At 42.9% G+C, this 243,793-nt stretch overlaps 2 protein-coding genes, 3 long non-coding RNA genes and 1 pseudogene across 13 annotated transcripts; 2 read left to right on the top strand and 4 right to left on the bottom strand.

The window, feature by feature from the left end:
• Nucleotides 1–489: 489 nt before the first annotated feature.
• On the bottom strand, nt 490–106,118 carry RYK (receptor like tyrosine kinase). Of its 3 annotated transcripts, XM_081574144.1 has the most exons (16): nt 105,680–106,118; nt 80,608–80,729; nt 69,259–69,358; nt 67,339–67,473; nt 64,004–64,057; nt 60,373–60,517; nt 54,093–54,199; nt 52,529–52,531; nt 49,711–49,836; nt 48,369–48,455; nt 41,518–41,587; nt 31,042–31,174; nt 30,005–30,114; nt 29,682–29,841; nt 2,662–2,798; nt 490–1,171 (listed from the first exon to the last, which is right to left on the bottom strand). In XM_081574144.1, exons 1-16 carry the CDS (start codon nt 105,909–105,911, stop codon nt 1,060–1,062), a joined length of 1,833 nt encoding a protein of 610 aa, XP_081430270.1. In that variant the 5' UTR covers nt 105,912–106,118; the 3' UTR covers nt 490–1,059. The 3 variants fall into 3 exon arrangements, with proteins under 3 accessions (XP_081430270.1, XP_081430267.1, XP_081430268.1); XM_081574141.1 differs by lacking the exon at nt 52,529–52,531 and having other exon boundaries at nt 49,711–49,845; nt 54,099–54,199; XM_081574142.1 differs by lacking the exon at nt 52,529–52,531 and having other exon boundaries at nt 54,099–54,199.
• Nucleotides 18,840–21,299, top strand: LOC145538328 (geranylgeranyl transferase type-1 subunit beta-like; annotated as a pseudogene).
• Nucleotides 106,119–162,120: 56,002 nt separating the features above from the next.
• LOC145538168 (uncharacterized) lies at nt 162,121–167,592 on the bottom strand. The gene is made up of 3 exons (XR_014076686.1): nt 166,727–167,592; nt 164,773–165,050; nt 162,121–164,485 (listed from the first exon to the last, which is right to left on the bottom strand). It is a non-coding gene; the product is annotated as an uncharacterized LOC145538168 (long non-coding RNA).
• A 24-nt stretch (nt 167,593–167,616) lies between these two features.
• LOC145538165 (uncharacterized) lies at nt 167,617–193,333 on the top strand. The gene is made up of 5 exons (XR_014076684.1): nt 167,617–167,699; nt 168,503–168,584; nt 190,776–190,949; nt 191,251–191,390; nt 191,926–193,333. It is a non-coding gene; the product is annotated as an uncharacterized LOC145538165 (long non-coding RNA).
• Nucleotides 187,894–190,057, bottom strand: LOC145538166 (uncharacterized). The gene is made up of 2 exons (XR_014076685.1): nt 189,879–190,057; nt 187,894–188,157 (listed from the first exon to the last, which is right to left on the bottom strand). It is a non-coding gene; the product is annotated as an uncharacterized LOC145538166 (long non-coding RNA).
• Nucleotides 193,334–207,474: 14,141 nt separating the features above from the next.
• AMOTL2 (angiomotin like 2) lies at nt 207,475–225,384 on the bottom strand. 7 transcript variants are annotated; one of them, XM_081569761.1, is made up of 10 exons: nt 225,107–225,384; nt 221,553–222,350; nt 218,616–218,925; nt 217,398–217,542; nt 216,930–217,022; nt 212,829–213,124; nt 211,783–212,090; nt 210,595–210,812; nt 209,910–210,071; nt 207,475–209,199 (listed from the first exon to the last, which is right to left on the bottom strand). In XM_081569761.1, the coding sequence occupies exons 2-10, from the start codon at nt 222,287–222,289 to the stop codon at nt 209,141–209,143; spliced, it is 2,328 nt and encodes a 775-aa protein (XP_081425887.1). In that variant the 5' UTR covers nt 222,290–222,350; nt 225,107–225,384; the 3' UTR covers nt 207,475–209,140. The 7 variants fall into 7 exon arrangements, with proteins under 7 accessions (XP_081425887.1, XP_081425890.1, XP_081425892.1 ...); XM_081569764.1 differs by having other exon boundaries at nt 209,910–210,068; nt 225,107–225,379; XM_081569766.1 differs by having other exon boundaries at nt 209,910–210,068; nt 211,783–212,084; nt 225,107–225,372.
• Nucleotides 225,385–243,793: the final 18,409 nt, after the last annotated feature.

The raw sequence follows: 243,793 nt of genomic DNA, 5'->3' as shown, positions 1-243,793 counted from the left end.
AAGACTTACCAGACACAAACAATCATTCATTATGAAGAATATTTTCAATACTGTCATAATATAAAACAAATCTTTTAATTTTTCAAGTGTTTTTTTTAAAAAAAACATTTTATACTTAAGTCAGCCTTGAAAATAAGCACAAAATCTATCAGTTTACATTTTTTAACTCACAACAACTCAAGCACCCATTCTGTGCATAGCACTATTCTAGGTGCGAGAAAAGGGAGTCTTAACTATAAAAACAGGATTTCACTTTCTGGAGTTCTGTTATCTCCTTTTCCAAAGAGCAAAAATAAATAAAATCACCATTGTTTACTGTTGACCTGCCCCCAAGACTACTCCTGGCTCTCAGAAATGTTCTGCAAAATTTAAGATGTTCCAACGAACTCAGTTCCTACTTCCCCCAAAATAAGAAAGCAGAACTCTTTTTCATTAAAAAAAATAAGAAACAATTTTCCATGAAAGGGCAGTTTCTATTTCTAGTAAGTATTTTTCTTTTTTCCTCTCTAGCTTTTCTTTAAGTTTTCTTCCTCCAACATTAGCTTTTCCTGTACAAGGCAAACCAACATCTTTTTCTGTTTTTCTTTTCCTAAGAAAAAGTACTGCATCTTGAAGACAAACCATTCCCAAGACTGGTGATATTAAAACAAACAAAAAACTTTAAAGGTGAATCACCTACATTGATGAAGTAAAAAAATAAAAAGCAGTTGGAACTAAGATAGCTATTCCAAATATCCATGTTTAAACAATTTTAAAAACTGTTTATTTATTTTGTAACAATGTACCCTAGTCCAAAGTTAACTATGTTTAAAAAAAATTTTGGCCAAAACATTTACACAAACATTTTCAGTTCAACCTAATAAAAGTGATATCTAGAAAATATTCTGCATCATTAAGTCTGTCTTATAAAGTTCAAATTCTAAAGCATTCTAAGGCACGGTGTTCTGGAAGACAAATGTGCTTCTGTGACGCTGTGTGACGTATGTGGCATCCAAGACTGGCTCCAAGCAGGCCCGGCAGGCACGTTCCTCCTGACGCTGTGGGACTGTGACAGCAGAGTCAGACATAGGCCCCCAGGGCTGCATGGAACTCTGTGAGACACTGGACCAGCTGCTGGAACTTGGGCCTCTCCTCCGGATCTAAGGCCCAGCAACAAGCCATCACAGCAAATCTGCAGTGACAAAACCAGAAAATTTGCCCATTGACGATATACTGGGTTGGCCAAAAGTTTGTTTGGGTTTTTCCACAAGATGTTACTCTTAACCTTTTGATCAATATGGTACCAGCTACGTTTTCAGTCTAAACGTGGGTGTGGAGAGGAAGACATATTAAAAATCAATCTCTTCGCAGAGCAAAAATGAGTTATTTGGACGTTACATGTGGATTTCAATTCTGAAACATGTCAAAATATACCAGCAAGTAGAGATTTTATATAACTATTTAAAACACAGTCAAAATAATAATCTGCGTTATCCTGTAGTTGATTCTTGAAGAACACAGGGGTGAGGGGAGCTGACCCTCTGCACAAGATAAAAATCTGCATATAACTTATAGTCAGTCATTCATATCCCCAGTTCCTCCATATCCATAGACTCAACCAGCCACAGGCTGTGTGATACTGCAACATTTATCACTGAAAAAAAAATCTACAGAGAAGTGGACCTGCAGAGCTCAAACCCACACTGTCCAAGGGTCAACTGTATGTAAGTTGTGAGAGAAAAAACTTGGAGGAAGAGGAAGCTGTAACTAAGCTGTAAGAATCCTGGATCTATAGTAAAATCTGTACAAAGCTGCCCCCTCACCACAGTATAAAAATCTCAGGGAATTCTGAAACTGAGACTTAATCACTGTGCACTCCATCACCCCTGAAGAGCGGCCTGCCCACTCTGATCCCATTATATGGGAAGACTAGCTATGTGGTAAAAGCAGGACACAGGAGATATTTCACTCACTAGACCAGAACATCTTCCTTATATGTATATCAATTCACACCAGCTGGCAAGGCCAGATGGCAAAGAGAAAGGCTCTATATAGAAGCAGAAGAGGGCATCAGAGGATGAGATGGTGGGATGGCATCACCAATGCAACAGACATGAACTTGGGCAAACTTCGGGAGATGGTGAGGGACAAAGAGGTCTGGCGTGCTACAGTCCATGGGGTTGCAAAGAGTTGGACATGACTGGGTGACTGAATAACTAACAGTGTGTTTAGTGTTTTCTCACTATGCAAATGAGTATCTTGGATTAATCACTACAAATATGAGACAAAAAAGTCCTAACGTCAAATGCATTAAAGAGTGAATGAGTCTGGCTGACTTTGCGGTTTCTCTGTGTGCATGTTCACTCAGTCACGTCCGACTCTTTGTGACCCTTCGGACTGTAGCCCACCAGGTTCCTCTGTCTACGGGATTTTTCAGGCAAGAATACTCCTCTTCCTGATCGCAGGATTGAACCTGTATCTCCTGCATTGCAGATAGATTCTTTACCACTGAGCCATCAGGGAAGCTTACGGTTTCTCTACAGGAGTATAATTCAAGTCCAAAGAGGCATGATTCTCAAAAGAGTAGTCTCTGTATTAGTATGGATACCTGTTCTTATTTCTTTCATCCAATCATTGTAAATGGAACCAAATCCGTGTCTTCAAGCTCAGAAAGAAACTTACAGTTCATCAGGACAGTTGATTGGCTGGGCTATTCGGTAACCGTCTTTCAAGTACGCGGCCATCTCAAACGGGTCGATGTCCACATAGGGTGTCTGGCCCAGAGTCATGAGCTCCCACAGCGTCACTCCAAAGGCCCACTGAGAAGAAGAGTAGCAACACCATGAGGGGATATTTAACACAGTTGTCAGAATGCTATTTGTGGCCAGGTACGGATCAAAAATACCAAATCAATCAACTCTTGACATATCCAGTTAGATTCTCTTGTTGAACAGAAAAGAACACTTCAATGAATGCATCCTTTAATGTGAATATTATTATTGTATATTCTAAAGTAATTAGAGCCACTGGAAAGAATTATTATTGATTACAAGCCCCACCACTCAAAATTGTTAATTATTTCTAAAATTTTCCAAATATTTAAATGTGTTACTTTAAATAGCATGGCTAGCCTGCATAGTTGAGAAGTGGAAAATGTAAATCATGTAAAATACAATGTCATGGATTTTTACTATATTCAAATAATTTAAATTAACAGAAATGCAGCAAATTTCAGTATCCTGAAAGAATATTTTTCAACCTTGCTTGAGTAAAAGATCAGATTTATTTAAAATCAACACGTAAACTATTGGTAGGGGCAGAAATCATAAGCAGTGGCAACAGTGCTTCTTCATGGTCCAACCAGGGCTCCTCAGTTCAGCTGCGGCTTCTGGGGAGTACGTGGTTGGCAGGAATGTGTCTATACGCGGCTGCTGCCATGAGGCAGGGAAGGACTCAGACTGGGTTACCCACTCATCTGCTGCCACGTGTGAGCCTTGAGGTCAGGAGAGCTGAAGGAGGATGAGGAGGAAGATATCTGTGTACCATGCTATCATGTTTATGAATCCCTTCAAGTTCTAGACTTTTTTTTTTCCACTTTTTCTCATTTTTTTCATTTTTCCTTCACAACGAACCTATAAGCATCATTGGTAGCCTGATATTACAGATGAGGAAACAGGCTCAAAGAAATAACTTGCCCCAAAATACAGTTTTTATAAATGATGGGGGGAAAAAAGGAAAGGAAAAAAGACGGGAGGAAAACACAAGAACTGGTCTGTTTAAAACATTTAAGCACAATGCATTAAATTTTAAGTTATTTTTTAATAATAATAAAATCTAGAAATATTATCTAAAGTATACAGATTTTTAAAAGATGTATTAGTGAATAGTAGCTTTATTTCTTATTATAATCTAGACAAATAAGAAAACAACAGAATGGTATCTTTTAAAGCATTTTTTAAATTGGCAATGAAGAATTCTCCACTAAGCAAAAATACACTTGAAAAATGAAGACGAAATACAGGTTTTCAAACAAAAGCTCAGAGAATATGTCACTGGCAGACCTACACTGTGAGACACATGAGAACAGTTCCTCATGTGGAAAAAAAAAACACTGATGGGCATTTGGATCTAGTCAAAGCATGAAGAATGCTGAAAACACATGAACTAGGTATTTTTTCCTCATTTAAAAACCTCCTTAACAGACTGTTTAAAGCAAAATTCCATGTGCTGTGGGGTTTATAAGTGGAAGTACTAGGTTGGTGCAAAAGTAACTGCGGTTTTTGCATTGTTGAAATTAACTGTTTGATATTGGAATACACCGTTAAATAAATGTGGTTATGTTATACATCATTTTAATGTGCATTTATTTATTTTGCTAATGACTTATTAATAGCTATTTTATATTTATTTTAGACTAGGGAAATGATGTTACTGCTGCTAAGTCGCTTCAGTCGTGTCCGACTCTGTGCGACCCCACAGACGGCAGCCCACCAGGCTCCGCCGTCCCTGGGTTCTCCAGGCAAGAGTACCAGAGTGGGGTGCCATTTCCTTCTCCAATGCATGAAAGTGAAAAGTGAAAGTGAAGTCGCTCAGTCGTGTCCGACTCTTAGCAACCCCATGGACTGCAGCCCACCAAGCTCCTGCGTCCATGGGATTTTCCAGGCAAGAGCACTGGAGTAGGGTGCCATTGCCTTCTCCGAAATGATGTTAGATAAAAAGCAAATTCGAGCAGTTTTCTTATTCAAGTTCAAAATGGGTTGTAAAGCAGCAGAGATAACTCGCAACATCAACAACACAATTGGCCCAGGAACTGCTAACAAATGTACAGTGCAGTAGTGGTTCAAGAAGTTTTGCAAAGGAGACGAGAGGCTTGAAAATGAGGAGCGTAGTGGCCGGCCATTGTCAGTTGACAACAACCAACTGAGAGCCAGCAAGGAAGCTGATCCTCTTACAACTATCTGAGAAGCTGCTGAAGAACTCAACATGGACCATTTTACAGTCACTTGGCATTTGAAGCAAACTGCAAAGGTGGAAAGCTTGGTAAGTGGGTACCTCATGAGCTGACTGAAAATCAAAATAATAGTCATTTTGAAGTGTCATCTTCTCTTACTCTGTGCAACAATGAACCATTTTTTGATTGGATTGTGACATGCAATAAAAAGTGGATTTTATACAACAACCACTGACAATCAACTCAGTGGTTGGACTAAGAAGCTCCAAAGCACTTCCCAAAGCCAAACTTGCACCAAAAGGTCACAGTCATTGTTTGGTGGTCTGCTGCCCATCTGATCTACTACCGCTTTCTGAATCCCAGCAACACCATCACATCTAAGAAGCACGCTCACCAAATCAATGAGATGCACCAAAAACTGCAATGCCTGCAGCTTGCACTGGTCAACACAAAGGGCCCAATTCTTCTCCATGACAATGCCTCACATCACACAATCAATGCTTCAAAAGTTGAACGAATTGGGCTACGAAGTTTTGCTTCATCTGCCATATTCACCTCTCACCAACTGACTACCACTTCTTCAAGCATCTCTACAACTTTTTGCAGGGAAAATGCTTTCCAAGAGTTTGTTGAATCCCAAAGAATGGATTTTTACATTAGAGGAATAAGCAAACTTATTTCTCATTGGCAAAAATGTGTTGACTGTAATGCTTCCTATTTTGATTAATAAAGATGTGTTTGAGTCTAGATTTAAAATTCACGGTCCGAAACCATAATTATGTTTGCATCAACCTAATAAAGTGTATGTCCAGAACAGCATAAAGGATGGGTAGGGATGAGTGGAAACAATGTATTGTAAGCTGCTTATATTAAATATGAAGTGGCATAATATTTGAAAGCAGGATGTGTGCATTGTAAACCCTAGAATAGGTTTCTTAACCTCAGCACTACTGACATTATGGAGTGACTGAATTTCTGTTGCAAGAGGCTGCCTTGTGCATAGCAGGATATTTAGTTCAGCAGCATCCCTGGCCTTCAGCCGCTAGATGCCCCAAGTAGTGATAACTGAAAATGCCTCCAGATACTGTCAAATGCCCAAACCCCCATGACAGAGGGTACAAAATTGCCCGCAAGTGAGGAAACCCTAAGCTAGACTGATCAAAGATAAAAAGATACAACCAAAATGAGGAATAAAAAAGGAAACATCATTACAGACCCTATAGGTGTCAAAAACTGTTACAAGTAGCTCAACTTTATGCCAATTCAATAAGTTAGATGAAATGAACAAATTCCTTGATATACATAAATTACCAAAACAGACACACAAAAAAGAAAATTTATATAGCTCAGTAATTTTTAGAGAAATTGTATTCACAATTTAAAATGTTTCCACCAAGAAAACTCTAGATCCAAACAATTTCACCAGGTGAGTTCTATAAAGCTTGAAAGAAAAGAATAATACAAGCCTGTTATTAGTTTGCTAGGGATGCCATAAGAAAGCACCATAAACCAGGTGACTTAAACAATGGTATTTATTTCACGGCTCTGGAAGCTAGAAGTCCAAAATCAGGGTGTCAGCAGGGCTATTCTCCCTCTGAAGCCTGTAGGGGCAAATCCTTCCTTGCCTCTTCCTATCATCTGGTGGTTTGCCAGCAATCCTAAGTGTTCCTAAGTTTGCAGCTGTAGTACTTCAATTTCTACCTCTATTTCACATATCATTCTCCCCTTGCAGGCCAGTGTCTCTTCTTATAATGACATCAGTCATACTGGATTAAGGTTTACCTTAATTATGACTTCATCTCAACATTATATCTTTAACAATCCCGCTTCCAAATAAAGTCACATTTTGAGGTATGGGGGTTAAGAGCTTCAACCTATCTTTTGGGGGAACACAACTGAAACCACAGCATCATCATACACAAACTCTTTCAGAAAACAGTGGGGGATGAAACACTTCTCAATTCTTTTGTAGACCCAAGTTATCCTAAATAACCAAACCAAAGAGTTGAACTTTTTGGAACTTAATATCTTTTTCATTAATTGTTACCACTAGGTAGCGCAATGGCCATCCTTGAGGTCTATGTTTTGGGAAGAGGGACGAGAACAGGATCAGATGCAGATGGGTGTGTATTTTTAAAATCTCCATAGAGACAGAGTCTATTGAAATTTCAGTAAACTTACCAGTTTAAGAGGAATATTCTATTCTGCTTAAAAATGGAAAAATGATTTCAAATTAACAAAGTTAAAAGAAAGTGACTGCTTACATACAGGTATTTATCTACCTTTAAATTTTATATAAACTCTTAATAATGACACTAATTAGTCAATGCAATGATTAATTTTTAAACTAGTGTGCTATTTCCACACAGGGAAGGTAGTTCACTACACAGATGGAGCAGAGCCTTTACAAGATGAAACAGATCTGTTATTCACTCATTGGGGCAGCAGCTGTGGGGAAGGAATAATCAATCCAAACAATCTTGGAGGAAGAAACAATGAGAATTGGTAAGAACTGGATGCTGCCACTTCAGTAACCCCATCCACTGACAAGAGAAGTTCTAACAACTTCTGACTGTAAGATAGTAATGCTGGTGGTATCTGTGACCTGGAGTGTACACAGGTATCATAACAGTATAACACATATAAGCTAACTATAAAAAGTACTTCTTTCACATTGTTTTGTCCACATTATCACTAAGCACCACCTAAAGTTCTTGTATTAAAATTGCAGCACTAATAAAAACCAAAAAAGAACAATAAAGCCAAATGGAAAGTTGCAGTTTCATTTCCTTAGAAGCTAACAACAAAAAAAGTGATTACATGTTGGCTCAACAACCCCCTTTAAAAAAAAAAAAAAAATCAAGACCAAATAGCACAAGGATGATTTGTGGAAAACTTGCTCTCTAAAGTCTTCTGATAACTGAACTATTTTATATTTAGATAGACATTCTATAATTTCCACTTGTTTGATGTTGTTGGAAAGGGGGCAATAAGAAGGTCAGGCTCTTTTTTCCAGACTTTTATGTAGAATGTATTGCTATGTCCATTTAAGGAACATGTAGAGTAACAATGTTCTTCTATTTCTCTTACTCCTCTTCTCCAACTTGTGTTACTTTATAGCTTAATATACAAAAGATATAAAATACCTTTTTTCACTAACAACATACACTGATGTGACTTGTCAACAGGTATATAAATAAAATTCTTTTTTACTCTTTGGTGGAATGTTCACTAATGTTGGGACTATTCAGAGATTTTCATTTTGTTACTTCAGGTATTTATAATGCAGATCTGATCTCAATATATTGTACATAATGAGAAAAAAATTTTGTCCAATTCTAAATGATCTCATCTGACCACTGTAGAGCATCATCAAGTGTTCTATGGATAAAAACCTGTTAACACTAGAAACTTAACATCCTGTTTTCATATATGGAAATAGGTTCAGATGACCAAAGTAGAATTAATTTAATCTGGGACAAGTGCTTTCCAAGCTTGAATAATAAGAAGAATCACCTGGAGTGTTTGTTAAAAATACAGATTCCCCAGCCCCATCTTAATAGTTTGGAGGCCTGTAAGTCAACATTTTTAACAGATATTTAGACCTACCTGTCTTTAGACCTAGCTGGGTCTAAAGATCTTGCAAATTTAGGACACAGTATTAGATGAGTTGGCAATGATGGTCAGACAGCAAAAACAGAAGAGTTTTTATTTATTTTTACTGTTGTATGGCCAACATATAATAAACTGATTTGATATATTCTCACACATGTATATACCTCCAAAACAAGTCCCATAATCAAGACAATAAACATATTCATCACTTCCAAAAGATTCTTACAGCTCTAATCCTTTTCCCCTAGTCCTCTCTACCACCACCCCTACTATTTCCAAATAACCATTAATCTGCTGTCATTAACATTAGTTTGCATTTTCTATTGCGTGCATGCTAAGTAGCTTAAGTAGTGTCCAATTCTTTGCAACCCTATGGACTGTAGCCTGCCAGGCTCCTCTGTCCATGGGATTCTTCAGGCAAGAATACTGGAGTTGGTTGTCATGCCCTCCTCCAGGTGATCTTTCTGACACAAGGACTATAGAATTTTACATAAATGGAATTATTCAAACTGTACATCTTTCCTAGCTTCTTTCACTCAGAATAACAATTCTGAGATTCATTCATGATGTAGCATGTATCAACTTTTCATTGTTGAATAGGATATGAATAAAGCAGTTTTTACCTGTTGATAGACATTTGGATTATTTCCTGGTTTAGCTACAAAAACAAAGCTGCTATGGACATCTATGTACAAGTATTGGTAACGACACATGCTTTCATTTACCTAGGAGCAAAATGACTAGATGTGGTATGTATGTTTAACTTGTTAAGTAACTGCCAAACTGCTTTCCAAAGTGAATGGACCATATTACATTCCCATCAGCAGTGTAAGAGAGCTACCATTTTTCCATATCCTTGCAAACACTTTGGTCTTCAATTCTAGCCACAGTAACGGGTGTGTAATAGTATTTCATCATGATTTTAGTTTCCATTTTCCTAATGACTAATGATGTTAATCATATTTTCATATGCTTATTTGCCATCTATGTATCTTCACCGGTGAAGCATCTGTTCAGATATTTTGCCCTTTTTTTTTTAACATTGAGTTGCTTTTTTTTCCTTTTATATTTACTTATTTGGCCTTCCACCCAGAATGTGGGATCTTAGTTCCCCAATCAGGGATCAAACCCAAAACCCCTGCATTGGAAGCACGGAATCGTAACCTCTGGACTGCCAGGGAAGTCCCTTGGGTTGCTTTTTTATTACAAGTTTCCCCTGCTATCTGAAAGTAGAGTATTCCTATGAAACAGTTTATAAACTGAAATGGTATAAAGTGAGGCAGTAATTACTTTAGGACCAGTTTACTAATACATGCACAATATAAATCAAGATAAATCACAGATGCTCACAAACAGTTAAAAGCTATGGTGGCTTGATGCTGATATGCTAAGTGTAGTGCCTGGGTAAGGAGCTTGGCAAGGCCACTCTTGGTTAGGGTGGTTAGGGTGAGAGATGCCTCTATAATTGCTGCTGCAAAACAAACACTTGAAAGCTATTTTTGCTTTTTACCTTTTTTTTGTAAAACCAAAATCCTCTTTGGATTTCTCTTGGTTTGTGAAAATCAGTATACTAACATAGTTCTTTTGTAAAAGCAAAGTCACATAAAGCGAACTTCTGAAAAGTGGGGAATGCCTGTACTGAATTTCTAGAGTTCTTCATATATTCTGCAAATTTGTCCTTTACCACAGATATACTATTTGCAAACATATTCTGAGTGTGACTTGTCTTCTCATTCTCTCAACACAATTTCAAAGAGAACAAGTTTCAAATTTTGATAAAGTCTAATTTGTTCTTTTACAGATCTTTACTTGTTGTCTTATCTAAGAAATCTTTGCTTAATGCAAAGCCCCAAAGATTTTCTTTTACTGTTCTCTTCTAGGAGTTTTATAGTTTTAGGTCATGCACTTAGGTCTGTGATTTACTTTGGCGTAACTTTTGTACATGGAACAAGTTATGAATTGAAGGTCATTTTTTTCCCTCCCAGGTAGCTGGATATCCAGTTGCTCCAGGACTATTTACTTAAAAGATAATCCTTTCTCCACTGACTTGCCTTAGCACTTCTGTTGCAAATTAGCTGTCCATACATATGTAGGTCAAGTTTTAGACACTCTATTCTACTCCACTGAACTACCTATCTTAGTGCCAATACCACAACTGTTTTGATTACTGTAATTTGAAATCAAACCCATAATGTCCTTTTTTTGAAGTGTTTTGTGAAAAGTTACTTTTTCATATTAATCTTACCAACTTCTACAGAAAACATTTCAAGTCTGCAAATATTTTCTTTGAAAATGTGTTGAATCTATAGATCAACTTGGAGGACATCTCAATATTGAGTTTTCTGGCCAAAAAACCAGGTACAGCACTCCATTTATGTAGGGTGTTAATTTCTCTCAACAATGTTTTCTAGCGTTCATTATAAAAATCTTCCCCAATTTTTGTCATATTTCTAAGAATTTCATACTTTATGCTTTTTCAAAAAACTCTAGTATCTAATTTTTATTACTATATAGAAATACAACTGATTTTTGAACACTGATCTTAGATTCTGTAATTTTTCTAAACTCATTTACTCCATTTTCTTCATAGACAATCAAGTTGTCCACAAATAAAGTTACTTTTTCTATCCAATCTTTTCTTGTCTTTCGCTTCCTTTTCTTGCCTCAGTACACCGGCTAGAATCTTGAGAACAATACTGACTCAAGTAGGTGTCCTTGTTACTATTATTAGGTAAAACGAATTCAGCCTTTAAGCATTAAGCACAGTAATAGCTATAGTGTTTTGTTTTGTGTAGATGCTCTTTACCAGACTGAGGAATTTCCTTGTCTATTCCTAGACTGCTAGGAATTTTTATTAGAAATGAATTTTGGATTTTTTTCTAATACTTTTTCTGCATCTACTGAGATGATCATGTGGTTTTTCTTTTTTAGTATGTTAATATAGTATATTGCACTGCTTGATTTTTCAAATGATAAAAAAGCTTGTATTCTTGGGATAAAGTTTATGTGGTCATAATATTATTTTAAAATATATTTATGGAGTCTAAACTTTCAATTTTTACATTTGTGACCATGATAATGATACGTAGTCTTCTTCCGTGGTGTTTCAAGGTACTGCTGACCTCATAGAATGAGTTATTAGTGTTAGTCGCTCAGCTGTGTCCAACTCTTTGCGACCTTATGGGCTATACAGTCCATGGAATTCTCCAGACCAGAATACTGCAGTGGGTAGCCTTTCCCTTCTCCAGGGGATCTTCCCAACCCAGGGATCGAACTCGGTCTCCCGCAATGCAGATGGATTCTTTACCAGCTGAGCCACAAGGGAAGCCCCAAAATGAATTATTAATAGAAAGTATTCTCTCAACTTTCTGAAGGAAATTGTATAGAATTTGTATTATTTCTTCCTTAAACGTTTAAAGGCATTCACCAGTGCCCCAGTTTAATACAGACCTTAAGTTTTCTTTTGGGGCAGGCTTTTAACTAAAAATTAAATTTTGGGGAAATTCCCTGGCAATCCAGTGGGTAGGATTCTGAGCTTTCGCTGTTGAGCGCCTAGGTTCAAGACAGTGCAAGCCACACGGAGTAGCCAAAAAAAAAAAAAATTCAACTTTTAAATAGATATAGGGTATTCAGATTATCATCTTATAGGATTTTAAATAGCTCTGCTGGAATTCCATCACCTCCACTGGCAGTGGGGGAACTCTGTCTTAATTATTTTCCTTTAGCAGGTGTTTCCATATTTACAGAATTGAAGTTGATAACGTGTGTTTGTGCACACACATGGGCATGTGCCTTTGGGGGCATTTATTTTAAGATCACTCACACCCAGCAGTGTTAGTCTTACCCTTGGAGAGCTGCATAGTTGACTAATATGAAAGGATCTCAGAGGGCCTCACACTGTCCTCTTCTACCCTCTATTTCATGTTGAATCTTCGTATTTCTCTTTGTCCCACTCCCACTTCAGAGTGGGACTTCCCTTCAGAGATCCCATCTGCTCCCTCGACTACAGTTTTTATGTATGAGTAAATGATTTATTAACTGACCTTTATGGCCTAAGGTGTCCCTCTTAACTATTAGATACATTGCATAGATATCTACTGTGCTTTTGTACCCAGGGGCCCATGTTTCTGAAAATGTCAGTATAATCTTTGCACTGTGAAGATGCAACACAATTGAGGACAACAAGCAGACTGTCTGGTTTGGGGGGAAAACATGACTGATTTGCTATGGGGCCTGTTGAGTTCAAGATATTGATGGGTGGAATGTAGGTCTGGACTTCTAGAAAGACACAGAAGCAGGATATTATAAACTGGATATTAGCTTCATGAAAGTGGTGATTGAATAAACAGCTTATGGTTCTCAGAGGTATAAAGAAGCAAATATAAAAAGAAAGCCAAGAGAAGAACACAGGGAAGTTTACTTTTAGTTAGTGAGAAAGGAAAGATGAACAGTGAAATAAAGCAGAAAAGTAAGAAGAGAATCCAGAGAATGCTGTGTCTCAGAAACCAAGGAAGGAAATAATTTCAAGGAGATTCTAGTCTCTAAACATACTTGCAGTGGTCACAAAGGATGAAGAAATCATTGGGGGCTTTTAAACAAGCAGGTTTAGTAAATCAATAAAGACAGATACGATTGTCATGGCCTTGTGGGAGATGAGAAAGTAGAGACAATAAGTAGATTACACTTTGAAGAAGTTCAGTTACGAGGAGTGGAAGGATTGTACCTTAATGGGCTGGTAAGAGCAAGAGAGGTTTTACTGTTTTATTTTATTGAGTTTGTTTGGTTTTTAGGCAAGGAAGCAATAGGGTCAAAGAAATTGGACATATGATTACTGGAAGAGAGGTCCAAGCCATGATAGGTGAATGGGCCCAGAAGTCCAGGTAAAGGTATATAGTTTGGCATAGGAGGAGGTACTCCTCGTCTGAGATGGGAGTAGAGCAAGAGAAAGGAGAGAGAAGATGCAGAAAATTCTTAAAGAAGGAGCTCTCATTGACCTGTGCGACAACTTCAGGTTGCTGAATATATTTGTACCTGGGGTCCTCAAAAACATGCAGTGGAGATATGGGGCAGGGGACAGTGGACAGAAAGAATGATGAAGAAATAGCAACTGAAATGTTTCCAAATTTGATTAAAATTATAAAGCAACAGATCTAAGAGCTCAACAAACCTCAAACACTATAAGCATGAAGAAATTTACAGAATATAATCAAATTGTTCAAAACCAGTGATAAAGAGAAAATCTTAAAAGCTGCCCAAAAAAGAATGTTAATAGACAGAGGAACCAGGACATTTTCTCACTGGAAGCCATTCAGGGGGAAGACAGTGAAGCAACATCTTTAAATATCTTCAACATCTACTGTATGAAAAACACCCAGCTAAAACATCTTTCAAAAACTGAAGGAGAAATAAAGACTTTTCCAGAAATAAAAAAGCTGAAAGAATTTATCGCAAGTAGATACACACTATAAGAAATGGTAAAGGAAGTCCGATAGGAACCAATAATGTCAAATGGAAATATGGCTCTAACAGAGGAACAAAGACATGGTAACTGCATGGGTAAATATGTACTTTTTTTTCATTGCTTAAATCCTTTAAAAAGATCATTGAACATATTGCCATGCCCTTTTTGCAGTAATTAATAAAACAGAAAATCAGTAAGGATATACATTTGAAAGACAGTATCAACTATCTTGATCTAATTAACAATTATAGAACATTCCATCCAACAACAACAGAATGTGTATTTTCAGGTATACATGGAATACTTACTACTAAGGTGGACCATATCCTTGACCATGATGAAGTCAATAAATTTAAAGGACTTAATTTATGCAAAGTAGGGTTTTGTGAACACAATGGAATTAAATTTAGAAATCAAAAAAAGAAATCTAGAAAATCCTCAAATATTTAGAAACTAAATAATACATGTCATCCAAATAGCTCATGTGTCAAAGAAGTAATCAAAAGGAAAATTAGAGTACTTAGAATTGAATGAAAATAAAAACACATTTCAAAATTTGTAGGATGCTGCATGTATACTATTAAACATCAATATTAGAAAAGAAGAAAAGTCTTAAATTAGTGACTTTCATTTTCACCTTAACAAACTAGAACAAGAGCAAATTAAACCCCAAGTAAGTAGGTGAAAGGAAATAATGAAGATTAGATGGAAGTCAATGAAACATGAAACAGAAAAATCAGTGAAAACAATGCTTAACTCTGAGAATATCATTAATGATAAATCTTTTGCCAGATTAAAGGAAATAAATATTATAAATTAACAATATAATGAATGAGAAAGTGATATCATTAAAGGTTCTTACAGATATTAAGTAGTAAGAGAATATTATGAACAACTTTTTCTCAACAAGTTTAGACACTCAGATGAAATGGACAAATTCTTTGGAAGATAAGAATTCTCAAAGCTCAGTTAAGAAGTAGATAATGTGAATGTTGTTCAGCCACCAAGTCATGTCCAACTCTTCATGACCCCATAGACTGCAGCACGCCAGGCTTCCTTGTCCCTCACCATCTCATGGAATCTGCCCAAGTTCATGTCCATTGCATTGGTGATGCCATCCAGCCATCTCATCCACTGTCGCCTTCTTCTCCTGCCTTCAATCTTTCCCAGCATAAGGGTCTTTTCCAATGAGTCAGCTCTTCGCATCAGGCGGCCAAAGTATTGGAGCTTCAGCTTCAGCATCAGTCCTTCTAATGAGTATTCAGGGCTGATTTCCTTTAGGATTGACTGGTTTGATCTCCTTGCAGTTCAAGGGACTCTCAAGAGTCTTCTCCTGTACCACAGTTTGAAAGCATCAATTCTTCGGTGCTCAGCCTTCTTTATGGTCCAGCTCTCACAACTGTACGTGACTACTGGAAAGACCAGAGCCTTGCCTATATGGATGTTGTTGGCAAAGTGATGTCTCTGCTTTTTAACATGCTGTCTAGGCTTGTCATAGCTTTCCTGCCAAGAATCAGTCATCGTCTAATGTCATGACTGCAGTCACCATATGTGGGAGATCCAGGTTTGATCCCTGGGTTGAGAAGATTCCCTGGAGAAGGAAATAGCAACCCACTTCAGTATTCTTGCCTGGAAAATCCCATGGACAGAGGAGCCTGGCAAGCTACAGTCCATGGGGTCGCCAACAGTCAGACAAGACTGAACAACTTCACTTCACTTCAGTCACCATATGCAGTGATTTTAAAGCCCAAGAAGAGGAAATCTGTAACTGCTTCTGCCTTTTCCCCCTTCTATTTGTTATGAAGTGATGGGACTGGATGCCATGATCCTTAGATTTTTAATATTGAGGTTTAAGCCAGCTCTTTCACTCTCCTTTCACTTTTATCAGGAGGCTCTTCAGACCCTCTTTGCTTTCTATGATTAGAATCCACATATCTGAGGTTGTTGGTATTTCTCCTGGCAAACTTGATTCCAGCTTGTAACTCATCCAGTCTGGCGTTTCTCATGATGTGCTCTGTGTACAAGTTAAATAAACATGGTGACAATAAACAGCCTTTCGTACTCCTTTCTCAATCCTAAACCAGTCAGTTGTTCCATAGGAGGTTCTAACTGTTGCTTCTTGTCTGGCATACAGGTTTCTCAGGAGAAACGTAAGATGATCTGGTATTCCCATCTCTTTAAGAGTTTTCTACAGTTTGCTATGATCCACACAGTCAAAGGCTTTTTAGCATAGTTGATGAAACAAGAGGTAGATGTTATTCAAGAATTCCCTTGCTTTCTCAATGATCCAGCCAACGTAGGCAATCTTGACATCTGGTTCTTCTGCCTTATCTAAACCCAACTTGACATCTGGAAGTTCTCAGTTCACATAATGCTGAAGCCTAGCATGCAGCATTTTGAGCATAACCTCACTAGCGTGGGAAATGAGTGAAACTGTCCGGAGGTATAAACATTCTTTAGTACTGCCCTTCTTGGGAACTGGGATGAGGATTGACCTTTTCAGTCCTGTGGCCACTACTGGGTTTTCCAAATTTGGAAAGCCTTCCAAAGGAGGCTTTACAAATAGCTGAAGAAAGGAGAGAATTGAAAGCAAGGAAGAAAGGGTAAGGTATACAAAACTAAATGCAGAGTTCCAGAGAACAACGAGGAGAGTGAAGAAGGCCTTCTTCAGTGAACAATGCAAAGAAATAGAGGAAAACAACAGATCTCTTCAGGAAAATTGGAAATATCAAAGGAACATTTCATCCAAAGATGGGCACAATAAAGGACAGAAATAGTAAAGACCTAAGAGAAGCAGAAGAGATCAAAAAGAGAAGGAAACAATACACAGAAGTACTGTACAAAGAAGATCAATATGCCAGCAGATTTGGAAAACTCAGCAGTGACAACCTGGAAAAGCTCAGTTTTCACTCCAATCCCAAAGAAGGACAATGTCAAAGAATGTTCAAACTTCCACATTATAGGGCTCATTTCATAGGCTAGCAAGGTAATGCTCAAAATCATTCAAGCCAGACTTCATCAGTACATGAACTGAGACCTTCCAGACGTACAAGCTGGATTTAGAAAAGGCAGAAGAACCAGAAATCAAATTGCCAACATCCATTGGATCATAGAAAAAGCAAGGGAATTCCAGAAAAATATCTACTTCCGCTTCATTGACTACGCTAACAACTTTGTGTGGATCACAAAAACCTGTGGAAAATTCTAAACAGATGGGAATACCAGATCACCTGACCTACCTCCTGAGAAACCTGTATGCAAGTCAAGAAGCAACAGTTAGAACCAGACATGGAACAACAGACTGGTTCCAAACTGGGAAAGGAGTATGTCAAGGCTATATAATGTCACCCTGCTTATTTAAATTATATGCAGAGTACATCATGAGAAATGCCAAGCTAGATGAATCACAAGCTGGAATCAAGATTTCCAGGAGAAATATCAATAACCTCAGATATGCTGGGCTTCCCTGGTGGCTCAGATGGTAAAGGGGGAAGAATTCACCTGTGATGTGGGAGACCTGGTTTCAATCCCTGGGTTGAGAAGATCCCCTGGAGAAGGGAATGGCTACCAACACCAGTATTCTGGCCTGGAGAATTCCATGGACAGAGGAGACAGGCAGGCTACAGTCCATGCGGTCACACACGACTGAGCAACTTTCACTTCACCTTCAGATATGCAGATGATACCACCCTAACGGCAGAAAGTGAAGAGGAACTAAAGAGCCTCTTGATAAGGGTGAAAGAGCAGAGTGGAGAAGCTGGCTTAAAACTCGACATTCAAAAAATGAAAATCATGGCCTCTGGTCCCATCACTTCATGGCAAATAGATAGGGAAAAAATAGAAACAGTGACAGACTTTACTTTCTTGGGCTCCGAAATCACTGTGGATGGTGACTGCAGCCATGAAATTAAAAGACGCTTGCTCCTGGGAAGAAAAAGTACAACAAACCTAAACAGCGCATTTAAAACCAGAGATATCACTTTGCCAACAAAGGTGCATATAGTCAAAGCTACGGTTTTTCTAGTAGTCATGTATAGATGTGAGACTTGGACCATAAAGAAGGCTGAGTGCCGAAGAATTGATGCTTTCAAACTGTGGTGCTGGAGAAGACTCTTGAGTCCCTTGGACTGTAAGGAGATCAAACCAGTCAATCCTAAAGAAGATCAACCCTGAATATTCATTGGAAGGACTGATGCTGAAGCTGAAACTTCAATACTATGACCACCTGATGCAAAGAGCAGACTCACTGGCAAAGACCTTGATGCTGGTGAATACTGAGGGCAGAAGGAGAAGGGGGTGACAGAGGATGAGATGACTGCATGGCATCATCGACTCAACAGACACAAGTTTGAGCAAACTCTGAGAGATAGAGGACAGGGAAGCCTGGCATGCTGCAATTCACAGGGTTACAAAGAGTGGGACATGACTGGGGGACTGAACAACAATAGCTAAAACAAGATGAGGGACAGGAAGTTCTGAGAACCAAGGGGAAGGAGTTTGGATCTCTCTTTACCAGTTCCTTTAATTAAGAGTTCACTCTGAAGATCAAAATATCATGAAGTAACATTCCTGGCAGTGAAGGCTTGAGTTAACTCAATTTTCATTGACATTAGCTAAACAATTTTCTCAAGTTTCCAAAACTAACACTATGCTGTATTCAAGGTATAGGTTTTATTAATATATACCCCTTTTTGAATATCCAATTTTTGAAGCTATAATATTCTGCCAAGTTTAATTTTTCAGACACATATTTCGACCCCTTTCCAACTAACCACAGCTGAAACATGTATCTATAGACTTATGTTACTTTAAAAAAGCTTTACTGGCAGCAGCATGGCAGCCACGGAGGATGAGCGGCTGGATCTCCTATGGGACCAACATGTGCAGTTCTTCCAGCACTGCTTGCAGGAGGTAACTGATGGCCACAGTGAGTGTGTGACATAGGCTGGTCCTGTGGAAAGGCGCTGTGGAGTCGGGCAGCACCCTCGGGGTGGGGGTGGGGGGGCTGCAGAGCCACCCACCTGGCACTATCTCCACTTCCTGCCAGCCTGTGGTCACCCTCGCTCCCATGAGCTAAGGTGCAAGGGCTGGGGTGAGCAACTGACTATTGCATTTTTTGCACTCTCCATGCTTGATATGTTGGACTCCTTGGATGTGGTGAACAGAGATGATATAATTGACTGGATTTACTCCCTGAAGGTCTTTCCCACAGAAGACAGATCAAATCTAAATCACTGCGGTTTCTGAGGCTCTTCATACCTGGGTATTCATTCAATCCATCAAAGAATTCTTGAACAGTTCACCCTTATGATAGTGGCCACACAGCAATGACCTACATTAGCCTTTTATTTCTAGTTATTCTTGGAGATTGACTTAAGCCAATAAAGACGCTTGCTTAGCAGGTTAGAGAACCCTTCAGCTAGAAGATGAAAGTTTTTGTGCATACTTGAAGGCAGTAAAAATGACATGTAATTTGTATACCCAGGCTTCAACAATACGTGAACCGAGAACTTCTAAGTGTTCAAGCCAGATTTAGAAAAGGCAGAGGAACCAGAGATCAAATTGCCAACATCTGTTGGATCACAGAAAAAGCAAGACAGTTCCAGAAAAACATCTACATCTGCTTCATTGACTACACCAAAGCCTCTGACTGTGTGGATCACCACGAACTGTGGAAAATTATTAAAGAGAAGGGAATACCAGACCACCTTACCCGCCTCCTGAGAAATCTGTATGCAGGTCAAGCAACAGTTAGAACCAGACAGGGAACAATGGACTAGTTCAAAATTGTGAAAGGAGTACATCAAGGCTGAATATTGTCATCCTGTTTACTTAACTTATATGCAGAATACACCATGCAAAATGCCAGGCTTGATGAAGCAGAAGCTGGAATCAAGATTGGCGGAAGAAATATCAATAACCTCAGATATGCAGATGACGCCACACTAATGGCATAAAGTGAAGAGGAACTAAAAAGCCTCTTGACGAAAGTGAAAAAGGAGTGTGAAAAAGCTGGCTTAGAACTCAACGTTCAAAAAACTAAAATCATGGTTTCTGGTCCCATCACTTCATGGCAAACAGATGGGGAAACAATGCAGTGACAGACTTTATTTTCTTGGGCTCCAAAATCACTGCAGATGATGCCTGCAGCCATGAAATTAAAAGACACTTGTTCCTTGGAAGAAAAGGTATGAAAAACCTAGACAGTATATTGAAAAGCAGATAGATTTCTTTGCTGACAAAGGTCTGTATAGTCAAAGGTATGGTTTTTCCAGTAGTTATGTACAGATGTGAGAGCTGGACTATAAAGAAAGCTGAGTACCGAAGCATTGATGCTTTTGGACTGTGATGTTGGAGAAGGCTCTTGCAAGTCTCTTGGACTGCAAGGAGATCAAAGGAGTCAATCCTAAAAGAAATCAAACCTTAATATTCATTGGAAGAACTGATGCTGAAGCTGAAGCTCCATTACTTTGGCCACCTGATACAAAGAACTGACTCACTGGAAAAGACTCTGATGCTGGGAAAGATTGAAGGCAGGAAAAGAAGGGGACAACAGAGCATGAGATGGATGGAATCACTGACTCGATGGACGTTGAGTTTGAGCAAACTCCAGGAGATGGTGATGGACAGGGAGGCCTGGTGTGCTGTAGTCCATGGGGTCACAAAGTGTCGGACACAACTGAGTGACTGAACTTAACTGTGCTTCTTGTATTTGCCATATACTCAACAACTGGTCTGGCACGGATATGAAAAAAGCCATCAACTATACTGGAAGTATGTCCTATGCAATGAGTTCGCACAGGGAGCTGGACTTAAATCTCATGGAGGGTCAACTTTTCGTGGCATTGCATCACTATGCCTGATGGGTAAACTAGAAGAAGCTTTCCCAGAAATAGCACTGAACAGGATGAAGAGGTGGTGTATAATGAGACAACAAAATGGTTATCATGAAAGACCTAATAAGCCAAAAGATACCTATTATTTTTTTTTGGGGTGGGAGCAACTCTAAATTTCCAATATACTAACTTTGAGGTGAACAAAAATTACATCTCATCAACTCAAGATTGACTCATAGGGGGATATGTCAAGTGGTCAAACAGTCATTTAGATGCTTTGTGTGTACACTTTGGAATCTGTGGCCTGTCACTAATGGAGGAAAGTGGCATTCATAAAGTTCATCCTGGCCTGAATGTAAGCACACAGACTTTCTGAGCACCTTTGAGATCTCCATCAGAGCTAGAAAACCAAGAACTGTCTGAACAGTGCTCAGAGAATGTACACATCTCTTCATGACTAACTTCGACTGGGAGGATGGGAAGGATTTGTAGCATAACTGTAGCTCAAGGCTAAAAGCCATGCATAACCAAGTGTAGGGCTTCCTTGGTGGCTCAGTGGTAAGGAATCCACCTCAGTTCCTAGGTTGAGCAGATCTCTTGGAGAAGGAAATGATAACCCACTCCAGTGTTCTTACCTGGGAAATCCCATGGACAGAGGAGCCTGGTGGGCAACAGTCCAAAGGGTCACAGAAGAGCTGGACATGACTTAGCAACTAAATAACAACAGTATAACCAAGTGTGCTCGTTTTTAAAGAAGTAGAGTCTTAACAACAGAATCTTGTGCTGATGTCACTTTGGAATATGGTCTTGAGCCAGTAATCTCTGTACTAGGTTCAAGAAAATCTCCATTCAAGTTTGAACCACAGTGGACTCTGTTGTGGCTCTTAAATGTTTATACTGTATCTCTAAGTTCTGTGAGGCAAATTAACTATATGTACTGTAGGTTATCTTTTTAAAAAAATTCTTCAGTACAAAACTGTATCATATTATAAAATGCACACAAATCTTTAAAAGAAGTTAACAGTTTATATACCGCATTGATAAACTTCAGGTGAATACTTAGTGATCACTTAAAAAGCTTAACTGCTTATGGTAGAACACTGATTTAATGAACAAAGTATCTGGGATTGTTCTTTGTAAATGGATGATCCCATAATTTTTAAAAAGAAGAATGACTTACTTTGCCTTATTCTTAAGTAAAATGTGCCAATTAAACTTCTGTGGCCTATACAAATGAAACTAACTTCACAGCAAGAATAAACAGCTTAACTAATACAATAATTTTCTAAAGGGAGATTTTTGTGCTGTGTGGTTCATGTATTTTAGATGCTGCTGGGGTAAATAATAGTTATATTTGATTATAATTGCAAATCATTAGTTGCTTTTTCTCCTTTCTGCAGAGAAAACAGTCTTATCTAGAAGGAAAGACATTTAGTGGTTTTGTTTCTTTTACTGAGATAAGTGATTGTACTTTTATAACTGAGTTATTTTTAGCCATTTGATTTTTTTTTATAGTTTGTTGCCCCTTTGTGTTAACTGCTCTAATTTCAAACTGATGGTTCTTTAATTTTTTCTAATTAAATAAGTAAACATTTAAGTAAGAAAACAACTAACACCACTCAAGTAAATTTAAAGGTATAGCTCCATATACAGTCATTCATATATTTGTACTTTCAGGTAAGCTGGAAGGAAATGTATCATTTAGGGGTTAAGGACTTGGGATTTGCTTTGCTTTGTTTTCTTCATTCTGTGACCTACCTGAATTGTAAGGAAGTTAGTGCAAAACTTACTTTTATTAGTAATCAGTTTATCAGTAAATCACATCCATCATTGTTAAAACAAAACAAAAAATAAAAAAAAAGCTTTACTGGATGCACAGTGGTGGCATGTTGAACAGAGAGAAGCAAAGGACAAAGGCAGGGATCTGATTAATAAATTTATACAAGTGAGCTTTAAAGGGGTCTTTTTAATAACTCTTCAGTGTAAACTATCACCTAAAAAATCTTAATCTATATATTTATGCCACAATATTTTATATTGTGGCAATATTATTCTACTACAGTTAAAAAAAATGTCCCCAAGTGTACAAAGACTGTATATAAAATGCACTGACAAAAAATATGCACTGACTGCAACAGGTATCAAATTTAGTACATGTTGTTAACTCAACTTCAAAAATCAGCAATCTTTGGGCAGAGTGTCACACTTGCCTGAAAAGAGATCAGTTCTACCATAAATCTGTCGTCAGATCTAATTTTGGATGCCTACCAAGCCATCACACATATCTGCTATATACGGTATTTTTCTCCATGGTATCAGATGCTTAGACATTGCACCATCAGAACAATGGGGCCATTTGAAGGGAATATTAAATAGAATGATAAGGATAAGGCAGGAAAGAAAAGGAAAGAGACGTTCACAAGATCTCTTAAGGAAAATATCTATTCTTAAGGAGAGCCAAATATAAAAAATGTATCAAGGGCAACTACTTGATCACAAGACTCTGAAAATACATTAACTCTTCCCAAAGTAAGTCCACTTATTCCTCATTCTTAGGAAATATTAGGACTATTTCATAAAACTAAACAATATTTTCTTAATGTTAATATTAAACTTTAAATCTTTATTTCCTAATGTCTCAATGATCTTTTCATTTCTCCAGCTTTTTCCTAACATCTTTTAACCAATTCATCTTAATATAAATTTAATATTTAAATAATAAGTCCAGGATTTCCCTGGTGGTACAGTGGTTAAGAATCCACCTGCCAATTCAGAGGACACAGGTTCCATCCCTGGTCTGGAATGATTTCACATACCACAGAGCAACTAAGCTCATGCGCCACAACTACTGAGCCCGTGTGCTGTAACTGCTAAAGACCAAGCATCCTAGAACCTGTGCTCTGCAACAAGAAAAGCCACCTCAATGAGAAGCTTGCACACTGTGACTAGAGAATAGCCCCCGCGCACTGCAACTAAAGAAAACCTGTGCAAAGCAACGAAGACCCGGGGCAACCAAAATAAATAAAAAATAAGTCTTTAAGATTGGTGATGTATAAAGTGTCAACCATAATGGAAGCAAAATAAGTAATGGGACTCTTCAGTATTATTTGAAAATTAATAATGAAGGAATAGCATAAAATGGAACATTTTCTGTTCTTTTAAAAATAATAAGCCTTCTCTGAAAAGCATAGCTCTCCCTCTGATACAACAGTATCACAGCAGTTCAGAAGACCACTCTTCCTGGGCATATTATGAACATGAGTTTCTCTTGCTTGAGTCTGTTCAGGATCGTGGCAGTGACTTTCAATGGCACTGGGCAAATAGGAGTAAGAAGCACTCTGCACCAGACAGAATATCTGGAAAACTTACAGATTTCTCTCCTTCTTCTAGAAATAATCTCTAATGTTCACCAAAAAAACTGTCAAGGAATACATTTTCATGTGTAAAAAGTGAAAGTGTTAGTCACTCAGTCGTGTCCGACTCTTTGCGACCCCATGGGCTGTAGTCTGCCAGGCTCCTCTGGTCATGGGATTTTCCTGGCAAGAATACAGTAGGGGGTTGCCATTCCCTTCTCCAGGGGATCTTCCCAACCCAGGGATCAAGGTCGGGTCTCTCATATTGCAGGCAGATTCTTTACCATCTGAGCCACCAGGGAAGCCCACTTTTCATATGCCCTGCACCCTAAAAACTGATCAAATACCTTAAAGGATCTCATCATTGCCACAAACCACAATGATAAGACTAGCATGAAAATCACTTCCTTGATTTGTTTTTCCCAAGAAAATGGTTTTTAAACACTATGTAATACCACAAAGACAAGAAAACCACCATGAAAAACTCTTAATTGTGCATTCTGGATTGCATTTGTCTCTTAATAGAAGGTAGCCTCTTCACAGAATTATGTTAGCTACTATAATTACCTAAATAATTCAAAGAAGATATAAATCAAGAGATCTGTTTTCAAATAAAGGAAAAGAAAGTCACCCAAAAAAAAAAAAAATCTATGGCAGTACCACATCTGATGAAAACAGAATAAAAACAATATCCAGAAATTCTTAAGAATGGTTAGGATGACATCATATCTTAGAATAATATTAGAGATTTATAACTAGTCAAATCTAATTGTGCATATTTCCTACGTTCAACAGTTAAAAGCTTATATTAACATTATAAGAATCTCAACATAGTGAAATATTGAATCCTTCCAGTAAAAACTGTTAAAACACAAGCCAGAAATGCAATGTATTATTTTTAAGATGGAAAACATTAATGCATTTCCAAGGAGAACTTTTAAATATAAAGGAATGCAAAAATATTAAGGGTCTTTTAAAGGGCAGAGCAAATGTCACTTCCAAGGCAGTAATATCATTTGTTAGATGTTACATTAATAGCTAAAATAGGTATTTCACAAGCATAGATATTCTGGTGGGAATGGGGTTACATTACTCATTTTGAATTTGACTCTGAATGAAGTTTTACAGCCCAAAAGTAGACTGTTAAATGTAGTTTTTTAAAATCCCAACTCCAGGAGAATGGACACATGTATATGTATGGCTGAGTCCTTTTGCTGTCCACCTGAAACTATCACAACATTATTAAACGGCTATATGCCAATACAAAATAAAAAATTTCAAAATTAAAAAAAAAAAACCAACTCCATCCATAAAGGAAAAGTGGGATCAGAATACATGATTATACATTTTCAATACCAAGTTAAAAGGCAATTTAACATGTGTGCTTTAACGTAAGAATTCAAAAAATATTCAATCTCACAAAACTGAAAGGCTGGATTTTTACACTAAATAGTCCCATCAGAGTCATAGGAAACAGAAAGTTATTCCCATTCCTTTCAATCTCAATTATCCAAGACAAAAGATATTTAAGGGAAAAATATATCTATCTTAAAAGAAATGACATGATAAGAATCTAGAGAAGAAAAATCTGAAACTTTTAGGATCTGACCATATTAAATGTAAATTGACGGGTAAGCTCACTATCATATTCTAAATACTGCTCCGAAGAACTTGGGTCACATAGACATTTCAAGTTTATACTAAGACACGCTAAAAGTAGAGACGATTTTAAAGTAATTTTCCTGTTAAGCTTCTTACCAGTAAGACTGTGGTGATTTTTAAAAATAAAGCCATCAAGTGATCAAGTAACAGGGTATTTGGTATGACTGTATCTTGATGGAAGGCAAGTTCTTATATAAGAACTCTTGTAAAATTTGTAGAATATCATAACAGTAAGAATAACTGATCCTAAGTTCAGTTCAGTTCAGTCACTCAGTCGTGTCTGACTCTTTGCGACCCCATGAACCTCAGCACACCAGGCCTCCCTGTCCATCACCAACTCCCAGAGTCCACCCAAACCCATGTCCATTGATTGAGTCAGTGATGCCATCCAACCATCTCATCCTCTGTCGTCCCCTTCTCCTCCTGCCCTCAATCTTTCCCAGCATCAGGGTCTTTTCCAATGAGTCAGCTCTTTGCATCAGGTGGCCAAAGTACTGGAGTTTCGGCTTCAACATCAGTCCTTCCAATGAACACCCAGGACTGATCTCCTTTAGGATGGACTGGTTGGATCTCCTTTCAGTCCAAGGGACTCTCGAGAGTCTTCTCCAACATGATTTTGAAATATTTGCTTAACTAAGTGATGTATGCTCTACATGGACTTTACCAGCTAATACAGCACAGTGTACCGAGCTGAAGAGATGCAGATCACATTGCTTAGAAATGTATTACTAACTGAAACCTCATTAGTTGAAGTGTATCATCTAATTTTTACTCTGGAGTTCCTGTGAAATATGCGATAAGTGTTACTAAAAATATCTCCTTAAAAAATTTCCTATTATGGCTTAAATATACAATGGAATACTTACACATAAATAAGCATATACATTAAGTTAAGCATGCATATTTGGGGGTTTCCACTGTGCAAGCAAACAGTACCATCGTGCATACCCCCCTGGAAATTTTTCTAAGAGAATAATGAAACAATCCCAATCTCTTGAAGTTACATGGTATTCCTGAAGACTGTAATCTCAGAAATATCTTCGGTTTTCCTGCCTGTTAGACTAGTTTTGAGTTCACCATGACTACCACCTCATTTCTGCTAAGGCAACTGTGCTATATTTCAATGAGCAATAAAATCATAAAATTTTAAAATCGATCATTGAAAAGAATATTAACATCCAAAAGAGATGAATGAATTAATCTTTTAAATCAACTATGGAATGATATTTTCAAAGAAAATGTGAGGAAAGTTTCTTTCACTTTTCTGCATTCAGAAGTGTTCACATATAGGCTTTTCTACTACAGGGGTGAATCTGAAAACCATACAGCTCTAATTTAACTGATACTGTGTTTTAGAGTTATGTTCTAATACCAAAGTTAAACTCAATTTTCTCCCCATGAAAACAGCTTTGCTTAGTGTGGAAACTGGTATTTCATCTGCTATTCAGAACTTCTGAACATAGGTTTGGCAACCTGAAAAACAAGCACTTGAATATAACTGGTCCTTACTGTCATTCAATACAGCAGCTGTGTGCTGGCCTAACTTCTGCCTTCCTTTTTTAAAATATCGTTTGAGAAACATAAACATAAAAAACAAAAAAGCGACCCCTCCTTCCCTGCAAAGAAGTCCAGGTTCTCTTTACATAACTATGGAATTATGTAAGCTGCTTTGTGTATCTGTACTGCTTTACTTGGAATTTTAACTTTGTGACATTAATGTTAGAGAAGTTTTATTATCATAGCTCTGGAAGAACAGACTAGACCTAGTTCCCCACTGCATACAAGCTGAACCCTCAGGGCTCCGTATCTAAGAATCAGCATTTATTTCTCCCACTTCCACCCATTCTCCAGCAGAACCCATGCCTCTGGCTGGGAAAGACTGGCAACATGAAGTTAGTTTCTATCCACTATTAACCTCTGCAGCTGCTCCATGAAGCAGAAAACATCCTTCTTATCATCATCCATATTTTTTTTAATATTTATTTTATTTGGCTGCACTGGGTCTTAGTTGCATCATGCAGGATCTTGAGTTGTAGCCTGCGAACTGTTAGTTTCGCCATGTGGGATCAGTTTCCTGACCAGGGATCGAACCTGGGCCCCTGCACTGGGAGCACAGAGTCTTAGCCACTGGACAATCAGGGAAGTCCCCATCATCCACATTTACTCTGCCCATCTGACAAGTGTCAGATAAGTTGTTTTGCTTTTTTTTTCCAGAGAGTAGCTGACTTTAAGTTAAAAAAGCATTTTGTAGATATGCATAATGAAAGACCTTTGTTTACAGGAAAAAAAAAACCTTTAAAAACCACTTATGTAAATTGTTCATTAACATCAAGTGAGCACATTTTATCAAGATACTTGGTTTGCAGAAAAGCACAATATATCAAATAGCCAACCTAACTTCTGAAAAAGAAAAAACAAATTTTAAGTAAAAGATTATAATAACAAGAGAGGGTTTCTCCCAAAATAAATTATTCTCATTTCAAAGGTTTTAAACTGGAATACCTGGTTTTCAACAAGGAAATATTAAATAACTTCAATTACTGAGGGGTGGATTGAATGGTGGCAGCAAAGATATGTCCACATTCTAATCCCTGAAACCTGTAAATATCACCTTATATGACAAAAGATGTGATTAAATTAAGGACCTTGAGAGTAGTAACTTCTGGATTTTGAGGTGAGTCCTAAATCCAATCATACATATCACTGTGAGAGAGGTACCGGGAGTTTTGAGAGACAGATAAGATGATATGAACATGGAGCAGAGAGATGCAATCACAAGCCAAGGAATGCCAACAGCCACCAGAAGCTGGAAGAGGCAAGGAAAGTTTCTCCCTTAGGGGCTCTGGAGGGAGCATGGTCCTGCCTACATCCTGATTTCAAACATGTGACTTCCAGAATTCAGTTGTGAGAGAATAAATCTCCGCTGTTTTACCACCAAGGGTGTAACAACAGCAGTCACAGGACACTAATACACTGAAAAAAAGTGTGTATTAAATGAGAAGTCCTTAAACGACACGAACTTAGTAAAAGGGTAACCCTATGTTATAAATAAAATAAATTGCTGAGACCCAGGATACAATGATATGGTAAGTCTGATTTTTACAGCTGAAACTTTGAAGCAAATTACCCTTCAAAATTTTACATGCAACACTAACAGATCCCAGTTGATACAGGGGACTTGTAAGCAGAAGTTTTACCTAATCTCTAAATATTCAGCTATAATAATAAAATGCAGTAAGCAAGAGACAGAAAAATAATTTTCCAAATCAAACTAAAAAGTGACATAAATTAAAAATAATTAAAATATCTGCAAAATACACACCAATAAATGTGGCTCCTGAAACTATACATCGCTAAGTTTAAAGGATCCCACTATATGATCTCCTTGAAAGAGCAGAACCACCTAGACACTAACAAAAGGGAAGAGAGTGACATCTGGGGAACTATAAATTATACAGGCCATAAAACTTGGAAGAGGTCATTTGAAAAAAAAGAAAACAATAAATCTTTACTATGTGACAGCCACTTGGTCACTCTGAGACTTAAATAGCCTATCTTCAATATCATTACCTTTAAAACTGGGATGCTGTCTACCTTTCTCTCACAGGTTATTGTGAGGATGGAATGAGATTACACACAGTGATGGTCCATGGTTTGGGTCGGAGCTCGTCTCCACAAATCAGCTGACAGGGAGCTACCTACACTTGCTTTCTGAATAAAAAATTTAGGGGAACAGATAGTAGATTAAAAAAATTGGAAAACACTCTAAAAGCATTTGGAGCCTCTTCTACATTTCGTTGCTATGTGGGCGTCTCAGCACTTACCACGTCACTAGCGCTGGAGAACTCATTATTAACCAGACTTTCAAGAGCCATCCACCGAACCGGCCTGTTTTCATTATCTCCCAAACAATGATAGTCCATGGGGAACAAGTCTCTAGAGAGGGCATTGTCTGTGATCTTAACTTGAAGTGTGTCATCAATGCTGAAAAGTAAAGACATGAACATCAAATACAATCAGAATATTGAAAAAATAAGGAGCACAGTCACTCTTAAATACAACACAATTCCCACTGTGACTCCTCGGGAGAACCCCAAATACAGGCAGCACTAAACATCAAACCACAGTGACAAGTCATGGCACCTACACGCAGTTCCTAGCAGCCAGGTCTTTGTGGATGACTTCCCTTCTGGCCAGATAGCTCATTCCACAGGCAATCTGAATGGCCATGTGGACCAGGTCTTGTTGAGAAATCGCCTGAGGTAACAGAAAATGATAATGCTGTGGTTAGCACAAAAACACTGATGGTAGTTGTTTATTTTATCCCACATCTTACTCCATCCCCAAATACTTTCTTTATACCTGCACGCTGAGTTTTAAAAAGCTACTTCCTGACTAAGAATATGTTCCCATAGCTTCTTATACTTATATCTACTATAGGACTATATACACTATATCATTCTGTACTGTAATTGACCATTTAGTTTACTACCTCTCATCTGTTAGGCATATCACCCCAACTTCCAGAAAATACAACAGTGACTCAATAAACATCTGATCAATGAACGCTGAGTTCTCACGGTAATATTTCTAATGTTTATAATTCAATCACTTGTTATTTTATAGGAGGTTATCCTCCAGGGACCATTTTCAAACTAATGCAAGTTTACAGCTAACTCTGATGTGCTCTTTAAAGCCAGTGTGCCTGTATTGTGGGTTAGGAATGAAATTCTTCCCCAGACGATGCTGATGGACATAGCCTCCAACAACTTGTTGGAAATCCTGGTTATCAAATTATTCCCCACAATGTATACCTCCGGCTATCACCAGTTTTGGGGGGGAGTACAACCTCTGTAAGGTCACTTTTCATTTCTAGAAGGAAGATCTAGTACAAGTGCCTTCAAAGAATTATCAGGAAAATGACTGAGATGGTGTTACAGAGGGTCTGAGGTGATTATGAATAACACACAACGGTTACACAGGGAAAACCTTCAGCACCAGCCTCAAGACAGGAATCACAAACCATCTTCCTCTACATCAACAGTTTAGCAACACCTTCTGGTTCAGTATGAATTTCTTTTTGCAGACCTCTAAACAATTTGTATTCAAGAATGTTAACATCCACTTTCAAAGATATTTAGAAGCTACTGGCAAATAATTGGTATTTGGGCAAATTTTTCTCACCTGCGGATTATTGGCCTCTACTAATTTGCACTGCCGTAAAAACAATTTAAGATTCCCCCAATTCATGTAAGGCAATATCACCATGGGCTTTTCTCCTTCTTCTATACACACATTGGTAATAGGAAGAAGATTTCTATAAAATAATAAGAAATCAGGAGAACACAAGTGAAATCTGAAACTTCAGGGGGCTATTTTTTAATTAAAAGTAGTAAAATAAAGATAACCTAGAAGAAAACAAGAAAATCTCAAACTTATTTAAATACATATAACCATTTAAAATGTAAAATTATAAAGCTCTTTTAGAATAGACTTTAATGGTTCCCATGTATCCACTGTCTTGATAGGGAAAAATCTCAAAAGCTGTTTCCTGTGGACTAGATTCTTCTAAAAGATACTACTCTAGCCACACTAAATCATTACTCTAAAGGGTAATCAGAGAGACCTAAAAAAATGACTTGATCATGAGCATATGATAATAGCTTATTTGGTTCATTATCAACACTTAAAAAAAAAAAGGGCCCCAATGCAGTCTACAGAAAAGAATATGATAATCAAGAGCCTGAAACTATCTCACAAGGCCAAGGAGTTCTTAGCAGTTCATATGAGATTTCTAAATCCTAAATTTACCATTTACTGTCTGTGTGACCATCTTTCTTGGCCTTAGTTTCCACACCTCTAACATAGGGACACCCCCAACCATACAATGTTGCTGTGATATGCAAAAAGCCAAGCATGTAATTAAAAAAAAAAATCCTGTTCCTTTTAAAATCTCCAGGGCAGACATAAATACATACATCCCATGCCTAGCGACATCTCTTCCACTGGTACCTGGAAATAATTTTTCCCAAAGTTATATAACTTTTTACATAATTATTAATATCTCATTTCCCCCAATAAGCTGAAAATTCCTAGATGGCAAAAACTAAAGTGAACTTTTTTTAATACCCAATGCTTTGTATTCTGTGCCACAGAAATAAGCACTTAATAAATATCTGAAAAATAACACCAAATGACAACCTTAGAAACACATCTCCCCCTTAACTTAGAAAATTGTCTCTAAGCACATTAATAAGCAAACATTATTTAACATAAAGCTATATGAACAAGGATAGTTAACACAGTATTATTAGTAAAAAGTTGCAAACAACATGACTGTCCAAAAGTAAGGAAGTACAGCCAAATAATAAGCTAGTACACAAAACAAATAGTCACAAAGAGATGCTATGAGAATATGAGTAAAAGCTTACATTATAGGAAAGCAAGATACAAAATTCACACGTTTGCAGGATACTTACAAATATAGTAGAAAAATAATACAACTCTGCACAGAAATGTGCCAAGAGTTATTGTCCGAGTTATGAGACTTTAGATCATTCCTACCTTGCTTTTCTGTATTTCCTAAGTTGTTTCAATTGAGTATATATATATTAAAACCACAGCCACACAATTTTGGCCTAACAGTGCACAAGTGAAAGCTATGGGCCCCGCTTCTGCTGTACAGGAGTTACTAAGCGGGAAAGCACTGATCCTGAGGAGCCGGGAAAACGAAGACTAGATCAGTAAACTTGTATGTGGTAACCTCTCTGTAAGGCTTCTGCTTGTATTACAGCCTAGGAGTGGTAGTGATGATTAGCTCCACTTCACAGGGGAGGTAATCCATGCAGGGGTAAGTGATAAGGTTATCTGCCAAGAACAACAGCAAGCACATGGAGGAAAAAATCAAGCCTTCATCTGATTCTAAAACCCTGTTTTCCCCTGTATCACTGGATATTCCCTACCAGGGGAGCAAGACACCTTCTTTTCACACCAAGTCCCACACATCCTAAAATGACTGCAGCAGGAGGTTTGGAGGGAGGTGGTCAAAAGGTACAGACTTCTCATTGTAAGTACTAGGGAGGTAATATACAACCTGATGACTACAGCTCACACTGCTGTAGAATGTTCAGGAAAGTGGTTAACAGAGTCAATCCTAAGAGCTCTTATCACAAGGAGGAAACTTTTTTTCTTTAGTCTTTCTTTCCCTTTTATTATATCTATATAAGAAGATAATGTTAGCTGAACCTACTGCAGTAATTATTTTGCAACACATATAAATCAAACCTTCATGCTGTATGTTTTAAACTTACACAGTGAGATGTCAATTATTTCTCAATAAAAGTGGAAAAAATGATGAACAGGTGTGCACTCAGGTTTAAGTGAACCTACTATGATTTCAGAGGTATGTGAAGAGCTGCCCAATCTCTTTAACTTTCAAAATTATTTTTCTGTTCATTTCCTCATGACTGAAATTCACTGAGCATAGATAAAGGAATCTGATTCAAGCACAGTAAGTTTGCTGGATGAGATCAAAGCATTTATTCTTTATTTTAAAGCCCTCCAGGAGAAATAACAAGCTGCACAAAAACGTTTCAAAGAACAGATGGCTGCTCTTCATTTTATCCAGTTTATAAAGGGAAGGATGATAAAGAGGAAGGTCTGGGATCTATAAAAAGAGTGGATGGGAGCAGAAGCAGGTGTATAAAGGAAAGGTAGGTTCCGGGGGCAGTTGAGACAAGAACTAGTACAATTCTCCGTCTTGCCGAGTGGGCCTGCAGAGTGAGAGCCGTGAGGCATCCAGCCAAGTGCCTACCATCAGGCACTCTTGGGTCAATGGAGAGTCAAACCACAAGAAAAATAGCTTAAGTGCTATTTATGAAGCAGTCCTAATGGAATTTAAGTAAACTGATAGCTATCTTTTATTTATATAGCTATTTTGACTTATAATAAAAATTATTCTCAAAAATTCCACTGGAAAAAGGAGTGAAAAGAATTTCAAAATGCTTTAAAATATTTCAGTACAACTCTTAATCATAGAAGGTAAAAAATGAAGTAAACATGATGAATTACATACCAAACCTAGTTTGTTAAAAAAGGGAAAATCAGAAACCAGGCGTCATTTGTTGCGAGTATACTGAGTTTGCTTGATAAATTCTATAATCTGATTACTGAAGATCATTATCTCATTTTTAACCCTCATGCCTGGGAGTGTTCCAAGTACAAAATGGGCACTTAATAAAGGAGATCAAAACAATGAATAAACAAATGCATACACATAGCCATGAGCAGTCTAGACAGTTCAGTCCAGTCGCTCAGTTGTGTCTGACCCTTTGCGACCCTATGGACTGCAGCACACCCAGAGTCCCTGTCATCACCAACTCCTGGAGTGCTCAAACTCACGTCCATCAAGTTGGTGATGCCATCCAACCATCTCACCCTCTGCTGTCCTCTTTTCCTCCTGCCTTCAATCTTTCCCAGCATTAGGGTCTTTTCCAATGAGTCAGTTCTTCATGTTGGTTGGCCAAAGTTTTGGAGCTTCAGCCTCAGCATCAGTCCTTCCAATAAATTCAGTTCAGTTCAGATGCTCAGTTGTGTCCGACTCTTTGCGACCCCATGAACTGCAGCACGCCAGGCCTCCCTGTCCATCACCAATTCCTGGAGTCCACCCAAACCCATGTCCATCGAGTCGGTGATGCCATCCAACCATCGCATCCTCTGTCGTCCCCTTCTCCTCCTGCCTTCAATCTTTCCTAACGTAAGGGTCTTTTAAAATGAGTCAGCTGTTCGCATCAGGTGGCCAAAGTACTGGAGTTTCAGCTTCACCATCAGTCCTTCCGATAAATATTCAGGACTGATTTCCTTTAGGATGGATTGGTTGCATCTCCTTGCAGTCCAAGGGACTCTCAAGAGTCTTCTCCAACACGACAGTTCAAAAGCATCAATTCTTCAGCGCTCAGCTTTCTTTATAGTCCAACTCTCACATCCATACATGAGCACTGGAAAAACCATAGCCTTGACTAGACAGACCTTTGTTGACAAAGTAATGTCTCTGCTTTTCAATATGCTGTCTAGGTTGGTCATAACTTTCCTTCCAAGGAGTAAGTGTCTTTTAATTCCATGGCTGCAATCACCAATTTGCAGCAATTTTGGAGCCCAGAAAAATAAAGTCTGACACTGTTTCCACTGTGTCCCCATATATTTGCCTTGAAGTGATGGGACCGGATGCCATGATCTTAGTTTTCTGAATGCTGAACTTTAAGCCAACTTTTTCACTCTACTCTTTCACTTTCATCAAGAAGCTCTTTAGTTCTTCTTCACTTGCCATAAGGGTGGTGTCATCTGCATATCTGAGGTTATTGGTATTTCTCCCGGCAATCTTGATTCCAGCTTGTGCTTCCTCCAGCCCAGCGTTTCTCATGATGTACTCTGCATATAAGTTAAATAAGCAGGGTGACAAAATACAGCCTTGACGTACTCCTTTTCCTATGTGGGACCAGTCTGTTGTTCCATGTCTAGTTCTAACTGTTGCTTCCTGACCTGCATACAGGTTTCTCAAGGGGCAGGTCAGGTGGTCTGGTATTTCCATCTCTTTCAGAATAGCCCATGTCCAAGGTAAGAGAAACCCAAGTAAGACGGGAGGCACTGAGAGAGGCCATCAGAGGGCAGACAGACTGAAACCACAGTCACAGACAAGAAGCCAATCTGATCACACGGACAACAGCCAACTCAATGAAACTAAGCCATGCCGTGTGGGGCCACCCAAGACGGACGGGTCATAGTGGAGAAGTCTGACAGAATGTGGTCCATGAGAAGGGAATGGCAAACCACTTCAGCATTCTTGCCTTGAGAACCCCATAAACAGTATGAAAGGCAAAAAGATAGGACACTGAAAGATGAACTCCCCAGGTCGGTAGGTGCTCAATATGCTACTGGAGATCAGTGGAGAAATAACTCCAGAAAGAATGAAGGGATGGAGCCAAAGCAAAAACAACACCCAGTTGTGGATGGGACTGGTGATAGAAGCAAGGTTCGATGCTGTAAAGAGCAATACTGCATAGGAACCTGGAATGTTAGGTCCATGAATTAAGGCAAATTGGAAGTGGTCAAACAGGGGATGACAAGAGTGAACATCGACATTGAGGAATCAGTGAACTAAGATGGACTGGAATGGGTGAATTTAACTCAGATGACCATTATACCTACTACTGTGGGCAGGAATCCCTTAGAAGAAATGGAGTAGCCATCATGGTCAACACGAGTCCGAAATGCAGTACTTGGATGCAATCTCAAAAACGACAGAATGATCTCTGTTCATTTCCAAGGGAAACCATTCAATATCATGGTAATCCAAGACTATGCTCCAAACAGTAATGCTGAAGAAGCTGAAGTTGAACGGTTCTATGAAGACCTACAAGACCTTCTAGAACTAACACCCAAAAAAGATGCCCTTTTCATTATAAGGGACTGGAATGCAAAAGTAGGAAGTCAAGAAACACCTAAAGTAACAGGCAAATTTGGCCTTGGAACACAGAATGAAGCAGGGCAAAAGCTAATAGAGTTCTGCCAAGAGAACACACTGGTCATAGAAAACACCCTCTTCCAACAACACAAGAGAAGACTCTACACATGGACATCACCAGATGGTCAACACCGAAATCAGATTGATTATATTCTTTGTAGCCAAAGATGGAGAAGCTCTATACAGTCAGCAAAACCAAGACCGGGAGAGGACTGTGGCTCAGATCATGAACTCCTTATTGCCAAATTCAGACCGAAATTGAAGAAAGTGGAGAAAACCACTATACCATTCAGGTATGACCTAAATCAAATCCCTTACGACTACACAGTGGAAGTGAGAAATAGATTTAAGGGACTAGATCTGACAGAGTGCGTGAAGAACTATGGATGGAGGTTCGTGACACTGTACAGGAGACAGGAATCAAGACCATCCCCAAGAAAAAGAAATGCAAAAAAGCAAAATGGCTGTCTGAGGAGGCCTTACAAAGAGCTGTGAAAAGAAGGGAAGCAAAAAGCAAAGGAGAAAAGGGAAGGTATGTCCATTTGAATGCAGAGTTCCAAAGAATAGCAAGGAGAGATAAGAAAGACTTCCTTAGCAATCAATGCAAAGAAATAAAAGAAAACAATAGAATGGGAAAGACTAGAGATCTCTTCAAGAAAATTAGAGATACCAAGGGAACATTTCATGCAAAGATGGGCACAATAAAGGACAGAAATGTCATGGACCTAACAGAAGCAAAAGATATTAAGAAGAAGTGGCAAGAATACACAGAAGAACTGTACAAAAAAGATCTTCACGACCCAGATAATCAAGATGGTGTGATCACTCACCTAGAGCCAGACATCTTGGAATGTGAACTCAAATGGGCCTTAGGAAGCATCACTATGAACAAAGCTAGTGGAGGTGATGGAATTCCAGTTGAGCTATTTCAAATCCTAAAAGATGATGTTGTGAAAGTGCTGCACTCAATATGCCAGCAAATTTGGAAAACTCAGCAGTGGCCACAGGACTGGAAAAGGTCAGTTTTCATTCCAATCCCAAAGAAAGGCAATGCCAAAGAATGTTCAAACTACCGCACAACTGCACTCATTTCACACGCTAAAAAAGTAATGCTTAAAATTCCAATGAATATTCAGGACTGATTTCCTTTAGGATCAACTGGTTTGATCTTCTTGCAGTCCAAGGGACTCTCAAGAGTCTTCTACAACACCATAGTTCAAAAGTAACAATTCTTCGATGCTTGGCTTTCTTTATAGTCCAAGTCTCACATCCATACATGACTGCTGGAAATCCCATAGCTTCGCTAGACTGACCTTTGTCAGAAAGGTAATGTCTCTGCTTTTTAATATGCTGTCTAGGTTGGTCATAGCTTTTCTCCCAAGGAGCAAGTCTTAATTTCATGGCGGCAGTCACCATCTGCAGTGGTTTTGGAGCCCAAGAAAATAAAGCCTGTCACTGTTTCCATTGTTTCCCCATCTATTTGCCATGAAGTGATGGGACCAGATGCCATGATCTTAGTTTTTTGAATGTTGAGTTTCAAGCCAGCTTTTTCACTCTCCTCTTTCATTTTCATCAAGAGGCTCTTGATTTCTTCTTCACTTTCTGCCATAAGGGTGGTGCCATCTGCATGTCTGAGGTTATTGATATTTCTCCCAGCAATCTTGATTCCAGCTTGTGCTTCATCCAGCCCGGTATTTCGCATGATGTACTCTGTGTATAAGTTAAATAAGCAGGGTGACAATATACAGCCCTGATGTACTCTTTTCCCAATTTGGAACCAGTCTGTTGTTCCATGTCCACTTCTAACTGTTGCTTCTTGACCTGTACACAGATTTCTCAGGAGGCAGGTCAGGTGGTCTTGTATTTCCATCTCTTGAAGAATTTTTCCAAGTTTGTTGTGATCTACATAGTCAAAGGCTTTGGTGTAATCAATGAAGCAGAAGCAGATGTTTTTCTGGGACTCTCTTGCTTTTTTGATGATCCAGTGGATCTTGGCAATTTGATCTCTGGTTCCTCTGCCTTTTCTAAACCCAGCCTGAACATCTGGAAGTTCACGGTTCATGTACTGTTGACGCCTGGCTTGGAGAATTTTGAGCATCACTTTGCTAGCATGTGAGATGAGTGCAATCGTGCAGTAGTTTGAACATTCTTTGGCATTGCCCTTCTTTGTGATTGGAATGAAAACTGACCATTTCCAGTCCTGTGGCCACTGCTGAGTTTTCCAGTTTTGCTGGCATATTGAGTGCAGCACTTTCACAACATCATCTTTTAGGATTTGGAATGGCTCAACTGAAATTCCATCACCTCCACTAGCTTTGTTTGCAGTGATGCTTCCTAAAGCCCATTTGACTTCGCATTCCAAGACGTCTGGCTCTAGGTGAGTGATCACACCATCATGGTTATCTACGTCACGAAGATCTTTTTTGTATAGTTCTTCTGTGTATTCTTGCCACCTCATCTTAATATTTTCTGCTTCTGTTAGGTCCATGACATTTCTGTCCTTTATTGTGCCCATCTTTGCATGAAATGTTCCCTTGGCATTTCTAATTTTCTTACAGACTAGACATCAGGGGTCAAAAAGAAATGTATTGTAGACCCTAGTCCCCTTATAAATGAAATAAATTCCTACAATAAGTAGAAAGAACCATATACGTTCTACATATTAACAATGTGTTTTGCTAATTTAAAACCTAGGAGTCCTGGTATTACTTTATGACTGGAAAGAACAATTAATCAGGATAAAATCATAACCTATCTTTAGAAGACTTCCCCTAATCACTGAACATGCAGTAACAAATAACCCTAATTCAGTAAGTCATCCCATTCCACCATCTAAGGGTATCTTGGGGCTACTAATTCATCCTAGCTGGTTGCTGGAAAATCCTGTAGCTTAAAGCTGCCTGAGAAAATGCTACAAATGCTTGCTCTGAACATTTTTCAGCCAAAGCATCTTTGGGCTACCATGGTATAAAACTGCTTCGTGAGAAAATTCTGGCTTTGTCTATTTTTATCCCTGACACCCACTTTTGTGCTGATGTGGTGCAGATCTTTCATCAGGGTAGGAATACTAGCTAAGCACCTAAGTATTAGGTTAATATTATATACTAGTATTTAACATTTTGGTTCTTCCCCCGAGGGTCAGCATGATAAATGAAGTACTCCCAACACTGTCAACAAGAACATTTCCCAGTTCATCATTACCCAGTTCTTATCTTGTTACTCAGAGGAAATAAAATGTAGCTTTTTTCAGAAAATATAATCTAAGGAATGAGGTATCTACTTGAAGAGGAATGAGTTCTATTCTTGGACTAAATCAGCGAATCAGGCCAATGGAAGGTAATATTCTTAAAAGTACACGACTTTAATCCTTCAAAAGGACATTTTTAGTCCCTCATTACTGTGAGGTCAATTTTTTTCAAAAGTCTCTGGCTGGTTTATTTTCAATGAAACTAAAAAGTATATTTGTTCATTAACTTAATCAATGTCCCAAATATATGATATACCTAATGAGACATCTGTCTCAGAGTATGAAGCCAGGAAATCTTTTCTCCACCAGGAAACATGTACATTTCCTTCTCTTCTAATACTGAGATTTAACAAATTTTAATACTCCCTTCAGCCTTGCTTGCCCAGAAGCTAAGAGTTGCTTTGTTTCCTTATTGTTGGCTTTTCCAGCATCACAATGCCAAAAAACTGAGTTTTGTTTTCATTACCATTTTTTTGATCTTACTATAGCTGCCTTTTTTGGTCCTCAAATTCTTTTGAATATTGAACTGAAGTATAAATAAAATTCAAAAATAAAACTGCATAGTCATTTTTTGGCAGAACTCAAGTAACTGCTCAAAGTACACAGAAATTACAATGTATAATGCCTTTCGCACACATTACTTTCTTTTTTCCTAGAAGTCTATAAATATCTTCCAATAAGGATGGCCACCCTCCCATTTTTCAAACATATGTGACCAAATTTCCAGTAGGCACACAAATTAAACTGAGTCTGTACAGTGCTTTAAAACAACAACAAACACCTTGCCCAAACACTGATACCGCTATATAATGTGATACTATAATTATGCCCTTTTTGGCTCAGAAGTTAGAATTATCTTGTTATAGCTCTGGAAAAGGACTGCTATCAAGCTTTTAAAAAAATTTCTTCATATAATAGAACTATGTGTATCTTTAAAAAAATCGTACTGAAAACTAATGATAAGAGACTGGTTAAATAAAATTAGATGCATCCATTTAATGAACTACAAGTAGTCTTTTTAAATACGGATATGAATCTATAGTTACTTATATGAAAAGTTAGATACACTGTTTTGCTATATCAAGAAGGATGCTAACCTTATTAAAGATAATAGTATTGTGATTTTGTAGGAAAATATTCTCAACATTTTGGAAAAATGCATGCTGGAAATGCATTGAAAGTGCTGAGATATCCAATTTAGTTTAAAATATTTCCACAATCACAAATACCTATCTATCTATATCTATCTAAATAGATGAATGATACATACACATGCACAGCACAAATGGCAAAATGTAAACTATCAATGAATTTAGGCTGTGGGCTTATTGGTGTTTATATTCTGCTCTTTGGTACTGTACATTGGCAGTCCCCAATCTGTTTGGCACCAGGGACTGGATTTGTGGAAGATAATTTATCCACAGACGTGGCGGGGGCCGGGGGATTCAGGTGGTAAAGCGAGTAATGGGGAGCAGGAGATGAAGCTTTGCTAGATCACCCGCCATTCACTTTCTGCTGTGCAGCGCAGTTCCTAACAGGCCTGGGGACCCCTGCTCTATATGCGCAAAATTTCCTAACAAATATTTTTTTAGCATACGTACACCATTATCCTACTTTTTAAAGGAAAATATGCACATAAATATAAGCCCTTTCCTGAAAGCTCAGCTATGACTATGTAGATGTGGGCTTATATACTCTTCTTTACATTTTACTATGTGTTTAAATTTTGTGCAATGAGCATGCATTTCATTTTTATATTCAGGAAAAAAGTTAAGCTATTCCAAAAAGGCTTTCAATTAAGAACATATTACAACATTTTAAAAAACGTAGCATACTATGTTACCATATATTAAGTGTATTTAACACTTAAATGCTGAGTGGTTTCTCCTCTCACCTGTGATGAAGACCTCGGAGCTTACAACTTTCGGTGAGCATCATTGTCACCTGAATTTCAGAAGCCTGATCTGTATATAAAAAAAAATATATTGTCATATATAGTATGATAATATTACATTTATGACACCAATATTTTCTGATATTAGTAAGGAACTATCTCAAAGAAGGCTGAGAGCCAAAGAACTGATGCTTTTGAATTGTGGTGCTGAAGAAGACTCTTGAGAGTCCTTTGGACTGTAAGGAGATCAAACTAGTCAATCCTAAAGGAAATTAACTCTGAATAACTGGAAGGACTGTTGCTGAAGCTGAGGCTCCAATACTTTGGCCACCTGATGCGAAGAGCTGACTCACTGGAAAAGACCCTGATGCTGGGAAAGATTAAAGGCAAGAGAAGAAGGGGACTACAAAGGATGAGATGGTTGGATGGCATCACTGACCCAATGGACATGAGTTTGAGCAAACTCTGGGAGATAATGAAGGACAGGGAAGCCTGGCACGCTGCAGTTCATGGTGTCGCAGAGTGTCAGACACAGCTGAGTAATTGAACTGAATCTGTTCCGTTGATCTTAAGTCTATATAACACTTTCTTGATTACTCTAGCTTTCTAGTATATCTGAAAATCAAGCATAATATAAATTCTCCAAATTTGTTCTCTTTCAAGATTATTCTGGCTATTTTTTATCTTTAACATTTCCACATTAATTTTAGCATCAGTTTTTCCATTTCTATGAGAAAAACCTGCTGGAACCTGATCGAGATGAATTTGAGCCAACTCCAGGAGATAGTGGTACACAGAGGAGCCTGGTGCACTATAGTCCATGGGGTCACAGAAAGTCAGACATGACTTAGTGACTAAGTAACAGACTATATGGTAAATTTTCATTAAAAGTTTCAGGTAAATCTAAACAGGTCTAGCCTAAAATTCTATTGTAGTACACAGAATCTCACTGACAAGGTCAATATTTACAAACGCCAGTAAGGATAAGCTTGACTACATAAAGTTGAAATTAAATAAGGTTTCAGAAACAAAGTAGAAAAAGTAATAGACTGGATAAATATCTGCAACACATAAGGCATATAAAGGGCTAATTTTCCCCCTCTTAGAGCTCATACAACAGGAAAAAAAATTTGAAAAAGAGGCAAAGGATATAAACAGTTTACTTAAAAAAGAAGCATAAACAGCAAAATTAAAAAAGGATTTTCTAACTCATTCCTAAATAAAGAAATGCAAATTAAACCGTGAAAGTCGCTCAGTTGTGTCTGACTCTTTGTGATCCCACAGACTATAGCCCACCAGGCTCCTCTGTCCATGGAACTTCTCAAGGCAAGAATTCTCCAGGGAATGCCATTCCCTTCTCCAGGGGATCTGCCCAACCTAGGGATCGAACTCAGGTCTCCTACATTGCAGGGGGATTCTTTACTGTCTGAGTCACCGGCAAATTAAACTAGGAGATGCCATTTTCCTCTTAAGACTGGAAGAGACAAAGAAGTCCTGCCAGTTTGGGTAAGAGTGTAAGGAAACAGGCTCTTGAACAGCATCTTGGGTAGGTAGAGGAAGCAACATCTAACAAAATTTTTAAATACATATACCATGTACCATCATCAATCCCACTGCTAGAAGTGTACTCACAAAAACTCTTCTATATAGAACTTAACAAGAATACTGTTCAACTCTAACAGCAAAAAGCTCAAAACAACCAAAGACCAAAGTGCCCATCAACAGAGAATTAGTTAAATTTTAGCATGCAAGAACATTATGCAGATATCTTATTTTAAAAAGTCAGATTTATATTCACTGACAGAGGAATATTTACAAGAGAAATTCAGTTTTAAGAGCAAGGTAAAAAACTGTTTATGTGATCAGCTATATTTCAAAATCAAATTTATTTGGATGTCCATCAACAGAGGAATGGATAAAGAAGGTGTGGTACATATATACATGAAATATTACTCAGCCATAAAAAAAGTATGAAATAACACCATTTGCAGCAATAAAGATGGACCTAGAGATTGTCATACTGAGTGAATTAAGTCAGACAGAGAAAGGCAAATATCACATGATAAAGTCATATGTGGAATCTAAAAAAATCATACAAATAAACCTCTTTACAAAACAGAAACAGAGTCACAGATGTAGAAAACAAACTTATGGTTACTAAGGGGGGACAAGAAAGAGGGATACACCAGGAGATTGACTTGCACACACTACTATATATAAAATAACTAACAAGAACTTACTGTATAGCACAGGGAACTCAAATCAGTGCTGTGTAATGACCTACATATATGGGAAAAGAATCTGAAACAGTGGACATATGTGCATGTATAACTAATTCACTCTGCTACACAGTAGAAACTAACACAACTCTATGAATCAACTATACTCCAATAAAAATTATTTTAAAAAATTGATTTTGAAAATTAGATATATTTGGATGTTTTTTCTTCTTACTGGTAAAGAGTCATAAGAAATTGCTTAGGTTGGTTACTTTTAGAGGTGGGAAAGCTACATTTTGTACTTTTCTGTCCTGTTTAAATTTTCTAACTTTACAAACATACGACTAGAAAAGAATGACCACAGGAGACTGTGGTGCATTTTATTGTTTCCTTCTTATCTCTATGTAGCTAAACAAACAAAAAGAACTACCACTACATTAGTAGAAAAAGATTTAATTTTCATATAACAGTCAAAATTAGTATGATTATTCCATTTTATTTTTAGCCTCTGAACTGATGGTTTTCTGTCCAGGTAACAAACAGAACTAAAATTGGCTTTTAGTTCAATGTTTTTGAAATAAAACATGATAATGCAATTTATTAATATCTTTAGTCTACACCTTTAAAAGAATCCAAAGCCATCAAATATTTGTACAGATCTATAAGGATTCCTCCATCTTAATAGAATAGAGGATTTTCTTTCCTGTTTGAGAAGAACATTTCCATTCAGTGAATAGCATATTTTCATTATATAACTGAAAATTAGTTTTAATTTTTAAAAATGGCTTTTAGATATCAAAAACAAAATCAAGAGTATATCTTTAAAAATACTTTCAAAGAAACCAATAATGTATGTCAACAGTAAAAAAAAAATAGTAATAATAATTTATACATCTTATGATCAATACAGTAGGAGGGAGAAGAAGATACAAAGACTACAAAAGCCAACATCCAGCTTCCAGTCCTACCTAGGAAAATGTTGAACCATCTATAAAATCCAGACCACTAAACACAAGCACCATGATTACATACTCATTCCTTAAAAGTGGACCTGTCAAAGCTGAGAAATTATTAATTTCACTTACTTCCAAGACTAACCCATGGAATCACTCCAGATGGCTTCACTTAAAACTTTTGTAGGAATACAAAATGGGTAGACACAAACCCAAGGACTTGAAACACTTGCTACTTTGGAAAAAGCACTTTACCCCAATGTCTGTTGAAATAAATTTTAGTTGTTTAGAAACTGTTTAAAATTTAGGATTATTCAGTAAATGGCAGGATATGTCTTTTTTACTCTTTCTGTAATATAAATAATTTTTAATCAAATTATGGTCAGAACTATCAGTATTTGGGGGCTGGAAGGATTTTTTAGAACTTAAAACTAGTAATAGTTGGAGGTCTGCACCTAACTGGTAAGAGTTTATCTTCCTGGCAGCTAGTACAGAGATCCAAGTAAAATAAGAGGTAATTTCATTTTTTGCATAATTTTTGAAGTTCTTAATTTTGATAAGCATGTTCTGTTAAGCAAGGGACACGGAGCTAAGAAAACTTTGGGGGGAAACAATTTTATACATTTAGTAAGGAAAAATCATTTTCCTGGATTCTTTACCCAGTTTGGCCCTAGCCTTTTAATTTTAAATACTGAAAGGTCTAACTTCAAAATGTTTGTATTTGAAAAGAATACTATACAATAATTTACATTCTAAAAGTTTCAAGAAAGAACAAAATGATTTTTAAAAAACCTACTTATTTCTAATTTGTAAAAAATTAGAAGTTACAAAAGAAAATAAGAACTTAATACCAATAACCTCAAATTAATTCATTTATTTTATGGAATTCAATTTCACAATATTCACTGTGTGAAATTCAGATTCCTAATTTCAATCTCTGGAAATTTATATTGGCATATCCATTAAGTTTCTGTGAAAAATTATTAACTTTTTAAGAAGCCAAACTCCAATTTTGTGCTTATGCCTAAAGGAAAGGTCACTGATCTTTTAAAAACTTATTTTTGTACTTTTAGCTGTACTTCTAATTGTACAGCATGTAACAAAGCACATAGATTTGTGAGAGAACTTTGTCAGCTCTATGTGGCTTCAATTAAAAAATAAAAATAACATTCCAAAAGAATAAATCTCAGCGATACTCAATCATGTGGAGCTATCTAACAATTTGAAAACAAATACTGTGGTCAGTACACTTCCTTCGTGTTTCCCATACAAACCATGACCGTATCTCGGCTAAGGACTCACTGTGCTTTCTCTGGTTTCCGTATAACTCAGAGAGAACATTATAATCACAGTGGTAAGATAGAGAAACAAGCAAGTGACTACAATGCAAATGTATACAGACAGAGAAATCTTATCTTGTGAAACAGTCCCAGGATTTGCATTGTGTTTTCTTATCACTATTATTTCCTTTCTCCCCCTATTCTAATCCTAAATCAACCCAATTCTGTATAGAAACCTCTTTAGTTAATTCTACATTTATTCAGAACAAATTAATAATAGCTCAGTTCTAAATTATCCATAGAATATTTACAAACCTCAGAAGAAATATTAGCATTAAGAGGAAATGTTTCCTTTAACAAGTGGAGAAAGGGTAACAAAAGACAGATGTTATTAAAATTAGGGCTCAAATTTTACATTTACAAAGAGTAATATGTAAAGTATCCTTCAAAACTAGTCAGAAAACCTAGTGGGACCAAACTTAAATATCAATTTTTTAAAGTGGTTTACAGTTAGGAGAAGTGAATGAATAGATATTGAACACAGTAAGTTAAACCATTTGTTTAGAAGAGAAACGTGTAAGTTTGTGCTTGTAGCATCCTTCAACAATTTTGCTAAATCAAAAGAAAGTAAATCCCTAAGATTTTTTTGGTTAGATTAGTACAATTCAACTTTTTAGAAATGATAAACATAAGCCCTTCATACTTTCCAAGAATTCCCTTAAGTAAATCTAGAAACATAAGTTCTTATAAATTAACATTAAACATAAGTTCTTATAAGTTAACGATGTGAACTTCATAAAATTGTCACCTCCTACTCATAAAACTGAATTTTGTTTCGCCCTCAATTTCTGCATTTGAAATGCTAAATCTGTTTTTCCAAAATATTATAGTTACCTCACCTTACATCAGACATTTTCAGGCATTAAGCACTCTTTAAATTACCACATTTTTTATTTCTCTTAAAATAAGCAAATAGACTCAACTAAGAATTATTTCAGTTCAGTTCAGTTCAGTTAGTTGCTCAGTCGTGTCCGACTCTTTGCTACCCCATGGACTGCAGCATGCCAGGCCTCTCTGTCCATCACCAACTCCTAGAGTTTACTCAAACTCATGTCCATCAAGTCGGTGATGCCATCCAACCATGTCATCCTCTGTCGTCCCCTTCTCCTCCTGCCCTCAATCTTTCCCAGCATCAGCGTCTTTTCAAATGAGTCAGCTCTTCGCATCAGGTGGCCAAAGTTTTGGAGTTTCAGCTTCAACATCAGTCCTTCCAATGAACACTCAGGACATCAATCCTTCCAATGAACACTCAGGACTGATATCCTTTAGGATGGACTGGCTGGATCTCCTTGCAGTCCAAGGGACTTTTAAGCTTTTACAAATACCAATCATAAATCATTAAAATTTTAATATCATAAAAAGGTTTGCTAATTTACCAGTATTAGGCAATAAACCATATTAAAAAATATTCTAGTATATTTTTATAGGGAATCTCTAACTGAAAATTTTATATAAATCACTAAGTGAAAATCTAAGCAATACATTTCTCCAAAAGGAGAATATGTGAAAACAGGTATTCTGTTCATGAAAATATAAACTAAGCACTACCTTTTAGAAAACAATCTGGCAACAACTATCAAAATTTTCAATGTAAATACCTCGTGGGGCAGCAATTCTAACTATGGCTATTTCTGCAAAACTCTACCAAGAAAGAACACACACAAACGGATACTTTCTGCAAATTATATATAATAGCAAAAAAAGGGGGTACCAGGAGTGAGAGGAAGGCAAATAACAGCTATTCACATAAGGTACAGTGGTTCATCTTTTTCTTTACAATTCCTCAGTACTGGGGGTAGGGGGTGCTGAGATGTTTTTTAAGAAGGAAAAACCAAATAATTGAAACCTAGGAAAAACATAATATTAGATAAAGGAAAAAAGAAGTTAAGTGGATGCAATTTAACTGGAAGCCTGAGTACTATCTGGGGCTTCCCTTGTGGCTCAGCTGGTCAAGAATCTGCCTGCAATGCAGGAGACCTGGGTTAGGTCCCTGGGTTGGGAAGATCCCCTGGAGAAGGCAAAGGCTACCCACTCCAGTATTCTGGCCTGGAGAATTGCATGGACTCTATAGTCTATGGGGTCTCAAAGAGTCGGACATGACTGAGTAACTTTCACTTTTGAGTACTATCTAACAAATGCGTAATATCTTAACTATTAGGTTCTATTTTCTATACCTTAATGAGAGCAACACAAATTTCCTAAAAGTTAGTCTGTATGAGATAAATTAACATGGACTGATTGAAAGGTCTGTCACACTTTGAAAATCTGAAACAATTTCACTGGCATAAGCCACCTTAGACAGAAAAGCATTATGGAGACAGGATGGGAACAAATCCTACCTTTAACTGTTTTCACAAATGCTTGTTTTTCTTTATTTGGATCTTTTTCATCTACTAAAATCCCATGGAAAATACGCCCAAAAGTACCTAAAAGGAAAAACAATAACTACTGAGACCACATGATAATGCTCATAAAATTGTAAGTACAAAACTTTCTGGCACAATACAACTTAAACATAACAAGGCTAAATGTGATCAACATTACTCCAGCCCTAGTGTAAAAAGACTCAAATCTTTATTTTTGTTCTTTTTAACTACAAAACATCTTAACTTGCTTTTAGAAAAGACGTATTTAACCTGTCTATGAGAATTCATTCTGAAATAGCCTAAACAAACTAACTATATAGCTAGGAGTGCTGGAGCTCAGTAATGGGCTATCCATAGAGACATTTATGAGTTTCTAGACTTAGCCTCAGAGCAATGACAAAGGAGAAAAATGGACTCTCCTTATACATTCAAAAACGCCAAAAAAGAATCTGCTTCCGTTAATGACTATTTGCCTCTGGGACAGTTCAAGCCCCTCCCTTAGCTGTGACTGACAGACAAGCATCTCTAACTGATAGATGTATTCAGAATGACTCACATGCATCCAAAACACTTCAAACTGAGTTATGGAAGGGGGGTAAGTTACTATTTAACAACTTGAAGAGTTCAGTAAAGTATTTTATTATTAATTTCTGTCCTCTTCTTTCAGCACTGTCCCCAGTCAATACCCTGAAACTCCAAAAAGCAAGCAAGGACCAGCAAACAAGGAAGGTCAGGGTCTTATCTCTCAAACAACGTATCATGTGTTAGTTCACTTAATGTACATCAGTTCATCTAATCTTCATGTCTAAGAGTAGAAAACATAAGCCCATATTTACAGACAAGGAAACTGGCTATGAAAGACAGGAAGTGATTTCTCTAAGGTCATGTAGGTAATAAATTGTGGGACTGAGACTGGAATTTGGGCATAACTCCAATACCGATGCATCTCCTTCTGCTGGAACCCCTACACTTTCCATCACAGAGAAAATTACTTAGAATGTTTCAAAAAGGCCTGTGAGCAAGTGATCATCTTTGGACAAGAATTAAACAGGAAATATCCTTTTAATGATGACAAACACTAATAATCATGCTTTAATAATATACTTGAATATCAAAATCGTACCAAAGCTTAATAAGGAAAGTTAAAAATCTAAAGAAAGGGAAAATAAAGATCAGTTTTATAGAGGAAATAAGTTGTGCACTGCTTTCTATCTTTAGGGATGAAATGAGATGAAATTCTTAAAACCTGAAACAAAAAAATGTTTATACTAACAGTAAATCTTCCTTGAAAACCTGATTTTGAGAGAACAGATACCTTCTTGGAGTACATCTTTTAGAGTTATCCTCTCCCTGGATATCGCGATATCCTTCACCTTAGCTTTCGCCTCCGAAAGAGTGACACTTCTCAGGTCGTTCTTCTCTATCCGCAAGGTAGGGTAACCTGAGGAGCCAACAAAGCCAGACCAAGAGACATAAACACCTTCTTACAGCAGCAGGACCAACTAGCTCAGTGAGAGCCCAGCAGGCAAGCCACAGGGACAAATGAAGGCAAGACCCAAAGAGGAAAAAGGCACACACGGGGAGAGTTACTTATGAAGGTCATACTGAATTTTAAAGAAACACTTTCCCACCTACCCCGAAACCTTAAAATGCAGAATTAAAACAAGAAACACTAAAAATAATATTTTACTACTACCACTTCAATTGCTTTTCTGCCAAATAAAACAAACTTTGACTCACGGAATTAATCTAATCCCTTGAATGAACTGCTTTTTTCTCCAAAGATTTTCTAATATAGTCTCCTAACAAAAAAACTTTTCAAATGAAGAGATGTTTGTAAATATATCTTTTCTTATATATATGCACATATATATATATATAAAATTGGTTTAATCATTCTAGCATCCATACAGCCTAGTCATACCATTGTGAGATCCATATTCGTTTTCAGTTCCCTTAATTCATATTCATTCTTAATATGATGATAGCAAAACAAAATTTCTGGCCATAAATTAAAATTCTCATTGCAATAAAAAAAGTTAGAATAAAAGGACGATCTAGTGTCATTAGCAAGCAGAAATTGGAATGGTATTTTAGGGAAGAAAAATCCCTAAAGAAAGGGTGGAGTCAGACAATGATTATCAGTGGCTGCTGGAAGAACTCCATGAAAAGCTTTGAAAAACTTTATTATAAAAGGATGGATTAGGATGACAAAACCTGATCCCACTGATCAGCAATTTGACCATGATACATCTAGGGGTGTGTGTGTGTATGTCTAGTATACATGAGTGTTTAATCCTTCCTGGAGTTCTCTGAGTTTCTTCCATCTGTACACTATTGTGTTTTGTTATTTTTGAAAACTCTTGGCTCCTTTATCTTCAAGTATTTTTTTCTGCTCCTTTCTCTTTTTTTATTTACAGGCAAATATATTTCTGTTGGTTTTTTTAAAAAACACTATTTATTTTGTATCATACATAAGAAATGAAATATTTATCTCCTTAAGGTAATGTCTACAAAAACAAGTAAACTTATTGGTGGTAAATTTAAAAATCTGTCAAAAATTAATTATACTTCCACTGACTTTTTAAAATGCATTTTGCTTTTAGCACATATAATAATTTGCTTATCTATCTCTTTAAGGTTATATCTATAATCAATAAATGACTCTAATGAGCAAAGCTAAACATTAAAAGCAATGATGTGTTTCTTAGGAATAGTTTGAACTACCCTCACATCTATCATTATATATCCTGAGGAACATATATCTTTCTTTCCTTGGTGGAGATGTTAACTGCTGTTATGATTTCTCTTAGATTTCTTTTAAGCTACAATGCCCCTTCTTTCCCCTTTTGTTTTTCTTGCCACATCTTACTAAAGAAACTAGATCAACTATCCTGGAGAAAGTCCAGCATCTGACTCTTCTAGTGTCATCTAACTCATTCTTCTATCCCTGTAAACTGCAAGTCAGTGTTAAAGCCTTGATTAGCTCCAGGTTAACTCTCTGCGGGGGAAAGAAGACAAGAATATCACACCTGGGAATACAAACTAGCTAGCTATCCTACTTTTAATGATGCTAAGTTTCAGTAGCGGATTCAGGCAGTAATGCTCTGATCCCTCAAATGATAAAGCTCCCTACCTCCCTTTGTTCGTATAGTTTAAAACATCAACAATCTCTTCCTGAACTAAGTATTTTATTAGGGGATACAAGTATGATTTTCTGATTCTATCATTCCTTCTGCATTTATTAGCTGGGATTCTTCTGTAAAAAAAACATGTTCCCTTCATAAGCCAGCACTATCTGGTTACTGCAAAACAGTTCATGCTCAGCTGTCAGAGGTGCCTCAGTTAACTCCCATAATGAACTTTTTTTTAAAAAGTATCACTACAAATTTGTGGATTTTTACACATTTCTACATTTCACATTTATATCACTTCAATTCATTGCAGTTATTATTCTTTTTGATGCTCAGTGGTTCCATTTTGGAAAGCTCTTGTCTTTAGTAGTTTCCTTGATTTCTGGCTCAGCAAATGTCCCAGGTTATCTTACTTATTCCTGACCCAGTCCTGAGATCATCCATTTCTCCAAAGAATTCTGATTCTTCTTTATGAGAAACAGTACCAAAAGACCATAGGAGGGCACTGGGTGAAGAACAGATATTCTTATTTTTTAAATAATGCTGTTTATCATTTTTTTTAACTGACTTTACATTTTGCATTCACTCCTAGGATCATCTGTTTATTTGGGGGCTGTGCTGGGTCTTGATTGCTGTGCCTGGCCTTGTCTCTAGTTGTGGTGGGTGGGAGCTGCTCTCTAGATGCAGTGCATGGCTTCTCACTGTGGTGGCTTCTCTGGCTGCGGAGCATAGGCTCTAAGGCACACAGGCTTCAGTATTTTGCAGTATGCAGGCTCAGTAGTTGTGGTCCACAGGCTTAGTTGTTTTGCAGCCTGTAGGATCTTACCAGTCCAGGGATCAAACCTGTGTTCCCTGTACTAGCAGGCAGATTCTTAACCACTGAACCACCAGGGAAGTCCAAGAACAGATACTCTTAATTTTAGTTTCAGTTCAGTTCAGTTGCGTCCGACTCTTTGTGACCCCATAAATCGCAGCACGCCAGGCCTCCCTGTCCAACACCAACTTCTGGAGTCCACCCAAACTCGTGTCCATCGAGTCGGTGATGCCATCCAGCCATCTCATCCTCTGTCGTCCCCTTTTCCTTCTGCCCCTAATCCTTCCCAGCATCAGGGTCTTTTCCAATGAGTCAACTCTTCACATCAGGTGGCCAAAGTATTGGAGTTTCAGCTTCAACATCAGGACTGATCTCCTGATCTCCTTTAGGATGGACTGGTTGGATCTCCTTGCAGTCCAAGGCACTCTCAAGAGTCTTCTCCAACACCACAGTTCAAAAGCATCAATTCTTCGACACTCAGCTTTCTTCACCGTCCAACTCTCACATCCATACATGACCACTGGAAAAACCATAGCCTTGACTAGACGGACCTTTGTTGACAAAGTAATGTCTCTGCTCTTTAATATGCTATCTAGTTTGGTCATAACTTTCCAAGGAGTAAGTGTCTTTTAATTTCATGGCTGCAGTCACCATCTGTAGTGATTTTGGAGCCCCCAAAAAATAAAGTCTGACACTGTTTCCACTGTTTCCCCATCTATTTCCCAGGAAGTGATGGGAAATTTAAGATGGGAAAATTAAGATGCCATGATCTTAATTTTCTGAATGTTGAGTTTAAGCCAACTTTTTCACTCTTCTCTTTCACTTTCATCAAGAAGCTTTTTAGTTCCTCTTCATTTTCTGCCATAATGGTGGTGTCATCTGCATACCTGAGGTTATTGATATTTCTCCCGGCAATCTTGATTCTAGCTTGTGCTTCTTCCAGCCCAGCATTTCTCATGATGTAGGCTGCATATAAGTTAAATAAGCAGAGTGACAATACCAGCCTTGACGTACTCCTTTTCCTATTTAGAACCAGTCTGTTGTTCCATGTCCAGTTCTAACTAGAAAGTAAATGTCAGTCCAAGGGAGATAAAGGTAACTTGCCTACAAGAACCTAATTAATCAATGGCACCAGTGAGTTGAGTCCTGATTTGTGGCCCACTGTCTATCCTGAGGATTGTGTTGTTTCTTGTTTGGTGAATGACATTTCTCAATGCTCATTATGTCTAAATTATACTCCAAGAATGATAATTTTCCCCTGAACAGCTACAGTATAAAAACTTTCATTAAAATCCTGTTCAGAAAAAGGAAATTAGATCGCCAGTGGCAGCTGGTTTCCCATCATGATCAGAAAACAATGTAAAGTCCTTACCACAGCCCATGAGACCATCAAATAATTCATTAAAATCCAAGTCTCTGTCTTCATACAGCTCAGTGGCTTATTCTAACTACTTGAAAGTCCTCCTTTTGAATTTGTACAGAAGTGATTCAGTAGCCCTTTTAACATAATCTATAGAAACCTCCCTAAAACTAATTCTAACAACTAAATCTAAAATTTTAATACTCTAATTTTGGAATGTTTCATTCAATGTCCCAGAAAACAAAAGTTTAAGCCTAATTCTGTACATGTTAGATTCTATGAATGTAGCATGGCATATGTCCCACAAGTAATTAACCACACAGGACCAAGGACAGAGAGACCATAAACAACTTTAGTAAATTGTCTTTAACTTTTAGAATTAAATTAACTCTTACTGGTAATAGGAGTTGCATTGTTGGGTGTGTCGGCTCTCAGATACTGAGTCGTCTGGGTAGATGGCTGAGACAGCCCTTGGGAACTACTGCTGGCACTGATGCTGCAAATAATTTTTAAAGAGAAATACTTGGCAAGTCAGCTTCAATGAGAAATTTCCTTTTTCAATACATACAAAATGTATAGAGCCATTATAACCAGCTTAAAACCTTAACAGAGATCACAATAATGCATGGATCTCCATCACAAATGTTTCATACTGAAATTTTACTCTACCTCATAATGCAGAGCTCTATTCTTTTTCTTTCCTTTCTATCTCCACAATCATCAGGCGATTCATTACATCAAAGTCATTCACAAATGTAGTATTCTTCAAATACCACAGATAGCAGTCTTGAACCTCATACAATATGTTAGGGAACTGTGGACCAACACTTAGTAAAGAGCTCATGCCACTCAATTTAGATCATTTTTAAGAAAAGGAGTATAAAGATAGGATTCTTTAAATGATGGTCCATAATCAAATGGCTTAAAGATGATGGCATATGAAAGCAAATCAAACATGCTCAAAGCTTGGGAAGGGATATCCTACCTGGTTCAAGTCTGTTTAATCAAATACATTTTGCTTCTTCTACTTCCCTAATCCCACCTTTTTGGAATTTATAGAAGTTATTAGAAATCTTTAGCACTTGAAGCATTTTATTGTGTCATATTTTTTAAGTAATCAAGAGACCCAGAAGATGGCAGGCTCAAATAACTTCATTCTCAAGATTACTACAAATCAATGTCCTTTCATCTTGCCAGTGTACAACCACCTTAACCCAGGTCACCCTCGACCACATTCTAATTACACTGCCTCAGTCTTGTAATTCTGCAGCAGTGGAGAAGTAAAGCATAGAAATTCAGCATGAAGTGTGAAATCAAAGGCAAGATGTCATACCCTCAAGAAGGAAGGGCTACCTTCCATGTCTCCCTTAGCTGCAGGATCAGCAGAGTCCAATTAGAGACTCCGATCTTTCCTAAATATGAAAATCTTTTAAATGATCACACCCCACACAATAGTTCTGTATTTTCAAAGCCCAATGATTAAAAATACACATAATGACAAAAAGCTGCTACTCAAAAATTGATCTATATAGGTCTACATGTATAGTCGGTACACGATAGCACAGTGAAGAGATGGAAAGTATAACCTTGAAATCAAAACTGCCAGCACCGCCATTTATTAACTAGCTGTATGACCTTAGGCAAAATAGTGCTTTTGGAGCCTCAAATTCCTGATGGATAAAATGACTATAATACTACCTCCTGAAAAGGTTGCTTAAAGAATTACATGAAAAATATAATCCTTTTAGGTCAGTGCCCTGCCCTCAAATATACATTTATAAATTATTATTACTATTTACGTTCATTACTAATATTACCATCCCTAATCCTTAGAACCACAGGGCACCCGTTTTTGGAGTTTTGAGCACGACTCAAAGATCACATCAGAAATTAAAACTGTAGAAGTCCAGGATTCAATAATGGGGAGGGAAGAGAAGCATTATCATTCCCAAAGATGGAAGAAATGATAGAATACAAATACTTACCCATAAAATGGGATTAAGAAAACCCACATCCCAGGATCTAGGGCAGGCTCAAGTTACATAATATATGTGAAAGTACAATTTAAATATTACCTGCAACCAACACTGATGACTGAACAAATATGCACAGATCCCAAAGTATTTACTAGTTACTGTGTTTCTCTTCAGCAATTCAACAGTAGGTGGCACTCTTGTACCACCTCAAATTTCTTGAAAAGCCTGGGCATGCAACGATGTTATGAGCATGTACATATTTAGTGGTCCCTACAATCAGCAAAGCACTATTTCAAGCAGCCAGAACAAACCTTTGAAATCCCAGATTTATGAGAGAAGGATGGAGCATTTGAGGATCAACCCTTGTTACCTATTAAAATCAGTATTTACATAGCTACAGCACATGAAGTAAAAAGTGAGATAAAAATGTATACTTGCTTGCACTTAATAGTTTAATACCAGTCTAAATATCTCATTTAACTTTCACAAGCAAGTTAAAATTAGCAGATATAACTCTGCTATAGAGTTAAAGTTAGAATTTAGGGCAAAGATCATCATTTTCCTTCAGAGCACTTGTTATAATTTATACTTGTATATATAACTCATTTATTCATTCAACACTATTTACTAAGTGTATATTATATGCCAGATACTGTGCCAAGTGCTGGCGATACAGTAGTGAACACAATAAACAAAGATCCCTACTTTCATGAAACCTACATTCTAGCAGGGATTTCTGGTTTAATATCTGTTATAGGAGACTGTATACAAACTCCATGAAAGCACTCCATGTTTGTTCACTCCTCCCTCTCCAACACTAAAGCCAGGGCCTGGTCCAACAGGCCTCAAGTGGGCCCAACTGAGCCTTAGTGAGAGCTCAATTAACACTTATTGGATCAATCAATAAAAAAACAGAGAAAAACACACTTTCTTCATATAGAAAGCTATAAAGCACACAGAATGGTTGCTTCTGATATGAGCTATTGATATGTGTCAAAAGAGGCCAAGAATTACTGCTCTAACAGAATGGATTCCTGCCTCTCTCCACTCATTCCTCATTCAACAAATTCTTCATGCAATATTCATTCAATGATAACTATTAGAGACCAGACACAGAAAGGAATAAAGGGAAATAAAAGGGCCTCGTCACCAGTAATGAGATAATGGAAAATGAAGATGCTGCCAAACAACAAGTTCAAGCACCCCACAAAGAAGTGAGTTCTCCTATATTCAAGAGCCAACAGGGAAAGACTATGGGGTAGATCGGGCAGAGGCCAGTCCCTCTGTGCAAAGACTTCACAGAAGCTCTGCTTCTCCAGAACACACTCCCCTGGCGCAGCAGAGACGGAAAAGATGGGCTTGTACTGTCAGGAGAGGCCAAGTCACACACATGGGCTCCAACTGCCCCTGGCATGAGCACCCCTTAGGCAGTTTTGGTCTCTGCCTCTAAATAAGCTGTGTAGAACAGGACTCTGGCTCCTGAGTGTCAGGAACAAACGGAAGAATTCTCTACCATCCCTGTGCAAGGAATTCCGTGGAGCCATGGGTTCCATCAAACCTCACAGAGCTGTTGTCAACGCTAAGGGAATTAATGGATATAAAGCACGTGGAACAGTGCCTGGCATATAACAAGTGAAGAAAGAAGTGAAAGTGTTAGTTGCTCAGTTGTGTCTGACCCTTTGTGATCCCATGGACTGTAGCCTGCCAGGCTCCTCTGTTCATGCAATTCTCCAGGCAAGAATACTGGAATGGGTAGCCATTCCCTTCTCCAGGGGATCTTCCCAACCCGGGGATTGAACCCGGATCTCCTGCATTGCAGGCAGTTTCTTTACCGTCTGAGCCATTAGGAAAACCAAATATAAGTGCTTTATACAATTACAATACTGAGTTATCACAATACAGCTAATACAACAATTGGCCCTCCCTGATGGCTCAGACAGTAAAGAATATGCCTGCAGTGCAGGAGACCAAAGTTTGATCCCCAGGTTGGGAAGATCCCCTGGAGGAAGAAATGGCAACTCACTCCAGTATTCTTGCCTGGAGAATTCCATGGACAGAAGAGCCTGGTGGGCTACAGTCCATGGGGTCGCAAAGACTCAGACATGACTGAGCGACTAACACTTTCACTACAACAACAACAACGAGTCCTTCCTGTTGCTCTGCTCTGGTTCTAGCAGCGCAACCCTGAAAAAGTTATTTAATCTCTTCAAGCCTGTTTCTTCATCTTTAAAACAAGGACAGCATCATACCTATAAGTGGCTGTGAGCATCAAATAAAATACTACACATATAGAGCCTGGTATAGTACTAGCAGACCACACTTAATGAAGTGGTAGTCATTGTTATCTCAAAGGCCCCAATGCAAACAGAAGAAGCAAGTGCCTCAAATACTATTAGATTACTACATGGGAACTTTCTAGTCACCACTATTAGCTAGCTTGCTATCAAGTAATAAGTAACAGCTAGTAGGACAGGCTGTTGAAGAAGAAATCAATCCATTACTACCAGTACACTGCAACTTTCTAAAAAGAAAAAGCCTAATAATGGCACTTACCATATGCAGGGCTTGTTCTAAGAGCTTACAGTTTTATTTCACTAGAACTTAACAACATGCTTACTAAGTATGTGCCATGATCATCTCTGCTTTAGAGATAAGAAGAACTGAGACATAAAGAAGCTACAAAACTTCCTCTGCCTGGGCCACAAAGTTAGCAAGGAGCACAACCAGCATTCAGAGGTGTGCTGGCTCCAGTCCATGCTCTTAACCACTAGGCTGCACCCTGAAAACAAATGATGATGAAAGACGCTTCTCGTCAGGCATCATCTGGAAATATTTGTCAAAAAACTAGACAGAACTGGAACACCAATTAATGGGCGGTAATGAATTATTTCAGTGGCAAAGGAATAAGCCCCACAGATTCTTAAGTTCTTGTACAACTCTGACCTGGTTGTACATGGTTCAGAGCCCTCACACACAAGCAAACCCACAAGAAGAATGCGTTTATCAAGACTAACTCTGAAATGCTATGCCTCCCAGTGACCTTTAACCCTGCCATATCCTCGTTCAAGAGTCCCATCAAAATGTTCCTGTTACCTCACGACCCCCTTAGCTCTTTCTCTACAAAACCCAAATCTAATGAACACAATCATACACACAAAACATATTCTTAAACACCTCACCCATGAGTTTCTTTTCTTACTCTGACCTCCTTTCTCTTCTTCCTCTGCTCAGATAAAAAAAGTCTAACAGAGGGGACAGAGAGTACGTAGGGGCAGGAATTAATCCAGCCTCCCCCATTCCCTTGTGCTGTTTCTGCCGGACATATGCTTACCCACTCTATGTATGACACCACATAGGACTGGGGAGTCAGCACTAACATGCAATGTTTCCTACCTGGAAAAAGCTTACATCTGAGCAGGAAAGACAAGTACATAAGGAAAAGGTACAGTAATTGCTACCAAACAGAGAGAAAAAGAGAAACAGGGAAGGAAAGAGAGACAAAAAGAGAGAGAAACTGATGGCTGGGGGGGCTTAAAAAAGAGTTCATGAAAGAGATGGCAATGGAGTTGAGATGTGAAGAATGGAGAGGGTTTGAATCCACAGCAACTACAGGGAACAAAAGAAGGCATGAACAAAAGTCCTGGAGGGCAAAGAGTAGAGCAAAGGTGCAACTACAGGGAACAAAAGAAGGCATGAACAAAAGTCCTGGAGGGCAAAGAGTAGAGCAAAGGTGAGGAACAAGTAATTATTTGACTGGAGCATGAGAGGCAACTTCAAAGAGGAACGGATGCTTATCTCTACACTTTAAAGGAGGACACCTTGAAAGCCAAGTCAGGAAGCTGAGAATGTCTTCAGTCAGCAAGCGGGAATCACTGAGGGAAACGAGAACGGTGGACAAGGAAATCTATCATTTCATCTTTACCTCTCACCCTATCCTGTCTACAATGTACTTCTAGTCATCCTGACTCACCCAGGCTGGAACAAGCTGCTATATTTCCACACTATAACACATACCATCAAATTTATCAACTTTTGTAAACATGGTTAATGTCAAAGACTAAATACATGAAGCCATGATAGTACATCATTATTTTTTTATTCCTAGCACTTAGCATAATATCTACCACAGTGTATCTCAAAGGCTACACATTAGAGTCACCAGGGAAGCTTTAATTAAAAAAAAAAAAATACTGAATGCTCAACCACCACTCTAGACCAGTAACATCAGAACTTTTGGAAGAGGTGTTGATATATTTTAAAAGTTTACCCATGACTCTAATAGGCAACCAGGTTGAGAACTAATGATTTAAATCATAGCAGGTTCTCAATAAATGTTAATAAACTGGATGGATGAATGGACAGATAATGATGGAGGGATGGGCGAGGAGGAAAAAGCAGGGCTATTTCAAAAAGGCACTAGAAGTCTAGAAGACGGTCATGTCAAAGGGGATAGAAAAAAAATTGATCTCTACTTTTTCACCAACTAATAAGCTGTAATTTCTGACTTCACACATTTTTAAAAATAAAACTACAGAGAAACACAAAGATGGTATTTTTCCTTTGGCCTGGGCTTAATCACCCTCCCTTCTTTCCCTGCACCACTGTGCACCACTGAGCACTGGTGTGTGTAGGCTCCCATGTAAATGCAAATAACTGCTTTTATTTTTTTCCTTTCCCCAAAGATGTACGATACCTGTCATCCAGTTCAATCCTTTTCATACTATGAAGGTGCAAAACAGCTAATATTATTGCTACAAGAAATATTACTGCACAGCAAACCCCTACGCTGATATAAAACACACGCGTAGAAGTGGTTGGAGCTGCATGTACAGGATCATCTGAAATAAAAATGAATAGCACATTAAGCTTTTGAAACAAATGTCATCAATTGCTTTGTGATCCAATATACACAATGAGCATCCTGTTCAGAGATCTTCATTTCACATGTCCATTTTTTGATAAGATCGGTTACCAGTAGTATGTTACTATAAATTCATACAATTTAAAAAGTATTTTTGTTGTAGTTTTAAAAAGGGTTTTTAAATGGGAACTTTTGGTTAATTAGTACAATTCACAAGTGGCATACACATAATAAACCATCTAAAGTCTTTGCAGCATGCCATGCAGTCCAGTAGCCACTGGCCACCTGTGGCCATTAAGCACTTGAAATGTAGCTAGTACAATGAAAGAACTGAAGTTTTAATTCTATTTCATTTTCATTAATTTAAAGTTAAACAGTCACATATGGCTAGTAAATACCATACTGGACAGCAAGCTCTACACACCCTTCCTCAACAGTGGCGTCTGCTGTGAGAGATGAGACATCTTTTTCGCCAGTGACCACTAACTCAAAGGAGAAGGAATATACAGCAGAGCAACCCATGAGGTAAAACAAACAAACTTTTCTCATCTTTTTCTCTTGAGAGTAAAAAGAAATTATTTTGCTTATCTGTCTTTAAAAATAAAAGCAGGAAAACAAGACTCTACTCATGAAATAATATTCATCTTAATGTTATTCAAAAAGAAAAGCCTCAGCAACAGAGGAAATACTTTAAAGACACCGAGATACATGTGCACACATACACACAGGAGCAACAGAGAAAGACACAGAAACAGAGATCCACATGATAAGAGCAAGCAGAATGGAAGACGGAGAAATAGAAATGATGTAACTGGAACTGGTATAACTGAAGACTAATGAGTACGCACATCAGCATTCTACTGAAGAATCTGAGTTTTATCCTAAATGATACGGGAAGTCACTGCAAGTCTTCAAGCAAAGGAATGACACACATAACGATACTTGGAAAAAAAAAAACAAAGATGACTCTGCATGCTATATAAAGAGTACTGTGGGGAGGAGCAAGAGCAGAAGCAAGAACACGCCAAGAAAGAAACAGTCATGGCTTGGATAAGGATGTTATGGGGAAGGTAAGAAGTTCATGGATTGGGAAGCAGGGTCAACAGAGTTTGCTAAAGGGATTATGCCAGGATAGAAAGAAAAAGAGGAATCAAAGCTTTGGCTTAAAGAATTAGGTGGATAAAGTACCTTTGGAAGGTACTTTAAAAGAAGCAGATTGGGGAAAGAGAGAATTAAGAGTTTTGTTTTGTCCAAGAGCACCTGTACACGTCTGTGTGGAGATGTCAAACTGACAGATATACAAATGCCGAGTTATGGGAATATGTCAGGACAAAAGATACAAAAGCGACAGCTTTCAAAAACTTAATTTTAAGATTGTTTTCTAAAATTTAAACTTTGAATCAACAAATAATAAACCAGCACCGATTGATGCAGAGAGACCAGATGGCTTCTAGAACAGCTATACTTGACCTGCAGCCGAATGAAAGCAGGACTTTCCTTAAGAATGCCAGGGGCCATTCAATTTTGAAGGGCTGGGTAAGGAAGGTCCCAAAGGTTCATGTTGGCAGCATCCATCTCAGCACATTCCAGGGCAGAGGAGAGGACACCGCTCTGCTGGGCACATGCCCAAATGCACCCTGCCTGATTACCTTTAATTCCAGACTAGTGTATGCACTGTTCCCATTCCCTCATTGACATGTCACCTGCTACCACCTGGTCACCCTTCAGGTCTCAAATGAGACGCCACTTTCCTCAGGAAGCTGCCCCGCATTTCCTCACAGGAGGTTACATAACCTTCTCCTCAGGGTCCCAAAGCACCTTGTGTTTGCCATGCCACAGCTTGCCACAGGATATTGTTATCACTGCTTATTGCCTATCCATTTCCTCTGGTGCATTAGAAGCCCCAGGGGGCTTACAAAGTCGGTTTAATCCTCTGCCTCAATCATACCACCTGGCGTGTCATAGTGTCTTGGTAAATGTTAGGCAGATGAAAACAAAGAAAGGGAAGGGAGGAGAGAGGGAGCAAGGAAGAGACCAAGGATATACAACACTCTATTCTTGGTCAGAAATAATAATCCTAACCATAAAAGGAATGGATAAAATCACCAGAATTTTAAAAGTAAGCTTGGAGAGCAGTGATATTTTAAAAAAATACTTTTAATTTCTTATCAAAGACAAATCCAAATGAAATATTTTTAAAAGGCAGATAAATCTCATATTATTTTCTCTTTAAAAATGGTATATATTGAAATATCCAGAACTATTCAATTTAACCAAGTACAAAATCTAACTACCAGTTTAGAAGAGAGAAAAACATGTTAAATGTCACCATTAAAATGCAGATGTGGAAAATTCTGAGACAAATGAGTCAATTTCTTCAACAAATAAATGACAGTGAAGGGAAAGGGGTGGTTTCTGGTTAACATAATACATGTCAACCACATACAGTGTAAGTAGGCTTCATTTGGATCCTGATTCAGGGAAGAAACTATACACAGGCAGCTTTGAGACAATCAGGTTAATGGGAACATGGATTAGCTATTAGAAGACATTAAGCAGTTAATTTTGTTACGTGTGATAAATCAAATACAAGTAAAGAGGTGTTGGATGATTGTGGCTTGTTTACTGATGGCTTTTAAAAAGTTCTTTACATGGAAACATTTATAGGTAAAACGGCATGATGCCCAGGATGTGCTTTAAAAAACTCTACCCTTCCCTACCTACCCACCCATCTGAAAGAGGAAGGAATCAACAGTACAGGACTGGCAAATGTTGATGATTACTAAGGAGGGTGATGGTCACATGGGGGTTTATCAAAACATTCCCTTGACTTCTCTATTTTTGAATTTCTCTTCCCCAATTTTTTTTATTTTACTTCCATAAAGAGAATCTAGTAACATTTTAAGATACTGCTATTAAAACGGCTTCAGGAAGATTAAGACTTAATGATGCATCCATATTAGAAAAGGAAAAAGAAGTCTAAGTTATACAATCTTACAGAACCATTACCAAAAAATAAAAACCTACGTTGAGTTTCTGCTCTGTAGGTTTAAACAACGTGGATCTTTCAGCTTGTATTTTCACCTGGGTGAAACTAGCTGAGAGTTGCATCCAGGCCATGAATTAGATTTTCTAACTTTCTGTTAAACAGATGAAGATCTTACACATATTTCACATTCATACTTTAATTATGGTCATTTGAAATGATATAAATTCTTGCTTATAAAAGATTTTTAGATCACTTATAATGTATGAATTTTACTTTACAAAATTTTCAATATTCAAATAGTTCCATCTAAATATACCATTCTACAAAACATCAGTTAAATAAGTAGCATGGCATCACTTAATCTTTTGGCAAATTGGAAACCACAAAACCTCCAAGCTTCATGAAATCAAATCTATTTGCAATCAATTATTTTTCATCCCTAATGATGGAAAAAGATAATACAGTAACACTTACAAATAGTTCTGCTAGTGTTTTTGTCCAAGGCTGAAGTTTTTACTTCTTCAAGTTCTGAATTTAAAAGGAGATAAAAGATGCTTTAGGAATTCTTTTCCATGAAAATCCTTATATATTGTAATTAAATTTTCTGAATTTTTTCTAACAGTTTTATATTCTAAAAGAACACTCCGTGAACTAAGTAACAAGGTATTTGTTGCAAAATGATAAATGCTACATTACTATGCTGATGCTGCTGCTAAGTTGTTTCAGTCGTGTCTGACTCGGTGCGGTCCCACAGACGGCAGCCCACCGGGCTCCGCTGTCCCTGTGATTTTCCAGGCAAGAACACTGGAGTGGGGTTGCCGTTTCCTTCTCGTATTCTGATAATCATCACTATATTCATCACTCAACAATCTAAGCCTGTATTAGCCAATTATAGCTACTCAATGAAAAAGGGTTTCTGTGGTCAAGAAGTCTGGGAAAACCTACATACTACAACCTCTGTGGAAGCTAACAGTGCACATTAGCAGAGTGTAAAGGCACTGAGGAGTTTTAGAGTAATGAAACTTGTCTGAACCAATAGTTTCCATTCTCGTAATGATGAAGGAAACTTTTCTTGCCAGTATCACCAATTAACATTCAATACCGTACATGCATGTTTTCTGTTGCAAACGCTTTTGAAACAGTACTAAGTTGGAAAACCATATAAATAAATATATTAAGATCACATACTAAAGTAAGAATCATGAATGTGAACTGGAAGATTAGGGTGGCCAGAAGTACAACCACCAAACAAAAAGGCGGGTTCAACATTAAGCTTAAGTCTAAAACAGAACAGAAAACTACATCAACTGTTAGTTTTCATGTACATACTAAAGAAAATGGAGAGGGTATGAGATCATTCTGAATATCAGCTGAGCATTAAACCTCAGTGGGTACTAGTACTGGTGTGCTCCACAGACTCCACCACACTCGGCCATCATTCTGCCTTTAAGCACTAACAGCTGAAGCGCCGTTGTACAGGCAGCGCCACCTCCCCAGGGGCCAGGAACCACCTGTTCTGCCCTCCTCACTGACTGACTGGCTGAGCAAGCTCAGACAGCCATTCCAGGGCCCAGTCTCCTCATATCAATTATATAACGACTAGGTTGAACTCGAGTATCTAAAGTCCATTTTGGCTTTAAAATTACATGAAAGTAAGTGCATAACTGGATACGTAAGAACTGACAAATGTACCAGAACACCTTAGCTAAAATGGGGCTAACTTTTCATTATAAAAATGTCTATTCTGGATAAAGAAGTGATGAAAATACACACACATACACACACACACTAAAATAAAAAATAAGAAAATCCTACCATTTGCAACAACACAGGCAGACTTTGAGGGCATTATGCTAAGTGAAATAAGTCAGACAAAGAAAGACTATGAGATACTGTATGATCTCACTTACATTTTCAGAATCCAAGAATTAAATTTTTTTTAATCATAAGAGAAGAGATTAGATTTGCTATTATCAGAGGCCTGGTGTGAGGAAAGAGGAGGACCTAGAGGAGGTAGTCAAATGGTACAAACTTCCAGTTACAAGACAATTACTACAGATATAATGTTTGCATGGCATACATTATGTGTTTGCATACATTATGTGTTATTCAACACTATATGTTAACTGTATGATTATGCGAGAGTTGTTGAGAGAGTAAATCCTAATTTACTAAATTCTCATCACACAGAAAAACTGTTTTTCTCTTTTTGCTTTCTCTTTCTATTGTAACTGCATGAAATGATGAAGTGAAGTCGCTCAGTCATGTCTGCAGCCCCATGGACTGTAGCCTGCCAGGCTCCTCTGTCCATGGGATTTTCCAAGCAAGGATACTAGAGTGGGTTGCCATTTCCCTCTCCAGGGGATCTTCCCGACCCAGGGATCGAACCCAGGTCTCCTGTATTGCAGGCAGATTCTTTACCATTTGAGCTATCGGGGAAGCCCACATGAGATGATGGCTGCTAAGTAAACTTATTGTGATAATCATTTCACAATGTATGAAAATCAAACCATTATGCTGTCACCTTAAACTTATACGGTGATATATGTCAATTATATCTCAATAAAACTAGAGAAAATATATAGAGAGAGCAATTGTTTACTCTTGATTAAAGGATTAAATGAGAGCTAAAAAAAAAAATGCCCATTCTAATGCAGTACCAATTTTTGCTGGCATATATCTGGACATTAGCCATTTTAACTCTGGCTAATGAACACCTGCTGGCCTCAGGTGTTCTCATAACACTCAGCACTAACTCTGACTAGGAAATGTGTTAAGAGACAATTTGACTACAAAGCAAAAGCACAGGTTTGCAACCCAGCTCCACTACTTAGTTATCTGGCTTTGGCAAGTTGGTTGGACTCTCTGAGTCTCACCTCCCTCCTCAGAAACTGGAGATAATGAGAGAAGCTACTGCCACAGGCTGCTATAAGCATTAAATGGGTTTAATGTGTCTGTAAAGCACTTGGAAAATGGTTGGCACTCAGCAAAACCCAAACTCAGCAAGCTTTCTTTAGTATTTTTTTTTTCTACCTTAGATACTAACCAGCTCCACCACTGTGATGGGTAAATTCAGGTCACTTTAATCTCAATGGAACTTAAAATGAGTGGGTTGGATTAGATAACCTTTAAGAATTCTAAAATTCTTGCTCTATGAACTCATGTGCTGAAGCTTTCATATCTGCTGCAATTTCTTGAGTAACAGATTATTCAAAGCCAAAAACTACCAACAATTAGTAGGTACCACATATAATATTTTAAGTTTCATGATAGTAGATTAAAATCAACCCACCTACCTCTTGAAACAGGTTATTATGCCATTTTACAGATGAAAAAAAAAAAAAAAACACACCTGAAACTTAGGTTAATAAAAGGAAACCTATTCCAAAACCCCACCAAGGGCCGAGTTGTAATTCTAACACATTTTTCTGGGCCCAGGGCAATGTTTCTACATAAAAGTAATTCATAAAGGAAACATAGTTAACACCCCATTTCTCAGGGGCCTCTATCTAAAGTCTGTGATTTCTTTACCTCTTTGGCCATTAGCGCTATTTCACATTCCTAAAGGAAAACATTCTTACCAATTCTGACAAAAATTTTGAGAACGCAGGGACTGAGTGGGGCCTAAATGGGATTCCTAGCTAGAAGTTATCATGGTGATTATTTCAGAATTTCATCAGTTAGTGCTCTCTTTCTTACTTGCAACCATAGTCAAGATTGGAACACAAATCTGTAAAAAGACGACAAAACCTGTTTTTGATCTTCTCACATCTATATAAAATACATACTTTGGTAAATAAATTTCTTACTTTTATAGCACATTTTCCTTCGTTTAAAATTTAAGACTGTAAAGTTTTTTGAAGAATTTACTGTCAAGTTGAGCTGCATGAGTATCATAACCTCAGAATCTACTTTGCCAGTACAGGAAAGCTCGACCCGAAACACTGTTAAAAAAAAATAAATAAGAAAAAATATTTAAATTTTCTAAAAATCAAAATTAATGTCCCATAATTTAGAATTTATTTCTGTTGCAATAAAACTAAAAAATAATACATTTACATAAAATACTAAGCAAAAACTTTCAGAGAATTTATCTTCAGACTACACAGCTTTGAATATAAAGTACTATAAAGGTTAGCATTAAAGAACAAATCAAGACAAAGGAAGAGAATTATTTTCAAATTTGCTCATAAATTTTAATACACCAATTTGTCTCCTAAATTCTCTTATTACCATATAGTAAAGATACAAAATCATAAGGCAAACTCCACTATCTTACCAGTCACAATCAACAACAACAAAAATTACTTGATAAAATGGAAATACAATTTCACCACCAAAATGCAATTATGTATTATTCTTAAGGAAGAGATTAAATATAAAGTTGTAAATGAAACTGACAAATTCTCACCCATAAATTAAAAAAAAAACCTTTCTAAGCAGAAACTGCTTTAATCAATTACCACAGCAATGAGATAGCAGACTTTGGTGCATTTTTTTTTTTCAATCTTTCAGTTTAAGACTCTTTCTACAAATTTAGAATGCATCATTCTACCATCTGTGTCAGCGTATGAACAATATGGGCATTTCTGAATTTCTTTACTAGCCCATAAAAATTAATCAGCCTTCTCATACTTTCTTAAAGCTTAGATTAACGTATGCTACTAGTAACAGTGAGTAAGAAATCTTCATAACACTGGGGCTTATACTTTCAAGTTTTAAAACTTTTCATTTTCTTTAAATCTCATATCTTCAGGAGCCCTTCTCAAAAGACTGGCTCAAAACAAACTGGTGTAAACATGATGCCTATCATTTACTCAGACGTGTCCTGAGAGCCTATCCTGTTCAGATGTTACACTAGGCACCAAGGGCAGACAGCTGAAAAAGACAGCTCCTGCCCTCAGGTGGCCAGAGGCTAGCAGGCATAGACAAAGACAGAGAATTACAAAATAATGTGATCAATTTTAAACAGTTAAATACAAGATCTTACAGGGCAGGAAGAATACAAAGAGTTAACAAATGGAGGGAGAGGAGGCAGAAAAAAAAGAGTAAAGACATTGAGTCTTGCCGAATATTTAATATGAACAGAAATTCAGATGCAGGAAAGATGAAAAGATGGTTCCAAACACAGAGATCAGCATGGGCAAAGGCTTGGCTCTGAGAATTTGCATGCAGCCTGGCACTGCTGGAGCACTGGGGCAGGTCCAGCAACAGGCTAGACAGACAGGCAGGGGCAGATGCTAAACACAGCACACCAGCTGGAGAATCTGGAAGGTACTCAACAGACGAGGGTGGGGCACTGAGGAAGTGGTTATCCAAGCTGCAGTGTGGGAACTAATGGAAGAAAAACAGTATCAGACAAAGGGACGTGGGTCAGGGCCAACAACGCATAAAAGGAGACAGAGAAGAGCTGAGTGCACATGGTTCTAGAGAGGATGGAAAAGAAGAAACTGCTTAAAAAGTCCAAATAATCCTTATTTACAAAAATCACTTGTTAAAGAACTTACGCTTCTTACACCAATGTTCTTTGACGGTATGGGTGTGTGCGTATGTGCTAGGCTGCTTCAGTCGTATCCAATTCTTGTGCGACCCCATGGACTGTAGCCCGCTAGGCTCCTCTGTTCATGACATTCTCCAAGCAAGAATGCTGGAGTGGGTTGCCACACCCTTCTCCAGGTATAGGGGATACAGTTAAAAACAGCATGTCAAATTCTGTCACTGAGACTCACCTGATAAAGTGCGTGGAACTTCCCCCTGAGCAGAAATGTTGACCTGGGGCATGTCCATAGCCACAAAATTGTCTACTTGGAATCCCAGCTTATATTCAACCTATAATATGGAGAAATAAACAAACTGGACCTGTGATAACAGAAAGGGCTTAGTATAGCTTGACCACACTGATTTAGGTCTTTAATGAATAATCTAGCTATTTTTTTTTTAAGTACATATTGTCAGAAACAGTCTTAGGAATGTTCCTTTATTTTAACAGTCAAAGACACCAAGCCAGGGAAGTTTAATATACGCAAAGCAGCCAGAGTGAGAATCCAGATCTGCTGAGTCTAAGATGTTTCCCCACCAGACTGTGCTGCCTCTTACATGAGTCATTAGATTACTGCCTTGGGGGTATGTTTTATTTATTTCTTCCAGTTTTATTCAGATATAATTGACATATATCACTGTATAAAATGGTTTCAGCATAATGATTTGACTTACATACATGATGAAATGCTTATCACAATAGGTTTAGTGAACATCTATCATCTCATATAGATACAAAATTAAATAGAAAAAAATTTTTCCTTGTGATGAGAACTCAGGATTTACTCTCTTAACAACATTCATACATTAGCATACAGCAGTTGAGTATATTTATCAGGTTGTCCATTACATCCCTATCTTATAACTGGAAGTCTGTAGTACCTTTTCATTGTTTTCATTCAATTCCCATCCTGTCCCCCTCCTCTGGCAACCAAATCTGATCTGATCTCTTTTTCTGTGAGTTTGTTTGTACGTTTGTTTGTTTTTGAAGTATAACTGACCTACAACACTATGTTAGTTCCTGTTATGCAACAGTGATTTTTTTCCAATACATTTCAAAATGATCACCATAATAAGTAGTTATGATACGTTACCACAAAGATAATATTATTTAGTTATTGATTATACCCTCCACACTGTAAATTTCGTACCCTTGACTCTCTAATTTTGCAACTGGAAGTTTGCACCTCTTAATTTCCCTCACCTATCTCTTCCCCCAACCCTTCCTCTGGTAAGTACATGCTTGTTCTCTATATTTATGATTCTGTTTCCATTTTGTTATGCTTGTTCATTTGTTCCTAGGAATTTTCAATTGGATAAAAATTCAGCCCAGTAAGCCACCCTCTATTTCATGCCCAGAACAGTACCACCACTCTCCTATACAACCTGCCATCTAGGATTCAGAAATCCTGCTGAGGCTCACAGCCACTGACAGAGAAGCCCTAGAGAGGAAGATAGATATGAAAAGCCAAGGAGTTTAGATGTATAATTTACAGACCATGACTGGTCACCAGTGTCTTCTCTAGCTGATAAAAGCCAAGCTCTGAGGGCCTGTATGTGACTGGCAGATGAAGGTCTGATCTACAGATCCACTCACCTCACAAGTAGATTCCAAGGTACAAATTTCTCATAAAATATCTATGCTACATTCTCTAGTCCGGCTCTCACCACTAATAGAGTTCATGTTTGGATGGCCATCTAACCTCTGGATCTCAAGTGATTCAGAATCCACAAAGAAAGAGAGACGACTAGAAAAATGTCCCTGGAACACCAATATTCTCTATCAATACCTGGCTTCCATAGTGGCTTAATAGAACCAATCAGCATCAATCAATATCAAACATCAAACACACCGTTTTTGCTATAAAGACGTTCATGAAACAGCTCAAACTGCAAAGCAATAGCTGAAATTCAGAATGGATGCCATCTTCAAGACCCTCAACGAGGCCTTATATTTCCCGATATTCTTTGTCCTGTCCTTGGGACTCAATAAGGGCACCCCTCTCCCATTCAGTGGTCACAAGGCTTTCCAGTGAAGGCTGGGATTGGCAGAAGCCAAAGGGCAGAGGGTTAAAACAGTAGTAGGAAAGAGGTTCAAGAAACCATTCTTCAAGAAACTTAACTATAAAGAATGTAATTAGGTAATGGTAGAAGACTTCAAAGCCTATCTTTCTTCTTTTTTCATTGGGAGATACTCAAATGTGGTACACGCTAATGAAAAAAACCAACAAAATAGGACATAACAAAGATGAAAGAAAACAGAGAAAGAGTAACCTCCCAGATTCTAAGAGAAAGGATGGACACCTGGGCATTGACTGAGTCAGGAGGTGTTTAACCCATAGGTAAGAAGGGAGCAATCCAATGACTGCAACTCCCTCTCTCGGTTTCCCTTTTCACACTCTACTTGAAAGTCCCAGAACGCTATTGTTGCTGTTGTTCAGTCAGTCATGTCTGACTCTTTGCGACCCCATGGACTGCAGCACGCCAAGCTTCCCTGTCCTTCACCATCTCCCAGAGCTTGCTCAAACTCATGTCCATTGGGTCAGTGATGCCATCCAAACCATCTCGTCCTCTGTCGTCCCCTTCTCCTCCTGCCTTCTTTCCCAGCATCAGGGTACTGGGCCATTCAGGTGTACCCAGAACGCTACAGGGGTATGCAAGTATTAAAGCACTGCTTTACAGTTAAGATAAATACACAAACAACTGTTAAAAGTTGTATTTGTTAAATGCCATGTTCATGACAAAGGAAATGTTCTTGCTGCTGCACATCAGTGACTTGGTGGTTCCTTGGCTAGAAGTGTTCCCTCTCATCTTAGCATGCTGCAATACTTAGTCACTGCCACCAGGGGGTGTGAGAGAGCCACAGCCCAGCAAGTCTGGGCCAAGAATGAGCAGGCTTTCCAGCAACACTTATTGACTAATATTAAGAAAACGCATTGACTATATTCCTATATCCATGCTATCTCTAAACAAAGCAATACATGAAAGGCAACTGCCTGAAAAAAAAATTCAGCACAGTCAGCAAGAACTGGATTGGAACCATGAGACTGTGTGACCATCAGATAAATTACTAACTTTTCCTGAGTTTCAGTTTTTATAAAATGAGGCTAGTACAATCACATTATGAGGATCATTTAAAATAATTAAATGACACACCTAACTGTCAGTCCGGTACAGGTTCCCTCTGATAAACGCAGACCCCAGTAGCATCAGCAGTCATTCTAGAGTGGCCACACTATGCCCCACTGCACTTCCCCATATTGGCCAGCCTGCTCCTGACCTCCGAGATTCTGACACAAGCCTTCCTGTGCCCTGCCAAGAGCAATCCTGCAGCCCTCTGTATTGTCCCCTATCTTGGGAACCCCACTAGACTAAACAGATTCTCACACTGTCGGCCTCTTCACAAGTGTCTTCCCTGCCTTCTCCTCCAGCCTGGCTTTCCTATCATTTGGTCCCTGTAACCCTCAACCCTCAGGGCCTAGACAGCAGGGTCAGCATTCCTTCAGGATCATCAGGTCCTTTCTCAACTTCCCTTCCTCATGCAAAAGCCCCTGTACTCTGAAGCTCACAGCTTCTACTCATAATGGCTATTTCTCACGCCATCATCATCAGTGTCACACAAGGACTTTACAGAGGCTGTGGTGCTTGGCTCGCTTTGTCTCCTGCCATCTTCCTGGTGGCTTTGATATTAATATTCAGCATGCCTATGTACTGAAGAATTACTCCATAACCAAAACAAATGCAAAAATCCCACTCTATCAAAGATCCCATCACAACCTCCGATTCCTACAAAACCAGTTCTTTGTTTCCAACACTCTGATTCAACCAACATTTATGAAGCACATTTGTAAAGCAAGGGCTGTGCTCATAGCTGGGATATAATGGCCAATAACGCTATTTCCATTCTCTCCAGCCTATCCATCCTGTGACCTGGTTTTACTTTCCCATAGACTGTGCCCCAAAGAAGACTAGCTACCAACACAGTCTTTTTGCCATCAGAACGCTGACCACCTCTCACGCCACTCCTGCTGCCCAGCACAGCTGGGGGAAAGCACACACCAGAAGAGAAAGTTGCTCTTACGCAAAGATGATCCCCATGTTCAGGGGAGGCCGTTAATCCTGCTCAGCAGTCCCTTCCCCCCTCACCCCCTACTCCCTAGTCTTCTCACTCCAAACCTCATGAGATTCATGATTCACGGCTTCACCACCTGCTGCCCTCCCCACTCTCCTCCTCTCAGACAATGCTCCTGTCCCCTTCACCTGGCACACAAGAACCCGCCTCCCCTTTCTTTCTTTTCAGCTCCAGGCAGATCTGTTAGAGCACTCATCCTTTGCACTCCACTCCTAAGGAGAGATTTATTCTCCTCTCCAAATGATAAACCCTTCTCTCTCAGCACACTAGCCTTGGCCCGCTAGACCACTAATGGGATCCTGTATCATCAACTCGTCTCTCTCACTCTCCTACATCTTCATTCTCTCCCATATGCCCAATAACCTACTAGACATATGTGCCTAATAATCTTACAGCTCTCAAACATAGCAGATTCAAAACCAAATTTACTATGCTTCCCCACACTTGCTGTCTCCTTTACTCTAGGTCTCAATAATTGCAAGCAGAGGCACAGCCAGCCAGGGACCAGAACCCCTGGGGCAGTAGACAGAGCCAGCTGCAAACAAGGTTAAAGGCCCTAATTGTAGTGCTGAGAGCAGGGACCAGACCAGCACTGGAGAGCCTCAGTGTGGCAGGGGGTGAGGGCAGAAGGTAGAGAAATGGGCTTGTGAATGGGGCTGGGTAGCATCAGAGGCATGTGGAGAAGTGGTGAAGGGATTGAGTAGGATTTCTGAGAAGCCCAACCCTTTGGCCAGCAGCAGCCTGGAACACTAAAAAGTGTGAAGGCATGATGCATGCCCTCTGCTGCCTCCCTTTTTGAGGGACTGCCTAAACATGAAAGGCATTCCAAAGCAGTTCTCTTCTCCCTCAGGAATCTTCAGAATATAAAATTTTAAATTGTAGTTTCTGGGGTTAGAAATTGCTTATTATTAAAGGGCAGTTTTTTCTATTTTGGCATGCCATCGATCTATATGGACTCTCACTGGCCAATGATCCTTTGAAGAAACAGATCTGCTCTAAAGCTAACATTTATAATCTACTGGAACAAAGAAAATCTGAAAATCAGTTGTTTATCAGAACAAAGAATGAGCCAAAATACTTCAGAAAGAAATGAGAAAAAAATATAAATATTTGAAGAAGCTAAGAGATAAACATTTTTGGTAATCTTTCCTTACTTGGAAACAAATGGTAATTGCAAATAGGCAGCTGCTGAGTAAAGCCACTTCCTCTTGGAACCCAGTACAGATTTAAAGTAAGTACACTTTGCCTGCAGCCCAACAGCCTTTCAATTTCTCTGACATTACCAGAAGTGCTGCCTTTCTCACAGAAACTCCACTCTGCAGGGGATACAGCAGGCTGGCCCCCAGGGCTGCTGTAGGAACTCTGGACAAGTTCCCTGCAGACCCTCCTGACAATGATGAATTCCTGAAAGCAGAGAACAGCTTACAGGATGGGACTGAGTGAGGTAAGTATTCTGCTACCTTTTGGTATATTTTTGCCTTTCAGCTATCTAAAATATCTACTGACACTCAACAGATGCAATTGCAAGTTTTTTTCCTGGATACTGGAGAATGTTCTGGAATGCAGAAGAAACTTATTATCTGTTAAAACCACCAGTAAGGGGGTTGTGAAAGAAAAACAACACCAGAGTTCTTACCCCATCTGGAAATGCAATTAACACATTATATTTACCAACCACGCGCTAAGGCAGTATGATACAATGTCAAGAGTAAGACACAGCTCCAGTCTCTGAGAAGACCACAACCTGTTTGGCAAGATAAAACACAGTCATGTATATACTGCAGAACACTATTATCAGAAGATTTGATAATGTTAAAATATCTACAATGAAGTGACATACCAGGAAGCCTAAAGATCTTTGGAAGCAAGTATCTCATCTTCTGGTAATTCTTAAAAAGCAATAATTGCAAAGTGTTGGAGCCGAGGAGCCATGACCCTCCTTCTGAAAGTTCCTAATTGCATCCCAGAGCTAACAAGATCAAGTGAAGAACTCTTCACCATGTCTCTCCTGCCCCCTTGCATGACTATCATTTCAAAAATATATATATATACACACATACCTAGATGCTTATCCATACACAGACTATCTTTAGAAGGGGAGATCAGAATCAGGTAACAGTGGTTGCCAATGGAAGGGGAGTTAGGTGGCTAGATTGCCTGGGGATGGTACTAGAAAGGGGTAGGGGATTTATTTTTCACTATATACTCCTATGCCTTTTGCATTTTGTACCATATGCATGAACAAAATACTCAAAAGATTAACTTTTAAAATAGACAAACTTCAATTAAACTGTGCTAAAATCACAAAAGAAATTACGGCCTAAAACTGGAACTAGGAGTTGCAGTGGAGGTCAAACCTGACATTAGATTTAACATACACACACTTCTTTGCTTTTTTACTATAAAACATTTTAAGGCATAACATGACTAGTATTTTCCTCTAAATTCTTATACCTTCTACAGACAAACTGCGAAACAAGCTTAGCTATATGTTCAAACTACGAGTTACATTCATTTTTTCAAATTTAAAACTTTATATTTTTTCAACTTTACAACTTTATTCAGAGTAAAATATCTGAAAAATCCCAGGTGTGCAACTAGTTTGCCAAATAGTTTGTCAAGTATACCCAACCCATGTTTTCACACTTCTAGATACAGGAATCCACTGCTTCTAAAGCAGCATATCGTAACTCTGAAAAGCTCTAACTGCTCAGAAGTTGCCCCTTTGCTGAGCTGTGCCCTGTGCATCTCTTCCATAGTCAGTCAAGGAGGACCTGTAACTAAGTACCAGGTGCTACACCAGGCATGAGGGACCCAGAGAAAGATGAACAAAGGTTCCTACCCTTGACGTGCTCAGCACCTCAGAGGGAGAGAGAAGAAAATCAACTACAAAAACATACTTAAGAGCATGATAAGGGTGTGAAAGAAAATGGCACCTGACACAGATGAAAAAGAGGTGACACCTGCTCTAAGTTTTATGAGATAAACAAGAATTAATGAAGTAAAGAATGGAGAAAGGGTATTTCTAGCACAGCAAACAGCAGCAAAGTAACAGAGCACAGGGCATTCAAGAAATAAAAAAAGACACTAAACAATTAACTGGAGGGCGGGCAGAAAAGGAGGGATGAGATCACAAAGGCTCCCTATGAAATAGAATTTTATTCTGGTGGCAACCGAGAGCCTTAGAGCAGCTTTGCAGGGGGTACAGCAAGAAGTCAGTCCAGAGGCCAGGAGACCAGTTAGAAGGCTATTTTTCCATAATCGAGTTAAGAAACATGAAAGCCTAAGTTAAGGAGGAGGCGTTAGATCTCAAGAGAGATAAGAAACTAATTTAAGATATAGTTATGAGAGAGAATCATCTGGATCATCTGGACTTGGAAGGTGCAGAAGGCATCTAGGATTCCTTCTAGGCTTCTGGCCTTGATGTGTAAAATAAATGGTGATTGCCTCCAGCAAGTCAGGGTACTTCTGACTTACAAAGACCATCATACCAGTAAGGGCAGCCCAAATGTACACTAAGGATGGTATTTAACACCTGCCACAGAAGTAGCTTAGAAATTATGCTCTACAAGATAACGTGAAGGATGTGGAAGTACAGTAGAGCTATACCAAGGCTCCTCCTCACCCAACATGTACCCAGACCAACACTACTTCCCATTCAAACATATACATTCATCCAAGTCCCTTCCTCTACCTATTCTCCCCCACTCCAATTTCCTCCCTGTCTACAGGTTCTTAAAACTCCTCAGGCATCCATAAGCAGTCAGATCCCTGAAACTCAATCCAAAAAAAAAAAATTAGTGTATGTATAGTTTTAAAAGCAAATGAATAAGAGGTTTAATTTTGTTCAATTCTAACTGCCACTTCCCACATTGCCTTTTTATTCCTAAATCATTACCCATACTCTTGCCTGGGAAATATTCTCATGGTATATATACATCAACAATCTTTTTTCCCAAGTGGGCACCAAAACAATCACATCCTGTTCAAAGTCAGTAGTTCACTCAGAACAGAATCTCTACTATTTCATTAGATTTTTCATAACTTTAAAATATATGTATTATTTGTTTTTATATTCATCAGCATTACAGATGGGAAAAGTAACAAAGGACTATCTATCAAGTTTTTGGAGAATATAAAAAGCTTCTCTACTTAAAACAATGGATCTCGGAGTTGCAAGGAAACCTAAAATTCAAGACCACCATTCCGTTTAAATTCCTTCTACAACACTCCCACCAAATGGTTACCCAGTGCAGATCTGACCTCTTTCAGTGAGAGCAACAATCACAATGGCTAAAAGAGAAACCGAGTTTTAAACACAGGTGCAAAAACTAGTGTTTGAAAGGGTGCTGAGTTACAGAATTTTAATATATAATTTCAAATTGTGTATGCGTGTGCGTGCTAAGTCGCTTCAGTCGTGTCCGACTCTTTGCAACCCTCTAGACTATTGCCCACCAGGCTCCTCTGTCCAAGGGATTCTCCAGGCAAGAATACTGGAGTGGGTTGCCATGCCCTCCTACAGGGGATCTTCCCAACCCAGGGATCGAATCTGCATCTCTTATGTCTCCTGCATTGGCAGGTGAGTTTTTTTTTTTTACCACTGGAACCACCTGGGATGCCCTAATTTCAAATTATTTCCCCACAATTACTTGTTCATTATAAAGAGAACCTTACAGTGGAGAATCAGGTGAACTGAGTGATCACAGTAACATCCACAGTAAAAGGACAAGTTGACTTCATGTGCACAGTGGAGGACAGCACTGCTGCGCTGTTCCCACCAAGGAGACATTCGTGAATCCAATCATGAGGAAACCTCAGGCAACTCAAACTGAGGAGACAGTCCATCGGCCTATATGTTCCTAAATGTCCAAGTCAAGAAACACAAAGAAAGGCCACAGGAGGGGGGAAAAAAAAGCCACAAAAAGCATAATTGTGATTAACTGGTGAAGTGTGAGTTCTGGAGATTAACAGTCTTGTGTCAGTGTTAAGTTTCCTGATTTTGACCGCTGTACTTTGGTTATATAAAGAATGCTCCTATCCTTAGAAAATACACACTGATGTACTTAGGGGTAAAAGGGCACGAAACATGCAATTCATTCGTACACAGCTCAAGAGGAAAAAAGTCTGTGTGCATGAGAGCAGGGAGGATGAGAGAATGCATCATAAAATAAATGGGGCAGACCAGTAACCATTTGTGAATCTGGGTGAGGGATAAATGAGAATTCTTTGCACTGTTTTTGTAATTTTCTCTGTCTGAAATTATGTCAAAATTAAAGGTTACTCCCCCAAATAATGATAAGGTCACCCAAATAATAATAAAGTCACACAGTACTGAAAAATGCATTAGGTTTGTCTCCTTGAAGAGTCCAGGTGCCTACGCATTCAAACTAACAGACCTCAGATTAAAATGTCTCAAGTGAACCTTTTCTGAGTTACCTATATCATTTATGCTGGCACTTCAGCATATCCAAGTTACCATCTACTAAATGTTCTTAGATCACATGAATCTTCTCCCTCTGTTTTTGCAGATTTCACCCTAAAGAGATCCAACCACTCCTAAAAGAACATCCCCTATATGGATACCCCAAGGCAATAATGTTGGACTCGAGGTGCTCTAGACAGCAAGGCACATACACTTTACCCAGGATCCAAGCTAATTTAACTTTAATCAAAACATTCCTGCAGCTGTATTTTAATTCACGTATGTCTATATGTGTACATTTCTCTAATGTATGTGTGAGCATATATAAAAATGTGGATATATGCATATTTACAATATACAAATTCATTTTTACTTACCTAATTGGCAAACAAATATACTTAAAATATTTAGCATTAAGCAGTGAACTGAAATAAGCACCTTATTCACTTTGTAAGGAATGTTGGCTTATTGGTACCATCTTGGAAGAGGGATAGGAGAAAGAATTTGGCAACAGCAACCAAAATTTTAATCATGAACATTCTCTGACCCAGTCATTTCACTTCCTGATCACAATGTACTGTTGAGAAATAATGCCAAACGTACAGAAAAATTTCTGAACAAATTAAGATATTCTTAATATATATACACACACATATACCTATATACATACATACACATTCACACACACACATATTTTTTCTATGATTCTATATTCATTAATAACAATGCCAGAAACAGCAACAAAAGATGACCACCAATTGTTTTTATCATCCTTTACCATAAAATTTTGCCTGCCAAATGAATGAAACTATTTGTAACAGTGAAGGGAAATGTTACTAAAAAGCTATATGTCAATGAAGCACTTAACAAATAACCATACATCATACATCCATACAATATCATATTATAAAGCCATTAAAGAGACTGAGTTAAATCTGTAATTAGAAAAGTGGAAAGCTGCTAAGACATAGTATCAGGTAGGAAAAAAATACTGTACAACACATGTATCAGATAATCCCCTTTTTGTTTAAAAAGGAAAAAGAAGTGCGGTTTCAAGTATTCCAAATTATAAACAATGATTATTCTTCTTGGTTCAGATGTACAAAGTCTTAACAGTTCTTAAAACAACTCTATAATAGTTGAATTTTCCCAATAACCATTATTGTTTTCTAAGTAGATAAAAAGATCTATATTAAAGTGGTCAGATTTAAATGACTAGCAACAAATGTAAGAACAAACACAACTTTATAATAATTTTTAAAAAATAAACTCTACAGTAGGTATTCTTATTTTAGTATAGCAAAAACTATTTTTATTTCCCAAATAAAATCCTACTCAGAAGCTTACACATGAGGCTGACAAATGAAACTGAAGTTGACCAGGGAAGGTGGGCTCTACACTCAGCCTCTCACTCTTTGACTCAGGAGAAAACTTACCATGATAGAGGAGCCCAAACAGAGGAAATATGAAGGATTCAGCAACAAGTAAACCAGGCAAGAAGTTTGTTACAGTTAAAGAAGCTTAGCCAGCGCCAACATGAGTGCTTACATCTCCTGTACTTTACTTTTACTGCTTGTCCATAACCGGGAGAATTATATCCAAGACCTCAAACATGTCTAAACCACCTATCTTACCAATTCCCCAACCCCTCATTCATATCACTTCATCACAACAGCACAATCATTAGCAGGTCCACCTGTCCCCTCTTCAAGCTAGAGCTACATCCTTGTTTGAAAAGCCTGACAATAAGTGTTCTGTCATAAGCTAGTCACATATATGAGGCTACTTTCATTTTCAAAGGTTTGAAAGTCTAGAGGAATGGGCTCAAGATTTAAAACATAAATCTGAAAAGACCCAGTACTGCTACAGGCCACCACCCACGACCCTCTTGTGCAGTTGGCAGCCCACCCCTCAGATCCAGCCTTTGCCTCAGCCTGTAGGCCTGGATAGTCCTGTCTTGGCATCTTTGCTGGACCGCTCTCTTACCTTGGACTTTGCATGCCAAGTGAAGTGCAGGAAATTTGTCTCGCTGGGTACTAACAGGTTAAAGGATAGAGCGTAGTGACTAATAAGGTCATTTCTCACATAATAAAGTTCTGCATCAAGACCTAGGGAAAAAAAAGAGAAAAAATTAAATGCCCCAAATACCCTCAAAAGCATTAACCATCAATATTTCAAATACTGATCATAATAACAGGGTAAAAGCACATCCCATCTGTGCTGCCTTATGAAGCAGGAAGAAGACTGGATTTTATCACTGCCAAAAAAGATGAAGAAACTGAGCCTAGGAACAATTAAGCACTGGGCTGGGTGCTGGAGCCAGAACTCTGGTTCTGAGAACCACCGATGCAACACATTTCCTCTTGGACAAAGACCTTCTCAGATAAATGCCTACGGACAAAAGCCCCTTCACCCTGCAAAACTGATGAGGATTTAGGAAAAGAGACAGGCACCTGGGGGAAAACATGAGTGTGAATCAAGGCCTCAAGACCCTAGCCAGAGATGACCTTGGCTTCTGTCAGCACGACGCGCTGGCCACTTGAACAGCATGTCACCAAGGCACACTCACCCCACTGCCACACAGACACACACGCTCGTCCAAATCTAAACTACAAAGCGGAGAACACGATACTTCTCATATTCTCAGGACAGTCCTCTACACAAAGCAGATGCTCAGTAAACTCTTGTTAGATAAGTTAGCACCACAGATAAAAGCGAGAAAATATCAAGATGCCTAAGAAATGCTAGAGATTTCACACATTTCCACACCACTTTCTTGGCCAAGGTCACATCCAACCTCCAACACATATCACATTACTCAATTTTGTGATAACCCCTTCATCCTACTTGTATTAAACATTTCTTTAAAATTAATTCAATTTTTAAATAAAAATTTAAAGGAAAAATTTAATCACCATCTTAAGTAGAAACCCAGTAATTACTGAGAAAAAAATACAAGGTAATCAAAAAAAAATCAATTAAAAGGGGAAAAAAACTACCTACTAAATGCTGGCTAAACACTATTGCCTACACCAAGGCAGTGAGCCTGAGCGCAGCTCATTGTTTACAAAAAGGGAAGAGGAGGGTAACAGCAAGTGCTTGAGAGAAGTTAAAATATCAGAAGTTTTCTCCACAATATAACCCAAAAGAACTGAAAGAACAAAGCAGGGAATAAGATCGCTCAATTGATTTACTGTTATTTATAGTTGTGGCTAGGTGTCCCTCCAGTAATGGATGACACATATTCCACACATGGGAGGAAAAAGGTACAGGGAGGCCAACCGAAATGTAAATTTCCTATTTACCAAGCCTTATACCATGAGTTTAAAACACCTGGTGGTATGCAAAGAGGTCAAGGTGAGGCTCTCATACTTCCTAAGATACCCACCCCAGTATTCTTGCCTGGGAAACCCCATGGACAAAGAAGCCTGGCAGCTACAGTCCATGGGGTCGCAGAATCTGACATGACTGAGCAACTAACACTTTCACTTTTCACAACCTGAGTTAAACAAACATCTCTTGGACTGGCCACACAAACCATGAATCCAAAGAGAAAAAAAGTGATGAAGTGGTCATCATTAAAATTAAAATCTTTGCGCCTCAAAAGATATTAAGAAAATGAAATTCAAGTCACAAACTGGGAGAAAATATTCACACGTACCAAAAGGATTTATTTTTAGAATATGTCAAGATCTCTTATGAACCAAAAATTAAAAGGCAACACAATTAAATAAAAAGGACAAAAGATGTGAACATACATTTTGTAAGAAAAGATATGTAAATAGACAATACGCATATAGAAAGGTGCTAAACATTATTAGTTATCAGTGAAATACAAATTAAAACCACAATGAGATATTATTTCCACTCAGAAGAATGACTAAATGTTGGCAAGGATATGGAGCAACTGCAACTCTCATACATTGCTAAGAATGGGACAGTGTTCAACTACTTTGGAAAACTGGCAGTTTTCTTATAAAGCAAAGTGTACGTCTACTCAGATTCAGTCATTCCACTCCTAGATAATTAACCAAAAAGAAATTAAAACATATGATTCCACAAAAAAACTCATATGTTAGCATTGCGAGCACTCTTATTCAGAACAGCAAAAACTGGAAACAACACAAATATCCCTCGGTAGATAGATGAATAACCAATTGTGTTATATTCATTCACACAATGGAATATTACTCAGCAATGAAAATAAACTGTTAAGACTTTGTAACAAGGGATGACTCTAATAGACCATGAATCAAAGAAGCTGTACACCTTATATTAATTATTTTTATATAACATTCTAGGAGCAGGCAAAGCTCATTTGTGGTGATAGAAATCAGATCACTGTGGTTAAGGGAACTTGCTGGGGTAATGGAAATGTTCTGTATCTAACCGGGGTGGTGGTTACATAGGTGTATGTATTTTTCAAAACCCAACCAACTGTACATTTAAGATCTGCATGTTTCATTATATAAAAAGTTCACCTAAACTTTTTTAAAGAGGGAGAAAAAAAGACTCAACAATAGTTTTTACCTATCTTTTCTAATCTCAAAAAGTTTGCATACCATAGAAAGTTACTAGTACCAACATAAAGTTTTAGAAAAAAATAATCATAAGTGATCAGCAACTTCCAAATTTAAATTTCAAACATCATTCACAGGGAAATAAAGAAATCTGTTCCTAACAAATAACAGTTACAATGTAACTACTGGTAATAATAACAATGATGTGTAAATATTTGCGTAAATATTTGCATTTTCCAGACATAGTTTAAAACGTTAAAAGCATCTAGTAAATTCAACTCCACACAAAGCTCCTTCCCAGTATCTTAGCTACCTCATTCACTGAGATACTGGAACCAGTTAATGAAATTTCTACACACCCTTCTCCTGTGACTTATTATGCCAGACTCCCAATGTACATGAGACTAACCCACTCTCAACGTGTCCTTCAATGCTCCTTTTATTCCCCAACTCCAACAACCTTCATCCATACTAAAGCAACCCATTTCTATGGACAGTGGGAATATATAAATTGCTTTACCTCCAAAATCTTGAACTGTAATTATCTCAATACTTTAGTAGCTCTTCAGTTCCTTCCCTTTATTGTTACAACAGCTGTTCTCTGGGCTCATAATACCTTCAGGGTCCATAATCCTCTTGTTTCTCCCACTTGATTATAGCAATCATTTCCTTGTTTTTTCCTTACTGACCTCAACCCCAATTACTGCAATTACTTTCTTAGCAGTACCCTCAACTTTCTCCCACAGCCAAGACATGCATACCCCATCCTGGAAACACCCAATCTTGAACTGTTTTGACTCCCCTGTTCCTTGTCTTCTCTGGTGCTATAACTGAATGCTGAATAATCCTGGATGAAAGCATTCCCACAAATGAGAGTCACTATAAAACCACGCTTCTATGTTCAACAAATAAATATTTATAAGCTGTTGACTGTTTGGAGCCCTGTGATCCATATCTACAAACACTTAATGGCCACCAAAATAAAAACTGAAATTTTTAAATTCACTACCCTAGATTTAGGTATTGAAACTGTAATACAGTAATACTGTAAAACTGTCATACAACTGCAAACAAGAGTTGCTGTTTCCTGATTAGATTTTGAGAGAATTTGTTTTGAAATAGCCATTCTTTACTACGGTAGTTATTCCTAGTTTGAAAGGATTTCAATTTCTTCAAAGAATCCATTAAAATAAAGCTCAAATTTTCACTCATCAAATTAGTAAATCTAGTTTTTTCTGTCACAAAACATATTCCTAAACATCAATTAGCATATCAGTGGTTAGGAAATAAAAATACCAGTACAACACATTAATAGAAACTGTGTCAGTTAACATTTGAATCTTCCCAGACATGGTGAACTAGAATAGCAGGTAAAGAACTATAACTTTCAGTGGAAAAAGAAAAGACCCTCACTTAGTTCAGCTACTGCCAGGCAGGAGTCCCCCTCGTCCCTATTTTAAGAAAGCTAAAACAGTGAAAAAGAAAACTAAAAATAAGCACCTGCACAAAAGGTCCTCTCCTCAGAGGAGCACCACCAGTCTCGGTGTGGTTCCTAGACCCAGGAAGCTGCACGTTCTCTGATGCCCAACTTGATGGCAGCCCCACCAGCTCAGGAAGCAGCTCTCATCCGCATGACCTCAAAATCATGCAAGCCAGTGATTTCCATCCTATTACTTTTTAACATCTTTAACTCTCTTCTGAAGCTGCCTCAGCCACCCTAAGTGGTTTGACCAAGCTGTTCAAGTTATCCCATAAGGTACCAATTATGCTTTTATTGGTACTTGGTTTGAAAATTGCAGAGGTCTTGAATGGTTTGCCCTTAGCCTTATTTTTCCCATAATTCCTGTTATTTGCAGTGATTTCGAAATCTTAAAGGTTTTTGTTTGTTTGTTAGGAATGCATTTGATGTTGGAACAGAAATGCTTATATTCTTTCAATACAATACTGAATGTTAGATAGGGTGTGGCAAGCAAACAATTTGTGAACATATATCAATGATTTATAAATGTTTATTACTCTAACCCAGTAAATCCAATTCTAAAAATTCATCCTTAGAAGACTAAATACAGACACAAACATTTACGTATAAAGATATTAGTCAAAATTATATTTAAAATTGAAGAAAAGTAACAATATAAATTACCACCAACAGAGCAATGATCAATAAACTATAATACATCCATAACAGAGAACAAGTTTTCAACAGTTTCTCTTTCTTTGGAGGAGAGAGATGGTGTTCCAAGCCACTGCACCCTTTAGTCAAATCTCTCCTTGTTCACCCACGAGACATACTGAAATTCCCTTTTGAAGACAGGTTTTAACGACTAAAAAAATTACTGGAAAAGACTATGAAGCCATCAATAAGATTACTATAAATAAATTTCAATGAATTGAGTTTTGCTTATAATAACATTAAATAAGGACAGGCAAGATACATACTATACATAGTAAATTTTGAATATATCTGTCATTTATAATGGGTCTCTTGCAAAAAATAGATGTTCAATAAATGTCTGGTGAATTAAAGTTAAACGTACATACTAATGCCATTTGCAGCAACATGGATGGACCTAGAGATTGGCATACGAAGCGAAGTAACTCAGAAAGAGAAGGAGAAATGACAGCGCTTATATGTGGAATCTAAAAAGAAATGATAAAAATGAACTTAGCAAACAGAGACGCATAGACTCAGAAGACAAGCTTAGTGGCTGCCTGTGTTGTTGTTTTAGTCACTAAGTTGTGTCTCTTTGCGATTAAGTGAAGTCAGTCAGATAAAGACAAATACTGTATGATATCACTTATATGTGAAATCTAAAAAAAATGATACAAAGGAATTTATTTACAAAACAGAAACAGACTCACAGATACAGAAAACCAGCTTATGGTTACCAAAGGGCACACTGTGTATATGGGTCTGCACATGCTCAGTCGTGTCTGACTCTTTCCAACTCCCTGGACTGTCACCCACCAGGCTCCCCTGTTCATAGGGAAGCCAAAAAGTGGGCAGCGTAAATCAGGAGTCTGGGATCAGCATATACACACTACTATATATAAGATACATAAACAAGGACCTACTGTGTAGCACAGAGAACTGTATTCAATATCTTGTAATAACCTATAATGGAAAGGAATCTAAAGGAATATATACAAATTCAAATATATATTCAGTTATAACTGAATATATAATATATAACTGAATCACTTTGCTGTATACCTGAAACCAATATAACATGGTAAATTAACTATACTTCAATTTTAAAAAAAAGATTAAAAAAAAAAGAAGAGAACCTGCATTTTTTAAAAAAGTAAATGTATATGCGTAATGTGTGTGTTCCATTTCTCAAAAAAGAAAATACCAAAAAATATGAAAAGTAATTGATTTTAAATGGTAGATTATGGGTTATCATTTTATCCTTTTTCTTATATTTTTCGTAAGAGTTAAACTAAACTGGGAAAAATAAAAATTAATTTTCAAAATCATGTTTAAAGAAATATTCATTCAGCTGCTGCAATTCACTAAACAAAAACCCAATTACTGTCTAAAATAATACATGAAGGCCACTAAAAGCTGGAGAAAAAGCCCTCAAATGACAAAATTCAATTAAAACATCACATTGGTAGAGATAATATCTTTGATATATTAAGATTAACAAAGCAATAACAAATTACTAATGACTAAAACACCTTCCCTTCAACTTTCCCTTAAAATACCCAACCAAGAGGTTGTCATTGTTGTTGTTCAGTCACTAAGTCGTGTCTCTTTGCGGCCCTTAGACTGTAGCCCACCAGGCTTCCCTGTCCATGGGATTTCCCAGGCAAGAATACTGAAGTGGGTTGCCATTTCCTTCTACAGGGGATCTTTCCAACCCAGGGATCAAACCCACATCTCTTGCATTGGCAGGTAGATTCTTTACCAGTGAGCCACCAGCGAAGCCCCAACCAAAAGGTAGAATTTGGAAAAGTCTTACGAACTGAAAAAGATCAAAGCTCAGAATTTCACCATTCAACAGTGACAATGGGGCTGAAATGAGAAGAAAATCCTTGAACCATCCATGCTCACTGTCTGAATGAGGATAACCTGGGAAATCTTGAAGATGATGGGGAAGGCAACAGAGCAATAGGTTTCAGGAGAATCAGAAGTGCGCCAAGAATTATATTCCCAGACAAATTCTCATCACGTGCAAAGACCACAGATTCTCAAAAAAATACCAATTATGTATCCTTCTCCATAAAAGTCACTCCAAAACATACTGAGAAGTTAATAACACTTTTATTTTTAACATGAGATAATCATTTTATACTGAGAAAAGGTTTATCATGCATAATAATTGTAGTACAATAATCATGAATATAGCTCTAAATCAAAATGTAGAATCCAAAAAATCCCTAAATATTAGAAATGCAAAAAGAACCCAATGTAAATACAATTTTCCAAAAATAACAGCAATATGAGGAGAATCCAATATATGTTTAATCATGTTACAAAACTATCAGCCTATGACTGATTTTAGCATGTAGATATGTGTATCTCCATCCACAATTAATATGGCGGAGTGGACATGTAGACACATCAAGACCACACTCTTAAAGGAAATTCAATTCTTCTAAAGCAACCATAAGAGATTTAGAAAAAAGTGGTCAGCTATAAGGAAAAGCACAATCAGTCTGTAAAGTAGAAAACATATAGTCCACAACCTGACCACAGGCAAGGAGACAGAGAGGGAGGCAAAATATAACATTATGGATTCTGATGTACCATCTATCTCAAAGAGTTACCTATATTCTAAGATCTCAACTGCATAAAGAAAAATGAGAACATGGAAAAATACTGGAAAGATATTTACCAAAGATTCCCAATGCAGGTTAAATAACGTATACTTTTCTTCTTCTTTATAGTCCTGTATACTTTCCAAACGGCATATGTTTTTATTCAGATAATCAGGCAATAGTTAATAAAACAAAAAGAATTTTAAACAAACTGATTTTTAGAAAAAGATGAAATCTGTGAAGACTATCATACATGTATTCCTGAATGTAATCTTTATTCTTTCTTTCCCCATCATGCTCAAAACAATTTTTAAGAAAGAGAAAAGTAATAGACAATTGAAGACAGGATCTAGATAATCTACTCCTTTCTAACTGCTACTAATCACTAGTGTTTCAAGTATGACATAAAAATTAAATGCAATCTCAAAGCAGGGCCAGCAGATGGCAGGGTTTATCATTGTCTGGGAGTGGTGCTGTAGGTTCTGCAGAGAAGTGGGCAGTGAGGAATGGTTAGAGAGGCAATGAAGGAAACCATTTATTCAGTGATGCTTTACTCAGCCAGTTGTGCACAAGCCAGGAAAAGGGTAACTTTAAGAGACCAGGAAACAGCCTGGTTCCAGTAGAAGGGAGTGACTAAGAGTAGGTTGGGGTACTCTGATCAGAACAAGGATGTTCCAAGGGCTGAGAAAAGGACCAAGTCCGAAGTGGCCATTTCAATGAGTGCCTTTAATTAGGAAAGAGAACTGAGAACTAGGACACCAGCACAGTCACAAGTAACAAGCGAGAAAAAAATCATAGTAATGTTAATATCCTCTGGGATGTGTGTTAGTCACTCAGTTGTGTCTGACTCTTTGTGACCCCATGGACTGTAGCCCACCAGGCTCCTTTGTTCATGGGATTCTCCAGGCAAGAATACTGGAGTGGGTTGCCATTTCCTCTGGGATAAAGGGAGGGAAATAATGAAAACAAGTCACTGAGGAGCATCTTACAACTCAGGGACTCCAACAACCCTAATGGGTCAAAGGTCCTATAAGTAAATCTCAATGATATAAAAAGAGAAGATGCTGAGTCACCGTCCTAGGGCAAAACAATAAAAAATCAAAGTAACAAATGAAGGATATAATGTATGATAAAAGCTGGCTCCCTAATGAACAATCCAAAAAGGAAATTAAGAAAACAATTCCAATCAATTAAATTAGGAGACGAAAGTTTTGTACACTGAAAACTACAAAACTGCTGAAATCAAAGACCTAAATAAATGGAAAGACATCCCATCTTCATGCACTGGAAGACTTATTATTACTGTTGTTAAGGTAGCAATACTACCCAAAGGGGTATATCAGTGCAATCCCAATCAAAATTGTAACTGCCCTTTTTGCAGAAAACAGAAAAGCAGATTCTCAAATTAATATGGAATTGCAAGTGGCCTCCAACAGCCAAAAGAGTCTTGAAAAAGAACACAGTTGAGTTATGCTTTCCAATTGCAAAACCTACAACAAAGCCAGAGAAACCAAAACAGTGTGGTAATAGCATAATGACAGATATCTAGACTGATGGAATAAAACTGAGAGCCCAGAAATAAGCCTATTATTTCTAGCCAATTGACTTTTTTCCTTAGTTTTTTTTTTTTTTTTTAATTTTAATGGAGTATAGTTGATTTACAATGCTTTGTTAGTTTCAGGTATATGACACAGTAATTCAGTTATATATTCATTCTTTTTTAGATTCTTTTCTCATATAGATCATCACAGAATATTGAGTAGAATTCCCTGTGCTATACAGTAGGTCCTTGTTGCTTATCTATCTTTTCGATTAATTTTTACATAGTTTAAGTTCAATAGTTTAAAAGTTTAAAGTTTCAAACAATTGATGCAGGTATAATCAGGGCTTGATATAAAATATTGTGCAACCAGAGATATAGGTCACTTAGCAGTTATTGCTTCTTCCCAATCAGCATAAAAGACTTAGCCAATTAATGTAGAATTTAAGGAACCAGTAAAACACTAATTTTAAACAAACTACAAAAATATCTTGCAATGAAATTGGCAATGTTTCTCTTTGCAACTTTTAAAAGGGGAAATGTGTTTTGCAGGGTAAATTTAGGTTTCTCGGCACAATGTTTCAATCAGGTATAAACACTGGCTCCATTAGCTAGTACTGGAACAGAACAAAACCCATAGTTACTTTAACGATCATCAAAAGTGGTACTGAATTCCTCAGGAACTATATGTTAAAGGATGTATTATGATGCATGGCAAAGAAACGTAGGAGGGAGTGGGGCACAAGGGCAAACCTGGGAAACCCTGCAAGGCCAAGGCTGTTCATGACCTCAAAATCCACCTGATGTCCAAGTAGACATCTAGCCTAATGATTTTTGGCAAGTGTGCCAAGACTGCTTAACGGGGAAAGAGCAGCCTCTTTAACAGATGGTGCTGGGACAACTGGATATCCATATGCAAAAAAATGAAATTACCTCAACCATATATAAAAACTAACTCAAAATAAATCAACAACCTAAATATAACACCTAAAACTATAAAACTCCTAGAAAAAAATATACGGGTAAAATTTAAGACCTTGGATTTAGCAATGGATTCTTAAATATGGCACTAAAAGCAAGAGCAACAGAAGAAAAATAGATAAATTGGACTTCATAAAACCCTCTGCACATCCAAAGCCATTATCAAGGTGAAGACAACCTAGAAAATGTAGGAAAATGTTGCAAATCATGTATCTGATAAGGGTCTAGTGTCCACAATATATAAAGAACTCCTACAACTCAACAACAAAAAGGCAATTTAAAAATGGACAAGGGGGACTTCCTTGGTAGTCCAGTGGTTGAGAATCCACCTTCCAATGCAGAGGACGCTGGTTCGATTCCTGGTCGGGGAATTAAGATCCCACATGGGGTGGGACAACTAAGACCACACACCACAACTAGAGAGAAGCCTACATGCCACAACAAAGATGCTGTGCACCACAACAAAGATGCTGTGCACCGCAACACAGATCCTGTGTGCTGCAACTGAGACTCAATGAAGCCCAATAAATTTTTTTTTTTTTAATGGGCAGAGGACCTGAATAGACATTTCTCCAAAGAAAACACACAAACAGCCAACAAACATATGAATATCATTTGTCATGAGGGAAATACAGATTAAAACTACAATGAGGTATCCCTTTACACTCATTAGGATAGCCTTAATTAAAAAACAAACATAAAACTGCAAGTGTTAGCAAGGATATGGAGAAGTTGGAACTTCTGTACACTGTTGATGGGACCACAAAAAGGCTCAGTCACTGTAAAAAAAAAAGTTTGGTGGTTCTTCAAAAAGTTAAAACAGAGAATTACCACATGACCCACCCAAAATTGAAAACAGATAATCAAGTACTTAACACACATGTTCAAAGCAGCACTATTTACAATAGTAAAGATGTGGAGACAGCCCAAATGTCCATCAAAATAAGAATGAATAAACAAATTTTAGTATATACACAGAATGGAATACTATTCGGTCATGGAAAGGAATGAAGGACTGATACATGCTACAATGTCAATGAACTCCCAAAACACAGCGCCAAAAAGAAGCCAGATAGAAAATGTCTCCTATTTTATTAGTCCATTTATACAAAATATCCAGCATAGATAAATCCACAAAGATAAATGGAACACAAATTGGTGGCTGCAAGAGGCTGAAGAGAGAGGAAGATGAGAAAAAACTGCTTAATGGGTAAGGAGTTTACTCTGGAGCTATGGGAATGGTTTGAAACTAGACAGGGTTGGTGGTTGCACAACATGATATATATACTAAATGTCACCGAATTATTTCTTCACTTTACAAAGGTGAATTTTATGCCATGTGAACTTCACCCAATAAATTATTATTTTTAAAAAAGAAAAGGAAAAAAGCTGAACCCTACACCATAAATGCGAAGGGAGTGTACCAAAACTGTTTTCCAGTGACTAGAAAGGATTCTGAGGAAAATTTCTCTCACAAGAGGAAATAAGGTTTCAGTTAAGCTGAAGAGAAAAGGCAGCGCTATGAAAGAGTCAGAGGAGACCTCAAAACAAAACTTGAGCTCCACAGGATAAAAATGAAAGGGCCAACAGAACAGAGGACAGAGCAGGCGAATAAGTGGATGGAAAGTGGAAAGAGACTGCTGGAAGGCAGACAGGAACAACGGTGAACAGTCATGAATTGAAAAGGTAGCACTCTCTTCTTAAAATGTATAGAACTGTTCTCTTCCAAGATGAAAAACATTTCAGTTCTTCAACTATCATAACCAGACTTAAATTTCTCACTGCCAATCCTAGCACAGGAGGAATGTTACTCTTGTTAGAAAATATGACATTTATTCATAAGTTATTTTTAGATAACCCAAATTCCAAGCTGAAAAACCAAAGTTATTTCTGCAAAACTCTCAACATCCATCAAGGAAAATTCACTTTCCCCTAAACAATTTTAAGCTCAAGCTTAATTCAAGGCTTATGAATGTAAGGTCATGACCTTACATGACCTGGCCTGTGCAGCTCAAGTTCAAATAACACAACAGTTTAAAAATTCTTCTAAATGATTTTAAAAGTTAACTATTGGTTTCCTAAGACCACAACAATGGTCTAACGATTAGTGCCAGTGACCAAACCATCTCCCTTTAAAAAAGAGCCACCTTTATAGCGCTTAACAAAATACATTCCAGGAGCTGTTCACATGTCTGTGTTCCCTGCTACCTCGCACACCTCTCAAGCAAGGCTGGGATATTAGTGTGGTTGTAGGTACTCAAATGTTACATGCGTGAATGGCTTTTGATAAAAATCAACTACATCAAAGATGAACATGAGGAATCAGTTAAGGCAAAAAACAAAAGTAATGTTGTAGGAACAGAACTAAAGTGGAGTTTTTGCTAATGAGTAGCTGAGTGACCTTTGGCAATCAATTATTTAACCACCTTTTCCAGGCATCAATTTCCTCAACTATAAAACAAGGGAGTTAAACCAGACAAAGTTAAAGTCCTTCCTCAGCCACAAAATTCTATTATTCTATGATATCATGATGGTTTCAAAAAGTCAGCCAAAACTCTATTATTCTATGATATCATCCATGGTTTCCAAATGTTAGTCAAACTAAAGTTGAAAATTTAGTCAAGATACCCTTCTAGGTTTTGAGGACAGTATGGTATGCGAGCCAGAGGAAAACAAGGCTAAATCATTGACTATGTCTGAAGCCACTAAATAGTCTGTATTTTAATCAATGCTCAAATTAAACAAATACAGAGCTCTTGTTTAAAATTTCCCTAGTTTATGGAAACTAACAAACTGAAATGGATATAATAAAGTAATAATTTGTCCATCAGAAGCTCATAAATCTAGCTATAGTCAAATTATACCTAGAAAATTAGCTGAGGCCTAATATTTAACTACATCATAAGAAGAATTTACAAATGTTACACTATAGGAAAGGGGCATCTTTTCTTCAACTCCTAAGAATGCTGCTGCTGCTGGTAAGTCGCTTCAGTCGTGTCCGACTCTGTGCAACCCCATAGACGGCAGCCCACCAAGCTCCGCCATCCCTGGGATTCTCCAGGCAAGAATACTGGAGTGGGTTGCCATTTCCTTCTCCAGTGCATGAAAGGGAAAAGTGAAAGTGAAGTCGCTCAGTCGTGTCCGACTCTCAGCGACCCCATGGACAGTAGCCCACCAGGCTCCTCCGTCCATGGGATTTTCCAGGCAAGAGTACTGGAGTGGGGTGCCATTGCCTTCTCCGACTCCTAAGAATAATAAGTAACAAAACATAACCCATAATCTCTAGCACTGTTAACATAAAATATGAAGCATGCCCTGCCATAGTGCCAGAATGTTCTATCTGGTAAAATGATACTCTGAAAAACAATTTATCATTGATTCCTGCACTATTTAAAGAAGAAAATTATCTCACCAAGCTCATGTATGAATTGCAAGCACAGCTCTACAGTAGAGGTGAAGTAATTTACTCACAGTCTGACACAACCACCTTTCAATCTCTTTCATAGCCAATTCCTAACAGGAGCAACACACACACTTCAGACAGCTGTGCAGCCATTAGTAACTTAGAGGTGGCCGTTACAGCCAGGGAATCAAAGACACGACAGAGAATTCACAAACATCATTCCTCCCTGCGAGCAACTCCAAGTGCAAATTTGGAGTCTGGTCCCAAAGTTACCTGAATTTTTTCCCCCAGGCAAGTCACTTAGCTCTTTGCTAAAAGTTAGCTGCATGAGGACAGGGATCTTCATCTGTTTTATTTCACCAAAACATGTCAAGCTTCTAAAATAAGGCCTAGTGTAAACTCAGTAAGTATTCAACGAGTGATAAATGTTGCTACCTAAGGCAATCAATCAAGCAGGTGATATCTAAATGACCCCTTTAACATTCTATGATTTGAGTTTTTATCCAAAAACATACAAATCCCCCACCAATAACTAAAATAAATTATTCTGAGGATTATATAGCACTTTCATATACAGCAACTACGGTAAGAGACATCCTGTTATACACTGGAAAGCATCTCATACATGAGGAAACCAACACTCAGAAACGTTGATTACTTGCCTGCCCACATATAACAGAAGGAGAAGATAGATTTAAAACTCAAATATGCAGATTTCAAATCCAATATTATCCCACACCATATTATCTACTATAAACCCGCATTTTAGAACTTTTTCTTGAAATTGGACTGAATTATCTTAACAAATAATCTAAGGAGTTAAACAACTTTAGAAAAAATGCAAACAATGGAAAAGATAATCCTCGGACATTTCCACTTCTGGACAAGACAGAGTAACAGGACCAGATAAACTCTCTCTTCTGAAATAATCAAAACCAGACAAAATACATGAGTTCAGAAAGGCAAAGACAGCTAGAGTATGTAGGACAAATTTCCAGAGAAGAGAGAGCTGCACAGAGAGAGAACTTCCAAGATCTGTAGAGGGCTGCCCCTCCAGCTTTTGGTTGAGTACTGATCAGAGCATGCGTAAGGAAGCTACACAGGACAGAGTAAAAATAAAAGGCTAACAACAGAGTCACAGGTTCTGGAATATCACCTAATCACATCCGCCAGACTGGAAAACCTCTTGAGTCACAGGAGAAAGTACACAGAAAGGTCTTGACTCAGAAATACTTAGACCTACACTGAGCACTGCTCCTGTCCCATCTAACAAGTCTAAATACTAAGACCTGAAAAAATCAAACTGTTTCCAAGTAACTTAACTGAGTACCAGAATAAAACCTAAAAATATTTACAGAAATATAAAAATATCCAGGACCCAATAGGATAAAATTCATAACGCCTGTATCTAGTAAAAACTATTAGGCATGCAAAAAAGCAAAATAGATCAACTGAAACCAATGCAGAACTGGCAGATGTTAGAATCAGTTGACATTAAAACAACTACTATAACTGTACCCCCACAAAAAGTCAAGAAGAGACATGGAAGACATAAAAAGACCCAAATCAAATTTCTAGAGATGAAAAAATACACTGGCTAGGGTTAACAGCAGATTAGCACTTCAGAAGATTAGAAATCTGTTTTCCAGCTTTTAATTATTTTGCCAGAATCTCTGTTAAATATTTTATATCCTTCAGCTGTAGTGTGGACCAGCAGTCTGCTGAGAGACAGCTACGTGCCAAGCCACAAGGTAGCTTTAGTGAAGCAGGTACACTAGAGAATATGATGGGTACAGTGATCGCATGGTTTATATATGGTACAGAGCTATGGAAGCCAAGATGGGGACATCTCACCCAGGGAGGGGGGTTCAAGGGAGAGAGAGTTGGGAAAATTAGGCAACTTCAAAGGAAGCTATTGTAACTAATTTATTTAAACTTCCATTTGCAAGTAGAGTCCAATATTCTTTTGGATAATAACTAAGTGGGCAAAGGGAAATGATGAAAAGAATGATGACTCCAGTAAGGCACAAGATGGTGAATTTTAAAAAAAAGTATGATTTATTCACTTACTCATTCAATGAACTTTAACTAAACAGAGACTATGTGCCAGGTACTGTTTCAGGTGCTGGGGATATAAAGTAAAACAATATAAAAGGGTCTCTACTCAAACAGAATTAACTTTCCTACAGAGAGAGATAGAAACAACAAAAGCCAAAGTGTTAGTCTCTCAGTCGTGTCTGACTCTTTGGGACCCCTTGGGCTGTAGCTCGCAGGCTCCTCTGTCCATGGAATTCTCCAGGCAAGAATATTGGAATGGGTAGTCCCTTCTCTAGAGGATCTTCCTGATCCAGGGATTAAATCCAGTTCTCTGGCACTGCCAGCAGATTCTTTACCATCTGAGCCACCAAAGAATCCCACTTAAAAGAAAACAGGGTGACAGAACACAGTGGCACTGAGGGTCAACCCTAGAAAGGCAACGCAATAGTTGAATGCAGGCCCTAGGGTGAGAAGAGCTTGGCGCCAAAGGAGCTAAACAGTGGTGAGGTGGGGAGCAGCGACAAGAGAAGAAATAGGTGGCAGGCAAGAATCTCTATATAAACATTAATGTATAAAGCAGGAAGACTGAAGCCTAGATATATGATATCTATTAATCATTGTTAATTTCTTAGGTGTGATCTCGGTTATTATAAATTTTTAAAGAGTCATTATCTTTTAGACACACACACCAAAAAATATTTTATGCAATTTTCTGAGTTTGCTTCAAAATAATCCAAGCAGAAGATGGGGGGGAATGATGACAAGGGAGTAGATTGGGAGTGGAGAGGTACAGACCAAACAAAACTGGCCATGAGTTGATAACTGTTGAAACTGGATAATGGATACACAGAGGTTCATTATACTAGTCTGTCTACTCCTGAATGTTTGAAATTCTCCATAATAAATACATTTATTAAAAGCAAAACTTAAAATATAAGTAAAGGTATTAATAAACATAAATGCCCCCTTCACAGGGGAATTTTCAGGGCTGCAAAATTATTCTGTATGATACTCAGTGGATGCATTTGTCAAAAGCCATGTCATTACAACAGAATAAACCTTAACGTCTGCAAACTTTTTACAAATTCAGGGGGCAGGAGGAGTTGGATGAAGGTAGTCAAAAAGCACAAACTTCCAGTTATAAGATAAATAAGTACTAGGGGTATAATGTACAACATGATAATTAACACTGCTATATGCTATATATGCATGCTGTTAAGTGAGTAAATCCAAGAATTCTCCCCACAAGGAAAAAAATTTTTTTTCTATTTCTTTAATATTGCATCTATATGAGATAATGGTGTTCACTAAACCTACTATGGTAATTATTTCATGAGATATGTAAGTCAAATCATTATGCTGGCCATGTTAAAATTACAGAGTGCTGTATGGCAATTATATCTCAATAAAACTGGAAGAAAAAAAATCACGTAGCAGGTAAGAGAATCTTAGGATGATATACGGAATATAATAGATGTTCCTTTCCAGAAGCAGCTTTTAAGGGATTCAGATGTACCCATAAGCTTTCATCAAGAGGCCCTGCAAAACCCTCAAAGTCTAAGAACCCCCATCAGAGTGCACAAAACTTAGTATATGTGGGATCCATACCCGTGTCTAGGAAAAGGCCCTAAGGCTTTCACAAAATAAGTTGAGAACCACTGATATTTCTCTTGACAGCAACTTCCTAGCTGAAAAGCGAGTTTCCACTGTTTTTAAACCTAATGCCATTTTTGGCCTTCCCTGCAACGACATTATTACACAGCCATTACCACAAATAAGTTACCACCAGTGAATTTTACAACTCTGAAAGAAAGTTGTGACAGATACCCAAAACAAGAAAGGTGGCAAATTATGTCTAGGTCTCCTTTACAATTTCACCTTGTTAAAATACTGTATTTTATTTAGCCTAAATACACTGTTATTTTTTGTGCCATTAAGAAAGAAAAAAGGCTGTCAATTACCTGATGACTCACCACTGATTGTAAAATGATTCCAATTTCAGAGATGTTCAAATGTAAAAAAGCCGTACATCTTATAATTGATGAGACATGCCGTTCAAAAACCTCATTGGCTGGACCCCATCTCAGATCTCCTAAACAAATTGCTCAGTGTAGGTCTTTGAATCTGTATTTTGTTTAAGCCCCTCAGATGACTTTGGTTAGATAAAGACTATGTAAACTGTTAACTTTCAGAGACAGCACAGTAGAGAAAGCACGCACTTTAGTGTCACACAGCACCAGACATCTCTGTGACCTCAAGCAAATTGTGTAATTTCCCAGAGTCTCAGCTCTAGGTATTAAAAAATGCCAATGCCATCTACTGCCAACGGTTGATAAATAAAAGAAATTAAATGAAACAGATGATACAGAGCAAGACATATTTATAAAAGAACACGTTCATTATTTATGAACAAGATACAACATATTCATCTTAAGAACAAGGATGGGATCTCTGAAATTACTTTTCAGAAAGAGTCTGCCATTTAGCAGTGTTACTTGCTGGACACAGTTGAGAATTTTCAGTAAGTGATTTATTATGTAATTAAGCAACACACATTTGTTATGGCACACCACGTTTTTAGAGGTCCTACATAAATGAAAGTTGTTTAATAACATCTTGATTAGAAAATATTATACTTGATATACATCAACAATAACACAGAAAAAAACATACTTTTAAGTGTAATACAATTTCAGAGTAGGTAATGACTGTTTCATGTCAAGTTTTTGTTTTGTTTTAGTATATATAGCTGGCAAGTTTTTTCAGAACACTGGCATAACTGTGTTAAAACCCCAAAAGTAGTGATGCGGAACTTCTCAATTCAGGATGCTCAAAAAAAAAAAAACAAAAAACCCCCACGTTTCATTTGTTTCTAAAGTGACCCTTCAAGTCCAAACAGTATTTCAGGCAGCACCTTCAGAACAAACGAGTCACTCAGGATGTGACTCACAGCAGACAGGTTTAGCCATAACTGGACAATTCTCCCACTTGTGAAGAATGAAGACAGGAAAAAAAAAAAAATCCAAACCCACAACTGCACAATGTCTCAGCCTTGCTCTCCCAATGAAGAACACATGGATTCAAATTAACACTGTATCAATACCACCAACCCCACCCAAAACATCCAGGCTTAAGAGCATGCTGCAGGGGGCTAACCCACCTCCACCAGCACCCACCTCCTCAGAGTCTGAGCAGCAGTAGGACAGGCCCCACACCGGCAGAGAGGACGCCTCACTGCTCCCCCACCCCAAACACTTGGCTTGAGGTTGAAAAGGAAGAGAGGTGCTGGGAGAAAAATGGCTCATCTCATTTTTCTTTTCCTTCAACCATTTTCAATAAGAAAAAGTTGCCCAAATCTGAAACTTTGATTCCTCTCTGACTTCTCCCTTTTCTTTAGCCCTCTGTTCTTCCCAACTAAGTCTTCTCCAAACTCCCTGCAAATTCCTCATAAATCCATCCCATACCCTGAACTGCCCTAGCTGATCCCCTAGTGGCTCAGATGGTAAAGAATCCGCCTGCAACGTGGGAGACGTAGGTTCAATCCCTAGGTTGGGAAGATTCCCTGGAGGAGGGCATGGCAACCCACTCCAGTATTCTTGCCTGGAGAATCCCCATGGACAGAGGAGCCTGGCGGGCCACAGTCCATGGGGTGGCAAAGAGTCTGGCCCAACTGAGCGACTAAGCACAGCACAACAAGGCTAACTCTGTTCCGTTCCCCCCGATCCATCTTTTCAGTCTGCAAGCCACCCTTTCACTGGGGCGGAAGCTGTCTTCTCTATAACCCTTCTGTGTACTCTCCTTTCCTAAGTTCAACAGTTTTGCATTACCTGTAATATCAAATTCAAATTTCTAATCTAATTTCAACCTACCTCTCAGCTTTATATTCTGCCACTCCCTGGCTTTGCCAAATTTTCTTATCTTAGCCACATTAAATTGTTCCTACTCCTTGATTTCACACATACCTGCTTCCATACATCTATGGCTTTGTGTTATTTTCTCTGCCTGACATGAAATGCTCCTCTTCTCTGTCTTTCAAGTTCATCCTTGGAGATGAGACTCAAATGTCCCCTTTCCTAGAAAAACCTTCCCTAACCCCCCTAAGACCCTCCACCCTTCTACAGTCAAAAGCAATCATTACCATGATAACTTACATCAATCAGTAGTATAACTCTTCTCTTAGTGTTAGAGTTGTAGCTACAACTGTTAGTCTCTCCTATGAAATGTTTAGTTCCTTAAGAGAAGGAATTTAGTAACTTTGAATTGCCATTTTCTACCACAGTATGTGGTACTTGGTTGGGCTTCAAAAATTTTTACTGGACTGATTCGAGAAGCAATGATCTCAACTAGTATTAAACTGATTTTAAATAAGATGTTAACAATGCTTAACTCTTCCAGAGAGTACTTTATTTTAATGGAGAGGCAGTTATCCAAAGTGAATTCCTAATTGGCGGGAGGCGGAGTCTATTTTCAGAAGTCCCCTAGATTGCTACAGATGCCCTATCGCCAGCATCTCTGCTATCATGACCAGTTTATACCATGCCCTCCATCTATCAGCAACTTCTTCCCACACCCTAGCACTGCCCCAGCCACAGACCATTTTCAGCAGCTCTGGACTTCCAGGGAACTCAACTATCAGAATTACCAATTAGACAGCAAACAGGAGAGAATGTGGATAACAGTGAAGACAAATGAGCACATGTGGCAGCAGGCTTGTCAATTCTACTCCTTAAGCATTTCAGTTAATCACAGCTCCTCCAGAGCTGACAAAGAGGCAATATAGATTCTTGACTGAGTTAAGACCTGGCCCTCTACTCACTGCCCAAAGAGCCCCAAATCAGAGTCCTCATTAGTAAAATAGGGAGTCGAATGCCAACACTGCAGCCTAAGCAGGGCCTGGGGCAAACAAAGGGATTCCACAGAAAGCTTCTGAGGCTTTTGGAGTCTCTATACCAACAGACTTCCATCAGGACTGCATGCCCTACTACGAGGGAATGAGCTGGTTACATACTTCCCTCAAATCTGTAACAATACACACCCAAAACAGGGATTATTTTGTACCTAACATAGGGAAACGATTGCAACATGTCAGCAGCACTCTATAAAGTGTCAACCATTACTGTGACCACTACCACTACTCTTCCTAACATTGTTATTACCAAAAAACTACACATCACCAGCTCTTCAACAGTCAAAGCCCAACCCTAACTGCCATTTCCACATTGTGAAGTTATCACTAGCCTTTATCCCCATCTTCCTAGGACTCCTCTAAAATGACAGTAATGAAATCACAAAGATACTAAACCACAAACAAAGGGAAAGTAGACAACAACACATCAGATATTTCAACAAACTTTTGCAAGATGCATTCGTGTGTGCTTAGTCGTGTCCAACTCTTCGTGACTCCATCTGCAGGATGGGACACGGTTGAAGGAGTGGTCAATGCTTCTTAGGACCCCTGGAGGGACTCAGCCTTTGATGCACCAAGGGCCACCAAAGGCCAGCCTGAGGCTCTAGCCTGTCAAAGGGGGAGCCTCTGATGAGGGGCATTCAAAGCTGTTGGGCCCCCAAGTCTGGCAGGAAACTCAAAGTTTTTCTCTGAAGAAACTGAACCACAGAGGCAAGGGAGCTGTAAACAGAAGTCAAAGTCTACAGGCTGAATAACAGCACCCTCCATCTCTCCCCAACCAGATAATCCAAACCCAGGGAGCTGGTGTATCACCAAGCACACCTGAGGCAGCAGACGGGAGGTGTCTTCTCCGCAGACACTGACCCGTCCTAAAGAAGAGGTGAAGGTGCTGATACATGGGAGCAGGCGCCCAATGAAAAGTCTACTCGCATCCCATGGGAGGCCAGGAGACCTCTCACACACATACACACAAGCTTGCTCTCCCCTAATCAACTTTTCAGAATCTCACTCTTAATTACAGACACGGAAGGATCAACAGATATAATTTAAATGAACAGAAAAAGAACTCTGAAATAAACAGGCACATTGGAGGAAGCAGAAGAAATATTTTTAAAATATTAAACATACAGAAAAAATTGAAAACATACGCCTCAAAGATAAATGAAGATAATATATCCATAAAGTTAGAATAAAATGAAATGGAAACAGGGAACAGAAGGAGTTCTAAAATTTAAAATCATCATTAAAATTTTAAAAATACAAGAGCTTAGAAGACAAAATTGAGAAAATTTCTCCCTCCTTCCACTTCCAAATATAAAGATATAAATAAGAGGCAACATAAGTTAAGGGTATCTGAAGATCAATTCCAGGAGATTCAATAACCAAACCAATAGACATTTCAGAAACAAACAAACAAAAAGTGATGGATAGAAAATTATCAGAAGTAACAGGCATTCTAGTCTCTCGATTGCTCACTAAGACAAGAGGAACCACAGACAGGAGAAGGGGCCACAGAGAAGCTTATAAAATTACAGAATTTCTTGAAGACAAAGACCCTAAGCTCAAAAAACAAGGAAAAAAAAGCATCAGAATGCCTTTGGATTTTTCATCAGAAACCCTTAAAGCCAGGTAACTGAAAAATGCCACCAAAAGTAGCAAAAATATATGTATTTTTTTCTAATATGTAAATTCTATCAAATCACCTAAAAGCATGAGGACAGGATAGACATCTCCAGACATGCAAGGCTTGAAATAATTTACCTCCCATGCAACTCTTCTCAGGAAGCTACTGAAGATACACTTTAGCAAAATGAAGCAAACCAAAAAAAAGAAAAGGAAGGCACGAGATCCAGAGGAAAAGGGTACAGAAGACAGAAGAGAAGGGTACAGAATCTGCAGAGAAAGCAAGCCTACTGTTTTCTCCCTCCAAAACAAGGAGTCTCTAAGAGGAAAACAAGTGGAACTGATAGATGATTTGATGTGTTACTTGAAAAAAATATCAAAAGGCATTTAATATATTTCTTGAAGTGTATGAGAGAATGTAGCCATAGATACAGAATAGACTAATCAAAAAGTTTAAGTCTCTTATTTGTTCCAGGAAAAACAAAAGCGTTTTGGAAAAGAAAACGTAACCATTTATGGGTCACCATTTAACTCAGAAGTGAATTTATATTTATGTGTGTGTGTGTATATATACATATATATATATAATGTATAATAAAAATTTATAATATAAATATATACACAATAATGTAAATACGGTCTGCTGGTTTTACTGAAAATGATGTAAGTAAACAGGGGGGTTTGGGCATGAGAAGAGAGCAACTGCTCAGTTATTATACTAGGATATCTACACTGATTTCAAAATATTCAAAATGAAAAAAACAGGAGGAAAAAAAAGAGCTAGCTTGGGAAAGCAGCTTCCACTGGAAAGTAGGGCCTGGAAGATGAAAGGTCAAAAGCAGAAGACTATTGCTTTTTAAGTCTTTTAGCATTATTGATTTTTTTAAACCTATGTGCATGTATGAACTGCATTAAAAAAAAAAAACTTATTCTCGTGTCAAGAACAATTAGTTCAATTTATGAAGTCACTATCAACTTCATTTATAAGTTTCACACTTGGCAATGCAAATTCGTTGTCTTAGAAATATATAAAGTGATGGTTAGTTTCTCAAATTAGCTTTTAGAAGGCACTTAAACCATAATGATACAAAAACATGACACAAGCAGTCTTAGTAAGAGTTCCTATGGGAAACTGCATTCTGAGAACTCAGTACGCCTGGTACACGTCAGCCCCACCCACTTGCTCTTCCCCAGCCAGGAGTAGCAAAGGAATACTTTCAAATTAGAATAGAAGAATAGATAAAGGAAGAAGAGGACCTGGATCTGGCAGGATGGAGAGTCAAGAGACCCACTATAACAGGTCAACTCTTTCTGCATTAAAGAAAATACTACAGGAGGTCTCCCCTGTCCCAGAGGTGACTGAGGTTTTGATCAGCAAGGAAATTCTCTCTCGCTTCTTCCCAATGGCTCATTCCTGGGCATAAACTGGCTGTTTATTAATCAGGTAACAAATACAACATTTCAAGTATTAATTAGCAATTATTCTTTTCCACCACACCATAATCAAACTTCTATTATAAATATCTTCATTTCATTCAATGAAACTTTGTGGTCTATGTCAACACTACGTTTAATTAAAAAAAAAAAAAGATTATTAAATGTGTGGCCGAGAGCAAGTTACTTAAAAGTCTCACTTTCTTCATCTTTAAAATGGGAATAATAATATTCACCTCACTGGGTCACAAGAAAATTAAAGAAAATAACGTGTATAAAACATGGAGGAGCAAGTATATGGCAGGCACTCCACGTCAGCCTCTGGTTGTCCCCTGTCCCTTTCCTCAATCCAGTTCAGTTGCTCAGTCGAGTCCAACTCTTTGGGTCCCCATGACTGCAGTGTGCCAAGCTTCCCTGTCCTTCTCCAGGAGATGATTTCTTACATATAAACAAAGCCACAAATTATATACACATTTTTAACCAAAAAACCTTTACAAAATCATGCACAATACATACTATTTTTTAAATGAGTAAATTACTATCTTTAAAATATTACTTTTTAATTAATGTGATGGGTTAATTTACAAACGTTATTTTTCCTAAACCTTAGTCTTGTTTCAAGCACTAATCCAATTGGCAATTTTCATTCAGCTAAACTAAATTCCGCTAATTCTGCTAGACTACAAAGAGGATTTAGAATGGCTGGACATTACAAAAACACAGCATTCTTCTTTGGTTAAAGACTACAAACCCATATATGCAACAATGTCTAAACAGTCTGCTTAAAAGCAATTCCATTTTAACACTAAGTCGACTTCAACAGGCTTCAAGAAAGTCTTATGACTTTAAAAAAACAGGATAAAATGACAGAATAATTTTTCCCATCAAACACTCAGATGTACCACAAATCTGAGATGAAATAAAGATGGAAAAAAACAAACAAACTGTGGCTCTCTGGCCCATAATACACAAAAGAAAGTGAATGTCTAGGTATCTGCAAGATACCAAAGACTTCCTATTTGGGGCCATTTCTATTAGACCTTCCTCTAAGGGGTTACTTCCAGAATCCACAAAGTCATATTTTTCAAATTAATTCCCCAATAACAAAACTAATTAGGTAGAACAGAACCACCAGCTGACCCAAAGCCAAGTTCTCCTTTCCTTACAAGGTATTCAACATAGAAGAGTGGCCCAGAAATACAGACCAGTCCCAACTCCAACATATCCAAGACAAAAACCAAGGTACTGAAGAAGCTAAAAGGTCTGGTACCTGGAGATTCATTCACTATTATAAACTACGCTTATCGTCCCTGATCTGGAGACTGCCTCGAACACGTAGCGCCCTTATAACCAATTTCTTTCATTTAAAGAAAATATAAACCTATGATAACAGCAAAGGATGAGCACAGTAGTGTGGCCTCTACCAGGGCATCAAAATCACTGCAGTACCTAAAGAAAACGTGGATTTCGAGTACCCAAAGTCCAGGGCCCTAGAGCGACACGTATAGGAAGGGTCAAAGAAACTTGGAGCGGCGGGGAAGAGTGCCTCTAGGGAATAAGGCGAAAGCCTGAAGAGGCTGTAAGCAGGCTGGAATGGAGTAGCTCGCCGGCGGCCGAGGGGTCCCCGGGTCTTTAGGCGGCGTGGGGAGTAGGCCGGAAGGCTGGCCCCGGGTGGGGGGCGGGCAGGGACCACAACTCCTGGCCAACACAGCAGGCAAAAGGCCGGGGCCCGGAGGCGACCCTGGGAGCTGGGACCGACCCGCCCGCGGTCCAGCGCGCGCGGACTGGGCCGGAAGCACCCGGGCCCGGGCCGACCTGCCCGCCCTGGCGCAGGCGTCCCCACTCACCGATGAGCCGGCGCACCTCGTCCTCGCTCAGGTAGAGGCTCACGCTGGGCCCCGCGGCCGCGGGCGGCAGCGCCGGGGGCCGCGAGGCCGGGGCGGCAGCGGCGCCAGGCGTGGGCAGCAGCGGCAACAGCGCGAGCAGGAGCAGCAGCGGCGGCGGCGGCGGGGCCTTCAGGCCGCGGGTCCCCGGGAGGCGGCCCTGGCCCGGCGGCCCCGGTCCCGCCGTCCCGCGCATGGCCACCGCCGCCGCCGCTAAGGAGAAGCGTGGGCCGCCCGCTGCGCCGCCGCCGCCCACCCCCGGCCCCGAGCCCCTCACAGCCCCGAGCCGGGGGCGGCCGCCCAGCTCATCGCGCCGCCGGCCCGTGGCAGCCGGCCGCCGCTTCAGACCGCCGGAGCGCGCCGCCGCCGCCGCCGCCTCCTCCTCGGCGGCATCGTCCGCTGCGGGGAGCGGGTCGCGGTAGCGCGCGCGCGCCGCCGCCGCCCTGAGAGCGCGCACGCACGCACCGCCTCCTCGGTGCGGGCCCCGAACCTCGCGAGGAGCCCTTTGCTTTCCCAGTAGCATTGCTGGCCCAGGACTCTCTGGTCACCCTCTAGAGGAGCCAGCCCTCGCCCTACGTTGTCACCAGTCTGATGTTTGCTTGCCTATTGTCTGTAACACACACACACCCGCCCAGGATGGAGGGTCGTGGCAGGCAGGCCCAGGCCTCGCCTTCAGCCGACCAGGCTCCCAAATCCAGGGGATTGCGTGGATGAGGCCGCGGATTGCAAAAGAGAAACATGCTTTTCGTTTGAAGAGAAGATGGAGACAAATAGAAATCACCTTTTATCCTACCAACAGAGGTCAACATTAACATTTCTGTGTCTGTCTTCATGGGTATATACTATATACTTTTATTTTCCAAGATCTTGTTCAGCAAACTTTTTAACCTTATTTCTACATGTGACAAAATTTTATTTTTTATAATCGTTCTGCAGCTCTATAATCAACCTGCATTTGGGCTCGTTAACATAGGGTCCATGCTGGACTTTGACAGCTCCCCCCCTCATATGAAATTGTGTGCAAAAGTGTGTGCTGTGTGTAGGCTTGAGCATACACAGAAGTGATATGGACATCTCCTCAATTGTTGTAGGGAGTCCCTGTCCCTCAAAGAGGTTAAGAATCACAGATAAACTTCATCTTTTTTAAAGGCGATCCAGCGAGCTGGTGCACCTTGTGATGTACTGACGTGGCACGGTGAAACCTGCTCCAGATGCTGCCTCTCTTCTGGAGGCTTCCAAGTATACTTGCCCATCTGGGTCACGTAGTCCCTGTAGGCAGGTCTCTGCCTTGACCCCTCATGCTTCCTACCAGGCCTGCGCCCCTAGGAACAGCTGTTCCCCGCCAGGCCCAGCTTCAGTGCGCAGTTGCTGCACCGGTGGTGAGGCCCTGAGAGGCTGCTGTTTTTATCCTCTGGGGAGGGTGGGGGAAGTCCTAGAACTTGGTATTCTTCTCTATGGAGAGGGATGGAGTCCAATTAAACTGGCCTTGATAAAGGATTTCCCAGGTGGTCCTAGTGGTAAAGAACCCACCTACCAATGCAGGAGATGTGAGAGACATGGGTTCAATTCTGGGTTGGGAAGATCCCCTGGAAGAGGGCATGGCAACTCACTCCAGTATTCTTGCCTGGAGAATCCAATGGACAGAGGAGCTGTGCAGGCTACAGTCCATAGGGTCACACAGAGTTGGGCACCACTGAAGTGACTTAGCATGCATGTATACACATGGCCTCGATTTGTCAAGCCTCAGCTCCCCAGCACAGAATACTGTGCCCATGGAGGCTGGGCAGAGGGTAGGGGCTGAGGAAGAGTGCTCCACCAGAGAACAATAAAGCTGCAAAGGTCAGAAAAAAACTTGTCTTGGGGCAGCCACTGCTACCTGTTAAGGGACCAGGGCTGTGTCAAGAATGGTTTGGGGCTGGGAATGTTTTGTGTGAACAGGCCCTCAAATCAGATAGGCAATGTTTTCTTAAAGGATGGCATCTTCCCTGCATTTTTGAAAATGATTCACAGTGCCCAGGTAAGGAAGCTCCAGTTCTCAAAACAGTCTCCTCTTATCAGTGACTTCTTGAGGTAGGGTGTGATGTAAACAAAGCACAGAACTATCTGGCAGTCAGGCTTGGTTGGATTCTGGTACTTGACCTTGGGAAAATTACTTAAATTCGCTGAGCCTCTGGTTTCCTCATTCATAAAATAGAAGGGATAATGCCACACTCATAGGGCTTTTACAGGATTTAATTGGCCAAGATGTCAATCAAACACTTAAGCACACACTGGAGTCGGTGGGTGTCACATCCATTGTTAGTGTTATTATAATTAATCTCTTCCCTCTAATGACCACTTCCTGGAAAGTTTCATCAACAGTTACCTCCAACTATTCAAACCAGGGATCCTCAAGACCATTCAATGTAACACCACACCTACCCCAGAGCCAAGTTCAAGACATTAATGCCAGGCATCATGCTTGGCCCTGGGACACCAGGATGAGAAGGAGCTTCTTTGAGGACATATTAGGTTGATGCAAAAGTAGTTGTGGTTTTAGATCATGAATTTTAAATCATTAGTACTAGACTCAAACATAGCTTTATTAATCAAAATAGGAACCATCACAATCACACATTTTTGCCAATAAGAAATAAGTTTTTTATTCCTATAGTGTAAAAAATCTGTGCTTCAGGATTCAGTGAACTCTTAGAAACCATTTTCTGCCTCCTGCTGGTTGTGGAAGCATTTTTCCTGCAAAAAGTTTCTGAACTTCTTTAAGAAGTGGTAGTCAGCAGGCAAGAGGTCAGGTGAATATGGCAGATGAGGCAAAACTTCACAGCCCAATTTGTTCAACTTTTGAAGTGTTGGCTGTGCGATGTGTGGTTGGGTGTTGTCCTGGCAAAGAATTGGACCCTTTCTTTTGACCAATATAAGTTGCAGGCATTGCAGTTTTTGGTGCATCACATCAATTTGCTGGGCGTATTTCTCAGATGTAATGGTTTTACCAGGATTCAGAAAGCTGTAGTGGATCAGATATGGGCAGCAGACCACCAAACAGTGACCATGACCTTTTTTTAGTGCAAATTAGGCTTTGGGAAGTACTTTGGAGCTTCTTCTCAGTCCAACCATTGAACTGGTCATCACTGGTTGTCATATAAAATCCACTTTTCATTGCACGACACAATCCGACTGAGAAATTGTTCATTGTTGTGGAGTAGCATAAGAGAAAACAACACTTCAAAACAATGATTTTTCTTTTTTCGGTCAGTTCCTGAGGCACCCAGTAATGGTGCTTTTTCAGCTTTCCAATTTGCTTCTAATGCCAAATAACCATAGAATGGTCGACATTGAGTTTTCAGCAACTTCTTTTGTAGTTGTAAGAGGATCAGCTTCCATGATGGCTCTCAATTAGTCTTTGCCAACTTCGGACGGCTGACCAATCTTAAGGCTCTCATCTCCTTTGCAAAACTTCCTGAGCCACCACTGTACTGTAAGTTCATTAACAGTTCCTAGGCCAAATGCATTGTTGATGTTGTGAGTTGTCTCCACTGCTTTATGACACATTTTGCACTTGAATAAAAAAAAGCAGTCGAGTTTGCTTTTTAACATCATTTTTATAATCTAAAATAAATATAAAATAAGCAGCAAGTAATGTCATTAGCAAAAAACATAAAAGTGAGAAATGCACATTAAAATGATGTATCACATAACCTACATTTATTTAAGAATGTGTTCCAATATCAAATGGCAAATTCAACAATGCAAAACCACAATTACTTTTGCACCAACCTAATATGATAAGCATTTATTGCACATTTTCATCAGTGCAAGGAAGAAAAAGCTAGTGGTTGTCAAAGTGTGGTTCCCAAACCAGTAGTTTCCATCTGGGAATGATGGAAAATGCTAATCCATTGGCCCCACCCCAAACTAACTGAAGAAACAACTTCAGAGGGTAGCAACTCAGAAAGAAGTGGTATGTACATTACATCAGCAGCTGGAAGCGCTGTTCTCTCCTACTGTGGAGCAGTTGACTTCTTAAACCTTCTCCCTCCATTTCGGTGTGAATAAGTCAAGTGGCACTGAGGTCCTCAGAGGGAAATACGAACATCCTCCTTGACACAAATCATCATCTCTCTCCATCACCTTCCAGTTTGGTGTATGTTCTTATAGCCCTTTCTCTAGACACTTAGCTACATATATTAGACACACAGCTATATGTATGTGTGATTTCTTTCAGTTTTACAGAAATGGATTATTGTTGACACGATTTGCTTTTTTCCCTGGTCAAAATGAATTGAGGTCTTGAGGGTGCTTGCTTGACAGGACACAGAAGCATTTTAGTTGCAATAATTGTCGTTGTTGTTGAGTTGCCCATTTGTGTCTGACTCTTTGTGACCCCATGGGCTGTAGCACACCAGGCCTGCCTGTCCCTCACCATCTCCAAGAGTTTGCCCAAGTTCATGTCCATTACATAGGTGATGTCATCCATGAATGCAATCTAGCATGCGATGGACCATGCTAGATTTCGTAGTTCTGATGATGGACCACATATCCTTTAATGTGCAACTCTGTGCACATATTCAGAAGGGAAGATTCTCAGAAGTGGATGTGCTGAGTTAAAGGGAGTTACCTTTTAATGTTGATAGATTCCACTGAATTGCCCTCCAAAAGGCTTTACCAGTGTATACTTCCACCAGTGGCATAAATGAAAGAGACAACACAATATGTCAGGTTTTTTTTTTTTTTTAATGAGTTTATTTGGGATCAACAAAGAATTTTTTAAATTTATTAATTAGTTTGTTTATTTTTGGCTTTCCTGGGTCTTTGTCACTTTGCAATGACTTTCTCTGGTTGCGGGGAGCAGGTGCCACTCTTTCTTGTGCTGTGCGAGCTTCTCATTGCAGTGGCTTCTCTTGTGGAGCACAGATTCCAGGCGCATGAGCTTCAGTAGCTGCAGCATGCAGCCTCAGTAGTTGTGGCGCACTGGCTGAGCTGCCCTGAAGCATGTGGAATCTTCCCCGACCAGGGATTAAACCTGTATCCCCTGCACTGGCAGGCCAATTCTTATCCACTGTGCCATCAGGGAAGTCCTGTCAGGGTTTTTCATTTTGCTTTTGATAGGCTGGTGAAAGAAAAAATAACTCATTTACTCTGGGTTTCCCTCATTACCCGTGAGGCTGAGCATCTTCTCATAGGTATTTGTTGACCATTCAGTTTACAGCTGTGGCCTGTTTTTCTAGTGGGTGATTTTCCTTTTTTGTTGACTTATATGTATTTTCTTTTACTGTATCCCTTGTCATTTAACTTTATTTATGATGTCTGTTACTTAATTTAAATTTTTGATTTTTAATTTTAGATAACTCTCATAATGTATTCTTTTATGGCTTCTGCTTTTGTGTCTTGCTTAAGAAAAACTCCACAATGAATAATTTTTGTGTTTTTTTTAATGCTTTTGTACCCCCAAAAAAGTTAGACCCTTAATCCATCTGTATTAAGGTTCTCCAGAGAAACAGAACTAATAGGATATGAATAACAATAAATAAGTAAACATATATATATATATAGAGAGAGAGAGAGAGAGGTGGGGGGGAGAAATAAGAGGAGATTTATTATGGGAATTGGTTCACATGATTATGGAGGCTCAGAAGTCCCAGGATCCACTGTCTGCAAGCTGGCAACCCAAGAAAGCCTGCAGTATAATTCACTCTGAATCCAAAGGCCTGAGAAAGGGGTGGGGGCAATAGTAATTTAAATTCCAGGCTGAAGCCTGAGAACCGGGAGAGCTAAAACAAATCAGAAAGGCAGAAGAAGATGGGGAATTCACCCTTCCTCCACCTTTCTGTTCCTTTCCAGCCCTAACTGAATTGAATGATGGAACCCTCATTGGTGAAGGTGATCTTCTTTACTCAATCTACAGATTCAAATACTAATCTCTTCCAGACACCCTCACAGACATATCCAGAAATAATATGTGGCCAACTATCTGAGCATCCCTTATCCTAGTTGAGTTGACAGATAAAATTGACCATCACAGGTCCACTCCTTGTAAACTTGACACCCCTATACATCTCCTTAAACTATATTTAATCTCCAAATAAAAACAATAATGAGATCATAACTCTGCCAACATGATAAAATCATTCTATGTGCAACGAAAACACACTCATTTCTTCCCCAGAAGTGGAAATAAAACCCTTGAGTGATGTTTATTCTTTTCATGATAACCTATGACTCAAATACTATGATGTAAATGAATAATACTGATGTAAAGTCAATATAGTTAAGTCCCCTACATATGAACCTTCAAGTTGTAAACTTTCAAAGATGCGAATGTGCAGCTGCCAGTAAGGAACCAGAACCTGTGGCATCAATGTCAGGTGTGAGTGAAGTTGCAGCTTGCCATCCAACTCCTACTGTTGAAGATTATTCAGCTCTACCATCCCCTACCTCCTCTCCCTCCTCCAGTCAGTAACTCCTCTTGCCTGTTCACTCGATGCCTGTCCTTGTATACCAGCTGTTGTACTGTACTATTGCACTTTCCCAGGGACTGTACTGCAAGATTAAAATTGTTTTATTTATTTTTTGTGTGTTTTTTATATGTTATTTCTGTGAAAAGTATTATAAACCTATTACAGTACAATACTATATAACCAGTTGTGTTAGTTGAGTATTTGTTGGCTAACTTCTTTGGACCTATGAACAAATTGGACTTAACAAATGTACTCTCAGAATGGAACTCATTCATATGTTGGGAACTTATTGCATATCTTATGTTACATGATGAAGGGAATACAAATGGAAAGAAAACAAAGATATCTGTGTAATATATGCATATATACAGATATTATATGTATATTATACATAACAAAATTTTTTCATAATAAAGTAGGTATTTGGGATAAATGGTTTCTATATGGAAAAAATAAATGTAACAAAATTTGTGATAATTATAGCCCTCATTTCTATAGCTGGTCCCATGGTTGAAGCTGGGCATTTATAACTACCTTCTTCTGCTACCCATTCTGTATTCCTTTTGCCTTCTGCCAACACCTCAGCTGGTCATGGTTCTTTATCTGGTAGGGGGACCCAAACCTTCACTCCTAAAAGATCCGGCCATTACTAAGCCAGATTGGGTTGTCAGTTGGGTTGGGTTGGGTTGTCACAGTCTTCCATTGCCCCTGATCACAGGGCAAAGTAAACTAAGGGGACCCTCGTGGGTCTCCTGTATTCTGATATTCTTCCTTACCAGTCTTCTGTTTTCCATTATTGCTTTGAACAGTTAGTTGTAACTCTCACTGCCACTTAAACGTATTATCTGTCTTTTCTTTATGGCTGTTTAAGAGTTTTTTTAAGTGGTGTTCCAGTTTCACTGGTGTGTGCTTGCTAAGTCACTTCAGTCGTGTCAGGCTCTTTATGACCCTGTGGACTGTAGTCAACCAGGCTCCTCTGTCCATGGGATTCTCCAGGCAAGAATACTGGAATGGGTTACCATTTCCTCATCCAGGGGATCTTTCTGACCCAGGGATCGAATCCACATCTCTTATGTCTCCTGTATTGGCAGGTGGGGTCTTTACCACTAGCGCTGACTCAGAAGTCCACAGTTTCACTAGAATACATGTATATGTGGATATCTTTCCATTTATCTTGCTTGAGATTTATTGTGATTCCTGAATCTAGTGTCCTTAAAAAATCCCAGGAAATCCTCAGCTCCATTTCCTTTGTCATTCCTAGATGGATAGATATTAATAGATAGATATGCATTTTTTCTGAATCTTTTGAGAATAGATTGGAAGCATCATGTCCCTTTACCCTTAAGTCCTTCATTGTGCATTTCCTAACAAGGACATTCTCTTATATAGCCATAGTACAATTTTAAAAATACAGACATTAAACATTGATACAATGTTATTTTCTAATCCACAGTCCACATTCAGATTTTGTCAACTGTCTCAACAAAATCTTTATAACTGTTTTTCCTGGTCCAGAATCCAATCCAGAATCACATATTGCATTCACCTGTCATATCTTTTTGGTATCCTTAATCTGAAATGTTTCTCAACTTTTCTTCTGCCTGAATTTCTTGTATTTTAATGTTCCTCGATTGCTGTTGCCTGATATTTCCCCATGATTAGATTCAGGTTACACATTTCTGGCAGGAATATCACTGAAATAATGTATTCTCTTTACATCATATTAGAAGGCACACGATGTTGGTTTATTGACTGTTTCACTATTCTTTTGCCTCTACTGGGTCTTCATTGCTGGATAGGCTTTTTATCTAGTTGCAGAGAACAGGGGCTACTCTCTAGTTGCAGTGAGAGGGCTTCTCATTGTGGTGGCTTCTCTTGTTGGGGAGCCTTGGATCTAGGGTTCTGTGCCATCAGTAGTTGCGGCTCCTGGGCTCTAGAGCACAAGCTCAATAGTTGTGATGCACGAGCTTAGTTGCTCCACGGCACGTGGGATTTTCCCTGACCAGGGATCAAACCTGTGTCTTCTGCATTGGCAGGTGGGTTCTTTACCACTGAACCACCAGGGAAGCCCAACTGCTCCACTCTCAATTGTTATAACCAATTGTATTAGTCAGGAAACAGAATCTTTATAACCAATTGTATTAGTCAGAAACAGAACCAGTAAGAAATAAACATACTATATAAACAGTATACACACACACACACATATATGCATACATATTAACTTTTATCACTTGGCTAATATATTGTCTGATACATTTCCTTTTTTGTAAAGTTACTATTCCCTTTGTGATTAATAAGAAATTTGGAGGAGACACTTTGAGATTGTGTAAACCTCTAGCTCTTCATCAAGCATTTTTATTCACTAGTTTGATCACCCTGCCAATGATTGATGACTTTCTAACTTTATTATACCTTCCTTATCTAGTTGGCATGCAACCCTAGTGGAGACCTTTCCCTTGTCTCTTATTTATTTTTAAATTTTATTTATATCAATGTGGATTCATATATCTGATGAGACTTGAGATTTGGCCAATGAAAGCCCATTCAGTTGGTTCCTTTGTCCTTTGGTATGTCTCCAGCATTGGTTGAGCTTTTTTTTTTTACTTTTTGGAACAAAAAAATATTTTTGTCTCCACTTGTACTTTTCTGTCCTCATCCTGAAATCAGTCCATTTTTCTTAGGAGTCCCAGTTCCTTTTGTGGAGAATGATATTCAGAAACCAAGATTGGGGAGCTAGGTATGCATATTGCTGCTGAGGTATAATTGGTTCTAGGCCCTCTGAAGAGACAAGAGTAAGGAAATAAGCATGTTTATGTATGTATATGCCTATGAGTGTATGCGTGCAAAAAATCTGTAAAATCTACAAATTTGTATCAATACCTCTGGTTCTATTCTTATACCATTCCTTCCTCATCCCCTATTTGTAACTCCCTTCTCTGACAGTGGGCTTCCCTGGTTGCTCAGATGGTAAAGAATCTTCCTGAAATGCAGGACACCCCGGTTCGATCCCTGGGTCAGGAAGATCTCCTGGAGAAGGGAATGGCAACCCACTCCAGTATTCTTGCCTGGAGAATTCCATGGACAGAGGAGCCCGGCAGGCTACAGTCCATGGGGTTGCAAAGAGGGACATGACAGAGCGACTAAGGCTTCTCTGACAGTAAGTAACCTGATTCCCATTAAGCACAATGCATCTGTTTATTTGTTCAGTCCTTCCACAGGTAAGCAAACTCTTGGCCCTGCTTGCTAAAATCCTAGCCCCAGAAACACCAATCTTGACCCCAACTCCCCACTCCCCAGACATGCCAGCCAAAGCTCTGCCTCCATGAAGGGATAGGAGGGGAGGTCATGGGCTGGGCCCATGACACGCCATCTCTTACCTCTTGGGTACACTGGCCAGAATATCTATAACTAATTCCCTTTTTATCTGTGTCTGTTGTATTTTTCAGTTCATCTTTTCCATGTAAAAATTACCATAAATTTGATTTTAATTTACAAATTCTCAAATGATTGCTTTTCTACTACAGCCAGTCCTTTTTTGTTGTTTGTTTAATAATAATAATAACAATAATAAAAGAACATCTAGCATCTATTGAGCACTTATTATTAGCTGCTTAACCAAGTGAGTGTTTTGACATGGATTATCTCATTTAATTTTCATTGCATGCATGCTCAGTAGCTCAGTTGTATCTGACTCTTTGCGACCCCATGGATTGTAATCCACCAGGCTCCTCTGTCCATGGGGTTTTTCAGGCAAGAATATTGGAGTGGAGTGCCATTTCCTTCTCCAGGGTATCTTCCCAACCCAGGAATGAAATCCATGTCTCTTGTGTCTCCTGCATTGGCAGGCGGATTCTTTACCAATGTGCCACCTGGGAATCCCTCCTATGACATTGGTATTTCATAGATTAGGAAATCGAGGCACAATTAAGTACTTTGGCCAATGCTATCCACACACCTAGAAAGTGGTAGAGCTAGGAGTTGATTTCAGGTAGTTTGATTCCCGATCTCATGTGCTTAGCCATTCTGAAGCAACTGCTCATCTGCATTTAAGCTCTTCTCTTTGCTCTCAATCTTTCCCCGACATCAGTCTTTCTTGTGGAGTTTGCCGCTCTCCTTTAGGGTACTGGTTTTCCTCAGATAACTCCTGATTCTTGATACAAATTTGTAGATTTTACAGATTTTTTTGCATGCTTTCTCTTTCTTGGGCTTGTAAACCTGTGTTTTTGGGGCCCAGGTTCTGGGGAGGAGAGCATGCCTCTGCCGAGAGTGTGGGGAGCCTCCGCTCACGTATCTTTTGCTATGGGGTCTCCATGAATGTCACCTGCTGCCTGGACATCAGTCTGCCTCTTTCACTCCAGTGTTAACCCCTGCTCAGTGCAAGAGGAGCTGACAGAACTTTCCACCAGCGCTGTCGCTTCAAACGAAATATCCTTGTGGATACTGACCCAAAAAGCCTCCCATTCCTTGGGTCCATTGACTCTGAACTTTGATCTGTTGACCAACCATTCCCACCCCTAAAACAGGATTTTTCTGATTTTTCACTGTGGTTTTCTCTAATTTTGTTTCTCTTGATTGGATACCGTCTGCTTTCTTTTTTTCTTACTTACTTATTTATTTATTTTTGACTGAGTCTTTGTTGCTGCATGTGGGCAGAGAGTGGGGGCCGCTCTTTGCTGTGGTGCCCCGGCTTCTCACTGCGGTGGCTTATTTTCTTGCCAAGCAGGGGCTCTAGGCGGGCTTCAGTAGTTGCAGCACACAGGCTCAGTATTTGCCACACAGCGTGTGAAATCTTCCAGGAGCAGAGATCAAACTCATGTCCCCTGCATTGGCAGGTGGATTCTTAACCACAGGACCATCAGGGAAGCCTGATAGCGTCTGCTTTCTGTCTTTGCTCACATTTCTCAATGTTTCTGACCCATGTAAAAGATATCAGTATTTCCATATGACAGAACTACCATAAGTGAAACTTAAAAGAAAAAAACAAGTTGAGGAAAAAATCTTTACAGGTCTGATCCCAGTCAAAGGACTGACATACATACCTACAATTCAACAAAAGCAGGTAAAGAAATGGATAATTCAAAGAAAAACATAAATAGTTTGGAAGTATATTAAAATGCTTAAACTCAGTCTTAAATAAGAAAAATGCCAGTTAAAGCTACACTGAGATACTATATTTTAACTTGTTAGATTAACCAGTCTTTACCAGTTTGGTAGCATGCTGCTGGTCACAGTGTCGGGAAACAGACTCTCTCATCATGGTTGATGAGAAAGAAAACCACAAGTCTCCGAGGCAGACATTTGGACTGCTGTGTATCAAGTTTACAAATGCACACATTCTTTGACAAGCTAGTTGTTGTTGTTGTTGTTGTTGTTGTTTGGTCACTAAGTCCTTTCTGACTCTTTGTAACCCCATGAACTGCAACATGCCAGGCTTCTCTGTCTTCACCATCTCCCAGAGTTTGCTCACACTCATGACCATGATGTTGCTATCCAACCATCTCATCCTCTGTCATCCCCTTCCCCTGCTGCCCTCAATCTTTCCTAGCACCAGGGTCTTTTCCACTGAGTTGGCTGTTTGCTTTAGGTGGCCAAAGTATTGGAGCTTCAGCTTCAGCATCAGTCCTTCCAGTTAATATTCAGTGTTGATTCCCTTTAGGATGGACTGGTTTGATCTCCTTGCAGTCCAAGGGACTCTCAAGAGTCTTCTCCAACACCACAGTTCAAAAGCATCAGTTCTTTGGTTCCCAGCCTTCTTGATGACCCAACTTTTACATCCATACATGACTACTGGAAAAACCATAGCTTTGATTATATGGACATTTTCAGCCAAGTGATGTCTCTGCTTTTTAATATGTTGTCTAAGTTTGTCACAGCTTTTCTTCTAAGGAGCAAGCATCTTTTAATTTCATGGCTGTAGTCACCATCTGCAGTGATTATGGAGCCCAAGAAAATAAAAGTCTGTCACTCTTTCCACTTTTCCCCCTTCTATTTACCATGAAGTGATGGGACTGGATGCCATGATCTTAGTTTTTTGAATGTCGAGTTTTAAGCCAGCTTTTCCACTCTCCTCTATCACCCTCATCAAGAGGCTCTTTTGTTCCTCTTCACTTTCTGCCATAAGGGTGGTATCATCTGCATATCTGAGGCTGTTGATATTTCTACTGGCAATCTTGATTCCAGCTTGTGATTCATCCAGTCCAGCATTTCACATGATGCATATAAGTTAAATAAGCAGAGTGACAATGTACAGCCTTGACATACTCCTTTCCCAATTTTGAACCAGTCCATTGTGCCATGTCCAGTTCTAACTGTTACTTCTTGACCTGCCTACAGGTTTCTCAGGAGGTAGGTAAGGTGGTCTGGTATTCCCATCTCTTGAAGAATTTTCCACAGTTTCTTATAATCCACACAGTCAAAAGCTTTAGCATAGTCAGTGAAGAAAAGTAGATGCTTTTTGGAATTCTCTTAGTTTTTCTATGATCCAGTATATGTTGGCAATTTGATCTCTGGTTCCTCTGTCTTTTCTAAATCCAGCTTGTACATATGGAATTTCTTTCACATACTGTTGAAGCCTAGCTTGAAGAATTTTGAGTATTACCTTGCTAGCTTGTGAAATGAGCATAATTGTATAGTAGAGTACTCTTTGGCATTGTGCTCCTTTGGGATCAGAATAAAAACTGACCTTTTCCAGTCCTGTGGCCACTGCTGAGTTTTCCAAATTTGCTGGCATACTGAGTGCAGCACTTTAGCAGCAGCATTTTTAAGGATTTTCAGTAGCTCAGCTGGAATTCCATCACCTCCACTAGCTTTTTTTGTAGTAATTCTTCCTAAGGCCCACTCGACTTCATATTCCAGCGTGTCTGGATCTAGGTGAATGACCACACCATTGTGGTTATCTGGGTCATTAAGACCTTATTTGTATAGTTCTGTGTATTCTTGCTACCTCTTCTTAACCTTTTCTGCATCTGTTAGGTCCTTACCATTTCTATCCTTTATTGTGTCCATCTTTCCATGAAATATTCCCTTGATATCTCATATTTTCTTGAAGAGATCGCTAGTCCTTCCCATTCTTTGTTTTCCTCTATTTCTTTGCATCGTTCACTTAAGAAAGCTTTCTTATCTCTCTGTGCTTTTCTTTGGAACTACTTATACCTAAAGATGTATTTGCACACTTAGGAAGTAATATGTGGACAAAGTTATTCACTGCATTATTTCGTAAGGGAAACAATTGGGAAGCATGTTCATTACCAGTGCAGTGGTTCAATAAGCTATGGTGGGTCCCCATGGTTATGTGGGTGTAAAGAAAAATGAGAAGGCTCTTTATCTATGTATATGAGTAAGACCAGATGCAGAGCAATATGTGGAGTATGCTACTATTTGTACAAAAAAGGGTCAGTTGAATATAGTTCATATGCTTGTATATGCATAATATAGATTTGGGAGGTTACACACATACCACCACCGCCATCACCACCACCACACACCACCATATTGATTGCCTGGAGAACAGGAGTAGTGATGGGGGGGAAATTTATTGCACATCCTTTGATAATTTTTAGAATTTTAAACCAGGTAAACATATTCACCTTTCCCTTAATAATTTTGTATAGTTCTTCTCAAAAAAGAATGTAATTCAATAGTTAGATTCTTATTCTCTGGTGCCATTTTGGATTTTCCCCCTCCCCACCCCCTTCCCCTTCTCCTCTACATCTTGCTCCGTGACTTTATGAGATTTGGGAATGTGTGAAGGGACAGAAGATATGTGCACCTAGTTTGTTACCTTTTTCCATTCTCATTTCTAATTATTACTCTCTAGTGTAGAGTATGTTCAAAAGAGCATAGGCCAGTATATTATGACTGAGAGAGGGAGAGACTGATTTTAAGAAATTGGTCCTATAATTGCAGGAGCTGGTAATTCTGAAATTTGTAGGACAGACCAACATTCTGAAATTTCAGGGAAGAATTGCTACCCAGTCCCTGAGTCCAAAATCTGCAGGTTGGAAACTCAGGCAGAATTTCTGTGTTGCAGTCTAGCAGTCAAATTCCCTCTTCATGGAACTGAAGTCTTAAGGCCTTCAACTGATTAGATTGAGGCCCACCCACGTAACGGAAGGTCATCTGCTTTATTACAAGTTCACACAATCAAATGTTAATCACATCTAAAGAATACTTTCACAACAGCACCTAGATTTCTGTCTGACCAAACAGCTGGGCACTACTGCTGAGCCAGTTTAACACATAAAATTAGCTACTGCAGCCAGTCTTCCTGTTCTTATCCTCTTCTCTGCCCACGGACCTCTGTGGTTACTCATTGTTGACGTCACAGCATCTTGTCTCCTGTGCTCAGACATGCGGCGGTCTCCAGGCACCCATGTCACCACAGAAATGGAAGGGTGTCATTTTCACTCAAGTGTCAGAATCACTCCATGGTTCTCCCGGCTCCACATAGAGGGAAGCTCCGCTGGGACTAAGATTTCACTGAAATGAATTTCCCTTCCCTGTCTTCATTGATTTACTGATGCTGTCTCTAGCCTTTTACTATCTTTTACAACAAATGTAATCATAACAAATAAACAGTGTATTTATGACACAGTCTATTCTGGAAAAATTTCTTATTTTTCTTCTCCTTTTCCTTCTTCTTCTCTTCCTCCTCCTCCTTTTTCGCTTAAAGATGTTGTTAGGGGTAGCTTCTATGGATTCAATCAGCCAAAGTAAGAAAAGGCATTTCTTCCCTCCCTGTTCAAGAGAATCTTTAGCTCATGATAGCTTTAAACAACCTCTTCCAATGTGCTTAAGGCTTGCCTAGCTCCTCTGAACCCCAAAGAGTTACCAGACCTATTTTCTCAGGAACTTGGTTAAAGAAGCTAAATTGGATGAATCAGGAGTGGAAGTGGGGGCTAGATTAGGGCTTCCAGGGAAGAAGGGATTGGTTGCCAAGAAACGTCACTGGAACAGAGGAAGGGGAGTGTCTCAGGGTTTGTGAGGAGGCTGGATGTCTTGGCCACTGAGCGGTGACCCTGATTGCCACAGGGGCCCTGTAACTGAGTCCTATTTGTGATGAAGGCCTTGGGAGGCCCATCTTAGTCCTGCCTGGAGCTGCAGCGCTAGTCCAAGCTGAAGTCCAACTCTGTACGACAAGGGTAACACTAGTGACCCTCATAAGGGTTTACTATGACCAGATGCTCATCTTTCCCCACTGTTCTGGACTAGAGAAGCCTGGGCTTCTGATATGACCTGAGGGAAGGGGACAGAGTTGCTGAACATGACTAACACAAGACTTCTTGCTGACCATTATGAGTTTGAGAAAAATAAAAGTATACAATCTCATTTTTGCACTTTGAGTACTGTGGAACAGTCTTTATCTGATAGGGTTTTTAGATCTGGCCTTATTCTACTCAGATAGCCTTTGTTAGATTCTATCCTTTCTCTCTGGAGAAGGAAATGGCATCCCACTCCAGCATTCTTGCCTGGAGAATCCCAGGGACAGAGGAGCCTGGTGGGCTGCCGTCTACGGGGTCGCACAGAGTCGGACACGACTGAAGCGACTTAGCAGCAGCAGCAGCAGCATCATTTCTCCCAAAGCCCGTGGAGTTCTCTCTCCTACTCAGAAGATCCCCTCTCTTTGGCATCTGTCTCTCCCCAGTTTTATCAGGAAATATATAAGACCCTGAAGGATTATGGAGGTTCCTCATTCTTACTATAGAAAATATCATGGGAGATCAGTTAGCACTACCTAAAGCCCCTGATTAATGTAGCGCCTGCATTTCCATCAAGTAAATGCTTTTCTGCAGGGAAAGCCCGAATTCTGTCCCACGATACATCAGCTTGGTAAGAGGTTTATAGTTATCCCACCAAACTTTAAATCATAATGAAAAAGACTATTAAAAAGAATGTGCATATATATGTATAACTGAATCACTTTATCGTACAGCAGAAATTAACACAACATTGTAAATCAACTATACGTCAATAAATCAAATAAATTTTAAGATGTACATTAACGTGATAGATACTGTGAGAAGTCCTGGTGAGCTTTACTTAACTCAGTAATTTCCAGACAATTTAATCGTGAGACACTTTCTCACAGTGCACCTATTGGCGTCATCAGTTCTACAGACTGTGTTTGGGAAACTGGTATAAAGGAAGGACCACTAGGCTTGAAATGAAAGGAACTTTGTCCTGATCCACAGGGTCACCATGCTTCCTCAAAACAACCTCTTCCAATGTGCAAAATGAGATGGATAGACTTGATTGTTTTATACAGATCTGAAATTGAACCTGTCTTTTTATTTAGTCACAGTTAGAAAATTGGGACCTATGGGAGGGGCGGAGAGTTTATCCAAGAGCAAGGTCAGAGCACTGAGTGATGGTGAGACGGATCTGGCTCTGACTCCCTCCAGCTCTGTGACCCCCAGGCAAGTGGTAGATTCGTGGTTGCAAATAGACCAATAACAGCAATTCTGCATCAGGGGAGAGGGAAGGAGGCTGTTCATGCAAAGCTCCCAGCTGAGAACCTGGCCCAGAGGGAGTAGGGCTGTGAGGATACCACACAAGGACAGCTGTCATGCTCTCTCGGAATTCATTATCGCTGACTGGAAATCCCACCGTTGCTTCCACTCAGGTTCACACCCCACCACAAAAAGTGCCCTTGTGTTCCTAGGATCTGCAGGCTCCAATTTCACTCTCCACCCTGCTCTCAGTTCTCTGTTCCAAGCAGATACAGACAACACCAATCCCTTTCCTCCATTTGCAGGATCCTGGGGGACAGTGTTTATGTAATACTATTAAAGATGTGAGGTAAAGGGCAATGGAGTTGAGGGAAGAATAGGGGTTCTAGATCATCACACAATGGTCCAAATCCTGAGACGCTGCTGATCTTTACGTGACAGCCCCACTCCCACCAAGGTCCAGTTCTGTCCAGGCACCCAATGAGTTGGTGAGATAGTGTTTCCCCCTGACCCAAAAGCTGTCCTCAATTCCCTTCCCACTCGAGATACCTTTTAATTCCTGATTCTGGAATATTTCCTCTGCAGAGGGGTTTAACTATCCCTCTGTTTTCTATTCTCAACTGTTCACCTTCTGCATCCACCCAGGTGTTTTGTCAAATGAAGAGCCTTGTATGCAGGAGGAATGCACGCCTGGGGGGAAGACACAGCTGCACCCTGTTATGATTTTAAATATTAGCTTTCTGCCCTCTCTGTACAATTATAATTATTACTGAAATATGCGTAGGAGAGACGTGACAATCAGACTAGAGTGTCAGATGGATCATTTTGGTGAAATCTAGAGGATGGACTAGAAGTGAAATGAAAGATCAAAGACTGGAGAGCCAGGCAGCAGGGCCTTCCTGGCAGAGGAGGTGAGGGAGGATTGGACCTGAACAGGGCCAGGCTGTGAGGATGGGAGCAGGGGAACTGATGTGAGACGTATTTATGGGATACGATCAGTTGGCTTCATGATAGAGTGAGTAAGGTCGTGGGAAGGAAGCAGAGGCCAAGGACGAATCCTGTGTTTGGACTGGGAACAGGTGATGGTGGGACCATTTTAATAGATAGAGGATGACAGCAATATTGACACTCTCCTTCCTCACCATCCTCTCCTCATTCTGCTTCTGCTAATAGTCAGGGCCATTTATTGAGCATGGGAAGCGTGTCAGACACCCTGAAGAGTGCTTGACATATATCATGATATATGAGACCATTGAATCCTCTAAGGAATGCGGTATCATCCAATATTCCAGGTAAGAATGCAGTCACTTTCCCACAGTTTCACAGATTAAAAAAATAGGCTTTGAACACATTTAGGTTCTGAAATAGTGATTTTGTTTTGGGACATGCTGAGTTTGAGGTTTCTGCAGGACATCCTGGCAGAAACATCCCACCAGCTGATGGAAATGTGGGCCTGAGCAGCTCAGCAGAAAAACTGAGCAACAGACACAGCCATCCATCGGCCATCCATACAGAGGTGGCAGGAGAGGCCAGAGCAATTAGTATGGGATGAATCTGGGAAGCTTATGTAGAGTGAGGGGGAAAGAGAGGTGAAATGAATGCTGGGCACATCAATGTAAGGGACAGGAGAAGAAGAGAAACCACAGAAAAGGAGGAGTGACCAGAGAGTGAGGCAAACTGGCAGAGTAGTAGTGCAGTCTGGTAAAAGTTGTGTGTCATGCCTGCTGAATGCTGCCAGGAAACCCAAGAACGGAGCTGTGCCCCACACATCTGTCAACCAAGGGTCAATAGAGGACAAGATAGAGGGTCTGAGAGCCAAGTCTTCAAGAAGAGGACACTGACTTAGAGGTAAATACATAGAAAACTAAACAAAGGAGGAAAGGGGCAATTATTAAATCCAAGGAAGACAAAACGTTATTCAAGAAAGGAAAGATGGGCTTTCCTTGTGGCTCAGTGGTAAAGAATCCACCTGCCAATGCAGGAGACACGGGTTCAATCCCTGATCCAGGAAGATCCCACATGCTGTGGGGCAACCAAGCCGGTGTGCAACAACCATTGAGCTGGTGCCCTAGAGCCCAGGGAACTGAAACTACTGAGCCCACACACCCTAGAGCCTGTGCTCTGCGACAAGAGAAGCCACTGCAATGAGAAGCCTGGGCACCACAACTAGAGAGTAGCCTCCGCTTCCCACAACTGGAGAAAAGCTCACGCAGCAATGAAGACACAGCACAGCCAATAAATAAGTAAATGTTTTTTTTAAAAAAGGAAAGGAAAAGCAATAAGAGTATACTACAGGGGTCACCTGTGACTAGTATTATATTATCAAAATCATGTAAATCCTAAATATTGATGAAAGGAAGGTAGGTTAGTACATGTGGGATTCTTTTAATTCCCATACTTGCAAATCAGTAAATAATACTGAAAAGTCAAGAATTAGCAATATAATTGCATTCTTTAGCAATGTGAAGGAAAATATTTTTTAAAATTAGTTCTTTGTAGAGTGAGACTGAGAGTAGAGGACAAAGGAGGGGACCAGAAGACTGCTGTTTTTCTAAAGTTTTAGAGAATTGCTTGACTTCTAAAATTATATGTATATAGGCTTTTGATAAAAAAAATTGAAGTGAAAGATTGAAATGTGATAAAGAAGGGTGAATTGGAACATGATGAAACAGTTACGCTTACCCTGTTAATTGAGCAGCCTGGTAGACCTCATTCCAGCTACGTAGTAAAAACCTGTGTAACTCATGAGACAGGATGAAACATGAAGTCTTAACTTGTGGCACACAGACATCAAATAGCAGGTTCACTCCCCTCAACCACCACCAGAAGCCAGCCAGCAACAAGAATGGCAGATGCTCTAGCTTATCATTTCAAAGAGGTTCTGTTCTCTGGTGGACAGGAGACAAAACAGTCTGGAAAGTTTGCACAGACTTGGAGAACTGGTTTCCATGATGTGTGTGTGTGTATACATATTTCTTCCACCTCCATAAAAAGAACTGTGTGCTGGAGGAGGACAGTGATGGGAGACAGAGTCATAGAGGGAGAGCAAGGGTGATAAGTGATGGAACAGTTTCCCCCTCAACAGGAGTCTGATGTGGGGAGGGAAAAAGAGAGGGGAGCATTGCCCTGGAGGGCAGGGCACCTCCAAGAAGTGAAGGCTTGTGGACTCAGTGTCTGAATTGCAGTTGCTCGGGTGGAACTTCTACCGTCTAATAAAGAGAAGCGAGAAGGATGACATCACATTGAGTCATGAGTGGGCCCCCACATTTTGTAGGCCCAAGAGTGATTTTCAGGCTTCTGGTAGATTGTAGTGAGTCACAGGTTAACAGCGAGGGAGAACCAGTCTCTTCGGGAAGAGACATCTACCCATGGAGGCCAGAATGGGCTTAACCTTTCCCAGGAGATAAGAGAGGGACAAGCCTGATACTTAGCAGTGAGGGAAGGGTGAGTCAGGGCTCTGTAAATGGAACAGGATGTGCCACAGACCAGAGCTGCCACTATGTCATCTCTGAGAGAGCACACAAATCATCGGACATCAGGAGCTGACAACATCCTGGGTCCAAGAAGCCTGCTGCTGCTGCTACTGCTAAGTCGCTTCAGTCGTGTCCGACTCTGTGTGACCCCATAGATGGCAGCCTACCAGGTTCTGCTGTCCCTGGGATTCTCCAGGCAAGAACACTGGAGTGGGTTGCCATTTCCTTCTCCAATGCATGAAAGTGAAAAGTGAAAGTGAAGTCGCTCAGTTGTGTCTGACTCTTAGCGACCCCATGGACTGCAGCCCACCAGGCTCCTCCATCTATGGGATTCTCCAGGCAAAGTACTGGAGTGGGTTGCCATTGAAGCCTAGGAGACCAAAAAAGGGATTTGTCTCTCTCTTTGCGTGGTGACTGTGCCATTAAGAAAAGTTCTCAGATTCTTCTGGACAAGCAGCAGGTAGAGGAAGGGAAGAGGATGCTCTGAGCTCCAACCTGATAGTCATCCCAAATGTAGCTGTGAAGTCATGGGCTAGGACTGCATGGACCAGGATCAGCTCATCCTTCAAAGGCCAGGACAGAGTCACCAGATCAGAAAATAAGGCCAGTTTAAGAAATTAATAAGGTTCTATTGCAATGGCCATACTTGGCTATTATTTTCATCATCCTGTTAATATATTTTAACTTAAGAGGCCACAGGGGCCTGAAAACCTATTGTCCTAACAGTTTAAGAGCTATTATTCATTGAGTGCACACTAAGGGCCATGTGCTTTACCCCTGGAACCTCATCTAATCCTCTACACCCAGTGATGAAGCTCCATTACAATCCTCATTTTACACATAAAGGAACTGGGATTTAAACAGGTGGTGTAACTTGACAAAAGTCAGAAGTAAGTGACAGAGTTGAATTCAGACTCAGTCTGTGCTGATTCCAAACCTGAGCTGACATTGAAGAACGACACACCCAAACGGTGCCTATAGCCACAGAGCCTGGTTTCTAGAAAGCAGCTGGTGTCTGGACATCAGTGAGTGGGTGCAAATCTACTTGTCAGGGGCAGGGGGCGGGGCGCCGCTGTCAGCACAGATAGGTGTTGTTGATGGTGTGCAAGAGCCACCAGGTGAAAGCCCTGATGTGCGGTCTGTTGCTCTAACCTGTGAACAGTAGTGGAAGCAAGTGTAGAATAAGAACCCTGAAAGTCTTCAAGCTTGAGTTATATTTTGTTCTAAAGTGATTTTGAAATGATTGAGGAATTTCTTAACTTTGGAAGGCATTCAATAAATTTCTGTTAAGTGAGGTATTTAGTTCATGTTCTTTCAACTCGGGCCAAAGAACTGTCAACTTAGATGACAAAAGATCATAACATTAAAAGCTCTCTGTTCTGGCAAGATTCATCAAGCCCTGTGCATTTCCCAGTTACATTCTTCCACATCTGTCCTCTCTTACTCGGCTCCCCGCCGTGGCTTACACCTTCATCACGTCCAGCCTAGGCCATGGCAACTCTTCATCCATTCAGCAGGCGTGGACAGAACACACCACTCTGGGTCAGGCAGCAGTCTCAGTGGTAGGACTAGAGATGAGGAAAATGTGGTTCCTGCCCTCACGGAGCTCCCAGACTCAGGGGAAGATGAGCCCTTGGGGCACGATTGCCACTGCCCACCTTAAATCCCCTTCTCCACTAGTTTTAGAATTTCAGCTCTACACAACTCTATATGGCTTCCCAGCCAGACCACATTTCCCCACCTGCCTTGGGCTTGTTTGTTGTTGTTTAGTTGTTATGTCCAACTCTTTTGCAACCCCATGGACTGTAGCCCGCTAGGCTCTTCTGTCCATGGACTTCTCCAGGCAAGAATACTGGAGTGGGTTACCATTTCCTTCTCCAGGGGATCTTCCCAGGGATCAAACCTGCATCTCCTGCATTGGCAGGCAGATTCTTTACCACTGAGCCACCTGGGAAGCCTGCCTTGGATGTGGGTGAGGGCATATGTCCCTGTTCTTTACAAGGGCATGTGGGGGAAGTGATGTGTGCCTCTTCCAGGTCCAGGACATCAGGCTCACCTCCTACACCTCTCTTCCCTCTTCCAGACACACTGGAGCTGGATCTGATGGTGACCAAGTTTCTTGCATGCAATTAATGACATTGCCTGAGGGGTTAGCAGAGCAACAACCTGAGTCCTTGAATCATCATGAAGAGCAGGTCTCATCTATAACTGTTACACAGCAGAGAAAAATAAACATCTACATAATTTAAGTCACCCTATTTTGGGAACTCTTTTTTTTTTATATAGACAATTACCTTAACCACAACAGGAATGTTTAAAAGAAAAAAGAGTAGCTTAAAGTATTCCTGGTGCTATGATAAAAATGAAAGCCTCAGTTCAGTTTGTGTAGAAGGAGGGAAGGGGCTTCCCAGGTGGTAAAGACCCCACCTGCCAATGCAGGATCCCCTGGAGGAGGGCTCGGCAATGCACTCAAGTATTCTTGCCTGGAGTATCCCATGGACAGAGGAGACTGATGGGCTGTAGTACATAGGGTTGCAAAGATTTGGACACGGCTGAAGCGACTGAATACACACACACACAGGAGGGAAATAGAAGAAAGAGGAGGAGGGTGCCTGGTAGAGGCATCTTTAAACTGAAATCTTGAAAGATGAGCGTTTTCAGTAAACTCACATTTTTCATCTACCCTTTTTCCTTTTGGTCTTCTATTTTTGTCCAGTTTACTTCTTTCAGATATATTCTCTTTTATCCCTACTTCTCATCTATTAAGGTCTACCCAAACTTCAAGACTCAGATTAAATCTCATTTTCTCTGGGGAAGCCTTTCTTGACCATCTGTGGCACTTAGTCCCTATTATGTGTTGATCACACATTTAATATCTTATTCACCGATATCTGGCAAGCTTTGGTAGCCTCCCTGTCATCTGGTACACTGCTCAGACCTGATCTAGGTTCTGCAGGGTTATCAGTATACCCTGTATGTTGATTGCGTTTGTAACAGTCCTACCTCAAAATTTATCAGATTAAAAGAATAATGTGCTTTTATTGCTCACAATTCTGGGGGTTGACTGAGCTCAACAGGATTGTTCTCACTTAGGACCTTGCACACTCTTGTGTTCAGATAGCAGCCAGGACTGGAGTCAGCTGAAGGCTTGTCTGGGCATCTTGTTCAAATGGCTCACTCATGTAGCTAGTAATTGATGCTGCTGTTGGCTGGGAGCTCAGCAGGTCCTAGTAACCAGAGAGCCTACACTTGGCCTCTCCACTTGACTTGGGCTCTCATATAATCACAGCTGGATTCCAAGAATCAGTGCCCAAGAGGATCATGCAAAAGCCTTGTGGCTTAGCCTCAAAACACCCACCACATCACTTCCACCACATTCTATTGGTCAAGCAAGTCACTATTCCCAGCACAGGCAGGGGAATTTGACTCCACATCTGATGTGCATTAGGGAGATGAAGAATTAATGACAGCCATCTTTGGAGACTATCTATCTCATACCATGCAATTGTGGGATCTGGAGTGATAGACACTACCATATCAAAACAAGTGACCATCCAGTATTTCCTCATCTGCCCATCAGAGCCCCAGGGAGATGATGTTTCTTCTCCTCCCCGAGTCAGTGAGAAGAATTCAGTGTGATTCTGGTCCTAAGTTGGGGATGGGAGAGCCATTCAAGTACCAAGTTTGTGTTAGTCACTCAGTCGTGTCTGACTCTTTGTGATCCCATGGACTGCAGCCTGTCAGGCTCCTATGTATGTGGAATTCTCCAGGCAAGAATATTGGAGTGGGTTGCCATTCCCTTCTCCAGAGGATCTTATTCTGAGGGTCTGAGTCTCTTAGCCATTCACTGGAGTTGAGCTTAAGTCATTGGCTAAAGAATGAGGGGACTCTTTCCCACAATCTTCCACCAGCCACATCAACCTGTGAACTCTGTGGTAGACTGAAATTGTCCATGGTCTAACCCCCAGAAACTGTGACTATGTTATATTACATGGCAAAGGGAATTCAGTTTGCAGATGGCATAAATGTTGCTAGTCAGCTGATTTTAAGATAGGGAAAATGCCCTGGGTAATTGGGCTGGCCCAATGTAATCAAAAGGATCTACATGTAGAACAGGGAGGCAAAAGAAGAGCCAGAATCGGATAAGGAGATAGGTGATGAAAGCAGAGGTTGATGTGATGCAGTTATTGGCTTTGAAGATGGCTGCTGCTGCTGCTAAGTCGCTTCAGTCGTGTCTGACTCTGTGTGACCCCATAGACGGCAGCCCACCAGGCTCCCCCATCCCTGGGATTCTCCAGGCAAGAATACTGGAGTGGGTTGCCATTTCCTTCTCCAGTGCATGCAAGGGAAAAGTGAAAGTGAAGTTGCTCAGTCGTGTCCGACTCTTAGCAACCCCATGGACTGTAGCCTACCAGGCTCCTCCGTCCATGGGATTTTCCAGGCAAGAGTACTGGCAGGGTCCCACAAACCAACAAATGAGGGACCCTCGAGAAGTTGGAAAAAGCAAATAGAGATTCCCCTTCAGAACCTTCAGAAAGGGGCACAGCCCAACTGACAGCTTGATTATAGCCCACTGAGACCCTTTTATGACTTCTGAACTAGAGAACTGTGAGATAGTAAATCTACATTGTTTAAAGCCATTGATCTTGCGGCAAGCTGTTATAAGGGCAATAGGAAACTAATATTATGGGGCTTCCCAGGTGGCACTAGAGGTAAGGAACCCACTTGCCCATGCAGGAGACATAAGAGATGAGAGTTCGATCCCTGGGTTAGGAAGATCCCCTGGAGAAGGGCATGGCAATCCTCTCCAGTATTCTTGCCTGGACAATCCATGGACAGAGGAGCCTGGTGGGCTACAATCCATGGGGCACACAGAGTCAGACACAACAGCAGCGACTTCACATGTATGCATGCAAGGGACCTCGGTGATCAGAATGGAGTCCTGGCACTGGAAACAGTGGGCCCACATATCCCTTTTGAGCAGGAACACTCAAGAGCAGGAAATATCTTGTCAGGACTGGTCAGGACTGCTGGGGTGAGAGGTGGAGAGGAAAGTGACAGAAGCTGAGAGCAGGCCAGGCCCTTCCACTGGGAAAGTGTGCATGGTTGGGGGTGGGGTGGGGTGATGAGGAGCCAGGGGTCAGTGGACTGGGTACAGGGCATTTTATGAAAGAGATGCCTTACCCTCTTCCAAGAGGAGGACCAGGAGAGACTGCTGTGGTAAGTGGCATGATCTCTCCTCATTGCCCTTTTTGGAAAAATATTCAGTAAAGCTGTCTGTCTTATTCTACAAGCTTTTGGAGATGGATTTGTGTGTGTTCTAGATATACCTCTGGGTAAAGTGTGGCCAAAGTTGCTGATTAAATGAATGTCTCTTTCCCTTGTCTAAAGACAGAAACTTAGCCCTGTCTGAGCAGTTCTTGCCCAAGTCCCAGGGGAGAGTTTTAAAAGCCATAGGAGCAGAACAAGCAGGGCTCAGAGAATTGGGCATGTTTATAGATCAGTTTGCTTGAGACAAGGAGCAGAGTTATCTAGAATGCTTCAAACCAAAGAATATTAAGAACATCATCCCTGGTACCTTGGGTTTAGGGTTTAAAATGCAAAATACATTTTCTTACCTCTCAGAGCAGCAATTTTCCCCCTTGAAGGCTAGTTCAAAATACAGAGAGACGAAAGATGAGGTTGGTGGCTTTTCAAATGGATGTTTGTTGTTCCACCTCTTTCTGCTATCTCTACCGGAGAACTAGGGGAATGCAGTGGGGAGAAGAGATGCCTCCTACATCGGTTCTCAGTTTCCATTCTGTTGATGAGGGGAGGAGCCCTCATCATGGGTGATTAGAATGTCAGGGACAGTCCTGGCTATGCTCTTGTGGGAAGGTGAGAGGACAATGGGGCACTGCTCACAAAATTAAGATGGGGAGACGATTTCCAAGGCTGCTCCATCTCAGGGCAGCCTGCTCCAAGGATATATTCACTCTGCCAGGGCCCCACATCTGGGTGCTTCAAGGCAAACCCCCAGGCTCCACTGTCAGACCTCTGCCCAGGAATGGGGTTCCACTGCCCTCACCTCTCACTTGTCTACACTCTTGGTCCCCTGCCTTAAGAGGATTCTTACTTTAAAAATACTCATGCCCTGATTTAGACTTAATATTTTTTAGCCAATATCTTCCTCTGCCACTGTCATAGCTGGTTAAAAGAAAATGTATTAAAAAACATATACAAAATGTAAAACAGTTTTCATTTATTTTCCTTCCTCTTTATAATCTTCACACAAAGTAATCCATACTCATGAAACCTCCACAGCTTCCTGAACCAGAACTGTACTCAATGCAAAATACTGTAGATAGGCAATAGACGTGCGGGCTGTGGGTTATGTCCCAACGTGATTCTTCCAAGCCACTTCTTATTCTCCATCCCTGAAAGATTTCTCAAATACATTATCAAATTCACTGCCTTCATTTCCTTGCCAGTTCATTCCAGTCCAGCTTCTATCCCCACACTCAAAGGAAACTGCCCCTGCCTGGTCACCAGAAATTGCCTGTTACCACAGCCAATGACTAGTTCTCTTTTATCCATTTACTTCATTTCTCAGTGGCATTTCACACAGCTCTTCCTTGAGACAGGCTTTCCTTATTTTCCTCCTGCTTCACTGATGCTACTTCTCAACCTCATATGCTGTCTCCTCCTGCTGACCTGACCTTTAAGCGTAAGGAGGATAAAGAGGGTTCAGATCTGTGCCCTTCCTATTTCTCTATTTACTTAATCTCCACAAGTGATCTCAGCCAGATTTCTATCTCTTGCTCTACTCTTCCCGCCTGAGTTCAGGATTTGCCTTTATCCATGCCTTTTCCCACTCTATTTCTGTCTTTCATAAGGAGCTCACACTTCACATGATTCTAAGTCAAGCTTGGTTTCCCTTAAGTTCTGTTCCTCTGTAGTATCATTCACCTCAGTAAAGGCTACCCCAGGTTGACATTCCTGAAGCTAAAATCCCTTTTCTTACCTATTACTCCCCTCCTTTTCCTAAGTCATTGGCAAATCCCATCTTTTTCATCCTGAAAATATATCCTGAATTCCCTCTACTTCTCTCCAATTCCATCCTCTCCTTGGAAAGCTTGTCCCTGACTCCCTCTTTGCCCCCACCACCTAACACCATCCACACACGCATACATACACTCTCTCTCAATCTCTCTCATTCCCACTCCCTAATGATTCTCTACACAGTTGTCTTTACAGCATTCACCACATTCTGCAGCTGTGTTATTTGCATGTTAACTGCCTTGTTTACATTCAGTCTCCATGGAACCAGAGTCACTGAGTGAGGCAATTACTTTGGGCACTTAAGGGCATGCCAGAAAAATTCAGTAATCAGGGTAAGTAATATTTTATGAAACATTTAAAAATTCAAAATGCAAAAAAGTTCATGATGCACAAAGCCAATTCCAGCATCACATAATTTAATTTTATCATAAATTCTTCAGTATACATCTCTACAGATAAGGACAACAACAACAAAAACTACAGTTCCATTATCACACCTGACACAATCAATAATAATTCCTTATCGTGATTGTATATCTAGTTCATGTTCCATTTTCCTTGTTGTCTTCCAACGTTTTTTACCGATGGTTTGTTTGAATTGATCTCCAAATAGGGTTAATGGGAAGATTAATTTTGTGTTAACTTGACTGGGTTAAGTAGTGCCCAGGTGAGCTGGTAAACATTATTTCTGGGTGTGTCTGTGAGATGTCTCTGGAAGAGATTAGCAGTTAATTCAGCAGATTGAGTCAAGAAGATCACTCTTGCCAATTTGAGGTGGACATCATCCAACCCATTGTGGGCCTGAACAAAACAGAAATGCTGAGGAAGGGCAAATTTGCACTCTGTTTGGACTGAGATACCTTTAGACATGTTGCTCTGGCTTTAGGGCCTTCAGACTCAGATCAGGATTTACACTGCTGCCACGCACCCCCTGCCCCCACTCAGTTCTCAGGCATTCAGACTCAAACTGAATCATATCACCAGCTTCCCTGGGTTGCCAGCTTGCAGACACAGGTCTTGGCAGCCTCCATAACCAGGTGAAACAACACCTACAATAAATTTCCTCCCATATGTATCTTATTGGTTCTGTGTCTCTGGAGAACCCTGACTAATAGAGTCTATACATTGCTGGGTTATCTCGATTCTGTTTTTTCACTCTTTCAGGCATGTGTTTTTTTGAGGAAATCAAGTCACTTATGTGTAGAGTTTTCTACATTTCCTCTGTATTTCCTGTAAACTTGTAGCTGGGACTTAATTAAATTCAGGTTTAACTTTTTTTAGCAATAATATTTCATAGGTAGTGTTGGGTACTTCTAATTGCATCACATCTTTTTTTGTGTGACATTAAGATTGATCAGTGGGTGAAATGATATGATGTTTGGGATTTACTTTACAAGATCCAGTTATTTTAAAAAATCGATTACTAACTTCAGATACTGTCTGCCTACCGATCCATCTATTATGAAGTTCCCCCTTAGCCTTGCAGCTGTGATTTTAGTAGTTATTGATTATTAGTCAGTACAGATCTATGATTCCTTATCTACTGCTGCATAACAAATTATCCCCAAATTTAATAGCTTGAAACAACACACATGTATTATTTTACAGCTTCTGTGGGGCAGCAATCTGCAAGTGGCTTAGCTGGGTGGTTCTGGTTCAGGGTCTCTCATGTCATTGGAAAAGATCCCAAAGTTGGGAAAGATTGAAGGCAAAAGGAGAAAGGGGCGGCAGAGGATGAGATGGTTAGATAGAATCACCGATTCAATGGACAGGAATCTGAGTGAATTCTGGGAGATAGCGAACCTGCTGTGCTGCAGTTCATAGGGTTGCAAAGAGTTGAACATGACTTAGCAACTGAACAACAACATGTCATTGCAATCAATCTGCTGATTTGGTCACACTAATTTGGGGCTGGAAGGTCTCCTTCAAGCTCACTAACACGGTTATTGGCAGGGCTTAGTTCCTACTGGCTCTTGACTGAATAACTCAGGTCCTCACCTAGCGAGCATCTTTCTTCATAGAATATTTGAATGTCTCACAATATGGCAGCTGCCTCAGAGGGAGTAATGAGAGAGAGAGAGAGAGAGGGAGGGAGAGAGAGAGAGAGAGAGAGAAAGAGAGAGAGAAAGGAGACTGAGAAAACAAGATGGAAGCCAAAGTTGTTTCTGATCTAATCTCAGAAGTGACATGCCATCATTTCTACTGTGTGCTATCGGTCAAACAGACCAACGCTGCTACAGTGTGGGAGGGGACTGCACAGTGATTGAGACCAGGTCATTGAGGGCCATTGTGGAGGCCGGTTACCACATTGCTTTGCAGGTATTAGCTGGAAATCTATGCTGGAAAATTCTCCTTCATCTACTACTCTGTCACGCTAAAAGATGTTTTGTATGAAAAAGGCAAAATAAATTCTCTATTCTTTCCTTTTCTTTACCACTTTTCAAAATAAGGAGTTGGTTCCATAGCATCCACTTGTCTGACCAATAAATTATTTTTAATATCATAATGAACTCATAAGTGCTTATTGTGTTTCAATCAAGTGTACACGTCATTATTTCCTTAGACATTTTTTGTTTTTCCTTTTTGTTTATTTTTATATTCAGATTGTTCTGTCTTTGGTTAGTGGTGAAGTCCTTCCTGTTAGCTGTTGGTTCCTTTCAGCAGAAATCCAGGGTTCTCTGATAGCATCCTCATGTTCTGGTATCACAAGATAGTCCAGGCTCATCTTGTACATTCCTGCCCTAGGAGTTTCTCCAAAGAACACAGGTTCTTTCTAGGTTTTTTTTTTTTTTTTTTTTGGTTTGCTCTTCTATTTTTTCCTTTTGAAAAAATATCATATAATCAAATGTGTATAAATACACAAGGCCATATTTCTTGGGAGGAGAAGGGGATGACAGAGGATGAGATGGTTGGATGGCATCACCGACTTGATGGACACGAGTCTGAGTCTGAGCAAGCTCGGAGAGTTGGTGATGGACAGAGAGGCCTGGCATGCTGCAGTCCACGGGGTCGCTAAGAGTCGGACACGACTGAGCGATTTCACTTTCACTTTTCACTTTCATGCATTGGAGAAGGAAATGGCAACCCACTCCAGTGTTCTTGCCTGGAGAATCCCAGGGACGGCGGAGCCTGGTGGGCTGCCGTCTATGGGGTCGCACAGAGTCGGACACGACTGAAGCGACTTAGCAGCATGCACAGTATTCCTTTGCGGGGATATACCCAGTCCCCTATTGAAGGATATTTGGGTTGTTTCAGCAACAGCACTTTCAAAGGACAAATTATGTGAAAAATATGATCAGAGGTTTAATTAATTTAACAAAGGTTAAGTATTCAAATGAATTTGTATAACTCCAGGGTTTTATGTGACGTAATCGTTTCCATTTATTCTTGAAATGGAGGGGTGATAGGATCCCAAACTGATCCTGTTTTTCAACTACGGAAATTTAGGTGCAAAGAGAGTGAGTTCCTTTATACACCCTTATATATCCCAACGACTTTTACAATAAAATTTTACTGGTGATTAGAAAGATATATTAGCATTCTCTATTAGCAGTAAGTCACTTTTCCACCTTCAATTAAAACAAAAATCAAAGTGAGTTTTGGTTCTTTGTAACTAACTCTTTGCCTCCTCCTCTAAACTTCTGGGGCTCATCACTACTCCACCTCCACTTTAAATGATTTTGCTGGGGATTCCATCTACACAGACTTCTCACTATAGAGACCCAGTAACTGATGATTTAAATTACAATATTGGTCAGTGACAGAAACCCCCCAAACGATTACTGGTATAGACAACTTGAGAATAAAAGTCTCACAAATCCTGAAATAAAAGCATCTACCCTAACCCTCCATTCCCTCCACTGACCCTAGTCTGGTAGTTGTTACACGCAAAAACAACAATAAAAAAAAAATTTTAATAATTGGTGTTTATTTTATTCTTCTGAAGGGACTCTGATAGAAAAGGGGTTGACCAGATGGGCCATTCCCAACCCTTGTTCATTCATCAGAAATGCAAAGGAATGGAAGGAGAAGTTAAAGAAGATTCCAATTCCCAGGCCCATCTCCAGTCCTTACATTCCCTGAGATACTTTTGTTCAGACTTCTTATTTATTTGGCTTAAGGAATAGTAGAAAGTCTTACAACTCCTACTGTTGAAAAAAGAAATGACTAAGAGTAAGTTTCATTTGTGTGAAAGATTTAATTATTTTCTCAATAATTAGTTTGTTGAGCAATTTTATTGAAAATGGATGTTGAACATTGTCAAATGATTTTTCTGCCTCTATTGTGCTGATTGTATGACTTCTATCCTCCATTCTGGTAATGTGGTGTGTCACGTGATTGATTTGAGGATGTTGAAATATCCTTGCATCCCTGGAATAAATCCCACTTGATCATGGTGTATGATAACTTTAATGTGTTGTTGACATTGATTTGCTAATAGTTTGTTGATGACTTTTGCATCTATGTTCATCAGGGATATTGGCCTATGATTTTGTTTTTTTTGTGGCATACTTGTCTGGTTTTGATAATTGGTAATGCTGGCCTCGTAAAATGTGTTTAGAAGAGTTCCACCCTCTTCTATTTGAGGGGAGAGTGTGAGAAGGGTTTGCATTATTAATAATTCTTCTTTGGATGTTTTGTAGAATTCACTAGTGAAGTCATATGGTCTGGATTTATGTTTGTTGGGAGGTTTTTGGTTACTGATTCAACTCCTTGCTAGTAACTGGTCTGTTCAAATTTTCCATTTCATTATGATTTGGTCTTGATAGGTTGTATGTGCTTAGGAATTTATCCATTTTTTTCTAGGTTATTCAATTTGTCAGCCTGTGATTGTTCATTGTATTCTCTTATGATCTTTTGTATTTCTGTGGTATCAGTTGTAACAGCATATCTTTCATTTCTGATTTTATTTATTTGAGTCCTCTCATTTTTCTCAGTGAATCTAACTGAAGATTTGTCAATTTAGTTTATCTTTTCAAAGAATGAGTTATTGGTTTTATTTTTTCTGTTGTCTTTTTAATCTCATTTAAATTGTTTCTGCTCTAATCTTTTTTTTCTTCCTTTCACTAACTTTGGGCTTCATTTGTTATTTTTCTATTTTCTTATGGTGGGAAGTTAAGTGTTTATTTGGGACTTTTCTTGCAAGTCTAGTTTAGTGGTGATGGACTCCTCTAAGTTTTGCTTGTCTGGAAAACTCTACCTCTCCTTCAATTCTGAATGAAAACTTTGCTGGGGAGAGTACTCTTGGTTGGAAGTTTTCTTCTGTGTTTTCTGGACTGCAAAGTTTGTCCTAAAAAAATCGGCTGATTGTCTTATGGGGGTTCCCTTGTATAGGGAACCCAATAGGGGTTTCCCTAGTCCCTCTTACAGGGGGTTCCCTAGTTGTCTTTCTCTTGCTTCTTTTAAATTCCTTCCTTGTCTTTGACTTTTGACATTTTTAATCATAAGGTGCCTTAGTGTGGGTTTCTTTGGTAGCATCTTGTTTGGGAACTCTCAGGGCTTCCTGGATCTGGATGTCTATTTTCTTCTCCAAATTAGAGAAGTTTTCAGCCACTATTTTTTCAAATAAGATGTCTGCCCCTTTCTCTCTTCTCTTTCTGGAAACCCTATAAAGTAAATGTTAGTTTGTTTGATATTGACCCATAAACTCCTGAAGCTATCTTCATATTTTTTCATTCTTTTTTCTTTTTTGCTATTCTGACTGAATAAGTTCCACTGCCTTGTCCCTGAGTTGATTGATCTTTTCTTCTGCTCCATCTGGTCTTTGCTTAAACCACTCTAATGTATTCTTCATCTGTGTGACTTCTGTTTGGTACTTTCTTATATTTTCCATCTCTTTGTTGAAGTTCTCACTGTGTTCATCTTTTCTTTTCCCCAGTTCAGTGAGTATCTTTATGATCATTATCTTATTCTTTCATTTGGAACATATTCCTCTGTTTCTTCATTTTGCTTGACTCTTTGTTGGTTTCTGTACAGGAAACAACCACTTCTTTCCATATTTAAGGAGTGGGCTTGTGTAGGAGATGAACTTGTTGTTCAACCCCGTCTCAGCTCCTGGTTGTCTCTCAAACCTCTGTGCTTGTCCAGGCAGCCTATTATATTTTTAATAGTTCCCTGTAGTTAAGGATGTGCCAAAACCTGTCACTGTCCTAAAGTGGAGGATCTCAGCACCTAGGTTCAAGCTGACTGGAAGCTGGCCCCTCAGGCAGCAGCTTTTAAAATATGCAAATATATACAGTTCTGGGGGGCTTCAAGGGTAAGTCCCACTGGCCACCAGAGCCATGATCCAGAGGTGTCCACTACATGGGCTCCAGATAAGTGTTTAAGCTCCTTTCTGGGAGATACCAGAAAGCTAGACAAAGCAGAGGGAGAGCACCAAGATGGTGTCCCCAGCCTCTGTTCCTTGAGAGCAGCTCAGTAGGCCACTAAATGTGGGCCAAACCTGAAGGCTTCTCCTCAGTTTGAAGCTCTAGGACAAGCAAAATGGTCTCCTTTCACAGAAAGAATGGTGGCTGTGTCTCAGTCCACAGTCTATACTGTGTCCTAGACATGATAGTTTGTTAAGGACTGTCCCATCAATTTCCATGTTCCCATAGGACCCAGGAACACAAGCTCCTCCAGCCACCATAGTTAAGTAATGAAGGAGTGTCCCCTGGGCATCAGCTGCATTAACCAGACATATGTAAAGCTCCCCTCCAGGAGACATAATAAAGGCTCTAAATGACAAGCTTACAGCTAATATCATGCTACTGCTGCTGCTGCTAAGTCGCTTCAGTCGTGTCCGACTCTGTGCGACCCCATAGACGGTGGCCCACCAGGCTCCCCCAGACCTGGGATTCTCCAGGCAAGAACACTGGAGTGGGTTGCCATTTCCTTCTCCAATGCGTGAAAGTGAAAAGTGAAAGTAAAGTCGCTCAGTCGTGTCCGACTCCTAGCAACCCCATGGACTGCAGCCTACCAGGCTCCTCCATCCATGGGATTTTCCAGGCAAGAATACTGGAGTGGGGTGCCATTGCCTTCTCCAGCTAATATCATACTCAACAGTAAACATTGAAATATTTACCTCCAAGATCAAGAACAAGAAAAGGGTGTTCACGCTCACCACTTTTATTCAAGACAATGTTGGAAGTCATAGGAAGAGGAATTAGGCCAGGAAAAGAGATGAGGCATCCAACTTGGAAAAGAAAAAGTAAAGCTGTCCCTATTTGCAGATTGAAAATGAAAGTGAATTCGCTCAGTCATATCCGACTCTTTGCGACCCCATGGACTATAGCCCACCAGGCATCCATTGAATTTTCCAGGCAGGAGTACTGGAGTGGGGTGTCATTTCCTTCTCCAGAGGATCTTCCTGACCCAGGGATCAAAGCCAGGTCTCCCACATTGCAGACAGACGCTATACCATCTGAGCCACCAGAGAAGTCATTTGCAGATTACATGATACTATATATAGAAAATACTACTCTATCAAAAAACTGTTAGAAATAATAAACAAATTCAGTAATGTTGCAGCATACAAAATCAATACACAGAACTTGTTGTGTTTCAAACACTAACAACAAACTATCAGAAAGAGAAATTAAGAAAATAATTCAATTACATCTGCATTGAAAAGAATAAAATACCTGTCAATAAAATTTAACCAAGGAGCTGAAAGATCCGTATATTGAAAACTATAAGACATTAATGAAAGAAGCTGAAGAAGACACAAATAAATGAAAAGATATTCCATGTCTATGGATTGGAAGAATTAATATTTTTATAGTTCAGTTTGCTTGAAACAAGGGACAGAGTTATCGCTAATCCTTCAAGCCAGTGAGAATCTAAGACTCAGTGACTTGGGTTTAGAATTAAGCACTCAAATAAGTTTCCTTACCTCGCAGAGAGGGTTATTATCCCTTCTAAGACTGGTTAAAATATAAATGGAGAAGAAAATAAAAACAATAATTTAAAAATGTATACATACCCTAAGTTCATTGCAGCTTTATTACAACAGCCAAGATATGGAAACATCCTAACTGAATGGATAAAGAAGCTGTAGAATATACATAATGGCATATTATTCAGCCATAAAAAGAATGAAATTTTGCCATTTGCTGCAACAGAAATGGCCCTGAGGGCATTCTGCCAAGTAAAATAAGTCAGAAAAGAAAACAAATACCATATGATCTCTTTATACTGTATGCAGAATCTAAAACAAAACAGAACAAAAACAAGGTCAAAGAACAGGCTGTTGGTTGCAAGATATAGTGGGGGTACGGAGGGTAGGAGAAATGAGGGAACTTTTTTTAAGTTTGAATAAATTGAATAAACATTAAAGAAAACAATTAAAGAAGCAATCCTTGCTCAAACAATTGTTTTCTTTAAGTACACGTCCAGGAAAAAATTATTTAAATATTTTAAAACCAAACCATAGAAGACAAATTAGAAGAAAATAGAATCAAATATTGATCAAGTTTCTGGATAGGAAATATATTTGTAAGATTTGAAGTGAAAAGAAAAAAGGAGAAACCACAATGGAAAAAACTGACAAATTTGAATAAATTAAAATTTAAAATTTCTGCACTTCAACAAAAACAATGAAAATAAAATAACCAGAATAAGAAAGCAAAAAAGACCAGAAGAAGGGTGGCAGGGTGGAGGCTCAAAGATATAATTACCACAGCCAGAAGACTGACATCTTTGCTATATAAAGAACTCATAAAAATTGGTTTAAGAAATTAAGGCTTGAATAAATAAATAAACCAACAGCTGCAGTGACAAATCACGCAAGTATAAACACTGCTATGAACAAATGTGGCAAAAATTAGAGCCTGGGGTATTCACAGAAATACAAATTAAAACAAGGAAAAAGTATGGCTTTTTCCCACCACACTAACAATATTTTATAACAATAATAATTCCTAATCTTGGTGACAGTGCAAAGAACTGATATTATCATAGATAGTGTTTATCACCATATAAATCTCAGAAAACAATTTGTCAACTTGAATCAAGAGCCACAAAAAATATTTTAATACTTTGACCTAGCTATCCCACATCTGGGAATTTATCCTAGGGAAATAATCTAACAAAGAAAAAAGCTGTTATTGGTGATGTCCACTGGGTGTTATTGACATCTCGGCAGGTTCTGGATGACCTGCCCCAGAATCCACAGTGGTCCTGGTGGGTGGCGTTAGGGGACACTCCTCTCCACAAGCGTGTGCTTGCATCAGTTGATGTACATGGCAGCTTTGGGATTTGGGTTGAAGAATGAGTAAGAGGTTCCTAGGGAGGATAAAGACAAGGACCATGAGGGACAGGAGGGTTTGAGTCTCTGCTACCCTGGCTGCCTCACTGGTTTTGACACTTTGTGGAAGAAACAGAATGAGAAGAATTAACAGAGGGCCATGTGAGCTCACAACATCCAAACAATGCAGCTTCAGGGCCTACATGGTCAAGTGCCATGGGCAACAAAGAAACAGTCTCCCACCCGCTCCACTCTGTCAAGGCAAAGCGCTCTCAGCAGTGCTCCGCGAGGTTCCCAGCAGCAGAGGTGACGTGGGCAGAGGACTCATGAATGGAGTGTATGAGGGTGGGGACTTCATCTGATTTTCTGCTGTATACCCAGGAGTGTCAGGCACAGTGCCTCACCTCCAACATGCACTCAATGTATGTTTTTGAATGAGTAGACAAATTTGAGTGGTCTTCACTCACCTGCGGACTTTGGGACATGGGGCTAATCTAGATAAATGGGGATGAGAGCTGAGGCTCTGCCTGAGTGGGTGGTGGCCTCAATCTGCAAGAGGGCAGTCTCAATGCCAGTGTGGTCCCAACTATAAACATAGTGAAACTGGGAAGCTCTGATTATATTTATGGTATGAAAAATTGCAAGCAATCTAAATGTGTAACTGTAAAGGATAGAATGTGCAATGAATGAAAAGTCAAGCAAACACAAAGTTGAAAAGATAGCTCACAGGTACCGTCAGTTTCCTTCTTGGACACAAGGAAGACTACATTGTCCAGGCCTCTCCACACCCTGCCTAGCCTTTTGGCTAGAAGTGATAGTGTTCTGCTGGGCTTAAGCATCTAAGATCCCACCATGATTTTATTTTTAATTTATTTTTTTATTGAAGGATAATTGCTTTACAGAACTTTGTTGTTTTCTGTTAAACCTCAACATGAATCAGCCATAGGTATACATATATCCCCTCCCTTTTGAACCTCCCTCCCATCTCCCTCCCCATCCCACCCCTCTAGGTAGATACAGAGCCCCTGTTTGAGTTTCCTGAGCCATACAGAAAATTCCACGATTCTTCATAACAGTCGAGAAGAAGACCATGTGTTCAGATGGAGGGGCCATATAGCCTCCATCTCTAAGTCACCCCAAGGCAGATAGTTGCACAAGAGTCACTCAGGTCCATAGGGGATATGGGAAAATAAGGAATAAGCTTTTATTATTTTAAGCTTCTGAGATTTGAGGGTTGATACTGGAGCAAAATGGCTGTCTGAGGAGGCCTTACAGATAGCTGGGAAGAGAAGAGAAGTGAAAAGCAAAGGAGAAAAGGAAAGATATTCTCATCTGAATGCAGAGTTCCAAAGAATAGCAAGGAGAGATAAGAAAGCCTTCCTCAGTGATCAGTGCAAACAAATAGAGGAAAACAACAGATTGGGAAAGACTAGAGACCTCTTCAAGAAAATTAGAGATGCCAAGGGAACATTTCACACAAAGATAGGCTCGATAAAGGACAGAAATGGTATGGACCTAACAGAAGCAGAAGATATTAAGAAGAGGTGGCAAGAATACACAGAAGAACTGTACAAAAAAGATCTTCACGACACAGATAATCACGATGGTGTGATCACTCACCTAGAGCCAGACATCTTGGAATGTGAAGTCAAGTGGGCCTTAGAAAGCATCACTACGAACAAAGCTAGTGGAGGTGATGGAATTCCAGTTGAGCTATTTCAAATCCTCAAAGGTGATGCTGTGAAAGTGCTGCACTCGATATGCCAGCAAATTTGGAAAACTCAGCAGTGGCCACAGGACTGGAAGAGGTCAGTCTTCGTTCCAATCCCAAAGAAAGGCAATGCCAAAGAATGCTCAAACTACCGCACAATTGCACTCATCTCACATACTAGTAAAGTAATGCTCAAAATTCTCCAAGCCAGGCTTCAGCAATACGTGAACCATGAACTTCCAGATGTTCAAGCTGGTTTTAGAAAAGGCAGAGGAACCAGAGATCAAATTGCCAATATCCGCTGGATCATCGAAAAAGCAAGAGAGTTCCAGAAAAACATCTATTTCTGCTTTATTGACTATGCCAAAGCCTTTGACTGTGTGGATCACAATAAACTGTGGAAAATTCTGAAAGAGATGGGAATACCAGACCATCTGACCTGTCTCTTGAGAAACCTGTATGCAGGTCAGGAAGCAACAGTTAGAACTGGACATGGAACAACGGACTGGTTCCAAATAGGAAAAGGAGCACGTCAAGGCTGTATATTGTCACCCTGCTTATTTAACTTATATGCAGAGTACATCATGAGAAACGCTGGGCTGGAAGAAACACAGGCTGGAATCAAGATTGCCGGGAGAAATATCAATAACCTCAGATATGCGGATGACACCACCCTTATGGCAGAAAGTGAAGAAGAACTAAAGAGCCTCTTGATGAAGGTGAAGGAGGAGAGTGAAAAAGTTGGCTTAAGGCTCAACGTTCAGAAAACTAAGATCATGGCATCTGGTCCCATCACTCCATGGGAAATAGATGGGGAAACAGTGGAAACAGTGTCAGACTTTACTTTTTTGGGCTCCAGAATCACTGCTGATGGTGACTGCAGCCATGAAATTAAAAGACGCTTACTCCTTGGAAGGAAGGTTATGGCCAACCTAGATAGCATGTTTAAAAGCAGAGACATTACTTTGCCAACAAAAGTCCGTCTAGTCAAGACTATGGTTTTTCCAGTGGTCATGTATGGATGTGAGAGTTGGACGGTGAAGAAAGCTGAGCGCCGCAGAATTGATGCTTTTGAACTGTGGTGTTGGAGAAGACTCTTGAGAGTTTCTTGGACTGCAAGGAGATCCAATCAATCCATCCTAAAAGAGATCAATCCTGGGTGTTCATTGGAAGGTCTGATGTTGAAGCTGCAGCTCCAATACTTTGGCCACCTCATGCGAAGGGTTGACTCATTGGAAAAGACCCTAATGCTGGGTAGGATTGGGGGCGGGAGGAGAAGGGGACGACAGAGGATGAGATGGTTGGATGGCATAACCGACTCGATGGACATGGGTTTGGGTAGACTCCGGGAGTTGGTGATGGACAGAGAGGCCTGGCGTGCTGCAATTCATGGGGTCGCAGAGAGTCGGACACGACTGAGCGACTGAACTGCACTGAACTGGAGCACAAGCTATCCTAAACCTACGGGGCAACATAAATGGAAAAAGTCTCAAAACACAGTATTTAGAGAATGTAAACTTACTCTTAAGTATGAACAAAGCAAGACATTTGGATTACTGCCATGAGGTTTTGTGAGTTTCTTTGCATTTTTTCTTCTTTACTCCTAAACTTTAAAAAAAATTGTTCTCTACTGTCTTTAAAAATTGTGTGAGATTAGGAAGAAGAGAGGGTGAAAGGAAGAGAAACTGGGATGCACCTGCCCTCTAGTTCCTTCTGTTCTTCTCTCTGAGCATGAGGACCCCACGGGCATCTTCTCAGCCCACCCAAAAACTCTAAACAGACCACTTTTTTTTGGAAGTAGAAAAGGATAACTTTATTGCTTTGCCAGGTAAAGGGGGACACAGTGGGCTCCTGCCCTGGAAAACTATGTGTCCCCTGAACAGACAACTTTTACCAAATGACAGTTGTGTGCTGAGAACCATATAGGTTCACTTTACATCATGTCCACACAAGAGTCTGTAAAGGGGATGCTATGATGATCATTGTACAACTGTGGGGACAGTTGTGATACAGAAAGGCTGTCACTCGTTCAAGTTGACATAGCAGGTTAGTGGCAAAGCCGGGATTCAAACCCAGGGCAGCCTTCCTTGTAACCAGCCTGTTCAGCTCTAAAGTTTAGCTCTCTGGGATGCATGGGAAGAGTATGGTTTTTGGAAAGTTCCTTCATCTTTCTGCTTTGGAAATCCATCACACTTTTGTTCCTCACCATCCACAGAGCTAAACTTTTACCTAATTTTTGTATCTTAACCTGTTTATGAATGAGAGGGAGGCAACAGTGATGGTTTCCCATGTATGTGGTGTGGCTGCAGAGACCTGTGTGGGACCAGTTGTGTTCTTCCCTCCCCACTGCTGGTCCTTCAAAGGAAGTAGGATGTGATGATGATCACTGGACCAGGCAGAGGCAAACATAACTGCTCAAGTCGCAGTTACACCTCTATGAGCTCTGACGCTAGGCGATTCTCTTAACCTTTCTGAGCCTCTAATTTCTCTTTGGTAAAAAGGTAGTAATTTCTGCCTCTTTGAGATACCCATTGGAAGAGAAAGCTCTTTGAAAAGTGTCAGTGCTGGAAAAATGGAAGGTGATATTATCATTTTTTCGTAGCAGATACGGGATCAGGAAATGGAGCCTGCATTACTCAGAAAAATCATCATATTTTCTCACTGCCATCTGGCCTGGTTCAAGTGCTTAGAGTTGGCTCATATTTGATGTATTCTTCTTGACTAGCTGGGGTTCATTTGAGTTTCCGGAGCTCCAGGAGTTGCAGTGGGTAAGTAGAAGAACGTCTATGTCTGAACAGGCTTCTCACCCACTTTGCCTCTCTTCCCCTCCCAAGATGGTGCCTAGAGAGAGATATCTGCTTCTTACCAAATATCTGTGCTCATCCACATTTCCTAGCCCCTCCGCAATTATATGACCAATTCTGGACAAAGGGCTGCAAGTAGAAGTGCTGGCCCTCACTTCTGGGCTGACCCATTGAAGAGCCAGTGTGGATTCCTCCATCTCTAATTCTCTGCTACAATTCAGAAGAGCCTCTATTAGTCTGGTTTCCTGAGACTTGGGACTGTAGAACCCCTGCAAATTTATTTTAGACATATATCATATGTAAGGAGTAAATTTCTGCTTTATAAGGCTGAGATTTTGAGGCTGTTTGCTACCAGAGTAAAGGCTGTCCTTTTCTGCCTAATACAGATCAGAGCACCAATGACTCTCTGTGGGGAACCTGAGCCTGGGTAGGGACACAAGGAAGATGTTTAGTGGCATTTGCTCTTGGCTGACACAGCCCCCAAATCACTCCTTTTCACCCTTGACATAAAGAAAATAAAGTATATATTTAGAAATATTATGCATTCATTAAAAATATTAAAAACGTAAGTGGCAAAGAGAGATAGGAAAGGAGGGGGAAAGGGATAAAGAAAGAAAAAGAGAGAGAGAGAAAGGGAGGTGAGCTGAGCCAATCAGATTGCCCCAGCCTTGTGATGGCACCCTTGAGAAGTCCTGGTGAAACATGGACGGTGTCCAAAGGGGGCCTTGAGCAAGATGAGTAAGTGGAGAAAGATTAGAGCAAGGCTGCCAAGAAAGGAAAACAAAACCAAATCCCCTTGTTTTGGGACTTTCCTGGCTGTGCTTCTTGTTCTTGGGTTTCATCATTGGCTCAACAAATATTTATTGAGTGCCCACTGAGGCTGGATACTTAGTTGAACAAACTGCAGGGCGTGCCTTCATGGACCATGTTTTTAGTGAGAAAAGAGAGCAAACCAATACATATGCAGACTGTGGTGTGTTAGGAGATAATGAGAAAGCAGGGAAGTGATAGAAGGTAGGGTGATTCCAGTGTTTATTTAAAGGATGGTCAGAGAAGACATCACTGAGATAGCAAAACTCTAAAGAAGGAGAAGGAGCTAGCAACAAGGAAGCCAGGGTGGCTGCGTTGGGTGGCCAAGGAGGTAGGTGGTAGAGGATGAGACACAAGGAGTATCGGGGAAGGCAGATCATGGCAAGGACTTTGCTCAGAGACGGGAAGCTCTTGGTGGATTTTGAGTGGAGGGATAATATGAGCTAACTTGCATCTTAAAAGGGTGACTCTAGTTGGTAAATGGGTAGGGTTGCCAGATTTAGCAAATAAAACTTCATGATGTCTAGTTAAATTTGTGTTTCGGATTAATGAATATTTTTAGTAGAAATGTATCCCATATAATATTTGTGACCTATTTATGCTAAAAAATTATTTTTTGTTTATCTGAAGTGCAAATTTAGCTCAGTGTCCTAAATTTTATCTGGCAATCCTATACATGGAGAAAGATTTAGTGCACAAAGGTTAAGGTAGGAATATCAGCTAGGGATGTTGCAAGAAACCAGGTGAGAGATGAGAATGCTTCATACTGGGGAGGCGGTTGGTAGGTGGGAAGAAGTAGTTGGTTGGATTCTGGGTGTACGAGATCCCTGTGTATGCTCACTCCCTCTTTCTCTCAGACCTTCTATGTGAGCTAGTTGGATTCATTTTGCAACCAAAAACAGAAGAAAAGTGATGGTGGTCATTGGGAGGATATGACTAGGGGCCTTTTGGCAGAGGGGAAGTGTGTGGGTTTAACCACAAGTTTCATATAGTTTTAGAGAAACCACGAGAATAGAATCAGTCATTCTAAGGTGGAAAGGAGCCAAAGGGCTGGTGATGGCCTTGACAACGCTCTGCCCCTCCCTGCTCAGGGATGTGCAATCTGCCCCTGGGGAGGTGGAAAAGCACTTGGGCTAAGACACCACCTCTTTGGATCCCTCCCTTTTGCTTGATGCCAGCAGGAATCTCTTGGCTGGAGGGAGAGTAGGAGAAAGTCTGTGGGGGAATGGTGACTTGTCACTGGATCTTTGTATTCAAATCTTTTCTTCTGAGTCAATAGCTGAGGATATCCTTGAGGATAGTGTGCTGTGCTTACTCACTCAGTCGTGTGTGACTCTTTGCAACCCCATGGACCGTAGCCCGCCAGGCTACTCTGTCCATGGGATTCTCCAGGCAAGAATACTGGAGTGGGTTGCTATGCCCTCCTCCAGGGGATCTTCCCAACCCAGGGATCGAACCCAGGTCTCCCTCATTGCAGGTGGATTCTTTACCATCTGAGCCACCGGTCCTTAGAGGACAGGGGTAATGCTTTATATTGGGCTGTTGGAAAAGTTTGTTAGTTTTTCCATAACATCTTAAGATGTTATGGAAAAAGATGTTAACACATTAGTTATTAGTTAATGTTAGCACATTAACATGTTAATGTTAACACATTAGTTAACACATCTAAAACTCTAAAATTTGTCAGAGTTTTTCCATAATATCTTAAGATGTTATGGAAAAATCCAATAGATGGCAGGAGCTAGAGGGAGAGAAGAGAGCCCCTGGGATGTACCTAAGTGTTTTGCTTACAACAAGGCAGATCCAGACATTATCACCTCCTCTCATGGGGAGGAACTGGCACAGAAAGGTATGGTGACCTCCTCAGGGTCACTCTGCAGGGCTTTCTGACTTCCCAGCATCATTACATGTCTAGTTCAACAGAAATCACTCGAGTGCTAATGAGCTGAGAGCCTGACAGGAGATAAGTCAGCTGTGCAGTTTTCATTCTAGTAAGCATTTAAGACCAAGTGTTTGGTCGAAAGAGAGCCACGTAAACATAATTCTCACCAGCTGGCTTCCCTCCTGGCCTGCCTCCCACCTCATTCTTTCCATTGTTTAACTTGAGTGCATTGAATATATTCTCCGTGCCAGATTCTGTGCCAGGTCCCCATGGTAACACATTGGTGAACAAAAACTGTGAGGCAGAGGTTTCAAGGAAGAGGATAGTTAATCAGGCCAAGAGACAATGCCCCATAAGGAAAGTTGGTGCACATGCGCTGTGGCAGCAGGCAGTGTGGATAAAACCAGGGGTGAAAGAAGGCTGGAGAGGAGACCTGCAGATTCCAGCACGCTGTGTGAGACTGTCTGACAGGTCATGGATAAGGGCTTTAAATTTTTTTTTTTGGCCACACCAAAAAAATATCCACGTGGAATTTAGTTTTCTGACCATGGATCAGACCCTTGCCCCCTGCCTTGGAAACACCTAGTCTTAAATACTGAGAAGTAAGGATTTAAAATTTTATCCCAGGAACCAGGAGATGCCATGGAAGTACCATATGCAAGACTGTGACATTTTGAAAAGATAAAACACAAATGTTTGTCACTAGAAGATTAGCCAGACCAATTAGGAAACACTCATATGGTGAATCCCAGGTATCTGTTCAAAAGAATGAACAACAGCAAAAACAAAAGCAACCAAAAAAACCCCAAATGCCCACAAAATCCCTTACTGTGGCCAGCTGGTTATGTGAGCCCACTGAGTGAGCACTGGAGTGGCTGAGAAAAGAGGCTGATCTCCATAGATCATATTTTGTTCACCTGATTGGAAAAAAAAAAAAAAAGAATGAATAAAGAATGAATGCAGGGCACTGCAAACTTCCGGTCCAGGTTTCCTACCTCCAGTTAGTATGCAGACCATGTCTGGGGCTGAACCCAGCTGATATGCGTGATCACGGATGTGCAGCTCGCCATCTTTGCCAACATGCTGGGTGTGTCACTCTTCCTGCTTGTTGTTCCTCATCACTACATGGCTGTCAACAATCCCAAGAAGCAGGAATGAAAGTGGCGCTTTCTCTGCCCCAGGGTTCAGGGACAGAGTCTGAAGCAAGATGGAGTGTGTGAGGGGCCTTCACACTTCATCCCTTTTACCCATCACAACATGCAAAGCAACTACACCTGGATTTTTCCAAACAACTTTTATTTCCTCAAAGTTTCCCTTAACCCTATGGAACAAGAAGCTCCCACTGAATAGGGCCCAGTATAGGGGCTGCTTTCTTTTCTACTCCTTCCCCCCAGTATAAAAGTATAGATTTTTTGTGGTCCCCCCGAAAAAGAACAAATGCAAACTAGTAGCAAGATCTCTATAAATACTGTTAAATACATTCATATAGTACAGAACAGTGCATCTTGTATTCTATCACTGGTATAGGAAATACAAGACATAGAAACAGTTGATCCTTGTTACTCATAGTAGTTATGTTCTATAAAGTTGCCACAAACACTGAATAACAGATATTGAACTATGGTTCCCGGAGGAAATGCAGGGTTAGGTTCTTGCAAGCTCTGCTCACAATATTTTCATCAACTGATGAACACATATATAACTTTACTGTTTCTGTTTAAAGACATTTTATGTAATTTGTATTGTTGATTCATTTACATTGAGCTCACAGCCAACAGCACTAGAACTCATGCCTGAACAAAGCTCATCTAAGAGCACCTGTATTTTCTCTGTAAGGAACATCAGTGTTCTCTTCCGTGCCCAGGAATGCTAGACAGCTCTTCAGCACCAAGATTGTCAGCAAAAAGCATAAAATTTTGCAAGACATGGCACTAAATAGAGTGCAAAGAGAACACTTATTTACAGGCTAAGGGCTGAAGCAGGGAGGCAGGAGACTGCTTTGTTTGACCTTAGCTGGGAACTCACATATTGGACGACACAGATTTGTCCCTGCTCTGCACATCTGCAAATGACTGTGTGAGTGCCTGAAGTGTTGATTTGGGGCTCCAAATAAAGCTTAGTGAGTAAGAGAATTTTCAAATATTTGAACCCACAAATATGAATATGAAGTGTTTAGGAGAAATAATCTCAAATGTAGACATAAATTGCAAAAACAAAAATACAACAAAAATATTCATCAATGCTTTACCCGAATTCACCTAGTGTTAACGATTACCCCATATTCTTTATCATATATGCCCTGCTTCCCCTTCTTATGTACACTTACCAACTTCAGTAAATTTAACACAAATACAGTGCTTTTATCTAATCTACCATTCTCTTTAATTCTGGAACATGTCCACAGCCTTTCTCTGTTTCGTGATTTTGATGCTCTGTGACTGCCACTTAAAAAGACAAAATATTCCTCATTTGTCTGATACTTCCTCATAGTTAGAGGCAGGTTACACATTCTCCTACCCTGGAATGCTACATAGGTGAAGAGGGACAATATATTTGCTCTAAAACACGTGATATGTCTATGGAAGGAAGCTAAAGAAACTGGTGACAAGGATTGTCTTTGGAGAAGACAACTGGGAATCAGGAGGAGAGAAGTGGGGAGGAGAGTGATTTTTTACTATGTGTCCTTATATATCTTCTGAATTACGCAATTCAGGCATATGTAGAACCTATTCAAAAGCTAAATTTTAAAAAATTCAGTAAGGTGGGTGGGTCTGGTATGGTTACCCCATCTTCCGTATGGAGAAACTGCCTCAAAGAGGGGAAAGTGAAAGTGAAAGTCGTTCAGTCGTGTCTCTTTGCCACCCCATGGACTATACAGTCCATGGAATTCTCCAGGCCAGAATACTAGAGTGGGCAGCTGTTCCCTTCTCCAGGGGATCTTCCCAACCCAGGGATCAAACCCAGGTCTCCCACATTGCAGTCAGCTTCTTTACTAGCTGAGCCACCAGGGAAGCCCCCAAAAGGGTAAGGGATCAGCAGGAAGGCTCCAAGCCAAGTGCCATGTCTGATGTCATTCAAACTGCTCCTCTGATACTCAGATGGGCAGGTTACAACATGTAACCGGAGGCACCAATGAGGGTGGGGTGTCAGGGAAGGCTTCCTGGGGGGAGATACTAAGCTGAGTGTAGAAAGGTGAGAAATTAGCCAGGTGACCAGGGTTACAGGATGAGGGGTGGAGTGAGGGAAGAGGAGCAGGAAGGCGTGTATTTCAGACAGACAATGTCTTGGATTCAGAGTGGCAGGCTTGCATAAGTGCACATGCCATTCAGATCTGCAAAGAAGATGAGTGTCTTCCTTGGCAGTGCCACTCTACTGTGCAGGGGGAAGCCTGGGCTTCCTCTAACACTATACCAGCTCTCCACGTGGAACAGTCTCCTCTCAGTCTGAGTGTTCAGTCTGTTTGGAGCTGAACTCCCTCGTGTGGCTGGTTTCCACAGTCTTTTGGAACACTCATTGTCCTGCCCTTCCTCTCCTCAAGATGCTGTCTGGGAATTTGGGTAAATAAGGGTCCTTATTATAACCACTGAAGTTTAGGGAGGCCTTCAACACACCAGGCCCTCTGGACCTCTGCTACTCTCTTTGAGGAGAGAAGATCGGCTCCTGGCAGTGGACATGGAGTTGAGACCAAGCCATATGACAACCAGGACTAACATGCTCCATGGCAGCTATGGAATTTGTAGGACCCAGAGCCCCCTTGCTCAAAAATCTAGAATAAAAGTACTATAGGACTTCCCTGGTGGTGCAGTGGATAAGAACCATCTGCCAATGCAGGGGACAGGGGTTCTGTCCCTGGTTTGGGAAGGTTGCACATGCCTCAGAGCAATTAAGCCCATGCACCACTATTACTAAGCCCACGCACTTAGATCCTGTGTTCCTCAATGAAGAGAAAGCTGGCAACAGAGCAACGAAGACCCAGCACAACCAAAAATAAATAAATAAAAGAAAAAAATTTCAAAGTACCACCACCACAGGTACTAAAATATCATTTTTCCTTTCTTCTGCAATCTCTCTCTTGATTCATCATGGTGTTTTTAACTCACTATTTACTGTCATATTTATGTAAAAAAAATTAAAATTTTATACTGTTACTATGAATTTTACCATTCATCTTCAAATTGTACAATGCCAGTTTTAAATAAAAAATTTAAGAGCATTTAACTCATATACAAGAATCATAGAAATTATGCAACTTAAATTTCATAGATCACACATGCACTTGTATTTTACTCATAACAAACAGAGAAAATGTTGCATAAAACCAACATTTTAATTTTACATCTTGGTATGCTCACATGGTACCAACATTCTCTACCTTCACCTTACTGATAATTAAAGGACTGAACATCAGATGAACTCTGGGTTACCCTATCATTTATCTGTCATCATTTTCAAAGTGAGCGACTAACTGATACAGGAAGTAACACAAGTCAGAAAGGATACGGGTGGCTTCCTTGGTTTCTTGTGTTTCTTAAAACACCACTGCCTTCTTTCTGCATTTGAAGCAAGTTCTAATTCCAATGGAAAGCATGGCCTCTCAGGGCTGTGGATTCCCACCCACTCAGTCACAGATTGTAACACCCTTACCTATACCCACTTTGAGTCCTGCTAAAAGCCCACATGTTGTGAGTCCACCAGAATTCTATGTTCCTGGCGCACATGCAAATGGAAGACACACATACTAAACATCAGCCTTTGTCCTACTGGACTTCACTCACAAAGCACAAGTTCAAAGGTAGAATTAATTACAAATTCAAAACAGGAATACAGAGCATTAAATTAATGCTTGCATGGAGGTCCTTCCAAGTGCATGTTAGAGTACAAGGTAAGTGTGTCGTGGAAGCTACATGGCAGGCATTATCTATGTTGTGTGAGAACGAGGGCTGCAGTGGGCATTGGCACATTACACTGGTCTCCTCTGCTCATGGACATTTTCCCTGGTCCCATTGGATCTCATTTACAAAACCTAAGCTCAAAGAGAACATGAGTCAGAGTTTAAGATGGTAATAGGGTGGGGAGGGCTGCCCCCTTCTGCTCTCCTTCTCATGCCTGATGGATATGGGATATAATGGCAGGTCTTCAGCAGCTGTCGTGGCCATGAGAGCTGTGCCTAGGACTGGCGGTGAGGAAAGATCAGGTGGATCTGGTATTTCACACTTTACCAGCCTGGATAGCCAAACTCCATGCTTTTATATGAGAGAATAAATCTGCAAGTGTTCTAAGATACTGTTAAATTGTGTTTTTAATCTACTATGTTATTGTTTGGTTGCTCAGTCATGTCTGACTCTTTGTGACCTCATGGACTGCAGAACACCAGGCTTCCTTCAGTTCAGTTCAGTTTAGTCGTTTGGTCCTGTCTGACTCTTTGCAACCCCATGTACTGCAGCATGCCAGTCTCTCCTGTCCATCACCGACTCCTGGAGGTTGCTCAAACTCATGTCCATTGAGTCAATGATGCCATCCAACAATCTCATCCTCTGTTGCCCTCTTCTCTTCTTGCCCTCAATCTTTCTCAGCATCAGGGTCTTTTCCAGTGAGTTAACTCCTCACATCAGGTGCCACAGTATTGGAGCTTCAGCTTTAGCATAGTCCTTCCAATGAATAATCAGGGTTGATTTCCTTTAGGATTGACTGGCTTGAGCTCCTTGCTGTCCAAAAGACTCTTAAGAGTCTTCTCCAGCACCACAGTATGAAAGCATCAATTATTTGGCACTCACCCTTCCTTATGGTCCAACTCTCACATCCATACATGATTACTGGAAAAGCCATAGCTTTGACTATATGGACCTCTGTTGGCAAAGTAATGTCTCTGCTTTTTAGTACAAGTCAAGGTTTAAAAGTCAGGGCTTTTCTTCCAAGGAGCAAGTGTCTTTTAATTTCATGGCTGCAGTCACCATCTGCAGTGATTTTGGAGCCCAAGAAAATGAAATCTGTCACTGTTTCCATTTTTTCCCCATCTACTTGCCATGAAGTGATGGGATCAGATGCCATGATCATAGTTTTCTGAATGTTGAATTTTAAGACAGCTTTTTCACTTTGTTTTTTAACCTTCATCAAGAGGCTCCTTAGTTCCTCTTCATTTCTGCCATTAGGGTGATGTCATCTGCATATTGAGGTTATTGATATTTCTACCTGCAGTCTTGATTACAGCTTGTGCTTCATCCAGCCCAGCATTTCACATGATGTACTCTACATAAAAGTTAAATAAGCACGGTGACCATAAACGGCCTTGATGTACTCCTTTCTCAGTTTGGAATTAGTCTGTTGTTCCATGTCTGGTTCTAACTGTTGCTTCTTGACCTGCATACAGGTTTCTTAGGAGGCAGGTCAGGTAGTCTGCTATTCCTATCTCTCTAAGAATTTTCCACAGTTTAAGCTGCTATAAACCAAACCTAATCCTATCTGGTACAGCACCCTTGTGTTCCTGTACCTGTTGGGATACAAGAATTTCTGAATCCTTCAAGCCACTTGGAGGCCAAGGGGAGCCAGAGAAAGAACTTCGAGGTCAAATATCTAGCTCCCTACAGTTGTGAGTGCTGTGTCACTTTCTGGGCCAATCTGAATTGCCCTTCTGGGGGATTTATCTTAGTTCAGGGTTTGACAAACTATTAATATGTGGCTCAGGGGCTGTCCAGTTAACTTGTAAATAAAAGTGTTATGGCAACACAGCCATGCTCATTAATGTAGCCTATGGCTGCTTTTGAGCTGTAATGGCCGAGCTGGATAGTTTTGAGATGGTTCTATTCACTGGAGGTCTTCCCTGGTAGCTCAGCTGGTAAAGTGTCTGCCTGCAATGAAGGAGACCCCGGTTTGATTCCTGGGTAGGGAAGATCCCCTGGAGAAGGGATAGGCTACCCACTCCAGTATTCATGGGCTTCCCTGGTGGCTCAGAAAGTAAAGAATCCACTTGCAATGCAGGTGACCAGGGTTCGATCCCTGGGTTGGGAAGATCCCCTGGAGGAGGGCATGGCAACCCACTCCAGTATTCTTGCCTGGAGAATCCCCATGGACAGAGGCGCCTGGTGGGCTACAGTCCATGGGGTCACAAAGAGTCGGACATGACTGAGCGACTCAGTACAGCACAGCTACTCACTGGAACCTTTAGGGAAAAGTTTGCTAACTCCTATCTTAAAAAATTTCGCTAAGAACACCACTAATTCCCCCAACTCATCTACCCCTGTGGCCTTCACCACCTGCTTTCACCACCTTTATCTTCCTTTTTATTCTTATACTCCTTCAGGCTCAGGGATATGCTGGTAAATATTTAACAACAGGCCTCTCTGAGAGGTAAAAATGCGTCAGTTCAGTTCAGTTCAGTTCAGTCGCTCAGTCGTGTCCGACTCTTTGCGACCCCATGAATTGCAGCACGCCAGGCCTCCCTGTCCATCACCAGCTCCCGGAGTTTACCCAAACCCATGTCCATCGAGTCAGTGATGCCATCCCACCATCTCATTCTCTGTAGTCCCCTTCTCCTCCTGCCCCCAATCCTTCCCAGCATTAGGGTCTTTTCCAATGAGTCAACTCTTTGCATGAGGTGGCCAAAGTATTGGAGTTTCAGCTTCAACATCAGTCCTTCCTTTCAATGAACACCCAGCATAGAGTTAGCCATATCTTTGGTGTAAATATTCACACTCTGGCTGATTCAAGCTAACAACATGATGCCAGTGAGAGCTGGAGGAGATGAAGACAATTTGCTCTGAGGAAGTTAAGACGCCTCCAGTACAGCCCTGGAGCCACTTCCTTTGCATCTGGCCTGGGCTCTTTAACAGAGCCCTAAACCGTAATCAACCAGGCCTGGCTTTGATATACTAATGGCAGCTAAAGGAATTTAGGGAATTTAGCTCCCTGGCTTTCAGCAAAGTAAAATTTCCCCTTTACTTTGTCAAGGTTTCTGTTCTGTTCATTTCATTACGTGTTTTGTCTGCAGAGTGAATCTAAGATGTTAAACCCCACATAAATAATATTATTACAACATGTAATTTGGATGTTACAATTGTGTAAATATTATTTGCCAGAGAGTCAAGTTGCAGGACTGGAGCTCTAAAGAAGAAAATAACCTTCAGTTTCCAAACATCTGTAGGTCAAAGAAGAATGTTCCAGGGATCCAATTTCAAACGAGTATCTGTTTATTTTTTTCTCTGTTTATATTTCTTCTAACATGCAGCTTCTATTTTTAAAATCTCACTTACTGTTTTCTGAATTATTTTGTTTTAGTGGGACATTTTCTTGAGTGATATTTTTCATTGGCTGTTCTTTAATGTTACCTTTTCTGACTCCTCGGATTTCAGAAAATGTTTTTATTTTTATCTTCCCTTTTGGTGGTATTTTTGGTTGGCTGTAGAGTTCCAGATTCAAATTAATTTTCCTTCAAAATCTGATGTCAGATTTAATCTCATTCTTCATATGTAACCTGCTTTTTTTCTTTCTGGAAGAGTATATGATTATTCTCTTTACGCTTTAAGTTCTGAAATTTTACCCAAGTGCAATTAAACATGTTATTTCTTTATTCATCTTCATTGGCCCTTAGTGGGACCCTTAAAAAAAAACACAAATCCAAAACAAAACATTTATTTGGTTTAATACCAAAATATATTATGAGGAAAACAAAGATGGCAATAATAGCAACATGAAGATAATTCCAGTTAACATTTATCTATTCGTTTTTAAAAATTTGGCCATACTGGGTCTTTGTTGTGGCCCACAGGCTCAGTAGTTGCCACATGTGGGCTTAGTTGCCCTGTGGTATGTGAGATCTTGGTTTCTTCATCAGGGATCAAACCCACATCCTCCGTATTGGAAAGTGGATTTTTAACCACTTGACCACAAGGGAAGTCCGCAGTTAACATTTTTTTAAAGCATAAAACAATAAAACGTCATGCAAAAAGTGAAACAGTTCTGTACTGTATAAAAATGAAAAGTACAGCCCTCTTCAGGCTTCCCAGGTGGCACTAGTGGTAAAGAACCCACCTGCCAAGGCAGGAGACTAAAGACGCGGGTTCAATCCCTGGTTCGGGAAGATCCCTTGGAGGAGGGCATGACAACTCACTCCAGTTGTCTTCTTGCCTGGAGAATCCCATGGGCAGAGGAACCTGGAAGGCTACACTCTATGGGGTTGCAAAGAGTCGGACATGACTGAAGTGACTTAGCGTGCACACACAGCCCTTTTCAGGCCTGACCTGCAGTCCCTCTCTCCTTTTTCCTTGGTTCATTGAGTCCATCTGTCCAGGAAAAAATATTTCTACTGGTGAATAGAATTCACTTTTGAAAAGTACACAACACATGCACTTAACACAATCAGCTCTCCCTCACTTCACTCCCTCAGGGATCTAACTGTGATAAGGAAGAACAAATCTGACTCCATATTGGATCTGTTTCTTTTACTTTAATTTTTATTTTCTACTGCTTTCCCTACAAGTTAAGAATGTTGCCTATAGCCTGAAATATACAGGATAGCCCATCCTCAAGGCTCTGACTTTCAAAGGTACAATATATTTCCATTCATAGAGATATAAAAAGTTGCAGAACAGAAAATAACATTTGTCTTGTTGCAGGTTTACAGAAACATCATGACTTGACTCAGAGAAGGCAATGGCACCCCACTCCAATACTCTTGCCTGGAAAATCCCATGGATGGAAGAGCCTGGTAGGCTGCAGTCCATGGGGTCGCGAAGAGTCAGACACAATTGAAGCGACTTAGCAGCAGCAGCAGCATGACTTGACTTAGGCAGACAGCAACAAGAACAAAGGATTCTAGCACCAAGAAGTTTGCAACAACCAACCACACCTCCTCCCCCTTTTAAAATAAAGTGAAGTTAAAGTGAAAGTTGCTCAATCTGTCTGTCTGTTTTCGACCCCATGGATTATATAGTCTCCAGGCCAGAATGCTGGGGTGAGTTCCGTTCCCTTCTCCAGCGGATCTTCCCAACCCACGGATTGAACCCAGGTCTCCCACATTGCAGGCAGATTCTTTACCAGTTGAGCTATCAGGGAAGTCCTTGTAATAGAATTCTAACTTGAGTAAGATGGTCATTTGGGACACTATTCCACCATCTTTTCAGTCTGCTGGCTTTCTGGAAAAAGTCGCGATTCCTTGCCCTAACAACTTCTGTATTTATTGACCTGTTGTGAAGTGAAGAGTAGGAGCTTGGACTGGCTAACATAGCCAGTACCTTGTTGATGAACATTTAGATAATCTCAAGTTTTATGTCTATACAGACAATGCTATAATAAACACTGGATGACTATAGGTATCTTGACATTCTTTAATGACTATATGCAAGGGATAAATTCCTAGTAGTGATATTGCTGGAATAATGAATATGGACATTTTATTTTTTGATCATTTTTTTGTGCCAATTTGCCCGTAAAAATTTGTACATTTCATTCTCAATAACAGGTTATCAGAGTGTTTCATTCTTTGCTAGCTTTTTAATAGTAGGTATTATCAAGCTCTCTGAGTACTGCCAGTCTGGATAGGTGACAACATTGTTGCTTTCACATAAGTTTCTTCGGCTGAATGTATGGCTTAGTATCATTTCCTGTGTTTATTGGTCCTCTGAATTTCTTTTTCTTGGCTTCCTATCTATGTTCTTGGCTTCAGGTGACCTGTGTCCTTCTTTGCCTCAAGAAAAAAGTCTTCTGTTACTTCTCCAATTGTCTCCTCTCTCCTATGTTCTCTGCCTTTTCCCCTATATATAGACATCTACATTCGTCCTTGTGGCATTTTATTTTTATCTCACATTTTCCAACTGTTGGTCTTTTCGCTCTGCCTTCAAGAAAATGTTTTCCACCATTATCTCACCAACATTCAGCTTGTTTTTTTTTTTTAAAAAAATGTGTAAACAAAATATGGTTTATCCAGTTTATAGATAGCACTGTCCTGCAATTTCTTATTCCTGATACCCTTTCCTAAACATTTTAGCAGTGTTTTCTGGTATGTACCTCTGTATTTTTTAACCCTTTGTATTTCTCAATCCAGACATTTACCTTGATTTTCTATCATGGAAGATGAAAATTTAGCCCTAATACCACCTCTATGTCCACACTGCCATTCTCTCCATCCTGCTGCAACAGTTGTGCCCCGACTTTTTGTTAATATATTAGTTACTTTTTGAGATAAATATGTGAGTGTAGTTCATGGCTGAGTTAAAGTGTACATTATTATGTTTCTTTTGTTGCTTCCCCTGGAATTAATAATTACCTTAAAAATCTTTTTTGACTTTAGTTTTATTAGCATCTTTAATTAATTAATTTTATTTTTAGCTGCATTGGATCCTTATGGCTATGCACAGGTTTTCTCTAGTTGTGGTGAGTGGAGGCTACTCTCTAGTTGCAGTCAGCAGGCTTCTCATTGCAGCAGCTTCTCTTACTGTGGAGCTTGGACTCTAGAGAACAGGCTCAGTGGTTGTGGAGCATGGGCTTAGTGGCCCTGTGGCATCTTCCCAGACCAGGGGTTGAACCTGTGTCCCCTTCATTGGCAGGCAGATTCTCAACCACTAGAGCACCAGGGAAGCCCTACATTCATCTCATTTTTTTCTTTATTTATTTTTAGTTTAAGGATAATTACAATACTGTGTTGGTTTCTGCCATACATCAATATGGATCAGCCATAGGTATATATATGTCCCCTCCCTCTTGAGCGTCCCTCCCACCCCATCCCACCCCTCTAGGTTGTCACAGAGACTCATAGAGCTCTCTGAGCCTACACACATCTTTAACTAAAGCCTTCTAACCCCTCCAAAAAGAACGGCAAATGCCTTCTGAATTTGGAAGAGCCCTTTTCCATGAAATGGCTCCTTCCTTTGTTTCTCTCCCTCTTGAGGTTTGAAGGCAGAACCAGGAAAGACAGGATCAGGGCTCTTGGGGAGGAATGCGAGTCAGCAAAGAGACAGATTCCTCATTCTTCTTCCTGGGGCCTAGGAAGGGGAAAACAGATCCGCAGCAATCTGGAACTGGAGCTTCAGGGGTCAGCTATCTGAACTCGAAGTGTCTCTACAGACATGGTATTTTCAATGGTGGGTGGTTCCTGATCCATCTCCCACACCAGCCCACGCCCAAGCTGAATAGCTGCACTGGACCTTTATAGGAGGGCTTGTAATCCTATAGCAGTGTCAGTTTTTCATATTAGCACCAGCAAGGTTGCATTTATCTAAGAATGGTATGTTGAGGGTAGAGGGGTATGTGATGAGTCATGCTTGGTGGAGGCAGACGTGAACCAAAGGTGGCCCTTAATGTCTCCAACTGGGCAAATGGGATGGGACAAGTGGAGCAGAGAGAGAGAGAGAGACCAAGTCATGATGAGGGGGAAGTTTAATCTGGGCAGAAACACTTCCCTGACCACAGCACCTTCCTTTCCTACCCCTGCTCAGCACAGAACAGGTGTTTAATAAGTAATATAAATCCTAAGCAGTGTGAGCTCAGGGCGTCTCTCAAGGCTGTTGGCATGTTAGAAGTTTGTACTTTGGAGGCAGGATGGTGAGCACAGTAACAAGTGGTCCATGCATTTTGATACAATTTTATTTAATGAATTGTAGGAGGACCAAGAGGAGCCCAGAAGGGCTCACTAGGACTTGGCAGATCTCTTTTGGAACACCAGCCCCTCCTTCTTTCTCCATCAGCAAACCCTTCTTACTGCAGGTGGGGAGGGGGACTCTCAGAAGTTGCTAGTTTTGAACAGAACCAAATTTTAGCTGAATGCAACTGCAGAGATGAGGTAGGGGTAATTGAAAGATTGCACCTCAAATTTTCCCCTGGCTTCATCTGGACTGTGCAGGCACCAGCACTTTCCAAAAATGCTGGGCGGTGACACACCTCTGGCAGGGCACCTGAGCAGAGAAGTCTTCACTCTGCCTGGTCTGGCTTCGTGCACTTCAGAGGATTCTGTCCTGATGGCTGCAGGGAATGCAATCATTAGTCCCCAGACCACCTGTCTAGACTGACCCATTAACATCCCTGTTGTTTGGCCCTGATCTCTATCTGAAAGTGTCCTGTCTCTCGTCCTGTGTCCTGGCTCATTTTGATAACCTTGCCCAGCACACAGTAGGTGATCAATAAGTAACTGTTGTGTGACTCACTAACCCCCATACTCTCTCAGAGCTGAGCTTGCAGTGTGATTAGAGGAATAGGTGACAATGGCTTCCTCTTTGTCAGCACTGCTCCCCCCTGGAAGGAACCCTGAACATCTTCCAGAGCTCTCTGCCTTTCTACTGCAGCTGTGCTTGTACAAACACACACACACACACACAGAGGCTGATGCTCAGCACCACTGTCCAGGACAGTCACTGCTCATTTGTGTCTCTTAGCACAGAAACACAAGAGTTCCTGCTCATGGTTTCCCATCTCTCTCCAGGGCTTCCCCCAGAGATATTTTCCAGGTGTTTTTAAATGTCTAGAGGCATTCACATCAATCATCATGATATCACAGCACAGTTCTTCCTACGTGCTCAGTATTTTTCCCTACTTTTCACTCAGCTTCTCATTTACTCCTAGCAACAACTCCAATACGCAGAGAAGTTAATTTGCCTGGGATCACACAGAGGAGCACAGAGAGGAAGCCAGGTCTTCCCTGCCCGTGTCTGTGCAATTAAGCACATCATAATACTTGAACACCACAGCTGGGGTTCAGCAAGTGGTACAGCAGGAGGTATGCTGAGGTTCTGAGGCACTCGTGTCCCAACCACCAGGGGCCGCTGTTTCCCCACGCTCCGGTCAGGAACCCGGCCGCGGCTCCAGATTCATCCAGCTTGTCCTCTATAGAACACACACCGGGCTTGGACTTTGGAGCCCAAGGGAGTCCCCTAGACTCTAGGAGACCAGCCCTCAGCACAGCCTTCAGGATGGTATAGAAGATGTCTGAACTGGAGAATGTGATGCCTCTACTCTTTTGCAATTTCTTGCCAGTGGTTTCGAGGCGCATGGCTGTCAGGTTCTCTTTCAGAGAGAGGAAGGTTGGCTTTCAGAGATGTGGGCCCCTGGGGTGGGAGAATCCACAGTTAGATCCCTGGTCTCCAAATTGGGGTATGCAATTGGAGGTACAGGGAGAAAATACTAGTTTATGTATTTATTTATACTTTTAATCTAAAAGAAAGAATGTAGTTTCACTAACATTTGATATCCAAACTGGTGGTGGCTCTGTCACTTGGATGGATGTCAAATAGCCCTGTGTCAGCAAAGCATGTGTGACAGAGGTTATGTGTTCCTGTTAGGCTGAACTTATAGAGTGTATTATGTACTTTACCCAAAGTCTTTACAGCATGGACAAGTAGCTTTTAAGAATTCCCTACAAAGAAACCAGAGTCTGAAGGTAACACAAATGATACCTGTACAAGTGACCCAGAGAAAGAGAAATGAATGACTGAGCTGTCACTCAACTCCTCGTATGAGCTCTTAGATGTATATGACATAAAAACAAGGACAATCCATTCAGATCTGACAAGACATCAGTCTCCCAAACCTGTCAAAACCATTTGAAATGATATCTATTATCATGTATAGGGAGCTCTTCCATAATAGCAAACATACTTGGGCCTTGATGTCAGTAGTATTAGGGGTGGGAGTACAGCCATATGACACATCAAGGGTACAAGCAAAAGCATGTTTGGAGGCTGAGGACCAGATCAAAAGAGCCTGGAGATCCCTGGTGTGTGCCGCTTGCCAACAGTGCTACATTCCTGGCCTCACAGTTCTAAGAGTTTGCTGTGGACCAAGGGCCTAAGCATTGGGTTTTGTGAAGACTGTTGCTGACATTGCTCAAGGCCAGTCATTGGAACTATGACACTTTGAGGTTTGGTTCAGATTCCTGCTGAGGCACTTCAAATCAGGTGGGTTTTATTTGTTCTTGGTCTGCTTCACGAGTGCCCAATTCCTGTAAAAGAAGAAGGAGGAGGAAGGGGAAATGGGAGCCTTCTGTGGGTGACCCTCTTCTGGACTCACTGGAGTAGGTCTACTTTCTGGGACTCCCAAGGGTCCATCCTGGTTTTACTGCTTGTTTCCCCACCATGCACAGTGGAGAGGCTTCCCCCTCAGTCCCAGTCCATATGTACTTCCTTTAAAAGGGCATAAGATTAAAAAAAAAATCAAGGGATTTGTCTAAATCTTGACATAGGGAGAGTTCATTCCAAGTGGACTCACTGTGAATAGATGCACGGTCACCTGTATCAGTTCTCATGAGAGTGCAGTCCAGGAACTTCCCAGGTGGTCCAGTGGTTAAGAATATGCCTTGCAATGCAGGGGATGTGGGTTCAATCTCCGGTCAGGGAACTAAGATCCCACATGCTGTGGAGAAACCAAGCCCGTGCGCCACAACTAAGACCCAACGCAGCCAAGTGCAGTTCAAGGACCGATGGCATCAGGATTCTTTAGGATGATTTGGAAACATGTAGATTCCAGTGTCCCACCTGAGGCCTCCTGACTCAGAATCTGTGAATGGACTGAAAAAGAAGCATTTAAAATATACCTTCGTCCCCACTCCCACCAACTGATGATTCTAAAGCACACTCATATTTTAAAAACTTTACTCCACATAATAATATTTTTGGAAACTGTAGTTTTCCAAAGGGCTTATGATCTGAATTCATTTTTCTCAATATGGGATAGGTAGGACCTGGTAGCCTTCTGTTGATTTTAAGCCCAAGGGTGGAATGAGGCTCAGAGGAGGTCAATCACTCACCTAAGTGTACAGGATGGGAGCTGCCCAGTTCTGCTGCACACATTAAACTCACAGGGTGGAAGGGAGTGAGACGACAGTCCACACATCAGTGAAGGGGATGCTGGATTCAAGTAACTCCATGGGAAGCAGAAAATTCTGGGGGCAAATTCAGCTCTAAAACCATATCTCATTACAGGCCCAGAGGGAAATACAAACACACTCCATCTTTAGAAAGTGACCTCAGAACTCAAGCTTTAAAGTCTGGTCGATCTAACCGTGTGACCAGCAAAATCCATGGAGATTCTTGAGCAAAATCTAGCACAACGCATGATGGCCTCACAATACTGAGTCTAGAGTAGAGGCAAGAATTAGAGCTCCCTCTTCTGGCAGAGCCTCCCCTCAACCCCCTCGCCTCCCCACCATCCATTCCTTCCACCTCCCACTCCCACAAAGAAGACCCTCCTGCCCATGCTCTGCCCAGCCTTCCTCTGCCTTGCTGCCCATCACATTGCACTGTACTGGCCGGATTGGCGCCTATCTCCCCCAGTGGACGGTAAGTCTCCTGGGGCAGGTGCTGAGTCAGTTTGTGAAGAACGGAGCAATCTTCACAGAACGTTTGTGAAGTGAATAGACTCATCACTGGGTCTTCTCCTGTGTCCTTCATGAATACTTCAAGCTCCTCACACTCCACCGAGACAGAGCTCTGGCACTGCCATTCAAGGAACCGGTGGGGTGTTGTGACAGTCTGGAATGTCCATTTTCTGTGTCGGGGCAAGAGGCAGACCTGGAGCTAGGGCTGCCATCTCAAACCAGAGCTGCAGAGCCACCGGCCACCTTGTCTACCACTCTGGGCCTATCTCCTGGCCAGGTAAGAAGAGACCACAGTGTTTCCCTCCTCTGAGAGGCTGAGAAAACAACTGAGCAAGGTAAGCCAGCTCTCAAGGTCAAGGTAAGCTAGCAACCAAGGCCAAGCTCCAACCCAGTGCCCCTGCTGCCCTGCCCTTTCTTACAGCTGAGCTGTTGGCCAATGAGAGTTTGGTTTCTGCTTTCCCATCTTTCCTGGCAACATTCACAACCCTCTCTGATGGTGAGCAATGCAAGTTTCAGGAATGCCTTCTTTCATTACTGGCTGCTCAGCTGTCACTTTAACCACAGGGTGAGTGCCTAACCGGTAATAGGCTGATAAACATGCAAATTTCCATATGCAAACAGCATATGAGGGTACAGCTTCTTTCCCACTAAGAAAGATACCTACAACAAGCTGAGAAAGTTGGGTGTGAGCCCATGCCTTCCTGGCATTGTCCACCATTCCATTGACCAGGTATTTGGGGAAACAAGCTGCCTGTCCCCTCATGCAGGAGTGAGTAAACAGTACACACTCCTCTTTTTCAAGACCCTGGTGACTTAAACAGGTATAGCCCAGTCCTGGTTCTGGGTACAAGTCCTTTTTTTGCTTACCTGTTTCAGTGGTGTTTTGAGGTTAGTGCAGTTTATGCGTGTGTTATGTTCCCACACCATCATGGAAACCCTCAGCCCAGTGGCTTTCCACTTTCTTGGGGCCTTGGCTGCCAGGGATCCTTCCTGAGGCAGTGGTGCTTTTTCCAGTAGAGGCCAAGGTACAGACCTACAGACTCCGGCCCATTTTCTCACAGGTTTCAACTTAGGGCCACATTTTCTTTCCCCAAGCCCTCAGTGGAGCAGTGGGAGGTGACTCGGCAGGGGTGAGGCCATTCATCTTGGTCTCTGGCCCTGATGGTGCCAGTTGGGCCGGCTGGGAGGAGACAGCACACAAGGGTGGGGAATTCCCACAGAGGCACCCATCAGAGGCAGGTCAAGACGGGCTCCCTGGGGACAGGATGGGACGCCAGGAGAGGAAGCCACCCTGGAGTCAGGATTTTGTGAAGGCTCTGGGGAGCCATTCCTTTTTTCTGATTTGACTGGCAGCAAATAACAAAAACCAAAAGCGCTTTGGAGTCCTAACCAGTTTCCAGAAGCGGGTAGCTTCCCGGGGAGGATAAAGGAGGGGATTCTAGGATCCAAAGGGCGGGCTGGGTTCAGGCCCAGAGAACCAGGGAGGAGGCGGGGAGGACGGGCAGGGGCCCGGGAATAGAGGGCAGGGCGCCGGGTCCCGCCTCTGGCCGCCCGCACCGCCAGGGGACGCCGTCTCAGGCTGTGGTCCAGTGTCCGGCAGGCAGGGCCTGGGGGCGGGGCCGGGGCTGGTGGGGCGGGGCCCGGGCCGTGTTCCTGCCCAACCCGAGAAATGCGGCCTTTGGCTTGTCCCGCGTCCGCATTCCGGTCTGCGCAGGAATGTGAACAGGGTGTACGCGCAAGTTCGGTCTCCGCCCGTTGGAGAACGCCTGGCAGCGGCTCCGGGGGAGGCCCCCTCTCTGCCACCCCCGAGAACTTGTAGCACGTCCGGCTGGAGAACAGGGTACTGACGGCTGCCAAGCCAGCGGGGACTCAACACCAGCCCCAGGGTAGCGTGCTTCGAGACCAGATGTGGTTTAGAAAAGAAGGGAAACCCGATGTAGTCCACTGTGGCACGGAGAAGGCAGGGGAAGGGGTAGAAGGGAAGATGGAATCCACCAGCCTCAAGGGGCAGAGTTCAGACCCTAAATTTGCCAACTTTAGGGCATACTGTGGCTGGTAAGGCTTGAAGAGAGGAAGGGAAAAACAGAAGATCGAGTTTGGGATCAGGTGATCTTTGACCAGCCAGGGAGGGACTAAATATCCAAGAGTAAGCATTTAATTCATTCACCAAATATTTACTGAGCTGTGACAGGCCCTGAGCTAAATTCTGGGGGCACAGAGGTGAACAAGGCACCTCCTGTCCTTTAGGAGCTGACATTCAGATTCTAGAGACAGTCGCTGAAACACCCAGAGAGGAAAGAAGCCAAGGTTGTTGGGAAACATAAAAGAATAACCCAGATTGGGAGATCTTGGAAGGCTTCCAGGAGGAAGCTGCCAAGTGACCTGAAAGGCCAATAGGAGTTAGCCCAAAAGATGGGTGAACAGTGTTCTAGAAAGAGGGAGCCTTGTGTTTGGAGGGTTTAAGGAGCATGCATGCTTAGTCGCTTCAGTTGTGTCTGACTCTTTGTAACCCCATGGACCACAGCCCACCAGACTCTTTTGTCCTTGGGATTCTCCCAGCAAAAATACTGGAGTGGGTTACCATGTCCTCCTCCAGGGAATCTTCTAGACCCAGGCATCAAACCTGTGTCTCTTGCATTGCAGGTGGATTCTTTACCTCTGAGCCACCGGGGAAACCCCTGAAGGAAGAGCATGTGATCCAAACAGCCCCCTGAGCCTGCCTACCGTGAGTCACAACAAGCACCTGGGTTCCACCTCAGTTGAACCCATGACACTGGTTGGTTTATGGAGCCCCTATTTTACAGAAGGCACAGTAGTGGGCCTGTGAGGACTCAACATGATGCTTTGGAGTATTGTGGGGACTGTAAGATAAAGCCCAAAAAGCGTCTAGATGGCACCTAGTACCTAGTAGGTACCCAGTAAATACTGGCTGGTTTTCAATGCCCTGCCTGATTCACTGGGAGATGAGACTGGTGTGGTTGGTCATCATAACAATCCTTGGAAACATCTAAGGCACCTGGTGTTGTGGGTGCAGAGGACTGGGAGCAGAGAAGGGCCTTGCCTGGAGGTGTGTTGTGGGAACATGGCCTGTGAGTGAGGATAGGAGGGTCAGGGCCAACAAGGCTGGACTTGGGCAACAGTCCAGAAAAGGAGTGATAAGAGCCAGATAAGAGCTTGAAGGGGGAGAGAACAGAAAGCAATGCTGGGAGATAGAGACTAAAGAGGCCAATGACCAGACTCTTGAGCTGATTGGCTGCAGGGTTGGCCCAAGGCCCCAAACCCACGGTTAGATCCCCACCTAGTGTGGGTCAGAATGGAGCTGAGTACAGAAGGCCAACTGGGATCATAGCCAGTGCATCCCCAATGTCCCTGAGTGATGGAACAAGAACGTTTATCCAGAAATTCCTGAGCCTCCCTCCCAGGAATCCTCCAGAAATTCAGAAATTCTTCTGTACAGAGGAAAAGTGCAGACCTTGGAATGGCCTCTCCAGCATTGTTCCTTGGCAAACACAGGAAGATGGGTTTCCTTTAGCTTTGTTGTGCTGACATCCGAATCCGGACCCTTTCCCCAGTCTTTGGGGTGGGGGAAGGGAGGCAAAGGCCCAAGCAGTCGATGGAAAATAAACACGCACCTTTGCTCTTCTGATTTACTTGATGTTCTTAGAATTTCCTCTCTGAGCTCTGGGTTTGTTAGTTTAAAACGCCACACATTGGTCAGGGCTGGGAAAATCCCTTGTTGCTTTGGAGAGATAGCTCCACACCAGGGGCAGAGCACAGTTCCAGTGCCTTGGGAGAAGGACCAGCAGGTCTTCATCCTGGTGTCAGCAAGCTCCTGGTTCTGCCTGTGTGAGGGAGACTCTCACAGCTGGGTGTAGAGTTTTCTTTTGTCACCAATTCATTCATTCATTCTTTCAATATTTATTGAGCACTACTATGTGTCCTGCACCGTGAGGGATGCTGGCAATAGATGAATGAACTGGAAACATTGAAAATAATCTTAGGGGAAGATGCCATAATCAAGATGAGTAATATTGAGGGACTTCCCTGGTGGTCCAGTGGTTAGGAATCTGCTTGCCAATGCAGGGGACATGGGTTTGATCCCTGGTCCAGGAAGATCCCACATGCTGCAGAGCAGCTAAGCCTACGAACTGCAAGTACTGAGCCCACACTCTGCAACAAGAGAAGTCGCCACATTGAGACGTTGCACACAGCAATGAAGACGCGTTGCAGCCAAAAATAAATAAGATGAATAATATTTAAAGGTGATATTTTTTAAAAATAAAAATCAACCCATGGTGAACAAAATAGTAGAATTTTAAATAAAGATAGATTAGTAACATTTTTGTGTTGGGCCACATTGGAATTTGGGCCACGTGGGAAAGGAAGAATCAGTAATAGTGATCACAGGTTCAGAACTGAATACAGCAATGGCAGAATATCATACAAGTATTGAAATATCTCATGAAATTTGCTTGTCAACATAGAAAAAACTCATGATATATTGTTGAGTGAAAAATAGGAGATTACAGAGCCACATATAAAATATGGGGTATGGAGAAGGAAACGGCAACCCACTCCAGTACTCTTGCCTGGAAAATTCCATGGACGGAGGAACCTCGTAGGCTACAGTCCATGGGGTTGCAAAGAGTCAGACACAATGGAGTGACCTCGCTTTCACTTTTCATATAAAGTATATATAAAGTATATATATTAAAATATATATCCAGGATGGGAAACTATAGTCAGAACTATGGTTTTTCCAGGATGTGAGAGCTGGACCATAAAGAAGGCTGAGTGCTGAAGAATCAATGCTTTTGAATTGTGATGTTGAAGAAGACTCTTGAGAGTCCCTTGGACTGCAAGGAGATCAAACCAGTCAACCTTAAATCAACACTGAATATTCATTGGAAGGACTGATGCTGAAGCTGAAGCTCTAATTCTTTGGCCACGTAATGCCAAGAGCCGACTCATTGGAAAAGACTCTGATGCTGGGAAAGATTGAAGGCAAAAGGGGAAGGGAGTGGCAGAGGATGTAATGGTTAGATAGAATCACTGACTCCATGGTCATGAATCGGAACAAACCCTAGGAGATAGTAGAGGATAGAGGAGTCTGGTGTGCTGTAGTCCATGGGGTCGCAAAGAGTCGGACACGACTTAAAGATTCAACAACAAATGGAAACTATAAGTGCATATGTCAAGATGTTAATTGCTTTCTCTTTTATTTCCTCTTTTTTATGGCCTTATTTTTGTTTGTATGTGCTTTTTTTTTGGTTAACAGTAATACTTACATAATTAAAGATATTTCAAAAACGAGAATTGTAGCAGAGCAGGCTGGGCTGTACAGTCAGCCCCTTTCTCGATGCTGGCAAGAGGGCTGAGCCAGGATTACCCCTCCCACTTTCAAGATGAGGAGGCTGAGGCTCAGCGAGGTGGGGGGACTCGAAGAAAAGTACCCACTGGGGCCTGGTGGTACCGGCCTTTGCATGCTGCCCTCCTGGGATTTCCATCACCCTGTGTGCTGAGTCTCTTGCCTCCCAGCTTCTTCCAGACAAAAACCTCTTAGCCTTTCTTCTTCTTGGCCAGCTGTTCCTGCATTGACCTGCCTCTTCCACAGATGCTTTCTCAACTGAGAGCATAACTGTAGGAAGAAAACCTGCAAGAAATATCTGGGTGGATATGGCTGGCCCTCTCTGGGCTTGTGAGGGACTGAGTGAGGGAATGAGAAAGTATTTCCAGTGTCATGTTTTTCTCTCTGGCACAGACACACCCCACAGATTGGCATGAATCATAAGTAATTCTCTGAGGCCCCTGTCTGTCTGGAAATGCCTAGTGGTATTTCCCAGAGTTCAGAAGCCATCAGTCCTTCAGGCCAGCAAACTTGCCTATTCCTCACGCAGCCGCAAACCTCTGACTGCCCTCTGGGGAGAGCACTGAGGACCGAGGCCCCTGAGGCAGAGGTGTCACTTCTGGAAACTGTGGCCACCCTGGGGTTATGCTTGCACAAGCCTCAGAGCTGAGACCTTCCTGACTCAGTAGGCTGACTGTGTTAAGCATGATACCCGTGGAGCCAAAAGAGAGGTGCGCTCTCTCTCTCCTAAGAAACAGGTTTCTAGGCTCTAGCCCACTCTTAGCAGTGTGTGGTCTCTGCTTGTCTATTGAATGCCATGAAAAAAGGGCACCCTTGCTTCTAAGTGTGGGTCTGCCAGATTGCGTTTCTCAAAGATGGCTGTGACAACATTCCCCTTGAGCTAACTATGGCTATATCACTAAGTTATGGCAATAACATGTAAGTGGAATTATGGTGTAGAAATTTCTGGAAAATTTCTTTCAAAGATAGATGGAATGCCCTTCTGGTCTCTCTTTCAATACTGCAGCCTGTACTATGGATACGATGGCTGGAGCTCTAGCAGCCATATTGGACCATGAAGACTTAGGGTGGGGGAAAGCTTTATCAAATGCAAGAAACCCAGAAGTTATGAAAGAAAAGATGAACATATTTGACTTGATTACAATTTTGCATGGCAAAAGATAACACAAAGACAACAGACAGATATGTCCTGGTTTATAAACCAGAACAAAGGGAGCAAAGAGTTTTTACAAACTGAAAAGAAAAAGATAAATGATCAAATAGAAATATTAGCAATTTATTCAAGAGCAATTCTAAAGAGTCAAAAGATATGAAAAATCACTAGTAGTTAGCAAAGTAGTTAAATCAGCCCAAAAATAAAAATGAAAATTATTGTTAATAGCTACTGCTTGTGGATCTGCAGAGAAAGAGTATTCACATACATCATTAGTAGAAATGTTCATTTTTATACCCTTTCTAAAAGATCAATCTGTCAGCATCAATTAAAATTATTATATAAAATTAGCAATCTGATATATTATGACTTGTATAAATTATATGTATATAAATATATTTTGACTGTCAATCTATTCTTTATCATCTGTTTTCAAATATCTGCACAAGATGATGATAATTATTGTAGCACTTATCCATAGTTATTCCAAAGTCCATGGAATCAAAGTGAATGCCTATTTGTAGGTTGAGTAAGTACATCCATACCTAAGAAAGCTGTGCAGCCATTTAAAAGAATGAAATAGAGAAATACCATGATAAATTTTCATCAGATATTGATGAATAAGAAAGGCAAGATGAAGAAAAGCATTTACAGCATTTAGGGGAAACAACAACTTAAAAACATACGTATATATGTATATGCTGCTGCTGCTAAGTTGCTTCAGTTGTGTCCGACTCTATGCGACCCTATAGACGGCAACCCACCAGGCTCTTCCATCCCTGGGATTCTCCAGGCAAGAATACTGGAGTGGGTTGCCATTTCCTTCATATATATATATATGTTATATGTATGCTTTGTTTGGGTCCTTCAAGAGTCAGTCCCCAAAACGGTATTAGTTTTGGGAAAAACTAAGTTTATTGGGAAAAACTCCTGTGAGTGAAAATTGGGAAGTTTACTGAAGGAGACTGGTAAGGTGCATTTTTAAGAAAGTTTTCGCAACTCAGATGGGTGTCCTTGAGTCAAAGTCCCAAGTTCCTGGAGTATGGAGTCCTGGGAATAGGTCTGCCTCAACGTCCCTGCCTTGATAGTTCAGCAACTGGGGAAGCCTGGCCTCAGTGCAAACACTACAGTCAGAGGTCTGAAGGCACAGTCCTGTGCTGTCACTTGTTCACACATGTGGATATGCTTGTGTATGTGTGTGTCTACATATGGATATTTGTGCATGTATGCATACATGTGGGGAGAAGGTAATGGCAACCCACTCCAGTACTCTTACCTGGAAAATCCCATGGACGGAGGAGCCTGGTGAGCTGCAGTCCAGGGGGTCGTGAAGAGTCGGACACGACTGAGCGACTTCACTTTCACTTTTCACTTTCACGCATTGGAGAAGGAAATGGCAACCCACTCCAGTGTTCTTGCCTGGAGAATCCCAGGGACGGGGGAGCCTGGTGGGCTGCCGTCTATGGGGTCGCACAGAGTCGGACACGACTGAAGTGACTTAGCAGCAGCAGCAGCAGCATACATGTATATACATTTTGTAGATGTGTGTATATCTAGGCATAGAGACAAGTATAGCATAGAGACAAGATATGTAATAGGTTGTTACAAGGGTTATGGGAAGGTATCCTACCAAAAAAAAAAAAAGAAAGAAAAGAAAAAATTGCACTATGCAACATCTGAAGAAGCATCTCAATTTCAACCTGTTTAAAAAATGAATTCCTGAGTTTGCTCTCCTCCACTGATCAAACCTGGCACTTCCTGAAGCCCTACTCCATTTCTGATTCTTGTTTGTCTGTAGTTGACCTGTTTTCTTCCTGCTGAAAGCCTTTAGAATCTTCTCTGTGCCCCATATTCTGAAATCTCACCACCTCTTGCCTTGCTGTGAGTCTGTCCTCATTTACTGCACCAGGTACTTGACAGCACTTAACACGCATCCTTCCGCTCAAGGAAATTCTCCTGTGATATTTTTACACATCATTTCCTTCTCTCCATTTCCTCTGTACTTCCTTTGCTCATTGGTCTCTGACTGAGCCTCCAAATTTTCTCGTCTTTTTCTCTCCTGTCCTTTTTCTTTAGTCTCTCTGGATGATTTTCTCATCTCCAAATCTTCCTATTACATCTTGTCTGTTTTTATTTAGAATCACAGTTTTAATTTCTAAGATTTTTCTTCTTTGTCTTTAAAATATATTCCGATCTAATTTAGCAGAAGCCATTTTCTCATTGCTGTCACTTTACTGTTTTTATTGACGTTTTCTTCTACTCTGTGCCTTATCTGTTGTCTGCTTTACTCTGCTTCTTTTTTTAAATTTAATTAATTAATTAACTTTTGTCAGCGCTGTGTCTTCACTGCTCTGCGAGAGCTTTCTCTCATTGCAGCAAGCAGGGCCTACTCTTCGCTGCGGTGCCCGGGATTCTCACTGTGTGCTTAGCTAGAGCTTTGCTTCGCTGGAGAGTGACGGGGATTCAAGGGGAACCCCACAAGTCAGTTTCTGTGGGTCTTTCCTCTAAGGCCTTTTAGTCCCTTCTGAGAATGATATAATCTGCCTCTGGTGGCAGTGGTTGGGGATACAGGGGAAAGGGGCTGTGGGCTCCTCCTTCACACTTGGACTCTCATCCAATGCCCTGTTTAAGTGCTGGATCCCCCTTTGCCCTCTGTCATGCCCTGGTGCCCCCTGAATCTGGAGTCCCTAGGGTTTAACTTTCCAGTTTCCTCTGGGTGAGAGAGAAGCTAGCCTGCTGCTAGTGGAGAGGGAGGCAGGGTCTCACTGCTTGTTCCCTGCTTTCCACTCCAGTCCCTCCTGCAGTGCCCATGTTCTGAGAAACCAGGAGGCTTCTGGTGGGCAGGTCTCCCTGGACTGGCACTCAACTTTTAGTTTGTTCATCCGCCACTTACTTTTCCTCTTTTATAAACACCCTAACATCTTTGCTCTTTCTCCCCTCTCCCCTCTTCCATCTAAGGGTAGGACTATATGTATGATTTTATATATAGATATATACGTATACATATACCATGTATATATATATATGTGGGATATATCATATACTATATATGTGGGATACACATACACATATATGGGATATACCATACACACACACATATATATCCTATATATATGGGCTCTCCATACATATATATAGTTCTGCAGTTTGCTTTTTTCACTCATTACTAGGTCATGGGCATTATTCTGTACTGCATGCTCAGGTCTTGGATGTATTTAACTATCCCCTTACCATGTCCACATGCAGGATCTTGTTCAGAATCTTCAGCCCTGAACCAGAGCTTCTGGGAGCTTCCTGTGTGTCCGGGATAGTGTACTTGAGCCTCAGTTTTCAGGACCCTGCTGCTCCCAGCCGGATTAGAGGCCCTCACACCATGTCTCTGCTAGGAGATGTTCGGAGATGGAGTTGGAGGGTGGCTCTTGCCCTTCTGGGAGAGGATAAGTGTGCAGCAGGGTGCTGGTGAGGGACCTGGCTTCCCTGCCAATCGGCCCATCGCAGTGCCTGACACTGAGTCACTCCCATTATCTCCACTTTTCTAGGGAGGAGGCCTCGCCACCTGCCTAGGGCAGCACCTTGAGTCAGAGATGAGGCTCCTGTCCCACCTGCCTCCACTCTCCAGCCCTGGTTCCCAGGTCCAAGTTCTGGGCAGGCTGCCACAGACATGCCAGTGAAAGGGCAGCCAGGCTGTAGGATGACCTGACAGCCTGGGCTGAGGAGGTCTTCAAAGACGTTTATTTGTTTCTTGAATAAGTAAGATATCCATAGACTCTTCACGTTCTTGGATTTGAACATGGTGAAATTGTCCCTCACATTTCTGTAGCACAGCCAAGAAGCTCTTCATTAGAGCAAACTGGTGCTAGTTTCTTGTGCATTCTTAAAAGAGATACTTCAAAGAGAAAAAAGGGTCGGAGAAAATCCACACTTCCTTCTCTGGAACCCCTGGAAGAATTCGAAATTCAGAATTTACAAAGGTGATGCGTATATATTATGTCACATCCCCAGCAGAGTCTGTGATAAAACACATGAAGATTTTGATAAATAGAGACATTATCAGCCTTAAGTCAGTTCAGTTCAGTTCAAATTTTGCTACCAAATGTATTTGTGCCAAATTTCCTAAAACCAACAAACAAAAGTTTATTTTTTTTTAGAGAGTTTTGAATTTCAAAATTGTGGATAAGGGTATTTGGACTTGCGCCTATACAACTCATTTAAAAGCTTATGGTAGTATCCTGTACACATGGGATCAGTACAAAGGAACTTCTTTGCTATATTTTTGGATCTGCATGGTATTCCATTATACACATGCACCAATCAATTCAGTCTTTTAAAGGACATTTGGGTTGTTTGCAGTTTTATTCCCAGCTGAATCAGTACTGCAGTGAATACACTGTGTATTCATTTAGCACATGTGCAAGCATATTTGTAGGATAATTTCCTAGCAGTGAAATTGCTGTGTCAATAAATAATAGTGTTAGTTAACATTTGCATGGCATTTACTAAGAGTGGGGCACCAGAGCAGGTGCTTTACAATTACTAATATATTTTAATTCTCTTGAGCATCTCAGAAAGTAGGTACTATCATCATCCCATTTTACAGATGAAGAAAACTGAGGCACAGAAAAGTAGGCTACCTGAACAGCTAAGATTCAAACCAAGGTGCTGGGGCTCCAGTTCATTCTCTTAATCATTCTGTTCTACTGCCTTTTAAAGATCATGGGAATTTGTCACTTAGAAGGGTGTTGCCAAATCACCTTCCGAACAGTGTGACCAATTTCCATTCTCACCAGCAGGGTGAGTGCCCTATTTCCACACCAGTGCTGTGCTGAATCAGATGTTTTGATCTTTGCCAATCTGATAGGTGAAAATGGTGTCTTTGTATAGCCATAATTTGAATTTCTTTTACTGTGAGTCAGGTTGGGCATCTCTTCACCTAAGAGCCATTTATACTTATTTTCCTATGAGCCATGCATTCATATCTTTTGCTCATTTTTCTGTTTGGTTATGTCATGACTTTTGTTGAGTTTTTTATATCTTGGGAAGATGAATTCTTGGTGATTCCAGTTACAAAGAGCATTTCCCAGGTAGTTGTTCATCTTTTGATTTTACATGTGGCAAATCTGGGGCAGAATATTGTGAGGAGGTGAATGAAGGAAAAGCCTTCAGTGTTAGTGGAGGGAGGGAGAAGACAGAACAGATTCTTGGAGCCAGGAGGGAAGGAAGGTGATGGCGAGATTGAAGGGACTGCTTGTGGAGACTGAAGCCAGGCCTCAGGTATGGTCCACTCAGACCAGCAGGTGGGAAGAAGAGGGACTCCATGGCAGATGCAGAGATGTCTCCAAGAAAGGACTGTCTGGTGGCAAGGCTATAGTCAGCTCAAAGCTGTAGAACTGTGGGCTTCTCCTGGGTCCACCCAGTTTTCAGAACAAGTTTAAGGTCTTCTTGGGGCGGCCTTGGCAAACGACTGAGCGAAGGGGTGGTACAAGGGTCTAGGCATTTTCAAGCTCCCGCCACCAACCCTGGGCAACCCTGGGCTCTTCTGGTCCCTGGTGGGCTGGCAGAAAATGTTGGGTCTGCCCTGCAGTCTGGAAGCTCTGATGGTGTTTCTCTCCCTTCTTTTAGAGGCTTTATCTCCTCTACCACGCTTCCCCTATAAGTCGTCTTGCATTCTTAACTCTATCTCAGCATCAACTCCCTGGAAAACATTTGCAGCCCAGACTCCTGAAATCTTCTGGTAAAAATTGATGTAAAACTTTAGAATTCAAGAGCTATTCCTCAGTTTAAAAAAATTCACTGAAATGCATTTCATTTCTAAGTCTAAAGATTTTCTTGTTTTCTATTTGGTGGTGACTGTAAGTGTCTTTCGGAATGGACATAAAGCAAACGTTGGCCTGTGGGTGAAGACAGTTAGGTCTGGCAACACCTGGGCGGGGGTTTCTGATCTCAGCTCAGAGGCTGCAGAAGCAGTGTGGAGTGACTGGCCTGGGTCTGGGGTGACTGACCAGGTAGGCCAGGACCTCTGGACAGGTCTGTTGGGTAAGGAATGTGGGAGCACCTCCATCTCTGGCCCCAGGTCTGAGAACACATCACATAGGATGTGGGGCTCAGAACAGTCTTCCCCAGCAGCCACAGGTGGACCTGACCAGGCAGCCCTCATGGCCAGCCTCTCTCTGGCCCAGCCATCTCTCCTGGGCCTGCTGTCATGTCCTGACTGGCGTCCCACCCTCCGCATGGTGCCAGAGTGACCCTATTATACTACATCTTGGCCTTAAGCTTTGGATGTTAAAACCTGGAGTTCATCTGCCTGACCTGCAATTCAAGGCCCTGCATACAATGGCCATGCTCCTCCTTTCCAGTCACTTTTTAACCACATCCTTCATTCCACATTCACAGGACCACTGGCCAGTCTGAAAACCCAGTTAGTCTCTCTGCCTGAAACACCCTCTCCCTCTGTCTCTACTCTTTAAGGCCTAGCTGATTTATCAGCTCCTCAGATGTGAATTCCAGGGAGAGAGGTAAAAAGGAGATAGAAAAGTGTGGCTTCCATTTGCCAGGTTCAAATTTCCTTAAGAGACTGCAGTAAATATTCACAGTGCTCTCAATTAGAAAACCTCTCTCCCCTATCTACTAGCCCACGGAACTGCCACGTCTTCTCAGTGTGGAACCTGGACCACATGAGAGTTGGGTTGTATGGGTTACACATTCATTCCTGGAAGACAGTCTAACAGGCAGTTCTTAGCCATTCTTCCCGTTTCCTCCTTGGCCATAATCATTGATCAACATTAAAACCACTAATTTGTGTCAAATTTTGTCACCAAGATTGCCTGAAGTGTTAAAATGCAATAGAATATAAGTCAGCCTGAAAACACTTGCTGAGCATGTAATATGGGTGATGAACGGTGGTAGGTGGAAGGTCAGTGGGTTACAAGGAAGCATAATATGCAACCGATGGCCTGCTCCCATGGTAACAGATTGCCTCATTTGTGGGCACAGCAAATATCAGTCGACCAATGGCTACGTGTGGTAGGTGACACAGGTCCTGAGGGACAGCGGAGGCAGCCGGGGAGCACCTCCCACAGGAGGTGAGGGTTGAGGTGGTTTTTGAAGAGTGACTGTCCTCTCACTCTTAACGAGGAGGGCCTCTCAGGAGACGGTGGCTCCATGAATCACTCAGGAAGAACCCTACTTATTTTGTTTGACGAGCCTGGGATGCATCAGATATCTCTATAAAGCACTGGTTGTCAACCATGGCTAATATTATAATTACTTGGAAGCTTGAAAAATTGCTAGTATCTGGGTCTCACCTCTAAGGAGCTTGACTGAATTGGCCTGGGGTGTGGCCCGGGTGTTGGGAATTTAGAAAGATACCCTGGTGATGTATGGTGTGTAGCTGGGGCTGAGCACCTGGGCTGCACAGGAAGTTCAGGCAGCGCAGGCTGTCAGCCCTTCAACCCTCAGGCACACACACCTGTTGGGCTCTGGCACTTCTGAGGCATGCCACTCATTTCATCCTCCTGGACAGTGGCCACTCCAGGGAGGGGCCCGGGGCTTAAATCCGACCCACACACCTGTTTCCCAGCAATATTTCTCTACCAGCTTCACACTAAGCAGTCATGTGGTCGTCAAGCAGGCTGCGAGCTGCTGGGCTTTCCTTCTGCCCTCAGTGCCTCTCCCCTGGAGGCTTCCTGAAGCCCTGAAGCTGCAGCTGTTGGGGGCCCAGCTCCCAGGACAGCACCACTGGAAGGTTCCCCGCAGACATGTCTACACTCACAGGCTGGGCAGGGGCCTGGCTTGGACCACAGAGGTGGTGCCAGAGCGGGTTTCTCTCCCTGTGTTTCCTGGCACGGAGAAGGGCCTGAATAAACTCCAGCTTGCCGTTTGAGGCTCTCTCCACTCAGTGGTCTCAAGAATGCTGTTCCTCATTTCAGAGAATTCTGGAGGTGTGGCTGGTGGCCGCCAGCCAGCGTGCCAGGTGAGGACCAGGCGCCAGTCAGAGGTTCGAGCCAAGGAGGCCACAGCCCCGCTTTCTTTCAGCAGTTCATCCACATGTCCAAGCAACCTTGGGAAAGGGAACAAAGGGATGACATCATGATTTTCTGATAAGAAAGCTTGCTATATGCTGGTGTTTATAATCAAGATGAGAGATGAAATGCCTTAGCTCAGAAGCCTTTTTATCTAGTTGTTTATTTTAAAGTAACCTTGATTTTGTTTTTAAATGATACACGTTCCTTGTTAAAAGAAAAAATGCAAAGAGCAACACACCCAGAAGACACTGAAATTCCATTGGCTCAAGAAAGCCAGTCTCTTTAATGCTTGGTGAGCATCTTCCAAGGTCAGTGCTGCTGTAGTGGTGTGTGTGCTAGGCAGGGGCATGAAGAACTTGACCTCTGAAAGCCCTCTCAGTCCTGGGTCTGCTTCAGTGATGCGATGACTCTCTCCCCACGTAGCCCCCCCTAGAGACTTCCCACTACCCTGCCTTCTTGGGAAGAATGTCCAGCGTGCCCACACCGGAACCGGTCCAGGCAGAGAGGATGCCGAGCTGGTGGCTCATCTTCCTCGGGTCTGGTCGGAGCAGCCTCCTGGCAGTCACATGCAATCAGCTCCCTTGCCTCACAGTCCTCCAGCTATGCTAAGAATGCGAACCATTTCCCATGGGGCTGGCAACTTAGAAGCAGTTCTGAGCCCAACCTCCCTAAATATCTGCTTTGCAAACAGATAAAGCAGGGAAGCATCCTGAAAATGTGATCTTAGGCCCTTCACCTTAGGCAGTGTGCACATCTGCTTGCCTTCCAGAAGTGTTTCTGCTTTGAGAGTCCATCTTGGAGTTGTTAGAGAGCCAGCTTGGGATGTGGCATGTTCCGAGGGGGCAGAGAACAGAGAACTCTCTGGACAGAGCCTCTCAGGAAAATGAGGACAAAGTAATGACCCAGGCTTTTTGCAGAGGTCTGGCTTCTATTCCTATTCTGGGGTCATCCAGGTGCCTTTTGGCCCCTGAGATGTCTGAGTTGTCTTCACCAGCATTAAGAAGCCACCTGGAACAGCCTTTGGCCTGCCCAGTTCACAGCACCTCCTTTTGTGACCTGATGGGGTGGGGCAGTGGCAGGGCTTGGCAGAGTGTGAGGGGAGGCAGAAGGCTTGACTTTCTGAGTCGCTCTCACCTTCTGAGAGGCTCTAGCATGCCTTGTTGCACCACTGCAGGCATGACTGGACCCCAGTGACCTACATAACCTTCCAGACGTAGGGCAGGGGGTAGTCCTGACTCATTCCAGGGGAGTCTGACTTTGGAAGGGTAGAGAGTGGGGAGAATTGATATTCCTGAGACTTTGAAACAACCTCTATGTTTAGGGATAGCTCAGAATCATGATATGTCCACAGGGTGTGCATATCATGTAAAAATCATTATTGTAAATACTATTTAACAACATTGCAAATGTTCATGATACAATGCTAGGTGAATAAAAGGAAGAGATGTATATTTTTGACACACCAAAAAGAAGAGACTAGAAAGGGATTAAAAAAATAACCATGGCTACCATGGTGTGATTATGGATCTCATTCTTTTAAAAGAAAGGAGTGGCTTTAAAGTCAGACAGATCTGAACTATTGGCTTAGTTATAGTTCTCATTAGAAGTGACCTTGGCAGTTAGCTTATTATCTCTGAGACTGGTTCCTCATCTGTAAAATGGGCATAAAAATTCCTGCCTTACAAGATTCCTGAAGAGATAAATCAGATGATGCATTTCCTTCCTTCTTGCCTTCTTTCCTCCTCTCCCTCTCTCCCTCCTCCTGCATATTTTTCACTAACACAGCACCATGCAATTACCGACAAAGAATTCCACCACTGAGTCATCGTTAGATCTGCCTAACGCTCTCTCTCTCTTAGAGAAGTGCATCTGCCTGTCTGTGTTCAAGCAGAGCTGGAGCCCACATGCTCTGATAAGGAAGGACTAGAGCCCAGACCACCAGGGACTTGGGAAGTCGGGACTTGGGAAGTCTGTTTTGTCTTTGCTTTCAGAGCTTCAACCCCACCTCTGGCCCCTAAGTAAAGTCATAAAGGCCGTAGGGTTTGAAACAGGGGTTTGGGACCAATCTCCTGCAGCTTGGCTGACACCATACACACCATACACTCAAACGACCCTTTCCCTTCTTTGCTGTTGGGCTCTAGCCAGATTCATGGTTCCCAAAGCAGGTGCCCCAGAGGGCAAAGACTATTTTCAGTGGCAAGTGGACAAACATGTTTCATTTCAAGCAGTAGTATAATGATGTAACAGAAGTGACATAAAACTGAACTAACATAAAGGGAAACATTGCATTAATAATAGGTGGGGTTGTACCCAGGTATGTCAAATATCAAGAAGGAGCCAGGGAATGACTGGAGCTTGGGGGCCACTCCCTGCCCTCTTGCCTCTATCCTCCAACTCTGACCCAGCTTTGTCTCTTTCAGTATCAGCCCTGACTAGCTCTCACTACAGCAGAGAGAACTTCCTAGAAGGAAACCTTTGCTACAAGGTAGTACCCTCAGGGAGAAGTCTGGACTGCTCCTTGGCAAGGCCTCCAAGGCCTTCTAGGATGGTCTTTGCCCATCCTGTGAGTTTCTCTGCCCATCTCATGACCTTCTCTGCCACCCTCATCCTTTTCCACTTTAGATTCCTATACATGGATCTCCAAACCCAGCCTACCAGCTGCGTCTCTGAGTCTTGGGTTGTGTTGACTCCTCTTCCTGTAATGTCCTTTCTTCCTGTCTTAAGAGCTACTATTCAACCTTCAAAGCCATTTCAAGGGTCTCTTTCCTCTATGAAACTGTTTTGGTCTATTGCAAAGGGTTAAGCCCACTTCTATCTTGAAAACCATTTTATGACAGGGAACCCAGAGCTGCTGTTTCCCTGACTGTCTCCTCAATGAGGAGGTCTCTGTGGGCCCTGAACTTTTAGTTCAGGGTTCTGGAACTTTGTACATTAGTGGGTATATAATAAGTGCTCCTGTACAATGTCTCATGACATTGTAAAGGAGGCAGTGATCAAAACCATCCCCAAGAAAAAGAAATGCAAAAAGGCAAAATGGCTGTCTGAAGAGGTCTTACAAATAGTTGAGAAAAGAAGAGAAGCGAAAGGCAAAGGAGAAAAAGAAAGATATATCCAATTGAATGCAGAGTTCCAAAGAATAGCAAGGAGAGATAAGAATGCCTTCCTCAGTGATCAGTGCAAAGAAATAGAGGAAAACAATAGGATGGGAAAGACTAGAGATCTCTTCAAGAAAATTAGAGATACCAAGGGAATATTTCATACAAAGATGGACAAAAGAAAGGACAGAAATGGTGTGGACCTAACAGAAACAGAAGATATTAAGAAGAGATGGCAAGAATATACAGAAGAACTATACAAAAAAGATCTTCATGACCCAGATAACCATGATGGTGTGATCACTCACCTAGAGCCAGACATCCTGGAATGTGAAGTCAAGTGGGCCTTAGGAAGAATCACTATGAACAAAGCTGATGGAAGTGATGAAATTCCAGTTGAGCTATTTCAAATCCTAAAAGATGATGCTGTGAAAGTGCTGCACTCAATATGCTAGCAAATTTGGAAAACTCAGCAGTGGCCACAGGACTGGAAAAGGTCAGTTTTCATCCCAATCCCAAAGAAAGGCAATGCCAAAGAATGCTCAAACTACTGCACAATTGCCCTCATCTCACACACTAGCAAAGTAATGCTCTAAGTTCTCCTAGCCAGGCTTCAACAGTACATGAACCGTGAACTTCCAGATGTTCAGGCTAGATTTAGAAAAGGCAGAGGAACCAGAGATCAAGTTGCCAACATGCATTGGATCGTCGAAAAAGCAAGCGAGTTTCAGAAAAACATCTACTTCTGCTTTATTGACTATGCCAAAGACTTTGACTGTGTGGATCACAACAAACTGTGGAAAATTCTTCAAGAGATGGGAATATCAGACCACCTGACCTGCCTCCTGAGAAATCTGTATGCAGATCAAGAAGCAACAGCTAGAACTGGACACAGAACAACATACTGGTTCCAAATCAGGAAATGAGTACGTCAAGGCTGTATATTGTCACCCTACTTATTTAACTTGCATGCAGAATACATCATGAGAAATCCCGGGCTGAATGAAGCACAAGCTGGAAACAAGATTGCCGGGAAAAATATCAATTATCTCAGATATGCAGATGACACTACATTTATGGTAGAAATCGAAGAAGAACTAAAGAGCCTCTTAATGAAAGTGAAAGAGGAGAGCGAAAAAGCTGGCTTAAAACTCAACATTCAGAAAACTAAGATCACGGAATCCGGTCCCATCACTTCATGGCAAATAGATGGGGAAACAATGGAAACAGTGACAGACTTTATTTTGGGGGGGCTCCAAAATCACTGCGGATGGTGACTGCAGCCATGAAATTAAAAGACGCTTGCTCCTTGGAAGAAAAGTTATGACCAACCTAGACAGCATATTATTTTGCCAACAAAGGTCCGTCTAGTCACGGCTATGGATTTTCCATCAGTCATGTATGGATGTGAGAGTTGGACTGTAAAGACAGCTGAGTGCTGAAGAACTGATGCTTTTGAACTGTAGTGTTGGAGAAGACTCTTGAGAGTCCCTTGGACTGCAAGGAGATCCAGCCAGTCCATCCTAAAGGAAATCAGTCCGGAATATTCCTTGGAAGGATTGATGCTGAACCTGAAACTCCAACACTTTAGCCATCTGGTGTGAAGAACTGACTCATTTGAAAAGACCCTGTTGCTGGGCAAGATTGAAGGCAGGAGGAGAAGGGGACAACAGAGGATGAGATGGTTGGATAGCATAATGACTCGATGGACATGAGTTTGAGTAAGCTCTGGGAGCTGGTGATGGACAGGGAAGCCTGACGTGTTGTGGTCCATGGGGTCACAAAGAGTCGGACATGACTGAGTGACTGAACTGAACTGAACTGACAAGTGCTCAATATTAAAAATATATGATAATTACAGCTACTACGTGTGAAGTGCTCTCATTTAATCCTCACAGCCTCTTTCAGAGAAAGAAACTATTGACACACGCATCTTAGACATGAGGCTCAGAGATGTAACTCATTTGCTGCAAAGCTGAGAAGTGGCAGGATTCGAGCCCAGGCTGCCTGACTTTTGTGCTGGGCCCTTAGCTCATCACCATCTGCTCTCCTGCAGTCAGAGCTGCCCCTTGGTGGGGTGCACCAGGCAGGTCTCTGGCCCCACTTGGGTCATGGGACTCTTTCTGGCCACCAGGTATGGCCACAGCCCTCAGGGCTGGAACACTCAGGCTCCTGGGCTACTCTATAAACAGCCCTAGGAAAAGCAAGAGGAAGGAGAAAATAGAGTTGAGTCAAATGCCTTGTGGAATTTCTAACCTTTTTTGAATTCTGGAAAGAGAAAATAAATGGCCATGCTTATTCCAAGTATGTCAAAATAATAAGGGGCTACCTACTGTTCACATGCAAAAATTTCTGGAAGGTGATACCTGCAAGCTAGAGGCCAGGAATCTGAGACCCAGATGCTCTGATCTGGGGCCCCAGGATCCCAGGGCTGGCAGCTGGCCAAGAGGGAGGAAGCAAGAAGGGAAAGGAGTGGACAGGACAGTCCTCCCAGACCTGGCATTTCCTGCCGGAAGAATGTGGTCCCTGTCTCTGGAATGTGGGTGGCCCCTCCTGCAAGGAAGGGGAAGTGAACGGCCACCTCCCTCCAAGCCTCCACTCCAGCTGGGCTCCCTTGCTCTTGAGGGCACTGCGGTGTCTAGTCCAGCCCCATTCTTCAGCAACCCTCTCTGAGAAGAGGCCCCGCCACTCAGAGCTCCAGAGAAGCACACTGAAAAGGGCAGTTCATTGGCTATCTTCAAGCACTTGCATATCCATGAGTTCAGTCAATGAACATTTATCCCTTCATTTGATGTGTGACCTGGGGTTGGATGTACTGTCAGGTGCTGAGGAGTTGGAGGCATCTGGGAAGGTCTAGATTGAAGTTTTTCACATGCACGTGCTGGGCGCCACCTAATCTAGGAATTGGGACTTTTGGAGAGAGGTCTGGGCCTGAAGAATTTGAAAAACTCCTCGAATAATATGGAGCAGAATGTCTGGCTCAGATACAATGACCAGATTGGAAGCATTTTTGTTCACATTCCTATCTCTCTGGAAAGGTGGAGGCATGATCTCTGGCTTGGATTCATTCATTCATTCATTCCACTGGTATTTAGTGTGTTTTTGTTTTTTTTTGGTAACTCAAGCTTATTTATTTTTAAGTTATGTAAGTAATATATAAATCCATCCTTACTGTTAAAAAAACCAATCCAGAGTGCCAAAGAACGCAAATAGAAAATTCCCAGGCCTTCCCTGGTGCTCCAGTGGCTAAGACTCTGAGGTCCCAATGCAGGCGGCCCAGGTTCAATCCCTGGTCAGGGAACTAGACCCCACATGCAGCAACTGAGGGTTTGCATACTACAACTAAAGATCCCGTGTGTCACAACTAAGACCCAGCACAGCCAAATAAATAAAATATTAAAAAAAAAAAAAAGAAAATTTCCTTTTTACTCCATCACAACCATACTCCCCTCCCTGGAGATACTGTCATCAGTATACTAAGCACCTTTTAGACACATCTCTAAGCTTGGAGATGTATGTCACACACACATATCTGTGTGTATAGATATGTATATATACCAACACCACGTGTTCTTATATTTGTATTTATTATTTATTTGGCCATCCCACCCTGCTTGTGGGATCTTACTTCCCTGACCAGAAATCAAACCTGAGCCCTCGACAATGAGAGCTCTGAGCCCCCGACAATGAGAGCTCTGAGCCCCAACCACAGGGCCACTAGGGAATTCCCTATTTGCATATACCTGGCATAAGGTGCTTTTTCTATAAAATAGGATATTTCACTGGTGTTTAGTATTTATTGAATGCTAGGCCTGGGGTCCCAGATTGATCCTGGTTTCCTGGGGCTCTCACAGTGTGAGGGCCCATTGAGCCACCCCTCTCCTTTGCAGAGCTCCCTACTTCATTCTCATAAAAGCCAAAGTCCTTACAGTGAGTCCGTGATCGGGCCCCATAGGGTGTCTTCCTTTGTACCTCCCCCACGGCCCCAGCCCTGCTCAGGCCTTTGTTCTAGCGGCACTTTCCACTGCCAAGCTCCTCCCTGAGGTCCCCTCTGCTGACTCTACCCAAGGCTACCACTTGCCACCACCCGAGCACTGCTCTCCCTGCTCTTCAGCTTCCGCTTGCCTTAGCACAGATCACCTCCTAATGTCTTCTGTCGTTCGCTTACTTATTGTGAATACTACTCTTGGTCTCAGCCTCTCCCCCTCCTCTGATGGAATGCAAGCACCCAATGGGCAGCTTCTTTGCTTGTCAGGGATCCAGACTAGTACCTGGCATAGAGTGGGTGCTCAGTAAATATTTGTTGAATGAATTAAGCAAATAATAACACAGATAAGTATAAAATTACTAATGTGGTAAGTGCTGGCTAGAAAGAATGAGCAAAATTATCTCTGAGCTTGTCTCAACTCTATAATTTTACTTTTGTATTTCTTTGAAATGTCATTCCCTGTTTACAATTATCCCATGTGGTCCAGACTACTCTTTTCTATTTTTGTCATCGCTGTGTTTTTCCCATAGCTCAGGCCGCAGGCAGGGGAAGTATGCTGAAGGCTCAAAGGTCTCTCCGCTGCCCCAGGGCTCCTGGGAGTGAGGGCAGCAGGGGACCGGTGGGTGGACAGTAGCCAGTCACGTATTAAGGCAGAACCAGTCACAGAGGCTGTCTAGAGGGAAGAGATAATGGGATTTTAGAACAATTGTAAAAATACTTAACATGCCAGCAGGGAATGAATCAGTGGGTTCAAGAGGGCTAAGGCTTCTGACCTTCCATGGAAGCCAAGGAAAGGAGAATTCCAAAGAAAGTGCTCCAGGGTGACAGGTATTACGTGTGTATGTGTGCATGTACTTGTGTAACAGAAGCTGACACCATGACCCCACTCCTAGAACCTAGCAGAGATCAGAAAAGCCACCCTTCTGTAACAGAGGGAGAATCACATCCAAGGCCTAAACCATCAGAGAAAGGATGTCAGGCAGAGCCCTGGAGGGAGCCAGCCCCATACCTGTTCTGGCACAGAGAGCAGAGGGGATAGCAGCCTTAGCTCAGCCACATGGACACGTAACCTTCCTAGGGATGGGGTGGGGGCAGCAGGTCAGTGAAGTCTGAGTCTCTCAGGCCCCTATCTTCTGTCTCCTCCCATCTCTGCAAGTGGCTTTTGGCATTTATCTATTATGAGTGAAGCAAGTGCCCAGCATCCTGGTCAGGGTGCCAGTCCATGAGGGCCAGTCTTTGGTCTGGTTGATGTGCCCCTCTTCCAGAGAGGCAGAGATAGGCTCCAGCAAAGCTGGGATGAAGAGCAACCTGGCCCATGCAGAGCACGCCTTCCTGTGTTCTCTGGAGCAGGGGCCATCCCCAGCCTTTTCTTCATGCCCAGGTACCGTGGTGTCCCAGAGCTGTTGGGTGCTGTGCTCAGTTGCTTCAGTCGTGTCTGACTCTTTGTGACCCCATGGACTGTAGCCCACCAGGCTCCTCTGTCCAGGGGATTCTCCAGGCAAGAATACTGGTGTGGGTTGCCATGCCCTCCTCCAGGGGATCTTGCTAACCCCGGGATCAAACCCTCATCTCCTGCATTGCAGGTGGATTCTTTACCTGCTGAGCCACTGGGGAAACTTCCCCCATCCCCATGTCCCCCTGGACAAAGAGCCCCCTTCCAGGCAGCAGGCATTTCCTGGGGTCCAAGCCGTCCTGGCCACCCTCTTTCCAGGCCACCTAGTACCCCTTGTCCCTCTGCTCTCTAGGGCAGGAACCTTGGGAAAGCCGAGCGCACAGTTCTCTGCCAGGGTGATGTGAGGCCACCTCTGGCCTGTGGGGGCCTATGGAGACCAAGACACCAGGCCAGAGAGGCTGCAGGAGGGGGGCCAAGGTCAGAGGTGACATGACTGGGTCGCAGCTGACATACTCCAGCAGTCAAAGACAGTGGGTCAAAGACAGTGACTGAGGTCACATGGTGGGGACGATGGGGGTGCAGATCCCAGGAGCCCATGAGAGGAAGAAAAGCTGGACATCCTTCTGCTGGGAACGATTCCAGGCCAGAACTGTGAGTGGATCCATCGAGTCATCCCTGGCTCAAGCCCCTTCTGTGGTTCTGATACCCCCAGATCCAAGTCCAAGTTCCTCACGACAGCCTTCAAAACCCTAGCACGGGCACCCACTCTCTCTCCTAGCCTCTCCCCCCGCTTCTCATCGCCGCAGCTTCTTCCTTGGCACTTCCTCTTTTGTCACTCATCCCTCATCATAAAATGTCTCCATCTCCCAGAAACCTTTCCCAAACATGCCAGTGTCCTTGCTGACTTGGAATGGCTCTTCCGTCTGGGAGTGTCCCTTCTCTAACTAGAGATAGACAATGGGCACAGAGTGGAAGGCTGGGCCCAGGGAGCCTGGCTTTACCATTCTCCTCTGCCCAAGTTCGTGTACCAAGTCTCGCAAACACAAGGACAGCACCAAAGTGAAAATGAGTGCAAACAAAGCATAAGGCAGGAAGACTTCCAGAGCCCAGTCCCTGACTGTACTGTCCAGACCAGCAGGCCCCAGGGTGGTCCCTTGGAGACAGCGGCTCTGGCAGGGACAAAAGGATTCCATGCCAAATGCATTCCAGAATCTCTCCATGCTCTACATCCTTTATGCCCATTAGCATGTTAAAGGCTCTGAAAAGTCCTGCAAGAGCCTGTTGTTGAAGTCCATGCTTCTCAAGCTGATGAGACCAGGGGCTCTGTTGTGTGCCTGTGTGACACAAAGTGTGAGGCCCATTAACATTGCCCAGGGTTCCTTCCACCGCCTGCCTGATGCCACCACCTGACTTCAGGCAAGTTCCTTGGATGTTCTGAGCCTCACATGTCTATTAGCAGAATAAGTTCCTCATGTGGTCAGTGAGAGTGAATACAGGTTTGGCTGGGAGTTCCAGGAGGACACATTGCGGACTCCTGTGGGTCTAGCCTTGTTGTTATGGTCTAGGGCTCGCAGGGCAGAAGCAGGGGTGAGTGCTCTGGAGGGCATGGTCCTCAGGATTAGGCCCAGGAACCCCCTTCTGACCCACCCAACGGCCGTCTGAAAAAAGAGCCTCCTTCTAGGCAGCCGGCATTTCCCTTTCTCCAGGCCATCTAGTACCCCTTGGCCCTCTGCTCTCTGGCCATGTAGAATGGCTGCTGCCCCCCTCCCATACGCAGCTCTCCCCCCTCACCCCAGCCACCCACCTTCTGCTCTCACACCCTTCTCTTACTGGCCAGTTCAACCTACAGGCCTCAGCTGAGCTGTTCTTCCTCTGTGAGATTTTTCTGCTTCCCCCAGATCACGAGTCTCTGCCTTGGGTTCCTGTAGAATCCCTGCTTCCTGTTCACCAACTTCATGAATGCTTGCTCCCCATGTTGTGAGTTTTTTTTATCAGCTGCCTCCAGCCGGCTTGAACTCCTCTGAGGCAGGTCTACCGCACCACCGTCCGTGGCCAGCACAACAGCAGAGGAGGTAATGAAATGCTGCTTGGACTGGTGAATCCCTCTCACCCACTCTGGGTCTGTTCTGGCATCCTCCTCCAGCAGGAGCTGGAGACCGTGCCAGCCTGCTGCTGACAGTGATGACTCACCTGTCCCCATGTCAGCAGCAGGTGGTGAGAACTCCCTCCCAGGAGCACGGAGGAAGAGTCGCAGACTGGCTGGGCCATGTCACAGGGAGCAAAGGAGCACTGGGTGGGAGGTGGGAGGTGCCTGTGCAGGGGGAAGGGGTGGGAGCCCACCCCTGCCCTGAGCATTTCCTTTGTTTCTGCCAGCAGGGGCTATGCAGAGGGGCGGTGGCAGAGATGGGGCCTGGGGCCCTGGGCATCCCTGGCAGATGATGGAGGAGGATGGTGCTTGGCAGCCCAGCCCAGACTGCCTGACATGCATGGGATCAGCGAGCCCCTGCAAGTTGGTGAGGAGCCAAGGCCCAGTCATCCCCTCCCTAAGCCTGGGGTGAGAGGTGGGTGACAAACTTGATGCGGGACAGGACCCTGGGGCCTTCTAGCTATGCCAGAGCAGCCCAATGGACAGTCAAGGCAGGAAGGCAGGGTGGGATGGGCAGGCATGCAGGCCAGGCCCAGTGCCTCAGGGAGTCAATGAGCTGCTAAGAGGCCCCATTCTGGGTGAGGCCTGAGGGCCACGCTTCCTCCCATGCCTGGGGATCCTGGGCCCATGTGACCCTGGGCTTGATGGCCCCCACAGTCAGTGTCTAGCAGGGAATCTCCCATGGGTAACTTGCCCGCTGGGGCCCCTGGCTGTCTTTCCCAGCCCTCTGGTAGGTCACTGTTGGGAACTTAGGGACAGAGCTGCCAAAGAAATACCAGGGTGCCCAGCACTGTGGACCTTGAAGTAGGAATGGCCAGGCCGCAGAATGAGACTCCAGCTCCTCCTAAAGTGCAATCTGACCCTGTCATTCCCTGCCTTGCATCCTTCCCTGTGCCCTCTAGGCAGTCAGAGTGACAGGCAACCCTTGCCTCCTGTGATGCAGTCTTGACATTCTGTCTAGCCTCACTTCCAGGAAAGAGCCCTCTTCCTAGGATCTGCTCTTCACACTGCTCACCTCTCACTTTTCTCCACCTGTGAACCGCTTCTGTATCCGTCTGCCCTGAAGGCTGGGCACCGGCACTCAGCTCAATCCTGTGTGTGCTGCACTTGCTGCTCCAGGACCATGACTCTGATTCCCATCTGGTTCCTCCATGCAGCCCCACAGCTCCCACCAGCTGCCAGCTGCTCAGTGCACCGCTGAGTGGGCCCAGATGTCACACTCTTGACCAAAGTGCTGAGGATCCCCCAGGAGCTTCTCCTCCACAATATCTTCTCAGCCTGCAGGCACCTGTGCCCATTCACCTACCTGAGCTCCTGGCTCTACTTGGGCCAGGGGCCACCTGGCTCTACCAGGAGCCATTTACCCAACCTTCCTAAGTATGGAATTCTCACTCCTGCTCCCGGGGGCTCCCTGAGCCTAGCTGTGGGTTCCTTCTCATCATGTCCAGGCAAGATCTGACATCTTTCATGTGGTTTACATTAGGGCGACTGAACAACAACAGGGGGCCTAGGTTGAAGAAGGGTGAAAAGTAGATCCTAGGAGGAGAGTTCTTCCCTGGACAGACAAAACAAAGTTAAACACTGCATTGGTGAATGAATGAATAAATGAATGAGCCAAGAGCAACCCAAGTTTTTGAAGATGATAGTAAAACATGCAAATCAATGGTTTTGCTCAGGGTGTGCTGGCTGGCTACTCAGAGAAGCTGAGACACTGAGAAGCTGAGAGGCAGAGAAGTCATCCTTGTGGAAATCTCTTCTCCACACTGGCTGCAGTCATTGTGCTGCTGGGTCACCACCACCTGGGACTCAGACACACACATCTCCTGCTCAGCCATCTAGGGCTGGCTCCAGGTCTGGCAAGCATGTTGCTCATGGCTTTCGCTGAAATGAAGATACAGGGTATGTGTGTGTGTGTGTGTATTCTGGTGCACATAAGAGTAATTACATATGCTTAAAAAATATAACAAAGTAAAAAGAAGAAAAGAAAAGTTACCTGTAACTTTATCTTCCAGAGATGGCCACAATCAACATTGGTTTGTAAATCCTTAGTCTCCTTGTTTATACACATTGTGACATACTGTATGTGCTGCTTTGTGTCCTATGTATTCCACTCAATAATATGCCATGGACTTTTTCTGTGTCAGTAACCACAAGTCTGTTTATTCAGCATGTGCTTATTGAATACCCTGTGCGTGTCAGACACATGCAACTGTGCAGTGACGAAAATGCCTGTGTTTGCAGTCCCTGTCCTCGTGAAGTTTGTAGCCTAGCAGGGGACACAGGCCTCAAGCAAATAAATACACAAATATATTTTTGCTTTTCTATTTTGTGACCATTTTAGAATTACAGAAGACTTGCAAAATGAAGCAGAGTTCTCAAATATCCATCACTCAGCTCAGCTTCCCCTGATATTGACATCTCCCACAACTATTATTACAGTTTTGAAGACCAAGAGGTTAATATTGGTTCAATACCTATTAAAAAGCAGAGCTATTACTTTGCCAACAAAGGTCTGTCTAGTAAAAGCTATGGTTTTTCCAGTAGTCATGTGTGGATGTGAGAGTTGGACTGTAAAGAAAGCTGAGCACTGAAGGATTGATGCTTTTGAACTGTGGTGTTGAAGAAGACTCCTGAGAGTCCCTTGGACAGCAAGGAGATCCAACCAGTCCATCTGAAAGGAAATCAGTCCTGAATATTCATTGGAAGGACTGATGCTGAAGCTGAAGCTCCAATCCTTTGACCACCTGATGCAAAGGACTGACTCATTTGAAAAGACCCTGATGCTGGGCAAGATTGAAGGCAGGAGGAGAAGGGGACAACAGAGGATGAGATGGTTGGATGGCATACTGACTCGATGGACATGAGTTTGAGTAAGCTCTGGGAGCTGGTGATGGACAGGGAAGCCTGGTGTGCTTCAGTCCATGGGATCGCAAAGAGTTGGACATGACTGAGCGACTGAACTGGACTGAACTGTCTAGTACAGACTTTCTTATTCTGTTTTTTTTTTTTCTGTTCCAGATTTAACCCAGTGTATCATGTTATATTTAGTTGTCATTTTTCCTTAATCACCTCCAACCTGTGACAGTTTTTAGTCCTTCCTAATCTTGAGACTTTTTAAGACTACTGGTTACTTTTTGAAGGTCTCTTAATTTGGGTTTATCTGATGCTTTCTCACAATTAGATTGAATTTATGTAATCATAAAGGATGCCACAGGGGTGGCATGTCCTTCTCTGTGCATGGTATCAGGAGGTGCATGATCGCAATATGTCTTATTACTAAGGATGTCAATCTCTTTTTCTCTTAGATACGTTAAAAATTTGCCAGTTTCCTCCACTCCAGTATTGCTATTTCCCCTTTGTCATTCATAAAAATTTGATTTTGGAAGAGAATTTTGGAACTATGTTAATAACATGTTTCTTCTTTTAACTTTTGCCCACTAAGGTTAATATCTAGGGGTGGATTTTGCCTATGGAGATCTGGTGCTCTAATAGTAGTTTTATATTTCCTCATTCCTTCTATATTTAGTAAGTAGAATTCTTCTGTAAGGGAGAGTTGTCACAAATACTTCTTCTATGATAGCAGTGAAGAGTTTTACGAGGATGCAATGAGAATGGAAGAGAGTGACTTAACTTAGTCAGGGGTAGTCAGTGAAGTCTGCCCTGGAGAGGTGACATTTGAGAAATTCCTGCAGCATCAAAACAACTTACCAGGGCACACGGGATGTTTCAGGCACAGGGAATAGCCTGAACAAGCAATTTACTCCCAAAGCTGAAGGAGACTATATAAAATTGCATGATTAACTTTGGCCAGATAGGAACCTTGGCCATCTGAAGGTACTTCCTCAGTTGAAGGGAGCACTGCTCTTGACTCCAGCAAAGCCTTCCCAGGTGGAAATGAGGGCCTAGAATTGCGAGAATTTCTGGAGTTCAAGAGAAGCTAGACATCGGGATTTTTTTTTTTCCATAGAAATTTTCTGTCTTTTTAATGTTGGCAAATAATCCCACTCTCCTTAAAAGTCAAATGAAACCCGCGAGCTATCAGAGTTTTGGACTTTTTTATAAGACTTGATTATTTTAGAGCAATGTTTGGCTCACAGCAATATTGAGAGGAAGATGCAGGGATGTCTCATATGCTCCCTGCCCCCACCCCCACATACAGCTTCCTCATTATCCATACCCCTCACCACAGTGGTATGTTTGTTTTATCTACTGAACATACATTGATACATCATGATCACCCTAAGTCCCGATTTTACATTAGGGTTCACTCTTAGTGTTGTACACCCTATGGGTTTTGACAAGATGATTGTATTCACCGTGATAACATCATACAGAGTAGTATCATTGCCCTAAAAATCCTGTGTTCTGCCTCTTCACCCCTTCCCTCTCCCTTCCCTCCCAGCCCCAGCTGTCAGTTTTTACCTGTACGTGGCTGAATCATAATTTACTTATCTCTATCCTATGGCTGGACCTTGAACTTATTTTCACTTTTTCACCGTTGACAACCTTGGCACCTTCTCTAGCTATGAAGGTTTGCTCTAAATAGTCACCTGTAGCCTCTTCATTACCAGACCCATGGCTTTTCTAGGCCTGTTCTTCTCCAACCCTCTGTGCCTGAGACTTCTGTCCTACCTCTACTATACTTTCATTCAAGCCAGAGTTGACTGAGACCACCCCGGAGTTCACACTATTAGTGGAATCTGTGAGGTGACCTGGGATGTGGTCCCGTAGAAGGTCCTTAGCTCTCGCCTGGGTAGAGGGGCACTACTGGTCCTGTCTTGGGGGCATTTCAGGCTGCAGCTCTGGTCTGGCTAGTTACGCTGTTCTGCTTTCTGGAAGAGCAGGGCCCAAGGCCAGCTCTGCAAGTGCTCTGGTTGTTGAAAGGGCAGCAAATACATTCCTGGTAGATTCACCAAATTGCTTTGATAAGACTGGTATGGGGGAGATAAGGAGTTCAGGCCTGATGCCAGAATCCAGAGAAGAATTCCCAGCACACGAGAGGGAAGAACTTGGGGTCCACTCTTTGACCCCACTGCCCCAACTTTCTGGAGATGCCCAGCTTTCTTCTGGTGGTGCCCTCCTGAGCCTTGGTGTCGTGACGGGGCTGTTCTTATGGTGTGTGTCAAAAGTCAGCCAATACATGGTGGGAGGAGGGGGCAAAAAGAAGGGCACCCTTTCTTTCCCCTAAAGCTCCTACTCAGTGAGACAGGAAAAAATTTTCTCTCCTGCTTGTTTTGAAGAAGGCTTCATCTGTGTCCAAGTAAGAGATGAGAGTGGAGCCCTGATGATAGCTCCTAGGTGGTGAGGTGGAGGATACATCATTTTCTTTGGTCTTAGATTGGTCCAAGTGGCACCTACTGGAGGATTTTTGAAGTTATGAATAGAATAAAGCTACAAGATAGTCTGGCTGTCAGTGGACTTCCTTCTAGAATAAATTTAAAAGTTTAAAAAATGACCATAGAAATAACAATTCTATGCCACACCTAAGAGCTCTTCATGCATTATCTCATTTAACCCACATGCCAGCCCCGTGTTCAGGAAGAGTTTAAACACCTACTCAGAAGCTGTATTAAAGCCAGATCTGTGAGTGGTGACAGGCTTGGCTGCCACAGCATCCAGAAATCCCCACCTGGATCACAGTGGATAAGACCCCACTGTCCACTACACACCCATTCATCTGCCTTGTGTAGGTTCTTAGGGGCCCCAGGACATATGCCACCACCCTGGGACCTTTCCATGTTTCCCTTGCTTGAGAAGGGACTGCCCTTGGAGGGAGGATTCTGGAATAAGTCTCCGGAAGCTTCTGCCCCCCCAAGTCTGGGCCCCCAGGTAAGGTAGTCTTGACTGATGGACCAAGCTACCCAATGGGAAGGGCTTCATTCTAGGTTTTGATTTTTCATATTCTCCTCTGCCTCTGAGATTTGCAAGGATAATGCATATTCAGACATTTGTAATAATATAATAGTCACTATTTCTAACAAGACCCTTCATGCTCTTGAGATCCTATGCTTTATAGACTCATTTTTCCATTTATTTCTTGGGGCTCAGTAGGTACTCACTCCACCTGGCCCTGCTTGAGGGACTGGGAATACTGCAATGATATGGCCCCAGCCTTGCTGGACATATATTCCTGTGGGGAAAATCCTCAATGAAATACTAACAAAATGAATCCATATAAAAAGATTGTATACTATGACCAAGTGGGATTTATCCCAGGAATGCAGCTTAGTTTAGCATCTAGAGATCAATGTCATTCTCCATATTAATACATTTCATGACAAAAATTGTATGATCTTTTCAATATTTGCAGAAAATGCCTTTGATAAAATTTAACACTCTCTTATGATAAAAGCACACAACAAACCAGAAATAGAAAGGAACTTCCTGAACTTGATAAAGGGCATCTCCAAAACTTCATAGTTACTATCATGCTTAATGGTAAGAAATTAAATACTTTCCCCCTAAGATCAAGACAAGGATATCTACTCTCACTGCTTCTATTCAGTATTGTGCTGGAAGTTGTAGCCAGAGCAATTAGGCAAGAAAATTAAATGCAAGGCATCCAGATTGGAAAGGGAAAAGTAAAACTATCTCTATTATAAATGATATAATCTTGTATATAGACAATTCTAAAGAATCCACTAAAAATACATAATAATGAATTACTGTATACAACAATGGTGCAGGCTCCCTGACACACAATCTCCAGGGCTGCATAAACCTAACCAAAGGGTTGGAATAAAAGGAAACATCTGCTTAACACCTTCTACCCCATGATAACTGGGTTTTCCCTAGGTCAGTTCCAGTCGACCTTGGGTGCCAGCATGTAGGCTGGCACTTAACATCATGGTGACCTGCATGTCGGGAATGCACAGGCTGTCTGCTCCCGGCCTTGAGTCGGCTCCTGGGAGCTCTGACATACTCCTGCCCAAACCTGACCCCGCCTTGGCCTTGTCCTCCCGCAGGTCTGGTGGTAAGGGGACAGGCTTGCTGTTTGCTCCTGTGGAGCTGTGTTGGCAGGGCCACCTGAATACATGAATGAACTTTGTCCCTTCTGTCTGTCTGTCACTCACTGCAGACACCAGGTGTTTGCTCCTAGTAGAAATTCTCTTGCAGAAGAGTGGGTCTGGGTTCAGGGAGCATGAGTGCATTTCTGGAAATATGTCTGTGGTGTGCATGTTGGTATGGATGTGGGCCCACCAGACTATGCGTGTGTGTGTGTGTGTGTGTCTTCGAGTGTGTGTAAAAGTGTGCATGCCCACATTAGTGTACCTGAAGGTTTGTGCAGGATGTTCGTGGGCACAAGTGCATGTGGCCAAGCCTGTGAGTATATTTCAAGTCTGGTTGTGTATTTGGTGTGGAAGTGTGTATATATGACTGGGTGTGCATTTACGGATGTGAAAGTGTGTTCAACAAGAGAACACATATCCACATGTCTCCACATGTCCACTGTCACATACCCTGGGCTCAGATGCAGAAACAAGTCAGAAGAACATTTCCTGCAGTCATGGCCCTGAACTTTTGTGGACGCAGGAGTGGGGCTCAGATCACCTCCTAGGCTGGAAGCACCTCGTTTGTGCAAAGCTGGAAGTGAATGTACTGAGCATGGCCAAAAGAATGTCCTGTGGCAGGTGTGGAAAGCTGCTCATGGAGGAAGAAAGTCCTAGAGAGGGAGAGGACACCATTTACAGGGAAACTGTGCTCCCATTAGGATCACAGTGGCTTCAGGGAGACTCTGCCTGGGCTCCAGATGGATGCTGAGAGGGTGTGGATCACCCCAGGCCCACCTTAGGGGAGACACACCTCGTGGAGCTATAGATCCTGTGAGGATTCAGGGTCATCTGTGGGGATCCCCATTTTCTTCTCTTATAATGCCCCCTCACTTCCTGCTCTCCACCCCTTGCCCTGAGGAAGGCTTCAACCAAAGTCCAGACTTCAGACACATGTGTGGCTTTCCCCTCACCACCTTCAAATCTTTGCTCAGATATTAGCTTCTCAATAACCACCCCTTTGGGGCTTCCCTTGTGGCTCAGCTGATAAAGAATCTGCCTGCAATGCGGGAGACCTGGGTTCAATCCCTGGGTTGTGAAGATCCCCTGGAGAAGAAAAAGCCTACCCACTCCAGTGTTTCTGGCCTGGAGAATTCCGCCGACTCTATAGTCCATGGGGTCACAAAGACTCAGACACGACTGAGCGATTTTCACTCACTTACTCAACTGCCCTACTTTTAGCTCCTCATCTCTCTTGCCCTCCTGTTTTTCCCAAAGCTTTGTCAGCTTCTCACACAGCGTAACCAGCAGCAGGAAAGGATGTCAGTGCAGACATGGAAAGTAAACCTTTAGAAACTTCTATAGATACTTCAGAATCTATAGCAATTTGACATTGTCTAGAAATCAAAATGCAGATTGGAAAAAAAAGAAATAAACTGGCTTTTTGCCACAGAGGATTTAAGAATCATTGTTCAAACACACTCTATAAAATGTATTCAGTTTTCTGTTTGTCTTCCTCTCATCCCATCGCTGTTTCAATGCGAGCTCCACGGGGCAGGTGCTTTGTCTGCTTTCTTCCCCACCTTCTCCCAGGACCTAGAATAGTGTCTGGCACATAGTGAGGGCTTAATGGATATGTGTTGAATAAGTGAATGTGGCAGAGGTGGAATGAGCAGGTGAAGCATCATCAGCTGGACACGGGCGGGAGGGCAGCAAATGCTCCCTGAGCTCCATCCCTGCCTGCTGGCCATGAGCGCAGGGCTATGGTCTGATCTCTTGTGAGTTTTCTTGGGACATAAGTATCACAGGGCATGGCTGGGAGCTGCCATCCTGATCAGAAGATTTCCACCTTGCCCTTACCCAGAAGAAGCCTGGGGCTGGCAGGGCCAGGCAGAAGGAGGTGGGGGTGGTTTGGTTCTACCAGCTGTTCCCACAGCTGGGCTTGTGGCCTGCAATGCCTGGGCCTGCCTCATGGGCCAGCCATCCTGCAGGGCTGGTTCTGGGCTCACACACCCATAGCTGCCTGCCTAGCTACTCCCCACCACCTTGGCCTGAGCCCTCAGGCTCAACCTCTCCTTCTCTGACCCCGAGACTCCATCCACAGAATCTTTTTCGTCCCCCTCTAGCTCCAGAAAGGTGGTGGTGGTGGCGGTGGGGGGGTGACTGTCTGCAGTCATGCCTCCCTGATCGCACCCAATCTGGTCAGAATGGTGGCAGGTCTGGCCCAGGAGGAGGGGGCGTGGGCCCTCTGGCCAAAACTTCCTAGGGATGTCCAGGTAGTGTTCAGGGCCACTTGTGACCTCAGCACGGGAACAGGAGGAACCTGTGTCGTTAAAAAAGTCAGCTAAACCTTCTTACCTGCTCCCTCTTGACAAGCAGAGCCACAGACTAATGTCTGCTAACACGAGTCCCACAGTCTGCAGATTTCACCTCTCTTCCCTTTCTTTGTCCTGGGAAACACACAGGATGCTGTGGAGAAGGAGGCTGCAGGAGTAAGTGATGCTCAAGCTTGGTTTTGATGGATGACTTTTGAGCTAAACAGTCCAAGAGAAGAGAAAGGAAATGAGAAAAGCATTCCAGAGAAAAGGAATAGGGTGGGCAAAGGCCCGTTGGTGAGAGAGACAGTGGTGCCCTCAGAACCACAGATCCGTTGTTTGTATGGCTGGGTGAGCAGAGGAAAGGGGTGGAATCCAGAGCCAGGAAGGTAGACTGGGACAAGTTCTCCTTTAGTCAACATCTTTGACCACCCTTGTGCTCGGCTTAGGATGAGATATAATGATAAAAGAGGTGCTGGGAACATAAGGATGTTTGGACACACACTTTGCCTTATTCATCCCTGGATCCTCAGTGCCCACCCCAGTGCTGGGAACAAGGAGGGCACTCAGTAAACATCTGTAACATGAATGAATGAACGAATGAAGGGATGGCCAAGTCACTTACAGAGAAATAGGTTAGAATAAAGAAAAGTCAGTTTTGCTGAGGCAGAGAACCCATGCCTTAGAGAAGAGTCTCTGGGAAGGAGGACTATTTTTATTTTAGAGAAGGTTGCTCTAGTTTTCACAGTGAACCTCAGCCGTGGCTTGTGCTGTGAAGTTACTCCATGGTTGCAATTTTGGTGTTTTTGCCACTGATGCAACGAGCTGTGAAGATTTCCACAGAACGTTGTGTCGAGCAACAAGGCCTGCAGAGGAGAGATGGGGCAGGGCCTCCTGGAGCTGGAAAAGAAGCCACACTGAGTCAAGGAACTGTCCATTGTTGCCCAACCACACCTGGAATGTGGCCCCAGGTAGGAGCCTTTGGACTCATAAAAGGCATTTATCTGAGGACAGCTCCGTGACTTTTGGCCAGCTCAGAATCAAAAGCGGACAGTCAGGCCCTGCACCATCAAGTCTCATGGCTCTCCAGCCAACTGTCAGATATCTGTGTGTCCCCACCCCCACCCCATAGCCACACCAACTCTGGCAGGAGGCTGGAGCTCTGCTTGGTGGGTGAGAGCAGCGGGTGGACATGGGCTAGCCATGAGTCTGGTCTTCTGCATGCCGGTCAGCTCTATTGTACAGGCGCTGTGGTGACATCTCCCCACCACACTCCAGGCCCCTTGGCTGTGCCCCAGCGGGAGGGATGGGGTAAGAGAGGGGATCCAGAAGCAGCCATTCCTTCAGCTCTGGGTTGGAATAACTGCAGCTTCATTGATCCTCAACTCCAAGCTTCATCAGGGGGAAAAAGGATGAGCCCAGACTGAATCATGGCACCTCCCAGAGCACTATTTCTTTGAGGTGATGATGCTCAGATGCAGATTGATTGGGAAGTTAATGAAGCCTGTGCCTTGAGGTGCTCACATGAACAAGCCCCTTCCAAGACTCTAGACCTCTCTTTGTCTGCCATTTTTCATTCTTCTTCCTAAAGAGGATCTCCCCAAATTATACAAACTTCGGGTCCCACAAAATTGAACCCACCCCTGCCAGTGCTTCCTGACTCTGGAAAACCTTGAGCAGACAGTGGGTGCCTGGGGGCTCGGGCTCATGGGTCTTCTACCCGAATCTCAGGTCTGTCGTGCAGCCTGGGTGTCAGATGGCGGAGGGCTCCAGCTCAGAGCAGGCAGTGTCCTCTTTGTAGCCCAGAGCAGGTGTGTTGGAATCGCCAGGCCAGCCCAGTGGAAGGAGACTGTCAGCTATAGAAAGATCAAAGTGTTATCTTGAGAAGAAGGAACCGACAAGTGTGAATGTGTCCATATGGTCCACTGGTGGGGCATTTGGTGTTGACCCATGGCTGATTGCTGGTTTAAAACAGATGCTGTGATATAAAATACCCTGAACTGTATGCTTTGAAAGGGTGGATTTATGGCATGTGAGTTATATCTTCATATTAATAATAGCAAAGAATACTAAGAGCTCAGTGGCTGTGGAGCTTTTCTGCTGGCTTGGCCCTGGAGGGCACAGCTTGATGCTGGGGCTTCTGGGCTGCTTCCTGAGGCATCACACACAAGGACAAGTGTTCAGGGACTGCGATGTCCTAGCCGGGTCCTCACTGAGCTGGGGGACAAGATGCTGGTACTGCAAACAATGTTCCTGTCCGACTTGGGTCACTGGGGCTGGTGGAAGGGCTTCAGCCACTTCTGGGCTCCTGGGTCCCCTTTTGCTGCCCCCATCTTGGCATATTTACCAAGCGCTCTGAGCCTGTTGCCGACACTGCTGGGGACGGGGAAGAGTTAACCATTAACTGGGAGGTGAGAGAAAGGAGAGGGTTGGGACAGCTCCCATAGGCAGCCTTCCGGCCCTCTGGGGCAGTGGGGGCCCCTCCTGAGCTGCACTCTCAGCCCTGCTGGCTGAGGCGCTGGGTGGGGGCAGGGCGGGCAGAGCAGAGCTGTTCCTCAGAGAGGAACCGGGCCTCCAAGTTCCCAGTGGGACTCAGGGACTGGCCCCATCCTGGCCCAGGCCCCCTTGTCACCGGTGCCCGGGCACGTGGGCAGACACTCCCCTCCCCAGGGCCAGCTCCCCTTCCCCCATCACACCAGCCCATGGCTCACCTGTTCCACAGCTTTGCTAGGCTGCATTTCTTTCTATCTTTCTTTCCTCTTTTTTTTTTTAAATTTTATTTGGCTGCTCTGGGTCTTAATTGCAGCATGTGGGATCTTTGATCTTTGTTGAAGCAGGTGGGATCTAGTTCCCTGACCAGGGATCAAACCCAGGTCCCCTGAATTGGGAACTTAGAGCCCTAGCAACGGACCATCAGGGAAATCCCTAGGCTGTATTTTCAATGGCAGTGAGAAGCTGACCTAACCCCTTGCTTGAGAAGACATGGCTCTTCACACCCACTGGTGACCCTGTCACTGGACACTGTGGTGACCCAGGAAGGACACCAGCCAGAAATAGATGTCCTTCTTGTCTTTCTCTATGAGACAGACTTAGGCACTTACATGTACAGACGCATACACATACACATGTATGTATGCCAGGTACACTGCTTTCTTCGACCACCTGGTCTATGCAGAGGAAAAACTAAAGTGACTCTTGACGGACTGAATTCTTGCAAAAGGCCCTAAAGATGCTTTGCAAGCCCCTGACCAAGGTGCTGGGGATGGGATGGTGCCCTCATTAGGCCTTACTGCACTGGGTCTGAGCTGCCCTCCAGGGCTCTTTTGGGGGCAGGTGGAGGTGGACAGGAACCTTGTTGCCAGGCTGTTCTTTGGAACGCCCTGCCACAGGTGCTGCTGTTTTGTCTGGATACACCTTAGTGAATGTTTCTGTGGGCTGGTGTGGCCAGGAGAAGCAGATGGGAGCAGCGGCTCTGCCCTTCAGGCCACCTCCGAGGACCAGGCCTGCATCTGAGGTGGGCAACCCACTCACACTCCACACAGCAAATCTTAATCTAGGGAAAGATGGGCATCTGTGCTGCCTGCCTGGTGGGAGGTGGCCTGCGGGGGCTGTGGTGGAAGCGTTGACGTGGGGTGCCTTGTGTTGGGCCATGCTATCAGCAAAGTTGCTAAAAAGTCCTTGGATGTTCCCAATTCCTCTGTTTGGTTCCATCTCTTTTTGGCAGGTAAGGCCAGCTCAGGAGGTCAATCTCTAGGATCCTGCCTCAGATTCTCATCAACATGAATGCTGAGGGCAGGAAGAGAGATGCGGACGTAAAGAACAGATATGGACACAGCAGTGGAAGGAGAGGGTGGGATGAATTGAGAGAGTAGGGTTGACATATATATACTATGTGCATGCTCAGTCACTCAGTCGTGTCCAACTCTGCGACCCCATGGACCGTAGCCTGCCAGTCTCCTCTGGCCATGCAATTTTCCAGGCAAAAATATTGGAGTGGGTTGCCATGCCCTTTTCCAGGGGATCTTCCCAACCCGGGGATTGAACCTGTATCTCTTGTGTCTCCTGCATTGGCCGGTGGACTTTTTACCACTGTGCCATCTGGGAAGCCCCCATATATACATTCAGTTCAGTTCAGTCGCTCAGTCGTGTCCGACTCTTTGCGACTACATGAATTGCAGCACGCCAGGCCTCCCTGTCCATCACCAACTCCCAGAGTTTACCCAAACCCATGTCCATCGAGTCGGTTATGCCATCCAACCATCTCATCCTCTGTCGTCCCCTTCTCCTCCCGCCCCCATTCCTACCCAGCATCATGGTCTTTTCCAATGAGTCAACTCTTTGCATGAGGTGGCCAAAGTATTGGAGTTTCAGTTTCAACATCAGACCTTCCAATGAACACCCAGGATTGATCTCTTTTAGGATGGATTGATTGGATCTCCTTGCAGTCCAAGGGACTCTCAAGAGTCTTCTCCAACACCACAGTTCAAAAGCATCAATTCTGCGGCGCTCAGCTTTCTTCACCGTCCAACTCTCACATCCATACATGACCACTGGAAAAACCATAGCCTTGACTAGATGTACTTTTGTTGGCAAAGTAATGTCTCTGCTTTTAAATATGCTATCTAGGTTGGCCATAACCTTCCTTCCAAGGAGTAAGCGTCTTTTAATTTCATGGCTGCAATCACCATCAGCAGTGATTTTGGAGCCCAAAAAAATAAAGTCTGACACTGTTTCCCCATCTATTTCCCATGAAGTGATGGGACCAGATGCCATGATCTTAGTTTTCTGAACGTTGAACTTTAAGCCAACTTTTTCACTCTTCTCCTTCACCTTCATCAAGAGGCTCTTTAGTTCTTCTTCACTTTCTGCCATAAGGATGGTGTCATCCGCATATCTGAGGTTATTGGTATTTCTCCCGGCAATCTTGATTCCAGCTTGTGCTTCTTCCAGCCCAGCGTTTCTCATGATGTACTCTGCGTATAAGTTAAGTAAGCAGGGTGACAATATACAGCCTTGACGTACTCCTTTTCCTATTTGGAACCAGTCTGTTGTTCCATGTCCAGTTCTAACTGTTGCTTCCTGACCTGCATACAGGTTTCTCAAGAGACAGGTCAGATGGTCTGGTATTCCCATCTCTTTCAGAATTTTCCACAGTTTATTGTGATCCATACAGTCAAAGGCTTTGGCATAGTCAGTAAAGCAGAAATAGATGTTTTTCTGGAACTCTCTTGCTTTTTTGATGATCCAGCAGATATCGGCAATTTGATCTCTGGTTCCTCTGCCTTTTCTAAAACCAGCTTGAACACCTGGAAGTTCACGGTTCACGTATTGCTGAAGCCTGGCTTGGAGAATTCTGAGCATTACTTTACTAGCATGTGAGATGAGTGCAGTTGTGCGGTAGTTTGAGCAATCTTTGGCATTGCCTTTCTTTGGGATTGGAACGAAAACTGACCTCTTCCAGTCCTGTGGCCACTGCTGAGTTTTCCAAATTTGCTGGCATATTGAGTGCAGCACTTTCACAGCGTCACCTTTGAGGATTTGAAATAGCTCAACTGGAATTCCATCACCTCCACTAGCTTCGTTCATAGTGATGCTTTCTAAGGCCCACTTGACTTCACATTCCAGGTTGTCTGGCTCTAGGTGAGTGATCACACCATCGTGATTATCTATGTCGTGAAGATCTTTTTTGTACAGTTCTTCTGTGTATATACATTACCATGTGTAAAATACATAGCTAGTGGGAAGCTGCTGTATAGCACAGGGAGCTCAGCTTGGTGGTCTGTGATGACATAGATGAGTGGGGTGGGGGGGTTGGGAGAGGATATATGTATATATATAGCTGATTCGTGCTTATTTTTAAATATTCATTGGAAGGACTGGTGCTGAAGCTGAAGCTCCAATACTGTGGCCACCTGATGCGAAGAACTGAGTCATTGGGAAAGACCCTATGCTGGGAAAGATTGAAGGCAGGAGAAGGGGATGACAGAGGATAAGATGGTTGGATGGCATCACCAAGTCGACAGACATGAGTTTGAGCATGCTCCGGGAGTTGGTGATGGGCAGGTAAGCCTGGTGTGCTAGAGTCCATGGGGTCGCAGAGAGTTGGACACAACTAAATGACTGAAGTGAACTAAACTGAACTGATAGCTGATTCATGTTGGATGTCAGAAACCAGCACAACATTGTAAAGCAATTATCCTCCAACTAAAAACCAAAAAAACAAAAACAACATGGCTGCTGAGTCCCTACACCTACCCTGAAAATACTTCACTCATGGCCATAGGAGTGACTGTTCCCATCACTGGCCTGTCTGGCTGCCTGCTGCCTGCCAGCCCACATCCTGGTGGGGAATCTTAGTGTGCCAACTGGCCCACAGAGGTAGGGGCTTTGTTTCTGATACAAGGATGGTTTTCTTTTGTGGATTGGAGTGGTCTGCTTTTCTGGACCTGGGGCAGCAGTGGTGATGCCACAGCTTGGGAAGGAAGCAGTGCCCAAAACTATGTCATGCACATGAAGACCCTCTGCCAGTGTACACGCAGCGAAGAACCCTGTCTCTCTGTTGGTCCCAGACAAGGACTCTGTGCTGGGCTGGGGGAGGGAAGGATAAAGCCACCTTCGGACACCTTGGCCTAGTGTGGAGTAACCACAGCATGTGGCCAAACAAAGCTGTTTAGGACAAAGCTACCCGAGGAGGCTGCCCCTCTGCTGGACGCTCCCAGATTGAGAGAAATGTTCCCTGGAAAGTGGAAAGCCAACCACATCCTCATGCCAACCCTCCTCTTCACACAGCCTCACAAAATTCACAGGAATTTTGGATCCTCGAAGAGATTACACTGTGTATCCTCCAGATTTGCAATTAAGGAGGGACCTGCCTTGCCCCAAGGATTCCCACTATCAGAAAATGGAAACCAGTGCCCTGCACTCCTCTCCCATGAGAGACAGCAGTTTCTGAGCTGGCGGCTTATGGACATACTCTGGTCAGTGTTTAAGAACCAGGGCTCTCAGGAGCACAGGGTGGACGAGCAGAGACGCAGCTCGGTGTTGAGAGTGGTTGGGGACTATGACATGGGAGGCACCCTCCCGAAGTCCCTTCCGTCTCTCCTCCTTTAACCCTCAGTGCAGTCTCTCACTTGTACAAACACACTGCTTTTAATTTAAAAAAAATTTTTTTTTTATTAAAATACTGTTATACCCAGTGGAATGCAGCAGCAATCCTGGTACAGGGTGGCATAACAAAACAGCCATGTTTACATTTTAAATATTCACGATAACTTAAACATACAGACACACATCATGGTCTTTGGCAGAAAATGTTCACAGCACAAAAAAATACTTTAAAAAGAAATACCAAATATTAATCCAAAATATATTAAGTTGTTTTTTTTTCTTTCACAATATTTTTTTGCCTTTTTCTCTCTTTTTTTCTTTTTGTTTTGTAAACAATGCACATGAACCAAATGCATTTTTCAGCTTTACAGAGGGGTAGGGGGATTTAAAAAAATATGCAATTGTCCAGCAAATGCGAATGTTTAAAAAGGAAACTTGAGGAACCATAGGAATAAAATAACACATACAAAAACCTAAAAACAGTAAAAGAAAAACGAAACAAAACAAGGACTCAAGGAAATCTAAAAACAGCCAAGACAAACCACTAAAACCCACCAGTCACTCATGGGGCTGAGTTGGGAGACTCTTTAAGACCAGAAGTAAAAGTCACTGCCACTGGCAGGCTGCCGTCGGACACTTCAGTCCAGTTCCCAAGTGCTGGCCTTGTTTCAGGGTGCTGCGCGCTGGCGGCTTGAGGAGCCAGCCTCAGGGCGCCATGCTGTGACAGGGGCTCCATTCAGAGGACCATTTGAGTCATGTCTTACAGCTCACGGACTAGTTTTCACCAGCAGAGCTCCCTCTCCCAATGTCTCCAGGGGTAACAAAGACTCTGATGAGAACAAGGCCAGCTCTCCAGTTTCCTTTCAGAGAACTGGTGCTGGCAAGCCCACCATGGCAGATGGGTGTGGTGGCTGACTTCATCTAGCTCAGGGTTCAAAACCAAACTGACAAGATGTCCCAGGGACAGGAGCTGTGGGGCCATTTCAAGAGGCTGGTGTTGGTGAGGTCCCTTGGGCATTTCAAACAGGGCTCAAGATGGGGAAAAAGCAGCCAATATCCTGTGGATCAAGCAGTAACAAAATCCATGGACCAAGGACTTGAGAAGGGGAGATAACTGGGAGGAACCGAGGCAGCAGGGCTGGGAGCATGGAGTGAGGGGGTGAATCTGAAGCAGCCCACTTCAATCTTCTGTTTCACAAGAAAGGGAATTATGTACAAACTGCACAGCACATCCCAGTCCTCTCCACAGTGCGGGTGATGCTGTGGCCTCTGCAGGACTAACACGCTCAACAGGCCGCCAAGATTCAAGTCCGGGTGATCCCCAGGAGGCAGTGAGGAGCTGAGGAGCAGATGGAGTTGGAGGGTCCACACTGAGCCAGGCCTATTAAACCAGTCCACCTGGAGTCCATGGGCAGCCATCCTTGGAACTCAGCCCCCAAATCAACACATCCCTTCCCTCCCTGCCCGCGTGCCCAGTGTGGGTGCACTACTCCCTTCTGAGCTTTCAACTGCTACCCTGGCAGCAAGCCAGGTAAAGGTCCAGTTCTCATGCTGCATGGGCCCGGGAGGAGCGTGGGGCTAAGGAACAGGGTCTTCTCGGGGGGCGGGTGCTCATAGCTCCCCTCTCCCATGCAGCATCCTGCTGGAATGGCCATGTGGCAGAGGGCAGCAGGAAATGGTTCAGAGTCCCCAAGGCACCAGCTCCTTCAGATCAGTATCTCCACCATGTCGGAAAAGTCCTGGACTCTGGATGTAGCAACAGAATCTGGAGAGATAAGAGCATAGGTACATGCCAACAAGGGTTACTAGACTACTCTTTTACATCCGGTAACATTTTAAAGATAGGCTGTATCTTCACCAACTTTTCCCACCTCAGCTGCCCAGGTCCCCATAACTTGGCCAACCAATCACAGAGCTCTGTTCCCTCCCAGCTCTCCATCCAGACCATCAGCCTCCAGAGTGGAAGATGCAAATGTTTATAACTAGGAACTGGTTGGAGGGCTTGGAGGGAGGGTGGAGAGCCCTGAGGGAGGGAGGCTGCCACATTCTTTTCATGCCTGTGGTTTTCTGAGCGGTGAGGCATAGGCAACTATGCAAAGGCTAATGTGAAAGAGAGCAAACACATTCAATGGCATCTTCTCAAATTTCTCCTTCCGGGACTCTTTTTTAAAACAAAGTCTTCTAATTTGGGAGTGCCAAGCTCCACGATCTTAGATGTTCAGATTGGCCATTAAAGACGTAAGGAAGACTCCTGAAGAGGAGATAAAGGGCCTCCCAGGTAGATCTGTTTGTAATTAGGGTTTCCAGTTCCCCAGTTCCTATATCCAACTAGCTCTCTCCCCTGTACTGAAGTGGGTCCCACATCCTGCTCACCCTCCCTGTGCAGGGCTCCCCGTGGAGTGTGGGCAATGAGTAGGGGTGGGATTCACACCCCAGGGTGCCCTCAGCCCCCCACAAAAGTTGGGGGAGACTTACCCAGTGAGGCTGTTCTCTGGCCACTGCTGCACCCCAAAAGGCTGTCAGGCTCCAGGCTGTCCGGGGGGCCATCAGTCTGGGTGCTCCCATCTCTGCTTCCATGTTTGGCATGGGCAGCAAGGGGAGCCACAGCCACAGGCTCCTCCAGCGGGGCCCTGTCTGCTAGGAAGGCAGGCGTTTCAGTTACTGCCCTGTCCACAATATGCAGCCCCCATGAAGAATACCCTAACTTAACGACACCTCCTGGGGATGCTAGTTTCTCTTGATTTGCAAGTACTTTGATTACACTCCTGTTTCTAAACTGGATTGGGTTCCAAAAGCTTGGAGTGGAAGAAGCCTTCTTAAAAGGTTGTAGATTATATCTTAAAACAGTAAGGATTCCTGGATTTCTGTGGCGTCTGCTTAGAAGTGGAAGTGCTGGCCCAGAAGGTACCTCTGCAGGGGAAGCTTATTTTTACTTTGATGGTGAGTGGCTGGGGCCAGGGTGGTGGAATTTCCAGAGATGGGGGCTACAGTCTGCCTTGTCACACCAGGGGACAGCTGTGGGCTGCAAGGTCACTGGAGCCAGAATGTGAGCTGGCTCCCCTGGGTGAAGAGTTGGGACGCTTAGCTCCTCCGAGCTTCAGTTCTGGAAGGAAAGGCCTGAGAACAACCTAGCCTCTGCCACCCACCCACCTCCTCTCACCTGCAGCCAGCTGGGCAGAGGCATCCACCTGCCGCTCGCCGGAAGAGTGTCCTTGCCAGCCCTGGGTCCCTGCTGCTGCAGCCACGAAGATAGATGGCACCGACTTGGCAGGCCTCAGGGAGCCTGGGGTGACCTTGCCAGGGTCTTTCCTGGAGCGCTGCTGAAGGACCTTGATCACTGCATCCTTCTCCAGGATCTGAGCATGGAGCACCTTTAACCTGAGGGGTGAGAGGCCGTGTTTACATCTTCAGACCCACAGATCCTATGGCCTCCGCCCTCCCCACATCGTGGAAGTTGGAGGGAAAGCCTTCCTTAAAGCCAGGCTGGGCTCTCCTGGCCTTGCAGCACAGGCCAGGATGGGGCCTTCAGAAGTGCCATCAGAGCTCTGCAACGGGATGCTTTGAAAACTACCAGTGCATGAGAGGCTGGGCTGTTCCCACACTGGCAAACCCAGGGGTAGGTTCTGGGTTCATCTGATGACAGTAGCAGGGCTGTTGATCAAGGGAGCGAAGTTGATTGCTTGTGTTTTTGAGCCAGGAAGAGGTCAAATGGAAATCTTGTGGGGCCTTTGAGTTGTCTCTGGAGAGAAAATACCAGCTCCCTGTAGGCCAGGGGCCTAGGCCACATTCGTTCTGGGGTGGTACCTGGCATGTAGGGTAGGAAAGTCTAATTCTCTGATTTACATGGTGGGAGGTGGGGGAGCAGGTAGAGGCCTGGAGCCTTGGGTGTCATCCAAGAGTGGAGTCTCCTGGGCAGACCAACGACTCGGTTGGTACCTCTGAGAAAGAATAGCCTGTAATGCCGACTATGCTGAAAAGCAGGGGGTCAGCTCAGAAGTAGGAAGGATTGTTAGGCTGGGCGGAGTGAGGGGTGTTTATCATAGATTAAGGACCAGGCAAAGAAAAGAAATGAAGTTGCTCAGTCATGTCCGACTCTGCGACCCCATGGACTGTAGCCCGCCAGGCTCCTCCGTCCATGGAATTCTCCAAGCAAGAATACTGGAGTGGGTTGCCATTTCCTTCTCCAGGGGATCTTCCCAACCCAGGGGTTGAACCCCCGTCTCCTGCATTGCAGGCAGACTCTTAACCATCTGAGTCACTAGGGAAGACCTAAGGACCAGGCAAGGGTTGGACAAATCTCACCCTACCCCCACCCCCTGCCCCAGGTACCCGGCCTGCAGTGTCCAACCTGCTTTCCATCTCCTGATGCCTGTGGCCGCCGGTGAGCAGGCCCTCATTGAAGCTGCTGCTGGGCGAGGGCTGGGGTGAGTGCCGGATGAGAGTGGTATCGCGCTGGGCGGCGGCCGTGGCAGCCGCATCCATGGCGAACTGCCTCATGGCGCGTTCCTCCAAGTACTTCTGTTCCCACTTGGTCATGTCAGCTTCCAGCGCCAGCACCTGCTCCTCCTTCTCCCGCAACTGCTCCGACAGCCGCAGTGCACTGAGCTCTGGGGTCCCACCACTGCCACCGCCACCTCCGGGGGTGCCTGCCTGTCTCTGCAGAGAGAGGGGTACTATGGTCAGGGGTGGAGGGTGGGGTGTGTCGGCCGCAGGTCCTCACCGCCACGTGAGGAATCTCACTGAGCCAGGGCTTGGTCAGCTGGCGCCACGCACTCTGCACAGCCTGCTTCCAGCCGGAGACAAGGGGGAGCCACAAGTCCCCACATCCTTGCCCCAAATCCTGTGACCAATGGTGCAGAGGATATTGGGTTTGCTTTTGCATAGTGACCAAATATATTGTCTTCCAAACTGGGGAAGGGATGACTTAATGACATGGGACAACTGGTGTAAACTAGGACAGACCCTGGCAATGCAGGAACTCTGGTCACCCTACCTCTGTAGGAAGGGTGAGGTTAGGAGTGGAGACAGAACTCTATCTGGTCTGTAAACATGAGAGCTATTTACACAGACCAAAGTGAGGATAAAGGCCCAGGATCTGGGTGACTATCTTCCCCACCCCCGATCTCGGGGAGACACATAAGAGCTGGCTAGTCCCCTCCATCACAGCTCCTGAGAGACTTTCTCCATAGACCAAGGGTGCCAATCCCGGCTGCTGCTGAGGATAGAAGCCCAAGACTCGAGTCCCTGAGGTCGGCACATGGCCAAGGGGCAAGGCCTCTGCTGAGACTGAAGGGCTGGGAGGGGCCTTCGGCAAGGCTGGTCCAGGTGGTCCTAACTTTCCAAGAGGGCTCGGCCTGGATCTCAACAGGGGCTCCTGGAGCCTTCCCAGCTCACCTGCTGTGCACGAAGGGCCTTGAGTTCCTGCTCCAGGCGCGTCCGCAGACGTAGCTCCAGCTGCTCACGCTTCTCGCAGGCAGCCTGCAGCTGCCCCAGGGCCTGCTGTAGCCGCTCCACCTTCTCCACATAGGCCTGCTTCTTCCGCAGCTCCTCCTCAGCTCTTGCCGCACGGCCCTGTGCATTGCTCAGGGCCTGCTCCAGCAGCTCGGCCCGCCGCCGCTGGTCCTCGATGGCTCCGCGCAGCAGTGCCATCTCCCGCTCTAGCTTCTCCTGCTCCTGCTGCTGCTCATAGCCTGCAGCGAGAGAGGGAGGTGCCCGGTCAGGGACGGCAGCTCCCTTGCTGCCCCATAGAGCACCCACCATGTGCCACACTCTGTGCTGACTGCTGCTCAAGCTTGACTGCATCTTCTCAGTAACACAGGAGTTAGGTACCCTTATTAACTCCATTGTATGGGCCAGGAAACTGAACTTCAGGTTAAGGCCTGAACAAATGGCAGTGTCAGACCAGGGCCCTTGCAGTGATGACTGGGCCACACTGCTCTTCTGCTGGGATGTGGCCTTGCTAAGAGAGAGCCCAAGACACTGTCCACCTGCGCTGGGTGTCACCATCTCCAAAACACATTCACAACTTCCCTCCAGCCTCATGGTGATACTAGAGACTGGGCAGGTAGGAACCGCGATGCCCATTTCCAGATGAGAAAACAGAGGCTCAGGTGGGCTGTCACGTGGTCATCATCCAAGTGGAAGAAACACCGTGTGCTGCCCCAGGAGTCAGGCATTTACACATCTTATTCCCCTGAAGCCTCCAATGACAGTCTGAGACGGGATCTGTGATCCCCACCTTAAAGGGGAGGAAACATAGAAGGTAAATGGTGCTACCAGGTGGGGATCGAAGTTAGCCTGCCTCTGAAGAACCAGGCTGCTTGCCTATGGTGTGAGGCCCTCGTACTCAGAGGCCTCGGAGCTTACTCTGTGAAAACCAGGCACCCCCACCCCCACCCCACCCCTAGTGTGCAGGCTGCCTGCCTTGCTGGAAGGCAGAGGGGGACCAGTCATGGGGCCTGCCTGATGGACTCAAAGGCACCATCTCTAGAGCAGCACTCTCACAGCACAGCGGAATTTTCTGCTGTAATGGACTTGCTCTACATCGTGCCAAGCAGGGCAGCAGCCACGAGGCACATGCGGCCAGTGAGCACTTGCAATGTGGCCAGTGCCAGGGAGGAGTCCAATTTTTCATTTTATTTCATTTTAATTAATTTTAATCTTTGGGCCATGTGTGGCTAAATAGCTATCAGATAGGACAGTATAGACTCTGGAACAGAAGAGTGAAGGCTTGAGATCCAGCAGGCAGAAAGGAGGTTTCAATTACACAGGGCCCTGGGGCAGAGAAGGAGGACACAGGCCACCCAGGTCAGCTCTGGTTCACTCTGAATTTTTGAAGGCTGGGCCCAGGCCCACCTCATTCTTTGGGGTGGAGGGAAAAGTCGGCAAAACTCATTAACACTGAGCCTTTCATCCTGAGCTGGCCTGATACCTGAATGGGGTGGACGGGGCAGGCAGGAATGCTGACTGGGACTTTGGACCCAGAGACAACAGCTCTATCCAGGGAGGCTTCACAGAGATGGACAGCTTATAGAGTTAGCCAGAGGCTGGCCCCTCATCCCAGTCTGAGATGGTCCCATCTTACAGCCTCAGAATCTGGGGTTCGGGTGAGAAGAAACTGCGTAAGGGGGACTGGGCTGGGAGAACCAGGTCTAAGGATTCACGGCCGGATGCCCAGGGTGGGCAGGGCCTGATCAGAGCTGGGAGTCTGTACTGCTTGCCTAGTAGGAAAGCAGATGGCACTGGTGATAGGGGCCACACTCTTCTACTAGCACTGACTCTGGGGAAAAGGTGAGATCAACCACATTTTCCCTGAGGATTCTGGTTTCCTGAGGATTCTTGCTCCTGGATGTCACGAGCAAGGAAGGGTAGTCTGGCTTTCCTCAGCCCTCGGGGAGGGTACCAAGGACCCAGCCTTTGGCTTCCAGAAGGTTCCTGCTGCCTTGCACACCTCTAACGCCCTGGCAGCTTCCCTGGTGGTTCAGATAGTAAAGAATCAGCCTAAAATGCAGGAGACTCAGGTTTGATCCCTGGGTCAGGAAGGTCCCCTGGAGAAGGGAATGGCAACCCACTCCATTATTCTTGCCTGGGAAATCCCATGGACAGAGGAGCCTGGCCAGCTACAGTCTATGGAATCGCAAATAGTCGTAGATGACTGAGCAACTAACACTGACTTTGAAGGCCCTGGCACAGCTCGGAGGCTTGGGACCTTGGCTATCCCCAGCCACCAGGATAAAACCCTGGGGGGAGGGTGCCATCGCCTCCAGGCTGGGGTGGGAGCATATTCGGGAGACACAGAGGGGGGCCAAGGGCTGGCGAGCAGTGGAGGGAGCAGGAGGCCTTCCGTGGGGGAAGCGAGGCCCCACCAGCAAGTCCCAGTCCCTTTGTCCCACTGTCCCTCCTCCCGCAGCGTGGCGGGCAGGGCGCAGGCAGGAGTGCAGGGGGAGGGGGAGGCGGGCGCAGTGGAACAGCCCGGGCTCAGGAATGCCTGGCATCCAGGTCACCCGTCGCTTCAAGAGATTAATGGCTCCAGCCGGGAGCCATGAACAGCCTCACTCCCCAGGGAGCGGAAACGCCTCCAGCCTGGCCAGCCCGGGCCCCTCCCCTGCCTGCTCCCGGGAACCCGCCCGTGACTTCCTTTCTTTGGCAAAGCCTGGCCCCGTTCTGCCCCTTTCCAGCAACCTGTTCTGCCCCTTTCCAGCAACCCGTCCTCTCCAGACTCCCAGTGATGAGACCCCCCAGGGCTATCCCCACTCCCCAGCCCTTACCACCATCCCCTCCCTCCCAGAGACCTTCGGTCATCACCTCTACCTCCTGCCCACCCTCAACCCTCAGCCCTTCAGTGTTGCACTCCCGCATTCCCGTTGGGGCCACCCTGTCCAGGCCTGAGCCCTGCTTGAAGGAGGTAGGTGCTGCTAGCCAGAGCTCCGTCTTCAAGCTGCCTCTCTGCTTCCAGACACCCGCAACCATCTAGCTTAAGCTCAGTAAGCTTTTGGAGGGGTTCCTCCTTCCTCGAAGGCACCCTTGCCCAGACACCAGCCGCCCCAGTGCACTCCTTTGCACACACTCAAACATCACTATAGCAGGCATTAAGAGCATGCAGGAGGAGCTTATCAATAACCCCCTCTCTGTGTCTTCTGATGGCTACAGCTTCTTCCTACTATTGAGTTGGCGGCTTCCTTTGTCCCCTCTTCCTTCAAACTGCTTCCACCTCCACTGGAGTTATTTTGCTGCTGCTTCACCTGTCACCCCACAAAACCCCTCTCTCAGGGTGCTGGGGACCGCCCCCCATCACTGGCCTCCAGGGCCAGACCATGCTTGTTCCCTGGAATCCATGGTGGGAAGACCCTGCTCCTTCCTCAAGCTCCCCACCTCTCTTGACCTTGTCCTGGCACCTTCCTGACCTGTACCCGCTCTGCTGCACACCTGCCAGGGGCTCAGCACAGCTGTGCTAGGGAACAAATGAGTGACTGCATGGGTCAGTCAACAATGAACTCATCCGCTCTTCAAGAAGCCTTTAACTATCCTTCTTAGGGGATCCTCCTGACCTCCTTCTTTAGGCTGCCCTGTTCGTGAAGCTCCATTTCTGGCTGGTGCCAACACTTGTTATGGCCCAGCCTCACCATGCTCCCCAGCTTTCCACATGTCCACCCCGCAGGAGACTCAGACTCTTCCTTCTCTCTCATCCCACCTGTTTCCAGAGTGCTCAGCTCTCCTCAACTGCTTCTAAAGGACACCAAACTGACAGTCAGCACACCTCCCCAGCTGTTCCTCTACCCACTGATCTCCCCAGTACATAGGGAACCAGATTCTGCTCCCCTTGGGAAGCCAGCCCTCCCCCGAGTCCAGTCCAGTGATGGGTGCATAGTGGGCATTCGGTAAACCCACACTCCAAGCCCTGCTTTGGCAGAGGAGGCCAACCCTCCCTCAAGAGGAGCTGTCCCAGGTGCACCAGCCACACCTCTGCTTGGGCTCCTGAGTGGGCCCCCTACTTACTCTGAGCCAGCAGCTTGGCCACCATGTCCTGACTGCCTGCCTGGGCCTCCTGCGTCTTGCTTGCCAGGCGGCGGTTTGCAGATTCTAATCTTTCTGTTTCAAACGAAGAAAAGACGTTTTAAGGAACAAGGTTTGAGTATAGGTGAAGCTGCCTGACGGGGTGCCCCACCCCCGACCAGGGACTTATCTGTCGGGCTGCATTCTCCAAGCTGGGGGTGGGCTCATAGGGAAGCCCCAGATCACCCTGGGCCACACGGGTGAGAGCTCCAGGAGAGGCCCCAAGGTCTAGAACACAGAGACAAGCATCTCTCTATCAAGGTGGCCCCCAAGGAGTCTCAGCTTAGTCCCCTTTGAGTTGATTTGTACTATTTTTGCAGAGGACAGAGATTCTGAATGATGTCCTAGAACAGTGGAATCAAGCTGTCCATAGGTGCTCCCTGCTCCTCCACCTGCGTGAGTGGTCCTTACCTCTAAGATCCCGGTTGAAGTCCTGCAGCCGCCTCATCTCACTGTCCATCTTGTTCCGCATGGTCTTCTCCAGGGCCTCTCGCTTGGAAGAGGCCCTCGTCAGGCTCTCGTGGGCCTCGGAGAGACGCTGGATTTCACTCTCCAGCTGCAAGAGGCAGAGGGCAGAGCTGAAGGAAGGGGAGAGCTCCCAGGGTGACAGTGGCATCAAGGTCCCCTCCTTAGGCCAGGGTTGATCGCTGACTCTCCAGCAGAAAGGGTGAGAGAAGACACAAAGCCACAGAAAACCCACCTAGCCCGAGTGGGACAGGCTGCAGCCTGTAGCCTCCAGAGAGGGACCAGACTGCCAGAACAGGCAAGCCAGGGTCCCTTCAACTGTCCCAAGGTCCTGAGTGAACACAAGGCCACGTTCTCTGGAAGGGGCTGCCTCCAGGGTGACCGAGGGCAGCTTCCTGGTGCCTAGTGTCCAGAAAGAAGCATTCTCCTTTTGTTTGGCTTCTAGTGAGAAATTTGAGCACAATGGACCAGGATCAGGCACTGAGGCTCCAACTGTGGGCTGGGGGGGTAGACCTATCTTGGAGACCACGGGACAGTCACAGAAAGCCTAAGGCTACCTGCTAAGGCTGAGTGCACAGCTGGTGACCCTTCATTAAGAAGGGAGCACCGGAGCCAGCCTGAGCTGCCTGGAGTATGTGCCTCTCCAGCCATCACCCCACAGGGCCAGCCTGGCCCCGGATGCCCCACCCACTTGGCAGCTGGCAGGTCCTGCACGTGCTCCTAGCTGGCCCGTGATTCCAATAAGTCGCTCGTTTTTTTGCCAAGAGGAGGGGCTTTCTCTGTGACCAGGGCTGGCCTGGAACAGACTTGCTGTTGTGTGGGGGATACAAAGGGCCCTCTGTGGGAGGTGTCCACGGGAGGGGGCGTGTGCAGGGAAAGGGTGCGACCACGAGGGAGTCAGTGAATGGGTTCTTTCTAACTACCACTGGGCAGCAACTGCTCGTGCTCTGGGCCTGCTCTGCCGGCTGCTCCCCAGCTGTCTGGAGTCAGCCAGGGAGGGTTGCATGAGGGATGGGGGTGGGAGGCACAAGGGGCAGCTGAGAAGCCCAGCCAGACCAGCTTTCAGACTCCTCTGCCTCCCTTCTGACAGCCCCCTCCCTGGTCAGCCCTGTTGGGGTTCCCTTCTTGCCACCCCTGCTTCTCTGAGGCCTCAGCAGGGCCTACCTTCTCAATGCGGCCAGCCTTCTCCGCTGTACTCTCCAGCTCCCTCTGCAGTCTCTCATTGTCTCTCTGCAGCCTGGCATTCTCCCTCAGCACAGTCTCCATCTGGGCCAGGTGGGCGCTGCCCGAGGTGGCCAAAGAGGCCTGGGTGCTTGCCGGGCCCTCCACCCCAGGAGGGCCGAGGGAGCCCGGTGGGCCGTGGCTGAGGGCGGCCAGGTGTGGGGGTGGGTGGCGCTCCTGAGGCTGCTGCAAGTATTGGTACTGCTGCTGCTGCTGCGGGAGGAACACAGGGGGCACCTGGGCCTGCAGGATCCTGGGGGACAGAAGAGACGGTCCTCAGAGACCATGGAGCCACAGAGAATTGCACCAGCCCTCCCAGGCGGACAGCTTTCCCGTGGTGTTAGGCAGTGACCTCTGGGAAAGGCCTTTCCACGAGCTGTCCCCAAGACCCTCAAGGGCCAGGGAAGCAGGGCTGCAGGGTATTACCATCAGCACACCTATGTCATGCCCAGCCTCCTGTGGCCCAGGCCTTGGGGATCAGCCTGAACAGTCCCAGCCATAGGCAGCCCTTTTTGAGTCTGGAGGTCACACTCATCATGACTGAACTCATAACCTTCCAGGCCCCTGGGCCCCAGCAGCTACCCTGTGTCTATTCCCACTGCCAGCGTCAGGCCCTCCGTGCACACCTGCCCACACAGCACACTCGCTTCTTCTCCCTCCTATTTTGAGTCCCGTCACCCCTTGAAGAAACATCTTTAGAAGACTGTGGCTAAGGTTAGAGTGGTGAGACAGAGGTCAGGCTTAGAGCCTGACAGATCAGGCATTCAAATTCTGGCTCCAGTGTTTGAGTCCACGGTGCACGGGACCATGCTCGGTCAGGAGGGTGAGAGTCTCTAGCCTCAGGCAGGTCGTCAGGGCCACATCTGCCTGGCAGAGTGCTGGGCCTGCAGCGGGCGTCTCCACAGTGACAACCTACCCTCTGTCTCTTCTAGTGGAGAACACAGCCTACTCTCTGCTCAAAGAGTAAATGTGACCCAAACAGTGGATTATCCAGGGTGAAGAGGCCACCTGTGAACTATTACAATAGCCTAAGTTCAGGGAGAGTGTTCTCCTGGCCTCTGGTACTGGGGTCCCATGTCAAGGTCTTCACCCTCAAGGTCCCACGTCAAAGGAAGGAGCATGTGGGGTCACACAGCTTTTCTGGGGCCCTGTGGCTCCAGATGTAAGAGAATTCGACTGCCTCAGTTTCACCAGGAGCTTTCCCAAGTCCCAAAAGCCCCAGACGAATCCATCACCTCAGAACCCATGCCTGCCCTTCCCCCTCCAGATTCCAGCTCCCCTGCTCTTCTTAGACCCAAGGCTAAGTTCTGCTGCCAGTTCCCAGGAAACAATCTTCATCAGATTGGCTGAAGGAGAGGCTGGCAGATGTATTTCTTTTCCTGCCCAAGAGCTTCCAGTGAGAGCTGAGAGGGTACCCCACTGGAATGGGCAAACTCCCCCGTGCTGCTAAATGTGGCACCTTGGGGTGGCTCCCTCCAACTCGCTCCCCTGCTCCGGGCCAGGCAGACATAAATGGCATTCTTTGGGGATGACTGGGCTCTCAGAAAGAATAGAGCCTCCTTGCCTTCACACTTGCTCCCCCCTTCCCCCCACTTTTTTTGTTCTCCTGCAAATAGTCAACTTCCTTTCCACGACATTATCTTTTCCTGACAGGGCTCAATAAGCATGGTCCAAAGAAGAAACCACGACTCAGCTTCTGAAACTCTTCCAAGACCAAGCCCTGAGAAGGGAGATAAGGCAGGGGGGCCTTGAGGCTGGCAAAACCCCACAGGCTCAGTCCTCTGGTGCCTCCATTCCAGAGCCATCACATCACTCATTTCTCGAGAGCAGAGAAAGGCATCTTTCCCAGGAAAGGCTGCACGGTGGGAAAGCAGGTGACTAAATGAGGACTCAGCAGGCACGAAGAAAACCAGACGTGAACCTTGGGGCACCAGAGGAAGGGGGTCTGCAAGCTTTCAGGCCCCTCTACTGGGGTTTCCTGGACCCCTGTGTGTGGGGTTGGGGGGGGTGGGAATTAAGGGCGTGTGAAAAGGGTGTGTGCCGGCTTCTCAGGAGAAGGTCCTGGGCCAAATGAGAGTCTCATTTCTAGGAACCTTATTTCTGAAAACTCTCTGGGCTTCCTACCCCTCCTGCGCATCCCTGCGTCCATTCATGCCCCTAGAATCCATTCTTTACAAGCAACAGAGGAAGCTTTTTGAAAAGGGACGCCAAATCACATCCTCTAAAGGTCTCCCTTCACTCTCAGAATTAAAAGCTGAGTTCCCCCTGGCAGCTGCTCTGGAGCCTCCACATAAAGGGGCTCACCTGGAACAAGAACCTTCTCCCAGGCTCCTGCCCCATGGACCATGCAGAAGAACATGAACGGAAACGAATGGCAGTGCCAGGGCAACTCCTGCCTCTGTGTAGGAGAGGAGAGATCTCTCCAGAGGCCATCTGGTCCTTTCTTCCTTGCCTCCACTTAGGAATGCCTCCCAATAATCATGGACAGCAAAGAAGACTTCTTCTGTTTTTAGAAGCCTCCAGAAGAGGTCCCACCTTCTTCCCACTTAGCTTGGGAAAGATTCCCAACTCTAGTGCTTGCACGTTCTTTCTGAAATCTAACATTTAGCCCCCTGCTCTAATTGACAACCTCTGAGAACCCTAGTTACTTGACGGCTATAGCCAATTAGGCAATGGTGTCTGCCTCCAAATTAAAGCATGCTAAGTTCTCATGTGACCCTGGCTAAATTCCTCTTTCCTTCCAGCATTAGCTCCCACTTTGGGAGAAAGAGGGTATCATCGGCTTTCCTCTGGAGCTCACCAGCCTCCTGGAGGCTCTTGATCCTGGGAAAACTACACTGGAAGGAAGCCAAGAGCCTGAAGACCAAGGTGGGCAGTTACCTGACTTCCGCATGCTGGAAGTGTGGGCTGCCACGGGCACGGTACCGCGGGTCAGTGACGGCAGAGGTGGTCTCGTGAGCTAGCATGACGTGTGGGTACTGAGGTGGAGGTCCTCGCGGCTCCGGGCCCTCGGCAGTGGGGGCGCCCCTGGCTGGGGGACCCTGCTGGTTGCGGGCCAGCTGGGGGAAGCTGTGAGAGGCACTCATGTGGCTGGGGGTGCGGGCCCCGTTCCTCTCCAGGGACAGCTGCAGGAGTCGCTCGCTCAGGGAGCGCACGTGCCCGTGCCTCAGCTCGCGCAGGGCCTCATCCTGCCTCCGGCTGCCTCCTGGGGGCCCACGGGGATCCCGGTCCCCCACGTGTGGCCAGGGCCCCACCTGCTGGGAGGCATAGTACTGTGAGTGGGCTTTGGCCTCCTCATAGGTGGGCAGCTCCTCGCCCTTGCCAGGCTGCAGGCACAGGCGGTAGAGGCCGTTCTCTGCCAGGTGGGTCTCAGTGCCCTGGTGCTCTTGGCCCTGGGGTTCCTGCCTCGTGGCCTGCTGCAGCACCTGACTGTCCTCTGGTGCCATGATCTCCAGGGGGGCCTGGGGGCTTCCTGTGCTCCCAGCCCCAGCCCCACCGCGCAGCGCCTGTTGCTGGATGGCCAGCAGTGTGCGGGTCTCAGTCAGGTTGCCATAGCGCAGCTGTTCCTGGATGAGGCGGTGCAGGACCGTACCTGAGGAGTCTTCTAGCGTCCTCATGCTCCCTGGGCTTGCACACACCCACCTGGACAAAGGCCAGTGGCACCTGGCCCCAGAGCACCTGAGGAGGAGGAAAAAGAAGAGCACTCAGTGGGAGCACATGGGAAAGGTGGGGACTTTCCATTACTGTCTGGTTGCAAGACGATGGAGGGGCACACATGCCTGTCAGACTGCCAGTGTTGCCACCTACTGATTAAGGCAAGTCACCTAAGCCTAGTTTCTCCATCGGAAATATAGAAATAATGCTAGCTTCATGGAGTTGAGAATTAAGAGGCGATGGCTATTGAGCTCCCACTGTGCTGTAAATCCTTGGCAAAGGACTGCCATTATAATCATACTCATGGAGACTTCCTGTGCCTAGAGAAGGATACCAGGAACCTAGATACCAGGAACCTCAGGCTCCTGTAGTCAGCTTCCCATCAGAGAGCCTGATGAGAAAGTCCAGGGCAGGCCTAGTTCAGCTTTAAACACTAAGCTCTTGTGTCTCCTGCATTAGCAGGCAGATTCTTTACTACTGCGCCACCTCTACTTTATCACAGGTGATAAAGCATGAGTCACGCCCAGTAGAGGTGGTAAAGAATCTGCCTGCTAATGCAAGAGACACAAGAGACGTGGGTTGGATCCCTGGGTTAGGAAGATTCCCTGGAGTAGGAAATGGCAACCTACTGCACTATTCTTGCCTAGAAAATCCCAGGGACAAAGAAGCCTGGTGGGCTACAATCCACAGGGTTGCAAAGAATTGGACACAACTGAGCATGCATGCATACATGCATGCACGCACCAGCCCGGTAGAAGCCCTAGACAAACAGCCCCCACAGCATGAAGCATGCCTGAGCCATGGCCTTGGCACAGCTAACTCACCACCCTTTACCCTGCTGAGCCCTCTCTGTCAGGGGATGACCTTGGCAGTCACTCTGCAAGGTGAACAGGAAGGAGAAAATGCATCTGGATTGGTGGATAAGGGATGAAAGATGAGAGAGACTACACTGAGAGTAGTTTTGCAAAAGAAGGCAAAAAGGTGCCACCCATCAAGGTTTGTAGGCCAGTCACATAGTCTGTGCACTGACAGTTAAGTGCACACGTGCTCCAGGAAAAAGAAAGGGTGGCACAATGTCTCTGATTTTATGATTACCACCCCAGCCACACACACACTTGCTCCTTGGAAGTGCCTGATGGTCCTCTAGGCAGGAGGGGATGCGCACTCAGCATCTTGACATGGGTAAGACTGCTTGAGTTGACTGAAGGAGTGCGGGAGCAAGCAGGAGGCTCTTGGCTGCAGGCACCTGGGGCTGGTGACTCTGCGCCTAAACTGCAGAGAGATTGTCTCCTGAGGAAGGTGTTCTCTTTGGAGCCTGCGCTCCCAGTGGCTCATGGCCTGGAAGGCTGCCCACCTCACCTGGCTTCCTCTCCACAGCCTTCTCCAACACAAACCTCCAAACTGGGATTCAGGGAAGACCAAACAAAACCCACACCTCCACAGGTCCTGTGTATATAGGAGGACAGTGGGAGGAGTGTGGCCCCTCCTCGGCCACAGAGCCAGCTCCAGTGCCCTGCGCCACTTAGGGCTTGGCTGGCTGGCAGAGCAGCCATTCTCAACCCACTCCCTCCTCCCAGCTGCCCAGAACTGGGGAGAGGGAGATGAGTCTGGAGGACATCTCGGTGTTTAGACTTCCCGGGACCCCATCATCTCCCACTACTACACACACACATATACACAGGGGGCACACACATACACAGGGCGCACACACACAGAGAAGATGCAAGACTCTAGTTACCCGAGGCAAAACAAACAGGAATCAGTTCGCCCTAGCGTTTCATCCACTGGGCATTTCCTAAATTAAACACTGCCTGGGCTGACTCCAGCCAAGAAGGACTGGGGAATGCAGTTTTCCGGACAGATTCCAGCCCTCCTCCTCCCCCAACAGTGTGCCTGGGAGCAGGGAACACTTCCCGCGCCTTCCATCCCTCGTTTGTCTCAGTCAAATCTCTCAGATGCACACAGCTAAGCTGTTACTAAAATCTGCGCCCCCGACAAGGGTCGTGCACCCCTGCTGCGCCAGCGCGCCCGGCTCTCTGAAACACCCGCTTCTAAGCAACCACACAACTCCGGCCTTTACCTTGGCTCACTCTGGCCCAAGGAACCAAAGCGAGGGTCTCTAAGTCAGATCGCACCCCAGCCAGGGATCCCGCCCTACCCGGACTCCTTGCTGACCACGAGCACCCTGTGGCCGCCGCAGCGCCTGGAGCGGGTGGACGACGGTAGCCGTGGTCCGGAGAGGTCTTTAAGCGTCGTGGATCCGCCTCCCCTCTCCCTCCCGAGCCCTCTTTGTTTTCCAAATGCCCCAGCGCTGACGTCACCGGGCTGGACGACAGGCTGCATTCTTTCTAAGTGAGAGCCAGACCTTGGCTCCGGAGAGGATTTTCCAAGGAAGACAAAGAGGAATTCTTGGGCTAGTTAGGGAGGAAAGACACCTGTAACCCCTCCACCGAACCAAATTAGCCCCCAGGCCCTGCAACTTGAGCTCCAAGCGGCGCTTCCTATCCAGATCCGCGCTCCCAGACACGCACTCCTATCTACCCGCCGGCTGGCCCCTCCTTCAGCCCCAGCGGACCCGCGCGCCTGCGAGAGCTCCCAGGGGACCTGCGAGGCGCCCCCGGGCGGAGCTGCCCTCGCCCCGCCGGTTGCCGGCAAAGGCGCACCGCTCCTGGAGGACGCAGGGTCCGCTCGGCTTCTGTTCCCTCTCGCGGAAAAGGCCGGGCTGGGGCGCGTCTCTGCGGCTCCGCGCGCTCCCCGAAGCGCCAAGAGGCCTTTCTTACCGCTGCGGCCCGCGGGTGCTCCGCGCGGTCAAATCCGACGGCCCGGCCCGGCCCGGCTCCGCTCAACTCGGCGGCGGAGGTGTGCTCTCGGCTGAGGCGCCGACGCTCTGGCGGCTCAGCCCCAGCGCGCAGCCCCAGGGTCGGCCCGCGCCGGAGGCGGCTGCTATGCCAGGAATGTGAGAGTTTCAGGTTCCCCCTCGGGATCAAAGCGAACCACAAATAACCTCGCAGCGCGCCGCCCTCCTCCACTCTCCGCCTCCTCCAGCTCCCTCCTCCCCGTCCCCGCCTTCCTCCGGGAAGGCGGCGCTGCGGACCCGGCGGCCCAGGCCTCGTGGACTCTCTGCGCCCCTCCCCGGCCAGCGCCCCCCGCTCTCCTTAGGAGCTGCTGGAATCCATCTAGGCCCCTTACCGCCCTCAGCCCCGTACCCGGCCTTCCTCTCACTCCTCCAGCTCCATCAGCTGGACGACACTGAGAATGTACATGGCATGTCCTCGAGAGAGACCCTGGGTGTTGCTGCTGGATGTGGTTGGGGGTGAGAGGGGCTTGGTGTGTGTGTGTGTTGTACAGGGAGGGAAGACTGGAGAGATGTGCATATCTGCCCGATTCAGACCGTGCCCCAAGCGAAGAGATGACTCTTGCTTCCAGCAGGAAGCCTCGCTGGTTGTCGCCGGCGGCAACCTTTGAATTGCACTCTTATTGTTTACAAACACCTTCGCCAGCCCTTTTCGGATCTGTCTCCACAGGAAGTGTGAATCTGGGATGAAAAATCTTCCGGCTAATTTGACCCACTTTACCAGCTGAATCACCCGCCGCCAGGGGATCTGTCCAGCTCTTCCCAAAGAAGGTAGTAAGGGGCACCTCTTTACGGAGAGCGCAGGGTGTGCCAGCACCCGCTTACCGCCTGGTCATCCCGCCAGCCTTTCCAGTCATCCCCCCAGGGATTTTTTTTTTATCATCCCTGTCTTATGAATGAGGAAACCAAAGCTCAGAGAGATTAATTAGCTTGCCAAGGGTCACACAGAGAGTAAGTGATGAAGCCAGGTAACCAGTGGGCTGCTCAGGTTCTCATTCCCTAAACTTTTCTGGGGCCACCAGAATCCAGATTACTTCGGTGGACAGGGCAGACTCTGGGAGCTCTCCTCTCTCCATCTGCTCTTTCTCTTTTTTGATTTCTTCATTTCCCTCCACACTCCTGTCAGCCAGGGGCCCTCCCTTAGGTCCACTGTTGTTGCTCTTGCTCTTCCTCCTCTGGGTGGAATTCTGTCCTCTGACCCTTCCTCCCCAGCCTTTGGCACTAGGCTAGTTCATCTGCGCCAATGGAAACCCCTTCTTCAGAAAGCCTGCTCTGCCAGACTCTCCCCACCTGCAGGCACTTCCCCAACTCTGTGTGCCGTTCCTGGGCCCTGACCACACTCGGTCTCTCAACACCTCTATGCGTAAAGCCCAGGCCCCTGTCCACCCTGAGAATCAGGGCTGACTTTCACCCCCAGCCAGGTCCTCTTTACCTCCCCTCACTGTGGAGTTTGCAATTGCCAGATCCGCTGGAGGGGATTGGGACAAAAAAACTTGATAAGTTCAAAGAGCTATTTATTAGCCAGGGACATTGTTAGTTTTTAATAAAACTCTCCCCCAAAATGTGTGTGTATGTGTATGTGATTTACTTGGAAGCCGAATATTGTATCTCAAACACAAGAGTACCTTGTTTTAGTGTGCTATGCTTTATTGCACTTCACAGATGCTGCATTTTTCACAAATTGAAGGTTTGTGGTAACCTTTCATTGTACCATTTTTTCCAGCAGCATTTGCTCATATTATGTGTCTGTGGGTAATTCCAGCAATAGTTCAACTTTTATTACGTTTGTTACGGTAATGTGTGATTTTGGGTATTGCTATTGCAAAAAGATTATGACTTGCTGAAGGCTCAGATGATGAGCAATAGAGTATTCTTTAATTAAGGTTTGTACATTGTTCAGTCCAGTTCAGTTCAGTTACTCAGTCACGTCCAATTCTTTGCGATCTCATGGACTGCAGTGCGCCTGTCTTCCCTGTCCATCACCAACTCCCGGAGCTTGCTCAAACTCATGTCCATTGAGTTGGTGATGCCATCCAACCATCTTTTCCTTTGTCGTCCCCTTCTTCTCTTGCCTTCACAATCTTTCCCAGCATCAGGGTCTTTGCCAATGAGTCAGTTCTTCTCATCAGGTGGCCAAAGTATTGGAGTTTCAGCTTCATCATCAGTCCTTCCAATGAATATTCAGGACTGATTTCCTTTAGGATGGACTGGTTGGATCTCTTTGCTGTCCAAGGGACTCTCAAGAGTCTTCAACATCACAGTTCAAAAGCATCAGTTCTTTGGTGCTCAGCTTTCTTTATAGTCCAACTCTCACATCCATACATGACTACTGGAAAAAATATAGCTTTGACTAGACGGACCTTTGTCAGCAAAGTAATGTCTCTGCTTTTTAATATGCTGTCTAGGTTTGTCATTAACTTTTCTTCCAAGGAGCAAGCGTCTTTTAATTTCACGGCTGAAGACATCGTCTGCAGTGATTTTGGAGCCCAAGAAAATAAAGTCTGTCACTGTTTCCATTGTTTCCTCATCTATTTGCCATGAAGTGATGGGACTGGATGCCACGATCTTAGTTTTTGGAATGTTGAGTTTTAAGCCAGCTTTTTCATTGTTAATTTAGACAATGCTATTGCAACACAACAGACAGCAGTATAGTGGAAACATAACTTTTACATGCTCTGGGAAACCAAAAAATTTGTTTTATTGCAGTATCCACTTTATTGTAGTGGTCTAGAATGGAACCTGCAGTATTTTCAAGGTATTCCTGAAGTGATTGGCTGAGAAAAGTGAGAGAATATGTTATTTGTATTGAGTTAGGAGATATTTGGCCATCCAAGGACCACCTCACCAAGAAGAGCTGTGGCCAACATGCTACTGTCCTAACTGGATACACTAGGTATGAAATTTAGAAATGAAAAGAAAGAAAAAAGAGGTCCCCAGGTGGCCTCTTACCCTGTGGACAGAATTCTTCTTGGGAACACTTGGTGGAGGTGTGAGAGTGGGTGTGGGTGTGTGCACTCTGGCTACAAAATCGGGGAAAAGGTTGCATGGTACAGTTCTGTGTTTCAGGAGCATTTGGGCTGACTGGACAAAAAGCTTTGCAAACGTTCTTGAAATGGTTGCAGAAAGGGTCTGCTCAAGGTGCCTGGAGTTGGGAGGCACATGTTGGATTGAGCAAGCCTGCAGTAGCCCCAAAAGGGACCCCTTGACTGCTTACCTCTGTGTTCTTGAGTCAGAATGGGGAGAGGGCTCCCAAAACCTGGATGGAAAATTTACACACATTTTTCTTCTTCTTTCGGCCTTCTCTTTGCATGGGAAGGATGGAGGGCAGGGCCTCCCAGGCAGGGCAGGGCAAAGAGCAGGGGCCTCAGTGGAACCTGCCTGAGCTGGCAGCCACATCTGGCTCTGCAAGGTGGTTGGGTAAGAGGGTCATCATAGCTCAGATATGCCGGAGGCAGGTGTGCACAAATGGGTGCTGGGCTGGCTGGCTGGCTAACACACACATACACAGCAAGGAAAGAGAGGGTTGCCTAGGAAGCCAGTGCTTTCTAACCCCCAGCTTTGTCCCTCTCTGTCCACACTGACCCCTCTCCCTTAACCCCTCTTCCTGCAGGCAATGATTCTTCCCAGGTGACAGTGTGGCTGGCTGGGCCCAGAATCCTGCAAAGAAAAGATGCAGAGGTGACCCAGTTCTCAGAGTGAGCCAGGCTTGATGCCTTTGCTCTGGAGAGTACAGCTCCCAGAGGTGTGGCTGGCTCACAGGTGTGTACATAGCTTAGGTGGACACACCCTCATCCTTACATAGCCTGGGCCTGGGCTCAGGCCTGAGTCTGTGTCTGTGGTATGGACTCAGTCTGGCCCTGCAGCTGTGCTGCACTGCACCCCACAGAAAAAATAAAGGCAAATTCTGAGCTAGACTTTAGTAGCCTGGGTCCCCTATTGAGCTGAGAAGGGAATGGTCCCCTTACTTCCCCAGTGGTTGATTGGTGAAGGGGGAGCTCCAACATCGAAACAAGATCGCTAGTTGTGAAATCCTCCCTTCTGGACACTTCCTTTGACAGGTTATGGGGCACAAGATGCCCACCAGAATCTGGAGCAGGGAACAAATTCCCAGGAAGAGCATGGACACTGGGATGGAAGTTCCCATTTCTACTTCCAAGAGTTAAGCTGGGGGCCTTCTTCTCTTTGTCCTTTTATAAGTCTCCATGGTCTACTTTCTTATCCATTCTCCACCCTCCCTCACTCCAGGTTTCCCTCCAACTCTCTCCTTCCCCCGCCACCCCTCCTTCTACTCCAGGCATCAGGCCCAAATCTCCATCAGGCACCAGTTGCTTCACTTGGTCCGTGTCTTTGTTGTTTTTTTAATTAAATCCAAGCCATGTGTGGCATGCAGGATCTTAGTCTCCCACCAGGGATCAAACCCACACCCCTTGCAATGGAAGCATGGAGTCTTAACCATTGGACTGCTGGGGGAGTGCTGGAACATTTTTGAAATTAGACCCTACGATGGTTGAGGTAAGAGGGTGTAGTCCTAAAAACTGAAGGAGCCCTGACTTTCCAAATTACACACAACCTGGAGCCCCTGACCTCCCTCCATGTCCCTTGGCTTCTGAAGCTCCTGCAGGCCCAGGGCTGAGAGGACTCCTGTGGGCAGTGAAGGCCCACTGAGGAGGGACCTCTGAACCCCACCCGCATGTACTCCCCCTGCTCTGGGGTCTATAATTGCCCAGAACCTCCACCACCTCACCCCACAAAGAGGTGGATATTGTGAATAAACAGTAAACTGCAGGAGTCCACTTCTCAGTGTATTGTTATCAGGGCAACCCTTAGGCTGAGGGAGGTGATGGGGTGGAGGTCTCAGAACTGATGTATTTGAAGCAGTAAAGGAGGGAAGATCATCTTGAAATGTCAGCTTCATCCCAGACACTTGCCTTTTCTGCAAAGCTACCTAGTTCTGAGTAGGTACTGATTTGGTAGATGCTCACCACTGGTTGGAAAGACCCTTTTGGTCAGAGGCCACAGGGAATGGGAGGAGGCCCCAGGAGTTGCAAGGTTCCTTGTAGGAAAGAGCCCAGGCAAGTTTCTATGTCTGCTGGGGTAGGGCCAGTGTGATGGAAGGGTGCCCCCTAGTGAGCCTCATCCCTGGCTGCTGGGGACAGCTCCACCGAGGGCTCCCAAGGTGGACCTGGGGTCCCAGAGGGTCAGGGGGGATGTTGGGGACAAGGTTTTATCCCAGGGACATGTACCTCCCAGGCTCCTCTAAGAAAGAATTAATGGCTCCAGTTGTGCTTCTGAGTTTTCCTTCCATTTCAGCCTCTCCTGTGCTTTTCCATATCTTTAATACAATCATATCATTGACATTGGGAAAATACCTTTCATTTACTCACCCATTCACTCTTCCATTTATCTCTTTTGTCTTATATTTCATGCATTCATTCAACAAATATTTTCTGAGCCAGGCCCTCTGAATCGAATGGTCTCCATCCTTGCAGAGCTCATGGGTCACTGGATGCAGGGGAGAAAGAGGCCAGTACGTTGCAGAGAAGAGAGTTCTGGCGGAGAGGATCTGGGCACCAGGAGGAAGTCAGGCAGCCTTCCACAAGGAGATTCTTCTCAAACTGAATGCTGAAGGCCAGGATGGCCTGCGAGGTCTTGTCCAGCCTGGCATCTGGAGAACCTTCACTAGAAGCAAAGACTCCCTGGTTCACCAAAACAAGCAGGAGGTGTTAAGCCCTTTACGGGTTGTTTCTGACCCCCAGCCACCCATCTGTCCCTGTCCAGGAGTGATCCTGGGAGGGAGGGACTACAAAGGGACATGAGAAAACTTTTGGGGGCTACTATCTTGATTATGGTGTGAGTATGCCCACGTTTATCAAAGTATGTCCTTTTATTGACTTAGTTTTAAGCAATTTGTTATTTTCTTATTTTTGGTTGTGCTGAGTCTTAGTTGCTGCATGTGGGTTTCCTCTAGTTGTGGAGAGCATGGGCTTCTCTTGTTGTAGAACATAGGCTCTAGATGTACAGGCTTCGGTAGTTGCAGCACATGAACTTGGTAGTTGCGGCTCCCAGGCTCTAGAGCGCAGGCTCAGTAGTTATGGCACTCGGGCTTAGTTCCTCCACTGCATGTGGAATCTTCCCGGACCAGGGAATGAACCCCGGTTCCCTGCATTGGCAGGTGGATTATTATCCCCTGTACCACCAGGCAAGTCAAGTATATCTCCATAAAAAAGAAAAACATTTAAGAAGTCAAATAGTAGTACAATGTAAGAAGCAGTGCCCTCTTGTACTTTTTCCTACCAAATTTCATTCCCAAGAGACAACCACTTTCAAGTCTTTTAGATTTTCTGAATTTACACCTAAATTTCTACAAAATCTTTTATTTCATGGTGTTTCTGTTTTAAGTGCTGCTTATCTGCTTTCTACTACTTCTTTCTCACTGCATGCACACACAGACACGCTTCTCTCTTTCATCCTCCGCATGGTGACATGACATTTTGGTCAAATTACTATCCGGTGTTTATGTTATTGTGGCTAAGTAAATATTGTTAATAGCTGAATCATCTACTGTTCCATGATTATAGTTTCTTGCTTATACAACTTTTGTTTTTCTTGGAGTTAAATACTGGCTTATTTTTTCGTTTTCTTGGCATACTATATATTTGTGCCCTAATGGATAAACAGAACCCTACTCAAGTGACGGTAGACCCATTGGTGTTCTACCAGGTCCATTTGTCCTTGGTGACATCCCTCCTGGGGAGCTGGCATGGGTTGCTCTCTAGTCCCACCAAACAGCTTGCATCCTGAGATCCCCTTTCATCTTCATTGTGGGTCCTCCACTCACTTCTCATTTGTTCGGTTCCTTGTTTTCTGGATTTCTTGTCTTCATCTTCTGGTAGCTTCTTAAGAATGGAACTGTTGGGAGGCAAATTTTTTTAAAGCATTTTCTGTCTCAAAGGGTCTCTGTTCTACCCTCATATACTACTGATGGTTGGTTGGGTATAAATTCTAGGTTAGAAATGTTTTTTCCTGTGCTTTTTGACAGTGTTGATTCATTTTTTCCCTTGCTTCCAGGGCTGCTATTGAGAAAAATGATGTGATTCTGAGTACTGATCTCTGGATAGAAACTTTTTTCTCTCTGGAAGCTTCTAGCATTTTCTCGGCATGCCTGATGTCCTGAAATTTTGCAGGGATGTTTTTCTTCTTTGTTCTTGCCCTTGATGGGCCCATCACTCTGGCACCTCAGGTCACCAAGCACTGGGAAATTTTCTCATATGATTTTGTTGTTACTTTCCTACAGTTTCCTCTTTTTTGGGAACTCCAGTTATTTAAATGTTAGAACTCCCAAAATGCTTCTCTAATGTTTAAATTCTTTTTCCCTATTGCCTTCATCTTTCTGGGAAATTTCCACCCCTTTATATTTCAACCCTTCTATATTTTTGCTGTCATTTCTAATTTTCAAGAGCTGTTCCTTATCCAGTGTTCCCTTTCATAACATCATCCTCTTGTTACAAGAATTAACCATCTTCTCCTCTCCCTCTGAAAGTGGTGATTGTAACGAAAATTGTTTTTCTTTTCCCCATCTCCACATTATCTCTGTTTCCTTGGAGTTCTTCTTCTTTTTCATTTTTATTTTTTCCTGTTTGTTTGTTTTGGTCTCTTTTTTTGTAGTTAATGCTTCCCTCAAATGACTTAGAATCTTGGCTGTCCAGTCCTATTTAAGAGGAAAGCGTTTAACAGCTGAAGGAAACCCCATGTGGATGTAGAGCTGGTTTCTTGGCAGGTCTCACAGATTAAGGATGGGATACGGTTCTGGCCCTGATGTGGGGGCCCTCAAAGTATCAGAATATGTAGGTCAGTTCCTTTGAACCAGTCAGTTTCCTAGAGAAGGATCCTCTGAATTTCCTGCCTGGGGGCTGGCTGCCTGGCTGCCTGTGTTTTGAGAGCAGAACAAAGAAAGAGGGGCTGAGGAGTTGGGGTAGCCAGACTCCTGGGCTACAGAAGCCTTCAGTGTCTCCATTGGGTGGCAAGGATGAGTCAGGGAAGAGGTACTAAGGAAGGTGCCGATCTCTTCTCATGGTAAAGGAGGGATCTCCTTTCACGAGACCTTCAGCCCACCTGCCTGGTTTCTGCCTCCCCTGGCCCCTGTCTTGGAGATGCTGGGGGCTCCATTTGCTAAGATTGAGTCTCAGCTGAGCTTGCTTCTTTCCATCTCTGAACACTCAGCCATGGGGAGGAAGCTAAAATCTCATCTATCTGCTTTCCATTCCAGAATTTTGTTGACATCATTCTCTTGCTCTCTGCTCCAGCCTTCTTTCGATGAGAGCTTAGGCTTTTCCCTTTCAGGTCTTTCCTGTCCAGGAGGTGGGGCCTGGCATAGAGCCAGGGTGAAGGTGCTGGTCTCTCCTTCTTCTCACTTTGGCTGGACTAGGTCTCTTCTTGGTTTTTCTCATAGAGATGGTTCATTCCAGGCCATGTTGGGACTGGTGTGTGCACTTGGGGCAAGAAGCTGGCAAGCTCAGGGTTGTTGAGCTGGTTCTACAACTTCGAGGTTTGCTTTCCCTGCTGTGGGCTGCGTCCCTGTACATCCGCCCAGGATAAGCTGGGGTGGGGGTGCTTCTGTGAGGTGAGTTCTCCTCTTGACACATGGGGCTTTGCTACTAAGGCCCTGTAGGTCTACAGCCAAGACCTTGGACTGGAAGACTTGAGGCTTGGGGTTTCAGAGTTGCAGTTCCGGGAGATGGATGATCCTCCTTCAGACACCACTTCTTCCCAAACCCAGGTCTCCTGGCAAAGGCTGGCCTGGAGCTGTCCCTGGTCTCAGCCTGGCCCCTCTCCTCTTGGTGCAGTCACAGGAGAGGGTGGAGAACACTGCCACTCCCAGGCCCATCTTCACTGCCTCCAGAAGCAAAGTCTCTGCTCTTTCAGTCCTGTTGGAAAGGTTCTATTGTTTCACTGGGTAGGGGATGGAGAGTTACTTGGGAAACATTGCAGTATCTGGTTATTTCATGCAAGAGGCTCTCGGGGTGTGCTGTGTGGGTGCTGACCCTTGGGGTGCTCCACGAGCTGTCACATGTGCCAGAAAAGTAAAGAAAAAGTCAGAAAGTGAGTCACTCAGTTGTGTCTGACTCTTTGTGACCCCATGGACTGTAGCCCACCAGGTTCCTCTGTTCTTGGGATTTTCAAGGCAAGAATACTGGAGTGGGTTGCCATTTCCTTCTCCAGGGGATCTTCCCGACACAGGGATCGAACCCAGGTCTCCCGCACTGTAGGTAGATGGTTTGCTGTCTGAGCCACCAGGGAAGTCCAGAGCCATGAGGGAATGTGCCAGAGAGACTCCATAAGCATCATTCCTTCATAGAGATCCACAGTGGCATCACCCTGTGTGGAGTCTGAGAAACCTCTGCAAGAAAGAAACCATATATCTTTGTTTAAGTCATCCACATGGGTGAGGACAGGCTGAAAGAAATTAGACTGGCCTGAAAAGGTATCATGCAGTGGAGAACTGGAACATCCAGTCTATCATCCTGGTGGGAAATAAGATGGTGCCGGAGTTCGAGATAGTGAAGAATGTAGCCCATATTGAGGCTAGTTCTTGGCTACACTCTGGTGGAAGCCTGGTGGGTCTTGGCTTTCTGGCATGCTTTTTCAGACCCTTTTGGAAGACCCCTCCCCAAAGCAGCCAGATCCAAATGGCTGGTGCTGGAAGAGACAGAGAATCTGGCCCCAGGACAAAGAAGTCATCTTGGAGAGGTGCATGAAGAGTGTTTTCTCTGAGGGCAGCAGAGACAGAAGGACATCAGCTGTGGGGAGGAGATGGCAGGAAGATGGAGAGGCAGGGCCCTGGGTCAGACAGATCAGTTATCGTTGTTTCTGGACAAAATCATACCAGAATTTTTAGTAAGATGTAATATAAAGTATGTAAGAACATGTATAACATATAGCAAAATTAAACCATTTTGATGTATGTCTTGTCATGTGCTCGTGCCCAGTCGTGTCCAGTTCTTTGCTACTTTTTGGACTGTAGCCCACCAGGCTCCTGTGTCCATAGGCTTTTTCAGGCAAGTATGCGAAGTGGGTCACCATTTCCTTCTCTAAGGCATCTTTCTAAGCCAGGGATTGAAGCCATGTCTTCTGTGTCTCCTGCATTGGCAGGCAGATTCTTTACCACTGTTCTACCTGGGAAGCCTAGTTTCCAGTTTGGGGTTATTATAAATAAAGCTGCTATGCATACTCAGATACAAGTCTTTTCTGACACACACTTTTATTTCCCTTGGGTGAATAGCTAGGAATGAAATTGCTGGGTATGTGGAAAGCATGTGTTTAACTTGATAAGATACCACCACAGTCTTCCAAAGTGCTGAACCGTTTTACATTCCCACCACAAATGTATGAGATGTCCAGTTATTCCACATCTGTCTCCAGTTGGTACTGTTAGCCTTTAAAATTTTACTCATTCTAGTGGGTTCATAATGGTGTCTCACCATAATTTTAGTTTGCAACACTGGTGAACAGTGATGTTGAACATCTTTTCATAAGCTTATTTGCCATCATACATCTTTTATGAAGTGTCTGTTCAAATGTTTTGCCTGATTAAAAATTGTTTTTCTTTTTATTGAATTTTAAGAGTTCTTTATTCTGCATACAATTTTTTTTATGAAAGATACATTTTGCTAATATTTTCTCCCAGTCTGTGGCTTGCCTTTCCTTTTGAGTTGGAGATGGACCACAAACTCTCTGGGTGACCTTGGACAAGTGACTTAACTTCTCTAAGCCTCGCTTTCCTCATATGTTAAATAAGAGTAAAAATGGTATTTAACCATAGCTTTGTTATGAGAATTCATTCATAATAAGATAAGAAGTGCCTGGCACTGCCTGGGACATAGTGGGATATTACTTCCAGGGGACACTCACTCTTCCAAGCATGATGATGAGGCAAGAATCACCATCTAGATACCCACGGACACCACTGATAAACTTGACAGGAGCCAGGCTACATGACTGTGGGCCTAGGAGAGGCTGGGTGGGCTCTATCCGGTATGCGGAGGAATACTCTAGGCCAGTGGCCTTGAAATATTTTCCCACATATACCCAACAATTTTCAACATTTTTTATGTCTAGCAGGTTTGTAAGTTAACATTTAAATTTGTATCAGTTTAGATAGTTGCAACTGATGTGATTTTCAGTACAAAAGGCATTTAAAAATAAGGCTGCTCAAAAAAAAAAAAAAAGACTGCTCAATTTCTTATTAAAATGTATCATTTGGGATCTAAATATTATCACAGTTTGATACACAGAAATATGCATTAGGAAAAAAAATTACATAGTAGGTCCTTTTTTAAAAAATCAGAAATTCTAGTTAGTTCTTTTCTTCCTGAAATTGTATTTCTATTCTCTTTTCCACAGAAAATTTTCTCTTCTAACATATTTTTATGCTAGCAATCTTTTAATGATCCCTCATTGTATCTCTTTTCAATAAAAATATAAATTAAAGTTTTTTAATTTATATATTAAAAATAATTTAATTAATTAATTGATTGATTTCTGGCTGTGCTGGCTTTTCTCTAGTTGAGGTGAGTGGGGGCTACTCTCCAGTTGTGATGCACAGGCTTGTCATTTTGGTGGCTTCTCTTGTTGCAGAACACAGGCTCTAGGGCACACGAGCTTCAGTAGCCGTGGCTCCCGGGCTCTGGAGCACAGGCTCAGCAGTCGCGGTGCACAGGCTTAGTTGCTTTGCGGCTTGTGGGATCTTCCAGAACCAGAGATTGAACCCATGTCTGGGAAGCCCTTTTATTTATGTTTTTATTGAAGGGATAAATTAGGCACTTGGTATTAACAGATACACTCTACTATATATAAAATAAACAACAAGGACCTACAGTATACCAGAGGGAACTATATTCAATATCTTGTAATAATCTATAATGAAAAAGGAAAAGTATGTGTATGTATAACTGAATCACTTTGCTGGTACATATGAAACATTGTAAACCAACTATATGTCAATTAAAAATGTTTTTCAAAAAACTTTGAAACATTTAAAAATTATCTGTGATTATAAGGTTCTAGTAATTAAACATTTTTATTCTGAATTGTTATTATTATGATTATTATTAGTATATGATTGATCAAAACAAAATGTTACGTATTTTGACAAATAATTATTAAACAAAATAACATTTTATTGGAAAACTATTTCTCAATGATACAAATCTATTTCTCAATACAAATAATTATTACACAAAGTAACATTTTATTGGAGATCTACTTCTCAATTATACAACTTTAAGTGTTCTCTTATTTGGAGTTCTGACTCCGGAGGGGGGGGGGGGGGCAATGTACTTGAGTGAGCCTGTTTTGCCCAGTGGAGAGGGTGAGAGTGAGAAGGGAGGAAGGGAAGGAGTCCAGCAGGGCATCTCTATCACAGGAGTCACAGGTAGACCAGTTTTAAGAGGTTGTACAGGTAAGCCGAAGATCAGGAAAGTGGTTCTGCCAAAACTCTGCTGCCCTCACAGTTCTTGGCAAGTCCATAGACACCCTGGGAACGTGCGTAGGTTTGCAGCAGGCCAATGTAGATTACACAGAGGCCTGTTTGGCCTGCGTCCCATGCCTTCTGATGCAGACATCTGATGCATAGGGTGAGTGTGTGTCTGGAGGTGAGTAGGGCATGAGTGTGGGATATGAGATGTCTGTTAAGGAGGCAATAGTGCAGTAACACACAAGTAGAATGAAGAAATGACACACAATAAAATGCTTGGCATCTTATATCAATGTTGCCTCCTCAGCAAATCAAATAGCAACAAATTTTTCCCCCAGAGATGTTTATTTTTTAATGCATAGAAAAAGAATCCACATGGGTTCTTCATTTATATAAAAGGCAACAATCTAATTAGCTTTTTCTGAGAGAAAGGTAGCTGTGGAGGTTAATTTTATCTGTTTGCTTACCTAGGCTATAGTACCCAGTTATTTCACCAGACAAAAATCTAGGTGCTGCTGTGAGGGTATTCTGAAGTGATTAACATTTAAATCAGTAGACTTCAAGTAGGGCAGATTGGGCATCTCTGGTGTCTCAGATGGTAAGGAATCTACCTGCCATGCAGGAGACCTGGGTTCGATCCCTGGGTTGGGAAGAGCCCCTGGAGAAGGGAATGACTACCCACTCCAGTATTCTTGCCTAGAGAATCCTCATGGACAGAGGAACCTGGTGGGCTATAGTCCATGGAGTCACAAAGAGTCGGACACAGCTGAGTGACTGACACAACATTTTCAAAGCAGATTCCTTTCCATTATGTAAGCAGGTCTCATTAAATTAGTTGAAGACCTTAAGAGAAAAGATTGAGAACCCCAGAAAAGGAAGGAATTTTGCTTCCAGACTACCTTCAAAGGACAACATCAAATCGTACTGGAATTTTCAACCTGCCAGCCTAATCTCCAGATTTTGGACTTGTCAGCGCCCACAATTGTGTTAGTCAATTCCTTAAAATAAATTAATTTCTCTCTTTCTCTCTCCACACACGCATCTTATTGGTTCTGTTTCTTTGGAGAACCCTGACTAATACAGTAACCAATTCATTGGATTTTCACATTATAGGAACCTTGCCCTCCCCCCAGGGAGACTTTAGGAGAAAAGAATAAATTTCTTGCTTTTGTAACTTGGGGTTTATTTATTATTGCTCCCTGTGAAGTGAAAGTGAAAGTCCAACACTTTGCGACTCCATGGACTATACAGGCTTGTACTTTAAGGCTTGTGCTCAGTTGTGTCCAACTCTTTGGGGCCCCATGGACTGTAGCCCATCAGGCTCCTCTGTCCATGGAGTTTTCCAGGCAAGAATACTGGAGCTGCTCCAGAGGATCTTCCTGACTCAAGGATCGAACCTGTGTCTCTCGTGTCTCCTGCATTGGCAGGAGGATTCCTTTACCACTAGCGCCACTGGGAAGTGTACACTAATACACAAATCTACTATTTGCTGGACACGAGTGATAATATTCACCTCAAAGGTTTTTTTGTGATAGTTTAATGAAATCTTCTACATGAGAGGGTGGTTTGGCTGTACAGAGTCTCTCATGAGGTTGCAGTCAAGATGTTGTCAGGGTTGCAATCTTCTGAGGTATTGACCAGGGCTGGAGGATACTCCCCCATGGTGGTTCACTTGCGTGGGTAATAAATCAGTGATACAAGTCCTCAGACCTCCTCCTCTTGGTCTCTCTCTCCTTTGAACATGCATCTCCTGGGGCCACCCTGAGTGTCTCCTTTCTTTGCCTGGGAGACCCAATGTGTCCTTAAGGACTCAGCTTGGTGATGACTGGGAGGAAGTCTACTGACCTCTTGAAAAAGCCAACTGCCTACTGCGAGGGATCCCATTCTCTAAGTTGCTAAATATGAATAGCTTTACTGCCAGCTTCTATTTTGTTTAAAGGTAGTTATTTATTTGGCAGTCCTGGGTCTTAGTTGAGCTTGTGGGATCTGTTATATTTTCCAGAATATTTCCTCTTGCTTTGCCATGAGTGTTTGAAACATTTTGCCCACGTCATTTGTCTCCTTTCTTCTCCATGGGGATCCGAGGGGATCAAGCATCCCCTCTCAGTATGATCTTCCCTGAATAATCATTATATAAACTGCAGCCTACCCCATTCCCTGTTCTCCATCCTCCATTTTCCCCCCTCCATCAACTTATTGCCATTCTACATGCAACTGATCTAACTTATGTATTTGCTTATCATTTCTTTCCCCCACTAGAATGTGAACTGAAAGAAGCCAGGGAACTTTGTCTGTTTTGCCCATTGCTGCATCACTGCTGGCTAAACAGTGTTTGGCATGTAGAAGAAGTTCTATAAAATATTTGGTGAATAGATGCAATTAATTCATGGACATTTGTTTTTCCATGGGAAGACCTCTGTTTGTTTGGTTTTTTTTTTTAATGATTGTTAGCAACTTACAAGAAATCACTCCCCCACTCCCAATTCATTTAAGTTGTTTGTAAAGTACCATGGGCTTTCCTGGTAGCCTAGCTTGTAAAGAATCCACCTACAATGCAGGAGATCCCAGTTCGATTCCTGGGTCTGGAAGATCCCTTGGAGAAGGGATAGGCTACCCAATCCAGTATTCATGGGCTTCCCTGGTGGTTCAGACAGTAAAGAAACCACCTGCAATGCAGGAGACCTGGGTTCGATCCCTGGGTTGGGATGACCCCCTGGAGGAGGACATGGCAACCCACTCCAGTAGTCTTGCCTGGAGAATCCCCATGGACAGAGGAAACTGGTGGGTTACAGTCCATGGAGTCGCAAAGAGTCGGACATGACTGAGCCACTAAGCACATCATAAAGCACCATAGTAACATCCCTCTGAGTAGGAGAGACAGGCACCCATGAGGTAATCGTGTGGCTGGTCCAAATCCATTAAACTCCCTTGCAGTCTGATTGGTCAAACAGCCTCTGCTCCTGCAGTGAAGCAACACTGTGCTCATTAGAGGTTTGACATGGTACACAACCCAGTGATCTTAACTGGTTTAAGGTTAGCATCTGACATCGGGTGGGTTTTGCAGATGTAGTGTCCTCAACCTTACATACCAGGAATTGTGCTTAGTCAGGAGCATTGGACACCACACACAAAGTGACTGCAACTTAAATTAGGGACTTTTCTTTCACAAAGCATGATGTTGGAGGTGTGTTGTCTAGGGCTGATATGGTAGCTCCACAGCATCTTTAGTGTCCCAGCTCTCTTTTACCTTTATGCTCCTCCATCCTTTGCCCACAGCTATCTAGACTCTGTATCATGGTTGTGAGATGACCACTGAGGCTCCAGTTATCAAGTCAGCCTCCCAGTAATTAAGAGGGTTAAGGCTAAGGTGAGCGAGGCAAAGGGGTGCATGCTCCCTGAGTCAGCCTTCCTTTAAAAATATCCTGTTTGATAAACTTTCATCTTAATTGGAACATTTGGTTCAGTTATATTTAATAAAATTACTAATATTTTGAGTTTAAATCCATCATTTCATTATCAGTGTTTTATTTGTTTCACTTGCTTTTGTTTCTTTTTTCCTCCTTTCTTACTTTCTGAACACTTTTTATTATTCCATCCCATTTAACTTACTAATTATGTATTCTTTTATTGTTTTTTAGTGATCAGCTCAGAGATTACAATATGTACACTTAGCTTATTAAAGTTTGATATAAATTAATACTGTTACCATTTCCAGGACAATGCAAAGATATTAGTGTGCTTCGGTGGTTTAGTCGCTAAGTTGTGTCCAACTCTTGCGACCCCATGGACTGCAACCCCGTGGAGGCCAGGCTCCTCTGTCCATGAGGATTCTCCAGGCAAGAATACTGGAGTGGGTTGCCATTTCCTTCTCCAGAGGATCTTCCTGACCCAGGGATTGAACCCAGGTCTCCTGCACTGCAGGCAGATTTAGTACACTTTTGTTGATTTTAATTACGCCCCTCCCATCTTTTGTGCTCTAATTGTCATGTATTTTAATTCCATGTATACTTTAATAACATGGCATTGTTATTATTTTCTTATATATTATCAATATTTATTTAGTTTTACCATATATTTACCCTTTTCATTGCTCTCTATTCCTTCTTTTATCTCTATGCTTCCATCTGGAGTCATTTTCCTTTTGCTCTCTAAATGTTGTTTGATGACAAAATCTCCCTGTTTTTATTGACTGGAAAATGTCTTTATTTTGTCCTTCTTCCCTGTCTGGAGAAGCAGAGCACTCTTGGCTGCCGAGGTAAGACCCCTGTAGAGCCAGGCTGTCCTGGATAGCATGAGCAGGATAGAAAGTTCTCCCCTTCTTTCTTGGGTGGGACAGGCATCAAGCAAAGCCAGTGTTGGACAGAAGTCAGAGGCAGGCATTCGATTCTGACTAGGGCCAAAGGTCAGATTTCACTCTGGTCAGATTTGAACAGGAGAACTGCACTTGGCACCCTCTCTCACAGATCAGCACCTCCACTGCATAGCTCTGGTGTCCAACCTAACTCCAGGCAGGTGGGCTGGGAAGGAAAACCACTGAATACACCCAAACATCCACTTTCACACACAAAGGGATAACTTTATCAGGCTTACTTTCTTCCTCGAGCAACTCAAAATCATTTTGTAAGCTGCTCTCTCCTTGGAGTCCTCAGATAAACCTAAGGGCTGCATGGATAGAAGTGAATGGTCATCATGTCCCTGTCTCCAGCCACTAGCATGGCTCTGGATGGATGTCTTAGACCTTCAGGGAGTCTGGTCAAATGTGAATTGGTAGCTGGCCCTGGGGATCCCAAAGTGAATGGGGCGGTTCGGGTCTTCTCCAGATGTACCCCTCTGGCCCAGGATCCCAGAGTTGGAAAGTCATTCCAGGGTGGAGTAGAGGGTGGGATGGAGAGGCATTAGATAGTTCTTTCCTCCCCTTCCTCCCCCAGGGCTTTCCTGGTGGCTCAGTGGTAAAGAATCTGCGTGCAATGCAGGAGACCAGTGTTTGATCTCTGGGTCGGAAAGATCCCTTGGAGAAGGAAAAGGCAACTCACTCCAGTATTCCTGCCTGGGAAATCCCATGGACAGAGGAGCCTGGCCTCCATGGGGTTGCAAAGAGTCAGATACGACTAAGTGGCTAACACTTGCACTTCACTTTCACTTTTCCTCTCCTCAAAATCACAAAAGCCTCACCTGCCAAGGTGAGTAACTGCCTATATTGAGGTCCTAGGAAACAAACAAAACAAAAACACAGCTTGGCTCTGTCTGGACCTGGAGCTCTCTCTGGGGCAGGGGGAGAGTTGGAATGCATTTCTGGTGGGATGCTTGTGTTCAGTTATTTTTCTACAGGTTAAAAGAGAAGCTTAAAGCCTTTCCTTCTCTGTTATTTTGCTGAGCAAAACAAGAGTGTTTTCTAGACTGTTCCCTCTGAAAGGAACACTTTTCCTTGAGGTAGCCTATGGCTCATGCTTTCACTGATGGTCTCTGTTCAAATGCCACCTTCTCAGGAAGATCTTTCCAAATACCCTACAACTACTGTCACTCCCACCCGCCACCTACCTGAAAACCTGTCAATGTCCCATTCCCCTTCACTGTTTTGCTTTTCCCTGTCACTAGGCTTTGTTTATCATCTGCCTCCCCTCACCAGGCTGTTAGTTACATGAGTGCAGAGTTTTATATATGTTTTGTCCTCTGCTATGTCCCAGGACCGAGAATGATGTTGACACATTGTTTGTGTATGAATTATGTATTGCTTCATAACAAATTACCCCCAAAGTTAGTGACTTCAAACAATAACATTTACTGTCTTGCAGCTACTATGGTCAGGACTCCAGAGGCAGCTTGGCTCGATCCTCTGGCTCAGCATCTCTCACTAGGCTGCCATCAATGTGTTGGCCAGAGTCTGCCCTCATAGGATATCTCAAAGTGGGGCAGCTGACCTCATTAGAGTGAATAAACAAGGAGAACCACAGAGAGTGTGAGCAAGGTGGAAGCTACTATCTTTTGTAAACTCACGTTGGGCGTGATGTCCCATCACTTTTTGCTGCATTTTACTCATTAGAAGCAAGTCTCTGAGCTTCCCTGGTGGCTCAGTGGTAAAGAATCCGCCTGCCAATGCAGGAGATGTGAGTTTAATCCCTGGTCCGGGAAGATCCTCTGGAG

This window comes from Giraffa tippelskirchi, chromosome 2 (genome assembly GCF_054371585.1).
Source record: "Giraffa tippelskirchi isolate mGirTip1 chromosome 2, T2T-mGirTip1v1.2.pri, whole genome shotgun sequence".
Lineage (NCBI taxonomy): Eukaryota > Metazoa > Chordata > Mammalia > Artiodactyla > Giraffidae > Giraffa > Giraffa tippelskirchi.
The sequence above is the reverse complement of the archived record's forward strand: the minus strand, read 5'-3'. Positions and strand labels throughout refer to the sequence as shown.

Bases quoted from the DNA above. Each gene is read 5' to 3' on its own strand.
- AMOTL2 (XM_081569760.1), bottom strand. From the start codon at position 224,669: ATGCAGCCTGTCGTCCAGCCCGGTGACGTCAGCGCTGGGGCATTTGGA. The intron at 217,023-217,397 runs GTAAGGACCACT...CGTTTGAAACAG, and splicing joins CTTCAACCGGGATCTTAGAG to AAAGATTAGAATCTGCAAAC. The intron at 210,069-210,594 runs GTGAGAGGAGGT...CCTTCCTAGCAG, and splicing joins CTCTGCCCAGCTGGCTGCAG to ACAGGGCCCCGCTGGAGGAG.
- RYK (XM_081574144.1), bottom strand. From the start codon at position 105,911: ATGCGCGGGACGGCGGGACCGGGGCCGCCGGGCCAGGGCCGCCTCCCG. The intron at 80,730-105,679 runs GTGAGTGGGGAC...TTTTTTCCCTAG, and splicing joins CGAGGTGCGCCGGCTCATCG to GTCTTGATGCAGAACTTTAT. The intron at 69,359-80,607 runs GTAAGAGAGCGG...TCCATATTATAG, and splicing joins CTTGGCATGCAAAGTCCAAG to GTTGAATATAAGCTGGGATT.